This window comes from the organism of the source record quoted next, unplaced genomic scaffold (assembly GCF_019419815.1).
Source record: "Pyrus x bretschneideri cultivar Hongxiangsu unplaced genomic scaffold, Pyrus_bretschneideri_v1 Contig25, whole genome shotgun sequence".
NCBI classification, from domain to species: domain Eukaryota; kingdom Viridiplantae; phylum Streptophyta; class Magnoliopsida; order Rosales; family Rosaceae; genus Pyrus; species Pyrus x bretschneideri.
In genome coordinates this window covers 471,941-760,298 of record NW_025999557.1, presented here as the reverse complement: position 1 = coordinate 760,298, position 288,358 = coordinate 471,941, and the positions used below count along the sequence as shown (strand labels likewise).

Below are 288,358 nucleotides of genomic sequence, written 5' to 3'. Positions count from 1 at the left end.
CCACTGATGACTTCTTTCAACACGCCTCCTCAAGCTGGATCAAAGGGGTTGATTGATCCAAGCTTGCAAAGCAACCTTTGAAACTGAGTAGCCTCTAGGGTTTTTGTGAAAATGTCTGCCAGTTGATCATGAATTCGAGTGAAGACGGTTTCGATTACTTTGGCTTGAACTTGGGCACGGATATAGTGACAATCCACTTCAATGTGTTTTGTTCTATCGTGAAACACCAGATTCAATGCGGTGTGCATGGCAGCTTGGTTATCACAGTGCAAATACATCGGTTGAGAACTTGAAAAACCTAGGTCTGTACAGAGACTTTTTAACCAAATAAGCTCACAAGTAGTGGATGCCATCACACGGTACTCAGCTTCCGCACTTGACCTAGCTATCACAACTTGTTTCTTGCTCTTCCATGTAATAAGGTTGCCCCCAACGAAGGTACAAAAACCTGTGGTAGATTTACGATCAAGGGCATTACCTGCCCAATCAGCATCGGTGTAGCCCATAATGTGAGTTGAACCATTTTTCTTCATGAGAATACCCCTTCCCACTGAGCCTTTGAGGTACCTGAGAAGTCTTTTGACCATTTCCTAGTGAATTGAGTTATGAGAATGCATGGTCTCGTAATAGTAAGATAAATGAGTTTCCCAACTAATCTTTGATAGGTGCTGAGATCAGTTAAAGGTTCGCCTTCAACATCTAACTTGAGCTTGCTGACTAAAGGAGTATGAGTAGGTTTGGAGTCCATCATTTTTGCCTCATTAAGAAGATCCAACACATATTTTCTTTGATTTAAGAACAGACCCTTATTAGAAGTAGCCATCTCAATTCTAAGAAAATATTTGAGAACTCCTAAATCTTTGATTGCAAATTTGTGGTGAAGGGATTGCTTGAGAACATTAAGTTCATCAATATTGTCTCCTGTAATGATTAAATCATCAACATATATAAGTACTATGAGTTTACCAGCTGAACCAATTTGAACAAATAAGGAAGAATCAGCATGGCTTCTTTTGAATCCTGCAACTTCCAAAACTGAGCTAAGTTTGGAGTACCATGCACGAGGAGATTGCTTGAGTCCATACATGGCTTTGTGAAGTTTGCAGACCATATTAGTTTCATTCTCTTGAGGATGTCCTGGTGGTAATCTTATGTATACCTCTTCTTCGAGGTCACCATGAAGAAAGGCATTCTTCACATCCATTTGGAACAAGGGTTATTCATGATTAACAGCCACAGATAGTAGTACTCTGACAGTGTTCATCTTGGCAACTGGAGCAAATGTCTCATTGTAATCAATGCCATATGTTTGAGTAAATCCTCTATCTACTAGTCTGGCCTTGTGCCTTTCAATTTCACTATCATAGTGAAATTTTGTCTTGTAAATCCACCTACTTCCCACAGCTTTCTTCCCTTTGGGAAGCTTGACAACACTCCATGTGTGATTATCATTCAAGGCCTTAAGTTCTTCGTGCATTGCTTCTTACCAGACTGGATTGACACTAGCTTCTTGAAAACTTTTAGGTTCAGTTTCATTAGACAACAGACTAAGGAAAGATGCATGAGATGAGGACAAATTTTTATAAGTAACAGCTTGAGAGATAGGATGCCTTGCAGTATAAGCCACATACTCTTGAAACCTTGTAGGTGGTTGCCTATCTCTGGTAAGGTTTCTCCTTGGAGTAATCACAGCTTCTTGGAGTTGATCTTGAGTTTGAGAAAGATCAGTGGAATTTTCACAACTCACATGAACATCGGTATGATTAATAGAGAGCAATTGGGAGCTACATTCAGGCACTTTAGCTGGAGTGGGAAGTGGAAATGAATCCAAGAAACTATCTCCCTGCGAAATAGACTCAAAGTTTTTTGAAAAATAGGGAGTGAATTCATCAAATTTCACATCTCTGGACATTATAATTTTTCGAGTGCTTCAATTATAGCACTTGTAACCCTTCTGAGAACTTGAATAACCCATGAATACACACTTAGTAGCTCTTGGTTCCAATTTGCCACGTTGAGCAGCTTGAATGTGGACAAAGCAAATGCACCCAAAAGTTCTGAGGTGAGATACATCCATGGTTCTTCCCTTAAGGATTTCATAGGGTGATTTAGAACTCAGTATTCGACTAGGTAACCTGTTAATGATGTAAGTGGTAGTAAGAATGCCTTAGGACCAAAACATCTTGGGAACATTCATTTGAAACAACAAGGACCTGGTTTTTTTCCAACAAATCCCTATTTTTTCTCTCTGCAACACCATTTTGTTGTGGTGTACCCACACAACCTGTTTGATGCATAATTCCATGAGTGCTTAAATAGGTTGACATGATGTTAGATGTATACTTAGTGCCATTGTCAGACCTAAGTATATGTATCTTGGAGGAAAAATGAGTTTTAACAAGATTGTGAAAGTCTTTAAAGGCATCAAACACTTCACTTTTAAACTTCAATAGGTACAACCAAGTAGTTCTAGAGTAATCATCTACAAAGGTAACATAGTACATATACCCATCAAATGATTCTACCCTCAAGGGACCCCAATCATCGGAGTGAACAATTTCAAAAAAACTATTGGTTATAGACTTGGATGAAACAAAAGGAAGTCTAGTAGCTTTTGAGAGTTGACATGTCTCACATTCATGTGAATCTTTACAAAACTTAGGAAACACAACAGACATCACTTGTTCAGAAGGGTGAGCTAATCTTTGGTGCCAAAGCTGGTGTTCTTGATCAAGACTTAAACAAGCAAAAAACTTTTGGACAATGTTGATATCCCTTGACAGGTAGTATAGACCATTTAGATTGACTCCTTCACCAATCTTTCTCTTTGTGACTCGGTCCTGAAAAACAACATTGTGAGGAGAGAAAATGGCAAGACAATCTAAGGTCTTTGTAATCTTTCCAACGAACAACAATTGGAAAGGGAAAGAAGGAACATAAAGAGCAGGTGACTCGACCCTATCACTCATCAAGTTTATCTTCCCTTTACCTAGAAGAAGTTCCCCCTTACCACTTGCCACATATACATGGCTAGGTTTATGTAACTGAGTATACTCATGTAAACTGGATACTTTGTTTGTTATATGGTCAGTGGCACCTGAGTCTATAATCCAAACATCATGTGAAATACCTATATTTAGAGCAGTGGCACTTGTTATACCTTAGATGTCTCTTTGTGGTACACATTCTAAATCAGCCAAGAATCCGGCAAATTTCCTAAGTAATGCAATGGGATTTCCAGTGGTTCGATCTTCATTCTCAGCACTTCATTTCTTCCTTTGGATATAGGTAGCAAACTCATTTATTAAATTAACCGGATTGGAGGTGAAATTTACCAGTTTATCAGTAGATGTGTTTGCTGCATGATAGGCCTTTGGATCATGAGTTTGTGAGTGGTTGACTTACATCTTTGAAAGACTTGTTTTCAAACTTAAATCTTAATTCAGGATGTAAGATCCAACACTTCTCCCTTAAATGACCACCACCATTGCAGTAAGTGCACTTCCAATCTGACCTCCTTCCTTTGAACTGCTTGTCCCTAGTTGATTTGTAATTGACATTGAATGCTCTAGCTTTAAGGTTGGTCTTGATTTTGATACTCATCACTTTCCTGCGGGTTTCTTCTCTTTGCACAGCTTGACACACATTTGCAAAGGATGGAAGCTCATGAGTCATCAAAAGGTGGCTCCTGAGATCTTCATACTCTGGTCCTAAACTAGCTAAGATTCGGAAAACCTTGTCTTTATCAGCCCTCTTCAGAAGCACAGCGGAATCAGTGGTGTGTGGGTGATACAAATCTAGTTCGTTCGACATGTTCTTCAAGCTTCCAAGGTGTTGAACAAACGCTTGATCACCTTGCTTTAAACTAGCAAGATTTTTTTTGAGTTGGAACACATGAGCAGCGTTGTTTTGACTCCCGTACATCTCCTTAATTGCTTCCCAAAGAATATATGAGGATTATGAGTAATTGAAAAGCTCAGACAGATTGGGCTCCATGGAGTTGAGCAACCACGACATAACCAGTTGGTCATTACACAACCATGCATCATAAGACGTAGAGGTAGTTTCAGAAGGTTTAATGTTGCCATTGATGTACCCTATCTTGGATCTTCCTTCTAGGGCGAGTGTGACAGCACAAGACCAAGGTAGATAGTTGAATTCATTTAACAACACGGAGCACAACCTTGGATTAGGATTGGTAGAGGAACTCGTAGCCTCTGAAACCAAAAGGTTGTCTTCTGCCATTTTTTGTGGGATGAACAGAAGAGCAAAAAAAAAAAAAAAAAAGTAAAGAATAAATTAGAGGCAGGCCAATTATGGTTCCTGCTTGATATCATGTTGATTTCTAGTTCAAAGTGATTGTTTGTATTCATTCATAAGTAACAATTACAAGAAAGGGCTCTATATAGAGAGACTGAGCAAGATTAGCAGCTAAAGACAAAAAGGCAGCTACAAGCCACTGAGATGGGCCACTAGTTAAACCAACTAAACTAGACACAAGTTTCTAGGTAAAGTATGAAAACCAAAACTATGGAGAAAGATGCATGGAACAGCTGCAACACATTATGGGAGGTATGGAGCTGCAAATGCAGCTTTATCTCATTCACCAAATGACACAGGAATGCACAATGGCGACTGCAACTCACATGTGAGTACATGAAGTTGCAGATGCAACTTATACTGATGCTGCATATAATTGATGCTGCATAACTGATGCTGCATATGCAACTAAAACCTTGACCACTGATGACTTCTTTCAACAGACTAGGGGTGAGGATTGGAAGTAAGTACAAGGTTTAACCTTTGACAGAAAGTGTTGGAATCTAAAGGTCTTTGCCTAAGTAAGTCAAAGGCAAAGTATATGGAATGCAACTTTAGTGGGAATGAAGGTTCAAATGAGTTAGGGGTGAGGATTGGAGACCAAAAAGTACCAAAGAGCGAATTAACGCTTTCACTATCTTGGATCTATCTTACAAAAGAACGAAGAATTGGATGGAGCATTCAATCATAGAATACAAGCTGAATGGATGAAGTGGAAGAGTGCATCGTGTGTGTTGTACAACTGTCGTATGCCATGAAGGCTCAAGGAATTTTTTTATAGGATGACAATAAGGCTAGCAATGATTTATATCATGAAATGATGGGTGATGAAGCATTCACGTACACAAAATGAGTGTAGTAGAGATGAGAATGCTTCGTTGGATGTGTGGGCACACGAAAAATGACAAAATTAGGAACGAGAATATCCGAGGTAAATTAAGAGTAGCCAAAATTGAAGATAAGATGAAAGAAAATCAGTTAAGGTAGTTTAGGCATGTGAAACGAAGACCTACAGACTCCTCGGTGAGAATATGAGATTATGAGACAGAGGCTCATGTCCAAAGGGGTACAGGAAGACTTGGAAAGAGACTCTAAGAAAAAACTTGGACTACTTGGATCTAACGGAAGACATGACACAAAACCGAGTGCAGTGACGTTCTAAGATTTATATAGCTGACCCCATTTAGCGGGATAAAACTTTATTGTTATTGTTGTTGTTGTTATTACGGTTTTGTCTTACCATCGTTGATTGTATTCATTTTATTATACGATCACAAAACGATCGATCATTCATTGTTTAAGGCCTTAATAAGGAAGGCGACCCTAATGCTGGGAAAGCTACAAACATACCAGCACTAGAGATTCAGAAATTGATCAGAGAAAATGGAGGTTATAGAAGGTGGGAGAGGAAAGGAGAGGAGAGGAGGTTTGCTTTTGCAAGAAGCAGGGATTGATGCTTTGATTAGAGCATTGGTTCGTAAAGAGGCTGTAATCATGTGATCCCATACTATGGCCATTAGTTGGCTATGCATTGGTAAGTGTGCATGATGAATCTGCGGGATTGTGCAACAAGAGATTATCCAAAATGCGGGTGATACACCATGTTTCATTATATAAGTGGTAAGATGTTTGTGTTAAAAAATTAACAACTTGAAAAATAAACATATAATGACACGTGATGTAGCACTCATTTTCTGGGCATAATGAAAATTTTCTCTTGAGCAATATACCAAGAGCGACAATTTCCAGATAAGACATGTTACATGATTTGAAATTCACATGAAAATAAAAACTCTGTGGAAACAATTAAACAATAAATTTTCTCAAATGTTTGAAGAATAACGCAGGCTATTGTATTATTAAATTATTGTTTTAAAATCATTTTATGTGTTAATCAATCTGTAGATTGACAGAACCTCGACATGAATATAAACAGGTTAAACTCGACCCATTCCATCGCTAATAATATGAATAAAAGAATGGGCACTTCCACTGCCACTTCCACAGCTGTAGCCTGCAAGTGAGGTGGTAGTCTCATATGAATCATATGATGATGATTTCTTCTAATGTTATGTGAATCTCAATGTATAAGATATAGTAAAGTTGTCATTGGGTTGGTGTAGGAGAGAACAAAGCAATACAGCTTACTTTGTACATGGACATTTACAACCAACCATCCATCAAACCTTTGGCATTCATTTTCTTGTGCATCCACTTTAGATAATTCTTATGTGCAGATGCACAAGATTCTGACAGCACCAGCTCACATTGTGAAAAAAGAACTAGTTTAGTTTGAAGGGTTTCTTAGCATGGTGGTGTAATCTTTCATTTATGCGTAAGAAGTTATCATTCTTTTTTAAAAAAATCATAATTTGACGAGCATAAATTTTCTTTTATGGGTTTAATGAGATGTTTTTGTATAATTATAAAAAAAAAAAAACCACTTGCGTATGCAAAGAGCTCAACAAGACTCGATATTTTAGGAGAAATTTTTAGTTGTGATGGAAACACGGATGATACATCACGAGTTTTTGTGCAAGTGGTGGAAAATTTTAATTTTTAAGTTATTAACCTTTTAACATATATAATGGATACGTAATGTACCACCTAGTGTGAGGGTCACATTGAAAAATCTCTCATATTTTAAAAATTTAAGGGACCCTCCTCCAAGGAATCCATAGACATCTGCAAGACGTGAGCTTCCTAATAAAAAAAACATTGAGTCATGGTAAGGCTGCTTAAGACGTGAAGTGAACGAACTTCTCTTTGGGCTAATTATTTAAAAAGAATTTTATTTTATTTTTTCAAATATCTTTTTTCGAGAGTTCGAATTTTCTCACCGTTTTAAGAGCATCTTTGATAGAAAATTGTAAATTTTATGACGTAATATGTCACATTTATATCTCATTTTACATTTAAAATAAATTTAAATATGAGTTATATTCCAACAGAAGAAATCTAAATTTAGATCTCATTTATTTTTTTCTCTTTGACTAACGAAACCCACATCCAAAGATGGATAATTTACATTTCTCCATTACAAGGCTTTCCTATAAAATAAAACGTAATATGTCCATCTCAAAACAACTTGTATCTCCCATTAAAGATGCTCTATTTTTTCTTTGAAGATAAAGCTGCAAGCGTTGCCATTACCTTAAAAAAACTCATGTCTTAACATAATGATGCTCTTTCTTTCAAACTTTAAAAAAAGACAAAATATAAAATCTTCAAAAGAGGGACAAAAGTCTTTATGGGCCTCCCAAAAAATACATTTTTTTCTTAATTTTCTTCTAAAAAAGGATGTGAGGAAATATTTTCTAGATATGGTGTATTCTTTGTTTTTTTGGTCAATTTAGTAATAATACAACCTAAAGAAAATTAGAAAAATAATGTGGACCCCACAAATTGCTTTGCAGAACAAGGAAGAAACCAGAAAATGTTCATGAGCTGTGGGGCTTTGTAGACAGTAGCAAAGTTCAAATCTGTATAATCCTTTGCATTTATAGCATCTTTAAATTTTTACAGCTGATCAAATCAGATAAAAAAATTCAACACAAATAGAAAAATCCCTCCACTGCCAATCAGCATGTTCTAGTTGCTGAAATTTCTCAACCAAGATCCATTCCTCTTTCCTCTCTCCCCTTTGCCAAACATGCAAAACCGCCTTATTTTTTAATTTCATTTCCTTTCAGAGCCCCAAGGTTTTGGTTCATGTGGAAAACATTGATAAATAAGATTAGGGTTTTCCTTGTTTGAGGTTTGATTCTTTATTTCAAATCTTAAAAATCTTGAAATCTTGGTCTGTGCGTCTATCTGGCATCTGGGTTTCTTGAGTTTTAGAGTGCAAGCTAAGTAAGTTTGGCTTCTGATCAATTTACTTGCTCCGGTTTCTGGGATTTGTAAAGTGAGAGTTCAGGGTTTAGGGTTTTTGATATATATGTGATCCTTTTTGCGATATTGTAAACTGCGGAGAAGGGGATTCAAACTCGGTATACAGGGGAGCACGTCTTTTCTGACTAATGTGCTTACGCCTACGTTTCAAAGTTTTTTTGTGAAGAGAAGAAAGATTAATGTTTTACTTGGGATTTTGAGCAATGGGGTTATCTGGGTTTTTCCTAATATGTATGCTCCACTCTGTGATTGTTCTGATTTGTGGAGCTTTCATGATGTTTTACTCCTACGAATTCTCTGTGTTTAGCCATGGCCATGAGACGGCAAGCAAGCTCCAAGGATCGACGCCTCACGACCGGCTTTTGATCCGAACAGCGGATTCCTTCTCCGGATTGCTTCTGTTTGCCATTGGATTCCTTCTGTTCATGGTTGCTTTTGTCAAAGACCACAAGTTCCAAAGCTTCTTTTCCAAGGGGTGCGTGTTGCTTCACATTTCCATGGCCATTTGGAGAGTTTACTTCGAGAGGAACCTTGAAGAGCTCGCCGGAGACTGGCCAAAACAGGTCGCTGGTGACATCACATTGGCGCTTTCATGGGTGTTACTTCTTGTGTACTCATGGAGGGAGAAGTATGATTAGTAGAAAAATGCATTTGCTTTGCTGCGATACTTCTAAGGTGCTCCAGAGTATCTTATATTTCGAGTTCTTCAACTTCTTGATCATGTTGAAAATTGGAATGATTTTGTCTAACAAAACAAATGATGTTGAATTCTAGTAACTACAAGAATTGAAGGTAGAGAAAAACAAAGATTAGGTTTCACTTCTGGTTAGTTTATAGGTTGTTTGGATCTTGTTAATCTAGAACATGTTCTACAAACGCTCTTGTTTATTTGCAATTTTGCACATTCGCTTGTGTCCATGTTGTAAATTTTCACATTAAAGAATGAATAAAATGACAACAAATGCATTTATTCGTGTCTTTCACTTGGTTTCGTGACAATGTGTGATCAACTCACATATGCATTTTTTGGAAGGGGCGTTTTGAATTAGATGCCTCATTTTTAAATGTCATAGACTAAATATATATTTCTTTTGCAAATTTGATTAAATATTTTCCCTACAATTTTGGTACTTTAATTTTATTTCATTAGAAGTCTATTCACGTTAGCATTCCCTTTTTTCCTCTTATTTTTATGCATCTCTTATTATAATGATTTAAGATTTTTTTTAATTAAAATATTTATTTTAGTAAATTAAATAGAACGTAACAAAACTCATTGTTAGGTACGTTTAATTATAATGGTACATTTTGTTACTTGGTATATTTGAATTTTTGGTTCATTTGGCTTCTTGGTACATTTGAATTTTTGGTACATTTAGTTTTTGGTACATTTGAATTTTTGGTACATTTGTTTTCAAAACATAAGTTTTATTACTTTTTGTTCTAATAATGAGAAATTACTTTAATTAATTAATTATTTTTTTTTTTATAGAAAGAGTCATTAACAATGTTTGTGACAGCCCATCCCGAATTATTTTTATCAATAGTGCGAAATGTCTATTTTGCCCTTGAACGTTGAGATGTGTTGTGTGTGACATGCTTTTAGAGGTGGACCAATATGTTAAGTCTTAATGGTTTGGACACAATTAGAACTTAGATTTTCTTTGTTTTGGTTGGCTGCAAGCTGGACCACACCCTCACACACACACACCACTCCCGTGTACCCTCTTTCTCATTTCTCTCGGATTTTTCTTCCATTTTCGTACAATTGTACGGACAACTCTCAAACTAACCCTTTCAAACATCACGGATTGAGGTCATGAATGCTATTTTTGGATTCCTTGCAAGCTTAGGAGTCGAATGGCGGTGGTGGTTGGACGTGAAAACCTCGGAAACCTTTGAAACCAGAATTCCCGATTTGGGTTACTGTTCATGCAGTCGTGATCGTGGACTTTTCTTTGAGTTTTAGGGTTCTAGGGAGTTTTAGGATGTCTTCACGAACCTCGGGGAAGAAAGTTGGAGTGTTTTGGACATCGGGAAGCTTAGTTTTGGAGAGTTACAGTAGTGGCCTGATTATCATGGGTTTTTCCGGCGAGATCCTGTTGGACTTAAGTCCTAAAAGTGGTAAGGTGTTGTTCTACTCATTGTAAGCTTCATTTTGGTACAAATTTCATGGATTTTGGTTAAGAAATGAGAAAGATATGAAGTTTTAAAGTTTTTTCAGAAACTGGCCAAAATTCGAGTTTCAGACGGCGGCGACCGGCGATGCTTGCCGAAGAAGGAGATGAATATTCTGTTAGAGTTGAAGGAATATTATAACGGCATCAAGTAACGTCGTTAACTTCTATTAAGGTTTTAACAGAATATTCCTAACTGTCGTTAACTGTTCCGTTAGAGTTGGCCGCGCGTTGGGGCGCGTCTAGCCGTGGCTTGGCTGGAGTGTGGGTGGTCGGAAAATTTTTCTAAAAACATGGGGATGTTCGTGGTGTTAAGTTGATCATGTTGGTATATTCAAACACCTCATTTGAGCAATGTATGAAAAGTTATTAGCTAGTTTTGTTTATGTGCTTTAAATTAACGTTTATATAGTTGTTTCGCATATAGGTGTGACCTATCCTCTGGATGAGCGCAGTCAATCGAGGCTTAGGGGCTACGACCCTTCCACATACCAGTGAGTGGGTTTTTGGTTTTCCGTATATACCTATATACTTGATATTTTTCCCAGAAAATTGATTTAAATGAATTTATGTTTAGAAATGCCATGCATATTGATTTATACGAAGATCATCGAATTAATATAGTATGCATAAATGTGATTTGATGCTGTGGACACTCAGGTAAGTACTAGGTGAGTTGTAGATTGTTAATTGATGATTATGTGAGATGTGTTGAGAGCTCATAAACCTGCATCCCCGTGTTAGTGCTCCTGCCATGGTTAGGGCACAGTCCTTCATGTAATGTTCACCTCGCACACCATACGCTCACCTTGGATCCAAGTTAGGTGCACAGGCTTGTCGTACAGACCACTATAGGTGGTTCCGACTCATAGGTGACCCGCGATTATTCGCACAATCTTCACGTGATCGTAGCATTAGAGTGTATTTATTTACAAATGTAGGATCACCTTTGGGTGTTGTATAATTAGTACTTGTCCTGTCGGACTGCACTTAGGCTACTTATGCTCTGGTTGTGTATTTCACACTTAATCTCGCACTAGCACCTTTTCTTAGCTAGTATTGCTGGTAACTTGGTTTTTATTTATTTGTATTTCTCTATATCAATATTGCTTCCGCACTTTGCACATGGTTAAGTCACTCTCATGTGACGGCCAGCATGCCTCGATATAGATTGGGGTGTGTCAGTTTTGGTATCATAGCACTAGGTTTGGTAGTCCTGCATATTTTGTGAATATTCTAATTATTTTGGTGTCTTCTGTTTGAACAATGCCGCCTCGTAGAAAGCCATGTCGTTTAGCTAAGCCTAGTCTCCCCGATATAGCTCAGTTAAGGGAAGTTATGGCCAATGCTATTCAGTGTTCGCTTCGCCCTCCTCAGAGGACTCCCCTGCAGACTATATATAATTTGAAGTTGGATAAGTTTAAGGGTAATGAAGGACATGAATGAGCAGAGCGGTGGCTCGATCATCTTGAAAAGACTTTCCGAGTGATGTAAAGTCAATGGAATCTTCCTCCTGAAAGGTGGGTCGAGACGACTACATGGTTCTTAGGTAAAGAACCAGCATCCTAGTGGAAGGCTTATCAGTTGACCCTAAAGGAAATTGCTGACTGGGAAATGTTTAAATAGTTGTTTCAAAAAAGGTTTATTTCTCCTGAGTATATTGATCGCAAGAAGCAAGAATTTACTCAATTGAGACAGGGGAAGATGACGGCGAATTAGTATTACAGGAGATTCACTGACTTGTCTCGTTATCATCCGAATGTTTATGCTAATCCGATTGAGATGCTCCGTCGTTTCAGATTGGGTACTAAGAAGAAGTGGCGTTCTATGGCAACCACTACTTATTGTGCTTCTTACCAGGAGTTCTATGAGATTTTGTTGAGGATTGAGGATTCAGAGAATATGCCTAGTAAGAGTGAAGAGGAAGAAGAAAAATACGGCAATCAGAAGAGAGATGATAAAGGTAAAGGTGAATCATCTCAAGGACCTCACAAGACTTAAAGCTTTAAGCAAAGAGGAGCTAGTTCCAGTTCTTCCAATGGGGGTTTTAGTGCCACTGGTCAGAGAAGAGGTGGTAGAGTTTCTAGGGGTCCTAGATTCCAGAGGTAGGGGGATGCTAGTAAATGAATTGCTCCGTTGTGCCGCAGATGTAATAATAGACATTTGGGGAGTGTATGAGAGGCAGCAGTGGATGTTTTACTTGTGGTCAAATGGGACATAGAGCTATAAATTGTCCCCAGAATCAGCAGAGGCCCTATCAGCCTTTTTTACCACCACCAGTGCCAATCCAACAAGTTCCAGGGTTTGGTAGTTATGGACAGATGAGTCGTGGTGGTGCTTACCATTATCAGGGTGACGCCGCTCCTTATGCTTCAAGGTAGTATTAGTATTCCCAGGATTCGTAATACCAGAGTGGGTATCCTCAATATTCTGGAGGTTATACGCCGTATCCTCCCATTCCAGCTAATGGATCTCAGTGGTACCAGGGAGGACATCCCCAGCAAGCAGAGATTGCTTCCAATGGTGTAGGATCTTTGAGGTAACCTGGTCAGCCAAGTCAGGGCTGTGGTGTGCAGGGGCGAAATAATCAAGCTAGTAGAGGTCGTGGGGGACGACAACAAGCCTATGGACGTTTTAACAATATCTCTCTGTAGGATGCTCAGAATCATCCGGACTTGATCATGGGTATGTTAAACATTCTTGGTCATTTTGCTAGAGTTTTAATTGATTGTGGTGCTATGTATTCTGTCATTTCTCGTACATTTCCTCAATTGACGCAACCTCATCCTACACCTCTAGGGTATGATTTAGAGTTTGCTATGCCTAGAGGGGAGCGATATTATGTTGATTGTGTATATCCAGGATGTCCAGTGATGGTGGAAGATGTAGTTATGCTAGCTAATCTTATCCCGTTAGATATTGTTGATTTTGATGTGATTTTGGGCACATATTGGTTTGCATTATAATCGTGCCAATATAGATTGCTACGGGAAAACAGTTACTTTCCATCGTCCTGGATTACCTGAGATTACTTTTGTGGGTGAGCAGAGTGGGGTGAGGCATGACGTTATTTCTACTATGAGAGCAAAAAGGTTATTATCAAAAGGTTGCTAGGGATATTTAGATCTTATGGTGTTAAATGATGTTGCTCCTAGTAGTGTGGAGGATGTAAAAGTAGTCAGGCATTTTCCTAATGTATTCCTTGATGATTTACCTATATTGTCGCCAAACTGAGATGTGGAGTTCACTATTGATTTGCTTTCAGGTATAGACCCTATATCTTTAACTCCTTATCGAATGGCTTTTGTTGAATTGAGGGAATTGAAGATTCAATTGCAAGAATTAATTGATAAAGGCTTTATTCGGCCTAGTATGCCATCCTGGGGAGCTCCAGTGTTATTTGTGAGGAAGAAAGATGGGACTTTAATGCTATGCATTGATTATAGGCAATTGAATCGAGTAACAATTAAAAATCGTTATCCATTGCCGCGTATAGATAATTTATTTGATTAGCTTCGAGGCACCTACGTGTTTTCTAGGATTTATTTGAGGTCTGGTTACTATCAGTTGAAGATTAAAAGTGAGGATGTTCCTAAGACGACTTTTAGGACTCGATATGGTCATTATGAGTTTCTTGTGATGCCATTCGGATTAACTAATGCACCTGCAGCTTTCATGGATTTGATGAATCGAGTAGTCCAGCCATATTTAGATAGGTTTGTCATTGTCTTTATTGACGATATGCTGGTATACTCTAAGTCTAAATCAGAGCATGTTTGACATCTCACTTTGTTGTTGAATAGATTGAGGGAAAACCAATTGTATGCTAAGTTTAGAAAATGCCAATTTTGGTTGAATCAAGTGGCATTTTTGGGACATGTTATATCCGCTCAAGGTATTCAAGTAGATCCCTAAGAGGTAGCAGTGGTGGAGAATTGGGAACAACCTCGAACTGTCACCGAGGTACAGAGTTTCCTTTGTCTAGTAGGTTATTATTGATGGTTTGTTAAAGATTTTTCAGTTATTACATTACCATCAACGAGGTTGACTAAAAAAGAGGTTAAGTTTGAGTGGGATGATAATTGTGAACAAAGTTTTCAGCAGTTGAAATATTATCTCACTCATGCACCTGTTTTAACACTCCCAGATGATAGTGGTAATTTCGATATCTATAGTGACGCTTCTGTGAATGGTTTGGGATGTGTGTTGATGCAACATGGTAGGGTGATTGCTTATGTTTCACGACAATTAAAGCCTCATGAGATGAATTACCCTACTTATGATCTGGAATTAGCAGCCATTATCTTTGCTTTGAAGATTTGGAGACATTATCTTTATGGTGAAAAATGTAAGATTTATACGGATCATAAAAGTCTCCAGTATCTTTTTACTCAGATGGATCTTAATCTTTAGCAGCGAAGGTAGATTGAGTTACTAAGTGATTATGATTGCACGATTAAGTATCACCCTGGTCGTGCAAATGTGGTGGTTGATGCACTTAGTAGGAAGACTCCAACTAGGCTTAATGCCATTTATGCTTGCCATGTTCCTCTTCTTGTTGATTTGAGGTCCACTAGAGTGAAGTTAAGGGTAGAAGCTCGAGAAGAAGCTCTACTTGCTAATTTCCAAGTGAGACCAATATTAATTGATTAAGTGATTGAGGCTCAGATGGATGATGAAGAAGTCCAAGAAATAATTCAGGCAAGGAATCGGGGGAAGAAGAAAGATTTCAGAATTAGAGAATCAGATGACATGCTTATGCAGGAGAGTAGAATGTTTGTGCCGAATAATATGGAATTAAAGAAAGAAATTTTTGATGAAGCGCATTGTTTGGCATATGCAATGCATCCTGGAGGTAGTAAAATGTGTCATATCATTCGACCATTTTATTATTGGCCGGGTATGAAAAAAGAAATTGCTAAGTATGTGAGTAGGTGTGCCATTTGTCGGCAAGTTAAAGCTGAATAGAAGAAGCCTTTTGGGTTGATGCAGCTATTTCCCGTTCTACAGTGGAAATGGGAAAACATTACTATGGATTTTGTGTACAAGCTTCCTTGTACACATAATGGTTAGGATGGCATTTGGGTGATAGTTGATCGGCTTACTAAGTCAGCACATTTTATTCCAATGAGGGAGAAGTATTCTTTAAGTTGATTAGCTGAATTATTTATATCGAAGATTGTGAAGTATCATGGGGTTCGAGTTAGTATTGTCTCGGATCATGATCCCAGGTTTACTTCTAAGTTCTGGGTAGCATTCCAGGAAGCTTTTAGTTTGAGATTACTTTATAGTACAATATATCATCCTCAAACAGATAGACAATCAGATAGGACTATTCAGACGTTAAAGGATATGCTGAGATCTTCAGTATTGTAGTTTAGTGATTCTTGGCATAAGCGGTTGGATTTAATGGAATTTGCCTACAACAATAGTTTTCATTCAATTATTGGTATGGCACCATTTGGGGCACTTTACGGTAGGTCTTGTCGTACACCTTTGTGTTGGTCAAAGGTTGGCGAGAGAGTTTTGTTGGGCCCTGAGATAGTGGAGGAGACTACTCAGAATATTCAGGTGATTAAATCTAACCTGAAAGCCGACTAGGACCGCCAGAAGAGCTTAGCAGATAAACATGCCACTGACAGGGTGCATATAGTGGGTGATTGGGTATTTTTAAAGCTTTCATCGTGGAGAGGTGTGGTACGGTTCAGGAAGAAAGGTAAGCTAAGTCCTAGGTACATCGGACCGTATGTGATCACTGAGAGAGTTGGTGAAGTTACTTATAGGCTTGAGTTGCCTCCAGAGTTGTCTAAAGTGCATGATGTGTTCTATGTTTCCATGCTTCGTCATTATTTTTCAAATCTATCACATGTGATTCCTCCTCAACCTTTGGAAATTAATCCAGATTTGACTTATGATGAGGAGCCAGTGACGATATTAGATTGGAAAGATAAGTGCTGAGGAACAAGACCATGCGCTTAGTGAAAGTTTTGTGGAGAAATCACTAGGTGAAGGAAGCCACTTGGGAGACAGAGGACCAGATGAAAGATATGTATCCAAGGTTGTTTTATGATTATTAGTGGATTTTATTTATTGTGTGAATTTCGAGGATGAAATTTTCTTAAGGGGGTAGGTTATGACAACCCGTCCCGAATTATTTTAGAGGTGGACCAATATGTTAAGTCCTAATGGTTTGGACCCAATTAGAACTTAGATTTTCTTTGTTTTGGTTGGCTGCAAGCTGGACCACACCCTCACACACACACACCACTCCCATGTACCTTTTTTCTCCTTCATTCTCGGATTTTTCTTCCATTTTTGTACAACTATACGGACAACTCTCAAACTAACCCTTTCAAACATCATGGATTGAGGTCGTGAATGGTGTTTCTAGACTCCTTGCAAGCTTAGGAGTCGAATGGTGGTAGTGGTTGGACGTGAAAACCTGGGAAACCTTTGAAACCAGAATTTTCGATTTAGGTTACTGTTCATGCAGTCGTGATCATGGACTTTTCTTCGAGTTTTAGGGTTCTAGGGAGTTTTAGGACGTCTTCACGACGCTCAGGAAGAAAGTTGGAGTGTTTTGGACATCGGGAAGCTTAATTTTGGAGAGTTGTAGTAGTGGCTAGATTATCATGGGTTTTTCCGGCGAGATCCGATTGGATTTAATTCCTAAAAGTGGTAAGGTTTTGTTCTATTCGTTGTAAGCGTCATTTTGGAACAAATTTCATGGATTTTGGTTAAGAAATGAGAAAGACATGAAGTTTTAAAGTTTTTTCAGAAACTGGTGAAAACTCAAGTTTTAGATGACGGTGCTGACGGCGACAGACGGCAGCGACCGGTGATGCTCTCCAGAGAAGGAGATGAATATTCCGTCAGAGTTGATGGAATATTCTAACGGCGTCAGGTAATGCCGTTAACTTCTATTAAGGTTTTAACAGAATATTCCTAACTGTCGTTAACTGTTCCGTTAGGCTTGGCTGCGCGTGGAGGCACGTCTAGCCGTGCCTTGGCCGACAGTCGGAAAATTTTTCTAAAAATATGAGGATGTTCGTGATGTTGAGTTGATCACGTTAGTATATTCAAACACCCATTTGAGCAATGTATGAGAAGTTATTAGTTAGTTTCGTTTATGTGCTTTAAATTAACGTTTATATTGTTGTTTCGCATATAGGTGAGACCTATCCTCAGGACGAGCACAGCCAATCGAGGCTTAGGGGCTACGACCCTTCCACATACCAGTGAGTGGGTTTTTAGTTTTTCGTATATGCTTATATACTTTAGATTATTCCCAAAAAATCGATTTAAATGAATTTATGTTTAGAAATGCCATGCATATTGATTTATACATAGATCATTGAATTAATATAGTATGTATAAATGTGATTTGACGCTGTGGACGCTCAGGTAAGTACCAGGTGAGTTGTAGATTGTTTATGTAAATTGATGATTATGTGAGATGTGTTGAGAGCTTATGAACCTGCACACTGGTGTTAGTACTCCCCCCATGGTTAGGGCATGGTCCTTCATGTGATGTTCACCTCCCACACCATACGCTCACCTTGGATCCAAGTTACGTGCATAAGCTTGTCATACAGACCACTATAGGTGGTTCCGACTCGTGTGCAGACATGATTTATGAGCTAGGAGTTCAGTCGTCTATGCCACTTTAGGTGGATCCGACTGATATGTTATTTCTCATTGGTTTATTTTACCTGAGTTACTTATTCTATCATATTGAGATATTTGGGCATGGGATATTTATGATCAAAGCTTGTTGAGCATGGTTTTGAAATACGAATATATTTTATTTTCTGGGAAATTATACAGGTTTTACGGTGAGGGGTTAGAACATTTGAGAAATGAAATGGTTTTGAAAAGCTTTGTTTTTGCCCACTCACACTTTCTATTTTGCGTCCCTCCATGTTCTAGGTAGGAGTTATCGTTGGTGGCTTACGAGGATTGTTGGAGGTTTTGATAGATTTTACAAATGTAGGATCACCTTTGGGTGTTGTATAATTAGTACTTGTCCTGTCGGACTGCACTTAGGCTACTTATGCTCTGGTTGTGTATTTCACACTTAATCTCGCACTAGCACCTTTTCTTAGCTAGTATTGCTGGTAACTTGGTTTTTATTTATTCGTATTTCTCTATATCAATATTGCTTCCGCACCGTGCACATGGTTAAGTCACTCTCACATGACGACCAGCATGCCTCGATCTAGGTCGGGGTGTGTCTATGTAAAAGTTTAAATTATTTTAATTAATTATTTTGTTTTCTAGAAAGAGTGATTAATCAACTGATAATAACTTTTTTGTTAATTCAAAATTATATGATTTATAGTTATTATTTAGCATTATCTACAATAATAGGATTTATCTCCGATCAACTAAAAGTTGTTCCAGAGACTTATCTACCAAAAAACAGGACTATCTAAATCAAACATATTTTTAAACATTCCAAAAAGATGAATATTCATTTTCATATAGTTTATAATTGGGTACGTTTTAATTCGGGGTTGATACGTTTTCATTTGACATTGGTACGTTTTCATTTGTCGTGGGTGTACATTTAGATTTGAAAATTTTAAAATTTTAGACTTAAATATAATTGAAATTATTTAAAATGTATAGCAGATATTTAAACGTAAATTAATTTCAATTAATCTAACGTAGTTTAAGTCTGAGTATCTTAATTAAATGTTTCAAAAGCTTAATCAAAAACTCAAAAAGCATAAATGTTTAATCTACAAAAGTCTAAAATGAGGCATATAATTCTAATTTTCTCTTTTTGGAATTCATAATAATAGTTGGCTATGCAATCATGAGATCACTCTCAACGAAAGTTCTAAAAAATGTTAGGTGCTAGTCGGGCGGCGGAATGGCGCCTAGTGCCTAGGCGGCTAGGTGGGGTCTAGGCGGATTAAGGTAAATTTTTTGTATATCTTGTAAATAAGAGTATATTAACACATACAAAAAATTATACTTGTATGAAATCCTAAATAAGATAGTAAAAGAATAATAAAATGTGTATCTAACAAGTTAAAAAAATCAATAGCACTTAGATGCTATGAATTGATGGGCTGACAAGCTATGCTTTTTTAAATGAGAAAAAAATTATTAATAGCACTTGATGATGGATGAACTGATAGCCATTTTACTTTAAGAAAAGTAAGATGCTAGCTGTCCAAACTTGAATGGACAGAAGCAAAAAATAAAAAAAAATAAAAAAAAAGTTAAAAAATGATCATGTGGGTGTGGAAAGAAGAGAGAGAAACTAATTTTCTCTCTTCTTCCTCTTCACAAGCGCACAGATAAGAAGTTGAAGTCCAAAAACTGATAAACCAGAACATAGACCAGAAGCATTCATCCTTTCTCAAGTTCGAACACAGAAAAAATTGAAATTCCCAAACCGCCTAGCCACACAGTCGCTCGCCTAGGCCGCCCAAGGGCCGCTCAGGCCGCCTCGGTGCCCGCCTAATCCCTGTCCTCATTTTTCATTAATCCCGGCAATTGGCCACCGCCCAGGACCTAGGCGGCTGCCTAGGCCGATTTTTAGAACATTGCTCTCAACATAGTTTTGATTCTATATCTTACAAGAGAAGTCGAGTAAACTTGTCAATCTAACGGCTATAATCACATTACATTAAAGGAGATTTGTATTGTCAAAAAGTCCCCTGGTGTCCTAACAAGTTACTTATTGCTTTGTGTTCACCCAAATGTTTATTTTATCACTAACATAATTAAAAAAAAAAAAAAAAAAGAGCCACTTAGTACAACTGCCTGGTTGTATTCATTCATTTTCAGTTGTAAGTAAGAGGTATTAGGTTCGACTCTTGGTAAATGCGAATTTCAATTATTGCTAAATTATTGTGAGACTAAATCTCTATCTCTCATTTCGTGTAGATAATATCGTTAATTTAAAAAAACGAAAAGAAAAAAAAAGGAAAACATTTCAGCATATTTTGTGTAGGCCCACTGAGCCCAACAACTGGTTGACCCTTTGACTCATACGCGGCCCAGTTTAAGCCTTGAAATTTTGAGCGGCCACTTTCGTATCCAGAGACAAACACCTTTTCGCTCCCAATTTCTGCAGAAAACTCAAGGCTTCTTCGTTTCAGCTTCTCCTCCTTCAGTATCATTGGTAAGTAATTCCATCCTTTTCTCATACATCTCTGTTGCAAATTTTGTTACCCTTCTGAGATCCAATAAATTAGATGTAAGGTTCCAAAATTTCTGTGGTTATGGTTGTCTTCGTGTTTGATTAGATGGGTTGCTTTAATTTCTTCTGGGTTTTCTGTTTTGCCTTTGTATTGGTAGTTTCTGCTGGTTCTGGTAAATTTATAGCATGTATGATGGAATTGATTGTAGTAACAAAGTGCCCATCATGTGCTTGAAGAAATGCCCGAGTGGGTGTTGGATAAAGGGTGTGTCTTGAATCTTGATTGAAATCCGGAATCAGTGTGAAAAAAGTTTATTTCTTCATTTGGGTTTTTTAGTTTGAGTTCCTTCTGTAGATTAGTGCCCGTTTGGAGAATTTTGAATTCAAGTAAAATAGTAGGAAAACGGATTTTCGGTTTGAAGCTGAAAGAAGCTGGTAAATAGGCTCTTACTAGTACTTTGGGAGATTGGTTGAATTGCTTTAGTACTGAAATTGGTTCACCTTTGCTATGATATGAAAGAGTTGGTCTCACTTTATTGATTTCCTGTATTTAGTGGAATTTAGAGGCGTGGTTTAGTTGATCTGAACTCGTTGCATGCTTATATAAACGGGTTTTTCCTTTACGGTGATTTCCTTCATTTTACATGAGCTAGTGTCTAGTGATTAGGTTAATGCGCGATCAACGAATTTTAGGATGTGTTTACCATAAAGTAAGACGCCATATCTCTTTTTTCCATTCTCTCTGTTTAGGCAAGATATGGTGTATACCGTCCACTTAATGAATACATGTTTTAACATCAAGGCTGCTCTGAGTCGAAGCTGATGTTCTTTGTATTTTTTTTGTTTCAGTTTTTAATAGTTTATTTCTATTAGGTCTTCAAGAAATTTGAGAAATGGGTGGACTGCCGGCAGAAAATACTTCCTCTGCCTTGGTTTTGAAAGGGTCGCAGCCAAATCATGGGTCGGCAGTCACTACTCCTGCCCTGGACACAAAGCCGAAGAAGAAGATCTGCTGTGCTTGCCCGGATACTAAGAAGCTGCGAGATGAATGCATTGTGGAGCATGGTCAAGACGCATGCACAAAATGGATCGATGCTCATCTCAAGTGCCTACGCGCAGAAGGCTTCAATGTTTGAAGTTGCCGGAGATGGTTAAGATAATAAGTTGAGGGCTACATGAACAGTTTTGAAAGGAAACCATTTATTTTAGGTTTAGACATACAGCATGATAATATTAGAAATTTGAAGAATAATACATAGAGAGCTTCTTATTTGACTTGTATTTACGTAATTTTATCAGATTTACAATCACGCCCTTCAAAATTTATGAAGGTACACTATATGATCTCAAAATCTTAGACAAAATAATCCCTTTCTAACCTCTTATTTACGAGGACTTAAATGAAATATAGACGGCTAGTTGGCCCTATCTCAAAAGAATCAGGTGAAGCTATGTGAGAAAGTTAAGATGTATGACTATGCGTTTCATGTAAGCCCATTGTCCTTCTCGTACCACCAAACAGTGAAATGGGATTTCTATGTCTCGTTTTTGTGCCATTCGTTTTGGTTGCTCAAAGGAAGAGCAAAAGGAATCAAGACATCTTGAAGTGCAAAATAAAGAAGATGATCGAGCATACTACCAATCCCAAGATCCAAAAGGGTTTCAAATGGAGAACATATTGGACATATCCGTCATATTTGTCTTCATTTTGTTTTTTAATACAAACAGTGTTAACATAAGGGAAATTGAACATCAAACTTCAAATTGAAGTGTATATTAAACTACTTGAGCTATAAGTCCATCAATATCTGTAATATCTTATGTAAGGGTACGTGTATTACGTTCCTTCTCAACTTCATGATTAATTGGAGCTGCATCAGTTTCATGATTAAATGGAGCTGTGAGTACTTGTGTATTTTGTTCCTCTGTAATTCCTTGATTAATTTCAGCTGTGATGTGAAACTTCCTTGATTAATTTCAGCTATGATGTGAAACAAAATTATGGTTGATGAAAAATTAAGATGGTAATTAGGAGAGCCATAACATGTTTTTAAGTAATATCCTTTCATATAACATCACAAGGCCACGAACAAGGCCATTACATGACACAATTACAGAAATACAAGCATATGAGTGACATGTTTTCACAGACATGTCACTCAACAGACTCAAATACTGTAAACAACAACGTTATTTTTTCCCACATACACTTTTTATTAATTAAGGGTCTATAATCCCTTAATTAATATGACACTTTTATTAATCACATCTTTAATTTGGTTGTATGGGCTTAGTGACCACAGGTGCAGTTCACACATGAGCAGCTTGTGCCACACTTGCACTTTCCGTCGTTCTCGGCTGCAGGAGCGTCCACGACGACGGTGTCCATGGAGCTGCAAATTAAAGCAAGATGCATTCTCCATAATTAGTCTTAAACGTATAGTCGAAAGGAAATAATGAGAAGAAATTTTCAATCTTGAATGTTTATATTATATTGAAGTTTTTTAGAAAAGTACCGGTTCTCAGTCTCAACGATCACCAAGTCGTAGCTGTTTCCCTTCTTCCTGCAATTTCAAATAATCGGCATGTTAATGCTTGGATGACATGTATGCACCAACTAGATTGAAAAAGAAGAATCCAAAATGGACACGCTAAATATATAAAAAAAAAATATCACTAAACTATAAACTAAAACGCTTGATTAACCTTCCATCAATTTTTTCGTATTTAAGCAAGTAAATGATCTTGTTATTAAGCGAGTAAATTATAATTAATAATCCTTGTGGAAAACAATTATCCTTTATATTGGAGAAAGATTTAGGTGTCACCGAGATATATTCTTATAACACTCATCACGTAATTTGATTCGACTAGCGCTATAGCTAGGGTTTAGTCTGTGGTGATACATCTTTGGTGTCATACCATCAAAGATATCCAAGATCTCCCCATTTGTATAGTCTATATACATAAGAAAAACTTTCACAGGACAAGTACACTATCACCATAGCATCACGTGCTAATTAATCATTGTGCATGAGAGAAATTTATACTTGACCTTGTATGCAAGAATCAAACATCCATAAATAAACTGACAAAGAAGCACTACTTACACGCACTGGCTGCTGTCAGCACAATCGCAGTTGCCGCACTTGCCCGACATGTTGAAGATAAACTTAAGAACTTGGAGCTGAAATGTGTTTTAATTAGGGTTTTCGCTTGAATGGTATTTTGCTTGCTGTATCTCCAAGCTCTGCACCATCGTCCTCAATTTATAGATGCATGGGATTGGAGAGGGAAGCAGCAGGGTAGTGGGTACTAGTTGCTGAGGTGGGCCCTACAGGGTAAGGTGTAGGTGGGGCTCCCAAGGCATGAGAGAAGCACACGTCTGCCGACAAACCGTCCGAAGGAATCTTGACAATGGAGGGCTTGGCCTGCCATCCTCTCGTGTCAACTTCAGTTCTCTTTTTCAGAAGCCGACCAAATCACTTCGTACACACGCATATTGAGATATCTATCTCTCTCTCATTCTCAAGTTCTTAACTCATGAATTGGGGAAGATAATAAGTTAAATGTGAGCGTGCACTTTAGCCGTTGTAAAAGATTGATAGGAGAAACTTGCATGTAATCGATAGTATATGTGTCCTTGCAAATCTCTCGTAGCCTGATTAAGGATATTTTTAAACCTGAGTTTTTTTAGACAATTTCTGAAAGAGCTAAAACTGTTTACTAACCACCAACAAGCTTGTAATTGTTTTCAACAACGTTTATGCATCGTAAAAGAACATGACATGTGCTTCTGAAGAAAATATTTTCGAGTGTTTTTTTAATAAATACTAGCAATTAGACACATGTTATGCATATGCTTATTAAAATTTTAAAAATAAAATTTATAAAAAAAGGCGAGGTCGGATATGCTATTGAGTGAGGAGGACGGGGATAGCGTTATTATGTGAATGCTCTCACTCATGTTCTTGTACAAATACCATAAAAGCAGAGATAGTCTCCATGATGAGCACTATGAAACCCTAGGTTGCAGAGCAAACGAAGAAGGAGAACTTTTTTTTTTTTTTTTATGAACTGAAAACAGTATGATCTTACTTACATTCTGTAAGAAACGTTCAACTATTCTATTTATACTATACAATAATCTTCAGTAATTAAGATTAACACAACCAACTCAACTAATCATCTAATTAAACAAAATTAACACTAACTAAATAACTTCGATGGCTACAATCATATGTAATCGAGTGCTTACTAACATTTTGTCCTTTTAAACCCTTTATTTGGATAAAAATTATAACAATGCTATCCAAAACGACCAGTTCTCCTCCACTTTATGACAAGCTTAGGATCAATACTCACAAGTTTTTATTGTAGGACTAAATATTCAATTGGACTAAAGTTCAAGGACTAATGCTTAAAGTTGACAACTTCGGATTGAATAGCTTTGCGTTTTGGAGTCTTGTAATTTTATTATAATTCGCATGCAAATGTGAAGGACTTTTATGGAGGCCAAAATTCTGCTACAAGCCATTTTTTACTTCAAATTAAAGAACTAAAAAGGAGGGACAAAATAACAAGTCAGATATATGATGGTGTTTTAGTGCCACAATATTAATTCTTTTGCACAATAAAGATATCGATCAGAAGAAAGGGTACTTGATTCCGTGAACGTATTATTAAAGGAAACAAATCTTGAATGACTTAAAATTTAAACAATCAAATATCAGCTTTTTGTGTTTACTTACAATTTGTTTTGAGGTGATTTCACATTAATGAAGAAAACAAAAATGTACTAATCTTGGTAATTTTCAAGGCAATTGCTTCTCCGAGTAGCTAGCTTTGCTTTCAAAATTTTTTCAAAGGAAGTACAGCCTTACATTCCCATGTACATTATTTTTCCATCTCTTTATCCACAAGTAGGGAAGAAAGAAATATATCATTGCACCTGTCCTCCTCATTGCTACTCCACTTTCCGTATAAACTTTAAACCCTTTCTAAATCAAAGTTTGTATGAATACCTTGTGAATTTAAAGGAAAACCAAAATGATACATAGAAAAGGCCCAAAATTCTTAATTTTAAAATTTGATTCTTGAACTTCCGGATTATTAAAATCTCCGGCAAAGTTTGTTTATCAAGGCCTATTAAATCACCATATTCTCTTGGTACGAAACTCTTACTATCATCATGGACGAAGCCACCTTAGGCCCAGAGGGGGTGAATGGCCCCACTCAGTTTTTTTGGTACACAAAAAAATGTACATGCTTGTGACATTAGCAAGGTGTATAATTAGTTTACTTGCTCGTAACATTATCCAGTTGCAACTGCCAATGTTGAATGAAGTTGTCATGCAATGCTTTCAAAACATGAAAACACGTCGATGAATATTGTAATACGCTGTATGAAAAATCTTATAGATTAATATATAAGTATTTTGTTTAGTAAATTCTTTAGCCTTTTGTTTTGTGACTTTGTTGTTTAACAATACCCTCATCTATACAGATCTCTGACTTCGTGCCTAACTATTATTAATAAATATCGTACTGTATATATATTCTTGGTTAATGGAAGGAGCAAAGAAATTTGACCTCTAGAGGAGAAAAGAGTGGGGTTTGCGCGTGGCTTAGAAAGCTATATATGAAATCAGAGTTTGGATTCTTCAATGCGACTGGTCCTATCCAATGGAAAACGAAAATTGACATGAGCAACCAAACCCACAAATTCTCGGATGAGATTGAGGCCATGGATCCCTCGACTTCATTAACCGTTCATAAATAATGTATTTTTGCCTGGTTCAATGTTTAGAATTAGATTAGAATATAAACCTACTATTATATATATTTTGTGTGCACCAATCATGAGACAAACTAAATTTCTTTGAGCTGCAGAATGCTTATAATCTTAAAAAGGAAAAATGCTAGGGTTCTTATATGTAAGAAACAATTCTTTATTGTGGAAATTACAGTTTGATGTCCCCTCGGGGACACAATATGGGTGGAAATAAATAACTCATTAATTTATGAAGGTATTCCTTATTTTCTTAAATATTGTACATCATATTTAGTTTTTCTTTTTACGACATACAATTCAGTGTGTCTGTTTAATCAAGTTAAAGTTCCTGAATCTACTAATTCTCAAAAATAGATCGTACATTGTTCTAATGTACTACATTATTCTATTTTATGAACATTTAACCGAGCAAAAACTCTATTTAAATAAACCAAAGCCATTATAACATAGCACATCATACATACAACAATGACTTCTCATCTGAAAGGTGTAAATAAATAAATAATGAAAGATGAAATACATAAAGTATTGTGCGAGTACAACAAAGATAATCAAGGTAGCACTAAAAAACATAAGCACTAAGTATTATAGTAGAATAATAAACAATATGTATCAACAAATTATTAATTTATATAATATTATGGACATATATGAATTTTTATAATGTATTATCTTATAAATTTAGCGAATCATTAATTTAGCACGTTGCCCTCAAGTCGGGAATGGCCAAAATTATTATTTAACCAAAGTTAGTAATTTATTGGGTTTCATATTATCGAAGTTCTACTATATTTTCTTTTCGATAAATATGAAAATTTCCTTCAACCTCATTACATTGCAGCCGAATCGTTGTGGTAAAATCAAGCCATATTTTAAACCAATAACTTCATCTTCTACTATAAAGGTATATTATTGGAGTCTAATAAGTAATAACAAATCCAGCTATTGATTTTTCAGAATAACGAATTGAACCATCAAAGTTTAAATTCTAACTATTTGTTCATTTTGATTCTCGCATGATATTCCTACTTAACATTTTGTATATTTCCAAAGTTCATATAAAAATTGCTTCACAATGTTAATTGTCGTCACTATATAATAAGTATCTTCTCGACATATGATATAAAAATTACTGCCAATCAGCTTTAACATTCGGTTGACACCATGTCCAAATATTACTATTGATAATGCTAATTGGACACACAAGTTGACATTACCCAAATACCATGATAAGGCTCATATGTATTAGAAAAACGTGTCAATAAGTATGTTAATTTTTTATGTTAAAATAGTTTATTGTACTTGCGACACTCTACACTTGCATTTTAATTATTTGACTCAACTATACGATGAATAAGGTTTAAACCTTGTAATTCAATTTATGATCAAAGTGATTAAATTTAATCTTCGTAGTTGAAAGATTTACCAAAGTTTCATTTTATTTAAAGCTATAGTGAATTTCTTGATACTCATTGTGGTGGGACCAAAATACATAATAAACAAAGTAAAAATTAGAGGAGAGAGCTAGGATGCTCTAGAGTAGAAGAAATGAGAAAAAGCTGGAGGAAAAAAGAAATTAGAGGAAAGAGGAAAAAAAAAAAGGAAAAAACCCTAAAATGAGACAGTTTTTTAATCTTGAGATTGAAATAGGACAAACCGGTCATGCAACTATGCACACCATGCACAAAATTGAAATTACTAAAATACCCACATATAAATGGGTTATTCCTCACTTTCTCTCCCCTATTTTCTTATTTCTCTCTCTACTCTCTCTCTCTTCCTCTCTCTCTTCTCTCACTTTCTCTTTCATTTCCTCAAATATCTGAGCTCCAATTTCAAAGAGATGAAAGTCCAAAGAGAGGCGAGAAGAGTGAGTTGGGCTTTGGGTTCACCTCATACCTCTAATTTCAAACAAAGGGATGCGAGAGAAATGTGAGAAGAGTGAGCTAGGTTTTGCACCATATTTTCTGTTTTGGCCGGAAAGTTCCATTTTTCGGGTGACTGAAGCTTCGGCAGGCATAGTAAGGTGTGTTTAGTTTCAAGTTCATTCATCAATAATTTATGGAATAAATGAGTTGTCTGTAAGATGAATTAATACTTAAAAGTTAAAGTAGGGTTTGTTTCATGTTGGGGCGTATGGGTTGTGGAATAAATTTCAACTTTTGATGTGCTACAAGACTGGGATGGAACAATTTATGGTTCAAGTGTCCAATTGTAGAAATTTGTGAATTTTTTTTCCGTAATATGCATGTGGTGTGCATATGGTGTGCATGACTGCATCTTAATATGAGAAGTAGGAATGTCCACTAGTTATGATACATGTATGTTGTGCCTCAGAATTTAGTGAGTATGACCACAACCTAGTTGGCCTCAGCAAAAAACAAAATTAAGAAAAAACTTAGAGGACGTTAAGGGTCATGTGTGTCTGTGAAATAACGACAACGAGTATCATATTTTCCACGTGCACGGTTAAGCAGTGGTTGATATACGTAACAAGACTTTTCAAACTATCACTGTAACCTTATATACATAACAATTATGTTTTAATTGTATACACTATACCAATATGTTGCCGTTAAAGTTTCTCTCGTTTTATGCATATCATGTGCATGTACTGTACATATTATGTGCATGTGGTGTGCATATAGTGTATCATGTGTAGATAGTGTGTATTTACATCTTTGATACTCTTCGCATTGACGTAGTTTACTACTTTTTAATTTGATTTAGGGGCAGGTCTTGCAAATTTGATTTAGGGGACGGTCGGTTCCATCTTACCTTCCTCAAAGAAGATAGTAGTAACCCATCACTAGAAGCAACACAACACACACAGCAGCAGGAGCAGCCCGTAGCTATTAGTTGGTACTCGACTTTTTCCTCTTCAGGATGTCTTTCGGTAGTGCGTCTGAACCTCTTGCTCGACCTCTTGTTCTTCAGAAATTATCCTTGTGTGCCTTCGCCTTTGCCGGAACAGGAGCTTCAACCTTTTTCAATTACCTTTCCTGGTTCTGCAACGTCAGCAATAGGTTCCATTGGTTCCTCGGAATTGGGCTTGGTTGCAGATGATGACTTCTTCTTTGCCTTCTTCTCATGCTCCTGAAGCAAGTCAAATTGGTAACCCGTGTCAGTTTCTAACACCAACCAGATTAACATAGATAAAGTAATAACAATAATTAAATTGAAATGAATAAATAGATAGCTTGAAACGATGCGGCAAGTGCAATAAGAAATGCTCCCACGGAGTGAAATATGTTTGTTCAACTTGTGGATATGGCCGAATATTCAAAGGTTTCATGCCATAGAGTTTAAAGATGATTGAAACGAATAGATAGATGGCTACTTTCTGTACCCACAAGAGCAAAAAGATAGTTTCATTTGTTTTGTGTTGCTTTGTTAGTTGAAAAGTCTGTAAGTTGTCTCTAGATTAAGATTTGTACTAATAAGGTCCTGCATTTGGTGTAAATTTCTCAGAATATATTTCCTTTGCCCATTATTTTCACTCTTTTTTCTCAGCCCCCTTGGGATTTCACAGCTGATAGTCGACAAAGAGGATCTCTTAATAATTGTATAGATAATACAACAAAGAATGTACAATTCTAATTTCGAAGCAACGTTAGGAAAATGAAAATATGTACACCGTTGAACTTACAAAAGTGAGCCAAACTTCGAAGCAACGTATGCTTGCTTTTTAGAAGAAAATCTCTGGCTTTTGGGCTACAAAAATGCCACCTCAAAAATCGTTTGGATCCCATGAGCAGTAATGTTAAATTGTTCCCCATTTCAAAACTTAGAGATAAAGAATGAGCTCAGCTTCAAACCTCCGCTTCTTCGTAGGGTTAATTTCTTCTACCTGAACCAATGTAAATTTGAACATAAAAAATGTTAGGCTAAATACATATTAAGAGTTAAGTATGAACATAAACACAAGAGGTGATTATTAATTTATTATGTTGATACTCAAACCCTTTAATAGATTGGGGCACATTTCGTCATGCTAATAATGTTAACAGTAATACAACTAAACATCTCCAATCAAACGGTGTTTCCTAAAATTTATCCAACATTTTGAGGTATCCATTAGCCTTATACCATCACCAGTGTTGTGGAAAAGTGATCTCAGCATGCAAGTGAAGAGTGGTTCAGGTTATAAGGCATCTGACACAGGCCAATAAAAATCGATACAGTTCCACAAAAGGTTTTTTTTTTTTTGTCGGTCAAGATAACTTTCATTACATTAAAAACTAGTACAATGTTAAAAAAGAACCAAATAAAGTAAATGGTCCAAGCAAAATAAAAGCTGCAACCCAATATATAAAAGGAGATCCCCACAAATTTAGATTGGAAGGTTGCAAAAACAAACAACAAAAAACTCTAATCTTCAGTAGCGTAAACCACACCACTGTTGCCATCACATTCTCGGATGAAGTCAAACTCCGAACCAAGAGAGTAGACATCAAATTCAAGTCCCCTTCACCAACCCTTACAAATATATATGAACAAAGTATCTTATGGGTAGGGAGTGAGGCTAAAAGGTATGTAAAATAACCAACACTTGACCTCGATTGGGATCCGGCATGCCAGTTGGGGGAGGGGAAGTAAGGGAAGAATGAGAATGAAAACGAAGGAATGAGACTAGAAAGGGGGAAGGAAGAGAAGGTGGATGTAGGGAGGGAGAAGGGGCTGAGGAGATGAGAGGGGAGGAAAAGAAGGAAAAGGCAAAGAAGAGAGGAGGAAAGGAGGAGGAAAAAGAAGAGTAGCGGGCTATTGTCTGCCCCGAGCAAAAGCAAGAGACGGTGACTGAAACTTGAAACTGGTGGGGTGATTCTGGATCTGGTAATGGAGTTCCCACAGAGAGAGAGTGAGAGAGAGAGAAGAGAAAAGTGCCAAACTACTTATTCTATCCAAATTAATTAGGATAGTATGCCCTCTTCCATACTCAAAAGTTAGACTTACAAAATATTGGAAAAGTATCAGAAACTGTATCCACATCCAATACGATATCAATGAGTATGGCGCTATATAGCTGACAAGAAATTTGATCAAAAAGTAGTTTTATTGAATATGGAAACTTACCTTTAGTTTCTTGAATATGAGTTGATGTTGTGTAGTTTCTAGAGATTTCAGAAATTTTAAATAATATTCTCACTAACCGTAAAAATCTAAACGTGATATTAATAATAAAAATCTAAACATGATATTTGATGAGAAGAATGAAGTGCAAACGTACGGTTAAATTTAAATCTATGGTTTATAGGACTATGGTGGCGAATTTCGGAGTTGACTTCTTCATAAAAGTTATAGAGCTTGTTTTTACGAGCGTTTGTATATTTTCTTTTAATTTTTCACACTTCTACATTAATTAAAAAACTATCCAAAAAAAAAAAAAAAAAAAAACCTTACTACAACAATAGCATAGGAATAATCTCACTTATGTAATGTTTTTTCATTAGGCTATTATTTTAGAGTATATAATACTTGAAAGACAAATGTGTTTTTATGTTTGAAGTAAAATTTATGTGACAGTATGCAATTACTAATTTAGTATTACATTTTGATTTAATTATTTATTGATATAAAATATATTTTTTTAACGAGTATAATGGATAAGCCAAATGATGGCGTAGAATGTACTTTTGAATTTTCACCTTTCTCTGCATTTTCACTTCTTCTCCTCTAGAGCCAGTTCCTCCAGAATTTCGGACGAAAAAACAATCATCGTCTGCCCTTGGTCGATAAGCGGTTGCCTTTGGTCTTTAATGACGAAAGGTCAGTCTTCCATTATTGAATTTCTTTTTATGATATTTCAGCAATTAGATTGGATTTGATGCATGTTTATGTTTAGGTATCAAATATGCTTTATAAGTAAAAGTTGGTTCGTCGTTGTTGAAAATTTATGCTTTTTTGCTCAAATTTTCTGAGTCTTGGTATATTTTTGTGGTAGAATTTGATAGTAAATGATGGCGTAGAAGGTACTTTGAATTTGAAACCTACAGAAAATATGGAGTCTGAAACTAAACAAGCAGCATATATGATTTCTAGAACAAGTATGGTGGAATTATGGGGTTTAGTATTCGAAGAGAAAGTAGTGGCAATAATAAAAAGACTAGTTAATTCACTTCAAGAATCTTTTCTTGTGCTAAGCGGAATGATATGATTAAAAGACTAAGAGGAGAGATGGAGATTGGATGTGGTGTGAGTGTTAGGTTGGATGGGTATAGGGGGGTTTTTTATGAACAACATAATCATCCACTAATAAAGAAAGAATATGCCCATATGTTATCATCCCAACGGAAAATGAAAACCTCACAAACCACTGAAGTAGACTTGGCTGAAGAATTGGGGATAACACTTGGGTTGGCTTATGAGCTAATAAGCAAACAAACAGGTGGAAGAGTCTTTGGGATGTATTAAGCATGACCAAAAGATTATCCTCAAATTGGGAACGATGAAGTGCTTGAGAAAAGGCATACCAATTGTAATGGCCGGATGACAGTTGCTTGGAGAATGGTGATGTTGTCATTCCAAAAGGGCTTAAGAAGCCGCCACGTCAACACCGTGAACCAGCCTCACCGTCAAATGTCAAATTCCCAATCGCAATTCGAAGAGACGTGCAGGCCAAGTTGATTTTTGTTTTTTTCCACACAATAGGTGGTGTGACACAACAAGAAGAACAACCAGAATGCGCACGAGCCAAATACCTGCGTACATTTGCCTTTCTTTTGCCCTTAAAATCAACCTTAAAATCAACCGATATCGATCATCAATTTAAAATTATTGAGAACTTGCTTAGAAGCATACAAGTGAAAATATTTTGAAAATCAATTCTTATTAAAAATATAAATAAATTTTGTAAAAGTATTTAAAGTGTATGTTGCAAGAAATGCATAACTGATATTTTTTTTATAGAAAACAATTCAAATGCTTTTGGAACGAAAAAAAACATTTTCTAAAAACGTTTCAATAATTTTAAAGCTACCATCAAATGAGCCATAATCAAATTTAATGCCCAGTTGTACAATTGCAATTGGTGTTGTAGGTGGTAAAGAAAAATTGGAAAGCTGAAGTCAGGAAAGCAATTTGTTTAACACAATACGACATTAGCTACACTAACGAGTAAGAGAGTGAACTAAACTTTACAATAAGCTAATTATAATAATTTGATTTGAACTTGAGACCTTTACTTACAAATAAAGAAAAAAATCACTATACTGTAAAATTAAGTAATAAGTTATTAGAGCAACTTAAATGAACCGTATATACCATATGATGCATAAAATAATAGAATTCGTTAACCTAATTCACATAACATTGTTTTATTGGACCGAACGCTATCATTTTACTTCTCCAAAAACAGCCCAAAGGCTGTGGTTTGTGTGTAGCGGAAGCAGTGGTATAAATGGTAATTCGATGAACAAAACGTGTGCACTTATTAATATGATAGGAAAGGGAACACTCCCACTCACACACACAAACACACTCTTTTTGTCGTCGTCGTCGTAATTTATGTTGATCTTCCTTGACAAGGCGCGAACCCACTCTGCCAAAACCCAGCCGCCGAGCCTCCGAGCCGCCGCCGGTTTTCTCAGCCGCTGAAACCCCTTTTATGTGGTTGCCCTTTTGCATCCAAAACAAAAGCGACTGCAAACAGCCGCTCCCAATGGAGCCGCCGCCGTTACATATAAACACACCTCGGAATTCCAAGTACTTACTCTCACTCAATTTTCAAAAGAACAAAACTCTCTCTCTCTCTCTCTCTCTCTCTCTATTTTCTCTCGCTCCAAACAGGAAGAAGCGTTTGTCTTCCGATAGCGGTTCTGGGTGCATGGATTCCGAGGACGTCGTAGAGATTCCGCCTCCGGCTACTCCGATTACCCGGGCCCCGAAATTTCAGAAGCTCAAACTCAAAGAGGTACGATTTCTCTGTCGTTTGATCAATCGATAACTCAATCTTCGGTGGTTGTTGTCATTTACCTGGTTCGATCATGCACTTGTCATGAAATTAGTGTTTTTGAGAGCTGGTAATCTGCTTTGATTGATCAAGTTACCGTCTTGATCAGTGATCACAATTCAATTTTGGATTTTTTGGTACATTTGATTTCGGGCTAATACGAGTTGATTGGAACATCAGTATAAAATCTTGGCACTTAATTGCCCAATTTTTCAAATTTTTAGTTAATTTTGTTCTAGGGATTTTTAGCAATTTTTTTGGTTATGGTATTCATTGGTTCCCAATTTCCTGAAAGATTGAAGTTTTTTGGGGTATTGCTAAAGCATTGTCACAAGCTCATTCACTGAACCCATTTTTGTTTACAATTTTGAACAATTTATTGGCAGTCCTGTGTATAATGAGAACATTGAGCTTCCGTTCCACGTTATCAGCTTGCCTTTTGTTCAATTTCCTTCCCATGATCGCATGCATGGTGCCGGGTTTACTGTCACCATCATCTATGTTTTTTTGGGCCCGATGAAGGTGTGCCTTTGCAGGCATTGCCTTTTTCCGTTTTATTCGATGACTTTTACTGGTTGTAATCGTATAAATATAGATTTGTAAGCATTGAATATATCTGTTGCTATACAGTGTTCAAGCTTGGTGCTGGTTACAGAATTAAAATCAAGAGTTTCCTTCGTGCTTTTCTTTTCAATTGAATGTTGTTCTTATACTTTGTGAAGAGGTTTTCATGTCCTACTTTTGTGCTTGTAACCCCTATTCCATCCAAAGTTTTTGTTTTCGCCCTCATTTGTATTTTGCAACTAATTGGTAACATTTTTGTAGGATGCCTCTGGTTGTTTGTTTGTTTTTTTTTTTTTTTTTTTTTTTTGAATTGTTGTTTTCTGGCATTGGTTGGAATTCAGTCGGTCTGAACAGGTATGTGTTATGGTTAATCCTTTTTAGGTTCTTCGGTATGATGTGATTGAAATTGACGAAGATGAAGATCCAGTCGCTGCAATGATTATCGATGATCCAGTTGATATAAGTGGCAAGGGGAAGGCAATCAGAAGCTCTTCTGATGGCTACCATGATCATCAAGATAAGGTGTATTATTGACTTGAATGACACTCTATGGCTGTTGTCATTTTGTTGAATGATAAATATTCAATTGTAGCTTTAGCATTCTGAACATATTTGCATTATGATTTTACTAGTATTTTCAGGAAGCTGAGGTCAATAGCTATTTTGGCCCTCCTGGTATGGCAACCCCTGGGTCAGCGAATGGGATTGAAGCTGCTAAGAGTTTTGTCCCAGCTAACGTGATCAACTTAGATGGTCATACTTCTGATTTATCATATGAAGATGACGACTTTGCTGATTTTTTTCTTGATGAGTTTATGGATGTCGATGAGTATGCCCAATTGCAAGCCCATTTTGATAATGTGGATATTCCCCCTGGAATAGAGGCACCTATTCCTTGGTTGTCGGATCCTTTTAAAAGTAAAGTTAAATCAATTTCCGGAAGTATTTCTGTCGATAAGACGTTTCAAATGCAACCAGAGCCTGATCATTTCAGCAAGAAGCCACTTTTTGGGGGTAGTTCAAGCTTGAAGACCCAAATTGATAGTACTGCCCACCCACCTGAAGTGAATCTATCATCAGCATGGAAACTTCCGAAAATTGCCAGGAGTAAAAAGAAACAACCTGCTTTGCAACATCAAGGGAGTGCTCCTAATTTCCCAGTTGGGAAAGAGTCATCAAAATCTCAATGGCTTTTAGGACTCCAGCCTAAAAAGAAGCTAGCTTCTTCGAGTGGTTCAACGAATCACTTTGATGCAATGAAGCTTGGTTCCGAAGCTGACACATCTTCTGCATCGTACTTTCATAACATCCTAGAGAAAAAGGGTTCAAGTGCTTCTTTTAAACCCATGCCCGTTCCTGGGTGGCCGGGGCCCATTTCCAAATTTAATACCATGCCATTTAATTCAAGCTTCTACGATCCATTGGGTTCAGCATATCCTCCTGGGGAAGTAGCAGGTAGTCCTTGGATTCCTAATGCGCAAATTCAGAATAATCTTGCTCCAGGAGGCATTTCAACAAGCCCTGGGAGGAAAATTTCTGCCATGGAAATGGATGAAATTATACTGAAGTTTCAGGGTTTCAAACAATTTGATACAGTTGAAGATCATTCAGACCATCACTATATTACACGTGGTTATTCAACAAAGCAGGTAAATTTTGGATGATTTAGTTAATGCAATTATTTTGTTTTCTTTTGTAATTCCCTGTCTTATTATGTTTTTTTTTTTTACTCATTCTGAAGCCACCAAAGAATTGGGCAAAGAGAATTCAGGAAGAGTGGAAGATCCTGGAGAAGGATTTGCCTGGTGAGTTGTTCTGTTTTTTATTTGGAATTTTCTTTTAAATAACTGTTTTGAATTAATGGTAGTGAAGTTTTCCCATCCTTAGCCTATTCATTTTATCAAAATTTTGCACTGATTGTTTCATGATGCTGACTGCCGTAATTAATTGGTTTTGCACTGAAAGTTGGAATTGAGAATATATGGGATATAGTTTTTGGATGGTTGTTTGTACTATAGAAACTTAGGTGCACTTACCGCTTTTTTAATGACATCCACAGATACAATATTTGTTAGAGCTTATGAGACAAGAATGGATCTTTTGAGAGCTGTAATTATTGGGGCGGAGGGTACTCCTTACCATGATGGTCTCTTCTTCTTTGATGTTTGCTTCCCCAGTGGCTATCCCAATGTACCACCGGTGTGTGATAATTCGAACGCTTAGAATTGATTTATATCTGTTTACATCTTTGGCCTAACTGGGAACTCCGTTATGCAGAATGTTTACTACCATTCTGGTGGCCTTCGATTAAATCCAAATTTGTACAATTGTGGAAAAGTATGCCTCAGCCTTCTTAACACCTGGTCTGGGAACAAGAATGAGAAGTGGCTCCCGGGTGTGTCAACCATGCTACAAGTTTTGGTCTCTATACAAGGGCTTATCTTGAACACAAAGCCCTACTTTAATGAGCCTGGATGTGCAAGTATGAATGGTTCAGCAGCTGGTGAAAAGATGTCCGAGGAGTACAATGAGAATACATTCATCCTTTCGTTAAAGACAATGGTGTACACCATGAGGAAACCTCCAAAGGTAATTTTTTTTTTCTTTCTCCATTCTCCTGATACTCTGGACTATGTTCAGTCCTTTTGCAGTGTGAGATTGATGAGAAGCATTTTAGATTATCTGCTTCACATTTTGGTTATAGTTTTTGAATAATGGTTCATGTGCATCAATACGTGAAACGGAGTAGAATGTTTTTGAAACGTTCAGAATAATCAGACTGAACATATCAATGAATGCTAAGTTCCCTGAAATGTTGAACAAAAATAATCTTAAATTTTTGAAAATGCAAAACTTTCCTTTCTTTTCTAAAACTGTTTCCTCACTGAAGTTTTTTGATTTCATTTCAAACTCATCATGTCGCTCCTTCTGAACTTTGCAGTGTATTAGGAACTTAGGATGGTAGGATTGAACTAGGTGTTTAGGGGAAAGTCAGAGTTTCAGAAGTGACTATCTGTAATTTCTTGTTTGGCATCAAGGAAATTTTGAAATTCAAAATGTAAACAAATCTGGAATTAGGGTCATTAACACTGGCTTTAAATTCCCAGATAAATAGGTGTTATTTACTAAATTCCAAGACAGTAGTGTTTAACAAAATTTCTACAGCAACCACAACCACCACCAAATCTCCACTGTTACCACCCAACCTCTACTGTTGCCACGACAGTTACCAAAACTACTCACGTCTCCACTTTTCTGCTGACGTTGCCACAACCCTCAACCCTGCCCCCACCGATTATCATCACCCCGTTCCGATCACCTTGATGTCACTTCTCCGTAACTGCTGCTGCTACCACCCACACGGTCACTGCCACCAGCCACATGGCCACCAACACATATCTTTTACATTCCATCATGCTTGATGTCACTTCTTCCATAACAAGAAACTTAACTATTTCTGAGAATAAGCCCATCTTTTAAATATTGTCACTCACTTATCCAAATGCAGCATTGCAGTTTTTGTATTGAGCATATAGAAAGAGTTTCAGAGGCTTCATTTTTGAATCATTGGTAGGGAAATGATAAGCACTCAACACACCCATTTTAGCATCTCACATACCCCTATTTAATTCTATCCATTGTTTCAGTTTGATTTATTCAATTCCGATGGCCAGAAATATAGAGGGTGTGTGTGAGAAGCTAAAAGGGTTGTGCGAAAATCACTTCTGTTAGAATGATTTTCTATGCTAAATTGCTAATGAATGATAAGAGTGAAAACTGCAAAGATCCTGTTTGCCAATTCATTATACAATCAGTTTATTGTAATTTCTATCCAGAAATTAGAGAATTTCATTTTTACAAACTAAGCAGTTGATGTTGTCGACTACACAAGCAAATAGCACCTATGATCGGAGAATATTTGGTGTTATTGACAATTTTTTTCTAATGGTCATTTTGTCATATTGCCCAGTTAGCAGCCAAAACTGCTGCTTTAGGCAAAATCGGCACACTTCCAGTTATCCTTTACTGTTGTTTCAATTTCAGTTTTCTGTATTTTTGCTTCTGCTAAACTATCTATATTCCGCTGCCCTACTCTGTCCTACATCATGCAACATTTAAGGCCTCAGTTATAACTTATATCTGGATGCAGCATTTTGAGGATCTTGTCCTGGGCCATTTCTACAATCGTGCTCGTGACATTCTGGTGGCATGCAAAGCATATATGGATGGTGCTCAAGTGGGGTGTCTGGTCAAAGGTGGTGTTCAAGATGTTGATGAGGGTGACAAGAGCTGCTCACAGCGGTTCAAGAGTTCTGTTGCCGACCATCTGCCTATGCTCGTCGCAGAGTTTACAAGAATCGGGGTCAAGGATTGTGAGAGATTCGTATCACCAGCAACATCTGAGAACAACCAAACTGCGAGCATGCCTCAGGCTGCAATATCAATGATTTCATGTTGAAAAAGTGATTTTTCAAGACTCGACTCTCATGTCAAACATCTAAGAGGTGAGATTCATTTGGTCAAAAAGTTTTAAACTTAATTATTGGAGCGTCTTTCATGGAATCCATCCATCTGCGTAAATATGTTTTGGGATAATGTATATAGATGCCAGGATGGATGGGATTGCTCTGAACCGAAACTTCCGTTCTGCAATTGTCGGCGCGGAATATAGTTTTACTGAAATGGTAAAGCTGAAAATCCGGCCTGAATTTTCATCAAACTTTTCGGTAACTAATTGTAGAGGAGTAGAAATTCCAGATCTTTAGAATCTTGTTATGAAATGAAGTCATTTTTCGGTTTCTCTTCTCTCGTCTCTCTCGTCATTTAGCCTGCATGTCATTTGAATGGGGAAGGAAAAGAAGAAGAGAATATGATAGGTCCTTTAAGTTGCTGTTTTGGTCCCTCAATTCCAATATTTATCAATGTTGTCCCTAAAGTTGACCTCTCTCCTCACTTTGGTCCCTTTAAATATACAGGGATGGCATTGATCGATGTCCACTTGCCGGAATCCACCAAAAAAAGAATTATGGACCCGGTTTTAGACAATGATCGCGGGTTTGATTATTTTATAATAATTAAATTGAATGGTAGTCCAAGTTCGACTTATCCCAATGATAATTTGGGATAGTGTTTTAGCAGTAACTCTTAATCTAAACTCTAAATTTAGTCCTAATTAATTTTAAATAGTAATAAGCAATTGGTTCAATTGAATATTCCAGCGTCCTAAATTTAGGGTTGGAAAAAATTCTTGAAAATTCCGAACCAAACCGAAAAAATCTCGATCCCAAATCAAAATTCCAGAAATTTTTGGGTTGAAATTTCAAACCGTTCTCAAAATTTCGGTATGGGATTCGGTATTGTTTACTCAATCTTTTGGTAATTCCATACCGAACTGAAAATAAATAATATATATTATTATATATTTATATCTATTATTATACATTTGAATTGTTGCTAACTACTAGTAGCAATATAATTGGTGTGGTCTAAGGTAGTAACCATAGTCCTTTATCACCACATTTTTTGGTACGAACCTCCCACAAACATGTCTATTTCTTCAATAAAAAATCAAAAAATTGTATTGTTAGTTTTCGAACATATTAGGTTTGTAACTTATTTTTTTACTTTTGGGTTTGTTACCTATTTTATTTTGGTTGCATGTTAATTTAAGGAATAGTTTAGTTGCGGTCCTTGGTTCTTAACTGTTATAAACTCAAACCTTATGCATTTTAGGTTTTGTATCGAAGTCCCTCTCCTGCCAAATAAATGACATCATAATAAAATAGATGCAATAATATACTAATAAATACTCAACAGTTTTTTTGCTTTCATTTACACTATCAATTCAATTATTCAAAATTGCTTATGGGTTTTGATTAAAAAAAATGCTTATGGGTGCATTCTAGATTAAAAAAAAAAAAAAAAAAAGAGATTTTATTTTATTTTATTTTTATAAATATGAGTATATGTATATAATAAATTTTGGCTACATTTTATATATAAAAAATTGATACATTTTACATACCAAATTGATACATTTAATACAAAAAAGGGGGAACGTTTTATATAACAAAAAATTGGGTCCATTTTTTATATAAAAAATCAATGGTACATTTTAGATTAAAAAAATAAATAGATTTTATGTCACATCCTCGCCCGAGCACCCACCACATTCCGGGCTCGACTCTACCGTAGCACGATATTGTTGCTTTGGGCCCCGACCATGCCCTCACAGTTTAGTTTCTGGGAACTCACGCAAGAACTTCCCAGTGGGTCACCATTCTGGGATTGCTCTCGCGCGAACTTGCTTAACTTTCGAGTTCCTATGGAATCCGAAGCCAGTGAGCTCCCAAAATGTCTTGTGCTAGGTAAAGATGAGACTATACATATAAGGCTTACAGGATCCACTCCTCTGGGCGATGTGGGATGTTACAATCCACCCCCCTTAGGGGTTTGACGTCCTCGTCAGCACACTTCTGCCCAGGGATTGGCTCTGATACCAAATTGTCACATCCTGGCCCGGACCCCTACCATAACCCGGGCTTGACTCTACCGTAGCACGATATTGTCCGCTTTGGGCTCCGACCACGCCCTCACGGTTTTGTTTTTGGGAACTCACACGAGAACTTCCCAGTGGGTCACCCATCTTGGGATTACTCTCGCTCGAACTTGCTTAACTTCGGAGTTTCTATGGAATCCGAAGCCAGTGAGCCGTCAAAATGTCTCGTGCTAGGTAAAGATGAGAATATACATATAAGGCTTACAAGATCCACTTCTTTGGGTGATGTGGGATGTTGCATTTTACATTAAAAAAATGGGTGCATTTTACATAAAAAATGGTACTTACAAAAAAAAAGGATGCATTTTCCATGTAAGAAAGTGGTACATGTGTAAAGAATAATGGGTACATTATAAATAAATCATGGGTAGAAATAAAAGGTTAAAAATATTATGAGTACAAATAAAAGTATAAAAAATTAGGGACAAAAAGAAATTAATATATGGGTACAAATTAAAATTTAAAAGAAAATTGGTACAATTTAAAAAAAAAAAAAAAGGTTGCAAACTAAAAATGGGTACAAACTAGAAATATAAATATATGATAAAAAGTTTAGCCAGTAATATAAATATACCAAATGAAACGGTTCTAACAATAAATGAATATATTTAAAAATAAACTTAATTAACTTGACATGTAAATAGTTTATTTTTAAAATAATTAATGATGGTTATTAAAACCCAAGGATCTTGATCAAAAATTGAAAACGAATAAGATTTTAATCAATGAAGTAGAAAAAAATAGAGATATGAACCTAATTTCTCCTTAATTTAACTTAAGTATGAATGATTGCTATTTCAATTTGTATGAAATTTGGGAATACGAAACCATCCTGAAATACCGAAAAAATTTCGAAAATCCTGAAAAATGGAAATACCAAAATTTTAGTTTAGGATTAGTCTTCAAATCTCTTACCAAAAATTTTCGATTTGAGATTCGAAGTCTCATTCTCAATTTGAGATCCCATATCAAACCACCTCTATCCTAATGGAGACTGTCTGATTCTTGGTGACTGAATTTGTAACTTTATGGAACATGGATGACGTTTTGCAGTTGGAATTCAAAGAAACGTAAATTATGGAGTCAAAAAACAAGGAGGAAACTTTCTCTTAAACTCATTACAAGTCAGAAGTAGGTTTTGGAAAATAGACCACCTCTTTTGTCCGCTTGTCCAATTAGTCTTTACGGAAGCTTTAATGAAAAAGATTTTGGGCTAGGTTTATTTTAGAGAGTTTTATATATAGAGGCAATAAAAAACAACTTTATTTAACGAGAAATGCTTAAACTTTAACGAATGGGACTTTTTCTTTTTAAGGGACTTAAATTTTAATGAAGATTTCTTAAATTGAACATTGATATTTTTTAAATTGACTTTTCTGAAACTGAATACGGGTACAACATTATTTCTTAAACTGAATACTGGTGCTACACTATTTCTCAAATTGAACTATGACTATTTTTGAAAACTGAACATTGGTACGATCATTATTTCTTAAACTGAACACTCTATAACTATTTCTTGCACTGAACATTGACTACTTCTTAAACTGAACACAGGTACTGTACTTTCTTAAACTGACTATTTTTTAAACTAAACACTAGCTATTTCTTAAAGATAATGTTAGAGAGATCAAATTTGCAAATTAAATATCATGTTACCAATAACAAATTAAACACGTTAATCGATACTTAATTAATAATTCAATCATTTGTAACTTATATCATTTGATTTGTGAATTTAGTTTAAAAAATTAATCGATACTTAATTATCCATTCTTAAATTGAACACTGATACTACATTATCAGTTGAATATTTCAGCATCCTAATTAAGACTGTCTAATTCTTGATGACTGAATTTGTAACTTTATGGAATATGGATGACGTTTTGCAGTTGGAATTCAAAGAAACATAAATTATGGAGTCAAAAAACAAGGAGGAAACTTTCTCTTAAACTCATTACAAGTCATCAGTTGTAGGTTTTGGAAAATAGACCGCCTCTTTTGTCTACTTGTCCAATTAGTCTTTACGGGAGGTTTAATGAAAAATATTTTGGGCTAGGTTTATTTTAAGGAGCATTATATATAGAGACAATAAAAATGAACTTTATTTAATGAGAAAGGTTTAAACTTTAACGAAAAGGACTTTTTTTTTTGGTTTTTAAGGAACTTAAATTTTAACGAATCTTTCTTAAACTGAACACTGATATTTTTAAACTGATTTTTTCTAAAGCTGAATACGAGTACTATATTATTTCTTAAACTGAATGCAGATAGTATATTATTTCTTAAACTAAACAATGACTATTTCTGAAAACTGAACATTGGTACTATCATTATTTATTAAACTGAACACTGACTATTTCTTAAACTGAACACGGGTACTACACTTTCTTAAATTGAATATTTTTTAAACCAAACATTGACTATTTCTTAAGGATAATGAGACCATATTTGCAAACCAAATACCGTGTCACCAATAAAAAAAAAAGTAAGTTAATCGATATTTAATTAATAATCTAATTATTTGTAACTTACATCATTTGGTTTGTGAATTTAGTTTAAAAAATTTAGTCTCCCTAACATTATCTATTCTTAAAGAGTAATGTTATTCATACCATGTTTTTATACCACATTTCTATACCACCTTAGGTGGCATCTGATGTGGACAACCACATCATTTGAAAAATTTGCAAAACCCAAGGAAATGAAGGAGAAAGACTTCTCGTATACCATAATCATCATTTAGTTAATTAGTTTTTCTTAATTATTAGTTTATTAAATAATGAACTAAATTTAAAAATCTAATCAATTCAAATGATGTGGTTGTACACATCAAATGGCATCTAAAGTGATATGAAAATATGGTACAAAAACATGCCATAAATTGAACACTGGTACTACATTATTTTTTATACTGACAATTTTTAAAGCTAAACACGAACATTACTGAAACCAAATACATGTTGACATGCGCTTTGGACATGTTTTTTTATTAGGTTTTGATCCCGACCTATCTCTCGTACTTCGAAATAAGGCCTTTAACTTATTCTAATTGACAATGTCGCTCATCTCTGAGTTCTCTATCATGAAATAATTACTCCATTATTTCTCCTCACTTGATCACTTGAGCTAACCCTGAAAGTTTTTATTCTTATTCACTTTTGTGGTAGGATTCATGCACTTTGGATTGACGAAGACTCATTATATATAGTAAACCCACGAATCTACTAATATGAATTTTGGTAGGTCTTAGTCTTAATTGAGATTATTGCTATGGTGAAATTATATGTTCTCAAGTTGAAGTTCATGCCCCCTAACACAACAAGTTTTCTTGTTTTCTCATCGATCTGGAAAATGAAATGCGAATTTAGAACCTGTTTTATGATAAATAAGAGAAATATTAACAGACTGATAGTTCGCAAGTAATTTTCTACCAAAAAAAAATCCGAGGAGATTCTAAAGATTTCGTAATCTGGACTATCTATCATATCATCCATTTCCTTTTCTACCTGTCCTTGCTTCATCGTGTTCTTTGGTTTGGTTCATTTTTCCAAGTGTAGGTTGACCTTGACTTAGTGGAGTTACGACTTTGTCACCTTACCAAGTCCTTCCTTTTAAATTGGGGGAGATAGATTGTCTGTCCTCTTATTTTTATACTTTTTTCATGCTCTTCTTTTTGGATAGTTACGGTTAAGTTCTGTTAATATTTTATATTCTTATTATTTTTTGTTTTATTATTTTTATAAAAAATTAATATAAAATATTAAAATGGCTTAATCATGATCACACATTACAGAAAGGTATGAGTAGAATATAAAAATGAAAAGACACACCATCCACCTCATTAAATTGGTCCCCCTCTACCAATTAAAAGCTAACTAACTGTCAACATCGTCTTATCGTCATGACTCACGAGACAGGCTTGGAAGTCTTGCAATGCTTATTTTCCAAGTCAATGAAGGCTCACAACAATTGATTGGATAAAAAATGATAAACAAACGTAAACGTAAAATATAATTTTGATCGTAAATTGAAATAATTTGGTCATAATTTTGATTTATTTCTTCTTTTTATGACAATTTTTACGTCCGCTAATATGTTGCAACGAAGAACATGAGAAGGATATGAATTGAAAAGTTAAAAGAACTTTTCAAGGATTTATAAAGAGTTGGATCTTCATTGCTAAATGGATTCATAAATCAGGGTGATGCTTCAACTTTATTTCTGGTATTATTGTAGGAAAGGTTACATCGAGAAGACTTTTGAGCAACTAAATTGACAGAAATCGGAAAGCCAGCTGTTTGGCCTCGAGTATCCTAATAAACTACACTAGAAATAGCAAACTGGCCCACACTAGCAAGAAATTTATAGTTATATGTTTTTATGTAAATGGTAAAAAATTTTAATTTTTAAGTTATTAACCTTTTAACACACACAAAAAAATAGGGACGTCCTCCTGACAGTTAGATTTGACTTTAATGAAATTTTATGGGTGAGATTTTGTGGCCTGTAATTTAATCTCAATCACAGAATTTCATTAAAGTCAAATCTAACGGTCAAGAGGGGTATTCCCATTTTTTTTTTGAAAAATAGGGATCCTTTCCCTTAAAGGGTCTGTTCCACTAGGAAGCCTTTAAGGGAATGGATCTCCATTTAAAAAAAAAATGGGGACGTCTTCCTGACAGTTAGATTTGACTTTAATGAAATGCTATGGTTGAGATTTTGTGGCTTATGATTTAATCTTAACCACAAAATTTCATTAAAGTCAAATCTAACGGTCAAGAAAGGTATTCCCATTTTTTTTTTGAAAAATGGGGATCCCTTCCCTTAAAGGGTCTGTTCCACTAGGAAGCCTTTAAGGGAATGCATCCCATTTTTCAAAAAAAAAAAAAAGGGACGTCCTCTTGACAGTTAGATTTGACTTTAATGAAATTATATGGTTGAAATTAAGTGGCATGTGATTTAATCTCAACCACAAAATTTCATTAAAGTCAAATCTAACGGTTAAGAGGGGTATCCCCATTTGTTTTGAAAAATGGGAATCCCTTCCCTTAAGGGCATGTTCCACTGGAAGCTTTTAAGGGAAGGGATTCCCATTTTTCAAAAAAAAAAAAAAAAGGGACGTCCTCCTGACAATTAGATTTGACTTTAATGAAATCTTATGATTGAAATTTTGTGGCTTGTGATTTAATCTCAACCACATAATTTCATTAAAGTTAAATCTAACGGTCAAGAAGGGTATCCCATTCTATTTGAAAAATGGGAATCCCTTCCCTTAAAAAGCCTGTATTCCACTATTTATATAAGGACACATAAAATATCATCTCGTGTGACGGTCACATTTAGCTTCCACCACTAGAGAACTATCCCAATGCTAATGGTTGACCTGGTACACATTAGTCCTACGTAGAAATATCTTCACACCATTTCCACATCGATCATATATACCAATCGCATCCCCTTTCGTTCTTGTTCCTCATCGTCTTTCTCCAAATCCACTCATTTAGTCCATGACCAAAGAATCCATGGCTGTCTTTCTCATGTTCTTCTTTCTTTTCTTCGCCACCTCTTCTGCAGCCTCTTCTAAATTCGATCTCCAAAAAGCTTACCCTGATCACTGTGCTTCATTTGTTCCCCAGTCTTCCCCGAAAGGAGACGCGCAAGGACCGCCAGACCAAAACTACCACACAGGTTACTACACCCGTGGCGGTGGCAGTGGCGTTCTTAGTCCTAGCCCATTGTATTATCCTAACGACAACTCTGTTCAATTCGTTATCCAGAGCATTGGAGAAACTGATGTTCAAGGCCTGATCAAGCTTCAAGGGAGTTTGATATTTCCGAGAGATGCGTTTTACTTTGTGGGAAGTACTTCCACCACAAGTAGCGGGTCCTCATCTCGATCAGTTCTTCGTCCAAGAAGTTCAATACGTGTTACACTTGGTGGGTTCTGGTCACAATCTTCCGGGAAGCTTTGTATGGTTGGTTCGGGTTATGATTACTTGGAAGGACGAAGTTATTTGCATCACATTCATTCTGTTCTTAAGCTCCACAATTTCACGAACTCCGCTAATGTCACAAGTTTGATTAGCGGAACCTTGGAGAGCATGACCAGTTCCGAGAATGATGCAGATTATTTCGAACCAATCTCTATTTTGATGCTTCCTAGCATGAACTACCAGTACACCCTGATTTCAAATAAATCCGAGGCCATCAGTGCTTCTGGTGGAGCTGATGGTTCCAATCCCACAAGTTCCTTGAATATAAAGAGATTTTGTTCTGTACTCTCAAGGGAAGTGCGATACCATGCATTTGATCTCAAATACTAAAGCCGTTGCGTATCTGCGAAAAACTGCACTCCAGTTGCTGCGTCTAGTTTTCCTCGGTTTATGTTCTTGAAGCTTATTGAATGTTCGGAGAATACACAAAGGTTGAGAGTCCTGGTGGAATTTGAAGACAGCAGCAACTTCTGGTATCGAAGGTTCGATCCCAATACAACACTGGCTGGGGAAGGTTCATGGGATGCAGAGAAAAATCAGCTGTCTTTGGTTGCATGTCGATTCTTGGTTGCAGCAGGCTCTTGGAACAATACTAGCGTCGGTGATTGTTCAACAAGATTGAGCTTGCGATTTCCAGCTGTATGGACAATCGGAAACAGTAGTAGCATGGTGGGGAAGATTTGGAGCAACAAAACTGTGACGGAGTCAGGTTACTTTGAAAAGATCACGTTCGAAAGTCTTGGGGATGACATTGGAAGGATTCTGATTCCAGGCGCGAAGTATAAGTACACGAAAATCAACACCGTAAACAAGTTGTGCCCGAAAAAGGAGACTGCTCGTGGCAAGACCAATGTGTACGCGGATCCGTTTTCTTATGAAATGAGATTTGATGTGTCAGCTAAGAATTCTGAAGGACAAGTTGCATGGGGCAGTTCTGTTCCGATTTCTGTTGGGGATCAATTTTATCAGGCGAATCGGTATTCGATTGCAAGCGCTGAAGATGAAGATGAATCTACAGCTCCTGAGAGATACAGCCTCAACCACAGCAGAGCGTACAATATTAGCTACAAAATAAGCATCGACTGGCTACCTGATGCAAAGTTTGGAAATACATCAGTTTTAAACGAAATGCAGATCTTTGCCGAAGGGATCTATGATGAAACCGATGGCAGCCTGTGCATGGTAGGCTGCAGAAAACTGGCCTCAAAGGGTAAGCAGCCAACAGATGATTCTGTAGATTGCGAGATTGCAGTCAACTTTCAGTTCCCTACAACAAACCCAACCAAGAGTTCGGGTCTCATCAAGGGCAGCGTAAAAAGCACACGAAAAAAGTCCGACCCTCTTCATTTTGAAACTTGGGATTTAACCTCAGCTTCCGTCACCCTCTTCGAAGAAAGGCGGTCCATTTGGAGGATGGATGTGGAGATCATATTGGTTCTTATATCCACCACGCTGGCATGCTTCTTTGTGGTGCGACAACTCTTCCATGTGAAGAAGTATCCAGATGTTCTTCCCTCCATTTCCATTTTCATGCTACTAATTCTAACTCTTGGCTACATGATACCCCTTATGCTAAACTTCGAAGCCATGTTCATGAATAGCACCAACCGCGAAAACGTGTTCCTTGGAACCGGAGGATGGCTTAAAGTAAATGAGGTAATTGTGAGGGTGATAACAATGGTAGCGTTCCTGCTGCAATTCCGTCTTCTGCAGCTAACTTGGTCAGCAAGATCAAAAAATGAAAATCGCAATGAGCTCTGGCTCATGGAGAAGAAGACTCTCTTTGTGGCCTTACTACTATATGTTGCAGGGGCTTTCGCCATTTTTCTTCTGCATAATCAGATTTGGAAGAAGAGCAACTACGCCGAGCGCTCAATTTTAAGCATTGCCTTCAAATCTTACTCTGGTTTGGTTATGGACGGTTTTTTGCTGCCTCAAATTGTGCTCAACATGTTCTGCAAGTCAAAGGAAAATGCTCTATCCATTTCGTTCTACGTAGGAACGACTTTTGTTCGAGCGCTGCCACATGCATACGATCTTTACAGGGCTCACAACTTTGCTCATCCCCAATTCAACGAGTCGTACCTGTATGCAAGCCCTGCAGCAGATTTTTACTCCACTTCTTGGGATGTCATAATTCCTTTTGGAGGTTTAGTGTTTGCTGGTGTCATTTTCTTGCAGCAGAAGTTTGGGGGTCGTTGCTTTCTCCCCAAAAAGTTGATAGAGTTGGGTGAATATGAAAAGGTCCCTACTGTTACCATAGGGTAATTTAATCTTCTCACGTCTGTACTTTTGAGTATGTTATCATGTTTTAGTGTTTTTTTTACTTTTTTTCCTTATCTTTCTTTCTGTTTGTAATATGTTGAACTTGTAAGCTATAATGTGTGCATTTTCATTTTTCTTTTCTATAATATTAGAAAACAATATTTGCTTCGTCACAGGTTTTTGATCATGTTTGCGCACACATTCTAGAGATTTTCGATAAGAAAACAAAAACAAAACTAGCGAGAAAAACGTGAAAGACATGGAGAAAGAGAGAAGCGCAAGTTTAGAGGTGCTTAGAATAAATTTTGGATGCGAGACATCTGCAGAATCGTTGCAGAACCAGCAGCATTCCACGGAGTTCTTTGCATCCTTTCTAAATAGTGTTCATTTTTGTCACCTTATTTTTCTTTTACAAAGTGGTATTCTAATATACTCTAGTTAACGGGGAAGAGATTCAAACCAACTGATCTAAAACCTACACATGCAGATTTGATGCAATTTTAGACAACACAAAAGTTCCTATAAATAATCATCAAAACTGTCCGTAACCAAAAAGATTGAGTGAAGGAGCTTGTAACTTCATTGGTTAAGAACTTTCTTCCTGCACCGAGCTCTTTGTGTTCGTCTCCGCCAAAATGCAACCCTTTTACTCAGAACCCTCCAAGCATGGCCAAAGGCTCTAGTTTCATTGACATGGGCACACGTCCTCACCCCTCAGGTTGCTTCCTACAAAGTTCAATTCAGTTGGGCCTAATAATTGGTATCTAACCTTTTTTGACAAAGCAATATTCTAAGAGCTCATTCAATAACCACTTTGTTTTTCGTTTGTAGTTTTCAATATACGAAAACGTAAAAAAGTATAAGGAGAAAACGAAAGGGACTTTTTGTTTTTTGTTTTTAAGAAGCATTATATATAGAGACAATAAAAATCAACTTTATTTAATGAGAAGATTTAAACTTTAACGAAAGGGACTTTTTATTTTTAGTTTTTAAGGGACTTAAATTTTAACAATCTTTCTTAAACTGAACACAGATATTTTTTAAACTGACTTTTTCTAAAACTGAATATGAGTACTACATTATTTCTTAAACTGAATGCGGATACTATACTATTTCTTAAACTAAACAATGACTATTTCTAAAAACTGAACATTGGTACCATCATTATTTATTAAACTCAACACTCTATAACTATTTCTTGCATTGAATACTGACTATTTCTTAAACTGAACACAAGTACTACACTTTCTTAAATTGACTATTTTTTAAACTAAACATTGACTATTTCTTAAGGATAATGAGACCATATTTGCATACCAAATACCGTGTCACCAATAAAAAAATAAGCAAGTTAATCGATACTTAATTAATAATCTAATCATTTGTAACTTACATCATTTGGTTTGTGAATTTAGTTTAAAGAGTAATTCTATTCATACCATATTTTTATACCACATTTCTATACCACTTTAAGTGACATATGATATGGACGACCACATCATTTGAAAAATTTGCAAAACCCAAGGAAATGAAGGAGAAGGACTTCTCGTATACCACAATTATCATTTAATTAACTAGTTTTTCTTAATTATTAGTTTATTAAATAATGAATTAAATTTAAAAATCTAATTATTTTAAATGATATAGCTGTCCACATCAAATATCACCTAAGATGGTATGAAAATATTGTACAAAAACATGGTACAAATTAAACATTGGTACTACATTATTCTTATACTGACAGTTTTTAAAAGTGACCACGAATATTAATTCTGAAACCAAATACGTGTTGGCATGCACTTTGGACTTGTTTTTTTATTGGGTTTTGATCCCGACCTATATCTCTTACTTCGAAATAATGCCTTTAACTTATTCTAATTGATTGTGCCGCTCATCTTTGAGTTCTCTACAGTGAAATGATTACTCCATTATTTCTCCTCACTTGATCACTTGAGCTAACCCTGAAAGTTTTTATTCTTATTCACTTTTGTGGTGGGATACATGCACTTTAGATTGACGAAGACTCAGTATATATAGTAAACCCACGAATCTATTAATATGAATTTTGGTAGGTCTTAGTCTTAATTAAGATTATTGCCATGGTGAAATTATATGTTCTCAAGTTGAAGTTCATGCTCCCTGTGAATTATGATGACAAATGGGGTGTGCACAACACAACAAGTTTTCTTGTTTTCTCATCGATCTGGAAAATGAAAAGCGAATTTAGAACCTGTTTTGTGATAAATAAGAGAAGTATTAGTGGACTGATAACTCGCAAGTAATTTTCTACCAATCCGATCTTAAAAATCCTAAAGATTCCGTAATCTAAACTATCCATCATATATCTTACGATCATCCGTATCATTTTCCTCCTGTTCTTGCTTTATTTTGTTCTTTGGTTTGGTTCATTTTTCCAAGTGTAGGTTGACCTTGACTTAGTGGAGTTATGGCTTTGTCTCCTTGCCGAGTCCTTCCTTTTAAATTGGTCCCTCTCTACCAATTAAAAGCTAAATGTCAACATCGTCTTATCGTCATGACTCATGAGACAGACTGGGAAGTCTTGCAATGCTACATTTTCCAAGTCAATGAAGGCTAACAACAATTGATTGGACAAAAAATGATAAACAAACGTCAACGTAAAATATAATTTTGATCGCAAATTCAAATAATTTGGTCATAATTTTGATTTATTTCTTCTTTTTTATGACAATTTTTTCGTCAGCTAATATGTTATGACAAGTTAAAAGACTTTTGCAAGGATTTATAAAGAGTTGGATCTTCATTGCTAAATGGTTTCATAGATCAGGGTGATGCTTCAACCTTATTTCTGGTATTATTGTAGGAAAGGTTACAACGAGAAGACTTTTGGGCAACTAAATTGACAGAAATCGAAAAGCCAGCTGTTTGGCCTCGAGTTTCCCAACAAACTACATTAGAAACAGCAAACTGACCCATACTGGCAAGAAATTTTTAGTTGTGATAGGAATATGAATGATATATTACGTGTTTTTATGTAAATGGTGAAAAATTTTAGTTTTTAAGTTATTAACCTTTTAACACACATATTCCACTATTTATATAAGAACACATAATGTACCATCACATTAGTCCTACTAGTAATATCTTCACACTATTTCCACATCGATCAGATATACCAATCGCATCCCCTTTCGTTCTTGTTCCTCATCGTCTTTCTCCAAATCCACTCATTTAGTCCATGACCAAAGAATCCATGGCTGTCTTTATTATGTTCTTCTTTCTTTTCTTCGCCACCTCTTCTGCAGCCTCTTCTAAATTCGATCTCCATACAGCTTACCCTGATCACTGTGCCTCATTTGTTCCCCAGTCTTCCCCGAAAGGAGACGCGCAAGGACCGCCCGACCAACACTACCACACAGGTTACTACACCCGTGGCGGTGGCAGTGGAGTTCTTAGTCCTAGCCCATTGTATTATCCTAACGAAAACTCTGTTCAATTCGTTATCCAGAGCATTGGAGAAACTGATGTTCAAGGCCTGATCAAGCTTCAAGGGAGTTTGATATTTCCGAGAGATGCGTTTTACTTTGTGGGAAGTACTTACACCACAAGTAACGGGTCCTCATCTCGATCAGTTCTTCGTCCAAGAAGATCAATACGTGTTACACTTGGTGGGTTCTGGTCACAATCTTCCGGGAAGCTTTGTATGGTTGGTTCGGGTTATGATTACTTGGAAGGACGAAGTTATTTGCATCACATTCATTCTGTTCTTAAGCTCCACAATTTCACGAACTCCGCTAATGTCACAAGTTTGATTAGCGGAACCTTGGAGAGCATGACCAGTTCGGAGAATGATGCAGATTATTTCGAACCAATCTCTATTTTGATGCTTCCTAGCATGAACTACCAGTACACTCTGATTTCAAATAAATCCGAGACCATCAGTAATTCTGGTGGAACAGATAGTTCCAATCCCACAAGTTCCTTGAATATAAAGAGATTTTGTTCTGTACTCTCAAGGGAAGTGCGATACCATGCATTTGATCTCAAATACTCAAGCCGTTGCGTATCTGCGAAAAACTGCACCCCAGTTGCTGCGTCTAGTTTTCCTCGGTTTATGTTCTTGAAGCTTATTGAATGTTCGGAGAACACACGAAGGTTGAAAGTCCTGATGGAATTTGAAGACAGCAGCAACTTCTGGTATCGAAGGTTCGATCCCAATACAACACTGGCTGGGGAAGGCTCATGGGATGCAGAGACAAATCAGCTGTCTTTTGTTGCATGTCGATTCTTGGTTGCGGCAGGCTCTTGGAACAATACTAGCGTCGGTGATTGTTCAACAAGATTGAGCTTGCGATTTCCAGCTGTATGGACAATCGGAAACAGTAGTAGCATGGTGGGGAAGATTTGGAGCAACAAAACTGTGACAGAGTTGGGTTACTTCGAAAAGATCACGTTCGAAAGTCTTGAGGATGGCAATGGAAGGATTTCGATTCCAGGCGCGAAGTATGAGTACACGAAAATCAACACCGTAAACAAGTTGTGCCCGAAAAAGGAGACCGCTCGTGGCAAGACCAATGTGTACGCGGATCCGTTTTCTTATGAAATGAGATTTGGTATGTCAGCTAAGAATTCTGAAGGACAAGTTGCATGGGGCGGTTCCGTCCCGATTTCTGTTGGGGATCAATTTCATCAGGCGTATCGGTATTCGATTGCAAGCGCTGAAGATGAAGATGAATCTACCGCTCCTGAGAGATACAGCTACAACCACAGCAAAGCGTACAATATTAGCTACAAAATAAGCATCGACCGGCTATCTGATGCAAAGTTTGGAAATACATCAGTTTTAAACGAAATGCAGATCTTTGCCGAAGGGATCTATGATGAAACCGAAGGCAGCCTGTGCATGGTAGGCTGCAGAATACTGGCCTCAAAGGGTCAGCAGCCAACAAATGATTCTGTAGATTGCGAAATTGCTGTCAATTTTCTGTTCCCTTCAACAAATCCAACCAAGAATTCGGGTTTCATCAAGGGCAGCATAAAAAGCACACGAAAAAAGTCCGACCCTCTTCATTTTGAAACTTGGGATTTAACCTCAACTTCGGCCACCCTCTTCGAAGAAAGGCGGTCCATTTGGAGGATGGATGTGGAGATCATATTGGTTTTTATATCCACCACGCTGACGTGTTTCTTTGTGGCGCGACAACTCTTCCATGTGAAAAAGTATCCAGATGTTCTTCCCTCCATTTCCATTTTCATGCTACTAATTCTAAGTCTTGGCTACATGATACCACTTATGCTAAACTTCGAAGCCATATTCATGAGTAGCACCAACCGCCAAAATGTGTTCCTTGGAACCGGAGGATGGCTTGAAGTTAATGAGGTAATTGTGAGGGTGATAACAATGGTACTGGTAGCTTTCTCGCTGCAAATCCATCTTCTGCAGCTAACTTGGTCAGCAAGATCAAAAAATGGAAATCGCAACAAGCTCTGGCTCATGGAGAAAAAGACTCACTTTGTGGTCTTACTACTATATGTTGGAGGGGCTTTCGCCATTTTGCTTCTCCATAAACAGATTTGGAAGAAGGGCAACTACGCCGAGCGCTCAATTTTAAGCATTGCCTTCAAATCTTACTCCGGTTTGGTTATGGACGGTTTTTTGCTGCCTCAAATTGTGCTCAACATGTTCTGCAAGTCAAAGGAAAATGCTCTATCCATTTCGTTCTACGTAGGAATGACTTTTGTTCGAGCGCTGCCACATGCATACGATCTTTACAGGGCTCACAACTTTGCTCATCCCCAATTCAACGAGTCGTACCTGTATGCAAGCCCTGCAGCAGATTTTTACTCCACTTCTTGGGATGTCATAATTCCTTTTGGGGGTTTAGTGTTTGCTGGTGTCATTTTCTTGCAGCAGAAGTTTGGGGGTCGTTGCTTTCTCCCCAAAAAGTTGATAGAGTTGGGTGAATATGAAAAGGTCCCTACTGTTAGCATAGGGTAATTTAATCTTCTCTCGTCTGTACTTTTGAGTATGTTATCATGTTTTAGTGTTTTTTTACTTTTTTTCCTTATCTTTCTTTCTGTTTGTAATATGTTGAACTTGTAAGCTATAATGTGTGCATTTTCATTTTTCTTTTCTATAATATTAGAAAACAATATTTGCTTCGTCACAGGTTTTTGATCATGTTTGCGCACACATTCTAGAGATTTTCGATAAGAAAACGAAAACAAAACTAGCGAGAAAAACGTGAAAGACATGGAGAAAGAGAGAAGCGCAAGTTTAGAGGTGCTTAGAATAAATTTTTGATGCGAGACGTCTGCAGAATAGTTGCAGAACCAGCAGAATTCCACAGAGTTTTTTGCATCCTTTCTGAATAGTGTTCATTTTTGTCACTTTATTTTTCTTTTACAAAGCGGTATTCTAATATACTCTATTTAACGGGGAAGAGATTGAAATCAACTGATCTCAAACCTACACATGCAGATTTGATGCAATTTTAGACAACACAAACGTTCCTATAAATAATCATCAAAACTGTCCGTAACCAAAAAGATTGAGTGAAGGAGCTTGTAACTTCATTGGTTAAGAACTTTCTTCCTGCACCGAGCTCTTTGTGTTCGTCTCCGCCTCAATGCAACCCTTTTACTCAGAACCCTCCGAGCATGGCCAAAGGCTCTAGTTTCATTGACATGGGCACACGTCCTCACCCCTCAGATTGCTTCCTACAAAGTTCAGTTCACTTAGGCCTAATAATTGGTATCTAACCTTTTTGACAAAGCAATATTCTAAGGGTTCATTCGATAACCACTTCATTTTTCGTTTATAGTTTTCAATATAAGAAAACGTAGAAAAGTATAAGGAGAAAACGAAAGGGACTTTTTGTTTTTTTGTTTTTAAGGAGCATTATATATAGAGACAATAAAAATCAACTTTATTTAATGAGAAAGATTTAAATTTTAACGAAAGGGACTTTTTGTTTTTTTATTTTTAAGGGACTTAAATTTTAACAATCTTTCTTAAATTGAACACAAATATTTTTTAAACTGACTTTTTCTAAAACTGAATATGAGTACTACATTATTTCTTAAACTGAATGTGGATACTATACTATTTCTTAAACTAAACAATGGCTATTTCTGAAAACTGAACATTGATACCATCATTATTTATTAAACTCAACACTCTATAACTATTTCTTGCACTGAACACTGACTATTTCTTAAACTGAACACAGGTACTACACTTTCTTAAATTAAATATTTTTTAAACTAAACATTGACTATTTCTTAAGGACAATGAGACCATATTTGCATACCAAATACCGTGTCACCAATAAAAAAATAAGCAAGTTAATCGATACTTAATTAATAATCTAATCATTTGTAACTTACATCATTTGGTTTGTGAATTTAGTTTAAAGAGTAATGCTATTCATACCATATTTTTATACCACATTTCTATACCACCTTAGGTGGCATCTGATATGGACAACCATATCATTTGAAAAATTTGCAAAACCCAAGAAAATGAAGGAGAAAGACTTCTCGTATACCACAATTATCATTTAATTAACTAGTTTTTCTTAATTATTAGTTTATTAAATAATGAATTAAATTTAAAAATCTAATTAATTCTAATGATGTAGCTGTCCACGGTATTTTGAACCAATCTCAATTTTGTGATTTACACGCACATATAGATAGAACAAAGGTGAGCGAGAGAATGGAGGATTTTATGCAAGGGTTAAAGCGTAGGGGTAAGGAAAGGGTAAGGACGCATAATCAATTTGACTGCACGTGTAATTCATAAATTGATATTGTCTGAATGAGTTTTGGCAAGTATATGTACTTAATGACTAAGTGTTTCTAAATATTAAACTAATGGAATTTGGATGCCATCGTTTCTATTTATGATACATATAACTAAAATTCATCGGTTTTGGTTCAAGTATCATGTAGAGAATTTCTTGCTAATTGAACATGTTTGTTTTTGAGTTTTTGGATATAAAATTTACTATAAAAGGCTATGTCTCTTTAAAATTTTGACCATTATTTTTCTAATCAAACTAGAGAACTTTGATTGTTCTATTCTACATGACCTAAATTTTTCATATTGTTGAATTATTTATACTATTAAGGATGATTAATATGATTATCATCAAAATTATGGTATGTTTTATTGTTTGTCCCATTTGTATGTAAATTCAGCGAATTTGAGAAATTTTCGGCTCTGTGAATTCAATGAATTGCCTAGATGGACTCATAATTAATGCAGTAATAGTTGATTTCATTTTGGAAAAACTGTTGTTGGCCAAAGACAGGTTATGATGTCCCATTTTGTATGAACTATATGTCAATGATGATAGATTGTAAGGTAATTGAGGTTTCTGCAAACAATAACTATTAATATGAAAGGATGAACCGATGCCGGGTGTACTGTTAATTATGTATAAGACATTCTTTCTGTGATGTTGGAACCCACAATTGGGATGCATTTAAACTTAAAGTATTATATATATGGGTGATTTTGTTCTTTTTCGTTTCTTTCATATGGACGCCTACACGCAAAACATTATGGTCGAGTTTCTTAAACTATGATTTATATTTTTTGCTGTAGTGCGGAAGATATCCAATCTAAAAAAAAATGAACAATGCAATCTCTGTAATCGACTGCTGCAGGCAGTTCTACATCTTTTTGGCTATCAACATTTTTGCTTCAACAACTATGTGTTTTTTGCACATTCGTGCTTGGAAACTTAGATGCTAGAATAAAAACAAAACAGTTTTTATGTTTTTTGTCAACTACAACATGTAGCTAACCCAGAAGATATATATTTTATCACCTTGACTACAAGGGCAACATTTCTCTAAACTATATGTTACTTTTATTTCTTCTATTTATTAGGGAACCAAAATGTTCTGTTTCGTCCTGTTAATTATACAATACAATACAGTTCAAGGTGATGCATTCAAGTCCCGCAGCATTGCGCGAACATTTTTTCTAGTGATAAACAAAAGTAAAAGTAAAATATAATTTGATCGTAAATTGAAATAATTTGGTCATAATTTTGATTTATTTCTTCTTTTTTATGACAATTTTTTCATCAGCTAATATGTTGCAACGAAGAACAAGAGAAGGATATGAATCGAAAAGTTAAAGAACTTTGCAAGGATTTATAAAGAGTTGGATCTTCATTGCTAAATGGTTTCGTTATTCATAGATCAGGGTGATGCTTCAACTTTGTAGGAAAGGTTAAAACGAGAAGACTTTTGAGCAACTAAATTGACAGAAATCGGAAAGCCAGTTGTTTGGCCTCGAGTTTCCCAACAAGCTACACTAGAAATAGCAAACTGGCCCACACTAGCAAGAAATTTTTAGTTGTGACAGGAATATGAATGATACATCACGTATTTTTATGTAAATGGTGGAAAATTTTAATTTTTAAGTTATTAACCTTTTAACACACACAAATCATTATGCACGTATCAATGTGACTGATATACGGAGTGGTATAACACGTATCATTATACAAATGATCCGTATACCACGTATTATTATACAAATGATGAGATATGTGTGTTAAAATATTAATAACTTAAAAAATAAAATTTCCTACCATATATATAAAACACGTGGTATACCTGTGTTCCAGTCACAATAAAAAATTTCTCCTCTAAAAAACTAAGAAACAGAGCATTAACAAATACACACGCACAAATCTCAAAGGAAATTGGTAAGCATAATCCAGTTAAATAATTAGAAAACCAGAGAGTAAAGTTCTGAAACTCAAAAGACTCCGAACAAAACCTTGAGTGCATGCATTGTTTTTTTAACCGAATCTTGAAACGAAAGAGAAAAGCACAGAACCCAGTTAAGGAAAAACCTTAAGAGAATCATGTTAGGGCCCACCAGGCCAAAATATGGTTCTAACCCCTAAGCTCATAAGCCCTAGATGTCAGAAACTGTTATTTGCACACCAAAACTAGTTCCATGTCGTCTTTCATTTCATGGTCGAAACTATTCGGAGCATAAGAATCTTGTTTTGGCATGCATTTATCATTTCCTCAATTTTCAACTTCTTTGTCCTTTTTGTCCTCTTAGGTATTCACAAAAGCAAAATGTAGCTTTGATTTCACAGTCCTCGGTTTGGCTTGTTCTGGTTGTCTGTTAAAACAAAGTAATCAGCTCCTTTCTCTCTTTGAAATTGTCACGACAACGAATTTGATATATAATCCGTATTTTGCAGTAGAATACAGACTATGGAAAGTGCATAAAACAATCGAAACATTGCAGCACTTTCACATTGAATTTCTTTTCGTTCTTCTTGTTCATCTTTCTCCCAATGATCATGAAGAAGAAACACCTGTCTTCTGCTACCACCTCTTTGAAGATGTGGTACTCATTGCCAAAGCTTCTCATGTTCTTCTTTGTTTTTGCCGCCCTTTCTTTTCCCTCCATTTCATCGTCTTACCCACCACCTTCTAATCAGTTCTCTTATCCAGTTTCATCGGCTTCTCCACCTTATGATCAAAGCTCTTATTCTGATCACTGTGACTCAATTGTTCGCTGGTCAAAACCAAGAATATATGTAGGTTCTCAAATCCTCAACCGCCATACAGGTTACTACACTGGTGGAAGTGGAATTCTTAGTCAAAAATCATCATTTCTGCCTTTTCATGAGCCCGAAGATTCAATTCAGTTCAACTTCTGGAGTGTTCAAACAACTTATGTACCAGGCTTGTTCACGATTGAAGGAAGTCTTCTATTTCCAAGAAGCAGTGTGTCTTACTATGTGGGAAATGTCTCAAAAAGTCATCGACCAAGTTCGGTAAGCTTTAAACTAAGTGGATTCTGGTCAGAATCTTCTGGGAAGATTTGCATGGTTGGATCAAGTTCTAATTACTTGGGACATGGTCGTTGGCTTTATTATCCTGCTGTTCTTAAGCTTTATAATGTCATGAATTCCACTAATGTTACTAGTTTGATTAGTGGAACCTTAGAGAGCTCGATGAAATTTAAGAGCAATCCACAGTATTTTGAACCAGTCTCAATTTTGATAATTCCTCGTATAAATTATGAGTACTCTTTGGTGTCAAATAAATCTGATAACAGTTGTTCTGGTGGAAGAAATATTCACCTGAGTTCTTTGCCGATAGAGCCAGTTTGTTCAGTACTTTCAAGAGTAAGAAGACATGAGTTTGAGCTCAAATACTCAAGTCATTGCCTTTCTGCAAAGAACTGCTCTCCGGTTGCTGCTTCTGATTTACCTCGCATTGTGTCGTTGAAGGCTATTGAGTGTTCGGAGAACACAAAAAGGATGAGAGTTCAAGTCGAATTTGGAGACAGTAGCAATCCCTGGTACCGGAGGCCCTTTTATCCCAATACAACATTGGTTGGGGAAGCGTCATGGGATGCAAAGAACAATCAGCTATGTGTTGTTGCTTGTCGAATCTTGAATGCAACAGATTCTATCACTAATAGTACTCATGTGGACGATTGTTCAACAAGATTGAGCTTGAGGTTTCCTGCAATATGGACGATCGGAAAGACAAGTAGCACTGTGGGCCATATTTGGAGCAACAAAAATGCGACAGAGTTGGGTTACTTTGAAAGCATCACATTTGAAAGTCCTCAGAATTATATTGGAAGGTTTCTACCTCCAGGCTTGAAATATGAGTATACTAAACTTGACAAAGTAACCAAGATGTGCCCGAGAAAGAAGGCTGCTCATCGCAAGACCTACAAATATCCAAAACCGCTTTCTTATGACATGCGATTTGGCATGCAAGTCAAATACGAAGGGGAGGTTGCATGGGGCAGTGCCGCTCCTGTCTCCATCGGAAACAGGTTTTACCATCGTTATGGATATTTAAATGGTGCAAGCAGGGAACGCTTTGTACCTCCTGTGAGCTACAGCTACAACGACATCCCTGTCAATATCAGCTACCAAATAAGCATCAATTTCAATCCGTTGGGAAATGTAATTTCTAAACTGAAAAGATCTTCAAATTCAAGTGAAGTGAAAATTTATGCTGAAGGGATTTACGATTCTACTGATGGATGCCTGTGTATGGTAGGATGCCGAAATCTGGGCCCAGACAGTCAACAAGAAGCAGATGATTCTGTAGATTGTGAGATTCTTGTCAAATTTCAGTTCCCTCCAACAAACAAAAAGAATGCAGATGTTATCAAGGGCAGCATTGAAAGCACACGGAAAGAGTCCGATCCTCTTCATTTCGGAAGTTGGGGTTTGTCTTCAGATTCTATTACTGTAGTTGTAGCAGAGCGATCCATTTGGAGGATGGATGCGGAGATTACCTTGGTTCTGATATCCACCACACTTGCATGTGTATTTGTGGCATTACAACTCTTCCATGTGAAAAAACATCCCGACGTGCTTCCCTCCATTTCCACTTTCATGCTACTAATTCTAAGTCTGGGCTACATGATACCTCTTATGCTAAACTTGAAAGCCATGTTCGCGAATAACACCAACGTTCAACATGTGCTCCTTGGAGGCGGTGGATGGCTTGAAGCTAACGAGGAAATTGTAAGAGTAGTAACAATGGTAGCTTTTTTGTTGCAAATCCGTCTTCTGCAGCTAACATTGGCAGAAAGATCACAAAATGGAACCCGAAAGGAGCTCTGGCTCAAGGAAAGGAAATCTCTCTTTGTGGTTTTACCTGTATATGCCGCAGGGGCTTTAGCTGCTTTCCTTCTGCATAGACAGAATTGGACCAAAAGCCACAAAATTAGCGCCGCAACTTCCCATCCAGACCATTCAATTTTGGGTACTGCCTTGAAGTCTTATGCCGGTTTAGTGATGGATGGTTTTCTGCTACCTCAGATACTGCTCAACATGTTGTGTGAATCGAAGGAAAAGGCTCTGTCTGTTTGGTTCTACATCGGAACAACTTTTGTTCGAGGTCTGCCACATGCATATGATCTGTACAGGGCTCACAACTCTGCTCTTCGCCAATGGAATCAGTCGCACATTTATGCAGGTTCTGCTGTAGACTTTTACTCCACTGCTTGGGATGTCCTTATTCCGTTCGGAGGTCTGCTGTTTGCCGGCATCATTTCCTTGCAGCAGAAGTTTGGGGGTCTTTGCGTTCTTCCTCCAAAGTTGAGAGATTTTGTTGCATATGAGAAGGTTTCGACTGTCGCCGAAACTGAAGGGTAATGAGCAAAGTGACCCGGTGTAGCCCTCCGTTATCGGTGGAGGTTTCTGTTACAGTGAATGCAGACTGTAGAGAGGATTGGACATTCAACTATCAGCTGCAATGTTCTTTGTTTTGGAACTTTAAGCATGTAGGAGGAGTTCAGAAAAGAAAGAAAAGTTGTATGGTCTTGCTTTTTATTTCTTTGTTTCTTTTTTCGATTTTGTCGAACACCTCAGTTTTAATGCTTGGAATAAATTTTGAATGTTGGATATCTGCAGAATAGTGGCTGTAGTTACTATTCGAGGATTGGGGAAATTAAACCTAGGATCTCGGGTGTAGAATCGATGTTCTTAACTCTTTTAACTACATGCCCTCGAGCCGAGAATGTTATTTTTAACCGCTCTTCTCTGTGTGGCTGTAGTTACTATTCTAGCAGTGTTTTATCAGTGTAATAATAATAATGTGTATATATTAATAAAATAATAATAACAATGAGAATTGTTATTAGCATTCCAAAAATCTTATTCAACACTTCAAATTTTCTATATTAAGAAAGAAAAATACACTTGTGAGGAGTGTAAAATGAGATTTTTGGAGTTCCAATAATACTTCCATAATAATAATAATAATAATAATAATAATGTGTATAAAAATAAAAAGAGTTGACTCCATTTTACACTTCACGTTTTAGGCAATTTTTAAAAAGGAAAACTAATGAAAAGAGTTTCAAAACTTTGAGTTTTAACAATAAGTACAAAATAAAAGGTAAAGTGAATTGTACCAGAATTGACTTTTTAGTGTAAAAATATGATTTTTCATTAAAGTGAATAATACCGGAAACTTTTCGTTAAAATTATCTTTTTAAAATGGGCCGTAGGGTTTTAACTTTTACAAATTGTATCTTGGATTTTTGGAATCGCATCAATCTCTATCTTTAATCTGTTTTTCATTTTTGTTTTTATCTTGATGTCTTTCATCTTCTTGACGGTCTAATACTTTGTCAAATTGATGATGTAGTAAATTTGTTATGGTCATAATTTTTATTTATTTTTCTTTATGACAATATTTTCGTCTACTAGTATGTTTACAACCAATTGCATGAGGAGGAAATGAGTCGGACCGTTAAGGGTACGTTTAGATGAAGAATTTTCAAATTTCAAAGCGGTTTTGAGATAATTAATGGTGAATAAAATAGATCACAAAAAATTAAATAAGAGGAATTAGCAATGCACCACATGAGCATTATGAAAATATGTAAAAGAAATTTGTAAATGACATCTTCCAAACAGTCATTTGTAAATTCTTTTCATATGTCATCGTAATGGTCATATGTAGATGTATTTTTATGCAGTCTTATCTAACTTTTTGTTACTCATTTCTTCCTCACTTTGTTGTCTTGCCTCAGCAGGAAAAGTTTCTCACCAAACCATACTAAAAAAACAACTGACCCACACTAGCAAACGCGTCTGCGACAAAGTTAGCTTCATAGGAAATATCATAAAACAATATATCTGAAGTTTGCAATTCAACTTTTGAATATTATACACCAAGTGGAGGTGTGCAAGGGTGGAAATTGTCAAGTTTACAGCATCAATAATTATCTTTTATTTCTTCTAATTCCAAATTTTTTTCCATTAAAAATTGATTATATTGTTTATTTTTTCAACTTAACTGTCAAAGCATTTGTACTGTTCAATAAGAAAATGGGACATTCAACTGAAGCCAACTCCAATGCAGATTGCAGGCCGCACAGTGTCCTTCCTTACATAGCAGTAGGACCGCTAGAGGACTATCCCAATGCTAACGGTTGACCTGGTACTGCTAGTACTGCATAAAAATATCGTCTCCTTGATCATCTTTCTCGAACTCCACTTATCTAGTCCATGACCAAAGAATCCATGGCTATCTCCATGATCATCTTTTTACCAAATCTTCTTATGTTCGTCTTTCTTTTCTTCACCACCTCTTCTGCAGCTTCCTCTAAATACGATCACCAAACCGCTTACGCTGATCACTGTGCTTCATTTGTTCCCCAGTCTTTCCCGAAAGGTTTTGCGCTAGGACCGCCCTACGAACACCTCCTCACAGGTTACTACACCGGTGGCGGTGGCAGTGGCATTCTAAGTCCTATCTCATCGTACAATCATAGTGAAAACTCTGTTCAATTCTTTATCTTGAAGACTAGAGAAACTGATGTTCCAGGCTTGATCAAGATTCAAGGGACTTTACTATTTCCGGGTACATATTACTTTGTGGGGAATTCTTCCACCACAAGGAACAGTTTCTCATCTGGTTCAGTTCCTCGTCCAGGAAGATCAATACGTTTTAAACTTGGTGGGTTCTGGTTACAATCTTCCGGGCAGATTTGTATGGTTGGTTTCGGTTATGGTAACTCAAAAGGACGAAGTTATTTGCTCAACATTCATCCTATTTTTAAGCTCTACAACTTCATGAATTCCACTAGTGTCACGAGTTTGATTACCGGAACTTTGGGGAACATGATCAGTTCCAAGAATGATCCAGATTATTTTGAACCTATCTCTATTTTGATGCTTCCTGGTATGAACTACCAGTACACTCTGATTTCAAATAGTTCTGAAAACATAAGTACTTCTGGTGGAAGTGATAATTCCAATCCCACAAGTTCCTTGAATATAAAGAGATTTTGTTCTGTACTCTCAAGAGAAGTGCGAAATCATGCATTTGATCTCAAATACTCAAGCCGGTGCTCTCCTGCCAAGAACTGCACTCCTTTGATTGCATCTGGTTTGGCTCGTGTTGTTTCGTTGAAGCCTATCGAGTGTCTGAAAGATGCGAAAAGGTTGAGATTTCTGGTGGAATTTGTAGACAGCAGCAACGTCTGGTATCGAAGGCCATTCGATCCAAATACAACTTTGACTGGAGAAGGCTCATGGGATGCAGAGAAAAATCAGCTGTCTTGTGTTGCATGCCGATTCTTGGATGCAGCAGGTTCTTGGAACAATACTCATGTTGGTGATTGTTCAACAAGAATTACCTTGAGGTTTCCTGCAGTATGGACAATCGGAAAGACAAGTAGCATGGCAGGGGAGATTTGGAGCAACAAAAGTGTGACAGAGTCGGGTTACTTTGAGAAGATCATGTTCGAAAGTCCTCAGGATGACATTGGAAGGGTTCTGATTCCTGGTGTGAAGTATGAGTACACCAAAACCAAACAAGTAAGCAATTTGTGCCCAAAAAAGAAGACTGCTCATCGCAAGACCAACGTATACCCAAGTCCGTTTTCTTATGACATGAGTTTTGATATGTCAGCTAAGAATTCTAAACGACAAGCTGCGTGGGGTAATTCTGTCCCGATTTCTGTTGGCAATCAATTTTATCGGGCATATTGGTATTCGATGCAAGATGTGAATTCGATGGCAAGCACTGAATCTGAATCTGAATCTGTAGCTCCTGACAGCTCTCCTGTGAGATACAGCTTCAACCACAGCAATCCGTTCAATATTAGCTACAAAATAAGCACCCACCGGCTATCTGATGCAAAGTTTGGAAATACATCAGTTTTAAATGAAATGCAGATCTTTGCCGAAGGGATCTATGATGAAACCGAAGGCAGCCTGTGCATGATAGGCTGCAGAAAACTGGTCTCAAAGGGTCAGCAGCCAACAAATGATTCTGTAGATTGCGAAATTGCTGTCAATTTTCTGTTCCCTCCAACGTATCCAAACAACAATTCGGGATTCATCAAGGGCAGCATAAAAAGCACACGAGAAACGTCAGACCCTCTTCATTTTGAAACTTGGGTTTTAACCTCAGCTTCCTTCACCCTCTTCAAAGAAAGGCGGTCCATTTGGAGGATGGATGTGGAGATCATATTGGTTCTTATATCCACCACGCTGGCGTGCTTCTTTGTGGCACGACAACTCTTCCATGTGAAAAAGTATCCAGATGTTCTTCCCTCCATTTCCATTTTCATGCTACTAATTCTAAGTCTTGGCTACATGATACCACTTATGCTAAACTTCGAAGCCATATTCATGAGTAGCACCAACCGCCAAAATGTGTTCCTTGGAACCGGAGGATGGCTTGAAGTTAATGAGGTAATTGTGAGGGTGATAACAATGGTAGCGTTCTTGCTGCAAATCCGTCTTCTGCAGCTAACTTGGTCAGCAAGATCAAAAAATGGAAATCGCAACAAGCTCTGGCTCATGGAGAAAAAGACTCTCTTTGTGGCCTTACTACTATATGTTGCAGGGGCTTTCACAGCTTTGCTTCTGCATGAACATATTTGGAAGAAGAGCTATTATGCGGAGCACTCAATTTTTAGCATTGCCTTCAAATCTTATGCTGGTTTGGTTTTGGACGGCTTTTTGCTGCCTCAAATTGTGCTCAACATGTTCTGCAAATCAAAGGAAAATGCTCTGACCATTTCGTTCTATGTAGGAACTACTTTTGTTCGAGCGCTGCCACATGCATACGATCTTTACAGGGCTCGCAACTTTGCTCATCACCAATTTAATGAGTCGTACCTGTATGCAAGCCCTGCAGCAGATTTTTACTCCACTGCTTGTGATGTCATAATTCCTTTTGGGGGTTTAGTGTTTGCTGGTGTCATTTTCTTGCAGCAGAAGTTTGGGGGCCGTTGCATTCTCCCCCAAAAGTTGATAGAGTTGGGTGAATATGAGAAGGTCCCTACTGCTACTGAAGGGTAATTTAATCTTCTCTAGTTTTTACTAGTATGTATCAAGTTTTAGCTTTTCTTATTTTTATCTTGCTTTCCGTTTGTAATGTGTTGAACTTGTAAGCTATCATGTGTGCACTTCCATTTTTCTTTTCTTTAAGATAACAAACAATATGTGCTTCTGTCACGAGAGTGAAATCGGTGTGTGATAGGTTAATGCAAATATGTCTCGAGGATGCAATAAAACTTAGTACTCAATTGTTGTTCAACTGTGTTTCTGCACACATTCTAGAGATTTTCGATAAGTAAACAAAATGAAAACTAGCTAGAAAAATGTGAAAGACATGGATAGGAAAGAAGCGGAAGTTTAGAGTGCTTAGAATAATCTGCAGAATAGTTGCAGAACCAGCAGCATTCCATAGAGTTCTTTGCATCCTTTCTAAATAGTGGTAATTTTGTTCACTTTTTTCTCGCATTTATATAACGGTATTCTAATATACTCTTAACGGGAAAGAGATTTGAACCAACTGATCTAAAACCTATATATGCAGATATGATGCAATTTTAGACAACACAAAAGTTCCTCTAAATAATCATCAAAACTGTCCGTAACCAAAAAGATTGGGTAAAGGAGCTTGTACCTTCATTGGTTAAGAACTTTCTTCCTGTAGCAAGGTCTTTGTGTTCGTCTCTACCTCAGTGCAACCTTCCGGGCATGGCCAAAGGCTGTAGCTTCACTGACAAGGGCCCTCGTCCTCACCCCTCAGATTGCTTCCTGCAAAGTTCATTCACTTAGGCACTAATATAAATTTGTATTTACTATTTACACTATGGAACTGGCCTAAAAGGTTAAACCATAGATGCTACCTTTGTCATACTTCAGTGGTCACAAAGATGCTGTTGGAAACTGTTATTTTCAGTCCGTCTTTACATGTTCGAAAGTATCCGGAGCATAAGAATCTTGTTTTGAAGTGCATTTATCATTTCCTCAATTTTCCATTTCTTTGCCCCCATGACTGCAGCTTTGGTTTCACAGTCCTGGGTTTTGTTCTAGCTGTCTATGAATACCAAGTCATAAGTCCTTTTTCTCTTTGGTTTCACATTCCGGAGCATAACTCTTTCTCCCAATGTTCATGAAGAAAGCACCTGTCTTCTGCTACCACCTCTTTAAAGCTGTGGTACTCATTGCCGAAGCTTCTCATGTTCTTCGTTTTTGCCGCCTTTTCCTTTTATCCACCACATTCTAATAGCTTCTCTCATCCTGTTTCATCGCCTCCTCCACCTTATGATCACATCTCATATTCTGTTCATTGCCATTCAATTGTTCCCGGGTCATGGAGAAGAAGGCGTTCGTTGTGGCTTTACTAGTATATACTGTAGGGGCGTTAGCTGCTTCGCTACTGATGGACTGGAGGAATTTTGGCACAGTTTCAGATTATCAAAATCTTCCCTGCCTTGAAATCATATGCTGGCTTGGTTTCGGATGGCTTTTTGCTGTCTCAAATTCTGCTCGACATGTTCTGCAATTCCAACCAAAAGGCTCGCTCAGTTTCATCCTACATTGGAAAGACTTTCATTCGAGTGCTCCCGCACGCATACGATCTTTACAGGGCTCGAAGTCACCGCTTTTCTCACCAGAAATTCTTACATTTATGCAAGTCCCACAGCAGATTTGTACTCCTTTGCTTGGGATGTAATTATACCTGGTGGAGGTCTACTGCCTGCCGGCATCATTACTTGAAGCAGAAGTTTGGCGGTCGTTTAATTCTTCCTCAAAAGTTGAGATCGTTGTCTGAATATGAGGTCCCCACAGTTACTGAAGTGTAATTGCCAAAGTGATGTACCTTCAATCCGCAGACGTTTTTCGAAGGCGTTTAGAAGGCAACAAAGAACAATTTATGTACTTCCCTCTCGGACGAGGTCCTCGGATTTGCATCGGACAAAGCTTCGCAATGGTGGAAGAAAAACTTCGCAAGGATGCAAGACAATTTCAATAATTTCACAAGAGATTTGTAGTACTGCATAATTGCTCTAATTTCAATAATTTCTTTCAAATGTATCTCAAATGCAACAACAAATATTCTAAACTTGTATAAAGGCACCCGTTTTCCCTCTCGGTTTCGCCTAACACTTGAATATATACAGGTAGAACACAAAAATTCAAGGACTAGGATAAGTACTGGGAGGCAGGATTTAGCACCTTACAAAAAGATTCTCAAATTCCATCAAGAAGCAAAGATTGCGAAAGTAAAATTATACATCTGAGCTATTTGACTGGGGTCCTTGGGTGAGTCTTTGCATCTCGTTTTGGTCATTTAGAGTTTCGATCAGAAGTGGCGGAGCATACTGGGCAGTCCCTTGGTGCTCTTCAGAATCCTGGCAGAATGAAAGAATGATGGTATCGATTGACATCTCCACCACAGCAAAGAAAAGAGTGGCAACCACATAACCGAGAGCCCAGCAAACCTGCACAAACATATAAGAGCAGATTAATGACGGAACATACTCTACCCGACCATAGTGCTCTGGTTCATGTCATTCAACATAGACTAGGGGAATAATACAAGGGAAGCTTCGTCGGTGAAAGAGGTTTGTTTATCCACTTTCCTTCATTTCAGTAGTTTCATCAGATAATGAAAAATAGTCACAAAACGCACCATCTTAGATCATAAACATACCAACACAGGAAACAGTGGAGAAGTGATCTTGTTGTGGCCAGATTTGTATTTGTGGGTATCCAACATAAGGAAAGCAAAAAGGGCTGTTGAGAGGCTGACACATAATTTTCCAAGGAATAGGATGATGTCTCCGATCACGTTCACCTTCCCTATCCGAAGAATGTTACTAATGATCAAATCTGTTGCGATTGCAGAAGCCTTGCAGAAGCTTTTCCCCGTTATAGCAATCTGCAACAGTAACAAGCATATTTTCAAGAAACAAATCAGATGAACAAACCATATAGAATAAAAGGTGTTCAAACTCAGCCACCGGGATTTGAGAACCAAAAACTAATAAATAAACACATAAAAAGAGGAAAGTAAAGGACTACATTAGTGTTTAGCACTAATGTAGCACTATAGCCTGTAGGTTACAACAAAATGAGTGAGGTCTACTTGGTAGCCTTCATGTTCCTTCTCGCTTCTTTATTCTTTCAAGCTGCTCAGAGTTTTTACTTCATTTTTTACCCTTTCCAACTACGTGTGGCCAAGAATCAGTTATGTTAAACTACACACGAGTTCCATAATGGCATATAACTCACACTACAACCCAGACATTGTGTACTCAAAACAAGCTTCAGACTTGAGAACAATGTTGGGGATACATTATCCAATCATGAAAAAATCTTCAGGAATGAATGTCCCAAGTAGTTCCATAGGCACTGCTTCTAGCATCTTGGTCAAACAGGAAACCGGTCGAGGAATTTGACAATCTTCTCAAGCCAACAAATAAGTTCCTCTTCCATGCAGTCGCCATATCAGGATGAATGAATATGAACAAAAACATGATTAACTCTATATATGAAAATATGAAGGGTACTAGTTATGTCAAATTACCATAATGTAGGCATTGCGATTGACTGATTTGATTGTCCACTCAATACACCTCAGGAAAAATCTAGAAGTATGGTACACGGCCTTTCCAAACCAGTTATCGGGTGTGGTTCCAGCCACTTTTAGCCTGCGACGAATTGACTCAAGCATAAAGCGGATTGATTCCACAAATGACACTATCAGGGAGCCGAGAGCAACCGACCCAAGGTTATAGCGTGCAAGGCGTTTCATGGAGGCAAAGACTGGAAGAAATGGAATTTCTGGCTGCATTGAAGAAGATAATGAGAAATTGAAGGAAAAAAAAACTAGCACATGGTGAAATAAAAAACTAGTCCTCAGAAAGAAAATCTTGGGTAACTTGATTTGGAAGTTACAAAACAAGACCCAAAATATTCAGACTCCAGCAGATATTACCTATGTTTGGGCTGACAGTTCCCGAACATAAATTCAACATATAAGCACATGCAGACATAGACACGCATGTCACCTAACGATGGAACCTTATGTTTTATGAAATAAGAATATTACTAAACTATTTGATGCTATAATATAAACCTAGCCTTCAACACTAAGTCTCATGTTTATATACCTATATTGTTCATTCTTGCAATCCAAATACAATGATGAAATCCAGACCTATAACAGAGACCTACGAGCAACTTTGTGGTAACCTATGCATACAGCTTAGTAACTTACTGAAGTTTCACCACGAGCCCAATAATAAGAAGCAACAGCACCCGCAATAACTGTGGAAGAGCATGCTATGAAAAACTGGGTAGCCCAGTAACCCCCAAATAGGTGGAAAAGGATGGCAACTCCAATATGAGGAGTGTAATGAATGCTATAACCACAACAACGATCACAGTTCACTCGTTTTGACACAAGATCATAAGCACAGCAGTTCAAATTGCAGTCATTCTGGACAACCTGACCAGAACTGAACAGATGGAAAGCAGCTGAAAACCAGAACATGTAGAAAATTGCAAGGATGGTATATGGAATGACTGGGAATATTATGAGCGCCTGAGCTTCTCCTATGACCTTTGCAGCAACCTGCATACAGATTAATGTGTAGAGCCATTAAAGTTAAGTAAAAACTTCTGATGAATACTATTCGGTATTATGTTAATCTAAGTTGTGAGTGCTGGTATTCCCAGATGTGGAAGGGTGCGCATGTTGGGTGTGCTCCTGGCGACACCAGCACTTGCTTAGGTGAAAGTTTGGTAATAATATATGCACAAATGATATGTAATTACTTCACTTTCTTAAATAATCAGCATTCTTCCAGAAATTAATAAAGTCTTTTTGTAATATGGGAAACAAGGCTCAACCGAACCTCTGATGCATATTAGCTACTCTTAGTTCTGCTTTATACAAATTCCTGACCATCATAACTTTTCTTTATTTGACAACTTGAACAAGTTCAAGACATCAAAAGATAAATATGGATTTGTGGAAAATTCTTTGGGCTTCCAGTGTTAGTACCTTTATGCAACTCCAAGTGTGGATTTGCAGCACAACCCATGAGAAAAATCTTATGCCTAATCAATGTCTAAATGTATATATAGGTCGCTGATTATTCATTGTATAATGTTTCTTTCATTTTGTATGTTTCTTCTTAACATAAAACTAAAAATTCAGAGGGAAACAGTAGTCTAAACTAATTTAAGGGCTAATACCCATAATATCCTGCATCAGACTTTTACTTTAAATATGACCTACAACGTCTTGGAGCAGCTCCACCCAATTGGAGTATTTAGTTTTCAAATCAGAGAAACCATAACAGTTTTCAAACAAAAAGGTCTCTATGACTTTGAGTATCATCAACTTTTCACCATATATATGTTCATATAATTTCAAATGATTAATTGGACATGACTTGCCTTGAGGACAGACGTTGCCATAAGGATGCGGCGGACTATAGCAATTGATGTAAGGATAGAAACAACCATAATAGAGGTCATAATAACAGCAACAGCACGGAGATGATGTAATTCCTGAAAGATTGAAACCATTGAGTTAGTTGAAGATACATACGGACAGCTTCCAGGTTTAGGAATGCTCAGTTAATGAAGGTACACACCCTTCCAATTATGCGAATGTATGGATCGTGCTCACCAATGATTGGGGAGATGCTATCATTTCCTATCCATCCAGCTAAAACCAAGCAAGAAAAATAAAATTCATCATTGTATTTTGTTGAATATTATCCACGCATACAAGCATAAAACTCAACTAAACAAGTAGACAACTAGAATATGTGAAGCAATATGCTTGAGTTCGAACAAGTATCAATGTATATGATGAAACAGAAGGACCCAATAATGCTGAGTAAGAGGAAACAAAAAGATGCACTTGTATGAAAACTCGGGAAAGACTTTTTCAATACCAAATTATGGAGAACAAAGTTATTAACACTGACACAACACAGTCCTAGACATTCTTTCCCATGTTCACAACAAAATCTGTTTGATGACCATAGCTATACTAATTTCCCTTCCCCTCTACCTTTTTCGTATGTAAGAGCTGTCAAAATCTGTAACAAACTAACAACATGAATATGGATAGCTAATCATGAACAAGATCTAACTGGGAGAAGGGGTGAGGAAGGCAGGACTCAAGGTCACTGCGACTTTAAACCTTACAGCATGGTTTACCAAATAAGAGGATAAAGCACAGTGAGAGATAGCTCTTGACCTTTTAAGTAAAAGAACATTGTGACTGCTATCATGAGAATGTCAAAGAGACCGACTGTAATCCAAGGCATTGCAGCAACAAAATGACGAATCAGAAGCAGCCAAATCACTGACAGAAAAAGTGGCAAAATTCCTCCACAAACAATCAGCACCGGCCATGCTTTTCCAATATCAGCCATGTATCTCTGTCAACAATGAACTTTTAGAGCTATAGAATATGAAAACAGTAAATGTACTACTAACAAAAAGATGCGCGTAGGTACTGTTAATGAAGATAGCTCTTTCGCAATAACTACCAAAAATAGCACTAACAACCAAACTACTAAATTAATTTTATAAATGAAAATGCAACATGGTATATCAAAAACTAATTTTAGCCACGAATTATGCTCTTTTTTAATTTGGTATGCCAATTGCAAACAAAGTCGAATGCAGAGAACTTTATACATTTTCACAGAATTTAGGAACTATCCTCGTTAGAAAGAAGTAAAAGTACTAACAAACGTTGCCTGACCTTTAAGACAGATGACCGAGAATTGATGGCCTTGTGAATAGATTTGTCTATAATAATGTCCTCATTGATTTTCACTCCACCCATTTGCTGCCAATGCGTCAAAGATACGTTGGAGGGACGAGCAATAAATTGGCAAGTCCAATAAACTGTACACGGAAGAATTTGCAGTAATGTTACAATGAAAGAATAAAAGATACAGGCAATGAAAGCATACAGGGACTCCAAGTCGTCATTGTATGTCAAAAGTTTTCTCCCACCAGTAAACACATGTACATTGTAAACAACAAACATCACATATGCAAGCAATAAATACAAAACATGAAAAAGTTCAATAATTCCTAACGGAAGTGAGTTCATTTACCATTTATACTGGGAAATATGACAGGGTAACAAGGACCCTGAAGTTGAAGAGAGGTGTTTCTCAATTCTGGTGTAAGGAACTCATAATAATCATAATTCCTGTCGATCCAATCATCCATTGAGAGACGGATATCTCCATCAGGATAATCACACACCCAACTTAGTGAATCTTCATAAGGGCTAGGGCAATCCAATAAGCATATACTTCGAGCATTGGCCAACTTGAATTGATTGTCTTTTAAACCACTAAGGTAAACCTGGTTAGGATTTAACCAATATTTGAGTTCCAGCTCCTTAAGACCAGGTTTTGCATGCTTGTCACCACAAACATTTCCTTTGTAGTCCAGTCCATAAGTGAGCCTAATAAACCACAACACCATTAATGACCATGATGAAACCTTTATAACATGCCTTGTGTTGCTAGGAAATGGAAAACTAAACAGAATTCAACTATGCAAGAAAGAAATGTAACCTCAGTGTAGCAAAATGAAGCCAACATATAGGAAACATACAATGTAGCAAAATATAAACAAAACTACTGCAAAAAACTAAACGAAATCCAAAAAGAAAGACCAAACCAAGTAAGATGCGGTAATGGTTATCTAAACATAAAGAAGGAAAACTGCCACAAGAAAATGTACCAAAACTAAATCAGCATTTCCGCTTTCGAAAAAGTAATGACATCTAGTTTTTCTACAAACAAATCACAAATTACACAAACTCAATCTTTCATGTTCAGCTTCTTGCCAAAATTCCCTCCAGCAGCAAAAGCTCTCTAGAAAAGGAAAACAGAGGGAAACTGAAAACCCAACAAAGATGCTATTGCTAAGAACAAACCCAATTGAGAAAAATACCAATGTTGCTAAAAACTCACAACCACCAAACAACATCATACGTTTAAGGTAGTTCCTTGGTGCATTAAACATAAAAATAAATAAATAAAAAGACAATTGGGGACCAAGCCCAAATAATAAAGCAATTTCTGGTTTCATTTTATTCCAACAGATAAGTAACAGTGTGTATATGGAGGCAACCCCAAAAATATAAATACCCATTTTGCAATACCTCGTATTTCTGAGCTAAAAGAGGAACCCATTCGAGAGCCGATGATTCTTACCTTAAAAATCACAAAACACACAAAAAAACAAACAAACAAACAAACAAACAAACAAAAAAAAAAAAAATGGAAAGGGTATGGCTAAGTTTCTAACCTTGAAGGGTTTCCTTGGTTGAATCCAAAGCTGGAGTTAACAATCATGGCAACCCAGAAGGCTATGAAGATTACGAGGAAGACAAGATCCCTGCATTTCCTGTTGTGCCTAATGATTGAACCCATTTGGGCACTACCATCACTTGGGGGGTACCTCCCTATGACTGCCCCCATAGGACCCCTCATTTTTCTCAGTGAAAACCACACTCGCAGACACAGAGAGATTGTTTCTCTCTGTCAAACTTCTTCAACAATGAGAGCGAGGGAGAGACAGAGATGAAAAGACAGCAGGAGGAGGGAGTGTCGCTGGGAGTGTGTGAAGGTCCCCTGAGGGTTTTTGAAGATTTGGAGTATTGTTTAATGAAGTCCTCTCTCTTTCTTCCTCTCTTTTTCCGACTTTAAGACAAAGATATCACTTTCGTTCTAGTTTTGTCGAGTGCTCGGCTTATAGCCTTACACTACGGCTCATTGGCTACTAATGTCTCTTATGTTTTTTTTTTGAAACCCATGTCTCTTATGTTTATGCGTATAGAATATCGATTGAAAGATAATTAAATTTAGAATTTCAGTGTAAAAATGAATGTTCTAAAAAATTAAGTTTTTGGTGTGATAATCTACATTGATAAGTTTCTAATTTATCGTATATGATTGCAATTTGGTAAGATAAAATTCTAAAAAAATGATTTTCGCACTTTTTTTTTTTCTGTACATTTCTGTTCATTTATGTTTATTAATTATCTTTTGATTCTTTAATCTAATGACCAAATATAAATAACACTTCATAAAGAGAGAAAAAAAGATGTGTGAATTTCACTTTCTTAATTATATTGTATCTTATCATACTCCTCACAAAATACTTTAACGCGTCTATCAAATAAAAGTTAATGAAGACATGCTGCTATTAACCTTTTCATATGCGGCGTTAGACTCATTGAGTGAGGTTAATGTTAGGGTGGGTGTTAGGGTGGGTGGCACACGATACAACGAACCTGCTATTAGTGTGTCTCATACAAGTCTTTGTCTAGAAGATTAAACATTGGAAGTTTGGATGAGCCGGATCTCATCTCAAACAGATCTAAATATGTGTCTACTTTTCATCGCTAACCATTAAAATGTTAATCTTCATCTAACATCAGTTTGACATGTTAAACAAAAAATAAAAATCATCAACTTTTGCAAATAAATCAATTCCTATTTCTCCCAATTCAAATTTTAAAAAGTTTGTGGGAGTGAGATTCAACATTAATATGTGACTCTTCATTGTTTTATATTTGGTCAAAAAGCAGAAAAAGAAAAAGCAGCATAGAGATAAAGAGCCGTTAAAAGTTAAGCAGCTCCTACTACTAGCCGCTGCACAAAACCAAGCCAGCTTGGGTGAGTATATTTATATTATTATATTTAAGTTTTAATAAATAATCTAATTAGAATTTTGATTATATTTAAATCCAGTAATTCCGCCGCTTAGCGGATAATAATTTAATAAACTATGACAAAGACACTGACAAGGAAATATGTGCGCGCGATTGCGGTGCTCCTCGGCATAGTCTAGTTCTCGAGATATTTTTTAGTATGAAAAAAAAATATTATCTTTTTTAGTATGATCGAAACATAGAATGATATATTATGTGTCATTATGTAAATAGTAAAATATATATGTTAAAAATTTAATAGCTTAAAAAATAAATTTTTTTATCATTTATATAAAAACATGTGGTATACCATCCGTGTTTCGATCATAATAAAAAATTTCTTGTTGTTCCCATTGTGCCAGCCGTTAGATTTGTTCCCTCTCTCATATCCCGATATGAATGACCATGTAGCCTTTTACTCCAACCTCTTCTCTTTCAACATGCCCCAAATTTTTTTATATCAAACTAAAGATTTTATTCAATCAAGTCTAATTGATAAGTTTATATCTACGTCAAGAATATTAAAAAAAAAATTGGAACCAATACAATTCTAAATAAAAATTTCCCCTACAAATTGCGTGAAAGTTGCAACAATTATGTTGATTTCTCGATGAAAAAACACGAACTCCACGAATTCCATACCAATTGCAAGGTGCCAAATATCATGCAAAACACCTTCCAGTTGCGCATCAATAATCGTTCTTCGATTAATCATACGAACAAGTTCCTAACCTGAGCATCTAACTCGATAATTACCTTTGTAAATCCCTCTCTCCTGCAACCCCCTAGCGCATCCCTTACCGCCACCGCCTCAGCCATCTGAGCATTAGATGCTTGAATCAAAGTCGTACCTCCCGCCGCCTTCAGCAATCCCGCGAAGTCACGAATCACCCACCTCACAGCACCAGTCCCTCTCTTGGCATTCCACGCCGCATCACAATTTATCTTCACTGTACCGAAAGGAGGTTTCTTCCATTTTTTCTGACCACTCGGTTGCACTGCATCAGCAGCTTTCTTCGCCTTCCCTCCCACATCTTCTTCCTCTATTTGCATCTCCATTTCACGATATTCACCCAGGCTACGGTTCCAAAGAATGAGAGCATCAGATGGATATGCCAACATACCCCATTTAAAATCCTATCATTCCTACACTTCCATAACCTCCATATCCAAAAACCACCCCCTGCAGCAGCTCATCTCCATCCTCCCTCCCCTTGAATTTAGTAATTAAAATTCTTCCAACTCTCCAAAAAGTCGAATTAAATTATTATTTTTAAATGAAATTTATATTTTTATATGTTGTAACTATTTATGAATAAGATAGCAATCATAACTAGCTTAAATACTTAAATGCATTTAATTCTATAATGCAAGGTCACTAGGTTCGTTTCATCTTTCTCGATATCATGTATATAAAAAGGGATGCGATATTCACACATCTCATTTTACTTCTCACACATTTTTTTAATTTTCGGTCGTCGGATCGAATGAATTGAAGAAGATCAACGGATAGAAACTATCAAATGGTGTGTGAGAAGTAAAATAAGATGTGTAGATAGCACATCCCATATAAAAAAGCAAATAAAAATACAAGATTTGAAGAGATGCCTTTTTTTTGTTTTCTTGAATAGATGACGTTATGTCTGTCAATCTATAAATAATTCATCCTCACCGTAGCATGCGAATGTTATGTATATTGATAGAGATTATACGCGGGTGTTTGAAAAATTTCAACAAAATTGTGGTTCTCAATTTTGTTTGGCGTCTAGGATAGTATTGGATAATCCACTAGATTCAATGTATATTGAAGCAAGAAATTGACGTTCATAGTGTCCAATTTGTCTAAATTAAAGATAAGAGATAAATGAGACAAGTGTTAATCAACTATGAGCACAATAGCATAACGTAAATTGTCTTAATGACATAGTTCTCAACATTGTTATGAGTGGAGGAAGAAAAAAAGAAAGGAGGAAGAAACTTCATCATTAATATCTAACAGATGATTGAATAAATTAATTTAACGTATAGTTAATCAGTTATGACCACTGGAAAAAAAAAAAAAAAGTAAAAAAAAAAAAAAAAATCAGTTATGACCACGAAACCTGTCACATCCCGGCCCGGGCCCCCACCACAACCCGGGCCCGATCCACCACCGTAGCACGATATTGTCCGCTTTGGGCCCCGACCACGCCCTCACGGTTTTGTTTTTGGGAACTCACACGAGAACTTCCCGATGGGTCACCCATCCTGGGAATGCTCTCGCGCGCTACTCGCTTAACTTCGGAGTTCCTATGGAACCCGAAGCCAGTGAGCTCCCAAAAGGCCTCGTGCTAGGTAGAGATGGGAATATACATTTAAGGATCAATCCCCTGGGCGATGTGGGATGTCACAATCCACCCCCCTTAGGGGCCCGACGTCCTCGTCGGCACACTCGCGGCCAGGGTTAGGCTCTGATACCAATGTCACATCCCGGCCCGGGCCCCCACCACAACCCGGGCCCGATCCACCACCGTAGCACGATATTGTCCGCTTTGGGCCCCGACCACGCCCTCACGGTTTTGTTTTTGGGAACTCACACGAGAACTTCCCGATGGGTCACCCATCCTGGGAATGCTCTCGCGCGCTACTCGCTTAACTTCGGAGTTCCTATGGAACCCGAAGCCAGTGAGCTCCCAAAAGGCCTCGTGCTAGGTAGAGATGGGAATATACATTTAAGGATCAATCCCCTGGGCGATGTGGGATGTCACACTCCACCACCGTAGCACGATATTGTCCGCTTTGGGCCCCGGGAAGTGGTCCCACCCGGGCCGGGATGTGACAAAACCGTTTAACATTTAAAAAACATATGAATTCATCAACCCTAAACGTATAAATAGAAACTTTATCATTGTCAAAAATCGATCCCTCCGACAATTCATTTTCAGAAAAAATAAAAATAAAAAAATTTAATAAGATTTTGAAAAATAATGGCTAGGTCGAACATTTATATTACAATTTTATTGGTTGTGATCGCAACGTCGACGATGATTTTACCAGGACTTGCAACCTTAGCACCTTCGCCGTGGGATGATATGCAGAGATTTTACCACAGTTAAGTGTGGAAAAGAAATACATGATGCTATTTTCCAACCCAGAGATGCAGACCAAGTGAGCTTACCTTGTTGCCGTCGTCTTCAAAAAATGGGGCATGACTGCCACAAAGCATTAGTAGATAGAGCTCTTCAAGCTCCTCTTTCTAAAGTCGAGAAATTGCAGGCTCAGATCAATAGTTGGAATATTTGGAGAGGTTGTTTTCCAACTTCGAAAAAATAATTTTGGATAATAATTAGTTCCATGGTTGATCACTTGAACAAAGTAAAAAGGAGATTTTGACGTGGAGTATAAAAATTGCATATGTGTGATAAGCTAGTTCGTTTGGTTAGAAAAGAAAAAAATATGGAGTATTAAAATTTAATCTCTAAACACTTTTATTTTACTATATATACATCTTAGTGAGGGATTTTTGTTATGTACGTCAAGGCTAGTTTTCCTTTAGCCTCCCTTTTTCTTTTGGGAGTTTTAACGAAAAATTCATAGTATTGTTCACTTTAACGAAAAATCATATTTTTACATTAAAAAGTCAATCCTGGTACTATTTACTTTACCCTTTATTTTGTCTTTATCATTAAAACTCAAAATTTTCAAGTCATTTTCATTAGTTTTCCTTTTTCTTTTTAGTAGAGCAATACCGTTGAGCATAAGGGAAGGGAAAAATCAATGAGGATCGTACTTGCACCAGGCATCTGGGCATGATGGCTTTCGGCCTCCCTTAATTATACTTAAAAAAAATTCAATGGTGACATTAATAATGTAAAACTGGACGTACATTAGTTAGAGCACTTATTCTCCCTTTATATATACACTCAAGATCGAACATGCTACTCCTAGCAATTTAGATATTCTTTAAAGTTTAGTTTTGAATCCCCTCCCCACATCAATAATGAAAGAGAAGTTGTTAGCTCAAGCAACTCAAAAATCTCAATGAGACCGTACGTCTGCTTCTTTTTCAAGCGTTGTATTTTATTCGTAACCATGATTTCCAGCTTTGAGTGCATTTTTATCACACTAATTAAAGGATAAATTATGTTGTTAACTGTGTCTCCTTTAATTAAAAATTAGATAAATAAGGTTTATTGTTTTTTTATTTATTATAAAGTGATATTACTGCTCTAAGTGTTAGATTAAGAGAAGATGGAGAATTTGAACATGAAACGTAATGAATTGAAGCGGAAGGTCTTTGTCCATCATGACAATCTACCACTTACAAATAAGGTTCATTGTTAAATTATACTTAGAAAAACATTTCAAACTCAATAATTATACTTAGAGATTTTTTAGGCCCGGGACGATGCTAAAAAAAGCGCCCTATTATTTATTTTCACACGTAAGACGTCGATAAAATTATACTTAGAAAAACACTTCAAACTCAATAATTTAGAAACATAGAAAGACTAATTTATTTTGTATCGAGAGAAAAAAAACCAAAAAACTCCGGGCTTACAAGTAGATAGATGATGAGTTTTGTTTTCCATCTGAACTTTGAAAGTGTTTTGGTATAAATCGTGAGATTTTTTTTCTTATTTACTAACCTTGCCAATATGGGACTAAAAAAGTAATGATGTTTTCGAGTCTTTAATTGATATGTATTAGAAATGAATAAGCACTAAATTAAACCTTTTGATGACATATCATATAATTTGCAAATTTGCTCTAAAAATTTGGTCTATGTATTACTCATTGTTGAAGATTAGACTTGAATTAAAATGAATATTTAAAAATAACAACCCACATGGCTACTAGCTAGTAACTAAAAATAAATTAACAACCAAACAAAAATTTGTAAAAATTGAAAAGAATAAACATGCACGTAGCATTTCGAACTTAGGACCTCTCGTTAATTTTAAACAACAAAAACCATTGCTTCTAATTAAACTTCTTCATCCTTGAACCAAATTTTATAAATTTATACTCTTATGAAAAGAAATTTGTAAAAATTAATAAGTAAATAAGCACATGTGGTGTTTTGAACCAAAGACCTCATTATTTTCAAATGACAAAACCACTATTGAACCAAATTTTATAAATTTATACTTTTATGAAAACATATATAAATATATTATCCTAATAAGTTTGGTGCCCTCAATTTTTTATGGGCCCTGGACAGTCGCCCTGCCTGCACTGAGTCTGAGCTAGCCCTGCAATTAATTTAACATTTAGTTAAGAGTTACGATGGTTAAACTGTTTAACCTTCATCGATCAATACACATAACCTATATATAGACATTTTCTTCTTATTCTCCGATTACCCTCAATATTATTTTCCATCAAAAGAGAGGTTAAGAAACTCCTCAAAACAATGGCAAGTTTGAATATTTATCAAATTAATATTACAATTTTTTTCTTCGTGACTGTAGCAGTAATCATGGTACTACCAGTGACTGCAACCCTATCACCTTCGCCATCTAACGATAACCAATCAAAGGCATGCAAAAGAAATATTACCATTGACTTTAAAAACGAAATATTCAACTCCACAATCCAAGCCGAGGTAAAGAAGTTCTCTGCAGATTGTTGCCATCAACTTTTGACATCAGGTGAATCTTTCCGCAAATTACTGGATGAGGATAGAAGAATTTGGGATGGTTGTTTCACTTGGTTTCCGACTATACATTAATGAATATTGTATACTTCCAATTCCATAATATTCAAATTCATTTAAAAAAGCCTAGGGTTCGATATGGATCTTGGAATTTGAAGGAATTCTGTTTAAATATCTTTGTGTTTACCTAAATTTGGTGTACATATATATTTAGCATAATTTGATTCTTGAGTGCACTACGTTTGTTAAAATATAGATTCGGAACTTAAATATGAATTTAGAATTATTTCAATTCATAACTTTTCTGTGTGTTTCCCTAATACATGAAAAATTAGTAATAGTTTGGGTTTTCTTATTAAGATTTGTAATCCAATACGTGAAATTAAAGAAAGGTCAACTAAGAAAAGACTAATTAATCGATTTTTGTTTCCTTATTTTGCGTATTCTTAAGTTCTTTGATTCTTAGTTCCCTGTTACTATTAAGTAACATGCCATAATACTAATTGGGATGGAGGGAAGTAATCTGGGTATTCAGGAATATGAGAGGGAGATTAGGTTTGAGATCAAGTACCCTCACCTCAATCAAATCTTAATTCCTATTTTACAATCTAATGGGTTACAAATTGTAATATGAGACTCGTATACTTTGCAATTCCATATGAATTAGTGAACACAAAAACAAGTGCCGCTTCTTTTTTCCAGTTTCACACCAACTTGAGCAACATGGGATTCTACCAGGAAACCATGGATATTTTTAATTTTCGCCATTGGTCACTTACTCATGCGTCATAACATGGCAGAATTTGGAATAAGGTTTTATCACCAAATGGTTCCTGACGTTTCTAAAGTCCATATTTTCATCCGTAATTGATCAATGTCATCCTCCACCGTTTTCCTCCTCCAGCTTAGCCCGACGAAATATATCAGGGTGATTTTGAATATTTAATTACTCAATAAAATAGACGATTCACAATTGGACTAAGTAATTAGATATTAGCCTAATAAATCATTTATAAATAAAAATATAATTAGATATTAGATACTAGCCTCACACACCCACAATGAATGATGGGGGCTTTGGCTGAAGAACCTCTGATGCCAAAGTTAGAATTTAGAGAGAAAAGTGTTTGAGAGTTTTGGAGAATTTTAGCAAGACTGTGGAACTAGGTTTTGGTGAAAATGGGAGCCAATATATAGGGCATGGCCAGTCCTCTTTGGAAGAAAGAGTGGCCGGCCCTTGGGTATTTTTTGGGGTGTAATGAGTAATTTAATTGGTGATTAATGGATTAATTAGGAATTAATACATTAATTAGCCAATTAACCTCCACTTAAATGGAATGTTATGTAGGTTATAAAATAATTTCCTAAGATGAGGATGGATGAGAATATCTTTGAATTGGTTACCTATTTTGGACACTTTTGACTTAATTGACGAATGATTGTCCACTGCTCGCGCGTAGGAATCTCGGTATGCCTCAAGGGTATTTTTGTCCTCTTCTACCCAAAAATCCACGTGTCGCCTTGTTATTATTTTTGGCTACACAAATGCCCCCACACCTGCTGAGCTGCACGTAAGAAAGGACAGCATGTGTAGAGATCTTCTTGCTTTAGGAAACTTAGGATTGCTTCCTATTTTGATGTAGATTCCCTCTTTAATATGAAATTAGATCCTTCTAGGAAAGGGAAATAAATTTCTCTCAAAGCCTATTTAAGTCCACCTTAAGTGGGTTATTAAATCAACTTTGGAGAGTGATTTATTCTACCCTACAATCGAGAGAGAGCTTGGAGGATATTTGTTCTCCCTCTTCTAGCAATCTTCTATATCTTGCCTGTGCAAAGGACCGTCTTTCGTTGTTTTCTTCGTCTTCTTCGTGCCGCACTAGTGTAATAAAAACTTAATTTCTTCTTGTCTTCTTCGTGGATAGTGTTGTCATGGGGCAGCCGTCGGGGTGGTGCTGGACGTCGGCTGGCAGGGGCCAGGAATCGGCTCGACATGGGCCGATGAGGTGTTGTGGCAGGGACCACTACTTTAGGCTGCTCGACTTGGCTAGAGCAAAAGGCAGTTTGTGCGGCTGTGGTCACAGATTGTGGCGCTGGGGCGCAGTGCTAGGCGAGTTGTGTAGCTCATGTCTTTTGGGATCTTGGACTTGACACGGGCCATGCTGGCGATTGAGAGAGATGAGGAGGTCGAGGGCCTCATGGGCTGTTGAAATGTTGGGCATGCAGGCTTTTTGCTTGCTGGTCTAAGAGAAAAAATGAGGAAAAAACCAATATGGGTTGAGTTCCCCTACTGAGTACCGTGAATATCGTTGGCTACTTAGTTCTCTTTACCGAGAGAAATGTGGGTTGCTCTCTCGAGATAAGGTAAAGAGGACCAAGGCGTATACTTTGGCTCGTCTAATCGCTATTGTGGAGCCTACTGTGAATGAAGGTAGAAAGAAGAGACCTTCCCCGTCTGCTCAAGAGATGCTGCTTAAGAAAGAACTGAAGACTTCCTCCGTTACTAGTGAGGGTCCACCTGCTGTCGGGAGGCCTGTGATTGACATGACTTCTTCCAATGGGAAGAAAAATGAGGCTGCTAAATCTGAGCCTGTGCGCCTGCTATGTCGAGAATGGCTAATTCAATTGTTGATAATATTGCTCATTGTAGAGGTCTTGTCATACCCCTAGTGCCGAGGTCTATGCTAAGACGTCTGTTGGGAGCTAAGTCCGGTTCTCATTCGGAAAGGCTTGCTATTATGAAGAATGATAAGGTGGGCTCTGCTGCTGAAGTGGCGCTAAGGCTTACTCTCTCTGCTGCTGAGACTAATTCGCCTGTTGAGAAGGAGGAGACTGCTCGCGTGGGCAACTGTGAGAAATCCACTAAGCCTACTTCTAGGGAGGCTACTGAGATATGTGTGCTCTTGAAACCAGATCTGCTTGAAGACATGGACAGTTATGCCAAGTTTGTTGATGGCGTTAGAAAGGTTTGTTTGCCCAAGTTCCTTTGTGAAGCATACGACCCAATATAGAATGACTGCTTTGCTTGCTATGATGCATATATAGCAAGGTTGCCAAGGAGGTGGTGAAGCCTATGGTAGCTGAAGATTATTCCTTGTCCGAGGAGATCAAGAGGTTGGACTCTGAGTTCCTTGCTTTGAAGGGGTCTAATATTTCTGCCCTCACTTCTCTGCAGCTTAAGACCGCTTGCCAAGAGATCGTGACGTGATCCAAGTTAAGTATAAAAGTGCAGAGAAGGACATTGGATGTTACATACCTCAGATTTAAGATCTTGAGTTTGCAATTTCTGAGCTTCATTTAGCTGCTTATGCAAAGGATGAAAAGTCGAATGCTGCTTATAATCAAGTAATCCACTTCAAAAGAATCGTCGATAAGCTTGAACCCCAAGTGTTGGAACTTCAAGGTGTACTGAAGATCAATGAAAGTTTGAAGAAGGAAGTGGATGAGCTACAGCGCGTCCGTGTTTGTCTGCTCGAGGAGAATGAGCAGCTGAAGGGTGAGAATGATGGGCTCGAGGTTTCGAGACCTTTTCTATTTCTCCGGAAGACTTGCTTGCTTTTACTTTTGAGGCTTCCATTGGTGAAGTAGTTGAAAAAGTTGGTGCCTAGGTTAGAGCAGCCAGGGGTGAAATGCTGGATGATGCCGCTGCTAAGAGCGTCCCTGCTGCTGAAGGTGTGGTGACTGTGTAGTCATAGGATGTCCAAGCTGCTGAAGTGTAGTCTTCTAGGTAGCCTTTAGGATTTTCTTTGTTTTTCCCTGTAACTCTTGTTGCTTGAACTCATTCGGCCTTTGCTAGTTGTTTATAAACATTTTTCCTTCGCTTTCTTCATCTTCACTTTTTTTGTTCATGCCCTAACCTTTAGACTTTATAGACCAATGACAGGCATGTTACTTTTCTATAGGCAGACAGTCTCGCGTAGTCTATGTAGTCGTAGGTGTTGGTATAGAACTTTGCAAAGTTGTTAGCCATAGGGTTGACAACCGGATGCCTTACTTACAGAAGCAGACAAATCCGCGTAACCACTAGGCTGTTAACCTTGGCTTTCTCCAATTCCGTAGGTTGCGTAGCAAGTATCACAACACTTTAGGACTTGGTGTAAGTTGTTTCGCGCTTGGCAGAGGTAAAGCTTATCGACTACGCAGCATATCGGCAATGGATAAAGCTTCTTATATACATGCTAGCTTGTTTAACCTTTCACAAGAATGTGTGGTTGTATAAGTCTAGCATGGCTGTACTGCTCGAAAGGTAAGCCGTAAGCAGTCTTCTTGAAACTATAGGCTACCTTAGTACACTCGGTAGCAGCTTTAGGGTTCCAGGGCAGCTGTCCATCGGATGTACTGCGTAATGTGCCCCATTCGTCTCTAGGGCTCGGTTCCCCACAGATTAGGCCAAGAGACCCAAAATCCTTTAATTAGCTAAGCCTTAAAATAGACCATTGTGGCTACTTTTAGGAATCCCGGCTCAAGCCATTGTGTATATAGTTATACTAGAGCAACCAGGCTCATCCACGTCTGGATATTCGAAGTGTAGAATTTATCCTCCTGTCTTAGAGAGCTGACCCATGTGGGTGTCAGGGAATTGGTTTACCCTATCGCACTGGAGAGCATAATTGATTCCTATGGGGGGCGCAATTCCTGCGATGAATCCTAAGAAAGGCACGGTCTTCTTTTGAAGTGCAAGAATGATCAGTTGTTGTAAGCATGCAGCCGAGCCAAGTTGTGATTACTTCTAAATTCCTCATTGAAAAACGAGTGAAACGAACAAGAACTTAGTTGTAAGGTAGAAACTGCATAACAACTGGATAGTTCTCGGCTTGTAAGGTGGTCCCCATCGAGCTGTTTGAGTCTTCGAGCTTTGATGTAGTGGCAGGTCACACATGGTACTTCCTCAGATTATAGGTACCCCACTGCTTTTCAATCTTTTTTGTCATTTCATGCTGGCGAGGGTGTAATTACTCTTGTTGCCTACTCTGCTGATCTTGTACGGACTTTCCCATATGGGATTCATTTTTTAGAGCCTTTTTTATAGGAAATGATGAAGGTTTTTCTCAGGACTAGATCTTCATGCTGGAACTGCCGGATCTTGGCCCTTTTGTTGTAGTTGGAGATGAGCTGCTGCTGATAAGCTGCAATGCAGGTGATGGTCTGCTCGCGCTTCTCCTCTGCCAGATCTAAGCTTGTGGCCATCTCTTTACTGTTTTGCTCAATGCTTGGTAGTAAAACAGTGACACTTGGCTTGATGACATTGGGATGAATGATTGCTTCTAGGCCAAATGCCAAAAAGAGGAGTCTCATCAGTTGCTTGTCTTTTAGTGATGCGTTACGCCTGTAGACATCCGGGGAGTTTGTCTGTCATTTTTCCCTTCTTGTTGGTGATGGATTTCTTGAGGCATTCGAGGATCATCTTGTTGGATGTTTCGGCTCGCCTATTACCTTGAGGATATCTCAGTGTGGACATGTGCTGCTTAATGTTATACTTTTGAAAGAACTTTGCCATACCTTTGCCCACGAATTGCGGGCCATTGTTAGTGACGATGGATTATGGGATGCCAAATCGGCAAATGATGTTCCTCCATATGAAGTGCTCTATGTCCATTTGAGTCGTGGTCTTTTTGGGCTTTGCTTCTACCCATTTGGTGAAGTAGTTAGTTGCCATAATCATCATGCATCTACCTCAAGTAGCAGGCGACATAAGTCCTACCATGTCGATTGCCCACTATATGAACGGACAATGACTCATATGCGGGTGTAGCTTGCTGGCAGGCAGTGCTGGTATCGGCTTGTAGTGTTGGCAGCAGTTGCACTTTTGTACTAACTACTTAGCATCTTGGTGCATGGTAAGGAGTTGTGGAGCAGGGGCCATGTTACACGTAGCAGGAGATGCTCAACTGCCTGTATTGGACCATTCTAGAGCTAAATAATGAAGCAAGGGTCAGCTAGGGTCCTGTGACGTGCAGCAGGAGGTAGTGCTCAACTGCCGGTACATGTTGCTCCTATGTAGAATCTTTTGGGGCGACGAGGACAAAACTTGCTTCTGAATGTGTCCTTCCAATGTTCTTCTGCACATGGCATGTCTTTTGGGCCTAGTTGTTGCCTTCGTTAGAAAACTTTGCATCCGTCAGGGTCTACGCCTTTATCGTCGCGCGTTTGGATTAGGCGGAATAATGCGTCATGAGGATAACTGTGTGCGTTTCAAGGTAAAACTTAAGTTTTCGAGTTACAACAACTATCGCCAAAGTTAGCTTTTGAATTTCTGATAGCATCGAGGAAAGCTTTTGAACTATGGAATACAGGTAGTCGAGGCCCCAGCTCCTCTCGTATGATGGTAGAGTTTATTGCTGCTTCAGATACCATCAAACATGTGAATCAGTCTTCCTTTGCTTCTGGTTTGGATAGTTGGGAAGTGATGTCGGGTACTTCTTCAAGTCCTTGAATGTGCATTGGCGAACCTCATCCCAAAGTGCATGCTTCTCTGCTAGAGTGAAAGAGTCTGCCAGAGTTAGATCTTTTTTCATGATTAATTTTCCGAATAGCGGATAGTCTGCTGGAAGTCCTTTTTGGAAGGCTGCTCTAGCTATCGAGTCGTTGCATCCGACTATGCTTACCTTCTCTGATTTGAACCTCTTCATATAGTCACGAAGCGACTTTTTTGGGTTCTTCTTGTCATGAAACAAATGGTCGGACTTCTTTTTGATCGAGCGATATGATGAATATTCTTTGGTGAAAACCAAAGAAAGTTCGTAGAAACTCCAGATGGATTATGGTGGCAGGGTGTAGAACCAATCTTGGGCCTTGCCTTGTAGAGTGGTGGCGAATATCTTGCATATAAGATTGTCGTTTCTTCGATAGAACATCATTGTGCTTTGGTGATTCTTTAAATGTCTCTTCGGGTCTTCATCCCCTTTGAAAAATGTGAAATATGGCATGTTGAACTTGCGTGGAGGCTCTGCCTGCTCGATCTCATCCGTGAACGATGACATGCTTATGTTGGTCATGTTCTGTCGTAGTGCCTCGTTGGTGACCTCTTTGCATTGAAAATCACACAATCACTTAGTCAATAGTCTATCTACTTTCTCCTGGATTTGTCTTTGTTGGGGTAGTGGAGCTCTCGGCTACCTCCAACCGTGACTTGCTAGTCTAGGCTGCTCTCCCATGTGTTTGGCTCGTTTATGCCGCGGATACTGTGAGTGTGGTACGTTCCTAGCAGGCGAACGAGTTCTTCGCAGGCTGCCGGTTGAACTTGAGCCGGATTGAGTGACTACTTCTCTTCATCCGTCGTTCTGCTTACTCCGATGTGAGGTGGATGATGCTTCTTGTGGGCTTAGTCGCGAATGAACACTTCACCTGGAAAGTTGCTCATGTTGACTAACGGAGTGTGACCCTAACCGTGAATGTATGTTCGTCCGTGGGCCTAGTTGATATTCCACGTTTTTCTGCACGCTAAGACAGTAGTATACGCTATCTCGAGGGCCCAATCGGGAATGTACATTGCCCGAACACTCGGTTCATGGCTGGTCGAGTGGCTGCTTGCCAGGATGCTGCTGGAAAGGTTCTTCGCCTGCCCTTATCCTACTTTGGGACACCTCGTCTGGGGCACATTGTATCTCGGTATGCTACAAGAGCTAGTTCACCAGGGTCGTCTGTTGGAAGGAATATCTCCTTGACCAGTGGAAGTGTGGTAGACTCTGGGCACAAGATTTGAGTTGGGAAATGTCAAATCTGTAGAAAAATGTGGTGAAAATGCTTCCAGTTTGATCATCAGTTCAGAAATTTAGAGCCGGAATGGCTGAACTAATCTTGGACTGATTTGGACTGCTAAAAAGGCCACGTGAGCAGGCTGGGCCACTGGAGTGGGCTGCTCAGCAGGAGCAGGCTGGGCCACGAGAGTGGGCTACTCTGCGGGAACAGGCTGGGCCACAGTAGTGGGCTGCTCGGAGGAAGTAGGCTGGGCCACGGGAGTGGGCTGCTCGGCGTGTGGCGCACGTGAGTGCGAGGATTAGGCTCGGGCCCATGCAAGCTTGGATGGCACGGCTTGGGCCATGATGGAACCTCGTAGTGGTGGTGTCACTCCACCTATGACCACATTTAGCCTCGCAGATCGTCGCGATCCCATTTCTTGAGTATTGGAATTTTCACTTGTGGAATTTTCTAAATTTCTATCCATTATATTCCTCTTTTACGTTTTATCAAAGAATCTTTGCAAATAAAAAATTCTAATAATAAGAACGTATGAAAAATACAAGGGGACTAGAAAATAGAAAAAATAGAGAAAAAACCTTTTTACGCAAGAGTCTTCTACGAGTATGGATCTCAACTCTCAATGAAAGCACCGATTTGTGGATACAAATTTCTTCCTCCTTGATCTTGGACAAAATTGCACCTACAAAACAAATAACACCTTAGGTCAAGGCCAAGAGCCTCATGCGCCCACGATGAATGATGGGGGGCTTTGGCTGAAAAGCCTCCCATGCCAAAGTTAGAATTTAGAGAGAAAAGTGTTTGAGAGTTTTGGAGAATTTTAGCAAGAGTGTGGAACTAGGTTTTGGTGAAAATGGGAGCCAATATATAGGGCATGACCAGTCCTCTTTAGAAGAAAGAGTGGCCGGCCCTTGGGTATTTTTTGGGGTGTAAAGAGTGATTTAATTGGTGATTAATGGATTAATTAGGAATTAATCCATTAATTAGCCAATTAACCTCCACTTAAATGGAATGTTATGTAGGTTATAAGATAATTACCTAAGATGAGGATGGATGAGAATATCTTTGAATTGGTTACCTATTTTGGACACTTTTGACTTAATTGACGGATGATTGTCCACTGCTCGTGCGTAGGAATCCCGGTATGCCTCAAGGGTATTTTTGTCCTCTTTTACCCAAAAATCCACGTGTCGCCTTGTCATTATTTTTGGCTCCACAACAATCACATAGAGGATTATGAATTAACTAGGAGTAATATAACAGACAATCACATATAGGTTACGAATATAAGGAACATGTAAGCACAGAGCAAATTCTAGCGTTATTGAGGCAACAAACGAATTAAACAAAAAGTCCCTTAAAAGGTTACATAATTACTTGCTAACCAAGTTTTAACGCCGCAGTTCCTATTGGGGAAGGAACCCTAAAGTAGTTCCCATGATTCGTCGGAGAACAACCAAGAACTCAAATTTCTGACCCAGTTAGAAGAAGAAGAAGAAGACGACATGATCGTCAGATTATTACTGGAGGATATTTGCTGCCATACTCTCAAATTCTTGCCAATTACACATCCCATGGTGATAAATTATTCGGAAGATAGCACCTTCTGCTTCCTTCACAAACCTAAAGCTTGATGACCGGTTGCTGCTTCTCCGTGAAAGCTCCAAAACCATGTACAACTTGCGCCACCTCATCAATTTTCCATGCATACGAAAACTCTACATTCTTTTGCTCCAACGCTAACAGTTTGAGTTGCATAAATTCTTGGTTGCTTAGCGCATGCACATCCAATACAGTTGCGGTAGAGATCAGGATTTCTTACACAGAAAACCCGATTGAATTTCCTCAAATTTTGTATATCAGCACTTCCTTCCTCGTACTAAACCGGGAACTTACGGCTGGATTTTCATCCGGCTTAATGTGTTTGGATAAAGGTTTGTAAAGAAGATGGCATTAGTTTTAAGGAGAAGCTTTTCTACATCTTCCGTGTGCTTGAAGATTTGTTCATAGCGGGTGACATGTTGAACAAGAAAAGGGAAGTCGTTTAAAGGTGAAATCAAATACACTCACGAGTTAAAGTTTGAATGTTTGGTGCATAATTTTAATGGCGATATCGAGTATAGCTTTGTGGTTGATTGCCCGAACCTTAAAACCTCGAGCCCTGCGATGATTTCTTGGCCAAGTATAAAATGTTTGTGGATTTGAAGGTCCTTGAGTATGCAAAGATTTGTATCGGAAACCCTTCAGCTTATTAGGGTGAACTTGAGCTTTATTTCGAGGTAAACCACTTAAATCGTGCATTTGAGCTTTACATTAACGGTATATTATTCATATTCATATCAGCTAATTGGGTTACGAAAAGACTCTCTTGCCAGCTAACTTGTGAATAAACTTTTTAGACCATGAATTTAGACGATTGTGTAGATTCATTCTTGCCTGAATATGAGGTCCAAGTTACCAAAATTTAGTCATAATTATGTTCTGCTTACCATTTATTTAATTACTACATGCATTGTTTCAGGGGCGGAGCCACATGGAGGCCAGGTGAGACCTAGGCCTATCCTAAAATTTTATTAATATATATATATATATATATATATATATATACATATATATTGTCTGCTAGGTTTGGCAATAAACAACTTTTTGTTTTGTTTTTTAAACTAAACCTTACAATTAGCCTTTTGTTTCACCATATAAAAGCCAATTCCTTTTTTAGTCTCTTCATATAAGACAAGTTCTATACAAGTTAAAGTAAAGTTCAATTAATTATGTTGAAATTAATATCTCAAGGTAATAGTTTTAAGTTATGATCTTACATTTTTGTTCAAATCTTTCTTTTTTATTAAAGCTCATAAAAAAGTTTTATCCTTATGATATAATCATTAATACATTTTGTAAAATTTTTGAAGCCTCATCACTCTTGTTTCATAATTTTCCATAAAAAAAAAAAAACAAAAAAAACCTTAAAATTTTCTCCAATTAATTATATGCTATATTTGGTCTAGTTTCTTTTATATGTCTTAAAGGCCCCTCTTGAGAAGGGTTAGTAACTCCGCCATTGCATTGTTTAGTAAGTGGACGAGCCTTGGTGCAACAGAAAAGTTGCTCCTTTACGTTCCGCTTACTTTTGAATGTTTTGCATGGCTCGCATGGTTTGGATTTTCTTTTACGTTGGTGTTAGTAAACTTAAGAAAGAAACCCACATGAATGAAGACACGTCATCATTAATATATAGCAGAAAGTCAATTTTAACGCGTAGTTATGAGTTATGATGGTAAAACTGTTTAACAAAACTGTTTAATCATCAGTGCACATGCCTATATATAAACATTTTCTTGTTAATTATTCTCCGATTCCCCTAAATATTATTTTCCATCAAAAGAAAAATTAAGAAAATCCTAAACACAATGGCAAGTTTGAATATTTATCAAATTATATTACAATTTGGTTCTTCGTGACTGCAGCAGTAATCATGGTACTGCCACTACTTGCAATCCTATCACCTTCGCCATCCAACGATAACCAATCAGAGGCATGCAAAAGAAATATTACAGTTGATCAGTGTAAAAACGAAATCTTTAACTCTACAATTTAACTAGAGGTAAAAAAGTTCTCAGCAGATTGTTGCCATCAACTTCTAACATCGGGTGAATCTTGCCACAAATTACTGGACAAGGATATATAAAAAGGATTTGGGACGGCTGTTTCACTTGGTTTACGACTATACATTGATGAATATTGTCGACTTCTAATTCAATAATATGCAAATTTATTTTTTAAAAAAAGCCTAGGGTTTGACATGGATCTTGGGATTTGAAGGAATTGATTTCTAATATATCTTAGTGTTTACCTAAATTTGATGTACAAATTTAGTATAATTTGATTCTTGAGTGCATTGCGTTTACTAAAACATGGATTCAGAACTTAAATATGGATATTAAAATCACTTCAGTTCTTAACTTTACTATGTGTTTACCTAATACATATTAAACTAGAAATAGTGTGAGTTTGCCTTATCAAGATTTGTAATCCAATACCTGAAATTAAAGAAAGATCAACTGAGGGACTCGTTCATCGGTTTCCTTTCCTTATTTCTTGTATTTCTTAAGTTCTTTGATTCCGACTTCCCTATTCCTATTAAGTAACATGCCATAATATTAATTTGGATTGAGGAAGTTCTGAATATGAGTATTCAGGAATATGAGAGAGAAAGAATAAGTATGAGATACGCTCAACTCAATCGAATCTTAATTCTTATTTTATAATGTAATGGATTGCCAAATGTAATGTGAGACTCATATACTTTTTAATTCCATATGAATTAAAAGTAGAATTTGGAATAAGATTTTATCACTAAATGGTCCCTTACGTTTCTACTTTCTAGAAGTCCATATTTTCATCCTTAATTGATCAATGTCATTCTCCGCCGATTTCCTCCTCCACCTTAGCCCAACGACATATAGCTTGTGTGCTTAGTGATGCTGCATATAGTCTATGTACTAATGTTGCACTTTGTGAATTAATTCTGGTTCTACTTTCTGTTTGTAAATTGATTCTGCACATAAATATGTTGAGAAAAAGAAAATGGAATATGCATCAAGCTTGAGTTAAAACAATTATGCATTTACATTGTGTGTTAACAACCATTTCTACATCTACTTGTATGCTAAGTGATGCTGCATCTACTTGTTTGCTAAGTGATGTTGCATATATCTTGCGCGCTAAGTGATGCTGCATATAGGTTGCATCCTAAGTGATGCTGCATATAGCTTGTCTGCTAAGCATCTGCCATTTGCATCTAGTTTGTCATTTATTTGACTTCTTATTATTTAATAATTTATTATACTCATGATCGTTTTTTTTTTATTTTTTTATGAAGATGACTACAAAAGTAAAACATTTTGCAATAAAAAAGAAATCACCTCCAAAATCTCCTGCCGTAAAGCATCGGGCAACAGATAACAACTATGCTCAAATAAGACTCAATCTCTTGGCCTTTGTAGAACTAATACAAGAGCTCAAGCCAAAACGTGAAGAAAAAACTAGAAGTCTTGGCATTCATATATAAGTCACTTTTTGGCAAACTAGTGAAAGCTTACATAAAAGGTGAATTACAAATGAAGAAATCGGACTGGAATGTCATACATATGGTAAACTAGTATGACACTGAAAAGGGAATGTTCAAATTCAAAAATGGATATTGCAAAGTAAATGCTGATGATGTCTAACGCATATTTGGGATCCTAAACCGAGGCAGAGAAGCCCCTAAGTCAACAAGAGTCTCAATAATCCGAAATCTGAAAGAAAACAGATTCGTTGATAAATACTTCTCGGACATGACAAGAATTGGTAGAAGAGAAATTGCACAAGTAATTCAAGTTGCATTTGATGCTGGGACAACAGAAGGGGATCAAGATGCAACCTGTCTTATAATTCTGTATTTGCTCAACACAAATCTGTTTGGGAGCTCAGTGGGGAAACTTTCTTGGAGTTTGGTCAAGAATTGCAACTTCATCGATAACATAAATCAGTACAACTAGGCTAAGGAAACAGCAAGATACTTGATGGAATCAATCGATAGGACACATAAGAGAAAAAGAGACAAACAATTAACCGTCAGTGGCAATGTTGTACTTTTACTGGTAAGCAAACAAAAACTAATAAAAAGAAATCAATTTTTGTCTTATTTAAAAAAAAAATACAAATCTCTAACTTTTATTTTGTCTACAATATTGGATTTGTGATCAAACCACAATCATCAACCCAATAAAAGGAAAGGAGAAAAGCTCACCAACAACAATGAAATGAGATTTGGCAAATCTACATGAAAAAAATCTATAAAGAAGCAAATGAAAATTTGGAGGTAAAACTGATATTGCATATACTTTTATGTAAAACATGATTCTACATGTATTTTATGTGAAAAAAATATTATGCATGTGTCTGTTGTGTGTTGTTTTCAAACAAAATATCAAAAAACAAAACTCTTTAACTTTTCACAAATGGACAATGCAAAACAAATTGAGGAGTTAGTTGAACAACACCCAAAAGATGATGATGACGACTTTGTCGATCCTCCACCTACATCAAAAAAGAGGAAATTGGAAAAGCAAGTAGCTAAGAAGGGACCAAAAGCCAAAAAAGCTAAAGAGTAAAAAAAAATTAGTGCTTCAGCATGAAGGTCCTAAAGAAGTTGAAACGGTAGTGCGACCTGAGCAAGTAGCCAATAATGATGAAGCCGTAGTGGCACCTAAACTTCTAAAAGGTGATGCTGATGATGAGATGATTGACGTTCAACGGCAAGAAGATGATGATGATGAAAGAACTGTGTCAGATGTGTCGAAAAAAGGCAATGATCGAACAGATGATGAAGAATTTCAAATGACACTGTTTGCGTAGATGATAAAAACAAAGAGCCAAGATAAGCTAAAAAGTCAAGATGATGACCCATTAGACAAAATGGTAAATCCAAACAAGCTAATTCTACTTAAAATTTATGATTATATTTTATATAAAATCATGAGTTTGTTATTAAAAAAATAAAATGCCATCAACTGAATTATTCTGGTATAACTGATGTTGCATACTAAATCTGGTATAACTGATTCTGCATACTAATTCTAGTAACTGATGTTGCATACCAAGTCTAATATAACTGATGTGGATACTAATTCTTATATAAATAATAATGCCTGCTAAAAACTTATACTAAGTCTGGTCTAACTGATGCTGCATACTAAGTCGATTATAACTAATGCTGCATACTAAGTCCAGTATAACTGATGTTCCATACTAAGTCTGATAAAACTAATGCTGCATACTAATTCTAGTATAACTGATGCTGCATACTAATTCTAGTATAACTAATGCTGCATACTAATTCTAGTATAAGTAATAATGCATGCTAAAAACTTATATACGTCTAGTATAACTGTTGCTACATACTAATTCTGGTATAACTGATGTTGCATACTAATTCTGGTATAACCGATGCTGCATACTAATTCTTGTATAAGTAATAATGTATGCTAAAATTTTATATAAGTCTGGTATAACTGATGTTGCATACTAAGTTTTTAGCTTTGTGATTATAATCCATAACTGATGCTACATAATTATTCTGTTATAAAACTGAAACTTTGTCATTATAATCAATAAATAATGTTGCATACTAAATCTTTGTATAAGTAATAATTCATAACTGAAGCTTTGTCATTATAATTCATAACTAATGTTGCATACTAAATCTTTGTCATTTAATTCTTGATTTTGAATATAATCAGGACGAAGAGGGTGGAGAACAAAATGAAAATAAAGATCACTTTGACACACCAGTTGATAGTTAGAATATCTTTGGCACCCAAATTCCAAATGAGCAAGTTCAAGATGACCAAAATATTGCACATGATTATGCCTATCAAAGTGTTGAAAATGAATAAAGAAATGCGGACACCACAGACATGGATGCGACTGAAATTGATAAGGTGATCAATAATGTGGTTAATTTTCAAGCAAAAGAGATAATACAAAAAGAGGCTCTATGTACTTCAATTGAAGAATCAATTCCTCAAGTGCAAGAAGTGGCAGTACAAAAAAAGCCTCCAAGTACTTCAATCCAAGAATCAGTTCCTACAGTGCAAGAAAAGGCAGTGAAAATAGTGGGTCCAAGCACCTCAGTCCCTCCACTGCCAGTTAAAGCTAACGAACAAGAAGGAAATGCAACATTTATTCCTCAACTGCCAGTTCACCCTGAAGAGTCAACAATCAAGACAAGGAAGCAACAAACATTCTATGAATGGCTTTTTGCTCCATTTACAGGTGAAGAAAAATGGGAATGTGAAAATTCAGAAGAGGAGTTAACACAAAAATAGCTTTCTCAAAGCCAAACAGATGCTGGAAAAGGAAGGTGAAACTTCGGCTTCAAATGTTGAATAATGCTATCAACACATGCCACTTCAAAAATTATGTTATTGAGAAAATAGTTGAGGAGAATGATGCTTTGCAAAACGATAATAAGAACTTGCAAAAAGAAAACAAGAAGTTGGAAAAAGAGAAGAAAAAAATTGGAAAAACAAAAAACTGAACTCGAGAAAAAGAACACTGCATTAGAGCAACAAAAGAAAAAACGGGAAGAAGAAAAAAAAATGAGTTGCTAGAAAAGAACAAGGGACTGCTGAAGAAGAATAACTTGAATGGCAGCAAGAAATATCCTACAAGTAGTGTGAGCTAAATGCATTAAACAAGGAAAAAATGGAAAAAATAAGAGAGAAATTTCAAATTCTAAAAGCTGAGAAGATTTCTCTTGAAGAATTGGTGAAGAAGCAACAAGAAGAAATTTCTGAGTTAAACAAGACCTTGGGTTTCATCAATGAGGTTGAACCAAAAAAAAAGAGAAAACTTATAAACTTGTTCATCAAGATTCTGCTACTAATTATGCAACTGAAGGCGAATCTATTAAAAGTGGGGACAAAATTGTAATCGCCTCTGATCAAAAGGCAGATATCTGGTCAAAACAAATTCTGCAAACTCCAGAAGAAGTACCAACAAAATCTCAAACACTTGTTCAACCTCAAACTCGAACAATGGTTAGGCGCATCAAGAAAAAAAAAAAGATGCAATTCTATTACACTGTTATGGAGAAAACAAGATAATCAAATGAGTGGAAAGGTCATCCAGCATACATTCACATACCCACAATAGACAAAAAAAACATTAACCTTTTTTTGGGAAAAAGCACCAATGTAAGAAAAACTTACAACTAAATCTATAATTTCTGTTATACTTCAAAATATTGATTTTGCATTAACATATTTCTATGTTTATTGTATTTCAGAGACATATATTGGTTATCAACTGCAAATGAGTTCAGTTGCTATGATAATTTTATGATGAAAGATGATATGGATTGATTCCTGGGAGATGAGAGAGTTACAAATACTGTGATTGATGCACACAACTACATTCTCAGGGACCAAGAAAGCAATTTAGATCATCAAAACTTTTACTTATCGGCCAATCTCTTTGTAAGTTATAAATATTGAATTTAGACAAAATATATTCAATGTCATTGAAAATGTATACTGATGTTGCATACTACTATTTCATACACATGTCCACACTGATGATTCATACTAATGCTGCATACTGATTGTCCATATACTAATTATGTTTTGAATAAACAGATAAACTTCACCAACTATGAAAATGACAAATCCAAAATGAAAGAATTAAGGCACGATTAAACAAAGATATGGGAGTTGCACGAAAAATCTTTATACATTTTCTAAATCACAAACACTACACATTGCTTGTGTTCAACACAGAGGAGAGACATTTCAATTTCTACAAATCTAATAGAAAAAACCTTCAAGAAGGTGAAACAAACATCCATAATGACAATGCATATAAAGTGGTAAGTCTAAGTTCATTATCGCTTATATTTTCAGTGACTTTCTAGTACATTTTTCAAAATACGCTTAATTTGTATATATGTCAAAATGGTTGAAGAATGGCACAACAACAGAGACAGATTATTTCATTTGCCATTAAATGAAGAAAAAGTTCAACAAATGACTACATCCAAATGAGCCCTACAAATGCAACTTTTGAGATGGATGAAGATAAACAATGTCTTATTCAGCTTGGATCGTAAGTATAATTGTGTATTTTGATTATTTTAATTGAATTTCTATTCTTGTTACATATTTAAAGTTAAACTAATTTTTTCAATGAATAAAATAGTAAAATGATGTTGCATACTAAGTTCGATATAACTAATGTTGCATACTAATTCTGATATAATTGATGCTGCATACTAAGTCTGGTATAACTGATACTTAGTGATAAATGTTCAATGATAAAATGATTCTACACCAATCACTACATTCCATATAAAATAATAATTATGCATATTGAATGAGTCTACTACAACTAATGTTGCATACTGAAAATATATTCTTCCATAACTCAGGTTGTATAATTAGTCTGCTTTAACTGATGCTGCATGCTAATTTTATTCTTCCATAACTGATGTTGCATCAGTCTGCTTTAACTGATGTTGCATCAATATGCTTTAACTGATGCTGTATGCTAATTGTGCAAACTTATTTTACAGAGATGATTATGGTGCATGTGTGCTGTACTACATTCGAAATATAGCAAAAGGAGGAAAGATCAAAAAGTGCTTAACCAAACAGGAAATCAACTATGTGCACCGTGATATTGCATTTGAAATAATGCATCATAAATTGAGCTAGAGCATGAAGTTTGAGGAGCAAAAACAAGCAACTGAAGTAAAAGACAAACAAAAACCATCTTAAACCAATAAAAAAAAAGCTGGACTTCTAACATTGCAATTGTTATGAACTTTGATGTTTAAAATTACATTATTATAACTCACTTTTGCAATAATAATAATAATAATAATAATAAAATTTACATATGTTTATGTTTCTCGAATGTTACATTTCTTTTTTAATCTATCAATTTCAAAAATGTCACATAGCTTTTTCAATCTGTTCATTTATTTTCTCCATGATATAAAATGTGCAAAATTAAGAACAGCAAGTTTCTCCCCAATAACTCCTTGTTATAAAAAACATGTATATAACACAAAATGACAAAAATATATGTTAGATGCAACACAAAATGCTAAAAATGATTAAATAATCCATTAACTGGTTTCTAATCTATCGTCCTTTAAATAAATGTTTAATAAAACTGATGTTACACAAGTATTACATTTGATTATATAAAATTGATGTTGCACAAGTATTACATTTGATTATATAAAACTGGTGTTGCACAAGTGTTACGTTGATTATATAAACAGATGCTACACAAGTATTACGTTGATTATATAAAACCAAGGTTCTAAAAGATGTTAAGCGCTAGTCAGGTGGCAGACTGGGGCCTAGCGCCTAGGAGGACTAGTCGGATTTAATTAAATATATTATATTTCGTGTAAATAAGTGTCTATTTATACTTAAAATATATATAATTTCATCATAAACTACAAAATAGAATAAAATGTATATTATGAGCTATTAGAACATAATGAAAAACATGGGAAACAAGCATATAATGTGTGTTCATTTAAGTATTCAACAAGTCTCTTACAATTTATTGAAGAAAAAAAAATTACAAAATGAAAGTTATCTATTTTCTGTCTAAGTAAGTTGTAACCTAGGCATGTCTTGGCGGGTTAGGCGGGCGCCTCAGTAGGTCTAGGCGCCCTTTCTTAATTTTCAAACGCCTAGGCATTAATCGGGGTAATGACCATCCGTCTAGTGCCTAGGCAGCACTAAGCGGGGATTTTTAGAACAGTGTATAAAACTGATGTTGCAAAAGTATTACATTGAAAAATATTATGTCTCATATCCATAAAAACATGAACTTAATTGCTAAAAATTGATTCTTCATAAATTGGGGGACCAAAAATTGCAAAATACAAAAAACTGATGCTACATACAAAACGTATAACTTGATTATGCATAAAATCAAAAACTTATTCTAAACAAAAAATAACAAAAAACTAAACTGATAATAAACTTCCATAATACAAAAACAATCCAACACCCAAAAAATCAAAATCAAAATCAAAATCAAATTAAAGTCTGACATGTCTACTTGTTATGGTGTAAAATCTGATGACAATGACTACATCTTACACATCTTGTCTTATTTTTAGACTTGTAACGATGAATACATGATCTACCACCTGATCTTCTTGCAAGAGGGGGCTTACCATGAGCATTTAGTAGATCAAAAGTGGGCTTGTAAGAAGAAACTTTCTAGTAGTCATCCACAAAATCCTTAATATCACGATGATCATGCAGAATAACTTACAAAACATGAGCACAAGGAAATCCTTTATGCTTTCATTGAACACATAAACACTGGTGTTGATCTAACATAACAACAAAAGAATTCATATCCCCCCCAAACCTTAAACACATCATCAGATAACCTACTAACAATCCAATGACTACCTTCTTGAACAAAACCTCTAAGATCATCTTTTTTTTTTTGACATAACAAAGAAAACCATTTTTCTAAAACACGCATCCTATCGAACATCATGACCATCAACCTCCCCCCAATTAATTCAATCAAATCAAGAATAGGCATTTGATGCTCTTCAGAAATCATTGCGTTAAATGATTCTGCAGTTGCATTACTCATTTCACCCCACCAATTTCCTCGAAAATGTATTATAGAATAATTTTTTTTTGGAAGATCATCTAAAAATGAATCAGAAATATATTCACCAACACTTCTCATTTTCTCAATATTCTTATCAAAATCTTTAACACTACATGCATATACACAATTTTTGAAATATTCACTCAACTGATCCTTCAAAAACTTATTACCTGCACATCACCTTTCTAAATTTTACCTCAAATGTATAATGCAGAAACCATAAGAAGTAGTAAGAAAGTACTTTCAAATAGCATTCAAAAGCCCATGATGTCGGTCGGTAATAAATGTGATCTTCCTTCTTTGGTAATTTAATATCCAAGCCAAATGTTTAACAAACCACGTTTAATTGTCTTCATTTTCTATATCAACAATACCATACCACACAGGGAAAATCTCTGTATAAAAAATAAAAAAAATTAGTTATATAAAAAAACTGATGATGCACATGATATTACTAATGCTACACATTAATAACTGATGCTGATCAGTTTTGTAAAAACTGATGATGCACAAATGCTAATCAAAACTTCAAATCCTTAGATGTATATTCGGGGGGAGGGCAACCACCCCTCCCATAACTTGATTCATAAACCATTTACTGCTTCCTAATCCATTCCACATTAATAAACAGATGATGTATACTATTAAACTGATGTTGCACTTTAATACACAAATCTACACAAAAAGAATAACTTGATTCTCCAAAAAATACAAATATTGAAATTCAAAACGATTTCACAAATCTATAATTTATAACAATTAAAAAAACTTACCATTATTTACATTTTTAGCATAACAACCAAGAAGAATACTGGTATATCTTCTTTTAAAAAAGGTACTATTAAGGAACAACATTGGTCTACACCATCGGAATCCTTTAACAAAGCTCCAAAAAAATATGAATAACTTTTCAAACCGATTACTATCATTATCAAGTTCTAGTGCACAAAATGATCCATCATTGGCACGCACAAACACATGAAGGTACCAAGACAAAAATCCAAAAGAGAGAACCTCATCACCATTAACCTCATTATATGCAATCTTTTGGCCACGCCAAGCTGCATTGGTATTTAATATCAAGATCATAACTCTCCTTAATTTATCTTATAACATCTTTTGCCTTAATAGACAGATTCGAACAAATCTTGGCAGCCAACAAAGTGGACAAAATAGAAGGGCCAAACCTTTTATTCTTCTTTTGACGAATACGTCGAGTGCAAGTATGAATATTATTTAATTTTTTAATGATAAAACAACTGTTGCATAACAGCATGAACACGCCTTTGACACCCCTCCGACAGTTTATTTGAGCAAACAGCAGTAACACGCTTCCAATCATTCTGACTGAACTTGAAAACAAACCCAACCTCAATAGAGTATTGTGTAAGTTTTCTACGAAACTCAATTGCACAATCTTCATAACTTTGCCACTCATTTGTTGCATAATGGTGAGGTCCATAAGAGCCATACTTACCCAAATATTGGTTCTCATCTCCAATACTAGTAGCTTCACTTCGGCAAGACAACATACTACTAGTAGAAACAATATACATCTCCTTAGCATGAACATAAATATCAACAACTAGATTTGAAATCAAATTATTCACCAATAGAAGAGTCTGAATATCTTCATTGCACTCTAATAAATAGTTTGGTTCGCTTCCGTATAATGAGTATTTCAATAGAAAGCCTCCTGATGACAAACTTGGAAACCTAAAAGTTAATTGCCCACACAAATCCTCATAACTAGTATGCGGATTAAGTGGCACAACTACTGCACAATTTTCATATACACATTTCAACATTGACATGATCTACACCCAAAAAATATAAAAACATAAAGTTAAACAGATGTTGCGCATAAATAATTAGATGCTACACAAATATGTATAAACACAGATCTTGCACAAATATCTGTAACACATATGCTACACAAAATGCCAAAAATGATTAAATAATCCATTAACTGGTTGCTAATCGATTGTCCTTTCAATAAACCAATCCTAAGCAGTTGATAGGAGCATATTTATGCGACTTAATTGGCTTGTTCTCATGCATTTATGTTGTGTTTCTTTAGTTATTTTAGTCCTTTATGCCATTTTCGTGTGTTTCTAGGTTCATATGGCTAAGGAAGCAAAAAGGTGCATATTGGAGCAAAATTGGGCTTGGAATGGATAGCATATGCTTGGAGCAAAAGGAATGGACGAAATTGAAGACCTAAAGATCTTATGTATGAGCAATATCAAGGACTCCTACCTATTCTAGGTCACAAAACAATGTCCCTTGCAACATTAAAGCCCTTGCCGTGTGTCCCTTGGTGTTTCCCTTCCTTGTCGTGCAAGGAAGGGCCTTGTTTCCTGTTTTAAACCACTTAAACACCTTCCTTTTTCATATCAAGCTCAGCCATAACTCACATACCCTTTTATATTCCAAAGTTCTTGCATAATTTCAGAAATAAATAACATCCCCCTTACACACAAACCCCTAGCCGTGCATAACATTGGATTTCCAGCAACTTGAAGATGAAAGCTTTTCCATTCTCTCTAATGGATAAAGCGAAAGATTGGTTGTATGAATTGGTTCCCGGAACTGTCACATCTTGGGAGAGCATGAAACGGGCTTTCTTGGAGAAGTTTTTCCCAACTTCTCGAGTCATCCTCCTACGAAAAAGGATAAGTGGAATTCAACAAGATGAAGGTGAATCTTTTCCTACTTATTATGAACGTTTTAAATCTCTTGTTGCTTCATGTCCACAGCATCAGATGAAGGAAGAACTTCTCTTACAATACTTCTATGAGGGACTTCTACAATCGAACGTCAAATGCTAGATGCCTCAGCGGGAGGAGCCTTGGTGGACAAGACCCCCACGGCTGCAAAGACCTTGATTGCTAATCGAGCATTGAACGCTCAACAATACGAAGACGTTGGACATAGGAGTACCCCACGGCAACACCAAGTCAATGAGGTAAGTGCCATAACCGAACTTCAAAATCAAATGGCTAACCTTACTACGTTGCTTTCTCAGGTGGTGGAAGGTCCAAAAGTCAAAACCGTAGCTTCTTGTGGCGTATGCTCCATGCAAGGACACCCTACGGACACGTGCCCACAATTGATCGAGAATGGAGGGTGGGAGACACTCAATGCCGTGGGATATGGCAACCAATACCAATCACGTGGTGATCCGTTTTCTAATACTTACAATCCCGGTTGGCGTGATCATCCGAATTTCAAATAGCGAGACCCCCAACAAGGTCAACAACAAAGCGGATTTAGGCAACAACCCCCGGGTTTCTATCAAAAGCCGTTGGCACCACCACAAGCCCAAGCACAACCTACCCAAAGCAATGTAGGTAATTCAAGTGATAATGATAAGATTTTTCAATTACTTACTACTTTGACGCAGGAAGTCCAAACTCAAAACAAAGAGAGGCAAATCCAAGACAAGAGAGTGGACAACTTGGAGAAGCAAGTGGGACAAATTGCCGAGTTCATGGGGCAATTTCGTGAGCAAGGAAGGTTGCCTAGCTCAACGGTGGTCAATCCGAAAGGTGGATTTGAATCTGCAAAAGCTATGCATTTGCGAAGTGGAAAGCAAGTCGGATCTGACCTCAAACCATCCAAATCACGTTCCAACGAGGAGGACGAGTTGAGAATTGAAGAGGAGGAGCAAAGGCCACTCACGGCCAAGGTGGAACCAAATGTGCCGCAAGTTCCAAGTGATCCCAAGTCGTCCAATTCATCCAATAAAGGTAAAAACGTGTCAAGTTCGGTTCCTACTAATGATTTTCCTGCGAATGTTCCTTTTCCTAGTAGGTTTAAGCAAACAAAGAAAGAAGAAGCGGAAAAGGACATTTTGGAGACGTTTCGGAAAGTTCAAGTCAATATCCCCCTTTTGGATGCAATCAAGCAAGTCCCGAGGTACGCCAAGTTCTTGAAGGAACTTTGCACCAATAGGAGGAGGATTTCGACCAAGGAGGTGGTCAAAGTAGGTGAAAACGTCTCAGCCATCTTACAACGCAAGCTGCCCCCAAAATGCAAAGATCCGGGTAGTTTTACAATTCCGTGTGTTATTGGTAATTCTAGGTTTGAATCTGCCATGTTAGACCTAGGTGTATCTATAAATGTCATGCCATATTCAATTTATGCATCTATGAACCTAGGAGCGTTGAAAAACGATGGTGTGATCATACAATTAGCCGATAGTTCTAATGCCTATCCAAAGGGAGTTTTGGAAGATGTGTTAGTGCAGGTTAATCATTTGATCTTCCCGACGGACTTCTACGTACTTGAGATGGATGAATCGGACCATGCCCCTTCATTGCCCATCCTCCTCGGAAGGCCATTCATGAAAACTGCTCGGACAAAGATTGACGTCTATAATGGCACGTTGACGATGGAATTTGATGGGGAAGTTATTAATTTTAATCTTTCTGATTCTATGAAGTACCCTAGTGAGAATCATTCATGTTTTGCTATTGATGTAATTAACTCTTTATCGCAGGACTATTTTGACAAATTGAACAACGATGCGCTTGAATTGGTCATTGCACAAGGCATGGACAAGCAAAACATTAAAGCCACAACCATGGGAACCTACGGCATGCATGATCATTCTTTTGCCGTGCCCCCTAATGATGAGGTCATTGAGATGGTGGCTGCCCTCGAGTCATTGCCAACACAATCGGGTAAGTATTCGGACCCTATTTTAAGTTCAGTTTCGGCTAATAAAATGCTTCCCTCAGTTGTGCAGCCACCTACACTTAAACTTAAGCCGTTGCCTAGTCATTTGAAGTATGTTTTCTTGGGCGAGGATGACACGTTGCCCGTCATTATTTCATCCTCACTCACGGCACAAGAAGAGAGCAAATTGGTGCTAGTGCTTAAGGAGTACAAAACGGCAATTGGATGGACCTTGGCCGACATCAAGGGAATTAGCCCTACTACATGCATGCATCGCATACTTCTAGAGGAGGGGTCCAAAACATCCCGAGAGGCTCAACGCCGTCTAAACCCTCCGATGATGGAAGTTGTGAAGAAGGAGGTAATCAAGCTTTTAGATTGTGGAGTAATCTATCCAATCTCGGATAGTAAGTGGGTCTCACCCGTTCAATGCGTTCCGAAGAAATCTGGAGTGACTGTGGTTGCAAATGCCGAGAATGAACTTGTTCCTCTACGCATTCAAACCGGTTGGAGGGTGTGCATCGATTATAAGAAGCTAAACGCCGCAACAAGGAAGGATCACTTCCCATTGCCGTTCATCGACCAAATGCTTGAGAGGTTAGCCGGTTATGCTTTCTATTGTTTTCTTGATGGTTATTCTGGTTATAATCAAATTGTCATAACACCCGAAGATCAAGAAAAAACCACTTTTACATGCCCCTTCGGTACTTTTGCATATCGTCGCATGCCTTTTGGTTTATGTAATGCACCTGCTACATTTCAACGATGCATGATGAGCATATTTTCTGATTATGTTGAGAAAATCATTGAAGTGTTTATGGATGATTTTAGCGTGTTTGGTGATTCTTTTGATGGTTGCTTGCATAATCTTAGTTTAATCTTAAAATGCTGCATTAAAACTAACCTTGTTCTTAATTGGGAAAAATGCCATTTCATGGTTAAACAAGGCATAGTTTTAGATCATATAGTCTCTGAAAACGGTATTGAGGTTGATAAGTCGAAAATAGATCTTGTACGTCACTTACCCTCTCCAACTTCGGTTAGAGAGGTTCGTTCTTTTCTTGGCCATGCAGGATTCTATCGTAGGTTTATCAAGGATTTCTCAAAGGTTGCACAACCTCTTTGCCGTCTCCTACAAAAAGACGTGACGTTTGAATTCACCAAGGAGTGCACGGCATCATTCAACCAACTTAAGGAGTTGTTGACCACGGCACCCATCATTGTTCCACCGGATTGGAGTCTACCTTTCGAGCTCATGTGTGATGCGTCCGACTATGCTTTAGGAGCTGTTTTAGGACAAAGAAAGGACAAGAGGCCGCATGTCATCTACTACGCCTCACAGACATTGAACGATGCACAATTGAACTACTCCACTACGGAAAAAGAACTTCTTGCCGTTGTCTTTGCTTTAGATAAATTTCGATCATATCTAATTGGTACTAAAGTAATTGTTTTCACTGATCATGCAGCTCTGAAGTACTTGTTCACTAAAAAGGAGGCCAAGCCACGGCTAATTCGATGGATGTTGCTACTTCAAGAGTTCGACATAGAGATTCGGGACAAGAAGGGAAGTGAAAACGTGGTGGCTGACCACCTAAGCCGAATGGTGCACAATGAAGAGGCCCTACCCATTGCCGAGACATTCCCCGATGAACAATTGTTGTCCATTAAGGTTAGTGCACCTTGGTATGCCGATATTGTTAATTTTTTGGTGTCAAAACGTATTCCAAGTGAGTTCACTAGGCACCAACGTGATAAACTTAGGCATGATGCACGGTTTTATGTGTGGGATGATCCGTACTTATGGAAATTTTGTCCCGATCAGATTATGCGTCGTTGTGTGCATGATTCTGAATGTCATTCAATTTTGAGTTTTTGTCATACATATGCATGTGGAGGGCACTTTGGCACACAACGCACGGCCCTCAAAGTGTTACAATGTGGATTTTATTGGCCTAGTATTTTTAAGGATGCTAAAACTTTTTGCTTAACATGTGATAAATGCCAACGAATGGGTGGAATTAGTGCAAGGGACCAAATGCCGCAGGTTTCTATCCTAAATGTTGCTTGTGGTTGCAAATTTTATTAGAACTAACATTTTTGCAAGGTTTGGAATGCCACGAGTGATCATTAGTGATGGAGGGTCACACTTTTGCAATCGGACCATTGAAGCGTTATTGAGGAAATACCATGTCACCCATAAGGTTTCTACACCTTACCATCCTCAAACGAATGGCCAAGCCGAGGTTTCCAACCGAGAGATCAAGCAAATACTTCAGAAGACCGTTGGGCCAACAAGGAAGGATTGGAGCTTACGGTTAGATGATGCACTTTAGGCGTATCGTACGGCGTACAAAACCCCCATTGGGATGTCACCCTTTCGACTTGTCTATGGCAAGGCGTGCCATCTTCCCGTTGAATTGGAGCATAAAGCACTTTGGGCCATCAAGAAGTTTAACATGAACCTCGATGAAGCGGGAAGTCAAAGGAGATTGCAATTAAATGAGCTTGATGAGATAAGGCACGAGGCGTACGATAATTCAAGCATTTACAAGCAAAAGACCAAAGCTTTCCATGACAACATGATCCGTGGGAAATCATTCTCAATTGGGCAGAAAGTGCTATTGTTCAATTCCTGTTTACGTTTGTTTCCCGGTAAGTTACGTTCCAAGTGGATTGGACCGTTTGTTATTACTAATGTTTTTGTTCATGGTGCAGTCCAAATCCAAAGCTTGAAAACGGAACATGAATTTAAGGTAAACGGGCATCGTTTGAAGCCCTATTATGAGAACTTTGTGGAGCACACCGTGGATGACACCCCCTTGGGTGCCGTGGGCTCCAATCTGGAGTGATTGGGTTCTTCGTCCGGCTACAAGACGTAAAAGAAAGCGCTACTTGGGAGGCAACCCAATACACTAAATAAAACAAAGCATGTTCATTGATCTCCGAGAAATTTCAAGTGATTGCGAAAAAAAAAAAAAAAAAAAAAAAAAAAAAGAAAGATGGAGCCTTCACAAAGGTTGTTTACGTGAAGCCCCACTACGTGGCAAAACTCTCGGAGCGGGAGGCATCGAAGATAGATCATTCGAGGCCTCAATACTTGGTGGAACGCTAGATGACGCAGGAAAAATGTGCCTCTGGAAGAAAGCCGCAAACCTTTGACGGTCACTTTGAATTCGACCTTTAGATTCTTGCAGCTGATCAAGCTTCCTCTTCATGCTTGTCGAATAGTTATTTGCAAGCACGTGCAAACCTCTATTCTCGTGCTTAAGCTGTTTGATCTCTTGCTTAAGATTTTCCACCTCCCCCATCAATGATTCAACTTGACGGGATCGAGCAAGTAGGCGTTGGCCCATGTTGGACATAGAGCCCGCACACTGAACACTAAGAGCTAGGGACTCTTGAACGGCCAACTCATCGGACCATCCTGAAAGCAGCCTACTATCTTTAGGAGTGAGGAGGTTCCTAGCTACTATCGTAGCTGTTGTTGCATCCGTCATCACGGAGTCCTCACCTGTAAGAGGGCCATTAGAAGATAAGAAAGACGGGCACCATACATTACCCTGACGCGGCGCAACCGGATCACTGCTAAGACTCAAATCTAAGCAAATGTTAGATGGGTTAGCCATTTTCAAAGATGTTAAAAGAGAAGGGTTGGATGGAGTAAAATCTCAAATGGCCGGAGACGATTTTCACGAATGGGCAATCTTCAAAGTGTGCATGTTAGAGGTGATCGATACCTCTATAAAAGGAGAGGCGACACAACCACCAATTCAAAATTGAAGAGACACCACTCTTCAAAGCCGGATTTTCCTGCGTAAAGTTCGCCAACTCTTCAGACACAATCTCGGCTTTTCAGATAAAGCGTGCAACTTTGTCAAAAGATCTCTGACAAAGTTGAAAACCGTGGAGGTCATTATCCCAGCTACACACTTTTGCCGACAAGCGTGGGTGAAAAAGCCGAAATCTCGGTTTTTCAGATAAAGCATGCAACTTTGTCAAAAGATCTCTGACAAAGCCGCATCCGCACTACTACTTGCCATTACAATTCCTATATACGTCAACATTCATGGCAAGGCGTACATCCAGAAACGCATGACTTTTCTTCTCGGCCGAGAATGTAGCTGCAACCAAACCTCTCAACATGCTCAGTTTTCTTCTTCCCTTGAGAACACCTATTCAACCATTGATGTACCCTCAAAGAAGATACCAGATGCCTGGAGTACAGATGAGGCAGGAGGAAAAGGTGGATCGAAGCATGTGAAGACAAGCGCAACAAATATATGTGCTGATTCATTCGCTGCTTCTTCAAAAGCAAAAGTATCTCATATCATCAAGGGCGAAAGCAAAGGTATCTCATATCATGCTCTTTCCTTGTCTTTTCCTTTGTCCTTGTTATTACTTGCATGGCAAAGTGAAAGAGAACAATCAGCCGGCACTTGGAGTCAGTCTTCCGATCTGGAACCGACTATCTGGAATTTATTCCCTGGTTGCTTACCTAGCGTTGCTCTCGAGTAGTCATCTTCAACGGTTGATACACTTCCAGAGAAGGGACCACATCTGCTTGGAGAACAGCTAAGACGAGTGACAAGGAAACATCAATCTTGTGGATAGTCAGTAAACGTAACAACTGCATATGCTGAGTTATCCTCTAACCCTCTTCAATACGAATTGGAAAGATTGAACAAAGAAACAGGTCATCACCTCCACCTCGTGCTTCCCTGCCATGTGTCAGAATCCTCCAGCCCAGTTCAAGATTAGCCTGTGGAAAATCAACGATTGGAGGAAACCAGAAAATCTTCCAGTCAAACTCAAGATCAAGCCTCAATGCAATCACCAAGGAGAAGATGGAATTTACAATCCATAACCAGATTTGCGTCCCTAAACTCTTCTCTTTGTTAGTTACATTCTGCCATGTTTAGTATGTTTAGTTGCTGTTTATGTGTTTACTTTTGTTTGGTGTGAATTTAGGCTTAAAACATTGAGGACAATGTTTGATTGAAGTGTGGGGGGGGGTAACTAAGTATGTTGATGCAAATTCGTTGGATTTTATCACCTATAACTTCAAGTGTTGTTCCTTGCTGTTTTAAAATGTTTTTAAGCTGATTTGGAGTGTTTTAGTGTGTTTTGTTTTATAACTCCGAAAATCACATAAAAATTTGAAAAACATGTTTTGAAAAGCCTAAAAAGAGTGTTTTGAGTCATTTTTGTGTTTTTGTGTCTTAGGGTACCTTTCAACACAATGATGAGGATTTGGTTTTTAATTGCATGACTGTTAAGAAAGAGTTATAAACATGGAGAAAAGTTTGATATACTCTTGGTATATGCTTGGTTATGGTTATAATGTATGACTTCACATGCAATCCTAAAAAAAAAAAATTAGTTTTTGTAACATGCTTGAAGGAAGGAAGTCAAACAAACATTACAACCCTGAGAGACTTGAGCTTTAAACATTCTTTGGAGAGTATTAATCTGTGATTCTTGTTTTCAAACTCGTTGCATGATCTCATTATTCTTGCTTGGTTGTTAATTAGAAGGCGTTTCATCATTTAGTTCCAAATGCTAGAACTTGCATCCATTCCAGTCAAAGCATGATTGCATAATATATATCAAGATGAAGTGTGTAGTGAAGCCATCAACCAAACAGCCAACCCATGCACTATATATATATTGTAGGTCATAACCCCCATTGAGCCATTGTTAGCCTTTGTTCTTTGTTGACCCATATCATCCCCACCTAGCCTAGATTAGGACCACCCATACCCTTGTTCTTGAAGCATAGTAAGCATGACTTAGAGGGAATCCTTTCGAATATGCAAAACAACAAGTGTGGGGGAACTTGTGTGTGTGTGTTGATATACCACGAAAAGAAATAAGGCATAAAAAAAATAAAAAAAAAATATTCGTGGAAAAAGAAAAAGAAAAGAAAAAGAGGATGAAATAAGTGAAAATAAGCTCACATGTTTGTGGTAGTTGAAGAAAGGGGCCAAAACGTTGAATATGGCCCTAAGAGTTGTGTGAATTTTCCCCTTCTGTGTCTAAGTGAGTTTCTGCTATCATAAGTGGTTCTAAGTGTAAAATTTCATTACTTTGCTTGCTATTGCTTAAAGAACGTTTGGTATCCTTACCTTTCATTGTTAGCCAATCACCCTTACCCCGTTACAATCCTTATGCTTCAATCTTGATCATTATGTTGTCAATAATGTGGAGTTTGGAATTGATGTAAGCATATGGTGTCCCTGGTTCTCGCATCTAATTGGTAGCATTCCTTTCATGAGATCTTATTCATATACATTCCAGAAAAGTGCTTTCCTTGTTATAAACATATGTGAGTGTTTAGTTTCATATTTACATCAATCTTCTCACATATACTTAGTGTAGGGTATGTAATCAGAAAGTCTGTGTGAAAATAAGAGAGTATCTTGTAAGGAATTAAGTGATTTCTCTAAGGCATGTTACTACATTCAAAACATGGTTTTAAATGCTTAATTGTGAACTAGTATGTGGTGACTATGATTAAGAATGTACTTAAGTGTGAAGATGACTAAAATTTGTGGAGATAATAAATTTTGAACATGTCATGTGCATTGGAAATCCCTGAGGCAACGTTGGAAGGTTTAGATTATCTTTTGTTTGTTTTGTTTTGTTTTGTTTTGTTTTGTTTTTTTTGTTTTGCTCGAGGACTAGCAAAAGCTAAGTGTGGGGGAATTTGATAGGAGCATATTTATGCGACTTAATTGGCTTGTTCTCATGCATTTACGTTGTGTTTCTTTAGTTATTTTAGTCCTTTATGCCATTTTTGTGTGTTTCTAGGTTCATATGGCTAAAGAAGCAAAAAGGTGCATATTGGAGCAAAATTGGGCTTGGAATGGATAGCATATGCTTGGAGCAAAAGGAATGGACGAAATTGAAGACCTAAAGATCTTATGTTTGAGCAATATCAAGGACTCCTACCTATTCTAGGTCACAAAACAATGTCCCTTGCAACATTAAAGCCCTTGCCGTGTGTCCCTTGGTGTTTCCCTTCCTTGCCATGCAAGGAAGGGCCTTGTTTCCTGTTTTAAACCACTTAAACACCTTCCTTTTTCATATCAAGCTCAGCCATAACTCACATACCCTTTTATATTCCAAAGTTCTTGCATAATTTCAGAAATAAATAACATCCCCCTTACACACAAACCCCTAGCCGTGCATAACATTGGATTTCCAGCAACTTCCCTTGTTTGCCGTGGCTCCCCCTTCCACTTTCCAGCCTTCCCACTTCATCATTGCAGCCACATTCTTCTATTCCCACTTCAATCATTCACCCTAGTTGGCAGCCACATACTTTCCCATTTCAATATCATTCTTACAAAATCATTGCAGCCATATTTTCCCTTGTTTGCCGTGGCTTTCCCACTCCATTCCAGCTTTCCACCAACCTAGCTGCACCCTACATGCATTAAGTAGTCATTCTTTTCATATTGCAGCCACCATCATGCATATATTCCCCCCTTAAGCTGTCACACATTCCCATTCATCACCCAAAAACCATCCCTTTGCCGTGCATCTCCACATTCCAGCTTTCCCCCTTCATTATTGCAGCCACCAACCAACCTAGCTGTCATTCCACATGCATTCCCTCCTTAATCATTCAGCCACATTCTCTCACATTCTCTCCCATTCTCTCCCATTCTCTCCCTAAAAAACCATGCAATCCCATCACACATCCACACCATTCCACACCTCCATTCACCACAGAAATTCTTCCATAATCTCCAACAAACAACATCAAAGCCGTGCATAACATTACATTTCCAGCATTTCCTCTTCCATTTCCACCACTCCCCATCCCTCCAAAACACTACCCAACCTTTCCCCACTCTATTCCACATATAAACACCACCCCAAAACCTATCCTTAGACCTTGTGCCGCAACAAAGAGGAGGAGAAGAGGGCCTAAACGTTCATACAATTCAAGTTTGAGTTGTTGGAATTTTTAGGTGTTTTCTCTCCTTGATTTCAATGGTTAAAATTACTTATCTTTGTTTTGTACGTATGAGGAACTAAACCCCCCCTTGGCTAGGGGGGGATTCGAAATACATGTTTATGCTTGCGATATGATTTGATTACTTCTAATTGCGTTTCATAAGTTGTGAATTCAATTTACTTATCGTTGTGAATTACATTGATTTGTGTGTGTTGGTTGAGAGTGCACGCTTAACTATCATGCATAAATTGGATGCTAGGATATAAGGAAATTTCACCTAATCATTATGGAATTATATTCACAAGTAGTAAAGGTTGATGATCTCAATCGCGTTAAGTAAATTCTTGGCATAAGTTTCATGCAATCATAGTAACAAGTGCTTCGTCAATGCTTATGGTTTTCAAAGAACTTAATGATTCTTGCTTGTATCTCTATTATGCAATCATGTAGGGGACTTGTGGGGAATGTTTTGGGTTGTCGTATGCAATCATCCAATTCAATAACGTTAGGAAAATCTTAGGGTTAATTAGTGCAATTCACGGTTAATCTGGGGCGTTGAGATTTCATGGTTTATTGAAAAGCAATTAGAAATCGTTTTGTGGGCAAGTATAACATGTGTGGAGATGAACCCCTTAGCTAGCTTCCCATCCATTAAATTCCATCAAATTCGTTTTTAAAATCTGTTCGTTTTACAAAGTATTAAGTTTTGTTTCCAAATTCGTCAAAATCAAAATCCCCCTTTACTTGGAGTGTCAAATTAGTTAGAAATCAATTTAGTTTGTGTTTTTACGTTTTTGAGTCAAATCCAAGTGATTAACAATCCCTCCTAATCCCCGGTCCAGAACGATCCCTACTTACATACTTCACTACAACTGATAAAAAGAGGGTTAATTTGTGTGCTTATAATTCTCACACCAGTAGTTCTTTGTGATTATATAAAATTGATATTGCACAAGTATTACGTTGAAAGTTATTAAATGTTTAGGGGGGTTCCCCCTAACCCCTCACACCCCAAAACTTATTCCAACAAATTCTACAAGATTCTATGAGCTGATACTACACAAGTATTACGCTGAAAATTATTAAATGTTTATAGGGCAGACCAACCCCCATCCCCCAAAACTTATGACAACTGATTCTGCACGATTCTATGAACTAATGCTGCATAAATATTAATAACATTCGCCAAATACTAAACTAACTCATAATCCATTCCAATTCTAACAAATATATATATGATAAGCCTGCTTGGTGCGACATGAGGCAGGGATACACCAAAGCCTACTTGGGTTGATGTTGTTTGGGGGCCAGGCTTGGGCAATAAGCCCGTGTGCACAAAAGTGGGCTGCAAATGCAGTCCGAAATGGCAAAGGCCCAAAATAGGGGTGCCAATCCTGTGCAGTATGGTACAATGATGCTACAACCATTATACGGCTGGGATCAGGTGTGGTGGGAACACTGTGGCCAAGGAGGTCGATGTTAGGCCGAGAGGAGCTTCAAAGCCCAAAAGGCTAGTGCTCACCGAGAACAAGCCAAGCCCAAACGAGCTTAGGTTTCGAACTAGACACCTCAACTCAAGCTGGATGAACTCGCCAAAGAAGTAGACTAACACCACTGTTACAGGTGGTCGTGCTGTGGCACAAAAAATCACGGCAAAGGTCGTGAGTTCAACGACAACCATAAAATTGAACGGAGAGTGAAAAACTCTCAACGTTCTAAAAACCCTAGGCGTCGGGGAGGTAGCTATAATGGCTGGGTATGGTTGTAGGCCATGCTACATGACAGTTCAATAGATGTGATGTCGTCTAGGCGTCGGGTTTAGGGCTTGGGCTTGGGCTTAGAGCCATGGCTCCATGGTTATGGTTGGTTTTCTTGGCTCGGGGAAAGAAGCCTAGCGACACAACTTCCAGTTGTCGCACGTTGGGTTTCCAACGAAACCCTAAGCTTTTTTTTTTTTTTTTTTTTTTTTTTTTTGTAATTCAATGCATATTCAACATATAATTTAATTCATGAGCAGGTATTTTATGTAGAATCTAAAATTCAAAAAATGTAAAGTTAGATCATGCATTATGGTGAATGTTCATGCTATCAGGGCTGCAAAAATATCGAGATAAAAACCATTGTTTTGGAATAACATGATTGCGTGATGATATTGATGAACTGGTTTGATACATAAAACTTCTATGCCAGATTCTTAAGCACAGTGGTGGGAGCTTACTGATAACATGTTGTGGCTTATTTTAATCTGACATGGGAGAGATGGGGCACAGCAGAGAGAGAGAGTAGAGAGAGATGTGTTTGTAGGGTTGTGTAGATGATGTGTTATTCCCCCCCCCCCAGTGCCTTTATTTATAGTAATAAGGGAGGGAAGAATCCTTCTCCTCCAAGGAATACAAGTCTTAATAGGGAATAATAACTAGTATCAAATCTAATCTAGGATTTACACAATCACATTTAAATACAATGTTTGTAACAAGTTTTAGTTTTTTAAAAAAAAAAAAATTGAAAACAAAATGATTCTCAAACTCTTTTAGTTTATTTTTTTTTGTTTTTTTTTTTTTGGTACAAGCCACTTGTTCTCTGTATGTACTTGACCCATCTTCAATGATTAACATAGGTAGCTTAAGTGATATTACGAATGCCTACCTTTCAATGAGGACCATGTAAGTCAATTACATGTTCTTATCTTGTTGGTTGTATTTATCAATTTCTTGGATATAAAAAAACAGTAGAGACACACCCCATGTAATACGTCCAGAGAGGACTGTTGGTTAAGATGTTCCTATCGGTACTGGTATAAGTACTTATTAGCTGATCGGGATCTTAGCTTCTGCGAAAGGGAATACAAGAAGATAGGACTTTGGAGATGAAAGGATTTCTTAATTTCTGTACATTTTTAATTAGTACGTAAGAGTAGAGAGGAGTTTTGACTCTTGAGACTGTTAGTTCCTGCATGATGCCGTGATGGAGTTTGCTGTAGCCTTTACTTCTCATGTTGCTATCCAACCGTTTGATATATATATTTTTTCTGGTAGTCATTTTAAGTTTTTTTAAATTATTTTTTATAATTTCAAAATCCAGCAAATTTTTGAAATCTCTACGTTCATGCCTTTTTATTTTTTAGACATAAAATACTTCAAAAGATAGGAAGAAAATATATATATATATGAGAAAGAAATCAAGTTAGAACAGTTGCATAAAAGAAAATGTTATTCCGTCACGATCGGATTGCAATGATTCTTCTTTCATGCCTCCAACTCAAACTTTCATTTTCCTTCAACACAATAACATAACGTCAAAAATAGATATATATATATATATATATATAATAACATAATGCCAAAAATACGTATATAATAACGTAAACTTTAAAATAGTTGTATTGAAATCAAAATTGAACATAGAAATGATTTTTCACTTATGCACTTGTAGTGTCGCGTACTCCAAAGATATGTGTGTAGTATCTTTGGATCAAACCCAAACAATAAATAAATAATTAAATAATATATAAAAATACTAACTTAGACGGACCTACTTGCTCACTTATTTAACGAATTCAGTGAATAAGTTATCGATGAGCACTTGATCTGTTATGTTGTTTATGCGAAATTATGTGATTACCAAACGTTAGATGTTTAGTTACGAAATGTCGTGATATATTGCTGCCTACGGTAAGTTATTTTATACTATATGTAGTATGTTATATGTGGAAATTATACTTGTTTTACGGCGAATGGTTATTACGTTTTCAAAAAGATTTTTACAAAACTTTATTTTTAGGTCCATTCACCTTTGTTTTCCGCCCCTCCAGGTTTTAGTAGCAAAGCTTTTGTGTCGATAAGGATTCTTGACAAATCTTGGTATAGGTGATTACCTCCGACAATATAATTCTCATTATACTTTACTGTACTTTACTTATGCTCTGACATTATGTGTGAATTGGGTTCATCTCACTCGCATGTGCACTCTTCCATTTAGACACTTTTAAGTTTAAATTTATTTACATTTTTCACCTCACTACACTTTATGACTTCATGATGAGATGTTGAAATAAAATGTGCACAGTGTAAAAAACAAAGAAGCAAAAGAGTTGCCTTTTAACCCTGACTGTTGGATATGGGCATGTGCCCAGAAGCATATGCGGACCTAAGCTGTAAAATGATCTAGGCACGGAGACCTGGGCGCTGAGAAGAAGCCGCAGGACAAGAGGTGGGTCAAAACTGGATAGGCTTGTGGCAGAACGTGAAAGGGCAAGGGCATTTCTAAGGTGCGGACGTTAAAAAGGCACCTTGCATGCAGACCGCAATCGGGACGGTGGTGGGAGCTGAGGGATATGTCCGTGTATTAAAGAGGAAAAGAAAGAGAGGCAAAGACGTGGAGCTGGGGTGATGATCGATTCCAGTTGTGCTAAAGATGCGTAACGTCAACGAACACGTGAGTTTGAATAGAATTTCTCATTATTTGTATTCAATAATTATCTTGGGTACAAAACAAACAAAAGAGAAAAGCGATATGCCAATAAGGGTATGAATATTGATGAGCTGGTCCCAAACTTGGCTTATGCGAATAGGAAGACGAGAAGACCAGAAGACAAGACGAGAAGACAAGAAGATGAGATGAATGGAGTTCTTAATTTCTAAGCATTTTTAATTAGTACATAAGAGAAAAGTAGAGATGAGTTTTGACCTTAGGACTGTTAGTTACTCCTGATATAGCTATCCAAACGTTTGATAATCTTTTTATTAGTACATCGATATTTTTACACTAAGAGAAGACGGAGTTTAGTTAAGTCATACTATGAGCAACCTAATTTGGTATTGAATTCGTTATTCACGAGATTTGAACCTAAGACCTCTCACTTCAAAATGAGGAAGAATACCACCAGACCGTACTATGAGTGGCAACCTTTTAATAATCTTTTTGTTTTTAGTTTTTTATTTTGAATTTCCCTTGTGCTAAAAGGAAACTTGTTTCGTAGCCATTTTAAGTCTTCATTTTACTAATTTTAAAATCATGTCAAATTTTAAATCTCTACATTCACGTCCTTTAGTTTTTATTTTTATTGTTTCTCTCTCTTCTTTCTCATATATTAATCAATCATACGCAACAAAACATGCACCGCACTTCCATATCAAAACCTTGTATATTGGGGCTTCCGATATGGACACGGTCGCTCGAATCTTGCAATGACAATGGATCCGATTCGAGCATTCAAACCCTGAAACTAGCCTCACGACCAACCATCTCAAAATTCACCAAAGCACATGCCATTTCATTCTATAACCCTCAATTTGACAATTTTACCTTTAAAAGAAAAAATTCGTTCCAAAGTTTCATATAAAATTAAAACAGAAAATAGTTACCAAGCAACTTTTAACAAGTGTGTACAAATTAAGAGGCCAAGGAGGTACAAACATGAAAAGAACCATATTCCACCAAAGAGGGACAAAGTCATCCAAGCACGCAAGAACGACCAAGAAATCAACCATGCCAATTCCAAAAAACTCTCCCGCAAGCAACATGTCTAACAGACTCTTTTTTGGATAATTAAACAAATAGAAAGGTGTGTGAATAAAATAATTTCCAGCAAAAATTAGACATTTGTCAAAAGTTTCTTGTTATGACATTTGAAAAAGAAGCTGACTAGACCCACTCAATGTTTTATATTTCCACTCACATTATAATCTCACCCACCTCAGAAAGGTGAAAAATTAAAATGTTATTTTCCTACCCACTATTATTCCTAAAATAACCTTTAATATATATATATATATATATGCTATAATATATCCCTTCATCCTCCCTTCCTCCTCTGCTTGCACTTGCAAAAATCTAAAATCAAATGATTAGACACCTTCGAAAACGAGTGTGAAATTTGAGAGGGGGAGAGAGAGAGAGAGAGAGAGAGAGGACATGAACATAAATGAAATGGTGGTGTTATAGATGGAGGAAGAAAGAAGTGACACAGAGGTAGAGAAAAGTCCAGGGAGAGAATAAAGGGTAGGGAAGAAAGGGACCACTAGTGTGATTAGAGAAGAGCCAAAGCGGATTCTCTCACTCCTCATCATTTTGGTTTCATTTTTTTTTCCAAGTTGAGAATATGCCATGTTGGGTCCTTTCCAATCAAAGTTTGTTCAATTATCAAATTCACGTTCTCCACAATTTTCGGTGCATTTTTCAAGATAATCTGATCCGACATCTCTCAATTCAACTGAAGGGATGATGAAGAGATAATCTGAACCCAACATCTCTAAATTTTTTATTAAAAAATAGGGTGAATTAATAAAACAGTAAAGTGGGTTTATCATCATTCTTTTTACGCGCTTTTTTTTATTTATAGCTATCAAATTGAAGGGTGTGTAAGATGGAAAAAAAAATGCATGTATTTATCATTTTTTTTTTAATTTGAATACTATAAAATGAAAAGAGAGAAAAAAAAAAAAAAAAAAAACACTGAATTGAGTTCTTTCAAAGAAGGTTGCCCCGCATTTTCTATAAATAGCACAAGGTCAAGTTAGCTTTCACTACACAAAGACTAAAGACTTCAAAACTAATGAGCTCTTTCCAAGTTTCTGGCAAATACGAAAGAGAGATGATGAGTTCAGTAGAACAAGCAACCAAAAAAGGGCATGCAGTTTTTGTCCCATACCCAGCACAAGGCCATGTTAACCCCATGATGCAGTTAGCCAAGCTTCTTCATTCAAGGGGCTTCCACATAACCTTTGTCAACACCGAGTTCAACCACAACCGTTTAATCCGGTCAAACGGTCCCGACTCCGTTAAAGGTATACCAGACTTTGTGTTCGAGACCATACCGGATGGGTTGCCTCCTTCAGATAAGGATGGGACTCAAGATATTCCAGCTTTATGTGACTCCATTAAGAAAACTTGTTTTGGTCCATTTAAAGAGCTAGTGGCTAAGATCAATTCCTCATCTCAAGTGCCACAAGTTACTTGCATAGTTGCAGATGGTGTCATGACCTTTGGGTGCAAAGTTGCTAGAGAATTAGGCATTCCGGAGGTTGTGTTATGGACTGCCTCTGCTTGTGGCTTCATGGGGTACTTGCAATACAACGAACTCGTCAAACGTGGCATGATTCCGTTCAAAGGTACTTCTTTAATTTCTGGATGATTTTGTTTTTTACGCTTTGGTCACATATATAATTAATCAGTTTCTTTATTATGTATATGAACATTTTTGTATGCATAAATTATCATGACACACTTGAATTAAATCATGCACATCCCTTCCAAGTATATGTTCCTTTGTTTACATAAATTATCATGACATATTTGACCCTTTAGTCTTTCCATTGTTCCCCTCTTACCCTCTCAGCACTCCAGCATGTCCAAATGATAAGATAACCCAGTTTGGACTCTTTAGTCTTTCCAGTGTCATTGGATCTAGTCCAACATCACATCGAAGTATATTTTGTTCCACTACTAGCATTTGTAATTAAAGATGTGAAAGAGCGAGAAATTTGCATTTTGATCTTTTGGATGTGTTAAATGGAATTAGACTTTTCTATTAATTTTTTTTATTTAGAAAAAATTTCTTCTATGTTATTGGGGAAGATTAATCTATTTGTAGTGGTCACTTGGTTTTAATAAAATCAGTCTCCATTTTGTAAGAGTTAGTCTTGACTGAGTTGAAGTAAATGTTGAATAAATTATCAAGGGATTTTGCACCATGCACCTGTAAAAATATGATATCTCATTTTTTTTATCAACTACAAAATAAAGTAGATATTTGAGATCTTGAAATTTACTCTTATAACCATGAGCATAATTAAATATCATCACACGTGCTTCACCTTCCATGGATTTCAGATGAGAATTTCATGCATGATGGCACACTTGATACACCAATTGATTGGATCCCAGGCATGAAAAATGTTCGACTCAAGGACATCCCGAGTTTCATTAGAGTTACTGATCTTAGCGACATATTGTTTAATTACTTGGGATCCGAGGCACGAAGCTGTTTGAACTCTTCTGCAATCCTCTTCAACACATTTGACGAATTTGAACACGAAGTGTTAGAGGTAATATCGACAATGTTTCCCAACATTTACACCTTTGGCCCCCTTAATTTGCTGGGCAGGCATTTCCCCGAAAGCAAGTCACTTAACTCAAGCTTATGGAAAGAAGACGCAAAATGTTCGGAATGGCTTGATAAAAAGAAACCCAATACAGTTGTGTATGTAAATTATGGCAGCATAACGATGATGACAGACCAACATTTAATCGAGTTTGCATGGGGGCTGGCAAATAGTAAACAACCATTTTTATGGATAGTTAGGGCTGACGTGGTAAAGGGTGACTCACCAATTTTACCTGATGAATTTTTTGAGGAGATTAAGGATAGGGGTTATATTGCAGGTTGGTGTGCACAAGACCAAGTGTTAGCTCATCCATCTGTTGGGGTTTTCCTAACACATAGTGGTTGGAATTCTACCATTGAAAGTATATCTCACGGTGTGCCTGTAATTTGCTGGCCTTTCTTTGCAGAGCAACAAACGAATTGTCGGTACTCATGCACAACGTGGGAGATTGGAATGGAGGTGAGCCCCGATGTGAAGCGCGACGAAATAGAAGCACTTGTTAAGGAAATGATGGAAGGAGAAGGAGGGATAAAGAAGAGGGAAAAGGCAAAGGAATGGATGAAAAAAGCTATTGAAGCTACTGATGTTGGAGGATCATCGTACAATAATTTTGAGAGATTGTTTAAGGAGGTACTCTAACTTGGTGAATGAATTGCTACAAAATGAGGAACATGTTTGGTCCCTTTTCATGAACTATCAAATATGCTTTTATTGACCAGGGATTTATCTTATTTTCATATTTAGTGTTGCCTTTTATTGCTTATGTTTGCTTATTGACCATGGAATGACATTCTATGAGCTGATATTGCACAAGTATTACGTTGAACATTATTGTTTATATAAGACTGATGCTGCACACTGATGATGCACAAGTATTTCGCTGAAAATTATTAAATGTTTATGTGGGGGGTCCCCCCCCCCAACCTCCCCCACCCATTTCAAAAACTTATGTCAACTGATTCTGCACGATTCTATGAACTGATGCTGCATAAATATTAATAACTTTCGTCAAATACTAAACTAACTCGTAATACATTCTAATTCTAATAAATATATATGATAACTATACTGCAAAAACCAAAAGGAACTTTAATGAAAAACAAAAACATCACAACTAAAAATCACCTTTGCCAAACACTTGATCAAATGAGGTCAAACCGAATCAAAATCTTCAAAACTAAAAAACCGTGACTGCAAAAAACAAGAACAATCCAAAAAAACTCAATGCGACCAATAAAAAACTGAAAAATCAGACACTCTTTCAAAATCTAAACAGAAATAAATTAAAAAACACACAACACTTTGAAAATCTAAATTGGAACATATAAATTCAGAGAGATAAACTTGAAAGAAACACTTACCTTCAAAGAAAACTTGAATGATTCCAATACAAATTATGGCGAGAGATAATTGAGGGAGATGACGAAATATAAATCGGAACAGATAAACTTCAGAGAGAGAGAAAAACAGCAGAGAAACAAAAATATAATTTGAATTATTCGAATCACCGCCGATTGCTATTTAATAAAATACGTAACTCCGTTTCTAACGGAAAATCGGACATGACATCATCTTACGCGGGTTTAAAAAAATGTCCTTTCTTAAAATGTTTAAAAAGTGTTGTCTCAATATATAATTAAGTATTGAAAGTATACTTAGTGTATTTTTTTCTAAAAAGAGAATGCACAATTGGACTAAGTAATTAGATATTAGCCTAATAAATAATTTATAAGTAAAAATATTACTGGCAATGTAAAAAATTAAAATACTTTGATCAATATTTTGTTATATGATACACATAATAGTAATATACCCTAAAAGATTATCACCCTTATTCTCACTATAGAATAGAAACAAAGTAGGTAATAGTTGCAACATAAATATATAAATGTTTTCCCTCAATCTTCATCCACCTAACTCAGCTTCTTTATCGTCATTAACCCTTGTGAGTATGAACCTTTATCATAACCACCGCGACACCGATAAATCTTTGAGCAACCGTGGTTATAGGGGTTCCCGGGTTGGGGTGGACTTTTGACGTCACCGTTACAACCAAGATGTGGCCCTCCCGGTCTTTTGCATGGGTCGAGGACTCCGGGGTGAATGCGGTTCCTTTCAGCGTTGGCTTTGGAGTTTAGCTCTACCATGTTAACGAGGAGCTAACAGAGGATGAATAACTTCATGTTTAAAATGGCCCATGAGCATTGTTCTTAATGTATGACTAATAGCTTGTATTTGTGTGCACTATTGGCACAAGACTCAATTTATATGAGTTTTGCAACGGTTGAGCTAGAAACTGTAGAATTATGGCTTCTTGGGTTAATGTATTACAATATATATAGGGCGATATTAATCCCTATTTAGATTGGAATGCTGCACTAATTACAACTGGAAATTAAATTCCTATAATACGCCTTCAATCACGGAGAGGATTCTAGATTAACTATGACAGAATTATGACTCCTAACGTGTGGAAAATATTGCAATATTTACATTAACTCCTATTTAGGTAGGAATCCTACACTGATTACAATTGATAATTATATTCCTATAATACAGGCTACAATCACATAAAGGATTACGAATTAATTAGGAGTAATCTAACAAACAATCACACATAGAGGATTACGAATATAGGGAACATGTAAGCAGAGCAAATTCTAGCTTCATTCAGGCAACAAACGAATCAAACTAAAAGTCCCTTAAAAGGTAATTACTTGCTAACCAAGTTTTAAAGCCGCAGTTCCTATTGAGGAAGGAACCCTAAAGTATTTTCCATGATTCCTATTGGGTAAGAACTCAAATTTTTCATCCAGTTAGAAGAAGAAGACATGATCACCAGAGATTACCGGAGGATATTTGCTGCCATATTCTCACATTCTTGCCAATTACACATCCCGAGGTGATAGAGTATTTGAAAGATAGCAACTTTTGCTTCCTTCACAAAACTAAAGCTTGATGACCTACGCTTCCCTATTTGCCACCTTCGTTATCAACGTGCTCCGCCTCATCAACTTTCCATGCATACGAAAACTTGCATTCTGTTGCTCCAAGTCCCCAACCCTAACAATCTGAATTGCATAAATTCTTGGCTGCTTAGCGCATGCACATCCACTACAGTTGCGGTAGAGATCGGTATTTTTTACACACAAAACCCGATTGAATTTGCTCAAATTTTGTATGTCAGCACTTCGTTTCTCGTATTAAACCAAAATGGGAACTTACGGCTGGATTTTCCTCCGGATAAAATGTGGTTTCCGAGCCTCAAGGTTCTCTGGATAAAGTTTTGTAGAGAAGATGATATTAGTTTTAAGAAGAAGCTTTTTCCACATCTGCCGTGTGCTTGAAGATTTGTTCATAGAGGGCGACATATTGAACAGAAAAGGGAAGTTGTTTAAAGGTGAAATCTAATACACTCAAGAGTTAAAGATTGAATGTCTGGTGCATAATATTAATGGCGATATCGAGTTGCAGCTTTGTGGTTGATTTGCCCCGAACCATAAAAACCTCGAGCTCTGCGATGGTTTCTTGGCCAAGTATAAAATCGCTGCGAATTTGAAGTTCTTGATTATGTGAAGATTCGTATCGGAAAACCTTCTGCAGATCACGGTATATTATTCATATTCGTATGAGTTAATTGAGTTACGAAAATAGTCTCTTGCCAGCTCCAAATTACCAAAATTTAGTCATAATTACGTTCTATTTACCATTTGATTTAATGTAAGAGAGTAAACCTCATATCCGTGACCTTTCCGCTACTAATGTGCAACCTTCCCGTCAAGGCTCGCACTCTTACTAAACAGCGTGTAAGAGCCTAAACCTATTTGATTTAAAGTATGTGCCTAAACCTCAAACCTGTGACCTTTCGATTATAAAAGAACAACATTTCCATTACGCCAAGGCTTACCCTCACAAGGCGTAAGGCCCTTTTTATGTGGTATTTAGTAACTATCGATGTTCGTTACTTTTGAATGTTTTGCATGTCAAGGCTGTCAGCCATTTCTACGAGACTGGACAACGTAGAAGAAATTGCACACGCAGCTCTGGTCGAGAAATTTCGGGTTGAAGTTTCCTTTCCTTACGCGTTTGGAGCTCATTTTTTCTGCACGCATAAAATTACAATCCATGTCCAAGAAAAAGCAACACTAGAGATGAGGCTCAGAGAAGCGTTGGAATATCCAAGAGCTTCAGAAGCATGTTTAGCGGAGATAATTTAAACTTTAAAAAAAATGAAAATTTGAAGTTCAATTATCTTTCAAATTCATGCTCATCTGTCGACTCCTCAAATTCCGAGTCTGTTACATATAAGGCTGTAAATCGGCTTGAAACAGCTCGAGCTTGCACCAAGTTTGGATCCGAGTCTTTTACAGCCCTAGCCATATAGGAGATCAAAATTGTAATTTTATTATCTCAGCCGCAAAATACAAGCTGGATGAATGAAGTGAATGAGCACATCAAGCATGTTATGCGTTCTGCATTTGTTGCATTCCACTAAAACTCAAGGGAAAGTTCTATAGGATGGTTCATTGCATTTCACTAAAACTCAAGGGAAAGTTCTATAGGACGGTAATAAAGTCAATAATGTTTTAGAGCACGGAATGTTGGGTGGTCATAACAACACATGCAAAAAATGAGGGTAGCGGAGATAAGAATGTTCGTTAGATGTATGGGCACATGAGAAATGATAGGATTAAGAACGAGGTTATGAGTGGCAATTGAAGATAAGATGAGAGATCGGCTAAGATTGTTTGGACACATGAACCGAAGACCTACATATGTTCTGGTTAGAATATGCGACTAAGAGACAAAGGCTCAAGACAAAAGGGGCAGAGGAACACCTAGGAAGACTTTGAAAGAGACTAGATATGTAGTACTTGGAGTTAACGGGGAAGACTTAGTGCAAAACCAAGCACAGGAGTGTTCTAGATTCATGATCAATCAATTTGCTACGAAATCAGTCACAAAATACAGCCTTTTCTATGCATCTGCAAAAATGGCTAAACCGGTGAGGAGAACGAACGACAAGAAATATTACAGCCTAGAATGTATGACAATGAGGCTAAAGTGGACAACAGATACAGAAGGCTACCCTTAGTTGTTCAGTCTAACTATGAATCCGTATGCACTTAAGATTCTTAAACTAGGGGAATAACGGAATTAAATGCTAGAATTACACTGAACCTTTTTCACACAGGAGCATCAGGGTCCAACCTTCTCTGAATAGCAGCGGCAGCCTGAAAATAAGAGGGGTAATACTGTAAACAAAAATCCAGAAATGACTTTTAAGAATTACACCAAGACAGCTCAGTTACTTATCCTCACCTCCATGTTTCCAATCTTGTACTGGTAAGCCATCTCTTCTCGGAGTTGAGCTTGTTCTTTCATTGCTTGTGCCTGGAAATTTTAATGGAATCAAAGGATGACAAAGTGCAACTTTGACTTCAGACGGAGTTTATGTACAATAAACAAATTGAACGTTTTCATAAGTAATGAAACAGAAATGTACCAGTCCACTCTGCATAGAGCGCTTCAGAGCCTCTACTTCTTCTTCCTTTTGCTTTTCACGCACTTGCATCATTTCTTGTCTGAATAGCAATATATAATAAAATATAATATTATTAGCCAAACCCAAGAATGTAAATGGTTTAACAGATCCAAAATGGTATTATGTTTCTCCTATCCTCTATATAGAAAGTTGCCCGAACATTATTTCCTTTTGTCTCCAAAATACTATTAAATAAGTACAGCCAGGTGAAATATAATTTTTTCTCATTGTACATAGTATAGTTATTAGACAAAATGTGGAGTGAGTGGTTGACACGTTAGCTATCAATGGAAATCATATGAATGTACTAAAACTGAATGTTGCCAAAACTAGTCCATAAAATGAAATCAGATAGCAATAAAAACAATACCTTTTCTGTTCCTCATCGTTGAATACAATACGTTCTGTTGGCGCAACCTTCTTAAAACCTCTTTTAATTTCCTTTTCCATCTTATTCCTGTAATAATTATCAAGGCTGTAGTACCTGCAACCACAAAGGTTAAAGTAATTACTTGTCATTCTGTGATATTACTTGAAGATGAATCTAACAAGTAAAAAAAAACCAGAAAAAGTGAGAATGTACAATCATTCTCACCCTTACGAACCCTTACAACCAACAGAGAAAAGGTTACGCGTGTAAAATTAAAAGCACACAATTCTTTTTAATTTCAGATAATATCCCCCCATTGTTTCCATCTCTAATTAACACAAAACTGGCATGTTCTGCTGCCAAATTGTGAGCCAAAATCGCACATTCAGACACAAGTAAACCTAATCACGCATATTGATTCAAAATCTGGCAACACAATGGCTGTCTAGTATATTGGTTATAAACTATGATCAATCACACATTTATGATAACACTTGAAAGAATCAGGCAAATCAAGAAGGATATTTAACTAAAATTAAATCAAACACACATTGCATTCTCCTCTAAATCCTAAGAGAAAAGTGTCTATACCACAACCGCAGGTTCAAAAATATCGAGACTGATCTATATAAAATAGCATATCATTTCATTAGGCCTAGCGTAATTCAGGTGTTTAAGCACATTAAGATAAAATTTCTACCTAAAAGGTGAGCACCACAACAGCAGGAACAAACCTTTGTAACTTTTTCTTTTTGGACAAATAAATTGAAATGACCAAGCCAATAGAATAGAAGCTTACTTTTTCGAAGGGAAGGTAGCTGTATTGTGATCTTCCATGAACCTATTAAAATGCAAAACAAATTTCTACTCAGATTGTAAGATACAAAAGTTCGAAGGAAAATACCTAGCAAATTCCTGTTATCGCCATTATATAGATGCTTTCGGAGAAAATAAACTAAATGCATCCGCACATCCACACACCCACTTACTGTTTGAACATTTGCTTCTCTTCCCAATTTGCCAGATGTTCCAGGTTCACCTAATGAAAGATAACACAATTACCATTAGAACTATCATATCGATGACTGCAATTTGGAAACGGATCAACACACGGCTTCGAAACACATACAAATCAAAAGGTAAACTCTACAATCTTAGAAACTTTATGACTGAAATAAACCACTCTGCAAATTAATGGTTTCATGGGATGGTAAAATAGTTGGAAAAGGAATTACCTGTTTTACTTCCTGTAACCATGCTGTGAACTCTGGTCGTTTGTTCCTATACACAACAGTAATCATCAAATTCAAGTGGAAGAAGTAAACTTCTTTTTCCTACATTTTCTCAGCAGCCAAACAGAAACTTAAAACCCTAAAACAGTATAAAATTCAGCAAACATACCACATGTCAGTTTCTCTGATGATCCCATACTTCCCCCACGAATTCGTCACCGCTCCTACCTTTCCTTTCTCCTTCTTCTCCTTCCTCTTCTTCTTTCTCTTCTCCTTCTTCTTCTTCATCTCTTCCTCTTTCTCTCTCCTCCTCCTCTTCCTCTCCTTCTCTCTCTTCCTCCTCTTCCTTTCTCTATCATCATCTTTCTCTCTCCTTTTCCTCCTCTTCCGTCTCCTGTCGCCGTCGCTCTCGCTACCACTATCACTCTCCGACTCCGAATCCGAGCCGCTCTCCTCCGATTCCGACTCGGACTCCGAATCCGTATACTCCTCGCTACTGTACCGCCTCCGCGACTTCCTCCTCCTTCCTTTCACGTGCTTTTCACCGTCGGACTCCGAGATTTCCCGCCCTTTTCTCCTAGATTTACTGCGCTTCCTGTCTTCGTCGGTCTCGGAATCCGAAATTTGTGGCGCTTTCTCGGATTTTCTTTCGGTTTCTTCCTCTTTCTCGGAGCTTCTGCTTCGTCTCTCCTCTTTCTCGGAGCTCCTGCTTCGTTTCTCTGAAACGCTGCCGTTTCGATCTTTACCCATTTTGCTGTTCAGGGAGAGAGAGGGAAGGAAGCGAATTTAGATGATGACGGAGGTGGAGAGCTAATACAGTTGTTACGTTTCTATGTTTTCTTCTGATGAGTGATGAGATTTACATGGGCTTACAGGCCCAATTTACGGATCTGCAGCCCACTCTAAGTTAAAATCCAGTGGGCACGCTTTGATTAACAATTTTTACTCTTCAAATTATCGTAAACAAATAGAAAAACAAATCTATCAGCTTTCTAATCTAATAAATTTATTGTTTGATAAAATAAATAAAAAATTGAAGATTGGATTATTGAGACTATATTAGCATACTAATAAAAAAATATTGACAATTTTAATAAAATGATTAAATTAATATGCGGTAGTGAAAATAAGAGACTAAATTATCGATTTTTGAAACTCAAGGACTAAAATAAAGAGTTGGATTAATGTCAGGAATCATTTGCAATAAAAACTGTTATTTTGTGTGTCCCTCTCATACAAACAAACATAATAATTGACGAAATCTAAATAAAATGACCAAATTAATATACGCTTATGGATGCCAAAAACGACATTAAGTGATTTTGAAAGTGAAGAACTAAAATAATTGACCATTTGAAATAAAAACTCTATATATTTTGCACTTTGGAAATTTTGAGAATTGGGTGCGTTGAGACAAAGGATGGGTATGCCGCACTGACAACTCGACACTTCCACTGCCATCTCCATCCCCCGCTTAAACCCCCCAAATTCCTTTCCATCACTTCACTTGTTCCTCCCATGGCTTCTGCAGTCTTCAGACTCCTGAAAAGGCACCAAAGCCTCTCTTCAAATTCAACCCCAACAAAATATTTCTCCAGATTAAGGCACACTGCCAGTACAAGAAACCTCTACTCCAGAATCAGTCCTCTGGGTGACCCTTCTCTCAGCGTAGCCCCAGTCCTCGACGAGTGGGTTCAACAGGGCCGGAAAGTCAATTACTTTGAGCTCCACCGCATCGTCCGAGACCTGCGAGCCCGAAAGCGGTTCCGGCACGCCCTTGATGTGAGTCGATTCCAGGAGCAAGGTCCCTGCTCCCCTTTTGGTTGCTCAGAAAATGCATGAAAGGAAACTTTTTGGGGTTGTTTTCCTTGTGTTTTTTTGTTGGGTTTCCTATAATTTACTTGAAAGAGCTTATTAATTTCAATTGCATGATTGTTTTACCTCCAATGCCCTGTTTGGTTTCTGAGAAAGAGAGATGTGAAAGAAATGTTGAATACTACAGACACAAAACGAGTATTACTTTTGTTTTTTCGTATTTGTTGAGACTAATTGACAGAATTCATTGCTCAGGTTTCGATATTCGAAATATGTGTTCTTTTTCCCTTGAAATTTAGGATCAATAAAGCAGATTTAATATTGTCCACAGTTTTCAGGTGGTATGTAACTCCAACTTCTGCCTTGCATTTGTTGTTGTGCAGGTTTCTGAATGGATGAGTAGTAAAGATTCGTGCCAATTTTTACCCGGTGATTGCGCAGTGCAGCTTGATCTCATTGGTCACGTTCACGGTCTGGTTGCTGCAGAGAGCCGCTTTAATAGCTTGAGCGATGAGGAAAAAAGTGACAAAGTTTATGGTGCACTTCTAAATTGTTTTGTCAGAGAAGGCCTGGTCGATAAGTCTATTTCTCATATGCAGAAGATGGGAGAGTTGGGCTATGTTTCCACTCTCACATACAATGACATTATGTGCCTATATACGCGTACAGGCCAGCCCAAGAAAATCCCTGATGTGATGTTTGAGATGAAGGAGAAGGGTGTTTCTCCTGACACTTTTAGCTACAGGATTTGCATGAGCTCTTATGGGGCGAGGTCTGATCTAAGTGGCGTGGAGAAAGTTTTGGAAGAAATGGAGAGCCAACCACTCATCTCCATGGATTGGATTACCTATGCTATGGTAGCCAATTTATACATAAAAGCAGGTCTGCCCGACAAAGCGTTGGTCTACCTGGGAAAGAGTGAAGAGAAGGTGAATAAAGATGCACTTGGATACAACCATCTGATTACTCTTTATGCAAGCCTTGGATATAAAGATCATATGATGAGGTTGTGGAACCTCGAAAAAGCCAAGTGCAAAAAGCAAATCAACCGGGACTATATAACCATGCTTGGTTCTCTTGTGAAGCTTGGTGAGCTTGAAGAAACTAAAAAATTGCTAGAGGAGTGGGAATCATCTTGTCACTGTTATGATTTTCGAGTGCCAAATGTCCTCCTGATCGGATATTGTCAAAAGGGATTGGTTGAACAAGCGGAAGAAACTCTTCGAGACATTGTCAAAAGAGGCAAGACTCCAATCCCAAATAGCTGGTCTATTCTTGCTGCAGGGTATGTGGACAAGCAGAAGATGCAGAAGGCTTTTGAGTGCATGATGGAAGCTCTGCATGTACGGGCAAATAACACAGGATGGAATCCGAAATCTGGTTTGGTTTCAAATGTATTGAATTGGATTGGAGATAACGGAGACATTGAACATGTAGAAGCTTTTGTGACCTTAATAAAGACTGTGATTCCAGTAAATAGTGAAATGTACCATACCTTAATGAAGGCATACATCAGAAGCGGGAAAGAAGTAGAAGGGCTATTACAGAGCATGAAAGAAGATCAAATAGAGGCCGATGAGGAAATTGATAGGTTAAGACAGACGCAATGCTGAAACAACATGAGGGCTTTTTATGGGTACTTTTCAGTTTCCCTCATCTATACTATTTTGTAAAAGTAGAACTTGAATTTTAATGCAACTCTTACATTTAGCATGTTGTTGAGCAGATATCTGAGTAAAATTGATAAAGACTAATAGATAATCTCAGTTAGTCTCTGGAAATACTAGTGATACATAACAGTATCAAAATGCGTAATATAGGCTTACGAACAAAGTAAATGTATTGGAAAATAACTTATTCCTTCACCTTTGAAGACAATATCATCAGTATGTATATTGCACACAAAGTGATCATAAATAACCGTCCGGTTACCTCTAAATTCATAGGTAAAGAGATACCAAGGCTAGTCGACAGCATAGTAATTGTTTAAGCAATGTTATTGATTTGATGGTAATGGGAGAGAAAGTATTCGAAGTACCCGGTATTCAAGTGGGTACTCCACGTGTCATAAAATAAGTTGAGGGACACAGAAACATGTATCATTTCCTCCACTTGTATTATGACATGTGGAGTATCGCTTGTATACCTGGTCTGGTGCTTGGAAAAATCTCCCGTTACAGGGAATTATAGAAAAGAAGAGCCAAGACTTAGTATCTTGGTAGTAATCGGTTTTAGGTAATAGTTCTTCTTCCCCAAAGATTTAATTCAATTGTTCTTAATAACAATGCTGCATAAGTAAATATTGTAAAACAATTGCAGAAACTGCACTGCTCGTGTAAAAAACAAACATTTCATTGCTAAACGATTGTAGATCAAGTTTCCAACATCCTTCATTTCCCCAAAAAACAGAGGGAAATGGTGGCGGACTGAGAGTATGGAACTGAACAGCATGCATAGCTAGGTAGAGTATTGGAGAAAATAGAAGTTTTCTCCCTGGTTTTACGCTGCTTGTATAATGTAAACATCTTGTGTAGTTAATACTTTTCTCAAGTGAATTTGGAAGGGGTTTTCATGCACAACAAATAACCTCAGCCTTCATCATTGACACATTCGGTCACAACAAAGAGCTAAACATGGTACTGGAGGTGCTCCCAGCTGCAACCAACATTCATCCGAAAGGGTAAGTGATCTTAAATACTGAGTATTTGGTTAGGTGTCAATTGTTGGAGAATTAGAATCAAATTCATGATGAAACTTTTATTGAATTGTCTAACTTAATAGTCCATATGTTCTTTGGTTCAGTTCAGTGTTCCATTGGGAATGTTTCGACATTAAGAACAATGTGTTCATGTAATTCTGTAAGAAACATTGATTGAAGGAGTTATACGCCCACGTAAACGTGCAATTTGAGTCAAAACGTGTGAGTGCTAGTTCTTTTCCTCCGCCAATGTCGGGTTGGTGTCTCTTTGTATTGAGAGTTTCAACTCATGTCGAAGAATATGTCAGGGTTTTGATGTCTAGATATATCATGTTCTTGGTTCATTTTGACGAGCAAGATTAGGCTGTCAAATTGAAACAATGTATTTGGAATGTAATTGAAGTGCATAGGTACGTTGTATTTTTATGGGAACTACTATTAGCATTATAAAAATCTCATTCTACACTCGTATTTTTCTTTCTAATTATAGAAAGTTTGGAGTGCAAAATGAGATTTTTGGAATGTTAATAGCAATTCTCATTTTTATTGTTTAGAGAGTGGTGATAAACTCATTCCATTGTCTTATTTCCCCACCCACCTTTTAATAAATAAATAAAAATTAATACCAAATTTACTCTCTTGTAAAATGACATCTAAGACCAAAGAACAGAAAAATCCCTGCTGTCTAGGTTGACAGATTCGTTCTTCCCCATCTTCTAGAACAACCCACCTCTCTAAATCTTCAAAAAATAAAGTCCCCAGTACCTTTGCCTATTTTAGTTTGATCTGTTTGTTTTTGTTGTCAGTACCAGCAAATAGCCTTGAAAACTAAGATAAAGGCTTGTCTGTCCACAATCCACATACCGATTGTTATGGCAGGCGCAAATGAAGTGGAACACGGTGTTCTCGGGGTGAGTGGTGTGCTGGAGGATGGAGAAGACGCTTGGAATTGTGTAAAATGTATTGTATAGATGTGATCCTCCTGCATCTTAATCAATTGAATCGTGTCTTTGTAGATTTTGTTTTACTCAATACAACTAAAAATAAAAAGAATTTCAATATAAAGGTTATTTTAGGAATAATAGTTGGTGGGAAGATAACATTTTAAGTTTTTAACTTTTTGTGGTGGGTGGGATTATAGTGTGGGTGAGGAAATAAAACACTGTAGTGGGTCTAGTAGCACTCTTAAAAAAAATGGACAATTTCATGGTAGCCGTAATAATTATCGTATCTAGTCTCGAATGGAATGTAATTGAAATGGTTTTTTTATTAATTGAAATAATGTCTAGGTACATATGATTGTCGTAATAGTTATCGTATCTAGCCTCAAATGGAATGTAACTAAAAATGGCGTGGTCCAATATGTTAGTAGACAAAGTATTGGATTTTTATTCATGCATCACGAGTTCAAAATCCCTTCTTCCTAAATTATTGTAATAGTTTCGAATTTTCTCCCTCTCTCTATGACAGTAAATTTTTTTTTTTTTTTAAAGTAACTAAAATCGCTTCGTATATATCCACATTCTATATCAAGCTACACATTTAGTCATGCAACGATAATCAAATTATGAATACAAATATCTTGTATAGGTAAAAAATTTCAAAAGAACAACTGAATGGTCATATGGTTTGTGGTGTGACTACCGTTTTTTTTTCAAATGTTATCTCTGAATGATGTTCTAAAAAAAAAAAAAAAACGCTTCGGATCATAAGACAACTCTGTAAAATGAGTTCCAACAAGTAGTTAGTACCGTTATATATAACTTATTAACTGGTCACTACTTTACATGTACTTCAATAATCACGAAAAAGACAATAAAATTTGTGCATAGATGGTAACATTACCAAGAATGCAAACTGCTTTTGCCAAAACAAGCTCAATGTTGAAATATCTATTATTTGGATATTTATCTGCCAATTACGGTGAAAAATATGGGCATAGATGGTAACATCACAAAGAAGATGAAATTCGCATACATGCATTTGAGCTGTGCCAAAAGCTATTTCCTCTAGGGTAAAAATTACCTTAAGTTATAAAATATAACCAGATTTTCCTTCATGCATTTGAGCGTTATTTTACGTTCACGTGACCCGTGAAAAAACTATACGGCCCGTCACAAGTCTATATAAACCTTCATAGGACAAACCATTAGCCACACAATACTGTCATACTCACATATAGCTAGTAGCTAATGCTTTCATAGTCGCATTCTTTCAGGTCTCTTTCACCCAACTCCTTACCAATCTCCACTTAGCCATCCCCCATTCAGTACTAGTACCATGACAACCCTCTCATCTATGCTCGACGGACTCAATACCAACAACCAGCTGCTAGCCTCGTCAATCGACTTGCAGTGAGATCATGCCAGCAAAAATGTGTCTTTCGGAGATACCATCGATCAATAAAAATGTACGTCGGGGTGTACTGGCCTATCCATATAGACCAGTGCTCCCCACAACGATATTTCAACCACATCTCATTTTCCAGGTTTTGGAATATTCGATGGTCGTGGGCTGCCTCAACACTTGGGAGGGGGAACTCAAAATCCATCGAATCCAATTCAAGTACCATCAACCCGCCCATTATTTCCATACAACACCACTAAATCAGAATCCTTTAACATTTCAACCACCAACCCTAAGCAGTCCACAAAGTTCATCGCTAACCAATCATCTTCCAAATACTAGTCCTAATCATGTCGTGTCTAGGACTAGTACTGGATTTAGACTTCCATCATTGATCTCATCCAATATAAATTTTGGAAGAAGGCCAACAACTGCTACCAACCAAGCTGAAGATCATCATCAGCCCTCGTCCTGCTGCTAAGGAGAGCAACACCACAATGACGACGACAACAACAACAATAATAACAAAAGACAGCAACAACAGCAGAAGACAACAACAGCAAAAGACAGCAACAATAACAAGAAGACAGCAACAACAATAAAAATGGTATCACCACCGGCCCAACTCGAGAGCGAGCGTAAGTGCTTCGGAGTGTGGCAAAACGCTTGCAATCTGGAGTGCCATGCGGGGCATATGAGGTCCAATACAAGAAAAAGGAAACTGGAAGAAGCAACAAGTTTTGAGAAAAGATTCAAGCCTTTACAGGTCTTGACTTGGTTAAATAGTTTTACGTTTGAGAGCAACTCATCTTCTTGGACAGAACAATCCCTTTACTGTGAGTGCTAGTTGTCCAAGCCCTACCCCATTCGATTCCCCACTGGGAGCACAAGTGCTCCGAGTGGATCAGTTCAACATGGTGCTCATCCAACTAAGGCGTATAAATTTTATGTGAAAGAAGTTCCCAATGAAGAGTCAACGTTTGCGTTTTATTTTCTTGTTCTCTAATATCACTTGGAATGAGGATCCTCTCCGAATTCTCTTTGTGAGGATCCCGAAGATCCTCAAATCGTATCCATTCATCGTATATCATGTAGTCAGTTTTCGTTGTTCATGTTTAATTTTAAATAAAAAAATATTTAAAATAATTTATAACCGCATGAACCGATATGATTTGAGGATTCCCAAGATCCTCACAAGGAGGATCCGGAGAGGATCCTCATTAATATCACTTGTATCAATTAGAAAAAAAAAATGTTCTACATTTAGGGAAATAGTATAAATAATGGTACAAATAGATGATAAAAATTGAATTTTTCATCCAAAAATTGATCTTTTCTTCTAGTCTTCTCTCTCCTAAACTTACCTAAGTTTCTATTCACTAATGAAGGTCATATTATACTTTAGTGTTGATTTTTCCGTACCAATTTAAATAAATATTTAATTTTTACATTAAGTGTCAATAAATTTTCAGCAATTACCACCAACTTAATTAGATCCATCTCATATAGTACTCGATAGTCATCATTTGTATTCAAAGAGTGTTCCTTAATTAGTTATGTTGCAGTTTTGTGCGTTATCCCCATGTATCGAGTTATGAACCAATTCAATTTCTAGTTGTCATAATTGAAGTTCTTTTAGCTTTGGAATTATATGGTCGGGTTCTTTTGTTTCTTCTCCTACTTGTCACACATACAAATCTGTCAATATGATAGCTATTAGATTAGCGAAGTTGGCCTTGATTTTTTCTATTGAGTCTTAATTTTTGGTTTAAGGATTTCTTTAAAGTTTGTACCTTGTCACAAAAACACAAGCAAATTATGAATAAAAAACAACAGGTGTCGCTAAACTCAAAAGACTTACCACCAACACAACTAGATGCAACTATTATCAAACAAACTTAATCACATCCAATCCTTATTCCCAAATCTTAGACTTGTTATGTTGTTTAGCGCATATCTGCATCCACAAAACTTGAAAATGAATTTACAAATGCAAACTAATTGAGAGGTAGATAATTTTTTGCGTTTGCTGCTGTACTTAAGACTTTCTCTTTTAAAAGTGGAATATGTATATTTCGCAACAAAGTCATACGGCAGATTCCAAACTGAATAGAGCCCAAGTTTTGTTGTATATAATTTAAAATTTTTCTTGTTAAAAACAATGTTTCATTTTTTCGTAAGTCCCTCCACTAATTTGTTCTAGCATTGAACAAACAACCATGAAATTTTTTAGCACTTACTTTGTAGGGGATCAAATAATTGTGGGCAAGGTAGTAAGCCTAATGGATCGAAGTAACAACAATACAACAATTTTTAGAATTTTTATTTTTGGCAATGCCCCTTATAGAATGTTGTCTTTTTGAAAATTAAGAGGTTTGGTGGCCAGTTTTAAGTAGGATCCATACACTGCATTCATATTTCAAAGACATTCGACGAAGTGATATGGTTCAGATTCATGCATAACAGATAAGTCATGATTGTCATAATAACTACCGTATTTAGGCTAAAATGGAATGTGATAACTCTAAATATCTATTGTTTATTGTTTTCCATATATAAATTCAACTTATAGGATACGATTTTATGACATTTGTATGGTAAAATAGTGAACCACAACCAGGTGAACATTGATGTTGCAACTTTGTACATAAAAATTCAAAAGAAGAAATGTAATTGTAATAATATATTTATTAATATGGTTGAATAAACATACAAATACAATAATGTTTCCCAACTTGTTTTGATGAATTAGTTAGTCGTACGTAAGTTCAGAACTGGTTGCGGGATGAAAATGTTTGTCCAAATCCCCAAGTGGAAGGAACCACATTAGAAAATACAAGTGCTCTTCCATCAACCAGTGTGAGCTTAAAAGAGAGTCTCTGGTTTCGAAGGTCAACGCTGCTTTGCCAATTTGCACCCCAATTCCTGTGCATGGCCAGCCACGTTCCTCTTCTCATCCTCGACCCCCTAATCCATGCAGCCTTCACGTCCCCGCTTCCGCCGACGTTGGAGATCATCACCATGTTGAAGCTCGACTGTCCCTTCAAGGTGAATCGGACTCCGCCTCTTCTTTTGCAGGACACTCTTTAGTCCATAAACACATTAATTGCAAAGAGGATGATCAAGGTTTGTTATAATGTTTCAGACTACCGTCACACCAAAAATTACTTGAAAGTTAATTATGTATAACATAGGGAGCAATTATTAATAGTCTAAAAATGTCATCATGCGTTAATTCATGTATATTTTCTCTCTTATGCTTTGATAAAAGAGAAGTACAGTATAATAACATTTTTGGACTACCAATAGCAGATTTCATAATATATCAATTCAACACATCGATCAATAATGTAAATTAAATTAGATTATAATTCAACAATTAAGACTACACAAGTTCGAGTCTCCTTTTTCATATATATAAAATTTTCTTTATTAGACCTCAAGTATATGTTCGGGCCGGAAAGATAGTGCATGCATGTTGGGATTTACTATATTAGGACTTTTGAATGGGCACTGACTATAAACTCGTGAATTGTTATGTTGTGTAATAATGTATTTTAGCCATATAATATTGTTGCTACCTTCTGTAAATGACAGGAACTATGCCTTCATTGCCTTGTCGGGCAATGCGAAGAAAAGCAGGCATGGACATGTCAAAGTGTTGGTGGGGAAAATTGCACCACCCTCCGTTGTTGTTTGGGGGGCAGAAATTGGTGGCGGAAACCGTCACAGATCGACCTCGAAGGCACCACTTTGGATCTGTGTTGTAGTTGCACATTACTTGGTAACAAGCCCCACACGCCTCACCTCCTCTGAAAAGTGTGCTACTCACGGCAGCTGTGTTCACTCCAAACCCCGAATGGATGGTATTATCGTAACCACAAGCACCACCTACGTACACATGATGTAAATCAACAATATTGTTCTTAAGATCGTTTCTTTAAAACTTAGAACTATAACATATGAGATTTGAATCAAAATCTCTTACAATGAAGTGAAGGAAGATTGCATGTCACTAGACCAGCAATCATTGACAATGTTATTAATGTTCAGTTTTAATTGAAAATTTTAAGTGATGGTCACCACATATTGCACAAACAAAAGAAAAATGGTGGCGCCCATAACAACCAATTCGAGCATATGTCAAGTACACAAAAGTTAATAAAAAAAAAAATTATAACGTGCGCTAAAATTTACGCCTTTGTTATTGACAGTCCTATAACATATTAGGTATATAAACGGATATAAAAGAAAAGATGTGAGGCAGAATGACATTTTTAGAATACATAATTAGAAATTAATAAGAAAACATATTATTGGCACACTTGAAAAGTTATATTGCACTCCTCATTTGTGAAAGCATGAAAGAGAACATTCATGGAGGAGTGCATGATCACTTTTTTAAAGCGTCAACAAACAACTTTGGAAAAATAATAAAGAAATAAGTAGTAAAGTTACACAAGTTAAGGAACATTATTTTCTCATCAAAATAAAAGTTAGTTACCAAGGGTGGCTGGGTCTTGGTTGGTCCCGTAGAAAGTTGCATGACCACTAAGCCATCCATCGGCTTCAACATTGGTGAGGATAATGCCCTCCAAAACTATACAAACGAACAAGAAAAGATGCCAGAAAAGAGGCACCATTATAATTTCTCTGTAAATTAAACCCCCGGATCGATTTTTCTATACTTGTTACCAGACAAACTCTCAAGTTCTTTCACTTTCTTGAAGAAGCAGGCTTCCATTTAGTATTTTATAGACTGATCAAAACAGGATCGTCGGTGACTAAATTAAAATAAAATGAAAATTAGCATTAATGCATGCATGGTATCGTATATATATGTATTTACTTTACAAAATTAGTATTTGCAAAACGCGTTTTCCCACGTCCTATGAAGTACGGAAAGACAGTGTACGGTAAGGGAATGACGTTTTTTGAGACATGATAGAGCAAATACATGTGATCACAACTAGTTGTGCGATCTTCTATTTTTTCAGCGTAACATGTCGGTGATTTTGTCGGTGATCAAATTCAATGATACGAAATATGCATGAAGCTAGCAAATGTGAGTTTACCATTATTAATTAATACAACCTCGAATATGGGCACGATCGATCTACTACTAAACCGAACAATATGAATATGTTTTGGTGGTGGCGACTTCAAATGAGTTGGGTTAATTAATATGTGTGTTTGGGCAAAGATTTCTCTAGAGAAGGCTCTTTGGACCTCAGCACAGCTTCTCAAGGGATTGGCACTTTAGATGTGTAGTCGGGCTCTTGCTTGTTGAGATGCTACAAGAAGAGAACAAAGTTAGTTCTAAAAGGTGTCTTTGTGGGACCTTAGGTGTAGGCATTGAGGCTCCCAATCAAAACTAACTAAGTGCTAGGCGTGCCACTGCTATCTCAATATAGCAGATGTAGAACAAGTGTGTTTTAAGTTGATTACTTGCGCTCCAAATTACTCAAACTTCTTGTTATCAAATGATTGTCACAGATGGGTTAAGTCTTTATTAAGTTCTTTTTCTTGCCTTGTAAACAAGGACTTTTAGTTCATGATCTTGTATGTTCAAATGGAGGGAGTCCATAGCCCCTTAAGTCTTTTGTTTGGTCCCAAATCACTCTTCATGAAGACATACCCATTAAGCTAACCAGATCCAAATGTAAATATGGTTCTCAAAATAGCAAAACAAGTGGAAATGACTTGAATATATGTTGAAAAGTGCATTAAGCAGTAGATCTACTAATTTAGAGAACAAACAAAGAGACTCGGGCAAGTACCATAGCAATCTCGAACCTTCGAATTTCCAGAAATTCCCAGATTTTCCAACTTTCTCAGTACTCTCTTATTCTCTGCTCTTTTATGCTTTCTACCTTCGAATTTCTTCTATCTTTCCTAAAATCATCTAATGGCACCCAAAGTTGCTCGAACTCATTCTTCCAGCGAGACTGGTCAGGGGATTGCCACTATGCATCGTTTGCTCAACGGCCTTTATCACCCACGGGCTGGCCTTCAGACCTCACTTTTTTTTTTAAGAAGGAAGAATGCACTCCTTGGGACCTGTATGGACCTCCAAGATCCATATTGCCATGGAAAGCAACATGCCCAAGGCGAATTGGTTCACCACGAACCCATTTTTGGCTGAGGCTGGCATTTCAGCAACCAAGTGGTCGAACCACCGTCGCGGCTTTCCTTTGATGAAGGATGAAAGCTGGATGCAATAGATAAACAAGCTCGAGCCTACCTTCAAGCAGAAATGGATGAACAACAACATATACAAGCTAATTATGTTATCCAAGACTACTGTAATTGACAAGCCTAAACTGCTGACTACGGCTCTCATTTTCTGGAATTCGAGCACCAATACCTTCGATTTCAGGATGGGTTCCATGTCCCTAACTATCCTCGAAATGGCTCAAGTCTTAGGACAGAGTCGTAGATGTCACTTACGGCTGGTCTTCTCCTTCCTGCCCAATTGTTAAGAGCTCGAGCACCTCTAATCCCATAACTCAGCTGGACTACAACTCTTATACTTTCAAGAGTTATGAGACTTCCTTCACGGGTTTTATCTTGTTTGTTAAGAAGAATTTTGGCCCTTCCTCCTCTAACCCCAACAAAGACCAAGAACACATGTACTTCTTGTTGTATTGGCTCAACAAGCATGTCTTCCCCAATAAGTCCAAGGGAGTAAAAGTTGAGTAGATCCTTTTGGTGGAAGCTCTGCACAATTTTGATGACGTGGCCACGAGCCTTTTTCTCCTTGCTCACCTTTATCTTCTTCATTATGAGATAACCCGAGGCGCTCCCTTCGAAACCAACCTCAATAAGCCAACCTAGATGGTCCAGTTATGGCTACAATGGTACTTCCCCAAACTTCAAGCACTCAACCTGGAGTTCCCGGAAGAAGTAGCTCCTGCCTGCATTCTAGCCGAAGCCTCTCCCACTAATCATTCTACATTCATCTACCTCTGCTTCTTCAGAGTTTGCAGGACTCGAGCAGACTTGGAGTAAGGAGCTTCAGTATTAAGAAGATATCATTGGTTCTCCAACCAAGCTTTTCAAAATGCCTTCAGGGAGGACGCTAGCTCTTTTTGTAAGGAGAAATTTATTAGCTACATCCAACCAAGAGATCTGGCCTAAGAAGTAAGGAGCGACCGCTATGAACGTGGGCTGGAAGTTTATCATCCAAACTTCTGCAGCAGGCAGCTAGGCTTTAGGCAAGCTATTCTAATCCCGTTCTTTGATTTTGTACATTGTGGTACCTCCTACCGCCTTCGCTCTCCACAAGAAGTCACATTTCGGGCTATCCGACGCAATCTTGAGGTCATGAGCAAAATTGCCTGAAAGCCCATGGCACTAAACTTTGAATGTGCTTCAAGCTTCTCCACCTGGTGGGAGACCAAATGGACCAAGAAGTATAAAGGAGATCTGCGTGAAGCTCATGACCGCCTCTTCGGGCAACTATCAATCAAATCCTATCCTAGCTCGGGCGAGCTCGAGATTTGGAAGGAGATGATTCACCAGAATAACCAGCTTCTTCTAATATGTATTTTTCACTCTCTTAACCTATATTTTATGTTCTTTTTATAGTCTGCCTTCTACTCACCTTTTTTTTTGCCTTCTTTGAACTCGTAACCCAAGGCAACACTGAAGAGGTGGATGTCGGGCTAGATGAAGAGGCTGGGGATGCCTTTATCCTCCAAGAAGCTGAGGCTGAGGCGGCAAGGCAAGGCGCTGGAGAGGGCGGAGATGTCTTTGAGTTATTTGGAGTTTCTGAAGATGAAGTCAAGACTGTAGTGGAATCTCGGGCAACTCGAAGGACAAAGGCAACAGTCGTAGAATCTGCAAAGTCAAAGCCCGAAGAACAACCTCAAGGATCTAGAGGTATGACCTGCATCTCAAGTTAATCCTTCAAAGTTTCCTTTTTTTTCTTCTCTTCTTTTTTTGTTATTGACTATTTGCATGATTGCCTGAAACAAGGTATAAAAGAGGAAAAGATCTCTCACCTCGAGGTTTCTTCACCCCAACCCGAATGGTACATGCTTCTCCTTCTTGGGCTAAATATTCCAAGGTATACTTTTCTTACCCTTGGTTTAAAACTTGCAACTTTATTACTTTGAAAGCTAATGATTGACTTTCGCTCATTTATAAGCCAAGGTTGGGGAACCTGCGTCATCGATCGGGTAAAGCTCAACTCCTATGTCTTCTATTCCTCATCCTGCCTTGGTGGTGACTCCAACCTTCCAATTCAAACCAAGTACTAGGGAGATGCTGCATTTTGTGAAGGAGAACAATAACGCGGTGAGCATTGTTACTTTAACATTTTATGTTTAACGTTCCCTATTCTTTTATACTCATTTGCTTTTGCCTTTTTCCAGTCTTCCACATCACATGAGTCACAGCAACCAATAACAACTGCATTTGGGGAGCCCATAGTCCTTGAAATCTCTGTGGTCTCAGAGATGACTAGCCCGCGGGCTTATCGGGCTGCTGTTGTAACAAAAATGCCTCACTAATCCTGTCAAGTCCTGCCTCAAGTATATCAGTACTTAGTTTTCTATTTTTTGTTTTCTGTAAACCAACTCACTAACACTTGTATTTCTCTTAATACTTATAGGCTTCTGGTGAGGGCTCGGGCAACATTTCTCCTTCTCCAGCAAGCAAGGATGATCCACCTCAGTAACCAAGTGACACAACTCCTCATCCACCTCCATCCAAGGCTTCAGGTTCCATTCAGGTATACCAACTCCCTTCCCTAGCTTTCTCTAATTTTATTCAAATGATCCATTCCTAACTCTTTTTTTTTTCTTGGTTTGTAACATGGTTCTGGAGAGAGCTCGGTCAAATCTCCTCCACCCTTGGTGCGCAAGGCAAATCTTCCAAGGCCTCCCTTGGCTTCTGCGGTCATGAGGATTCCCATTCCTTGACCAAAGAAGAAAGCTAAGAGAACAACTGCGACTTCCATTTATGCCTCTGAGTCCCTTCTTCTCTGCCAACCGAGGTTATCCCTTCTGCTACTGTTGAAAGTGCTGGAGAAATGCCCCCAACTCCATTAGCAACATCTTTGCCCGAGCTGGTCAAGAAGTTCGGGCATATCAAGACCATGCTGCAATTTCCTTCACCTTCTTCCAAGTCTCCTCTTTTCCAAAATGCTCGTCAAATCTTTGAGGATTGGATGATGAGGGACTTCACAACTTCCTTCAATCTCAAGAGCCTTCATGATGTTGAGAAGGCCCTCACCAAGCTTTACAAGGCTCAATTACTGTCAAATGCTCAATATGAGTTATTTCTCAGTTTCTTTGAAAATCTGCAGACGCTAAAGGATCAGCATCAGAAGACGAAGCGGGCATTTAATAGAGTTAAATGATCTAAGAAAAACACATTAAGACCTCAGCCACTCTCCAATAGTTGGTGGAAGAATGATCGGTTATGGAAGATAGGATCACAATGGTTGATTCTGAGATTCAGATACTGGAGGAGCAGCTATTTTCACTGAAAGCCGAGAAGATGACCCTAACCAACCATCTTTTCAAGAAAGTAGAAGAGATGGAGAAGATTTCTCAGGAAGTTGATGACTCAAAAACCCAACTTGCCAATAGCAACATGTATCTAGGAGAACCAGGCAAAATTTTCACCATTATGCAAACTTATTATTCTAGAATAGCTGCCTTGGCCGAAGATGCAAGGTTGTTAGGCTAGGATCTTTTGTAATTCTTTTTATGAAATGAAATGAATCTCTTCTTTATCTTTATCTTGCCTTACCTCATTTTGAATTTTTAAATGTTGTAACCTAACTCCAACCCTTCTCAACTTGCTTAAATCTCCTCAATATAACAATCTTTTGCATCCTATAAAGTTGGATGGTATTTCTTTAAAAACTTAGCATTAACCGGATACCTTTGCAAGTTCCCTTCTAAATCTGCCAAGTAATATCCTCCCTTATCCAGCATTTGGTTGATAATGAAATGACCCTCTTAAGTAGGGCTCAACTTCCCAAAGCCTCTAACTTGAGCTCCTAAAGGCAAAATTGCTTCCCAAACTAATTCTCCTTCCTCGAAGGTTTCTAATCTCACCTTCTTGTTGTATGATCAGGCAACAGCTCTCTTCCCTTCTTGAATTTTATTTAAAGCTTCAATTAGGGCTACATCTAGCTCTTCAACTCCTTTACACATAGTCTGAATGTATTCTTCACTGTGCAGCCCAAATTGGTTTTGAATCCTAACAGAACTCATATGAATCTCCATTAGGGAGTACAGTGTCTTGCCCAAAGGTTAAGGCATAAGGAGTAGTTTCAGTTCCTGCCCTTTTAGAGGTTCTGTAAGCCCACAAAGTGTCTCTCAACTTCTCATGCCATTTCTCTAGACTATCTGCCACCATTCTCTTTATAATATTCACCAAGACCTTATTCATAGCTTCTACTTGACCATTTGATTGGGGGTAGTAAGGACTAGATTGGATCATCTTTATCTTGAACTTACTTGTAAATTCATCTACCTCTTTGGAAATAAAAGATGGGTCGCAGTTAGTAACAATTGTCTCGAGCACCCCACACCTGTGTAAGATCTTGGTTTCAATGAATTTTTTTACAGCAGTTGAGGTGATAGTCTTCACAGCTGAAGCTTCTACCCACTTGGTAAAGTAATCTGTTGCCACAATTATGAATGTATGCCCCTTGCTAGAAGTTGCCCAATGAAGTCCATTGCCCATCCTCTAAAGGGCCAAGGCTTAACCACAGGGTTCAAGGGTACCGAGGGCAAATGTTGGAGAGGTCCATGTTTTTAACACTCTTCACACCCTAGGGCATAGGCCTTGCAATCTTTCTCTATGTCGAGCCAGAAGTAACCATATCTTCTAAGCAGCCACCTCATCTTAGTTCCAGCTTGATGTGCTCTACAGATTCTTTCATGTATTTCAACCATTACTCTCATCGACTCTTCTTGGCCTAAGCATTTTAACAAAAGTCCATCTAGAGTTTTTCTTAGCAGATTCTCTTCCCATACGACATACTTAGTTACTTGTTGTCTATTTTTCTTACTTGTGGGAAAAGAAGGATTTTTCAGGTACTAAGTAATAGGTGATCTCCAATCTTCTATTTCTGGCTTTTGAGTCATTACTTCCAAGGTGAATTCTCTTTCAAAGATATAAGGTAGATTTCTTCTTTGCACTTCCACCTTTACCTCAAATCTTCTTTCTTGGATTTGTGCTCTATAAGCCAATTGCGCCATCTCATTGGCCATTGCATTTGATTCTCTGGGAATATGGTTGACTGATATTTTAGTGCCCTAATAACCCAACAATTGAGTGACTGCTTAGTAATAACCAACCATGGTAATATGTTTGCACTTGTATTCCCCATTTAGCTAATTGATCACCAACTCTAAATCACCAAATACTTCAACTTCAGTTGCCCCTAACTTTATTAAGATTTCCAGGCCAATTATCAGTGTCTCATACTCTGCCCGATTGTTGGTAGTATCTTGATAATCCAGGAAAAATGAATAACAATGGTGAGTACCCTTGGGATCAATGATAACAATCCCGACTTCGGCAACAATTTGAGGGCAAGATCTATCAAAATACAGCTTCCACAAAGTGATCCAGAGCTTGGCTATCCTTTTTATCTTTTGCTGGATCCATTCTTCTTTGCCCGAGTAGGCTTTGCTTGGTGGGATCCACATACTGGCCACTTCCAGAGTTCCTAAGATATTGATAAGCTCCTCATAAGCCTCTTGGTGCTCAGCCAAAAAGTCTGCAATTGCTTGTCCCTTGATTGCTCTATGGGGTACATATTGAAAACTGAACTCTAATAGTGCTAAAATCCATTTTCCAATCCTCCTAGTTAGCATTGGTTTTGACAGTATGTATTTGATCACATCTGTCTTAGCAATAATATGGATGTGGCAAGGCATCATGTAATGCCTTAGCTTGCTGGCAGTGAAGTATAGAGCCAAACACAACCTCTCCATTAGGGTATATCTTGTTTCTATCTCAGTAAGAATTCTACTGAGGTGGCATGAGCACTAGTGGATAGGCCAAGTAACCCTTTATTCTGTCAAATGCCTCTTAGTGTGGTGGGCCTCACTCAAACTCTTCTTTATCTTTTAATCTTAACAAAGGAGTTAGTGGTTGAATCTTGCCTGCTAAGTTAGCAATGAATCTCCTCAGGAAGTTGATTTTTCCTAGTAGCCTTTGCAACTATACTTTATTGGTAAGAGGCGGTGATTCCATTATTGCCCAAGCTTTATTTTTTTCGACCTCTACCTCTCTTTGGTGAACAAGGAATCCTAAAAAGTTGCTCGATCTTACTCTAAAAGAACATTTCTTAGTATTCAACTTTAACTTATGGATCCTCATTCTTGTTAAAGCCTATCTGAGGTCTACTAAATGTTGTTCCTCAGTTTTAGACTTCACTAAGATATCATCAATGTATACTTTCATGCTATGGCTAATCAAGTCATGAAAAATGGTATTCATTGCTCTTTGATAAGTTGCACCAACATTTTTGAGCTCGAATGGCATAACTAAGTACTCATATGCTCCAACATGGCATGGGCACCTAAAAGATGTTTTATGTATATCTTCTTTAGCCATTTTTTATCTGATTATAACCAACATTCCCATGCATGAAAGATAACACTTTATGTTTTGCAACTGCATCTACGGATAGATCAGTCATGGGCATGAGGTATTCATCTTTAGGCGTAGCTCCATTAATGTTTTTATAGTCAACACAACATCGAACTGCATTAGTTATAGCCTTTAATACAGGTACAATGTTGGCCAACCACTTAACATACTTGGCAGGCCTAATAAATCCAGCCTTTACTAGCCCTTGAATCAATTCTTTGACTTCTTCTTCGATTTCTTTTGACATTCTTCGTGGTGCTTGCTTTACAGGTTTATATCCCTCCTTAATAGGCATCATGTGTTCTACTAAGGTTGAACTAAACCTGGCATCTCAGCGTAATGCCAAGCAAAGCAGTCTTTAAACTTATACAGAAGGTTGACTTTCTTTGCCCGATCTTCAGCTTCTAACAGGCCACTAATCTGTATAGGCCTTGGATCCTTCTTAGTCCCTAAATCAATGGTTTCTAAGGGGTCTTGTACCTCTAGTGCTGACTTGTCAGGTTCTGTACACAGAAAATTCAACTAACAACTGACTTTCGAGCATATCCTCTGGCCGATCCAAGTCATATATACATTCAGCCATTTGTATGGCTGCTTCCAGCTCCTTTCCAAAAAACTTTTTACTATATTGGTTGCTTGGGACCTCCTTGCCCCACTCGAACTCTTCTTTAGCTGAAGTCTCCCTTTCTTGCTTTCTCTCTCTCCCATACACCAACAATCTCTTGATTAAAGACTTGACTGCAACTACTTGGTCATTCCTTCTTTGTTCTGACATTACTGATGTTAGGGAGTTGGGACAATATAGGGTTTGTCCCATTCTTCCTTAGTGAGAAGCAATCCTTGCTCCACGAGCTTTTAGGCTGTCACCTTAGTCGGGGGGCCGTTCTCATCAGCTGCCAGGCATTGGAGAATCCCAATACTAAGATTGTAAAAACTAGCTTCTGCAACATTGATTGTAGGAAAGAATTGCCGTGACTCAGCCTTCACCATTTCCCAAAATCTAAGTCCCATAACCCGTTCCTCGTGGTAAACAGTTATTTGTTAATGCAAGGTAGACGATATAGAAAGACTCTGATGAATCCAATCTCTATAAGTAGAATTACTGTCCACCATAAAGAAAGCTAACATGATTTTCTTGGAACCCAAGTCAACCTCCAGAGGCAATATCCCATGAGTTTTGGTGATAACTCCAGAAAAGCTAAAGACTATTAACTCAGTAGAATAAGATATCCCTCGCTTTTACCCATGTTTCAATGGTATTACATTGACCGTAGCTCCTCTATCAATCAAAACACTCTTAAAGGGTACTCTTTCCAAATAAGCAGTTATATATATAGGCTTAAGATGGTTAGCTAGGGCTAAAGTTGGGTGGCTGAAGACCATCATATCTGAATACACTATCTTGGGCTCTTTCTTTGTGAGCTCGGGCAAACATATTCTGCCTGATCCTCCCTTTCCTATTTCCTCAACACTAATATGTGTCATTATAGGTTCTGTCGCCAAGTAATCACCCTTCATTATGGCAGGTTGATCAAGTTAAGCGCAAAACATGGCAGATAGAACATATGTCATGTTTACGTGGAAGTTGCTAGGTTCAAGTAAATCCTCATTCTTGCCCCAAATATAGTTCATAAATTCATCTAACCAAGCATGTCCTTTTTTTGGCAACATTAGTTTGGGTAACTTCTCATCCCAAGTTATACCAAAGTTCTGTACCTGCTCTAGGTTTTCACAGAAAGTATCAACCAATAAAGGTGAGAGCATTCCTCTCTCAGCAGAAATAGTTCCAAAACATATAGGTTCTGGGCTCCATCTTGGGGTTGGCATCGTTACTAATCCTCTTGAGCTCTCTTCAAGATTCTATATTTTCCAGGATGAAGGTTTTGCAACACATATCTCCCACCCCATCAGTCTTGCTATTAGCCATTTCGACCTCCTTTTTACTTTTTAGTGAAGTTGACTTCTTCCCCCACGAGGTACTTTTTCAAACTTCACATTTTCAGAGGTTTCTGATATAGTAGGGATTTTTAGTGAGTTCATATGGGCTTTATGCTACCTTTGGACTCTCCTGATCATAGAAGCTCGTATTTCCTTGACAGGTCTTCCATTTCCAACTATATACCATTTTTGCCAGAGTCGGGCAAAATCATTCTTGGTGACTGGGGAAACTGGGTTCTTTGTTCTTCCCTTCATCCTGACATCACCATCTTTATAACTTGGCTAGGGAGGCCTAACCTCCACCCATCTTGGTATTTTGGCTTCTTTATCATACACTTCTTCTGAGGTTTCGTGGTTTCTGAATACCTCGGACAAGTTGGTTTAGAATCTCCTCCTAACCTTTGGAAAACATTTCTGGATGTCTCATTCTCGGTTGCCCGTATGATTTTCTGCAGGCTTCTTGCTCTTTTTTCTCTCTTCTTCTGATCAACTCCCGATCAATAATAGCTCTTGCTTTGGGTTTCTCAGGCAACTTGATAATTCCTTCTGTAAGTCTATCCATTTACCTTCTTTCTGCTTCCACTTCCCAGGCGGCTTTTCCCTTCCCCTTCTCTGCCCAAGTTAGGTTGATCATGTTTACTGGGGCTTTTTAGAAGGATCCATGTCAATCACCATATTAGCCTAAGGTTTTTCCAAGAGCAACATCCCTATGACTATGAGGTCTTGTATCCAATCCCTGAATTGGACACAGTTAGTTATGGAATGGTTGAAGATATAGTGCAGCTTGCAATACTTCTTTCCTCTTAATTCTTCTGGTTTAGGTACCTTTTTTATGCTGTCGGGCATAATTACTCTTGCCCGCACGAACTCTTCATAGATTTCCGAGGCTTTGGTCAAATCAAAAGAATAACTTTGGTATTTAGGGGGCTCCATAGGGACAAATCCACCATCATTCATCACGACTTTTTGATCCTTGACTGGCTGGACTAACCATTTTACCATTAAAGGTTTAATAGAATTAATCATCTTTGATGTATACATTTCAATTCCCTCTCCCTCATGACCATCACTTTCTTCTGGCTCTGCTCCTTCAAACTTTACTTGGTGAATTGTAGCTTTATTTTTATAGAAATGAGGTACTTTAGATGAGTGTTTCACTTATTATTCTTCAATCAACAGATTCTCATACTTTGTTTTAGAAATTACCAACTCTTGCAGTTCATTGAACTATACATCATAAAACTTTTTTCTCAAAGGCAGCCTCAATGCCTTCTGAGCAATGGATATAAGTTGGGCATGATTGATAGGGAATTGGCACCTCATCCTTGTCTTTCTAAACCTCATCATGAAGTATTATGTAAACTTATGTTTATATTGTTTCACCTCCACTAGATCATTAATAGTTATCTCGAGCTCCATTCTATAGAACTATTCATGAAAAGCCATCTCCATCTGCCCCCAGTTAGCAATAGAATTAGGGGGGGGCAACAGAGAGTACCACTGAGATGCTAGACCAACCAACGAGTTCCCTAACAACCTTAACTTATAGTTATGATTGTCTTCAAATGCCACGTAATAGTTGGAGAACTTGAAAATGTGATCTCTAGAGGACATATTGCCATCTTCTACACTAACAGTTGGAAATGCGGGCATCTTGAAGTTGAAGGGAAAAGGATTATGTTCATGAATATACTCTGGATATGGCTTCTGGTAGATGATCCTAAACAGCGGGCAAGCCGGAGGTTAAGCATTCTGGAGCACTATTCTTGTTAACTCGGCTAACTTATCTCTGAGTTGCTAGTTGGTTGTATTATTATGTAGGGTATAAGGAGGTTCCCACTTCGAGTTACGATCATTGCCCGAGAAAGTTTCCTTTTTTGGGTTGGGCTTCCTCCATCTGGCCCCTCCTCCCTTATTAGCCAATGATGGTGACTTATAAGGAGGAGGTTTGTCCGCAGTTGTGAGCTCGCCTTTTTGGCTGAATTCTCCGATTAATTGGGGCATCTCATACTTCTTCCTGTCTTGCTTAATCAGCCCCCTACTATCTAGTGAGGACAACAATGGGTCGGGCAACCCTGTCTCCAGGATCTCTTCTAGTATTAGCTAGCTGGCCATAGGCCCTACTTTCTCATTTCCTTTTTCATTATCCTCGTCGAGTAAGAGAAATAAAGGAATAGCCAGTTCATTCTCAGAACTTGCCTCTCTCATCATTTCTTAAGCATAATTGTCTTTTGAAGTATAGTACTCCAGATCCAGTCTTATCTGCAAACTTCCTATTAAGGAGCAGAGTCTCCTCACTTCTCCTCTGGTCTCCAGAGAGATCTTCTCCATACTTTTCAACATTTTGCACCATGGTGGCTTTCAAGTCTTCATTGGTCACCTTCCCTCCTGACTTCTCAGATGAAGTCGGGTTTTCTATAATAGATGGTCCTCATAAGGAAGGGAAATCTTTTGGATAATCTGTCATGCTTGATCTTGGTAGACACTGGGGTGGCCCATTTTCTGTGTTCCACCAGAAGATTCTCTCATTCCTCTTCTTTCTTAGCATACGAGATTAATGGAGTCCCACTGGGCGTGCCAAAACTATGTTCGGGCAAAGATTTCTCTAGAGAAGGCTCCTTGGACCTCAGCACAACTCCCCAAGGGATTGGTACTTTGGATGTATAGTCGAGCTCTTGCTTGTTGAGATGCTACAAAAAGATAACAAAGTTAGTTCTAAAAAGTGCCTTTGTGGGGCCTTAGGTGTAGGCTTTGAGGCTCGCAATCAAAACTAACTAAGTGCTAAGCCTACTATTGCTATCTCAGTATAGCAGATGTAGAACAAGTGCGTTTTAAGTTGATTACTTGCGCCCCAAGTTACTCAAACTTCTTGTTATCAAATGATTGCCACAGATGGGTTAAGTCTGTATTAAGTTTTTTTTCTTGCCTTGTAAACAAGGACTTTTAGTTCATGATCTTGTATGTTTGAATGAAGGGAGTCCATAGCCCCTTAAGTCATTTGTTTGGTCTCAAATCACTCTTAATGATGACAAATACATTAAGCTAATTAGATCCATATGCAAATATGACTCTCAAAATAGCAAAACAGGTGGAAATGACTTAAATATATGCTGAAAAGTACATTAAGCAGTAGATCTACTAATTTAGAGAACAAACAAAGAGACTCGGGGCAAGATTTTACCTTGTCTGGTAAAGTTGAACCTCTTGCAGTTACTTCTCTTTGAATTTACAGGGGTTTATATGCTAAAAAAGGATGGATGGTAAATAAGTTTACACAAAAGAATCGATACTACACCACCGAGGGAGATAGCAGAGCTTTTAAACTAGACAAGAGATAGCTTTTTTAAAGAATTATTGCTAAGATGACTAAATCTAGGTTGATTTCAGCTTTAGGATGCATATCTAGCTTGAGAGTAGAGTTTGTATGTTTGTTTGTTTGATTGGTTGAGTGCCTTTGTCTTTAGGGCTTGTCTTCCCTTTTATAGACAATTTGACCCGACTGTTGTAACTTTTGCTCTTGCCCGAAAGCCCTTGGAGGGTAGTGAGTCATCAACTTTTTACTAGCAATGCCACTGGAAAATGTTCTTTGGTTGATAGTAAATTAGTTTCTATCACTTGTCACTTCAATTGTAGGCACGTGGCTTGTATCTTGGCTGATAAGGCTTCAATTCATCTTTAGGCTCGATGCTGGGCTTCAGGCAAGTTTCCTTTAATTGGCATCTTTGGGCTTTATTTCTTTCAAGCCCAATATTCAAATATTAACCCAAACAATGTGTTTGATATTTTGCTCATTGTTTTCATATTGATCTTTGTAATTATCAGAACTCTCTTTTTAACTATGTGGCGGATTCATAAATTCTTTCAATGACGGTCGTGGATTCATCAATTTTGGGCGAAGCTGGATAGTACCGGGGACATTATCACCCTATTCCAGGGCAATAGATGGAGTCCAAGCAATTCCGTCGGATGATCATGCTTGTTCCGCAAGACACACGAGCTGATCTTGATATAAACTTAATTAGATCGAATAAGTCTTAGATTTCCAGTAATCACAAACTTCCAAAAGGGTGCAATATCTACTCCTAAATATCCTCTAAGATTCTCCTAGCTTAGAAGAAAGATTATATCCTAAAAAAACTCTCTTTCACACAGTATAAATACACTTATTTGGTGTTCATATTTGGTAACGCAATCTAAACACTTCAATTCACTTGTCCACTGCTTGAGTCTAAAATTATTCACTAATATGACTGTCGGAAAGCCTTTAGCTGACACCCCCTCCCCAAGTCTCGAGCTTGCTCATGGTTGTTTACTATTTTACAGATTGCTCGATGTTTGTGCACTGCCACCACTCACGGCGGTGCAAATTTGGTTCCAACATGTGCCAAATTTCATTTAGCCCCAAATGAACCTCAATTTCCTAACCCATACCACAGATCCAACCCTCAAGAGTTTGTTTTGCCATCAATTTACTAGTTTTCAATTGAGAAGTCTGACCGAGTTCCTGTGCCCATTGCCCACGCTAGAGCGAATCGCCACTTATTCAGTTGAAGGTATGCGAAAAACATTTGAGTTCGGCACAAAGTTTTGCCCTGCCTCCTTCTGTGGTTATGAATTCATGTCCTACTTCGCTGAAGTTTGAACTATGTTCTTGCTGATCTCCGGGCGGTGGATATAGTGAGGTTTGGTTGCTTCTTTTGGCTTGCAAGTTAATTGGTGATAATTGTCAGTTTTGCTTAGGGTTTTATGATGCTATTGGTATGTGGTTTGCCATTGATTTTTATTGGGGCAATTAAAGGTCTGTATGCGGTACGATGTATGGATGGATAATTTTATGGTGTGGAATTGACAATGTGGGTTGTCGGCCACTTCTGATTTCGGGTAGCTGCGACAAGTCATCCCTCATCTAGGCTTCTAAGTTTCTCTCTACTAGCCACTTTTGGGCCTCTATTGTTTGAGACCCTGTGGATAATCTTTTTTGGGGGGTAAAACTCTTTTATGTTATTTCTTTTATGTACTCTTGAGATTGTTGTAAATAAGAACCATTACTCATGCTTTGTTTGTATAAGTAGCTCTTATTTTTTTATGCCGACCATTCGAGGACTGCGTACGTTGTATTTTGTCCCATTTGGACTTTCTTTTATAAACGTTCTCTACCACTTGAAAAAAAGAAAAAAAAAAAAAAACAAATAGTACCAATACCATCGTTCGAGTCATTTTGAGGAGTCTCATGGGTCATTTCGACCCACTTGTAACACAACACCAATTTTGAACCTTAACCATACGATCAAGTTGGACAACTCCTAAACCAGCCCGCACATAACTCCCTTATTGTCAACCACTTAGTATAGAAGCTTAACAGATTGATCACGCGCTTATTGAACATATATTTGGTTTCTACGCCCGGTTTGATTTAGCAAGTTTGGTTAAAATTACTTTTAAAATGACTAAAAATAATTTCAGATCACCAAAAGTGTTTTTAACCATCTTTTAAAGTGATTACATACTAAAAAATAGCAACTGTAGTGCCTTATACAAGACATGCTAAGTGCTTCTAATAAAAATGTATTTATTGAAAGTGCTTTCGAGCAAAATTGTTTTTTATTAAAGTACTTCGAAAGAGCTCTAAGATGTTTTGGGCCTGGCCCCTAGATGCACCCAAAAACCAAAAAGGCTATATACTGTATAATACTAGTAAAATACAAAATCTCTACCAGCATATGGTGTATATATTCTGTATGATGGTCATTTCTTACAACTGTACAAGAGTGAATCTATATAAAGAATATGTTCAGAACAAGAGAAGGCACAGCATAAAACAGCAGAAAAGAAAGATGGTTACTCTATTGAGAGATCTGTCCAGCTCTACTTCCTGCCTTCTCATCCTAAGACTACTTGGGGTGTATGAATTCGGATACGGGTAAGTAAACAAATTAGTGTTTGAGTTCCCAAACATCCTTGCAAACACAAACTCTCCAACCATTCCAATCGTTGGATTGGATAAATTTGTCATCGTTGTACCCCCGAGATAAGCTGAATCTGAGTTCGCAGCATAACCACCATAAGCGGGATAGTACTGATCGTGAACAGACTCTGAATGCCTTTGCAAAAAATTTGGATGAAGTTGCTGTCTTGGCACTGATGTGGCGGTAGTAGCAGTAATCGGTGGGGGTCTACGTGGTACGACCAGATCCAACTGAGATTTCTTTCCGTCAGAATCTGAAGAGGATAAGCCCCGACCGTAGAGGGGAACCACTGAAGAAGGGGTGATGTTAGCCTTACAGACAGGACAAGTTTGCTGCAGGTGGGATTGTTCATCAGAGGCAGTTGGGACCTGAAGCCACTTGTAAATGCACGGCCAGCAGTACAGGTGGCCGCAGAGAGTCACCACAGGTTCATGTGCTGAATCTAAGCATATGTTGCATTCAAAGCAGCCAGTGTCGTTGTCCGAGACTGTAGTTGGGGATGAGACTGAATTCCACTTCTTGACAGAAACATCTCCAACTGAAACAAAGTGTGTCTCAGGCTCATAAAAGTTCTGTTCCATAGCGATATGTTCTGTTACAAAAGGGTTTGTTTATTAGTAAGCATAAATTGCCATTACACACCAGTAAAACAAAACAACTCAAGTGCGTGCAAATGTTTGCGCATCTGACAGAAAGAAGAGAGATTCCGTTAATAAACACTACAAGCAAGGAATTTTGATAGTACAAAAAAAACTGTCCCTAAATCTTATGACCTCGACTAAAAGCTTTTATAATCAATCTCAACAATGCCACTGACAACTTCCTCAATCCGAATTCTATCTAAATAGACACCAAGCATTTAGAAAAACCACAAATGAATAAAACAAATCCGAATTCTATCTAAATAGACACTAAGCATTTAGAAAAACCACAAATGAATAAAACAAAGGAACCAACATAGAAAATAGTGTTTAGTGTTTAGTTAACTTTAAAGCGACAAAGACAGAAGGATACAGAAATATCACTTAGCCTCTATTGGAGGACGAAAAGAACAAGGGTTTTAAACCCACTAATCATGTATAAGAAGAATATAAATGACCTCTACCCATCTTAATCCTAAACAATTGAAAAGACGAGTATGACTAACATGCCAGGATCATGTTCTCCCCCCTTTTTCACCTCTCACCTCCAAAACAACTCTATGTTAACTGTTAAGCCTACAATGTTTAATTTCGGTTTCTTGACGATTCAATAATAAATAAAATAACTCTCAAGAACAGATCTTAAGAACCCCAGAGGATTACAAGATTAAAGATTTCAGTAATCCAGGTTCCAAAACCTACAGATCTTGATTCAGGACTTCAAATCAAGCCAAAAGTATCCACAAAAAAGAAAAATGTTTTGGAAGAAGAAACAATGTTGCAAGAGTGGATTATGAAATTATAAGGGATTTACGATCACAAAATTAATCAGAAATCGCACATGCCAAATCAAAGCGAAAAGAATAGCAAAAACTTTCTTTTTTTTCTACAAACGATAGAGGGGAGGGGGGAATTGAAGTCAGGACCTTGGGTGCAAGGTGAAGGCTTCTAAGCTTGCAAGGATAGCAAAACTCAAAAGCTTAGTCTCCAAAACGGAACAGGTTTATAGATATTCAGAGGGAATTCTAGAGGACAATTTAATTTCAAGAGAACAAATTAGTACCATAAGGATGCCTAATCATTTGTGAAGATTGGCCTTCATAAGAACCATAGTGTAAGATACTCAATTTTTTGGATTCTGGGCAGCTAAAGTAAGCCTAACAAAAAATTTACACATTCCTTCAAGAAAAATTCCCAGTTCTTTGTAATATTGATCAAACAATCCACTAACAGATAATGTTTAGCAATTGAAACATGTTTTTGTATAGGATGTAAATCAGTTGAAACCGAAAAATCGCCAGTGGGAGAATTACAAACAAGGTTTTCCCTACATGAACAGAGACAATGGCAGAAATTGCCACCGCCACTCACTTCCATTAATAAATTCCTCTATGGAAAATCACATGCAAAGATATCCACCTTAGGTTCCAGAAACAACTTCTCCCAAGCAAATAGAACTCAGAAGATGGGGAAAAAATAAAACAAAAACTCCTAATTATCCAGGACTACATGAAACAGTTATATTTTCAAGGGATTAGAAATCACAGACATAATAAAATCACATTAAAACATGGCAATTGAAACCCCAACACAGAAAAAAGGAGGAGAAAAGGAACCAACCCATCATTGTTCTAAACGTGAAATCAAAATTAAAGAGAAACCCATCAAATAAAACCAACAAATTCAAGACCTTTCACAGACAAAGTCCAGAAACAAATAATATGAAAAAGAAAATTAAGAGAGAGCGAGAGGGAGAGATAATGCATACCGAGGAAGAGAAAAAGCTGGAAGGGATCGGGGTGGCAATCAAAAACAAGCTCCAAATCTTACAGGTTACGAAACAGAGGGGGGAGAGAGAGGTGGTGGGTTTGATTGTTGGCGACAGAGAGGAGAGGTGAAATGGTTGAGAGCGAAAGGGTTGAGGTGTAGGTTGTATAAATACAAAACAAGAAAGAGATCTTTGAGTATTGTCTTTTGGTGTAATGTTGTTTTGGTGCTCAAATGTCGTGCAAGATGTGAATATATATATTTGCAACGAGTTCAACCGCGTCGGGTCTTCAATCCACGTATGAATGGATTTATTACGGTAGTTCAATTCAACGCCATGATCCCTTTTTTTCCTTTACCCCTCTTTTATTTTCTTTGTTTGCTTGGACGAATTTTTGTATGTATTCCGAGCACAAGATGATACACACTTACATGACATAATCACATTGTTATGGTAATGTTCTGTAACATTGAAATAAGAGAAATGTTAAGAGAATCTCAAAAAAGTAGGACCCTTCATAGACTTTCTGTTACCTCATATTTTTTGCACAATATTTTATAATATTGGCATGTGAATTAACGTTAAACAGTGAAGTGATAGAGAATCTATAGAGAATCCTACTTTAAGAGTCTCCTTAGCATTCACATGCCTTTGTTTTGTTGGCAAGGGACGCCATTTGCAATGTACGTGTGTCAGGTTAGTTGTTCTCTACTTTTAAGATATATTTTTTCATTGTCCTTCCACTTTATTATTACACATAGTGTATCGCTTGTCTTCTAATAGAGGAGAAATTTTTCCATGTGTCATAAACACATTCTGGTACACTTAATATAATAATATAATTGGTTGAAACTTTTTTTTAATTTCCAATACACTTAGTACACTGAGCCAAATTCCCTTCACCATGAAAAATATCTCCTAATACTACAGTAAAAAACCTGGGTTTGATTGAGGTTAGAAATGAGTTTTCTTGCCACGTGTGATTGATGTGGCAAGAAGGTAAATTAGAACGAGCTTACAGTGAAGTGTTTAAGCTTATAAGATCTTAAATTCTTTGTGTAAAAAATAAACTACTTATTTTTTTGGTAACCTTATAAAATCAGTTTCTTAGCTCTATTTTTTTTTTTTTTTTGTCAATATATTAGCTCGGTTTTAAGTGGTCTTGTCACAATCACTTTTTGTGTATTTGATTAAAGTTACTTAACGATTTTTTATTGTGGACTGGATATGAATATCTTGAATATAGTCTATACAAATCTCTAAAATTATTTTTTAAGGATGAAAAATACTACATCCACATTAACAAGACAATGTTTTATTTTAAAATTATTGTTATTTACTAGAAAAGAGTTTCAAACTCTAGTGTCTAGGAGGTCTCTTTTCTTGAACTGAATTATCTGTTATGAACCGGATCATTGAATTGGATTAGAACAAAATATGATCCACGTACGTCCTTACGTACATAGCTACATCTCATGCACCAATAAATTCACATTTAGATCAAAAACCTGTGCAGCCTTGCTATTGGTGTTTGGCAAGGGCCAGCAACAACAGAGGAACGTTCCTGGTTCCTGGCTATGAATTTAGAAGAAGCAACTAGAAACTACGACTAAACCAGTCAAAACGGAACCTCATTTTCTTGACCGAAGAAAAATATTTGGCTGGTAAGTAAGCAAAGCTGATTAGGGTTTTCATTGGTTATAACTAAGCAAGGGAAAAATTGAAGTTGATGAAGATTAAGGGAGTCGATGGAGATTTTACTTTTGGGCATTGACCATCCAGAAGAATGCGACTTGCAAATTAATTATATTTTAATGAAAAATATAGGGTTGGATGTTGGAGGTTTTGCTGACTAGACCGTTGCCTGCAACCGTCTTTATCTTTAATTAGTCATTTTAACAAATAAATTAATTAATTAACTCTAATTAGTCTTAGTTTCTATACGTGCCAGGTGGAATTAGCTGCTGATTAATTATCAGCAGCCTGGTTATTTTGAGAAGCAAAAAATGAGTAGTTGCCCTAGCAGTAGCAGACCAGTGTGTTTTGAATTGATAAGTTGACTGCAGGTTGGACGGCGCATCTTAATAATAAAAAATAATATGAAATAAGCACGTTAATTAACACTTAAGTAATAATCTAATCATCAACAACCACATCATATGGTCTATAAATTTGGTTTAAATAGATAGTCTTCGATATGCTTTCACATGAATGTCACAGGATCAAACTCTAATGTCGTTACTATTGATTAGTATGTGGTAGTGCCAAGGGAGAAATAGCATACCAAGGGGAAGAGGAGAATTTTGTTTCACGTTGAATGCTTTGTCTAGAGGAATCCAGAGAGTTGTGATATTTCTCTGAATGGTCTTATGATTTTTTTTCATAATAAGACACATTACTTATACAAGATAACCCTTATGATAAGTCATACTTCTTATCACATTTTTGGTTAAATGTTATTAGTACACCAATCTTACGGTGCACCTTCATACATCAAATACACACATAGTATTAAAGCCAACATCATCGTGATCATATTCTAACATCTTCCACTTGATTGTGAAGATGTAAAATCTTGTTGGCTACACAGATTGGATATCATTACCGGGTATCAAATCCTATGTACTCTTAACTTTCCAGTTGTAGTTTACAAATATTTGTAAATTGTCCTCAGTCCGTGGTTCGGCTTATAAATGTGCATGCTTTGACCACTATTACTAACTACGCTTGTACTGGCGACTCCATTTTACTAATCTTTCAAGTAAAATGGTACCATAACACTGTTCCAAGAAAATACCATCTATACCTAGTATTAATGGCGACTTCAGCCAAGTCCAACTTGAAATGCATTGAAATTTCGATCAAGTACTTCCTCCTAAACCAATCATGAGGCTTTCCTCGATACACTTAATCCATGACTTTACACATTATACGCCAAGATATTATACAAATTCGAACTTGATGTGTTTGACAATTTTACATACAAGAAGATCTGTTATAGCTTTGTTACCTTGCTAGGGCCCCTATATCTTTTATCCGACCAACCAATCAGATAGAGACTCATCAAAATTTTCATTTCAGGCGTCCTCGAAATCCTTCCAATGCCTATACCGCATGCCCCGACTGCAACATCTAGATAATTCCAACTTGTAGTCACATACTCCTCTAAATTTGCTTTTAGAGAAATCCTTTGGTCATACAATTGGTCGTCATCTTACTAAGATTGTGTGGTCGACTTTCACTTCATCCCTCTCCCTATAATTCCATATGGTGATAGTTTACATTAATGTGTTCTTAAGAACTAACAATTCCTAAAAGATGGCAGACTTAGTGTCATATAACACATTGGCATACTTTCTAGGAATACAATATCGATATGCATCAATAAACAACATATACTAAAGAGTACTTACCGGCCATATTATAACACAATTTTGTTTCTTAATTAATCAAAAAAGGACAATTATGTTTTTAATAAAAATTTCATGCAACGATGCACTACAATAAAAAAAAAACACGTATATTATTACTTAATTCAATAAATTTCATATCTTGACTTCTTACTAACTCTCTTAACTTCTTGTCAAGCTGAAGTAGCCCCCTAAAGGCAAGGGGAAGGGCACATGAGTCAAAAAGCCCTTTCTAGAACAAGTCTTGTTTATCAAGTAATCTCATCATTCTTCTTAAGAAGAAAATGGGATAGTGCCTCTTGGATTAGAACAAAATATGATCCACGTACGTCCTTACAAATAAGGTGATGATATTCACACACCCCTTTTTTTCTCTTATACACTTTTTTAATTTCCGACATTCGGCTCGAATGAATTGAAAAAAATCAAATGACATAAATCAACATAAGATGTGTGAGAGGTAAAATGTTATATATGAATAGAACCACTTTCCATATATATAGCTACATCACATGCACCAAAATTCACATTTGTGTCAAAAATCTGTGCAACTAGAAACTACGATTAAATCAGTAAACATGACATCTCATTTTCTTGACCAAATCAGCTTTTCATTTGTTTACAATTTTTGAAATGCGGAAAATTGTAACAAATAAATTAAGCAAGTAAAAATTTGAAGTTAATGAAGATTAAGGGAGTCGATGGAGATTTTACTTTTGCACGTTGACCATCCAGAAGAATGTGACCAGCTAATTAACTATAGCTTAATGAAAAATATAGGGTTGGTGATTATGCTGACTAGACCTGTCTAATATCTACAATAGAAAATTAGATTTTAATCCTTAAATAAGATGACGTTTAGAAAAATGTATTATACAAGATTAAAATTTGATTTTAGTCTCTAAACTCTATTTAATGCCACCATATGTATTCAATGTCTCTCCTTTTTTATTTATAATTTTATTGTCACATCCCGCCCTGGGAGGACCACTTCCCGGGCCCGCTCCACCACCGTAGCATGATATTGTCCGCTCTGGGCCCCGACCACGCCCTCACAGTTTTGTTTCTGGGAACTCACACGAGAACTTCCCGATGGGTCATCCATCCTGGGAATGCTCTCGTGCGCTACTCACTTAACTTCGGAGTTCCTACGAAACCCGAAGCCAGTGAGCTCTCAAAAAAGCCTCATACTAGGTAGAGATAAGAATATACATTTAAGGATCACTCCCCTAGGCGATGTGAGATGTCACATTTATGGTGTTCATAATTATAAATTTTAATTCTCATTATGGTAAGTATCTTATATAGAAAATATTTTAGTAAAGATTTTTTGGTACACTTATATTTTTGCATATTTTCTTATGTCCTCCTAATTCATTACAATATATTTAGGTACGATCATTTCGTTACACTAGTTTAATATAATATATTTAGGTACTGACATTTTGGTACACTAGTTTAGTATCATAAATTGAGGTACAAAATTTTCGGTACACTTATGTTTTTGCATATTTTTTTATGTGCCACTAATTCACTACAATATATTTAGCTATGGACATTTCGGTATAATAAATTTAAAATTTAATGTATTAAATATTAAAAATATTAATATAATATGAATTTGAATTAAGTACTTGAAGGACTAAAATCAATATCCAATCTAACAGTAGATTTTTATTAAATTTTAATCTACTTCAAGGATTAAAGTTCAAAAATCCCTATCTACAACTGTCTTTATCTCTAATTAGTCATTTTAGTAAAGTCTTAAATGTCAAAATAGTTATTGTGCTTTGCTCGTTTGGCCAATTCAGTTTAAGGATTTTTAATTTGGCTAATTTAATCTTTGTGTTTTATTTTATTAGTTAATATGGTCCATTCGTTTAATTTACTGTTAAGATTTTCATTTTAAATTAATTAAAACTCTAAATACTTAATAAATAGAAAAAGATCAATTTTAAAATAAAAATACGATTTAAATAAAATAAAATAAAAAGGAACTGACACTGCATGGTGGTCGATGAGAGTGTGAAGGTAGGGCTCGTATGGGGTCAACACTGGCGCAGGGGAGAAGAAGGTGGAGATCGACGTATGGGCGACGTACCCATGGAGGCAACGATGACGTATATATGGAGAAAATGAAACAAAACTCGATGGCAGATATGGGACAGTGTTGTGAAGATTTCTTAAAATAAGTAGAATGGCTGGTTGCTCAGGGTATTCATGGTGGTTGGGGTGTTGGCTTGGGTCAGTTCGGTGATGGTGGTGGCTAGGATTAGGGTGGAGCCTCGTGGAGGTATGAGGCAGGAGGCTTTCAATCTTTTATTGTGAGATTTTTTTATATTTTATTCTCTCTTTTTTTTTTTTTTTTCTTATTTTATATTATTTTTTAATCGATTTCAAAATATATTTGTAAATTTGTAAACAACAATTGGACGGAAAAGAGCACAATCACTAACTGAATTGAACACAGTGATCAAATTAACGAAATTGAAAACACAGGGAACCAAATCAGTTGGAGAGATAAAACATAGGACCACTTCAACATTTAAGCCTTTAATTAATTAAAAAAAACACTAATTAGTCTTAGTTTCTACACATACGAGGTGGACTTAGCCACTAATTAATTATTTTGGGAAGCAAGAAACGAGTAGTTGCCCTATGCACGTGGTTTGCTTATCGGACACGGTTTGAGAAGCAAGAAACGAGTAGTTGCCCTATGCACGTGGTTTGCTTATCGGACACGGTTTTGATGCCCTAAACCTTTGGCTGTGTGGGTCGCCATTCTACAAGTTTCTTGTGACTAGAGTTCAAAGTTTTTGAGATGCAAAGACTTCTCGAAGTTTCAAACCATTGCTTAAAGAAGCGATTACGGTGGTTTTTTTCCCTCAACATGTGCTTCAGATTCATTTTGACAGCACATCTTATATTATGACGAAGCCACCTTAGGTCCAGAAGGGTTCAAGAATCATCAATTTCCTCTCCCATTTTCACAACATAAAAAAAAAATAGTTGAAAAAAAATGTTGCAACAAACGCCTTAGTAGAGAGTAGGTGAAGCTCCCAACCTCTAAAAGTCTAACTCCGCCGCTTCTTGTAATGATACGTTGTGCGTGTTCCACATTATTTGCTAAACAAATTCTATAAATGACTATCATATGGAACGTGAGTCTTCGGAATACATCAAGGCCAAGGGGATATAATAAAACAATTTCTTACAAAATAATTACTTTTTCTATCATGAAAGGATTAATGTGAATTCTAGCGTGTGGATGTGAAGAATCAGATTCTTGTAGAATTCTAGCGTGAGTCTCATCAGTCTTGTCCCTGCAAATCATGTTTCTGTTTGTGCGATTAAGAAATAGGGTAAACTACTAATTTAGTTCCTAAATTATCATCTTAGTGAAAATTAGATTCTTAAATTATTTTTTTCAAAAAAATAGTCCTTGAATTATAAAAATCTGCCAATTACATCTCTAATGTTCAAAGCTACTATATTCAATTTTCCGTCAATTTAAGTCACGTTACTTGCATATGATACACATTGGAGTGTAGATTGGTAGTTTTTCATAAAGAAATAGTGTATGGAGTTAACTTTGGAAGAGAAATTGATAGTTTTTTTTTATAAAGAAATAGTGTAAGTTAACTTTTGAGGGTAAATTAGACATTAAATTCGCAACCTATATGAAATGTTAAGCACTTATAGACGAGAAAATGATGGTATTACACTCTAAAGTGCGTTAAATGATTTAAGTTGACGAAAAATTGGATAAATAGCTTTGAACATAATAGTAGGGATGAAATTAGCAATTTCTAATGAATTTAGGGACTTATTTTACCGAAAAAATAATTCAAGATCCTAATTTTCACTGAGGTGATAATTCAAAGACTAAATCAGCACTTCATCCTAAGAAATATAAAGGGTCACTGCAGAGTCCAATATGCCATTCAAAAGGAGTATCATATAATCCAGGATCCCAGAAATCATTTTGAGATCAAATAAAGAACCATTTTTGTTCAGATCAAGATCTCAAATCACATCTAACTTTTTCTTTTTCTGTCTTTAATATCCACCCTCTGCAATTCCTTGTAATTTTTTTATGATGAGGTTGATCAAAGTTCGGTACCCGATTCCCTTCATGAGAGTAGTACTTTAACTTTTTCAAAAGTATATTTTAATGAGAAGATCTTCAACAAAATAGAAATTATGGGAGTGATAAGTCCAGCTTAGGACGACAGAAAAATATCTCGCGACTAAGAAAAATTTGATATGCTTGGACACGTAAATGACAATTCAAAGGGTTCAATCAAAATTTAAAATACACAGTTTTGTTCAAAAGAAATGTATGTATATTATACTACATCGATGACGCAAAACTACACCAAGACTCGGTTGGTTTACTATTCTTTCAAGCATAACCACCAAAGTGTATGTCTATCTAATTGATTGGTTTTACTTTGTTGCAAGCCTATAGTTTTATTAAACTCCTGATTTTCTATGTAACCCCTTTCTTTTTTTTTCTTTTTTTTTTTGACAAAATAGTAGTTGATTCTTTAGGGAACTTTTAGTTTAAATATCAAATTCAAAATAACTTTTAAGTTAAAATACCATATTTTAGTTTACATCCTAGTTTAAAAGTCGAACTAATTTACTAGTTAAATGAAAATAATGTCCCACCCTACCATATTTCACTACGTTAATCGCTTAGGGTGAAGGGTACAGTTCCCTGGTTTTAGGCTCCACTCAAGACAAGAAAACTACACCCCAAGCCCTAACCTCCTCCCAAGGACATTCTAAAACCCTAAACCCAAATGATCAACCTCAAACCTTGACAAACCTTCTAAAACGCTAAACAATCATACTCAACCCCAGGCCCTAAGGGACCTTATAAAATCCGTAAAAGAAACAAACTTGAGGGCAAGATATTTTATTTAATCATAGGCTCAAGTACAATAATGTTTGTGGCGTATTCTGAAATACTTAAAAATGGCTTCAATTTTTTTTTACAATATATGCCCAACTTGGTATTTAATATGAATTAACCTTTAACGGAATTTTTGTCTCGAAATTGAAATTTCAAAGTGTAAATCTATACCCATGTTGACAACAACTTTTGAGTATCCCTATAAATAATAACATTCTCTCTCAGCAAATGGAGATCTCAATCTCAGAAGGATAAGTATCACTTGACTGTATATATTCTCATTGGCAAGACGTGTGGGATTCATAAATGCCTTCATTTACTCTATTTTATGGTTTTCGACCCATGCAGTGCACAATATACCTGAAGGAAAATATTCATTCGCCACTAAGAAAATTCAAGATTGTGAAAATTGATGGCTGTGACAAATCCAGATGGGGATGGCGAAATGTTATATGATCCCCACTTTATGCGGCATACAAATATTCAACCTTATCGAAATCAACAAATTAAACCGTATGACATGATCGTTGATGATTGGATTATTACTTAACTGTTGATTAACAAGCTTATTTCCTATTGGTGACATATCACATGATTTACAAAATTGATCTGAAAAATTGGTCTACTTAGCATTACTCTATTTTGTCAAGTGCAAATCGTATATGCTCAATAACTTTTTTTATAATATAGGAGGTCTCTCACGATACATTGATGACAAACTAATATTCCTCCTCATCTAGTTTTGGTACCACATGTCAGACGACATCCAGGTCAAATAGTACACCAAACCAAAGTTGGTGGCCCCAAAAAATACGTCATGGAAGTTCAAACTTGGATTAAGAGTTGGAAACCTTTACTCATCTTCCACTAAACCAACCCTTAGGATTAGTTCAAATTTTGATCCAGCATTTCAATTAAAGATGTAGTTTATCCTGTTTGGTCATTTACGAACTCGTGCATATTTAATCTCATATATGGCGCTTTCATGCACGTAATCGTGAGCATTCATTTAAATGTAGTTTTTCCTTTAAATTAATGCCGAATGGGAAATAATTAAGGACTTCCCATATATTTTTCTGTACTGAAAGTTAATGTCAACAGGCAACTACATTACATGAACACAAGTACTCGTGTGTATGTGATCACTACTTGTGTTCTTTAATTTCATGTATATTTTCCATGCAAGTTATGAGGTTCGAACGCGGTGGGGGTATATGTCAAGGAATTAAGGTTCAAAAACGAAATCATGAAGTTTGATCATCCCGAAGAATATGACATGGAGTTCCTTTTCTTTGCAATCTTCTTGACTTTCTGAGATGGATTTTATCAAAACGGAAATCAATCGAAGTTGGAACTTTCTATCATGCTGACTAGACTCTTATCCCTATGTTGGGGGGATATTATAAAGCAAGCCAGCATCCGGGTCAAGTATCTTATTCGACTGTCCAATAAACAGGCTGGTCTTGAGGATAGTCGGAGGAGGCAGGCTGCTTAAGGCCTTCACTTTTGAGGGGCCTCTAATTTTTATTTTATTATATTACATATAAATTAATATTACGAATTTTATGACTATTCATAAGAAGTTTACAAACTTTGAGTGTTTGGGTTTTTAGAATAGAACTTTACTAGTTATACAAGTTACAATTGCCTCTCCAGAAAGAAGTTTTTTCAAAATTAAAGTTGTTCATATCTTATCTTTGATCAACTATATCACAAGAAAAGACTGAATGAGTTAGCTATTTTATCAATTGAAAAAGAATTGATTTTAAAATTAAATTATGTACACTTAACTAGTACATTTGCGTCTAAAAATACGAGACGTGTTATTTAGGTCAGGTTTGTACATCTTTCTTATTTTGATATTAATTTTTAATGATATATGATGAAGATATAGAGTTTTTTGTTTTTGAGAATTCTTTTTTATACATATCAATGTACAAAGCCGTGATCAAAGAACTCTAAGACGCTACTTCAAAGACTCGATTAGAGCGTCCAAATTTTCAAGGTCGGCCTGGCCAATGAAATGTTAAATATCGTCATTTACTTTTCACTAAGAGTTCTATTCGCAATATATTGATGCTATAATGTTGACAAAGTAATAGTAATACAGATAATATGAAAAACACGTTTATGAAAAATAAAATTAATCTACTTCTCGATATTAGATGGTCTTATATGTCACGTGATTTAGTGCCAAGAGCAACCCATGTCCGGATGGTCATGTAGCTTCAATGAAATATAATAAGCCACATGAATCTTACACAGAGCCACGTGTTCCTTTCATCGGCAACAGTAATGTGACACTTGGCATACGCTAGAGAATCAAATCTTCAGGATGAAAAATGATGCTTGGCTTCTTATTAGGAGGCCCATGGTCGGTCGGATTTTCTAAATAATCAGGAGCTAATTCCAATGGACAAAACCTTCACATGGAAGAAATTTCTACCGTTGAATATGAATAGTCTAATAAGACCTCTCTAGCAATAAAAGACTCCTCTCTCATGTATTTTCTTTCAATACAAAAGAGTGCGGAGTATCAATTACAACTCTCATAATAACGTATATCAGGTTGATCCACTCTCATGTGCAAAGTCAGCATCTTCCAAACCAACAAATAGTGGAGAATGTCAGTTAAACTCAGGATCTATTACAAATAAGATTCTGATATCATGTTAAATTACTACTAAGCCTAAAAGTTTAACCTATCAATGTACCGACAATGTATGTTAAACTTAAACTTATACGTCATCGTAGCATGTCAAGAGGTATGCTGTTGGATCAAACTTAAAAACAAAATGCTGATTTATTTGCATACATATTGTGCGGTGAATCTAACAACCCATGTAGAGCATTTGATGGTACTACTTCTTATGCTAACTCTTTTCAAAATCATCATGCCCTATCTTTTGAAGTGTACCTGGCTATATTTAGTAATATGAGTCATAACTCTGATGGTGGATAAGGACACTGCTCTATCCTGTGAATTTAGGCGACTAATTGTACATATGTTACTAGACGCTACGGTGACGGTATTTTGTGGCATATAAGTTCTCGAGGTTTAGGGCAATGTTAATAAGGGCAGCAAGTGGAGACAACATTAAAAAGGATAACGTTTGACACGTACGTTTGAGGAACATCTATTTTTATCAAGACTGCCATAATTGGCAATGTCCTGGACCATCCAGATCCGACCCCATTTGGATTTTTGGGAGATTGTAGTTGAAAGTTGAAACTAAACACAAATCTCAGCTTCTGTCAGAGCCTCAAAGTTAGCACTCGGGGCATTATATATGTTCACTTAGGATAGGAATATTTTGATCCGTTTTGTGTACTAGATGAGATTGGTCTTAAGTATAGGATTGGATTGGTAGCCCACCATATTTTTCCTATTTCGGATTTGTAGTCAATTCAGTTTATGTTACAATTTTTCTCACCAAACAGATTAACTAAAAATAACTCATCTCATCCTGCCCACCAAACGGGTTGGAGGTTAATCCACACCCTCTTACCTTTTGTAGGAGGAATTGAAGGTCCCCAAATTGTGTATGGCAACACTGCAGATATGATGAATCTCTTGAGCAGCTACTAAAGCGTTTTGAGTTCACATTGAATGTGATAATATTAAAAGAGACTCGAATCATCCCTCCCAAACTCATTAATTTAGGACTCATAATTTGGAAAACGAACACGATTACTTGACTTGAAGATGACACGAAATAAACGGGTTTGAGTTGAACATAATTGCATGATAGGGTTAAATAACAGTTGATCTCGTCAACCTGTTTAACCTGAAAATAACACACTTGAACATGTTTATATTATTTTGTAGCCTGTTAACCTGTATACGACTAGGGGTGCAACTCGGGCAGGTTGGAAGGTCAACCCAATCCTAATCCAACTTTTACAATTCAGGATTGGGTTCAGATTGGATTTCCATCGAGTTCATTTGGGCTTGGGTTTAATTGGGTTGGGTTCAGGTTGCCCAACTCTTTCATAATGTGCCCAAACTTTAGACGGGTTCATATACTCTTTTGCGTTTAGATGGTACCTGAGGTTTAATTGTAGCATTTTGAGGCTCTACAGGAGCAGCTGGCAAAGGCTCTCTTGGAGTAGTCTGATTATGTTTTGCCATATATGACAATCAAATGGACCTGAACAATTAACACATGAAACAAAATATTAACTTATGACAACAAAAATAGCTGATAGGAAGTAACATAAACATATAAGACAGAAATGTCAAAATTTTAATTTAGTTCGTATAGGAACTAGTAATTGAGATTTTATCAGATATGCATGCATGATTACCTAGAACACTTCTTCTTTTTTTTTTTTTTTCTTTTTTTTTTTTTTAAATTTTATAATTCTTTCTTCACTTTCATGTGATTTGGTTCGAAAGAGCTCCCTAATCAAACTTTTAGTGTATATTATATTATATTATGTGATATATATGTATATTATATATATGATTAAACCAATAGGTCCATTGATCAAGGAGAAAAGGCTTACTGTTTTGTATAGGCAGAATGAAAGAGGTAGGCTGAGTTGCTGATCAATTGCTTCTAAACACAAAGAATTTAGGGTTGGAGACTAACAATTTAATATATAGCTTTAGGGTTTAAAGAGTGCAAGTATGGGGCTGACAAATCAAAGCCTTTTATTCTTTTCTTCTTCTTTTTATTTTTTTTAATGAAAAGAAAAGATTTTTTTTCAGGTCGAACCCAAAATCCTTTACAATCAATTAAGAAATCAATTAGGAAAGAAGATGATGAAACGGATTGGATTATGGATTTAAGGGGTAATTTATTAAAAAATTATTAAAAGGATGTGGGTTTTTGGACTTGGCACTTAGGTGTAATATGAGTATTAATTGATATGGGCCACAGTTGGGTTTGGTTAATCGGGCTGGTTTGGGTTAGAGATGGATGAGCAAATAATCAACCCAACTCAACCCAATTAATAAACGGGTTAAAATTGGATTGGATTCGGGCAGGTTATCACTATAAAAAAATCCGCTTGTTCAGGTTTAAAGTTGGGTTAGACATGGACAGATTTAAATTGGTCCAACCCAATTTGCACTCCCATATACGACCCAACACTAGATAAATTATTTAATTGTGTTGGATATTTGGTGGGCTATGGCTAGAAGTTGAAACCCAAATTCAATCCATGTTGAACATTGTTATGCACTACAATGCACTATAAATTGAACCAAACACATAGAGAAAAAAAGTATATCGAACTAAAGCTGCACAATTTATCTCTACATATAGAGGATCAAAGTCTCCTCTCTAAATTGGTATTCAAACTATTCAAAACCACAAGAATTATCAATTGATTAAAAGCATTTTACCTTGCACACGAGGTTCCGAGTTCAAATCTCCTGTTCCCTAATATAAAAATTAGCTAGGCCTTTCTTTCCAAAGCTATAGCTACATCCAACAGTAGGAGAGTTTATGGTGTAGGGCTTTTCTTTTACGGTTTTGTTGTTGTGCCGATGGTAGAGAGTGATATTTGGCAATTAAAGATGTCTAATGTGCGGATTAGAGAAAACGAACTCGAAATTATGAGTACATGGACTATGAGTCAAACTTCCTACTTAATGCAGCCTCAAATGGTGCTAGCCATTTAAAAGAAGAATGCACGCATATAAATAGCCCTAGAGCTCTGAGCTAGTAACTTCCTCTCACCTTTAAACATCCTATGCAGTTACCCCACCAGCTCCTCCACCAAGAAGACAACCTTAAGATGGAAGGTTGTCTTAAAATTGACTAGCTAAACCTAAGGACACTCTAAAATTAAAGGTGAACCCGGGGAGTTGACATGAATTTCAATCCATTGCATCATCCCTTTGAAATGGTCTCACAGGAAATCCCACCTAACACTTACAACCTCGTAACATATATTTTCTATGTTATTCTACATGCATAGGTTCCTGCATCACTGACTACGATCTTCAATCAAAAGATAAAGAAACATAACTGAACTCTGTAACAATGGAAAGTACGTCTAAGATAACCCACACACACGATTAATAATAATTACTAAGTCACTAACATTCTCATAAAGTAAAAAAATAGTTACAACTTCATCCAGATAACTAACTATACAGGAACAGACATGAGTTTATTTTGGGAGAGAAGCATCCGAAATCTGAGAGATCATAATCTAGAAAGAGAAGAAACAGATACAAGGCACAGCTTAGGTCCAACAAGTTGAATAATACTTACCACACTCTACAAGAACTTCTCTATGCTGGTGGTTAATGTAGATTTTGGAACAGCACCAATAACGGCATCTTTCTTCTCGCCACCTTTGAATATGATGACAGTTGGGATGCTTCGAATCCCATATCGGGTTGCAATTGAAGCACTCTCATCAGTGTTAACTTTGTAGCATTTGAGCTTCCCAGCATATTGCTTTGCCAGTTCATCAATTATAGGGTGGATCATACGGCAAGGCCCGCACCACGGAGCCCAGAATTCAACCAAAACAGGGGATTCAGAATCTAGGACAAGTGACTGCCATGTTGCATCACTAACAGCAGCCACTGTAATTTTTAAGAGAACATACTATCAAAAATAAAACTTGTTGAACTACCAAAAACTAATAGACAAATATATGTGAACACAGAACTGCATAACTCATTCTAATACTTCGGACATTGATTACATAGTAAGCAAGAATCAGTCCAAAAGCACCACCTTGTAGATCAAAACTCAATTTTTCTAATAAAAATTTTGATATTTTCTCAACCACTTTTATACTTTCGTTGTACACTCTCATAAGTACAATACTTCTGTTCCATATCTATACATAATTTTGATTACATGTCCGAATTACCCAAGATTCATCCACACATCCCTAGGTTTCTTCTGTCTTTAACGATCGGTCACCACACATTCAATCAACATTTCACCTGAAATCCAACATTCATGTTGGAATTTTTAGTCAGTCACTGTGAATTAAGTCCCTTGACAGTCTCAACCGTGGCTTGTCTTTAGCCACCGAGCAGCAGGTCTATTTCAGCCATCAACCGGCATAACCAAACAATTACAAGTAACCACAACTTGAAATCACCAGATAAAACTTGCCTAAGAATCTAAAGTACATCTTCCAAACCATTTGATTACGCTTCTTAGGTGGGCTCATCCTCGGTTCCTTCTATCTTCCCTTACTAATAATCTAATTTTTACGAGTTAACCCAAGTTTTCAAATGTTTCAAAAACCAATATTTTTCTTCAACAATTTCTTTCCCAATCGATACCTTTCATTTCCCAACTCTTTACAAACAATGCCACCAATATCATCAACTTATACGAGATTCGGAACATGGGTAAAAAGTTTAAAGCCCAATTGATGCAGCTAATAAACAGAGAAAAACAGTTATTTTCTTCGCTAAAAGTTCCACCTTTACTCAATAAACAGTCTAAATCTACCATCTTACAACAATCTCTACACAAAAAAAAATCAAATCCTCTGTTGATTGCTAAGAAACTGAAGGAGAATTAAACAGACAATTTTCCAGGCTCCCAAACACAAAGTTTGAAACTTCAAAATACATAAAAAAAACTTCAAAACAAATAAAAAAATTGAATCCTGACTGGAAGGGAGAGATTACGAGACTGACCTTCGACGGCAGTGTCCTGAGCCTCGCAGACGACGAGCCCGCCACGGCGGCTCGCTCGCCCGGAAGCGGGACCGTAACTCAGCGATCCGACGGAGCGAGTTCGGAAAGCTGATCCGACCTTGAGGCCTCTGCAGCGAGGCAACCGAGGGCCGGCGGACAAGGACGAGAGCGACGAGGGAGCCGGGATCCGAGAGAGCGCGGCAGAAGAAGGGAGAGCGGAGGATCGGGGAACGACGATGGAGTCGAGGACTGTAGCCATGGCCGCAGAGGATCGGAGCTCTGCAGATAGAAAGTAGAGAGAGAGAGAGAGATGATGGAGACGGAGTAGTTGATGGGGATGGCGGAAGCAGCAGCTAGTAGATTGGGGAGAGGAGTGTGGATAGCCAAGGCAATAGATGAGACGATTTACTGGGGGCGAGAGCGGCGATATTCTGATTAGATTCTCCCTGCCTTGTGTAAGGTCACCAATCATACTGTGACACCTCAGCACTAATTATATTTTTATTTTTTTTATAAAAATAATACTTGATAACTAATTTTCTAAATTAAAATTGCAAATTGTGTCACCAATATGAAAAACAAAACTTTAACATTTAAACAATAATCCAATTAAGAACTACGTTATATGGTTTATAAAATATAATTTAAATACATAATCGCTCCAACAGGCGAGCATTACCTTTTTAAAATTAGCTATGATTTTTATATATTTGTGACAGCCCGTCCCAAAAACATTTTAACGTACGTGTGAAAAGACGAAATTGCCCCTAGTTTGATTTCTTTACGTTTAATTGTCGTTGTGAGCTTTGTTGTCATGTGTGGAGCCACACACACAGTCCCACACTTCCCACCTGTCCCTGTCCCTTTCCCTGCGATTTCCCCAAGCCCCATTTCCCTTCCCTTTCACCATAAACGTACGGACACACACACAAGCACACTAAACACTCACAGATCGAAGAAACTAAACCCATATTCGAGCTCATGAGGCTCGTGGGAACCCAACCGTACCAGTTTCAGGTAAGAATATCAACATTTTCACGTCGATTCCACGAAGTCCGATTTTGGGTACTATTCATGCAAACGTAATTTCTCACGTTTTAGGGAAAATGAAGCTTGTAGATAGCTTGATGAGGTCCCAAGGAGGCTCGGAGTAGTTCGTTTGAAGAAATTGGACGTCGGGATCACTGTATTTGGAGTTGGCCGAAGTTGGGTGGTTTGGACAGGTGAGATCTCGTGGTTTTCAACCCTTAAAAGTGGTATATTTGTGTTCTCCTAGGTCTAAGCTTCAATTTGGTAGTAATTTCATGAAATTTGGACGAAAAACGAACGACATATCGAAGTTTGAAAATTTTCCAGTTTTCCGGCGCCGGCGACGTCGCCGGGGAAGGAGACGGAATATTCCGTCAAGTTTGACAGAACATTCCTGACGCCGTTGATGGAATCCGTTAGAACTAACGAAATATTCCTAACGGCGTCAGTTGACGCCGTCAGCGTGCCAGGCACGTGCCTGCGCGTGGCCGGCGCGTGTGGCCGTGCCTTGGCCGGCGCGTGGGGGCGCGTGCGGCGGTGGAAAATTTTTCTAAAAATTTGGGTGTGATCCTGAGGTTGTGTAGAGCACGTTGGTATATTCAATTGTCCAATTTGAGCAATGTATGAGAAGTTATTACGAAAGGAAGGTTATGTGCTTTAAAATTAACGTTTTTATAGTATTTTCGCATATAGGTGAGACGTATCCCGAGGACGAGCGTGGTCACTCGAGGCAGGGGGGCTACGACCCTTCCACTTATCAGTGAGTGGGCTTTTGGTTTTCCGTATATACCTATATACTTATATTTTCCCAGAAATTGAATTAAATGTTTATTAGTTATATGTCATGCATTATATTATCGTCATTTATGCATTATTAGTTGCATTATTGGGCGTATATATTTATATATACATATGCATATTTGGTGCTGTGGACGCACAGGTAAGTGCCAGGTAAGTGTTATTCATGTTTACTTTTAAATGGTGATTCGAAATACTTAGAGAGCTCATAACCTGCACCCCCGGTGTTAGTGCTCCCGCCCAAAGTAGGGCACAGTCCTTCACGTGTTGTTCACCTCCCGCACCACACGCTCAGCTTGGATCCAAGTTAGGTGCACAGTCCTGTCGTACAGACCATTTTAGGTGGTTCCGACTCGTAGGTGACCCGCGATTATTCACACAGCCTTCACGTGATCGTAGCACTAGAGCATTTATATGTATTACACCCAGGCCTGTCGTACAGACCACTTTAGGTGGTTCCGACTCGTGGGCAGGTTTAGTTATTGTGATTGAGATTTGAGCTCTAGATTCAGCCGTACAGGTCACTTTAGGTGACTCTGGCTGCCAGTTATACGTTATTGATATGATTTATACCTGAGCACTTGCATTTCATTATAAGGTTCCGACATGGCATATTCTTGAGCATGTTTGGCATTTCTATATATACGTACGTATGTTTATTTTCTGGGAAGTATACAGGTTTTACGGCGAGGGGTTAGAATCTTGTTTTTGAAATGGTTTTCGAAAAGCTTTGTTTTTGGCCCACTCACGCTTTTGTTTTGCGCCCCTCCAGGTTCTAGCTACCTAGCAGGTTCGGTGGTTTCCCAAAGGGCTTTCCAGGCATTTTTGACAGACGATCACCAGCGTAGGGCCACCTTCGGGTGTACTGTTGTAGCGTCGTTTTAGTTTGGACTGCTTTAGGCTTTCTGCTCTGAACTTGTGTCTCACTTACGCTAGCACTTATTACTTTTATCTTATGTATGCTAGTTTTTATTTATTCGTACTTTTATGTTACTATTTTTTTTAGCTTCCGCACTGTGCACATGGTTACGTCACCTTCGCGTGACGGCCAGCACGCCCTGATCTCGTTCGGGGTGTGTCATATTAGTATTAGTTTTTATCAAAATAAAAAATTGACTTAATATTCAGTTATTAAAAAAATTATAAAAAAGTGATCAAGCACCCACATAGTAGTGGGTGGTTTGTTTGAAAATTTCCAAAATGATACAGTTTAATTTATTATTTTACTCCTAAGTTGTTATATTTTGGTATTCATAACTAGGGAGGGGTATTTTTGGGAATTTAAAAAATCATTATTTTGTGCTCTCAGTTTGTATATATAGGTGTTAAGTTTACTTACATGTTGTGTTTTGTACCATATATTTGAAGTTTTGGCATCTATATTCTAAAATTTGAGAAAACAAATCCTTAATGTGAAGTAAATTTTTACCTTTTGACATAACATTTGTGACATCCCACATCGCCCAGTGAGTGATCCTTAAATGTATATTCTCATCCCTACCTAGTGCGAGGCCTTTTGGGAGCTCACTAGCTTCAGGTTCCACGGGAACTCAGAAGTTAAGCGAGAAGGGGGTTAGAGCAATCTCATGATAGGTGACCCACTGGGAAGTTGCTCGTGAGTTCCCAAAAACAAAACCGTGAGGGCGTGGTTGGGGTCCAAAGAGGACAATATCGTGCTATGGTGGTGAAGCGGGCCCGGGAAGTGGTCCCCCCCCCCGGGCCAGGATGTGACAATTTGGTATCAGAGCCTAACCCTGGCCGCGTGTGTGCCGACGAGGATGTCGGGCCCTTAAGGGGGTGGATTGTGAAATCCCACATCGCTCAGGGGAGTGATCCTTAAATGTATATTCCCATCCCTACCTAGTACGAGGCCTTTTGGGAGCTCACTGACTTCGGGTTCCATAGGAACTCTGAAGTTAAGCGAGAAAGGGGCTAGAGCAATCCCATGATGGGTGACCCATTGGGAAGTTGCTCGTGTGTTCCCAAAAACAAAACCGTGAGGGCGTGATCGGGCCCCAAAGCGGACAATAAGCGGATAATATCGTGCTACGGTGGTGGAGCAGGCCCGGAAAGTGGTCCCCCCGGGCCGGGATGTGACAACACTCATTGTCACATAACGCTAAAATAATAATATCTGGATTAGAAAGGTGCAACATGAACAAGAAATACAAATTTTCTTTAAAAACAAAATTAGTGACTCACGCAAACAAAAGCACCAACTTAGTTTTATTAAAATAACAATTAATTTAATAATTTGACAAAGAGATGATTAACAATTAACAATTAACAATTTATAATTTTACATGTTACTTTTACTAAATCTAAAAAGAAAGAAAAAGAAGAACATGACCCGCCCAAAACCTCCAAAGGTGCAAAATGTGATATAAATAAAATGTAATGGTAGCTATTTCCTTGCGGGTTTGTTGTTCTAGGCATATTTGTGGTAAGCAAAAAGCTAATTTTGCTAAGGACAGTATGGCAGCAATTTAATACTTAAAAATACGTTGGAAAGAGCACCTTGTCTCCGCTTGATCCCTTCACATCATGCTTATTTCAAACGTATTTTGGTGTTGTTATCATATTTACAAAAATTAGAAGTCTGAAAAAATGTGTCATTTCCAACGTTTATTGATTTGTTTTGGTGTTCAATCCAACGGCATGTCTTTTTCTTGATCAATTTCATATATAATATATAAGAGGTGTGCATGAAGAGGAGGAGAGCCATGGAACGGGTTCATTGCTAATGTGGTTTTCGATCAATTATGCATTGTCATATGGAAGATAACATAAACATAACAATGCATCATTGAATTGCCATGCCACATAATGGTGAACCCTTTCAATGTAAGTTTTCTTCAAAAATGAGAGATATCGTTGTCCTTAACACTACTAGGAGATAGAAAACTAATGACATGATAAATTTCATAGTAGAAGTGTTCTTTTAGCTCAAGCGATTAAGGTACCAATGTAGGAAAGAAATTAGATTATTTCATAGGCAATAAAATTAAAAGAAGCAAGCAGCAAGCAAATAAGAAAAGTGATTGGAGAACTGGTAATTCATGTGCCAATAATTTATTTGCTGCTATCATATCCCGAAAGTGGATGTTTTGAATTTTTCGTGTTTTCCATATTGACGCAAGTTTGGTTTGACATGTTTGTTTTGAGCACATAATATTTAGATTTCAAAGAGAGTGATGATATCTACAAGATTAGTTGTCAAACAACAATCTTATAAGGAATTTGAGCGAAAATGTTGTTTAATATACTTAACTCGGATTTTAATATTTTAGGATTTTTTTATTTATATTTTGTTATTTGTTATTTCCTTTCCTATTTAGATGCATAGGGTTTTTAGGGTTAAGAACATTATAAATAAGTCACATTGGCCTTAGTTTTGTGATTTTTCGACTTTAATTCAACAGACATGAATTTCTCTCTTTCTTCATAGTGAATTCTAAGATTTGCGAGTTATTTTCTAGCGAAAAGATTAGTGTTCGATTTTCCTTTATATAAATAAATGTAATGATAGCTATTTTTTGCAGGTTTGTTTTTGTTTGCATATTTCTGGCCAGAAAAAAGAAAATTTTTCTAAGGAAAGTATGGCAGCAATTTAAGGTTGGAAATAGCTCCTTGTCTTTTGCTTGATGCCTTCACATCATTCTTTCATTGTACCTTCAAACATATTTTGTTGTTATTCTCTTATATTTCAATATTAGAAGTCTGAAAAAAAATGTCAATTCCATTGTGTATTGATTTTTTTTTTTTTTTTTTTTTGTGTTAAATCCAACTGCATGTCTTTTTCTTTACTAATTGTACATTTAAGATATAAGAGATGTGCATGGAAGGTAAGGAGAGCTATGGAATGGGTTCATTGTCAACTTGGCTTTTGGATTAATCATACATTGTCATATAGAGAAAAAAAATTAAACATGACAATGCATTATTATATGTGAATGCAACGTAGAGGTGAACGTGTTTCACATAAGTTTTACTCAAAAATAAGAGATATCGTATCATTATGTATATCATTGTCCTCATCACTAATGGGAGAGAGAAAACTGTCGGCATGATAGATTTTCACATAAAAGTGATTTTAGCTCAAATGATTAAGATACTGATGTAGGACATAGATTAGGTTATTTCACAAGCAATAAATTTAAAAGAAGCAGTGAGCAATCAAACAAAGTGAATGGCAAAGTGGTAATTCACGTGTTAATAGGTTATTTGTTGTTGCCATATCCCAAAAGTGAATGTTTGGACTTTTTGTGTTATCCAGATTGACACAACTTTAGTTTAGTATGTCTGTTTTAGGCCCGTAATATATGGATTCGAAGAAAACGATGAAATCTACAAATTTATCACAAATTCGAATTTGAGCAAATGATGTTGTTAACAATATTTAATTCGGATTTTAATACTCTAAGAATGATTTTATATTTTGTTATTTGTTTATTCTACCTGTTTAGGGTTTGCTAGTTGTTTATAATCATTTGCTAGAAAACAATTATACTATAAACAATTATCGTTCGATTTTCCTTCATATATAATCGTTTGCTAGAAAACAACTAGCAAAGCCTATTATTCAATAAACATGTGTTTTCTCTCTTTCTTCCTAGTGAATTCTAGGGTTTGCTAGTTGTTTTCTAGCAAACAATTATCGTTCGATTTTCCTTGATGTATCCCGTTGTCTCGTTCTTAATAACACATAAGGCATTTCGAGTTTGAAAAAAACTTAACATCGAACAAAGTGGGAAAATGAAAACTCAGATGGTAGGTAGGACAAAATGGATATGTACTAAGGATAATCAAAACTTTGTTACTTCAAAACAAGTCAATGGATATAGTAGTAAGGAAAGGAAAGGATTACACACGAGAAAAAGAAATTGTTACTTTGTTAGTATGGCGTGGACAGCAGTTGTTGGGGTGAGCAATGAATGGAACAAATATTTAGTGAAACTTATTGGTAATCTTGGTACTTTGGGGATTTGGTTAAGGAGTTGGATTGTCGAATTTGTCAAATAAGATGCATTAATTAGTACAAGTGAACCTGCAATGCCTGCAGTAGTTGAAGAAGTCCTTGAAACCATTTCTTAGCTACTGCTTTCTTTCTCATATTTCACATAACTTGTTCAATTGTTATTTCTATGTTTAACTAGTTTTTGTATCCCTACGGCGTCTCCGATATGAAAACTTAGTTCGAGAAGCTAAAACTGGTTTTAGCTACACCCTTGCATTGCGCCTGCGTATAAACAAATGAGGATGTAAACCTAACTAGTTTGCTCCAATTTGGGCAGCTGAACGGGGTTCCCCACTTCAAGAATATAATTTTACACATTCCTTTTACCAACTCCGCCAAAATATTACGCTCTCTCTCTCTCTCTCTCTCTCTCTCTCTCTCTCTCACTCTCTCTCATCAGAGCATGCATTTTGAAGTACGACAAAGAGTGTTAAAAGTGATGGTAACCGCCCGTTTGCACCCCAGTCTATGGTAGATAATGCTTATAGTTTATGGGGGTTTCCTTGGAACATGATTACACACCAAAACATCATTTTCTTAAAGTATAAAACTCAACTAGTTAGCCAACTCATTGAGGTTACAACTCATTCAACCAAGCAGAGATCATCATCGATTTTAGTGGTATTTTCATTGTTTCATGGTCAATATCAATATATTAATTTGTGGGACATAGTAGTGCTGTCCTTCTTGACAAAAAAAATAGTAGTGCTGTCCTTCTTGACAAAAAAAAATAGTAGTGCTGTCCTTTTAAACGATGATTATTCTTTTAAAAAAATTTTAACGAAAAGTTTTAGGTATTGTTTATTTTAACGAAAAATCACATTTTTTTAATTAAAAAGTCAATTCTGATACTATTCACTTTACCCTTTATTTTGTCATTATCGTTAAAACTCAAAGTTTTCAAGCTCTTTTCATTAGTTTTCCTTTATTTTAACTTATATAATCAAAAGAAAACTAACGAAAAGTTCAAAAAAACTTCTCTTTTAATGAAAAATCATTTTTAAAGGTATAATGAATAGTACTAGGAAAATATATAAATATAATTTTTTGTTAAAAGTAAACAGTGTCGAAAGTGTTTTGTTAAATCTCCCTATAATCAAATGCCTTTTTTGGGAAATTCAATAAATATTGAGAAAACTTTTTGATTTTTTAATTTCCATCAAGGAGAATAGATTATATACAGAAGAACCTTGTAAACTAATTCCTTCCTCTTCTTGTGTCAAAGATTTGTACACGGACTCTCAGATAGCAGATTCAGCAGGACCCTCAGTCCATGACTTGTCAAAGTAACCACAATTAGTGATTTAATTTATAAAAACAATAGTCCTTTTGACTTCAGCATTAGTCTTGTATTTGTGCTTGTTGGGTGCTTCACGGGTCTCATAAGCATGGATGAAGAAGATAAACACTGAAGTTTGAGACTTGTCCTAACATTTTCAAACCAAATAATTGTATTTATTTATTTAGAGTGATTTTCGCCGCTAATTTATACCACTTGCATTCTTTTCTTTTGTTATGTTCTTTGTTTGGAATAAAACAAGAAAATTAGCGAATAAAAACAACAAAAGAATTGCATAAAGAGGAGTATAAATAATTATTTTTCTCATGCTGAATTACAAATCCTATCGAAGCTTGTGAAAAACAATTTAAAAGGTGTGTGGAGTTTTGTTTGTTAGTATCATAAGTAAAACGGCAATGCATGTTAATCAACACTTATGTAATAATTTAATTATCAACATCTGCATTATTTGATTTACGAAATTTGGTATTTCTAGCATTACTTTTTTTTTTAGTTCAAATTAATTAAAATAAATTAAATTAAATGTGTAAGCGAATAAATAATGTGTGTGATTAATCATCTTCACTCCAAACACTATAGACTCATTTGGAAATGCTTTCAAAATGACTAAAAACGCTGTTAGAGAAAAAAAAAATTTGTTCCAAAAGCACTTAAAGTGTTTCATGCAAGAAATATTAATTATGTGCTTTTTATAAGAAGCACTTTAAATGTTTTTCCAGAATTCATATGTATTTTTATTAAATATTAGTTCCAAAAATATTTCCATAAATAACACTTTCATTCATTTTAAAAATATTTCCAAACGAAATCTACCTAATTTCATTTTCATTGATTTCCTTTAGTTTGTACATCATTGAACTAAAATTCTCATATTCGTTCCCAGTTATAAGATTCAGTCAAAATTCAAACCCCCATCAACCCTCTCTCTTTTTCCCCTCCTTTCTCATTTGTCTATCCTTCTCAAACTTCAAAAATTCTCCAATACTTCTTCTTCTTCCGTTTCTTCATTACACGACATGGAAAAAGCTCTGAAACTCAAAGAGAAGCAAAGCCAAGGCCAAGGCCAAGCCATGCAAATATTCCAGAAACAACAACAGCGAGAACCACAAGACCAGATCAAGCTAGCTGCCACTGCCATCACCCTCAACGTACGCTTGAGATCATCCGACATGCCAGCCCACATGCAGAACCATGCTCTCCACTACACCAGATCACTCATCGACTCACCACTACAGCCACCACCAAACCCCAAAACTCGTCCCAACCCAACTCACCTTGCCCGAGCTCTCAAAAAGGTACCTGCATGATACTTTACTTTCAATCACTGTTTTTAGAGAACAACTTGCATGTAAACGGTTCACGGTCATGTAACATTATGTTCCAATAATACAAGGTCATGTAGGAGAAATTTAGACGTACCATTGTATAAGTCTTCTCTATAATCTAGATTGTTTGTATTTGTTTAATTAATCTGGGTTAATTAATTTAAAGTAAAATTAACTGTAGGAGTTTGACTCGGTGTATGGACCGGCGTGGCACTGCGTGGTAGGGACGAGTTTTGGATCCTTCGTGACTCACTCAGCCGGTGGGTTCGTGTATTTCTCTGTCGACGACTCGCTGTCGGTGCTTCTTTTCAAAACGGAGGTCCAGTTGGTCACGGAACCACAACTACCACAAGAAGCAAAGCCTTCAACTTTGAGTCTTTGTTGAAAATTTTGTGTTGACGCACGATATGTGTTAGTTGTGATTACTCTCCTACCTTGACTAGCATGTACCAATATATTTTCATTTCTTTTATTTTTCTTTAAAAAAAAAACAACACCATGTAGTGATCATCTTTGAGCTTTGCACACAAGAAGAAGGGTGCTTAATTATTGGCTCTCTTTAATTTTTATCAACTTTAATTTGCTCATTTTGGGGGTTTTTTCTTAGGATATAAAGTTCTTACTTTTTGGGTGAGGAGCTTGTCGTCTGTCATCCCCCAATATCGGTTGTATATAATAACAAAAAAGTTCCCAATTTTCAGTCCATGTAGTTCAGGAAAGACATTCATGTAAATATTAATTTCGCAATTTTAAACATGTAGTTTACTCATCCTTTCATTTTAAGAGAAACTAATAAAAAGAGTTTGAAAATTTTGAGTTTTAACGATAAGGACAAAAATAAAGGGTAAAATAAATAGTATCATAATTGACTTTTTAATGTAAAAATATGATTTTTCATTAAAGTGAACAGTATTAGAAATTTTTCGTTAAAATTCTTTTCATTTTAAGCATAATGACTTGATTTTTTATATTTTTCGACAGAATTAGCACGTGAATGACATGTGTAAAATCATAACATTGGCCACTTTCTTTGGAAAATTTTGATTGCACGGTAAGGCAGGTACACAATATAAGATTATGAGAGAAAGAAAGAGAGAGAGATTTGGTGTTTGATTGAGAAGCCAAATCAAGGGTCTTTTCCATTACATTCTGTAAAGAAAGATTAGAGAGAGACAATTTCAGTCTGCAAATTCCATATAACTACACGCAAACACGAATTGACAGCTCAGAAATCCGTCTCCACTCCCAAGTAGTATCTCTCTCTCTCTCATCTTCCCAAAATTGATCTCCGTTCTTCTGGCTTTGTTTATATATATATATATATATATATATATATATATATATATTATATTAGAATTGTTAATTAATCAATATTTTAGTCAATTTCTTCTGTTTGTTTGACTAGTCCTTAACTGTCTCCTACTCTTGTCCATCAAACTATTAACTTGGAAGTTTGCGTCCTGGTTTACTCACTCCCTTGGATCCATGTTTCCTAATTTTTCCATTATCTTGTTTTCCCAAATTCTATTGCATAGGAGAGTGATTTCTGCAGTCTCCGTTGACATTCAAGTCCTCTGCTGATTCTATTTTGAACTATTCGATCCAATAACCAAGAGCAAGTTTACCAGGGATTTTTAGGCCGGCACTCAGCAAAATAAATAGCTCGGCACGAAGCCAATCCCTTCCAGCCCAGTAGATAGGAGGCACCCAACCCAAGCTGGTCTTTAGGCTAGCCCAAAATGGACTGAGCTATGAGACAATCCAATTGACGTCATGCTGACGCCATCATGACGTCACAGGGCATTTTAATTTTTTTTTTGCACTACATGCGTGCGAAACACGCGCGGGTGGCCGTGAGTCTTGACAAGAAAACATGGGGTGGCCCACCAGCCCAGGCGCACTAAGGGCTCTGATGGGGAGGCCACGTGTTTGGTTTTGGGCCATTGGATTTCCAACGGCTAGTTTTGTCGCGCCCCGAACCCAACATACATCCAGGATTGACGCGTGACGTCATCTAACATCCGTATATCTAATAGATCCTGCCTCTGGGATATGTACAAGGCATAACTCAAGATCCAACTGCGTAATAATTTTTTGTATGCTTTATGGCTGCATCGAACCTCCTCGTTAGACTGCATACGTACCCTAAACAGGGATCAAGCTATTCATAATTCATCATTTCACTACACTGCAATATTCATCACATAAACTGCCATGTCTCAACATAATACACAATTCAGCGCATGCATCATCTCAAGGAACAATCGATGAAGCACAATAATAATCTATAGCCACATTGGTCAACGGTTTATCATAATCATAACAATTACATCCAACATCATCCAATAATCACACCAAATAATAACACGTACAATACACTGAAATGCAAGGCTAGAGCAACACAGTTCGGCCGAAGCCTACATCTCTTAAGCTGAAATCAAATCCAAGAAACCAACGAGTCAAATAATGCGATTTTGGACCACTCAACGAAATTCATCAACATTGGATTTCGGATCACTCAATGGAACCAAGACACTAAAGGGATTCCAGACCACTCAACGGAATCCAAACTAGGATATGATTCCAGACCATCACTCAACGGAATCCGAGTGGATACGATTCCGAACCATCACTCAACGGATCGCAGAGAACAATGCATATAGAACCACTCAATGAAATACAAGCTGAATACAATTCCGGACCATCACTCAATGAAATCGCGAAATAGAAAGGATTCCAAACCATCACTCAACGAAATCTTAACCAGGATACGATTCCGGACCATCACTCAACGGAATCGCATAGTACAATGCATAACAAACCACTCAATAAAATCCAAGGTACGATTCCGAACCATCACTCAACGAAATCACGGAGTATAAGGGATTCCATACCATCACTCAATGGAATCTAGATGGAACAAGGAACCAAACCTCTCAATGGAACCGTAGCGGATACCCAGTTTCGGATCACTCAACGGAACCCTAGCGGATACCAAAGGGAAATAACAATGGCTCGAAGAAACAATACAAGAACCAAGCACTCAATTTAGAAGGGTTGAACGAAACAAAAGTGAAATAAGGAAACAAGTGTCGAAGCAACAAACCCCATGACAATGGGTTAATGGTCCACTATTAGCCCTCACATTTCATCACATCAAGCCAATCATACAAATCAAACCACACATTCCACAAGAAGTTCAATACACAAGTCAAATCACATAAAATAAACAAGCATATCACCATATAATGTCATCATTACGTAAATCAAGGTACACGTAAATCGAGGAAACACGTCATCACAATGAGCCCATCAAGCTCCATAAAATCTCAATCGCACTCTAAAATCGGCAACACGCTAGAAGAACTCATGCTAGTTGATTGAAAAGTCAACCATCGATCAAGGTCAACAACAGGGTCCATAACCCTAGATATCTAAATCGGAAGATCTACTTATCTTTCTAATCCGTAACTTTCCAAGGTCCACATTATGCTTCTAGAATAACATACTAAAATCTCACTACAATTCGATAGTCGGATCTCTGCCAATCACAAATTCAAGTGGAGGTCAATGTTTTATTTTACGAACTTACAAATCCAATTCGGGAAGATCCGTTTGTCGGATTCTCGGTCTGCCAGTTCCAATATCCTCAAATATTACATACTATAGTGTATCAAAGTTTGGTGACACGGATCATCGACTCATACAATGATCAAGTGATGCATCGTAATGAAACTAAGTTCAAACAATCAACCACATCATACAGATATCAATTGCGTAAATAACATCAGCAACCCACTGGCCACACACCACCGCACACGCCACCACACGCGCTGCCACCGGTGGCAGTTTCCAGCGAACGAAAACCCAATTTTTCTAACTCTAAAAATTACCAAATTTTATAAGCAAGTAAAGTTCAATGAGAGGAACAACTTTTATACCTGGGTCGAAGTCCAATTCGGCCGAGAAACCCTCTGAAAGTCCTTTGATCTGCTGGAAACCCTAAAAATGGTCCACTTCAATTCGATCATTCCGGTGTTCCATCGCCCCAAAATATGTTTAGGGTTTGTTCCTGGGACCAAAGCGAGTTGAATGATGGTGGTACTCGACGGTGGTACCTACAAATTTGGTTGATTGCTGCCACACCCCCAACGAACCGTTGGCATGTTCTAGGAGAAATCAAGGCCAAAACCCATCAATTTTTGGATGAATATGGAAAAGGAAGGATTGTGGAATAGTTTCCAGGTGGTTTCTCGGCATGATTAGTCGAAATTCGGCCGGAGAAAGCATCGGAAACCATTGTTTCCGTCGGTCGGGTCGGGTCGGCAAAAAGGGGAAATGGGTTGGGGATAATCCCCTCCTTCTCTCCCCCTCATTCCCCCTCCTTTCTCCCTTTTCTCCTTGGGCAGCCACCCAATCCCTCATTTTCTCTCCTCTCTTTTTAATCCTAGCCGTCCATCTTTCTCCTTTCTCTTCTTTTCTTCGATCCCAGCCACACACGTGGCTTCACAGATCTTTGCTCCAGAAATCTGGAGCATTCCAAATTGAAGAAAACTACCAAAATGTCTTTATCTTTAAACGTTAATAACTCCTTCATTATAACTCCATTTCACGAACAATTTACTTTTACGCGTTCGTGAGATCGAGGTCTATTCAAAAATATAAAATGTGACCTCGAAAGGTCTACGAATTTTAAATAATTAATTTCTAAACTTCAACTTTGTAACTAGTTTAACTAAAATCTAAATTCAAATAAATTAATATAAATTCTCAATAATTCAAATACGCAGATTATAACAATGAAATCCAGGAATGAGATTTCACAAGTTTTCTAGATTGTTGGATTTCTAATGGTAAAAAATGTTTGAATTTGACATCTAACGACTAGTGATGTGGGTTGATCTGGACCGTTCGATCCAGAGATCAACAGTCCATGTCCCCCCTTCCCCCTAAAAAAAAAATTATATATATAAAAAGCACATCAGTCAGAATTATGACGTTGGCCATGTGTCAACATATATAGGCTGTTGGATTTGAATTTTTTCAAATCCAACGGTCCAGATTAATTAACTAAATTAAAATTAATTAAAATTTGTTAAAAAATATAGAAAAAATTTAAAATTTTTAATTTTTTTTCTATAAATGCCTAACCCCCATCTTCTGTCACATCCCGGCCCGAGGTCCACCACATCATGGGCCTACTCCACCACCGTAGCACGATATTGTCCACTTTGGGCCCCGACCACGTCCTCACGGTTTTGTTTCTGGGAACTCACACGAGAACTTCCCAGTGGGTCACCCATCCTGGGATTTCTCTCGTGCGAACTCGCTTAACTTCGGAGTTCTCATGGAACCCAAAACCAATGAGCTCCCAAAAGGTCTCGTGCTAGGTAGAGATGAGAATATACATATAAGGCTTACAAGATCCACTCCTCTAGACGATGTGGGATGTTACAATCCACCCCCCTTAGGGGCCCGACGTCCTCGTTGGCACACCACGGTCAGGGTTAAGCTCTGATACCAAACTGATACACCACAACCCGGAATGTCCACTAGGACCCTAAATCCAGCTATGCTGGCCGACACCAGGAAGGTTACGAAGTTATAAAGTGTGATAGTATATAAAATGTGAACAAATTAAAACCTAAAAGTGCTTAAGTACACGAGTGCGCGATGAGCGGGTCTGGACCCATTTCACGCATGATACAAAGTATAGGTAAAGTATAATAAGGTGAGAAAATGATTATACCATCATAAGAAGAAATATGTACTGAAAAATGCCACGAATCTTGGTCCATACGGAATTCAGCTGCTAGAACCTGCAGAGGTGCAAAAATAGAAAATTTGAGTGAGCGATCAAATCAATTTCAATTACCAAAGACAGTAATCCCTCGCCGTAACATTATATAATTTCCCAGAAAATAATAGGCGTGACTATAACTCAAAACCATAACCAAAATAACAATCTCACAGCTATGCCGTGTCAAATATCACAGCAAGAATTAAGTAACCCAGGTGAAATAAATCAATATGAAATGGAATGTCAGCCGGATCCACATATTGTGGCATGTACGGCTGAACCAATAACTCATCAACATACTAGCCAATAGCTCATCAACCTGCTAGCCAATAGCTCATCAACATGCTAACCAATAGCCCATCAACTTGCTAGCCAATAACTCAATAACATGCTAGTTAATAGCTCATCAACATGCTAGCCAACAATAAGATACTAGCCAATAGCTCAATAATATGTTAACGAATTGCTCATCACATGCTAGTCAACTCAATAATATTGTAGACATCGAAATTTCGGTGAAATGAATGTTGACCAATAAATTAAATTTCAACGCTCACGTGTCATATAAATTTTACATGTAGTGTTTGACTCAACGAAAAATTGAAATGAATCGTAAAAGTCATCAAATAGGACATGTGGCAACACCTGACAGAAATGATTTATTTCATCTGAATATTATATTCAAAATTAAGCTTTAAAATTTTCTATAAATAGAAGCCAATTTCATTTCACCAATTCACATTACACCAAAACTTTGAAGCTTTGAAACTCTAAAGCTCTCAAGCAAATCCCGAAGGATCAAGATAGCCCTCTTCGTTATTCGTCAAATCCTCCTTCAAGATCAAACCCCGATAGCCCTTGAAGAATTTCCACCAACTCAAGATCAAGCTCCGACGGCCCTTGAAGAAAGTGTTCATCGTTCATCATCTGTTCTTTCCAAGATCAAGACCCAACGGCCATTTGGATCAACAACATCAACAAATCCACACATCCAACGCACTTCAAGATCAAGTCCAAAAGCCCTTAAAGATCTACTAATCCATGAACCTTCAAGATCAAGCCCGAAGACCCTTGAAGAAATCCGCACAACCATTATTCAAGATCAAGCCCTGATTGCCCCTTGAAGAAACTTCCAACTGCTCATCCAATATCAAGCCTCGACAACCCTTTGGATCAACAACACGTCAACAAACCAACATCTTACGGAGATCAAATTAGAGGACTAAATTACAAAGAGATTGTAACCCCAAAATCATTAATACAAAATATTACTTTGTACACGTGTTCTTGTCTCGTTTGTCGTCAGGAAAAATTCGTGTTTACAAACATATTAGCCAATAGCTCAATAAGACGCTAGACAATAGCTCAATAACATGCTAGCCAATAGCTCAATAAGTATACTTGCACACGAGTCAGAACCACTTAAAGTGGTCTGTACGACAAGACTGGGTATGAATAAATACGCTCAAGTGCTACGATTATGTGAAGACTATACGAATAATCACGAGTCACCTACGAGTCGGAACCACCTATTGTGGTCTGTACGACATTATTGTGCACCTATCTTGGATCCAAGGTGAGCGTAAGGTACGGAAGGTAAACATCACATGAAGGACTGTGCCCTGGCCACGGACAAAAGCACTAATAACGGGGTGCAGGTTTATGAGCTCTCAATGCATCTCAACATAACATGTATGACTCATAAATAACCTGTACGACAGTGTCGGAGTTGCCTATCATTGCAACCTGTACGACAAGGTTGGAGTTGCCTAAAGTATAAATATAGTCATGCCATAACTCGATCATTTCAAGTAACACCATAAACTTACCTGTGCGTCCTACGTTCTTCTTTGCACTTCAAAGCATTCAAAGTAATTCCTTATAGGTAGTATACATATGGATATGTCATAATGCAATCTAATACTCAACCATATCACACACATTGATTTATGACCAACATTTAACCATAAAAAACATAAGGTTAAATCTCATCGTTCCACCAACTTCCTTCACATTGCTCAATTTCTCAAATAAGGCTTTTGTCTCAAATATATTATGACTGCATCTAACGTCTCGTTAGACTGCCTACGTACCCTAAGCAGGGATCAAACCATTCGTAGTTCATAATAGTACTTCAAGCATTCACATTAATTATATGAAGGTAATATACCTAAATCAATTTAAAAGTGTCGATGAAACTATCAATAATATGTACGATAAAAAGAGAAGATCCACTCACCTGGAGTTCACACTATGATTCTCTAGCACACGCATCGAGGCGTCCTGACTGATTGGCTCCTGTGACCAATTATCGAATCACATCTCAAAACTCTTGTCAATAGAATACATAATTCACGTAAAACACATCCTCAAGGACATTCTAAAATAATTCAAGACCCATTGACCACAAGTCAACCGTCGATCTAAGGTCTACAATCCTGTATAACTCGACCCGGAAGATTCGCGTATCATATTTTCAATCCGCAACTACCAAAGATCCACAATATGTTTCTAGAATAACATATTAAAAATTCATTACGATCCAACGGTCGGATCTTCGTCAATTACCCAAAACCAAGTGGCGGCTAACATTTATTTTACTAACTTACAAATCCAATTTGGGAAGATTCGTACGTCGGATTCTCGATTCATAAATTCCTATGATCTTTAAATATTACGTAGTATAATGTATCTAAGTTTGATGACGATCCAACGGTTGGATCGTCGATTCACATTTTTATCAAGTAACATATCGTAACGAATTTAGGTTTCAACGATCAACCTACGTTATTCAAATATTAAAACTGAATTCAAGACATTCGACATAGCCTAAAAATAGAATTGGCGGCCCACTGGCCACTCGCTGCCGTAGGTGGCGGTCGGCAGCCCCGACTCGCCGGAAAATCCAATTATTTCCAAAAATTCTCAAATTTCACAGAAATGAAAATCTCAGTGAGTGGAGCAACTTTCATACTTGCCACGAAGTCCAAAAGTGGACGGAAAATGGTCAATTTTTCCCACAAAGCCAGTGGTGACTAAAACTTCCCGGTGTCGATTCATCGTTTACGGTGGACCAACGAGGTCAAGATTGGTTGGGATTTGCTAATTGGATGATGGGCTACAAAGCCCAAGTGGTGGCATTGGTCATCGCTTTGCCGTTTTGCCGGAAAATAAAAAAGGGTGGCCAAGGCACCGTGAAAACCATCAAATTTCGTGGCCTCAAACCACCATATACAGAGTTTAATCAAAGTGGTTTTTGGATGAATTTTGTAGAGGCGAATGAGAGCTTCAAGATAATGATGGTGGCGTCGAAAAACTCCATCGGAATCAGCCTTGGATGATGAGTGGTCATGGAGATGTACAGACGAAAAACCTACAGGAGAAGCTCCCAGCTTTTTTCCTTTTTTTTTTTTTTTGTTTTTTTTTTCTTTCTGATTTTTTATTAGGCTGCTATCATTTTCTTCTTTTTCATCTAATTGGTCATTCTTAAACTTTTAACTAACTCTCAATAACCAACTTCAAACGTATTGTAACATCCCACATCGTTCAGGGGAGTGGATCCTGTAAGCCTTATATGTATATTCTCATATCTACCTAGCACGAGGCCTTTTGGGAGCTCACTGGCTTCAAGTTCCATGGGAATTTCGAAGTTAAACAAGTTCGCGCGAAAGCAATCCCATGATAGATAACCCACTAGAAAGTTCTCGTGTGAGTTCCCAGAAACAAAACCGTGAGGGCGTGGTCAGGGCCCAAAGCGGTCAATATCGTGCTACAGCGGTGGAGCGGGCCCGGGATGTGGTGGATCCCGGGCCGGGATATGGGTATCAGAGCCTAACCCAAGCCGTGGTGTGCCGACAAGGACGTCGAGCCCCTAAAAGGGGTGGATTGTAACAACCCACATCGTCCAGGGAAGTGGATCTTGTAAGCCTTATATGTATATTCTCATCTCTACCTAGCACGAGGCCTTTTGGGAGCTCACTGACTTCGGATTCCATAGGAACTCCGAAGTTATGCAAGTTCGCGCGAGAGCAATCCCAGGATAGGTAACCTGCTAGGAAGTTCTCCTGTGAGTTTCTAGAAACAAAACCTTTGACCATCGTCTAGAGAAACGTTTGACTTATTCTTTTAGCATATCCTTGTAGTACTCGTTGGTGCGAACACATAGGCGAAAGCAGTTTACGAATCCGGATTAAAACGATATAGTTATGGATGTTTGAAGTTGATTATTGAGAGTTAGTTAAAAGTTTAAGAATGACCAATTAGATGAAAAGGAAGAAAAGGGCAGCAGCTCAATCCGAAATTAAAAAGAAAAAAAAAAAGAAAAAGTTGGGAGCTTTTCCCATGGGTTTTCCGTCCGTACAGCTCCACGACCACCCATCTTTCAAGGCCAATTCCGGCCAACTTCGATAGAGTTTTTTGACGCCACCACCACCATCTTGAAGCTCTCATTCCCCTCTACAAAATCCACCCAAGAATCACTTTGATTAACCTCTGTATGTGACGGTTTGAGGCCACAAAATTTGATGGTTCTCACGATGCCCCGACCAGCCTTTTTATTTTCCAGCAAAACAGAAAAGCGATGACCAATGCCACCACTTAGGCTTTGTAGCCCATCATCCTAGGAGAAAATCCCAACCAACTTTAACCTCGTTGGTCCATCGTAGACGACGAATCGACGCCGGGAAGTTTTAGTCACCGTTAGCTTTGTAGATAAAATTGATCATCTTCCGTCCACTTTTGAACTTCGTGGCAGGTATAAAAGTTGCTTCACTCATTGAGATCTTCATTTCTACGAAGTTTGAGAATTTTTGGAAATAGTTAGATTTTTCGGCGAGTCGGGGCAGCCAACCGCCACCCACGACGGCGCGTGGTCAGTGGGCCGCCAATGCTATTTTTAGGCTATGTCGAATGTCTAGAATTCAGTTTTGATATTTGAATGACGTAGCTTGATCGTTGAAACCTAAATTCGTTACGCTACATTACTTGATAAAAATGTGAATAGAGGATCCGATCTGATCGTTGAATCGTCACCAAATTTGGATACATTATAATGCGTAATATTTAAAGTTTATACGAATTTATGGATTGGGAATCCGACTTACAAATCTTCCCAAATTGGATTTGTAAATTAGTAAAATAAATGTTAACCGCCACTTGGTTTTGGGCAATTGGCGGAGATCCGACCATTGGATCGTAATGAATTTTTAATATGTTATTCTAGAAGCATATTGTGGATCTTTGGGAGTTGCAGATTGGAAAGCTGATATGCGGATCTTCCAGGTCGAGTTATACAGGGTTATAGATCTTACCGTCGATCTTTGATCAACGGTTGAGTTGTGGTCAATGGGTCTCGAACTATTTTAGAATGTCCTTGAGGATGTGTTTTACGTGAATTAGGTATTCTGTTGATAAGAGTTATGAGATGTGATTCGATAATTGGTCACATGCGCTAATCATTTAGGACATCTCGATGCGTGGGCTAGAGAATTATAGCATGTACTTCAGGTGAGTGGATCTTTTCTTTTTATTGTACATATTATTGATAGTTTAATCGACACTTTTAAATTGATTTAGGTATATTACCTTCATATAATTAATGTGAATGCTTGAAGTACTATTATGAACTACGAATGGCTTGATCCCTGTTTAGGGTACGTAAACAGTCTAATGAGACGTTAGATGTAGCCATAATATATTTGAGACAAAAGCCTTATTTGGGAAATTGAGCAATGTGAAGGAAGTTGGTGGAAATGTGAGATTTAACCTTATGTTTTTTATGGTTAAATGTTGGTTATAAATCAATGTGTGAGACATTGAGAGAGTGAAGTAAAGAATCGTAAATAATGATGGTTAATTAAACTAATATTTAGTTGGACTTGTTCCCGATAATTATTCTCGAAATAAATAGTTCGGGAGTGAGGTATTACAGACTATGCATATTTCGTCATGTTATATATATATATATATACACCGGTAAATGTTGTAATATGGTTGAGTATTTGATTGCATCATGACATATGCATATGTATACTACCTGTAAAGAATTACTATGAATGCTTTGAAGTGCGAAAAGAAACGCATGACGCAAGTAAGTTCAGGGAAGTTTATGGTGTTACTTGAACTGATCGAGTTATGGCATGACTATATTTATACTTTAGGCAACTCCGACCTTGTCGTACAGGTTGCAATGATAGGCAACTCCAACACTATCGTACAGGTTGCCTACGAGTCGTAGATGTTATGTTAAGATGCATTGAGAGCTTATAAACTTGCACCCTGATATTAGTGCTTCCGCCCGTGGCCAGGGTACAGTTCTTCACGTGATGTTCACCTCCCGCACCTTACGTTCACCTTGGATCCAAGGTAGGTGCACAATCATGTCGTATAGACCACAATAGGTGGTTCCGACTCATAGGAGACCCGCGATTATTCGCACAGTCTTCACGTGATCGTAGCACTTGAGCGTATTTATTTACACCCAGTCCTGTCATACAGACCACTTTAGGTGGTTCTGACTCGTGTGCAGGTATACTTATTGAGCTATTAGCTAGCATGTTGATAAGCTATTGACTAACATGTTATTGAGCTATTGGCTAGCATGTTGACGAGCTATTGGCTAACATCTTATTATTGTAACATTCCACATCGCCCGGGGAAGTGGATCCTATAAGCCTTATATCTATATTCTCATCTCTACCTATCACGAGGCCTTTTGGGAGCTCACTGACTTCGGGTTTCATGGGAACTCCGAAGTTAAGCGAGTTCGCACAAGAGCAATCCCAAGATGGGTGATTCACTAAGAAATTCTCGTGTGAATTCCCAGAAATAAAATTGTAAGGGCGTTGTCGGGGTGATAGAGCAGGCCCGGAATGTGGTGGGGCCTGAGCTGGGATGTGACATCTTCCACCTTACACCACATTTCAATATTTTCAACACTTTCTACCAAAGTTTTCATATAATTTTTGAGAGAATAAAAAATGACTTTGGAAGCTTATCGAAGATGTTACGTTTTGTGAATGCTAGGTTCACACTACTCATGGAAAAGGCGCCATAAGTATTCAAGGTCATTGGAAAAAACTTAACGCATCATTTACTTGTTGGAAAAACACTATCTCTTATGCTTCCGGTAATCTGCGTTGTGGGACAAGTTTAGCAGATCAGGTGATAATATTTTTATTTATTTATATGTATTCCACCCACATCAATATTTTAATTTATTTATTCTGCATTTTATAACACTGTCTTATCCCACATTTATAGACACTACAAGCACAAGCATTCTACAATGCGAAGAATCACAACAAATCATTCAACAAATGGGAATGTTGGCAAATTGTCAAAGATTGCCCCAAATACAAACTTGTGGCAACTGGTCCAGAAGTTGTTATGCATTGCATGAGTCTAACACAGTTCGCCAGAAGTAGACACGGTTGAACAAGAAGGCGGCACATTTGAAAAGACAAAAGGGAAGCCAGAAGAAGTGATGGAAACCCAGCCGACTTGTCAGTCCCTTAGGCCTCAAGGTAAAAAGGCGGCAAAGAAAAAAGAGAGTTCTTCCAAAAATGACTACACAAAATACATGGACGAACTTGCTCGTCAAGATGAACTGAACATGGCATAAGAAGCGGCTAGAGATGAGGAAAAAGCATCTATTATTGCAGTAATATTAACAGCTACTGAAAGACGTGATGTGGCGACTGAGAGACATAGATAAATAGTTAATCGAGAAAACGAGATGATTAAAGAAGCACTTAATCGAGAAAATGAGATGCTTAAAGAATAAAGGATGGCTCAAGCAGATTATGACACTATGAACAAGCCTCTAGTAGGACTGTCTTCGAATTCAAAATATTTTTGGACATCAAAAAAAGGAGACATGGTGCGAAGTAGGTGTGCAAGAGACGCGAAAACAAGTCGAGGGGGTTCCAGCTACACAGATCCTAGCACCACATATCCTAGATCCACAGACTACGTATAATTTCTTATTTATTTGTAGTACTTTAATTAATTTCGCCTTTACTTTTAGTTCTTACTAGGATTCATGCCCGCGCGATGCGACGGGTCGAAAACTTTGTCATGTAATTAACAAATACAAATAAAAAGGGGCAAGTAAAAGAGTCCATGAATTTCCGTAGTGTAAATGTACTCCAACATGATCAGGTCAAAAGGAGATTCCTTCACTCTCAATATGGTTCATCAAAAGTAGTGTCTTATTTCTTCAAGTCAAACATTTAGGACAACACCAATCACAACTACAAATACTAACAACTGTGCAAAAGAATTATAAAAACACTCATGTACCATGTAAGAACAAACCTCACAATTGGTCTTAAGAATTGTTTTTCCAAAGAGACCCATTACAACGCGATATGAAAGAAAACAAAACATGAATAATATCAAGGAAAGTACATTCTCTGTCAAGTAAAATCTACGTCAGGTAATGAACAAAATACAAAGTTCTCAGCTTTAATTTAATTATTATCAAATATTGAGGGAAATTAACAACTACCCATAAATGTTTGCTAAAAATTAATTGACAATATGAATAATTTAATTACACAACATTTACAAAACCCAAAGTTCTTAAGCTTAATTTGATCTTACCATTTAAGTGGAAGAAGTAAAAAATTACACATAAATGTTTACACACAATTAATTGATGAAACAACCAATTCGGTAATCAAAAATTTCAGATGAAGAAATCATACCAATGGGTTTCCATTAATTTCGATATTGAAGTTTAACTTTTTGAGTCACTTGCTCTAAATCGTTCTCCTGCCAAAAATGTAAACAAACCCCCAAAATAAGGAGCTCTGTTGGTTCCCAAATATTAACAACTGCTTCACGTGTACCTTTCATGAAACAGGTGGTGATTGCTGCTACTAAGCAGGATTGAAGATTGAGTATCTGATTATTATAGGAATTAGAAGTCATCTTCCAGACAAAATCAAATACACAGGGATAGGCAATCAAACTAATGGTGCAGTGAAGACAATAAAACACAACCTACTACTCCCTCCCTCTCTCTCTGTGCAAAGGCGGCATGGCTCTCATTCACCAAACCCTCATTGAATGACAGCCACCTAGACCCATCCCAATCCGTCCCAAAACCATAGGACAAAATTAACCTTCCTAACTTAGCATCCTGACCGCTTCGGATCTAAAAACTTTTGGCACAGAGAGTGCACATCCATAATTTAAATTCACAGATCTAGTGCATGCAAGCGTACATTAGTAAAGGGAGCCAGAGATTATTACATTTTACCTTGGGTCCGAGATACTTAAGTCGTGTGCTCTCCATTTTCCAAACAGACTTGAGCGTTGCAGTAGCGTCCTGCAAAGAAATCATAGATACATTAGCTGGCACAGAGAATAGACAAATTTTTTTGTTTCAGACCGCAGATCCAAGAACCACACTTATTTCACCGATTATTGGCTATGGACAGAAAAGCGAAGCAAGGGATAGGATGTTTACCTTTGGAAATTTTGTACTCTCTAATGAAAGAGGGGAACCCAGAATGAAAAAAACCAAAGGGCAAACAATTAAATAGACGCCCAGAAAATCCCCCAACCGATTAAAAAAAATAACAATAAAATAATCAAAAACCATGCTGCCTAACCTAACAAAACCAGTACAAAAAAATTTGGAAAATTTTTTTTGGGCTTTTCAATCACCATATTCACGCAGATATAAATGCAAGAAACAATAAAAAAAAACAGATTTTAGTACAAAATGTAATTGAAAAAGACACTTATCTGAGCATGCAATACAGTATGGACAATGAAGAGTGACTCCCGGACTAAGGGACCATACTCGCGCTTGTTCACCATCACCCCTCTCTCTGTGTTTCTCTCCCTGAAATCCCGATGATCCCCCTCTCTTTCACCGTCACACTCTCACTCACTGAATCAAAGATCGACACTGACATCCTCACCCCTCTCTCTCTCTCTCTCAGAAACAAACTAAATGAACAAAGTGCCTGACCCATCCCAATCCGTCCGAAACCCTATGGACAAAATTACCATCCAACCCCCTCTCTCATATCACCTGACGGCAAGATCTGAACCCTTGATGGGGTAGTGTGGTCATTTTGACTCCCAAACTGTAGTGATCCCTTGCAAAAGAAACCGGCAAACAAAGAAAAAAGAACAAACGATGAGCAATAAAACTCACAGACCATAATACACAAAATTCCCTATAACGTAAATTGATAAAGCATTTTACCCAATCTAATTGAATTCCTGATCACAACACATAAGATAAACTAATAAACCATTTTATCTAAACAACCATTTAATTTTAAACATTTAAAACCGAAGAGAACCAAACGCGCATATTTGGGAAAAAATGGAGTGTTTTGAGCATCTAAATCTCACCCTCAACACTTTAAAAATGCAGCGGTCCCAATGGAAGGAGAACTTGCAAAACAGCGTCCCAGCACAAACACAACATATAAAACAAACAAACAAAGACAAATTTTTTTTTAAAAAACCGATAATGAACAATAAAATTAAAAAATCCTAGGATACAAAATCGCAAACGACATAAAAATTAGTAATAAAACTTATGAAAAAACAGACACCGCTTGACACCAAATGCTTGACGCCAATGACAACCCCAAAGGCAAGAAAAATCCCAAACCAGTTAAGAAAAAATTAAGAGTCCATTCCTCTGTCATATTCTTTTCCCCTGTTTTGCTACCCCTAATCCCAAATGTGTCTTCGATGCTCTTTGTCCCCTTTTTCTCTCACCCTAATATCTCACCTGCAAAATCTTAACGCTGCTGCCTTCCCCCACTAACAAACCCTCAACACCCTGTAATGCTATTTTCTTCCAAATCTATAACAAAAAATGCATGCATAAACACGATAGAAATTTGCAAAAACCCACAACACAACCTAACTAAAAATCTCACGGATTAAAAGTTTCACCCAAAAGAATCCCCCATCTCTCTTATCAAATGAAAACTCCAAAAGCAATTCAATGGTTGATAACAACCCATTTAAAATTGAACCCTTCTCTCACATTGATTAGTCGTTCATTCTGCACCTGCATTTTTCTAGTTCTACGTTATGAGTTCTATGTACAACTCAAAAAAGCAGATTTTAACAACTAAAAGGATGGACAGTAACACCATATGACCATGTTATGATAAAAAATGATAAACAAAGATTCGCTCAAAAAGCAGAGCATAAAAAACTCCCAAAAACAAAGATCAGGATCTCTTCATCCGAATTATAAGTATTGTATATAAGTCTTCAAATACAGGACTAATGTGTTATAAGTATGGTGTGTGAAAAGTATTTACATAACGTTGTTCCAAATCAATAGTTGGACAGAATAACATGATAAACTTTATTTTGAGCAGGAACGTGAAAAACTATCTAGCAACACAATCTATCAAGAGATGTAAGTTCTCTATATACATATATATTTATACCAACTTGTCATATTTAATAAAACTAAAAGCATGACAATAAGGGAACCTTGGCTGCCATAAGTCATATCCGGCAGCTGCTTCAGCCACCCCCACTGGAATTTAGGGTTGAGTGCATTTCATTCGAAAATCCATCACCATGAAAAATGAAAACAAAAATTCAATTCAAATCCAACATATCCAACGACCCAAATATTATAATAATCTAATCAGACAATAAACAATTAGAGATGAAGCTCAATTACCATAAAGAAATGAGGGGTTGTCTAGTAGAAGCCAGTTGAAGCTTCATCAAATATATAGAGGATGATCAACCAATAAGAGACTAATCTCAATTACCTTTCCTGTTCCCGGAAAATCACTTCCAGGCCGGCTACGAAATATTAGAAGGTCCGTAAACTCATAAGGCTAATATATAAATTAAGTCTCCCTCTATCCCTTGCAACGCAAAGCAAAAGAAAGCCCCTCCTTTTCATAATCCCACACAGGTGAGGTTAACACTTGCAGAGAGGGAAAATGGCTTATCACTTATGCCATATCTATTGTCTAACATACCTTGAACTGCCAACTCCACCATTCCCCAGGCTAGCAGATACCATACCGACGTCTGATCCCTTCACTACTGCAACACAGCAGATGATGATACTACTTCCCCTCCTCGCAACACTCCCTGCTCCTACGTCCACTCCCATCCAAGCACCTATCTTTCTATTAAACAACATAAAAATTCAAATTTCTTTCCACAAAAGCAATAATTAAAATTAAAATTCATAAAACATAGAAATTGAGCTGAAATTGCTGAAACAAAATTCAAATGAAAATTTTTAAAAATTGCAGAGTCAGTTAATTACTTAATTTAGCTCGGATCCACACCAAACTCACTCCAATTTTTTACAAATACAAATACAAATTTAAAAACCACCACCGATCCTCCGAAATCAATCGGACTCCAACAAAACAATTAATTTTCGGCATTTTCAAACGCAATACATCCAAAAGTCAGAAATCGGTTCAGACGACTGACCTGCAAGCGTTTCGAGGAGGCTTGGAAGCAGAGCTCGCGCATTCCGCTCCGCTCCTGGAATTTTTTAGATTTGAGCAGAAAATTTGGGAAGGAGAAGAATTGGATCGGAGAGAGGGAAAATTCAATCTACTTCAGGATCAAACACTAAAGCACGAAACTTTACCTTTTCCCTTCTCAAATCTGACATCTTCGAGAGCTCCACCCTACTTTTGATGGTGGTATCTGAGTTCATTTGTGGGTGTCGGCGACTTGCAAGGATGATGGATCCACGAAATGGAGGTTGGTTTGTGGGCAGAAGGATAATTCGATATGGGTTCGTGTGGAGGTGCATCGTTGATTGTTCAACGGATTTAACTGAGATGATGAAGAGGAATGGGGTGAGCAGCGCTGGGGCTAGGTTGAGAGAAATGGAGAGAGAAATCTCTCGAATTTGATAGGAACTGAGAGAGAAACGGTGCTAGGGTTTTAGGAAATGAGCTCAGAGTGAGAAAAGGAGAGGATGGGGGATTTGATGGATGGTTATCGAGAAAGCGTCGGGAGAGAAAGACGGAAAGAAAAGGCGGTGGTAATTTTGTAAATAAAGTGAAATTCGGCTAAACCTACGGACACAATTACCCCCTAACTTTTAAGAATTACCTTCCCAACCCAGCCCAGATCTGATGGTTTTTGTTGTAAATAACGTGAAATCGAGGGGCAAACAATTGACTGTAGCCATGAACAGTGCCAATTCCCCTCCAACTTTAGAATAGATAATATGTAATTTCGTCTTTATTTTTAGTACTTTATGTAATTTCTTATTTATTTTTAGTACTTTATGTAATTTCTTAAAAAATTAAAACTATTTATTTATTATTTTATAAAAAATTTAATAATATTTTAAATGGACTGGATGCCACCACATTTTGTAAGGGTATAGATCATTTACGCCAGCGCATTTTTTAGAGGTGAAGATTCCTCTGACCTATTACTATTCATTTGGGTCTATTAATGTTCACTGAGTGAATTAAATGGGCTAGATGCTGGTGAATTTTTTTAGGGATGGACTTGCTCTAAAGAAAAAAAAGAGTGCAAAAGGTGGAGAGAATGAGAGATGTGAACAAAATTTAATCCTTCAATTATGTCACATAATAGTAATACACACTAATTCATATGATAAACATCATAAAAATATAACTTATAAACAATAAAGAATCCTAAACTTTCGGCTATGGATACCAAATTATCAGTGGAAGAGACAAACAGATCCACAAGGAATGACTGGTAATAATTCACTCTTAATATACAAAAAGATTTGCAAAAACTCGGCAGCATGCCGGCAAACCCCTTAGAAAACTTAACAGCTACAATCACAATAATTATGAGTGTACAGAAGACATACTCTTTTCCGTGGTCTGATTTACTGCTGCAAACAAGGAACTCCTAAGACAAGTTCATTTCGCGCATTAGAGATTCAATCTTCTCAACATCTTCAGGGGCGTCAACACCATGAGCCTCGTGGTCAACTTTAATCACCTGCAAACGTAGAACCATTTGAACATTTGGACATCCACATTTAAGCAAAAGAACCCGTCCAGGTATTCTACATCCTGGGACGTTTGATTTTTATACCCCATATTTGAGGAGATCAACTACCTCAGGCAAATATATGAAATTGCAATTCTTTTTCCTATTGGACTGAGTTAGTAGTATTTGAGAGTTCCATGAAATTAAATTGATAGCATTTTGACGAACTAGCTTATTAAATCATCGCAAGCTACATGTATGATGTTTAATGCTCATGCCGCCAAGATAAAGGACTTCGTACCCATGAAATGGCATGGTTAAATTCATTAAATCAATTTTGATGACTGAATCAATGTCAAATATGACTTGAATACAAACAGAATGAACATACCACAAAACAACGAGAAGATAAGACGAGTAAGATCAACAGAATAGAACAAGAAAGCATTGCAATGAGATGCGAGTAGGGAAGAACAACGGATCTTTTTGTACCTTCATCTTATACCCATTTTCAAGGACCTTAAGCTGCTCCAGATCCTCTTCTAGTTGCAAAGGAGTAGGTTGAAGTTCTGGATATATCTTTAGAAACTTTGTATCATAGCTCTGAAAACACAGGAACGGAGAATAATAAGCTCACAAGTTAAAAGCCAATACAAGTGGTATAAAATAACTTACAACCACAAATAACCATGCACAATTTATCAAAGTACAATGTCAATTTAATACCTGAATTCCTAGATGAAGCAAATAGGGAAACTGTGGATTTGCCTTTCCTGACCTTTATCAGAGGACAATTAGTCAAGTCTTGCTAACAACCAGAAAACAAGTTCTAACTTTTTTCATTCACCACGATGTAAATAGTTTCATGAGAAAAGAAAATCTCGTATGCAAACCGATAAACACAAGAGACAAAAACAGATAAGCATAAGCTTACTTGTTAAATGGAATCAGCCCCCTGGAAAAATAGATGGCATAACCACTATTATCCACCACACATTTCACTCGATTTGGATCCCATGCATCTTCAAGTTGTAATGACGTGACTGCAGTGCTAAACACTGCATCTGGAGCTTCCTGACAAGATTAAAAAATCCATTAAATACCGAAATACGTCATCACATTAGAAATGAAATTAAACGGCTAAAGGGGAAGAATTGTTGAAAATCGAAAATAGCAGAATGCCAACGTCAATTTATTCTTCCTATGGTGGCAGTCACATCTGAAGGGGCAAAATCATGGAAAAAAAGGAGAAATTAGTTACCTGCAAAGCTTTAACAATTCCGTCTATTATCTCAGGTTCAATAAGAGGCTCATCCCCTTGAATATTGACAACTATATCATACTTCTTCTCGAGCTTCTCAATTGCTTCAGAACAACGCTCGGTACCTTTAAGTTCATAAAAAAGAATATAAGCTACCGTAAAAAGCAATTATATAATTAATCTGAAAAAGGTGTATACCGTTCCGGCAGGATTCTGAGGTCATTACGACATCAGCTCCAAAACTGTGACAACATTCTCGAATCCTCTCGTCATCTGTTGCCACAACTACACAAGGGAAGGTAAAATAAGGTTTCACACATATACATAGACAGAGTTCACGTCACAAAATTTCATGAAGCCTTTTTATCACTCTCATCGGCATTAAGAAAAACTTGATGACATCAAGAGGATGTAAGCATTATCTATTCTAAAGTTGGAGGGGAATTGGCACTGTTCATGGCTACAGTCAATTGTTTGCCCCTCAATTTCACGCTATTTACAACAAAAACCATCAGATCTGGGCTGGGTTGGGAAGGTAATTCTTAAAAGTTAGGGGGTAATTGTGTCCGTAGGTTTAGCCGAATTTCACTTTATTTACAAAATTACCACCGCCTTTTCTTTCCGTCTTTCTCTCCCGACGCTCTCTCGATAACCATCCATCAAATCCCCCATCCTCTCCTTTTCTCACTCTGAGCTCATTTCCTAAAACCCTAGCACCGTTTCTCTCTCAGTTCCTATCAAATTCGAGAGATTTCTCTCTCCATTTCTCTCAACCTAGCCCCAGCGCTGCTCACCCCATTCCTCTTCATCATCTCAGTTAAATCCGTTGAACAATCAACGATGCACCTCCACACGACCCATATCGAATTATCCTCCTGCCCACGAACCAACCTCCATTTCGTGGATCCATCATCCTTGCAAGTCGCCGACACCCACAAATGAACTCAGATACCACCATCAAAAGTAGGGTGGAGCTCTTGAAGATGTCAGATTTGAGAAGGGAAAAGGTAAAGTTTCGTACTTTAGTGTTTGATCCTGAAGTAGATTGAATTTTCCCTCTCTCCGATCCAATTCTTCTCCTTCCCAAATTTTCTGCTCAAATCTAAAAAATTCCAGGAGCGGAGCGGAATGCGCGAGCTCTGCTTCCGGGCCTCCCCGAAACGCTTGCAGGTCAGTCGTCTGAACCGATTTCTGACTTTTGGATGTATTGCGTTTGAAAATGCCGAAAATTAATTGTTTTGTTGGAGTCCGATTGATTTCGGAGGATCGGTGGTGGTTTTTAAATTTGTATTTGTATTTGTAAAAAATTGGAGTGAGTTTGGTGTGGATCCGAGCTAAATTAAGTAATTAACTGACTCTGCAATTTTTAAAAATTTTCATTTGAATTTTGTTTCAGCAATTTCAGCTCAATTTCTATGTTTTATGAATTTTAATTTTAATTATTGCTTTTGTGGAAAGAAATTTGAATTTTTATGTTGTTTAATAGAAAGATAGGTGCTTGGATGGGAGTGGATGTAGGAGCAGAGAGTGTTGCGAAGAGGGGAAGTAGTATCATCATCTGCTGTGTTGCAGTAGTGAAGGGATCAGACGTCGGTATGGCATCTGCTAGCCTGGGGAATGGTGGAGTTGGCAGTTCAAGGTATGTTAGACAATAGATATGGCATAAGTGATAAGCCATTTTCCCTCTCTGCAAGTGTTAACCTCACCTGTGTGGGATTATGAAAAGGAGGGGCTTTCTTTTGCTTTGCGTTGCAAGGGATAGAGGGAGACTTAATTTATATATTAGCCTTATGAGTTTACGGACCTTCTAATATTTCGTAGCGGGCCTGGAAGTGATTTTCCGGGAACAGGAAAGGTAATTGAGATTAGTCTCTTATTGGTTGATCATCCTCTATATATTTGATGAAGCTTCAACTGGCTTCTACTAGACAACCCCTCATTTCTTTATGGTAATTGAGCTTCATCTCTAATTGTTTATTGTCTGATTAGATTATTATAATATTTGGGTTGTTGGATATGTTGGATTTGAATTGAATTTTTGTTTTCATTTTTCATGGTGATGGATTTTCGAATGAAATGCACTCAACCCTGAATTCCAGTGGGGGTGGCTGAAGCAGCTGCCGGATATGACTTATGGCAGCCAAGGTTCCCTTATTGTCATGCTTTTAGTTTTATTAAATATGACAAGTTGGTATAAATATATATGTATATAGAGAACTTACATCTCTTGATAGATTGTGTTGCTAGATAGTTTTTCACGTTCCTGCTCAAAATAAAGTTTATCATGTTATTCTGTCCAACTATTGATTTGGAACAACGTTATGTAAATACTTTTCACACACCATACTTATAACACATTAGTCCTGTATTTGAAGACTTATATACAATACTTATAATTCGGATGAAGAGATCCTGATCTTTGTTTTTGGGAGTTTTTTATGCTCTGCTTTTTGAGCGAATCTTTGTTTATCATTTTTTATCATAACATGGTCATATGGTGTTACTGTCCATCCTTTTAGTTGTTAAAATCTGCTTTTTTGAGTTGTACATAGAACTCATAACGTAGAACTAGAAAAATGCAGGTGCAGAATGAACGACTAATCAATGTGAGAGAAGGGTTCAATTTTAAATGGGTTGTTATCAACCATTGAATTGCTTTTGGAGTTTTCATTTGATAAGAGAGATGGGGTATTCTTTTGGGTGAAACTTTTAATCCGTGAGATTTTTAGTTAGGTTGTGTTGTGGGTTTTTGCAAATTTCTATCGTGTTTATGCATGCATTTTTTGTTATAGATTTGGAAGAAAATAGCATTACAGGGTGTTGAGGGTTTGTTGGTGGGGGAAGGCAGCAGCGTTAAGATTTTGCAGGTGAGATATTAGGGTGAGAGAAAAAGGGGACAAAGAGCATCGAAGACACATTTGGGATTAGGGGTAGCAAAACAGGGGAAAAGAATATGACAGAGGAATGGACTCTTAATTTTTTCTTAACTGGTTTGGGATTTTTCTTGCCTTTGGGGTCGTCATTGGCGTCAAGCATTTGGTGTCAAGCGGTGTCTGTTTTTTCATAATTTTTATTACTAATTTTTATGTCGTTTGCGATTTTGTATCCTAGGATTTTTTAATTTTATTGTTCATTATCGGTTTTTTAAAAAAAAATTTGTCTTTGTTTGTTTGTTTTATATGTTGTGTTTGTGCTGGGACGCTGTTTTGCAAGTTCTCCTTCCATTGGGACCGCTGCATTTTTAAAGTGTTGAGGGTGAGATTTAGATGCTCAAAACACTCCATTTTTTCCCAAATATGCGCATTTGGTTCTCTTCGGTTTTAAATGTTTAAAATTAAATGGTTGTTTAGATAAAATGGTTTATTAGTTTATCTTATGTGTTGTGATCAGGAATTCAATTAGATTGGGTAAAATGCTTTATCAATTTACGTTATAGGGAATTTTGTGTATTATGGTCTGTGAGTTTTATTGCTCATCGTTTGTTCTTTTTTCTTTGTTTGCCGGTTTCTTTTGCAGGGGATCACTACAGTTTGGGAGTCAAAATGACCACACTACCTTGTCAAGGGTTCAGATCATGCCGTCAGGTGATATGAGAGAGGGGGTTGGATGGTAATTTTGTCCATAGGGTTTCGGACGGATTGGGATGGGTCAGGGACTTTGTTCATTTAGTTTGTTTCTGAGAGAGAGAGAGAGGGGTGAGGATGTCAGTGTCGATCTTTGATTCAGTGAGTGAGAGTGTGACGGTGAAAGAGAGGGGGATCATTGGGATTTCAGGGAGAGAAACACAGAGAGAGAGGTGATGGTGAACAAGCGCGAGTATGGTCCCTTAGTCCGGGAGTCACTCTTCATTGTCCATACTGTATTGCATGCTCAGATAAGTGTCTTTTTCAATTACATTTTGTACTAAAATCTGTTTTTTTTTTTTATTGTTTCTTGCATTTATATCTGCGTGAATATGGTGATTGAAAAGCCCAAAAAAAAATTTCCAAATTTTTTTGTACTGGTTTTGTTAGGTTAGGCAGCATGGTTTTTGGTTATTTTATTGTGATTTTTTTTAATCGGTTGGGGGATTTTCTGGGCGTCTATTTAATTGTTTGCCCTTTGGTTTTTTTCATTCTGGGTTCCCCTCTTTCATTAGAGAGTACAAAATTTCCAAAGGTAAACATCCTATCCCTTGCTTCGCTTTTCTGTCCATAGCCAATAATCGGTGAAATAAGTGTGGTTCTTGGATCTACGGTCTGAAACAAAAAAATTTGTCTATTCTCTGTGCCAGCTAATGTATCTATGATTTCTTTGCAGGACGCTACTGCAACGCTCAAGTCTGTTTGGAAAATGGAGAGCACACAACTTAAGTATCTCGGACCCAAGGTAAAATGTAATAATCTCTGGCTCCCTTTACTAATGTACGCTTGCATGCACTAGATCTGTGAATTTAAATTATGCATGTGCACTTTCTGTGCCAAAAGTTTTTAGATCCGAAGCGGTCATGATGCTAAGTTAGGAAGGTTAATTTTGTCCTATGGTTTTGGGACGGATTGGGATGGGTCTAGGTGGCTGTCATTCAATGAGGGTTTGGTGAATGAGAGCCATGCCGCCTTTGCACAGAGAGAGAGGGAGGGAGTAGTAGGTTGTGTTTTATTGTCTTCACTGCACCATTAGTTTGATTGCCTATCCCTGTGTATTTGATTTTGTCTGGAAGATGACTTCTAATTCCTATAATAATCAGATACTCAATCTTCAATCCTGCTTAGTAGCAGCAATCACCACCTGTTTCATGAAAGGTACACGTGAAGCAGTTGTTAATATTTGGGAACCAACAGAGCTCCTTATTTTGGGGGTTTGTTTACATTTTTGGCAGGAGAACGATTTAGAGCAAGTGACTCAAAAAGTTAAACTTCAATATCGAAATTAATGGAAACCCATTGGTATGATTTCTTCATCTGAAATTTTTGATTACCCAATTGGTTGTTTCATCAATTAATTGTGTGTAAACATTTATGTGTAATTTTTTACTTCTTCCACTTAAATGGTAAGATCAAATTAAGCTTAAGAACTTTGGGTTTTGTAAATGTTGTGTAATTGAATTATTCATATTGTCAATTAATTTTGAGCAAACATTTATGGGTAGTTGTTAATTTCCCTCAATATTTGATAATAATTAAACTAAAGCTGAGAACTTTGTATTTTGTTCATTACCTGACGTAGATTTTACTTGACAGAGAATGTACTTTCCTTGATATTATTCATGTTTTGTTTTCTTTCATATCGCATTGTAATGGGTCTCTTTGGAAAAACAATTCTTAAGACCAATTGTGAGGTTTGTTCTTACATGGTACATGAGTGTTTTTATAATTCTTTTGCACAGTTGTTAGTATTTGTAGTTGTGATTGGTGTTGTCCTACATGTTTGACTTGAAGAAATAAGACACTACTTTTGATGAACCATATTGAGAGTGAAGGAATCTCCTTTTGACCTGATCATGTTGGAGTACATTTACACTATGGAAATTCATGGACTCTTTTACTTGACCCTTTTTATTTGTATTTGTTAATTACATGACAAAGTTTTCGACCCGTCGCATCGCGCGGGCATGAATCCTAGTTATCTATTCTAAAGTTGGAGGGGAATTGGCACTGTTCATGGCTACAGTCAATTGTTTGCCCCTCAATTTCACGCTATTTACAACAAAAACCATCAGATCTGGGCTGGGTTGGGAAGGTAATTCTTAAAAGTTAGGGGGTAATTGTGTCCGTAGGTTTAGCCGAATTTCACTTTATTTACAAAATTACCACCGCCTTTTCTTTCCGTCTTTCTCTCCCGACGCTCTCTCGATAACCATCCATCAAATCCCCCATCCTCTCCTTTTCTCACTCTGAGCTCATTTCCTAAAACCCTAGCACCGTTTCTCTCTCAGTTCCTATCAAATTCGAGAGATTTCTCTCTCCATTTCTCTCAACCTAGCCCCAGCGCTGCTCACCCCATTCCTCTTCATCATCTCAGTTAAATCCGTTGAACAATCAACGATGCACCTCCACACGACCCATATCGAATTATCCTCCTGCCCACGAACCAACCTCCATTTCGTGGATCCATCATCCTTGCAAGTCGCCGACACCCACAAATGAACTCAGATACCACCATCAAAAGTAGGGTGGAGCTCTTGAAGATGTCAGATTTGAGAAGGGAAAAGGTAAAGTTTCGTACTTTAGTGTTTGATCCTGAAGTAGATTGAATTTTCCCTCTCTCCGATCCAATTCTTCTCCTTCCCAAATTTTCTGCTCAAATCTAAAAAATTCCAGGAGCGGAGCGGAATGCGCGAGCTCTGCTTCCGGGCCTCCCCGAAACGCTTGCAGGTCAGTCGTCTGAACCGATTTCTGACTTTTGGATGTATTGCGTTTGAAAATGCCGAAAATTAATTGTTTTGTTGGAGTCCGATTGATTTCGGAGGATCGGTGGTGGTTTTTAAATTTGTATTTGTATTTGTAAAAAATTGGAGTGAGTTTGGTGTGGATCCGAGCTAAATTAAGTAATTAACTGACTCTGCAATTTTTAAAAATTTTCATTTGAATTTTGTTTCAGCAATTTCAGCTCAATTTCTATGTTTTATGAATTTTAATTTTAATTATTGCTTTTGTGGAAAGAAATTTGAATTTTTATGTTGTTTAATAGAAAGATAGGTGCTTGGATGGGAGTGGATGTAGGAGCAGAGAGTGTTGCGAAGAGGGGAAGTAGTATCATCATCTGCTGTGTTGCAGTAGTGAAGGGATCAGACGTCGGTATGGCATCTGCTAGCCTGGGGAATGGTGGAGTTGGCAGTTCAAGGTATGTTAGACAATAGATATGGCATAAGTGATAAGCCATTTTCCCTCTCTGCAAGTGTTAACCTCACCTGTGTGGGATTATGAAAAGGAGGGGCTTTCTTTTGCTTTGCGTTGCAAGGGATAGAGGGAGACTTAATTTATATATTAGCCTTATGAGTTTACGGACCTTCTAATATTTCGTAGCGGGCCTGGAAGTGATTTTCCGGGAACAGGAAAGGTAATTGAGATTAGTCTCTTATTGGTTGATCATCCTCTATATATTTGATGAAGCTTCAACTGGCTTCTACTAGACAACCCCTCATTTCTTTATGGTAATTGAGCTTCATCTCTAATTGTTTATTGTCTGATTAGATTATTATAATATTTGGGTTGTTGGATATGTTGGATTTGAATTGAATTTTTGTTTTCATTTTTCATGGTGATGGATTTTCGAATGAAATGCACTCAACCCTGAATTCCAGTGGGGGTGGCTGAAGCAGCTGCCGGATATGACTTATGGCAGCCAAGGTTCCCTTATTGTCATGCTTTTAGTTTTATTAAATATGACAAGTTGGTATAAATATATATGTATATAGAGAACTTACATCTCTTGATAGATTGTGTTGCTAGATAGTTTTTCACGTTCCTGCTCAAAATAAAGTTTATCATGTTATTCTGTCCAACTATTGATTTGGAACAACGTTATGTAAATACTTTTCACACACCATACTTATAACACATTAGTCCTGTATTTGAAGACTTATATACAATACTTATAATTCGGATGAAGAGATCCTGATCTTTGTTTTTGGGAGTTTTTTATGCTCTGCTTTTTGAGCGAATCTTTGTTTATCATTTTTTATCATAACATGGTCATATGGTGTTACTGTCCATCCTTTTAGTTGTTAAAATCTGCTTTTTTGAGTTGTACATAGAACTCATAACGTAGAACTAGAAAAATGCAGGTGCAGAATGAACGACTAATCAATGTGAGAGAAGGGTTCAATTTTAAATGGGTTGTTATCAACCATTGAATTGCTTTTGGAGTTTTCATTTGATAAGAGAGATGGGGTATTCTTTTGGGTGAAACTTTTAATCCGTGAGATTTTTAGTTAGGTTGTGTTGTGGGTTTTTGCAAATTTCTATCGTGTTTATGCATGCATTTTTTGTTATAGATTTGGAAGAAAATAGCATTACAGGGTGTTGAGGGTTTGTTGGTGGGGGAAGGCAGCAGCGTTAAGATTTTGCAGGTGAGATATTAGGGTGAGAGAAAAAGGGGACAAAGAGCATCGAAGACACATTTGGGATTAGGGGTAGCAAAACAGGGGAAAAGAATATGACAGAGGAATGGACTCTTAATTTTTTCTTAACTGGTTTGGGATTTTTCTTGCCTTTGGGGTCGTCATTGGCGTCAAGCATTTGGTGTCAAGCGGTGTCTGTTTTTTCATAATTTTTATTACTAATTTTTATGTCGTTTGCGATTTTGTATCCTAGGATTTTTTAATTTTATTGTTCATTATCGGTTTTTTAAAAAAAAATTTGTCTTTGTTTGTTTGTTTTATATGTTGTGTTTGTGCTGGGACGCTGTTTTGCAAGTTCTCCTTCCATTGGGACCGCTGCATTTTTAAAGTGTTGAGGGTGAGATTTAGATGCTCAAAACACTCCATTTTTTCCCAAATATGCGCATTTGGTTCTCTTCGGTTTTAAATGTTTAAAATTAAATGGTTGTTTAGATAAAATGGTTTATTAGTTTATCTTATGTGTTGTGATCAGGAATTCAATTAGATTGGGTAAAATGCTTTATCAATTTACGTTATAGGGAATTTTGTGTATTATGGTCTGTGAGTTTTATTGCTCATCGTTTGTTCTTTTTTCTTTGTTTGCCGGTTTCTTTTGCAGGGGATCACTACAGTTTGGGAGTCAAAATGACCACACTACCTTGTCAAGGGTTCAGATCATGCCGTCAGGTGATATGAGAGAGGGGGTTGGATGGTAATTTTGTCCATAGGGTTTCGGACGGATTGGGATGGGTCAGGGACTTTGTTCATTTAGTTTGTTTCTGAGAGAGAGAGAGAGGGGTGAGGATGTCAGTGTCGATCTTTGATTCAGTGAGTGAGAGTGTGACGGTGAAAGAGAGGGGGATCATTGGGATTTCAGGGAGAGAAACACAGAGAGAGAGGTGATGGTGAACAAGCGCGAGTATGGTCCCTTAGTCCGGGAGTCACTCTTCATTGTCCATACTGTATTGCATGCTCAGATAAGTGTCTTTTTCAATTACATTTTGTACTAAAATCTGTTTTTTTTTTTTATTGTTTCTTGCATTTATATCTGCGTGAATATGGTGATTGAAAAGCCCAAAAAAAAATTTCCAAATTTTTTTGTACTGGTTTTGTTAGGTTAGGCAGCATGGTTTTTGGTTATTTTATTGTGATTTTTTTTAATCGGTTGGGGGATTTTCTGGGCGTCTATTTAATTGTTTGCCCTTTGGTTTTTTTCATTCTGGGTTCCCCTCTTTCATTAGAGAGTACAAAATTTCCAAAGGTAAACATCCTATCCCTTGCTTCGCTTTTCTGTCCATAGCCAATAATCGGTGAAATAAGTGTGGTTCTTGGATCTACGGTCTGAAACAAAAAAATTTGTCTATTCTCTGTGCCAGCTAATGTATCTATGATTTCTTTGCAGGACGCTACTGCAACGCTCAAGTCTGTTTGGAAAATGGAGAGCACACAACTTAAGTATCTCGGACCCAAGGTAAAATGTAATAATCTCTGGCTCCCTTTACTAATGTACGCTTGCATGCACTAGATCTGTGAATTTAAATTATGCATGTGCACTTTCTGTGCCAAAAGTTTTTAGATCCGAAGCGGTCATGATGCTAAGTTAGGAAGGTTAATTTTGTCCTATGGTTTTGGGACGGATTGGGATGGGTCTAGGTGGCTGTCATTCAATGAGGGTTTGGTGAATGAGAGCCATGCCGCCTTTGCACAGAGAGAGAGGGAGGGAGTAGTAGGTTGTGTTTTATTGTCTTCACTGCACCATTAGTTTGATTGCCTATCCCTGTGTATTTGATTTTGTCTGGAAGATGACTTCTAATTCCTATAATAATCAGATACTCAATCTTCAATCCTGCTTAGTAGCAGCAATCACCACCTGTTTCATGAAAGGTACACGTGAAGCAGTTGTTAATATTTGGGAACCAACAGAGCTCCTTATTTTGGGGGTTTGTTTACATTTTTGGCAGGAGAACGATTTAGAGCAAGTGACTCAAAAAGTTAAACTTCAATATCGAAATTAATGGAAACCCATTGGTATGATTTCTTCATCTGAAATTTTTGATTACCCAATTGGTTGTTTCATCAATTAATTGTGTGTAAACATTTATGTGTAATTTTTTACTTCTTCCACTTAAATGGTAAGATCAAATTAAGCTTAAGAACTTTGGGTTTTGTAAATGTTGTGTAATTGAATTATTCATATTGTCAATTAATTTTGAGCAAACATTTATGGGTAGTTGTTAATTTCCCTCAATATTTGATAATAATTAAACTAAAGCTGAGAACTTTGTATTTTGTTCATTACCTGACGTAGATTTTACTTGACAGAGAATGTACTTTCCTTGATATTATTCATGTTTTGTTTTCTTTCATATCGCATTGTAATGGGTCTCTTTGGAAAAACAATTCTTAAGACCAATTGTGAGGTTTGTTCTTACATGGTACATGAGTGTTTTTATAATTCTTTTGCACAGTTGTTAGTATTTGTAGTTGTGATTGGTGTTGTCCTACATGTTTGACTTGAAGAAATAAGACACTACTTTTGATGAACCATATTGAGAGTGAAGGAATCTCCTTTTGACCTGATCATGTTGGAGTACATTTACACTATGGAAATTCATGGACTCTTTTACTTGACCCTTTTTATTTGTATTTGTTAATTACATGACAAAGTTTTCGACCCGTCGCATCGCGCGGGCATGAATCCTAGTTAAGCCTAAAACGAAAGGTCACTTAGGTATTAAAAGTATAGAAGATTGAACCAAATCTTATCACGTCTGGTCTATTTAAATCAACCTAAGTCACTTGAGGTTGTTTTGGTTATCGAAGATCTCTGTAAAGGTGATTATTCTTTGGGGAATACAATGTCTCAGCTGGAACAAGCTCTTGAAGCTACGAAAATAGGCCGGACCAGTGGTTTCTGACTCCAGTCTTCCTCTTTCAACCAAAGTCAAGGATGTTACTTGTAGTGGATAGGAAAACTAATGAAAAGGGTTTGAAAACTTTGAGTTTTAACCAAAAGGACAAAAATGTGTTGTAAGTGAATAGTAAGAGTGACTTTTTAGAGTAAAAATGTTATTAGCGTTAAACGTGAACAGTATTAAGAGTGTTTCGTTAAGACTCCCGTAGTGGATACGGGAATTGGACAAGTACCACATCGAATCAGCTGGTAGAAGTTGAGATAAGCTGCCTAAAATTCAAATGACGGCACGGGGTTTTGGATGCCTTAAAAAACCGCTAGATCTAATGAAATGCCTCAGAAATCTGAGATTAAACACAAAAAACCAAAATCGCATAGAAATGAGTAGACATACCAACACGATCCAGTGTACTTGCAAGTTTTGCCCTTTCCCATGTTCTCTGTAAATAGCAAGAAAAAATTATGTCAAATGTTGCCCGATTACAACTTACCAAAATCCCAATTTTTTCTAATTTTTAACACACCCTGCTGTAGATCCATGCTGCTTAAAACTCCCAAATTTCATTGAAATTGATGTCAAAATTCAAAATTAGACAATACCAGTTCACATTAGATATGAAACATTTCTTACAAAACAAAGATTTCAGAAAAAACATCATTAAATTATATGTTTTTAAGGTAAACTGAGGGACCTGGATCATGGGTTTTCCGAGGATCTGAACGAGGGGCTTGCCCTGGAAACGAGAAGAAGCAAAGCGGGCGGGTATGATGCCGACGACCCGGCTCCGGAACTTCTTAGTCTGACCCAAGTAGACCCGGGCCCCAATTGCCACCGCAACCGCAACTCCGGCGACGATTCCGTGGACGATCCATGCCTTTGTGCTGTTCCAAGATCCAGAGGAGGAGGACGACAAGCACGTCGACATTGGGTTGATGTTTGATTTCACTGAACAGAGTGAAAGCAACTGTCGTTTTCTCTGGTAAGATTTTATGGGTATTTATACTTTCCACCCGTTCGAAACGGGTGGTTTGGGGTAGATGGAAGTTGGAAGTTGGAAGTTGGAACTCACCTGGGTGGACCGCGATCCCAATGAAATTTGAGAGTTGTAATGAAACATTTCGAGATTGTTTATTTTTAACGAAAAATCATATTTTTATCTTGGAATTTTTCATGAAAATAGTTTAGGCTAAATTTATTTTAATAAAAAAAAAATCATGTTATAACTTTATTTAATTAAAAAGATTTAAATTTTAATGAAAAATCTTTAAATTTTAATTAAAAAAGACAAAATAACTTAAATTTTAATGAAAAAGACATAATTTTAATAAAATTGACAAAAAGTCTAACGCGTGGACTCACGGTACACTGTTTATAAAATTTACGACATTGTTTATGAAACTTACTATACTGTTTATGAAAATTTAGTCCCACTCTTTGAACCCACATTCATTTTCTCAACAACACTGTATCCATCAACAATTGTTTCGAACACAACGTGCTTTCCTTCAAGCCATGGGGTCATTGCAGTGCAAATGAAGAACTGTGAACCATTAGTATTAGGTCTAGAATTTGCCATGGAGTATATTCCAGGGCCGATATGCTTCAAGTTGAAGCTCTCATCTGCAAATTTCGCCCCATAAATCGACTCTCCTCCAGTCCCATTGCCTCTTGAGAAATCTCCACCCTGATACATGAAATTATATAGGAATAATGCGATGAAATGTGAAGCCCTTAAAGTGCAGCTGCTTCCCTGATAATTCAATCCCCTTGTCTTCAGTACAAAGAGCAGGAAAATTTTAAGCATTTTTCGGGTTTTTTTTATCAGCAAATAACTCCATTACAACTCGACCCTCATCCTCTTCACATGCATGAGGCAATTCTGTAGGCAATTGAAATTTAAAATGAAGGTAGTCAAGAATATATTTACACAAATCAATAAGACTATATTAATAATTAGGGATTGGTGTGAGTGAGTGATTAAAATCCGAGGAGGATTTGGTTAGGAATTGATCAAATTCACATATATGCACGTGCTTCCTTTCGTAGTTTTTTTTTTATTTATTTTTTTGCCTTTTTTTTTCTTTTTCTTTTTATTGTCCTTACCATTAAATAAAGTTTGTAGATGGTTTTTGATTAAAATCCAAAGTTTTGAAGTTTTTTTCATTAGTTTTCCTTTTTATCTTTTCTTGATACTATTCACTACACCTTTATTTGTTATTTTTCATTAAAACTAAAAAAAAATTAGATTTTTCGTTTGTTCTCCTATGAAAATTTTTACTCATTTCTTTTCTTTCACTATTTTTTTGTTTTTCAAAATGAAACAATTAAGGGGTTCAAGAAGATTTGGGTTGAATCTGATTCGGCTCTCACTGTGGAGAAATTTTTCATTGTGCCTGAAACACATATGATACATCACGTGTCATTGTATAAGCGGAGAAAGTTTTACTTTCAAATTGTTAATTTTTTAACTCAAATATCTCACCACTTATATAATGACACATGATGTACCATCCCGTATTCCAGGCACACTGAAAAATCCCTCCTCACTGTGCACTTGATTCTAAATGCTTAAGTTGGTAATCATTCTATATGGAGTTTGATCTTAATTGTAGTGATTTTATGCACTGAAGTTGGTCTTGTGACACATTTGTCGAGAAATGAAGTTTTTTCTTGAAATCAAGTACGATATTCATTTCAATAGGGAACAATGTACAATTAAAGGAAAAAGGTGCTAACAATGAGCCTCAACAAAAACCTTCCTAGGAAGAAAACCTGAATGAAGGGAAAAAGAACATCCTGCACTGACAAAATGAAGTATGTTACTAATGATTTGGCTAATTAGATTTATCGTGCAATTTTAGTCTGTATTTTTTTAGCAAGCTCCTCCATTCTTCTACTAGTTGACATAGAAAGAGTCGCTTGGGCTGCAATTTAGGAGTCAAGTCTAAGGTCCAAGATTTGGGCTCCAATTTACAAGCAGAAAATTTCACCACACCCGCGTCACCTAGTCGGGTTAGTGCCGAAGATGACAGCATGTTGGCAAGGAAGTAACGACGTTTAATTTATCTTTCTATCGAGAACGATGTGACTAAATCAATTAACAACATAAAGTTAAGTTTCTGTTACATTTCCGAGCCGAACACTCGGATCACTGCACCAAGTCAAAAATGGTTAAATAGTCTCACCTTGCAGAACACGTTTTGATGTGCTGCATACAGGCGACGGTAACTCATCGCTAGCTCAACACGCGCCTGTTATGCACGTAAATGCAGTAAACGAGCAGTCAATGTCAGCACAGAGCCTCAACTTAGTACTGCATTTCTATTATGAGTGAACAGCAGCATGTTGTGCAGTATCCTTGGTCCGTGAATGACAATGCTCATCGGACCTCCACTAGCAGTGGAAAAGAAAATCAGACACCTCAAGAACATGGCAACTTACAAGCACGAGAAGGATTCTACCGAGTCCATGCACCACCATAAGGACCAAAACTATTGGCACTATCTTGGGAATGTCTCCGCCTCCACATCTTCTTTTTCCCCTTGTCTTTCCTTGAGCCATTTTCCTCATGCCTGCTCTTCTCTCGCCTTGAGCCATTTTCTTCATATTTGATCTTCTTCCCCACCTCCCCATTTTCTTTTCCCTCCTTACTGGACTTCTCTTTAAATGAAGCTTTCCTCTTCTTTCCTGATGATTGCCCACTGTCACCTGCAGCAGAATCGTGTCCCCGTGGCAGGGCATCATCTTCATCATCTAACTGCCAATTGCCCGGTAACTCCTGCGCATCATGCTCTAGCTGAACTGGCTCGCCTGCTCCAGGAAGCAAGCTATTAAAAGTTACCATTCCAGGCCATCCTTTGCGTTCCACCAATGTTGAATCAGGCCTAATTATGGTACCGAGAATGCTCCTGTTTGGCCCTAGGCACATGATGACCTTAGGGTTTGTCAATGTAGTGTAAGCCATTGAAAAAGCTGATCTAATCTGCAACAAATATAAGAAATGACGTGAGGGACGGAATGATGCGAGGTGGAGTAAGGTAGAAGAAAGATCAGCAAATTATAAGAATTGGATTTGCAAGTGCTGCAAGACAGTCTAACTGGTTGAAGCTAATGAAAATACTAGTACACGTGTGAGGCCATATACATATGGCAGTCAGGCATCTCAGACATGTATTGACAGACATGAATGCTAAAGAGCAATGTATACGAACTTTTTACGTGTCACTGCATGCGCACATCATGCACACACAAAGGATCTATTTGATAATTACTACTGAACAACACTACTTAAGCCACAGCCAGTCACCAATCAAGCCAAACAGCCATTTCGTCCATCAAATCCATACACTTTACATCATTAAACTATATAAAATGTAAATTAAGGTACTTGGCGGATTTGCGGAGGGTGAGAGATCATAGATCATTCAACCAACCTGAAAATAGTTGAACGAGCTCTTCCCGACGTCATTTTCTGGCGCCTATATAACAAACCATAAAAATTGGTCAATTATATCTGAAAGAAAGAAATTTTAGGAGGCATGGATCATCACTCCTGTTGAATTAAGTTCTTTTTTATCCCCGACACTGTTCTGAAACAGGGCCCAGGGATGCGAAAGACTGTCATTCACTAAAACAGCATGTCTACTAAAATTTATTATTTTTCATCATGTCAATCAACTTCCTTGAGAGGGAGCCAAACCAAGCAAATAGTTAATAGGGATTAAGTCAACTATCTCAGAGGCCTGCTTGGGAATATCAGATTAGCATTACTTAAATATACACTTAACTGGAAACGGAAAATCAAGCAGCACTTCAAGGAACGAAGATAGCATAATTGATTATGTTCTTTGTTTTTTTCCAGTCTCCAACAAACCTGGGGTCCTCAATGGCAAGAAGAAAAGGTCGTCCATTGCTTATGAACCAAAGAGAGGACAAACCAATTTCATAAGTTACATAAACTTTGACCAAAAGTAGATAATCAAATTGTACGTTAAAAATCAGAGAGAATATCATCACTTTCTCAAGAAGGCTATTTATTTTTTAACCTTTAACACTCTTTTTAAAAAAGGTGCCTGCTCCGTTGCACGATACACCAACATCTGAAGTGTTCAATTTGCGTCCATAAAAATCAAAGAAGTTTACCTATTTAAATAACAAAATAGATAAACGAAGACATAAGTCACAACCCACCGACTTTTCTTCATATCCTTTAAACAAATCCTATACTCTAATAATGAAGCTAAGAACTAGAACAATGAGGTGACTTCCATGGTCCACAAAACCCTGTTTACAGTTTACAACAAAATCCTGGTTGCTAGGATGAAGTGCAAGTTAATTGACTTGTGAAACAATGAAACTCCAAGCAGTAATAAAGATCCTAAGTTCTCTTCTACTCGATCTAGAAAAACTTACCAAAAGAACTCCCAAGTTTTGTTCCATAGCTCGACATTCCCTGAGGCTCTGTAGCATAAAATCATTATGTAAATCAGGCTAATGACTTTACTAATGATGAGGAATTTGATCCATTTATCTGAATTTCACAATTACAGAAGTTGTTAATTGCTTATCTATCATCCAAACGAAAGATCATATTTGTGTAGCAATATATCTAGTTCATTCTAATTGTAGAAACTTGTCCTTGGATCTCATTCACACTCTTATGTAGATTCATTTTCTTTCCGCTGTAAGACTCAATGAAGCAGCAAGTTTACAGAACCAAACAAGAGCCATGCATTACAGGTATACAGTACAAGACATAGTCAAGAAAGAATGGCATCAAATATTTAAATGTGTATACATAGGCAAGAAGTCATCAAATGTTAAAATGCATATTTAAGAATCACTCACATGCAACATCGCCATGATCATTGTAAGGAGGGCATAGGAACCTAACCACCAGAGTATACCTGCATATGTTATCAGAATGTTGAATTAGGCTGACTCGAAAGATAATAAAGAAAAAGAAAGACAACTTAATCTGTTAGACTGGAAAGTCATACCTCGTTTAGCTCTCTCTGTTGTAAAAAGACTTTCAAAATCAAACATAAAGGCTGCAAAGGAGGCCACTTAGATACTGCATCCTGAAAAGAGACCACAAGATAGTGTCAAAGGGAACTGAAAATAGTTAAAGTCCCTTGCTTTATATGTAATCTATATCATTTCATCTGGCTCCTCACATGGTTTTCTGTTTTTCTTTTGAGTGTCTACAACACTTTACTAGGTGGAAGCTGTTCAATATTTTCTGACATTGCAACGTTTAACTTAGCAAAATTAATTTTAAATTTCAAATTCACAGTTAACCAAGTTATCATTTATTACTTCTTTTCACCCCTCTGTAATATTCTTTCACTATCAACATGCTTATATAAATATTGTTCAAAATACTGTAACTACATCTGAAAACATATTAAACCTTGATCAATGCAATGAAGAGCACAAAGTTGCAAACGACAATGTTAACACTGTTCAAAGGCACATGGCCAGGCTCTGATCTATAGAAATTACAATATTCTTTCAAACGCATAGTAGATGTTAGAATATGCAACAAACCTGAATAAAATCAGCAGCTTTTGGTCCACTTTCTATGTCAAAACTGTGAAGGAAGAAATAAAATTATACTTAATTGAGCAAAAAATTGAGGCTGAACCTATCACAGGCAATGCTCATCAATACATTCTAGTTTTATTAACCCAAACTATATTGCCAAAAACCTTATGTCACGATCACGATATCATTGTTCGTGCTTAAAATCACACACCTGCACATTCGCACTCACCCATACGTAGGAAAAAAACAGTACCTTGGATCGAGGAAATATATATTTGATTAGGTTAGAGACACGTTGTACTGCTGCACTGCGTGACTCTTGTTCTTCTGGGGTTGGAGACAGAAAATCACAAAAATCCACAATCTCTGCAATACCCATAACACATGCACAAATTTGAAGTTGCACATACACACCACATTACAATTACACAATTTTTTCCCCTAGAAAGACATTGAATTCAAATACAAGTAAAAGAAAAAAGAAAAAAAAAAAAATATATATATATATATATATATGTGTGTGTGTGTGTGTACGTATCTATGCAGTTAAAAGTGGAGGAAGTACCTTTATGAAGCTGAAGCATAGGGCTTTTGAATTTACAATGACCACGAAACCACCCGCTCTCGAGCTTCGGCTCGACTTCAAGAGCCGGCGTCGTCGGCTCGGATTGGTGAAGCGGCGTCCATGGCTCCGCTAGGCGGAGAGAAGACGAGGAGGAAAGAATTGGGTCAGGTTCGTCGGCGGCGACGTCGAGGGAGAAGAAATCGGGGGCGGCGGTGTCGACCGGAGCGCATTGGGGAGTGGAGAGAGTTATTTCGTTGCAGAAAACAGAGTAGAGCTCGAGGTCATCGGGCGGCGGCGGAGATTGGTTGAGGGTGGGAAGAGAGAGGGCGGGTAAGGTTTCGTAGAAAAAGCTTTGTGTCGGTGGCTCCTCCATACTGCAGAGGCGGATACGGCGGGTACAGGAATTCGGGGTTGTGACTTGTGAGAGTTTATGCCTTTTTTTTGGGAAACTTGGGAGGGTTTTGCACTTTTTTACTTGTTTGAATGCTGGTCAAACAATGATTTCTGTTAACGGAAATATGAGAATTTGTAAAGGCGACCAAAGAATGTTGGTCAAACATTGATTCTTGTGGTGGTGAATTATATGTTGGTGATCAAACATAGCTGAAATATCTTTGTAAATTTTTTCGGTCTTTAGAATAATAGACTGTCATAACAAAGTTTCTTACTAGGTTGTTTATTAAAAAAATTACTTTAATTTTACAGAAGAAATAGTTCAACTAAATTCATAGTTTTAGTTGTAGTAAAATGAAATAAAATAAAATCATAGTTTTAGTTTTATTTGCATTAAAATTTTTGGGATAGCTTTTTGTCTAGCTTTCCGGACCCCTTTTAGAAACTACTTGGAAATTCGTCTCCGTACACATCGAGAAATAGGACATGAGTAGTGTATCACTCGAGATAAAAGAGTCGACTCACTAACCATTCGAGATGGGCGGCCTCAATTGTTGTTGAAGAGGAGACATTCTTACGTTCGTTGCCCGAACCACTTCAATCATACGACCCATTGACAAAAATTTACGCCTACTCCACTGCATCTGATTTTCAGGCTCACCAAACTCCACTCTTTGGTCTCACCCTCCTTTCTCTTTGTCATAGCCCGGGTTCTAGACATAAGAATCTCTCATCGAGGGAGCTTAGGTTGTCTAAATATAGCCTAAATTACTTTTATTTCCAGCTCAAAAAAAATAATTTTTTTTTAACAAACGATATTATCTACACTAAGGCAGAGGGGGTCTGCTTAGCCTCACAATGGGCTAGCAATAATGTGGTTCAATTTCACTTTTGGCGAAAATCGAACTTAAGAGCTTTCACTTACAAGTGAAGAAGAATACAACTAGACCGTAGTACTAAGTAGCAATCCAAAAAAAAAGGCTTGTACATGAAGTTAAATACAAAATTAGTTTCTTAATTTATTCATGATGTTCTTGTTTAATTTTCAAAACAATGTCATAATTCAAGACAACTCTTGGTTTTGTGATGCAAGGCAAGTAATTACAAATAAGAAATTCACTTGAAGTCAAATTAAGCACGTCACAAGTTCTTGATCAGTAGGGCATCACCTTGTCAAACACACACAACCATTCCACACATATTATTACCAAAAAAACAGAGGGAGTTTTAATAAAACACTCTCGGTACTATTCACTTTTAACGAAAAATCATATTTTTACCTTTCTCTGATACTATTCACTACACCTTAATTTATTTATCATTTTTCATTAAAATTAAAAAAAAAAATTTGAAGTTTTCGTTAGTTTTCCTATAATAAAAAAAATGATCATTAATTAAACAAATTCTTTTTGCCAGTCAACATGTGTGGAATATAAAACAACATTAATTACCTAATTTAACTACATCCCCAAAATTCTTGACCACAACGTCTCTAACTTCTAACCGTACGATTGGTGGTTATTGCAAGAGATGAGCATTGTTTGTTGTGTGCAACAATGTTTCATAAAGTGGCTTCCAAGTAGTTGCCTAACTTCAATTCTTCTAAAATTAGAATCCAAAACAAATGCTGGTGCAACTCCTTTTGCTGCACCACATATATATTAAGCTGCTACAAATTTTCCAAAATTGTGTTTAACCACAATATTGATGAACTCGTGAGGCGACGGATGTAGCTTCAGTGACGGAAAGGACCTACCCCTACACACAAAACGTGAGTTCAAACTTTTCCGATGGCTTCCCCACATGACCTCCCAATGGACAATCAAAGTTTGTTCACACAACGAATGGTCCTCGTGTACAACATCTTTTGTGAAGCCTTCGTTTCGGAACCCGATCCTCCAGAGCTTCCAGCTAAGATCATTGCATGCGTCTCAATCGTCACCTTGTTGTTCTTGATTTGCAACCACATTCTCAATGTGACCCTTGCCTGGCTCCTAGGAGTCATCCCAGAACATGATCTTGAGGGGGGAGACATCATTTACGGGCCTCGAATTGACATTCTCGATTCGAGTCCCTTTCGGATAGCTATAGTGCAAAATACGCAGAGGCTGGGAGTGATGACGAGAGTCATGCCGGATTTCGATGAAGGAAGAGGGCCGAGGCTTAGGGCTTTGAAGAAACTGCCACCATTACTGAATTATGGAAGCTGTGAAATAAGATCAACGAGTTCATCAAGGTGTACTGCATGTGCAATTTGTTTGGAGGATTTTGCAGATGGTGATTCGTGTCAAATTTTTTCACTTTGCAACCACATGTTCCATTCGAATTGCATCGACCATTGGTTGATGAACAAGCCAACTTGCCCAGTTTGTCGAAATTGTATCATGGATGTATGACCAATACTTTTAAATCTTTTTAATTTTTTTAGTTTTTAAGATTTGTATGTTGTGAATCTGTCAAACACCTGTAATTACCAACATTCTTTGTAAGGCATGTTAATAGTTTGCAACCACTTTAGCAAACACTTTAAGCCAAGCAATTACCCTAATTTTGGGGTTTAAATGGAACTTTGTTCATACATTCGATTCTTGGTATGCAACCATATAACGAATTTAAATTAATTATATTCCCAAGGCCTCGACACGAGACGACTCTTTCTTAAACTAAAGCTTTCCCAAAAAAATTATAAACCTTCGTTCTTAAGTGGAAACACCTACATGTTATATATCGGATACAAAATATGAGATGTAGAAAATTTAGAGGTAGTGTTGAAGAATAAGAAGAAAAAAGTACATATTATCACTGGCGGAGCTACAACCACCACAACAGTGGGCTGTAGCCAAGGGAGGATTTTAACAAATTGCAGCTATAATAGTTTATATATGAGGTTGTTGCTTATTGTAAGTATAATAGCCCACCCAAATTTTGTCAAAACTAATAGTTAATGTGTTTCTTAATTTATAAATAATACTTTTTTTTTTCAAATAATACTTTTATTACCTTATATATTATTTTTAGGCCAAAAGTAAAAATGGTAAATTAATACATAATTAGGCCTCTCCTACTCTCCATGCTTTTTACCATGCATATTCGTTCAAAACAAAAAAAAACCCTCTACCCTACTCAACAAAGCTGCGTTGCTTTCCCAAGAAAAGAAAAACTATGAATCACCATCAAATTATTTTCTAATGAAATTCAACACCAAGTATGCTTTTCATCTCTTCATTTAACTTATTTCTTGATTCAATTGTTAGGTTAATTTTTTATTTTTTTTTAGTCCTTGAATTTGTCTATTAAGGTCAAAGATTTTGGGAATAATCCATGTTTCATGGTTCTTGTATTTGTAACTAATAAAAAAGGGCTCAACGACAATATCAATTCTGATAATAACAAAAGATTTCAATTCCATTACAGATATCTACAACACAACTTGAATTGGTATCCCCTAACCTTTTTTTTCTTTTGGGTACTTGTTATCAACAAAAGTGATAATATTTGTTCTCCTTCTATTGTTTTTTCAGTTTTTTGTATGCATGTTTTATTTGTGTAAAAATTAGTTGGAAAGTAATTAATAAACTCATTTGGATTAGTACTTCATGTTCTTACTTTTATGTAGATTATTATATAATTTTATGTAGATAAAAGAAATATCATATGATTACATGCTAATAATTTTAGCTAGCCCACCCAAGAAAAATTTTCTAGCTCTGCATGTCTTTTTCCAACTCATGTTGAGACTTGGACTTTGTAATGTCGGGAAAATGTATGTCGCGACGTGCCAAGACTTGCAAAGTGTCAGCATAATGCGTGTCATGATTTGTCTTTGACATGCCAATGACAAGCCAAGACTCACAAAATATCAATCATGTAATTTTATACCATGGCATGCCAAACCTCACAAAATGTCCATCATGGCATGACATTTGTCATGCCAAGCCTAGCAAAATGTCGACCATGGCATGAGGCTTGACATGCCATGCCTTGCAAAATGTCCATCATGGCATGCAAACCCTTACAAAATGTCGACCATGGCATGCCAATGTCATGCTAAGCCTCGCAAAATATCGACCATGGCATCATATTATGAAAATGGAAAAAATTATAAGAATTATATTTTACTTCCTAAGTTATTATATCCTTGAGGAGGATAACTAGGGGTTAAGGCTCATGGATTATAGGGCTCGTTACAAGCCAAATCAAACAACCCCCTCTAATATTAGGTCAAGATTTCATAAAGATAGGCAGGCGATTTATTACTAATTATACTTATAATATCGGTCAACTTGCATCTTAGTAGCAGAGCTACACTAAGGGCAATGATGCTCACGACTCCAATAACCCAATGTTCCTCGTATTTTTTGTCTTAACCTTATAATTTGTTCAAAAAAGAATAAATTTGATGGTGTAGTTGGAGCGGTGCTAGATATTTTGCATACCATTCAATTGGAATTTAGCTTTATCATTTAGACTGGTGGTACAATTTTCTTTAATTTTATTTTATGAAACAATGATATTATCTACACTAAGGTATGGGGAGGGGGGGAGGTGAACTATGCCTTATTATAGGCTAGTAATAATTGTAGAATTATCGGAGAGACGGGCTAAAGGCCCACTTCCAACAACACCGATATTGTCCTCAACTTGTTAATTACTACTTGCACAGTCACTCAGATGTGAGGTTTAATTACAAAATGCCTCGGTATTAGTTAGAGTGGGATTAAGATATTTAAACTCTTATTTCTTTATTTCTATAGCAGATGTGAGATTTCAACACGCCTCGTTACGTGGGATCCAAATAGTGGGTCACATGTGGGAGATCCATACATCGGCAACCATGTGGAGCCAAAAGGACTCACCCTACACGTGGGGCCAAAGGACTCACCATCTTTGCACGGGGCAAAGGGGACTCACCCACCACGTGACAATACGAGCCCCCTCCCTGACTCTGATACCATGTAGAATTATTAGGGAGACGGGCCAAATGCCCACTTCCAAGAACACTGATATTGACTCTAACTTATTAATTACCACCTGCATAGTCCCTCAGGTGTGAGGTTTTATTACAAAAGGCTTTGATATTAGTCAGAGTGGGATTAAGATATTTAAACTCTTCTTTCATTATTTCTCTAGCTGATGTGGGATTTCAACAATAATATGGTTCAAATTCATCTTTGGCAAAAATCAAACCTAAGACTTCTCACTTACAAGTGAAGAGGAATGCCACTAGACCGTATTACTAAGTGACGATACAAATTTTACTTCCTCATTCATGTGGGCTGGTCTTTGTTTGACCACTTTGTGCACTACATATGTTCATCCTTCACTTGCGAACTAGAATATTATAGAATTCACTTAATTACGTCTCTCATTAATTGTTTCAGACAACTATCTTATTGTTAAATCTAAGATTTCATACAATCATTATTAAATGTAGTATTAATGATGGGGTTTTAGGTTTCTTTTCAATTGATTGAATAGAACTAATAATTGAGTATTGTAAGATATGAGAAATTTTTCATTGTGACGGAAACATGGGTGGTACACCACGTGTTTTTATATAAGTGGTGGGAAATTTTATTTTTTAAGTTATTAATTTTTTAACACAAACATCCCACCATTTGTATAGTGGCACATGGTGTACCATCCCGTGTGCCGATCACACTGAAAAATCTCTCATAAGATATACTATGTGAGCCTTCTGATATTCTTCTAAGACTCATAGCTACTGATCACATGTATTTATACTTTTTTAGTACAACGATAGATTTATAATAGGTAGGGAAACGAATTGGTTGCGAACTAGTCATTAACGAGATTCAAACCTAAGACCTTTCACTTACAAGTGAAGAGGAATAACACTAGACCATAGTACTAAGTGGTACATGTTTTTATACTTATAACTATAAGCAGGTTAATTCATTAAGGTTTTTTTTTTTTTTTTTTTTTTAAGGGAAAGTTTATTCATCATGACTCCATTATTATAAAATTCTGATTGCACCACTAATCTTACCACATGAACAATAAGACATGTGTAAGGTTTTCATCACAAAAAAAAAAAAAAAAATCCCGATGATAGAACCAATCAAGATAAAACATATTTATTTATTTATTTTCAATTTTAGGATTATGGTATTCGTTAAGAACGTTAACACAATTAATTAATATGCTTATATGCATGGTGTGTTAGTTTCTAACACGAGTAAATTGAATTTTCGCATGATAAACCAGTTTAACTAATATTATGTGAAGAAAAGAAAATTATAGAATAATTACATGTGCAAGCATGTTATACTAAATCAGTATGTGTACTGTTCACTTTGACGAAAAATCATATTTTTACACTAAAAAGTCAATCCTGGTACTATTCATTTTACCCTTTATTTTGTCCTTATTGTTAAAACTCAAAGTTTTCAAGATTTTTTCTTGTAACTTAGTTGGTTAAGAGTATATGCTCTTGCACTCAGGGTTCCATATTTGAATCCCCCTTTTCCTTACGATTAACGAACTTTTATTGTCCCAACATAATAATTGAACATGTTTTTTCTCTTTGTCATCATCTAAAGATCATTTTTATAATAATAAAGAGAATTGATGGTTCCGATTATAATGTTTTGGCAAAATTTGGTTAATAGTAAGTGGATCGTGACCGTTCTTTATCCTTATCATCATCTAGCTAGGGATCGAGGCCCTAATCCTACCAATTTGGGGTAAATAGAATTGTAAAGTTTCTAAACTCACGTTTGCATCGTCCTCCTCATAATTTATTTAGTATTTTAGAATACCACCTTTCAATAAAATAAAATAAGGTCCCAAAATGGCTTTTTTTATGTCTGGTAATTAACATAGAAATTAAGGAAAATTATCGAAAAGTTTAAAAAATTTTTAGTTTTAATGAAAATTGATAAATAAAGATGTAGTGAATATATAGTACCATAGAAAGGTAAAAATGTGGTTTTTCGTTAAAAGTGAATAGTATCAAGAGTGTTTTGTTAAAACTCCTAGAAATTAACCGTACCTAAGAACTCCAAAAAAAAAAAAAAAAAAAAAAAAAAGGAAAACTCTACCCGAACAACAAATTTAACGATCTCCAAGACTCCAACGTCTATACATGTAACAAGGATAAAACAATTAAAACCACTCCAGGAAAGCGTAGAACCAGATTTTCATATTTATGTCATCAACCTCTAGATCTTCTTGAAAATGTTTGTTAATTTGAACGGCAAAAATCTCGAATATGAGTCTAACAGTTTTTCCGTTCAACAACTTCTTCATAGACAAATACCAAGCAAAGCATGCGCATCCATGTCGGATTCCCAAGCCTTCGTTGATCATAACGTTAGCATTCTCATTCTTCGTCACCATGAACATGTTTGAAGCCCTTAAGCTTGTCATCCCACCTCCAGTTTTTTCTCTTCTTTCTTTCATCAGCACGATAATTTTCGTATACGTCTGCATCATAGCGTTCTCCATCATACTTACGTTGATTGTCATCGCCCTCTTTTACGTCATCTGCGAGTTCATCCAGACGCCCTCTTACGAGAGGAGTAGTAACCCTGATACTGAAGCCGGGGATCAACAACGACTGTTTCGACCAGACAACAGTTCAGAATGGAATGACCAAGCTACATTTTATCAAGCAACCCTCCTGCATAATTTCAGGGTTTTGGAAATTTTGGACTCGATTGTTGATGTTTTGGAGGAGAGAAGGGACGAGAGGCAGCAGCGAGAAAGGGAACAAGTTATGGAGAGCAAAATGCCACCAGCTATAGCTTATGGAAGCCAAGAAATTAAAATTAATTGTAAAGATTGTGTTATTTGCATGGAGGATTTTGAGACCGATCAATTGTGTCAAGTTTTTCCCTCATGCAATCATACGTTCCACTCCAACTGCATGAACACTTGGTTGAAGAAGAGCCTAACTTGCCCGATTTGTCGTAATTGTGTGTTGGATTTATGAGGCATGCATGGGTCTACGCGAAAATATTGTACAAGGCGTGTAATCATCATTTTTGGTTGGACTGTCGTCTTCCGCAAGAGCCTACCATGGTGGAGAGCACCGTTCTCTTTCCAATATTGGCAACGTCGTGGCCATATAGATTTGACAAAGTAAATTACCATGGGGCTTGGGTCTCGGGCGAGGTCAAGTGGACGGACTGGATGGTTGTCAGTAACAGATTTTTGGTGGTTCGAGCAAAGTTTCAAAGTTTCAATGCCACTTTACACTACTAGAAATTTGGCTATAAGCCACCCTTTTCATTTGGTGGCTATTGTCAAGTGTTGCCACTCAAATTGGTGGCAAACCTCTATGGCCACCAAGCACCCACTAAACTAGAGAGTGTGGCATATGTAGAGGACTCTATTGTAACAATGGCTACCAATATTGCATTGGTGGGTATGTGAATAGTACAACTGTTTTATATTTTATAATTATTTCTAAAATTCTCATTGTCCTCTTATTAGTGGCTAGATTTGAGACTAACAATGCCACCCTAATTCACATTGGTGGCAAAGTTCAAAAATAATATTAAAAAAAAAAGGATGCCCCTGGGGGCATCCAGATTTGAATATAATATTTTTCTTTTGTTTTTGGTGAGGAAACAAATTGTAATATCTTTGATATAAGAATATACTACAAATTTGCATAACTTATCTTTTATACAATTTTGAACAAATGTTGGGACTCAAACTTTGAAAAGTGTTTGAACACTTTGTTTCCAAAGAGCTTAAACATGTCATGCCAATCTTACAAGTGAACTTCGCTATTGTTGAGAGAACTGACCCATTTAACTGCTGCATCAACGTTATTTTTCTGAGCACAACCTAGGGTAAAGGTTACAAGATACTTTGGCTTGACAAGTAAGTCCTACAAGTTCCACCTCAAAAAGAAAAGGCTAAGATTAGTGAACAGGTTTGAAAAAATAATCCAATTCTTAAACAAAACAGGACGTGTTATTCATACTAAAGTTAAGAGTAGTAGATGCACACCTCACTGGGCAGACCTCATAGTCGTCGAAGATAGAAATCCGACTCAGATGCAATGATACCAGGCGCTAGGCTTTCAGTCCCTCGAGGATTAGTTGGAACCCAAATCTGCTTTCCTCTCAAAATGGATAGAAGTCAGTGCCAGCGCAGATGAACAAATTATCCTATCCTACTCTCAATCTCCCAAACATCACCAACTAATGATCAAGGCAGCTACAAAACAGAAAATTAAAAAGTGAGTTCTAATTGAATTCATTTACATATACCCTATACCATTAAGACTTAATAATAAACAAGAATGGAGTCGTGGCCTAAAATCAGCCAGTGCAGATGAACAAATTTCACCAGAGTAAATCCAACAAAATCACAAATCAATACAAGCATCTCTAAAGAATTCAAATAACCAAGAGATGGGTGAAGTGAGCCGATAAGAAACCAATGAGCAAAATTCAAATTCAACCTCAGCACAACACACACACGTACCAAATTCAGATTTGGAAAAACCCCGAATCTCTTAAAAGGCCACTACATTTTAAGATTGACTCCCAAAATTCAAAAACACAATCAACAAGCAATCAGTGAAACAATTAATCTGGTTCAAAAGAACTGCTTCCTACAACCACTTCGAAAATCAGCAAAATGAAAACAAAAATTTAAAGCTATTTCTCAAAATGTTAACTCGAAAAGTTATACAACTCCATTCTTCATACGTAATGCTCGAGTCAAGAATTGATGATTACAAATGCCAAAGTAAGTTGTCGACCCTTAATTAACAAAAATTGTAGTAGCTCTCAGTAGCTATTCTTACCCTTTTGCAGCAGCCTTCTATAGTACTCTCATTTTTCCTCTAGCACTTAGAGCGTCTAGCAAACATTTATCAAAACTGATTCAGAGATAAATTTAATTGTATCAACCAACTCAAAGAATACATAAACACAACGAAGAATTGATGACTACAAAGTGTTCACATTTGCACATACATCAGAAAGGGCATTATCGCTTGGATTTATCCTTTAAGAAAACCGACGACAACTGTGACGTAAACTACCAAACACCAAATTAAATACACGAACATGACAACCCCAAACATAAACAAAATTCTATATGAATTCAAAATTGTGTTAGGGCAAAAGAACCCCAAACGTAAACAAAATCTTAAACCAATTAAAAAAAACACAGGCCAACCTGTGCACTCATCTTTCCCTTTCCTTCCCCTCTTTTGTTACCCCCATTCCATTAACTCTCTTCCCTCAGAATTATATAAACAACAGCAGGAAAGATTAATTCGATAATGAAAAAAAAAACATAACTAAAGAGAAAAAAAACCCAATTACGCATCAACTTCATTTTTATATAAAAGAGATGAAATTATTGGAGATACAGAAGCTTGGTTAGAGTGCAGGAGCAAGACTGAATGAAATGATGAAACTTAAAAGAGAGATATTACATGGATCAATCGTCATCATACGAAACATGGAAACTGGTCGTGCAGCCCCACAACAGTTGTAGAACTTGGCAGCTTATGGTGGATTGTCGAGTCCTAATTCATAGTACCCTAAATTGAATACAGAAAAATAAAACATCAATCAAGTAAAGCTATCATTTCTAATTATCAAATATACCAACCCGTAGGAAATATAGAAGTGTAGTTATAACAGAGCAATTTCTCTCTCCCTCCCCTTAATATTTCTAGTCGACTGTGAAATCGAAAAATAGAACCCAAAATGCCCAAAAAGCAGAAGCTCAAAGAAAAAAAAAAGAAAATAGAAAATAATAAGGCATTAGAAAAGGTAAAGTCATTGAATTTTACACAAAATTACAGAGATCAGAACTCACACACAAATTAATTTCAGGATCAAACACTAAAGTACGAAACTTTACCTTTTACCTTCTCAAACCTGACATCTTCGAGAGTTACCTTTTCCAAGTTGTCGTACATCCTCGAGCCTTTTCGTTCATATGTGTTTTCTCAATTTTAGTGTAAACCTACTCCAAATCGGCCAGAAAACCAAGATTGACTTGAATCTACTGCCGAAGGGTCTTCATTGCTGAGACCCTATCCATGAACTTCTTGCAGTTGATTTTCGTCTTCTCCTCCCTCCCTCCGCCCTCTCGACAAACCGCATGCCTTCCCTTCATCGAATGCCTATCTTTCTCTCTCCCTCGCCCACTATCTCTCTTACTCTCTATCAGCCGCATGCCTTCCCCTCACCAAATCCCACACTGAGCCGTCGATCCCATCGAAAAGGTTAGGGAGCTAGGGTTAGGGAGGAGGCGAGGAGTTAAGCTCAAGGAGGAGAGAGAGAGAGAGAGAGAGAGAGAGAGAGAGAGAGAGAGAGAGAGAGAGAACGGCTGGGTCGAAAATAGGGTTGTCCCACTTTGTATTTATTTGGGGGTGAAAGTAATGTAGAATAAGATTATTAAATGAGAAAAATAATATTTTGGACAGAAAAAAAAAGAGAACAAGACTGAAAAAGAAATAAGAAAACAGGTCCCAAAGTTAAAAAAATCATGTAAAAAGTCTTTGGTGTCAAAAAATTTATAGTTTTGTTGTAAAATTGACGATGTGTGTACAGTGGAATAAATAAAACAAAACACAAAATTTACGAGGTTCCTCTACAGTCAGTGTGACTGGAGTACGTCCTCGGGCAGCAATGATGCTTTTATTATAAATAGGAGTACAAAGATAACTCTATGTATTCTCTCCTCTTCTCTTCCTCTCTTTCCTTTTTTTCTTTTTTTGCTCTCCTTTCGAAGCATACGGAGTGCTCTATTTATAGAGCAACTCCAAGCACACATCTTTGACAAATGATCTCCACATATCAATATTTTGCCAAGGTTTTCAACCCTTTGGCAACGTTTTCAATGTTGTGGCAGGTATTCAATACTGTGGGCATTCATTACCCACTAGTATTTTCAACACTCCCCCTTGGATGCCCACATATCAACATGAGTTGCCTCGTTAAGATCTTGATCTATTTTGGATGCTCCCCCTTGATGAGTATCTCCCCCTGATTTCAAATTATTTAAGCTGATCATTGATCCTGCTGCTTTAGTCTTTTAGCGGTGATAGTTGCCGAATGAGGTGTTTCACTTGTTGTTAACTTTCCACAGACTTGTTCTTGAACTGGGTTGGAGGGCCTTTCTGCTAGACTTCCTCCAAAGGTCTGAATTTACCTATTTTATCTGGAGCTGAATTTGATTCAAGGGTGGTGGACACTTGATCTTGAATCGGACTTGTGATTTCTTCAAAGGCCGTCTACACTTGATCTTGAATGAAATTGGATCATGAGGAGCTTCATGTGACAAATGATCTTAGACTTTGTCGGGGATGAACTGAAATGTGTTTGTTGTGCTTGTCTCCACATGCTTCAATGTATCATTTTCACTTGCCTTACTTGCTCTCCTTGCAGAAGTGATATTTTCCTTATGCAGGTTTGGCATCTTCTCTTGTAGTATTTGTCATCTGATACAGGAGTGGAATGCAAACCTTGTATTTGAATGGACCATCACTTCTTGGTGGCAGCGCAAGTTTGAGTGGAGGTTCCGACATATTGCTTTCTTTATCCTTGTCTTGGCAGGTAAGAACAAGGACAAAGGAAAGGACAGGGAGATTGCATGATATGAGATACTCTTGCTCTCGTCCCTGATGATATGAGATACTCTTACTCTGGTGTGACTTGTTTGTAGAGGTATTCTCAGAGAGGAAGAAAACTGAGTATTTCGAGATACTTTGTGAAAGATGCATTCTCGGAGATGAGGAAGAGTTAGATATTTTTCAGTTCTGCCTTGCCGTGGAAGACAAAGGTTGACATATATATTGATTTTCCAATAGCAGGTAGTAAAGCTGTGCCTTTACTCTTGTCAGCAACTGTGGTGTAATTAGAACAGTAAGATTCACGCGTTTTCAACTTTATCAGAAATCTTTGACAAAGTTGCACGTGATATCCAAGAGCTGAGATTGCGTCTGAGAAATGTTGACAGACGTCATGCAGGGAAATCCAGCTTTTGAGATTCGAAAATCGGTGTCTCTTCAATTTTTGAATAAGTGGTCCTGTTGTCCCTCCTTTTATAGAGATATCAATTTTGTTCAGTAACACTCAGAAAATTGTTGCCTGCAGAAATTTCCCTTTCTTGCACTTCTGAGATTTTATTTGACTTCCTTCATCATTTCTGAAAATGGCTTGCCCATCTAACATTTGTTTAGATTTGAGTCTCAGGATTGATACAGACGAGCAGCGTCAGGATAACATATGGCGCCCGTCCTTCTCAACTTCTAATGGTCCTCTTACGGTTGGGGACTCTGTGATGAAGAATAACATAACTGCTACAGTGGTAGCCAGAAATCTTCTCACTCCAAAGGACAACAGAATCCTTTCAAACCGGTCTGATGAGGCGGCTGTTCAAGACTCGTTGGCTCTCAGTGTTCAATGTGCGGGCTCTGTATCCAATATGGGACAGCGCCTACTTGCTCGAACTCACCAAGTTGAATCATTAATGGCTGAGGTGGCAAGTCTTAAAAAAGAGATTAGAGGGCTCAAGCATGAGAATAGAGTGTTACACATGCTTACAAATAATTACTCTACGAGCATGAAAAGAAAGCTCGACCAGCTACTAGAATCCGAAGGTCGGACTCAAAATGACAATCGGGGGTTCGAGTCTTTATTCTAAAGACATCCATTGTCTTAGTTGTCTGGAGTTCCACCAAGTATTGAGACTCCAAATAATCAACTTCTGGTGTTTTCCCCTTCTGGGGTACTTCCGAGTACTGAGGCTTCACATGAGTAACCTTTGTGAAGGTTCCCTTCTGTTTGTTTGTTTTAACTCATGTGTATGTAATTTCTCGGAGATATTAATATATAAGCTTTATTTCATTCAGTGTATTGTGTTAAATACAATAAAGCATATATTGCACTAAGATGTGGTACTTCTGGACCAAATATCAATTTATCTTTACCCTCACGAAGATAAATGATTATTCTTAGTGTCTAAATCATTTGAGTATTCAACTCATAATCTTTAATCCATACGATTCTTAATGTCATAAACATCGTGGATAAGATTCGTGTTGGCATATTGTTCGATTCTGCAGTTCGAGACAATATTTCTCTCAACACTTTATACTCTTTCTTGACTCTTCAGGAGTCCCAATTTAATATCATCAACTCTTGCAAGAGATTTTAGTATGTTGCAACAATACCATAATGAAAATACTCACTAAGGCAATTTATACCATCCATTGGTATTGAGTACATATTTTATGCTTTACCCTTATGGGGTTTTCTTCAAGCAATTTGAATCCTTCAGGGATTTTCTACACTTCATGACACATTTTCCTTTAGAATTTATACAGAGCAATTTGCTTCCATGTATATTTGAGGGATTTACTCATGGAGATATGATGTGGGCGACTCATAACCCTTCGTATATAATTCTCCATTCATATGAACTCTTTTACAACCTTGTGTCATATCATGTGAGTGTATTTCACAGTATTACAAATGCCTATATGTAACCTTCTAGGTTCAACATCTTTTGGCTATTTGTATTGTATCCAAGTATATAGGTCTATTTTTCCACGGTCTTACAAAATTGTAATGGATTTGCCTTTATCCATTTTTAGCCCATAATTTTGTTGATGGAAAAAGAACGGGACTCAATATCACCACAGCTCATTGATGAATTTAGTAGCTACTTGTAAAAACCAAAATTACCATTGGTTATCATCAATATGTGATCCCATATTCTCATGTGCATGCGCATGCATAAAAGCTTTTCATTTCTTTTGGGATATCCTTTGCCTCTTCAAAGGCATTACACTATCTCTTCCAGGATAGTTATAATTTAGAGAATACAGATCATAACCTCCTCTTGAGCGTTATAGAGCTTGGATTTTTAATCTCCACTTCGGGAGTTGAGTCATTGGAACCTATATATCTATCATGCTTCATGCATGAGACATCAATATTCCCATGTCCGCGGAGTGACCTTTTCGGGACAAGTATCCTTGCAACAACTGTTATGCGTTTGGCATGTGACAGTTATGCAATAGTTCAGTAGTGCCATATTCTTCTTCTTTCGAAGGACTGAACCTTTTGAGTTTGAGGATCTGCCACGCTTCAGGCGTGCAACAGATAAATCATTTGCTGCCATATTATTTTGTCCAATAGGGACATTAATTCTTGTAGGCACACTTGCAGCAAGTATATGTGATTTTATCATTTTCGTTGCATCATTAAATGCATCTGGCATTTGATTTGCATATCGTTGCATCATTCAATTATTCTCACTTTGTTTTGTATATTGATTGCTTCATGAATCAAAATACGACAAATTCTCTTCGTTCTTCTAGAACGGTTTTTTCTCATCATTCTTCTGGAATGATATTTGCTCATCGTTCTTCTGAAACAAAGTTATTTTCTCCCCCTAACGGCAGGAAAACTGTCTTATCAAAATGACAGTCCGCAAACCACGCGGTAAATGTATCCCCAATCAAGGGTTTTAAATATTGAATGATAGATGATATTTAACATCAATGCCTAATCCGTAATGATGCTTCATTTCAGTATGTTGTGGCAGTGCAATAGGCACATAAATAACACAACCAAAAACTCGTAAATATATAATGTTTGGCTGGTTCCCAAACACGAGTTGTACTGAGAAGTATTGATGGTTGTCAACAGGTCTCAACCAAATTAATAATGCATCATGTAAAATGACATGTCCCATGTAGAAACTTTGACAATTTCATTTTCATCAGCAGAACGCGGGTAATTAATTTCATCCGCTTAATAAATGCTTCTGCTAAACCATTTTTGAGTATGGACATAAGGAACTTCTGGTCCTTATTTAATAGTCTTACAGACCGAGACTCTTATGGCTTTTATTGCAATTAAGTTGAGGCACTGCGGCACTTCAAACTTAAGATACTTATCAAGGAACTTTATGTCCTAATCTTGAGGATCAAGGGACTTCATGCCCTATCTTTTTATTTGATGGAACTTCAGGTCCAATCATTTTTATTTGATGAGGATCAAGAAACTGCAGGTTCTGATCTGATCAAGGAACTTCGGGTCCAGTATGTACTCATCGTAACAAAAAGAAGTACAATAAATAAATTAAAGCAATAGACGGTAATTCCAGCCATAATGAATAAATTGCATTTAAGTAAATAAAGCTTGTGACAAGGGCTTTAATTCAGCACCATTCACATAAATCAAAACTTAAAGCAGTAGGCGGTAAAACCGTCCATGATAAATAAATTACTTTAAAGTAAATAGAACTTGTGAAAGGGTTTTAAACTAACACAAATTCACATAAATAACAAGAAGTATCATACCTCCTTTTATTTATTATTTTTCTTTCTTTTGTCAGTACTTATTCAAATTTTACTTTTCTTATTTCTGTAGCATGGTGCCATGCACCAACAGAAACCATTTATATCATTTTGACTAAATGGTGTCATGCACCATTCTGCACCATTCAAATCCTTTATATATATATATATATATATATAATTTTTTCTTATGTTGCAGTCAACATCCCTTTTTTCTTCTTTCTCTGTCTCTGCCAGTCTCAAAACGCAGGGCCAGCTGGGTAGTTATGGAAGTTGCCCAAATTCAATTCAATCCAAAAAGGCTACAAGAGACTGGCGTTGTTCTTGCATGACCCAGGGAACATGTCATCGTTAAGCAAGAACTTCCTTACAGAGACATAGATGACAGTGGGGTTGACAGAGGCACAAGAGAGGGAGGCCTGTGTGGATTCATTCTTGCCATCACCATCTCAAACAACCAAGTATTCATGGGAGTTCTCAAGATTCGTTGAAAACAACGTGATCTGGGTTTCCAAGTCTGATGAGATTCTTCTGGATCTCTGGAAACCAGTTGTCAAGTACGAGTTTTCTCATCTCGTGACGACTTCAGGTCGTAAATTTCAATTCTCACCGGAATTCGGTGGGGCGCTTCTGGCGCAGTGGGAGAGACGAAAAATGGACATACCTTTTATTCTGTGAGATTTTAGATGACGGAGGTGAGATGTGGATAGTGCTTCATCGAATTTATGGCGTTGTGCTTTCCATTGACATAAGAGCTTCTCGTGCTGATAACGTGTTGTAAAATTGATGATGTGTGTACAGTGGAATAAATAAAACAAAACACAAAATTTACGAGGTTCCTCTACAGTCAGTGTGACTGGAGTACGTCCTCGGGCAGCAATGATGCTTTTATTATAAATAGGAGTACAAAGATAACTCTATGTATTCTCTCCTCTTCTCTTCCTCTCTTTCCTTTTTTTCTTTTTTTGCTCTCCTTTCGAAGCATACGGAGTGCTCTATTTATAGAGCAACTCCAAGCACACATCTTTGACAAATGATCTCCACATATCAATATTTTGCCAAGGTTTTCAACCCTTTGGCAACGTTTTCAATGTTGTGGCAGGTATTCAATACTGTGGGCATTCATTACCCACTAGTATTTTCAACAAGTTTGACAAGTGTTATAAAGGTTAAAGCCACCAATAAAGGATGTTAGAAAGGTTAAAGCCACCAAAATTTGACAATGGTGACAATTTAATTCACAAATGCACAAAAAAGTATTTTTAAGAAATAAAGCTATTTAACAGACACCAATCATTCGCGGAACCACTCGACTTCATCACTGATCGAAGCAATAATGGCCAAGAGATGCGATTAGGGTCCAAGGCTCTGTCCTTCTATGGGTTTTGGCCTATCTGTCTCCCTTTTGTATTTGACTTGCATTCGTAGATCCTGAGAAGCAATATATGTCCCAACTTTGAAAACAAAAATATTAACCAGCACCACTTAGGCGCCAACAAAATAAATAATGAAATAAAAAAGTAGAAGAAAAGTAATTTTAAGAAATAAAGTTAGTTAATAGACACCAATCATTGGTGGTTGATTTTTTACGGCCACTGATATCAGTGGCATCCCATTGTAAAGCCACCAAAAAATAGTAAGAGTAGCAACTTTATATCTATGGCCACCAATTGCAAAGGGTGGGTAAAAAATGGTGTGTAATGAGCATAATTCTAGTAGTGTTAGTACCACGGTGGAGATCACACATTGTTGAGGAATTGAGGCTTGTTTTCTTCCGGGGTGTGATTAGTGCTTCAATCACATGCGAGGCTTTGAATATGAATTTTCAAGGAGTTTTTGTGCCTCAACATTGTGCTAAAAATCCTTGCCTAGCACTACCTAGGCGCTAGACGGCTAGCCAATATCCCGATTAATTTCTAAACGTTTGAAAATTAAGAAATGGTGCCTACACCTGCTTAGACATCCGCTTAGCCTGTATAGACCCGCCTAGGCGCTCACCTAGATTGCAACTTTCATTTAGACATAAGACATATAACTTTCATTTTACATTTTTTTTTAATAAATTGTATAGCTTGTAGAATAGTTTAACGAATCCCTCATGTTTTCAATATGCTATCAAATTTTATAATTTATATGTCATTCTATTTTTCAATTTATGTATCCTAATACAATTATGTATTTTTTGAAGTATAAACAAGTACTTACTTACACAATAAATAATAAATTAACTTAAACCTGTCAAGACTCGCCTAGGCGCTAGGCCTGATGAGTCCGCCGCCGAACTAGCATCTAACGTCTTCTAGAACTTTGGTCTCAAACGATGACCATTTGGTTGCATCTCATGACTTACATGAAATGGAGACATTGGACCTGGACATCTTAAATCTGTCACGAATTGACAAGTGAAATTTTTTTAATATGTAACGACAAGTGATTATTTAGGACGCCAAATGATCATAGTGTCTGTTTTCGCGTAAGTCTCTCCCCTAGAAGTGATGCGCTAAGTGCGTTTGAGTTTGATTATGCTCGATCCTCCCTGATTGTGCTTGATTAGTTTCTCAGCTTTGAAAGGGGAGTGCATATTTTATCTCATTCCCATATTATTTGTATAAAAAAAAATTGTAAAGGTAACACCTTTTGTTCTTTTACATTAATTTCACTAAAAAAAAACTTTTTTATCGATGTTTGTGAGAACTCGTCCAACTGACGTATACGCTGACTGAGTTTTTAGTTCACGTCACACTAATTTTGATCTTCTGTCGAATTGGTTCAAAAATACATGTTTCCAACTCCAATTAAAAAGTTTTGAAAATTGGAATTTCATAAATGCATGCCAAAATCAAATTTTTTAGAATTGAATTAATTTCAAAATTTACAAATTATGGGAGTCATATAACTTCATCTATACACACTATCCCAAGATCAAAAGCATTTCATATTCATGACTCTATTTACATGTGTGTGCGTGCGCGTGTGTATATATATATATTTTTTTTTTTAGTTTTCATTTTTTGTATATAATATATTTAAGGGAGCTGTAATTGAGAAAATAGAATCTATATTGTATAACAAAAAAAAAATGAACATATAAAAATTGATGAGTACATAATTAGGTTATATAATATAAGGAGTTTTAACGAAAAACTCACGGTACTGTTCACTTTAAAGAAAAAACCACATTTTTACACTAAAAAGTCAAACCTGGTACTATTTACATTACTCTTTATTTTGTCCTTATCATTAAAACTCAAAGTTTTCAAGTCATTTTCATTAGTTTTCCTTATATAATAATAGAGTTAGGCAAGTTTAAGAATTTTTAATTAGATTCGAAATATTCAAATATAGTCAAATTCATATATGATATTTTCAAAATCAAAATTTCAGTTTCAAGTTTGAATAGGATGCAATATTTTGAAACTTTTCGGCTCAAAATCAATTAGAGTCAGATATTTCTATCCAAGTTGCACCCCTAATTCTTACATAAAAGTTAACACAATGAATAAGATATAAGGGGTCCTTCTTGGAAATGCCATGGTCATCTATCCGAATTTAGGGGACTTGTGCGAAAATTTTAAATGGTCCCCTCTTTAATATAATCTTTTAAGAAAGTATTAATATTTGTTAAAAAAAATACTAATTTTTGTTTTAGACATTGTACAAGGGAAATGATAAACACACATAATTTTTGGCCTCTTAGACACTTATATTTAATCTTGTTCGTTATAGCCGTTTTATTTATCCAATTTGATGGCTAAAAATAAAAAGGAGTGCCTAAAAAGCTAAAAATGGTGTGTGAAATCACCTGCCAATAAGCAAATTTATTATTAAAACTAACACAAACTTTAAAACTAAATCTCAAGATCAATTAAGAAACACACAAGTCAAATTCACAATAGCAATACAAACATAAAACACCTAAATTTACTATGCAAATTCAATCAACAATTGTATCATAATATATGTTAAATGCCTTACATGAATCGAATTGTTAGCACTTCAATCCAAGCAATTGAATGATCTCATTTATTTGAGGATTTACTTAAAAACAATATTATGAGTTATTGACTTATGAGAATCCAGTATTCTTTTCCCTATTCAGCTATTTTCTATGTATTTGTTATTGAAGAAAATACTATACGATACCGCAATACAATAAATTTCAAAAATATTTTTTCATCGTTCACCAGTATCCAATAGTCTACATAACCAAAAAGTAAATGTTATCCCATTTGAAGTATCCGATACATATCGGAGAGTATCATGGGATGTAGATATCGGATACCAATACTTTTCCAAATTATAAGTATGGTGCAACATAACTAAATAGTAAGTAGTGTCATAGTCATATTTAACTGGAGAGTTATATAAAGATGGATAAGAGGGCGCGGCATGGAGTAGAGAGAATTCTGAGATGTATTTTCTCACCTAATTGTGCTTTTATTTATAGTAGTTTCTAGGAAATCTTTAAGGGAAGGAATTCCCATTTTTTTTTTTTTATAAAAATGGGGATTAGTTGTGGGGTACACATCACATTGAACTTTAACAATCCGAACCATCTCTTTTTCAAGTTGTACCTCATAGATCATCCTTACAAAATATTAGCCAAATCGGAAATATTTAAGACATCTAATTGGGTTTAAAGAAATGAACAAGTACTTTGTTATATAAGAAATAATAAAATTTGATCTTGATAATTAAATAGGCAAATTGTTTCGGATTGAATTGAAATTTTGTAAGGATGATCTATGAATTGAGACTTACAAAATAAACGTTCGGATCGTTGAAATTCGATGTAGAGTTGGCCTCACACCTAGTTCTCATTTTTTTTCAAAAAATGAGAATCCCTTTACATAAAGTGCCCGATAGTGTCTAACACAAGTAAATTAATATGCATTTCTAACACGAGTAAATTGAATTTTGACATGCTAAAGCAGTTTAATTAGTATTATATGAAGAAAAAAATTAGAGTAATTATTTTACAGGATGCAAGGCATATGTTAGAGTCCTTTACGACTTGGAAGGCAACATTTGGGCGCCGAGAGACAAATAAAGTTGCACATCGGTTAGCGAGATTGGGTTTATCGCTGAACACTCAAGTTTCATGGTTTGAAGAACCTTCGGATGTTGTTTCTGATTTGCTTTTAGAGGATAGTATTGTTACTTAATTTGGCAGTGTGTGACTCTCTTTTTCCCTTGAACCGGGTTGAAAGCCCGGGCAAGGTTTTTGTTGAGGCCTATTATATGCACCCTATCTTCAAGTGTTGTACGGTTACATTCTAATTAATAGAATATCGTACTTTCTCAAAAAAAAAAGAAAAAAAAAACACAGAAATTAATTGTACCCGAACAACGAATTTAACGATCTCCAACGTCTATACCTGTAGCAAAGAGAAAACTAAGTTATCAACTATAGATCTTCAAAAAGTTTGTTTAAACCGCAAAATCTCGAATATGGGTCTAACAGTTTTGCCGTTCAACAACTTCATAGACAAATACAAAGCAAAGCAAAGCATCCATGGCGGATTCCCAAGCCTTCATTGATCATTGATCGAGCAAACGTTAGCATTCTCTTTCGTCGTCACCATGAACAAGTTTGAAGCCCTTAAGCTTGTCATCCCACCTTCTGTTTTTTCTCTTCTTTCTTTCATCAGCACGATGATTTTTGTATATGTCTGCATCATAGCATTCTCCATCATACTTACGTTGATTGTCATCGCCCTCTTTTATGTCATCTGCGAGTTCGTCAGGACGCCCTTTTACGAGAGGAGTAGTAACCCTGATTCTGAAGCCGGGGATCAACAACGATTTTTTCAACTAAACAACGGTTCGGAATGGAACGACCAAGCTACATTTTATCAAGCAACCCTCCTTCATAATTTAAGGGTTTTGGAAATTTTGGACTCGATTGTTGAGGCATTGGAGGAAAGAAGAGACGAGAGGCAGCAGCGAGAAAGGGAACAAGTTTTGGAGAGCAAAATGCCACCAGCTATAGCTTATGGAAGCCAAGAAATTAAAATTAACTGTAAAGATTGTGTTATTTGCATGGAGGATTTTGAGACCGATCAATTGTGTCAAGTTTTTCCCTCATGCAATCATACGTTCCATTCCAACTGCATGAACACTTGGTTGAAGAAGAGCCTAACTTGCCCGATTTGTCGTAATTGTGTGTTGGATTTATGAGGCTGGCATGTGTCTACGCGAAAATATTGTACAAGGCGTTTTTTAATCATTATTTTTGGTTGGACTGTCGTATTCGGCAAGAGCCTACCAAGGTGGAGTACCGTTCTCTCTCCAATATTGGCAACGTCGAGGACATAGATTTGTCAAAGTAAGTTGCGATGGGGTTTGGTTCTCCGGCGAGGTCAGGTGGACGGACTAGATGTTTGTTAGTAACAAGTTTTAGGTGGTTCGAGCAAAGTTCCCAAGTTTCAAGGCCACTTAAGTATGACGGTGGCGGTCAAATAATGTTGAGGAATTGAGGATTGCTCTCATCCAGGGTTGGATAGTGCTTCAATCTCATGCGAAGTTTTTGAAAATGAATTTTCAAGGAGCTTTTGTGTCTCAAACGATGTCCATTCGGTTGCATCTCATGGCTTACATGAAATGGAGACAAAGGATCCGGCATCGTAAATCTATTGCTTATTGACAAATGAAAAATTTTCAATACATAACAACACGTGATTGATTTGGAATGCCAAATAATAGTGTTTCTTTCATTCAAGTCTCTTTCCCATAAATGACGCACTAAGTGTGTTTGAGTATGATTATGCTCGATTTTCCCCTTGATTATGCTTGATTGGTTTCTCAGCTTCGTAAAAGGATGTGCACATTTTATCTTCAATCCCATATTATTTGTAGAAAAAGTAAATTGAAAAGGATAATACATACATACTCACTAGTGAATATTTTATATATGTACTCACCTTTTGGTTTGGTCCAATAAAAAAATATCACATGTTCCTTGTTTTAATGCTCAAGAAAAATTAAGGGTGTATTTTTGCTCATCACCGTAAACTATAATGTATGCTCACCATACATCTCATTATCTGACACGTAATCTTTCACTTAATCATAGCTAATTTTTGTTTGAAATTGGAAAAGGAACATTTAATATTAGTTAACCAAAGTTGAAAAAACATGTGTCAGATGATGAGGTGTATGAAGAGTATATACCATAGTTATGGTGTTGAGTAAAAGTACTTCCAAAATTTAATGATACATTGTTATTTTTTAAAATAATAAAATATGTGTTAATTTATTATTTGACGTAAGTACTCACTAGTGAGTACCCAATTATTATCTACTTGTAAATATAATACCTTTTGTTCTTTCACATTTCACTAGAAAAATGTTTCTTTATATTGATGCTTGGGAGAATTCTTTATAATACCCATGTAGTAAGTACTGACGTATACGCTGGCTTACTAAGTTTTAAGTTCACACCAGGCCTAATCTTGTGTTGAATTGGACAAGAAAGTACATATTTCCAACTCCAATTCAAAAAGTTTTGAAAAATGGAATTTCATAAATGCATGCCGAAATCAAGATCAACAGTACTTGGATACTCAAAGATAAGTAGGAACTTCTACTCAAATTCTTAGTGTTTTAGTAACGAAGCTTTGTACTTATGATCAAAATCATATTATAAAGATTATCTCTGTAAAAAATTAATTAAAATTAAGGTCGTTTAGTCAATCTATTGTAGCCAATACATAGACGGTTCATAATGCTTTTACCAATACCGTTCATTTGTTTTTAAATAGTTTAATGACTAAACGACCATAGTTTTAATTGATTTTTTGTAGAGGTGATCTTTATATGGTAATTTATAATATGAACGGTTTTGATTATAAATACGAAATTCTATAATTTGACAATGAACAATTTTAAGAAATTTTAAGTAGGAATTCCTACTCATCTTTGAGTAGCTAAATATTATTCAATCAGAATTTTAGAATTGGACTAATTTCGAGATTTAAATAAAATAACACTTATTTAGACTTCATCTAAAATGTTGTGAAGTATCAATAAAATAACCTTTATTTATACTTCACAAGACAAACGTAGTACGTATTTGGGTGTTTCCATTTCGTCTAGCGACCGAGTTTGGCTAATGTTTGCGATTCCCGTGATTCCTATTAGTTGAGGTCATAAATTATGTTCCTGCCTAAACTCTCAAGTTTCACTTGTTAATTCTTTGGTTAGTTACGTAATTCCAAGTAACCCGGAGTAACCAATTAGGTTTATGATAAAATTAAGAAATTGAGACAACCCTCGGGAAACTAAATAGTAAAAGTGTTGGTTATAGCGTAACTTCCCCTCACAACATGCAACATACATGCAGATCGACTGCCGTTGCGGCGGCCGGTACCCAACTGCAAAGCCATTACTGGCATGGTAAAATAAATCTCACCTCCGCCGTTACCTTGGTAGTTAAAAAAAAAAAAAAAAAAGGTGCACCTATTTTTGGAATGCATCCAGAACAAAGTAGAGTTGTGGTTCTAGTGTCCTGCTCTACCTTGACGTTAATTAATTAGTTGCATAACAAAAATAATAATTCCCAGAAGGGTTTTGGCAGCTCTGGAAAAACAACTTCATCGATGAACAAATAACAAACAAGAAACCAAAAATACTGCAGGACTACGACCGAGGGTACGTTCTTCATCATGAACACCATGATTTCTAATCGCAGAATTCTTCATCAATCTCCTCATAATCCTCTTAGTTTTTTATCGTGCATTTTTGCATTCGGAATTGCAAGCTTCTTGTTTCTTCTAGGCCAAGCAAAATTAACGACTCTCAGCCGCCTTGTAGTTCGGATCCGCAACTTAGCGCTCTGCACTGCGGCTTTGTTTCTCATTGCCTTGATGCATTACATTGTTGGAACCATTCTTTCTTGGCTTCCAAACAGAAGCCATAGCGATCAAGAATTTGAAGGTGGAGACGACCGGTTTCGTCATCACCATGATCAAGACACATTGCCACAAGCACCTGCACAAGATATCGTAACATTGTTCCACACGGTTTTAATGGAAGTGCTAGATAGAGTTTGGGAGGACTTGGTGATGGAGGAAGGGCAAGAACAAAGGCCTCAGGCTCTCCAAGTTCATGCACTAGAGTCCCTCCCACCGCCTTTGACGTACTGCAAAGGTGGCCGGGACATAGCATCGAGTTGCTGCAGTGACCGGTGTACCATTTGCTTGGAGGATTTTGTGGACGGCGAGTTCTGTCGTGTTTTTGCGTGCAAACACATGTTTCATTCCGACTGTATTGATCATTGGTTAAAGAACCATCTAACTTGCCCAATTTGTCGAAACTCTGTTGTAGATATCTGACATTGTAATTCACATTCAAGTTGTATAAATTACTCAAAATTTCAAACGTGGTTGTTTTATGAACAAGTTTCCGACTATTTTCCAGAGGAAAACTTCTTTTTTTTTTTTTTTTTTTTTATCCCATCAAATAATAGCATGCCTGCGTTCCATTTTTAAGATTGGACAAGAAATTTTGTCGAGTTGAAGGTAAAAGACTAATTACTCATAAATGAAACATTCTGATTATGTAATAGGATTACAAGAGATAAGTTTGTGACATATATATTTGATCCCTTCTAATATGTTCAGACTGAAAAGGCATTTAATATAGCCTTAAATATACCTTGAATTTTATGATTTTTCCAGTCCAACCTAATCCTAGACAACGAACGAGCCATCATCCATTTACCATAACCAAAGATCCCACTTCATAAAAACCAGAAGCGTAAGCAAATAAACCAAGATTTAACCATGGATAAGCAAGTCAAATCATAAAAAGGAACTAAGTAGCTCAATACACCAGATACTAATCTGTTGACATCGTGTGGGAGTTTGATGTGGAAGATGACTATTTTGGAGTACTAGTAACAATTGTCAAAAACTATCATTGACTTCATTGACACGAGTCAAGACGGCAATTGTATTACGTACGTACAAGTATTGCCAAATATAATTTTTGTGTGACTTTTTTTTCCAAAATTATGTACTCGTTGTCCCCTTAGGTTCGCGGAATGGTATCTTTAGGAATGAATCTACTCATGATAATTCCAGTGGTTCAAATGGCCTCAAGAGTCAGGAGTAAGGGAAAGCCCTAAGCCTTAGAGGCCTGTACACAGGACCAAAGGCCCACATCTTACAACCCTAACGACTACTTCTTTCCAGACAAGGTTAGATTATGCATTTCAAAAGTCTTGTGCAAAAATTGGTGTAGGAATGTTATGAAAGGTCTTATGTTCAATTCCCGCTAAAAACGAATTTGAACCACATTATTGCTAGCTCATTGTGAGACTCAGCCCACCCCATCCCCTTAACATGCACAATATCGTTTATTCAAAAGAAAAAAATGAATGTTAAAAGAGTCCTAGCCTTGATAAATGACACGAATTAAACATAAAACCATGATGCACATAATTCTCTTCAATCTCCTCAATGGAGGATTTCTAGGAAAACTTCTCTATTTTTATTGACAAGGGTTTTGAGCTCAAAATTCATGAACGACAATTGTTAAGGAGCTTTGTTGGAATTCCAAAATATGCAAAGTAAAACAGAACAGAGGGAGATGGGACAACCATCTTACTCCGTAACTCACTGAACCATTCCGAGACCTTTGATCGAAGAATGACCGATGAACACAATGACCAAAACTCGACGAATCCAAGTCCTCTCAAAGATGCATTCTATTGTCATATGAATAGAAGATTGAACCAGAAAATCATGCCACTGTTCCCACAAAACAAATGCATTCGCACTCTTGGATGCACTCAAGTTTCTGTGCTCGATTCCCCCTCCCTCAACATCGAAAATTTTTCGCCTAATAAGATGTCATTGAGGACAGAAGCAGAAATCTAACACTACTCTCCTTACCTACATTTGCAACACCACTCTTGTTTACACCAAGATTTCTCCATAGGATCAATTCTCACTACAATTTCTCAACCAAAACCAAAACCATGGATAACAAACACAAGAATCTACATTCGAATTCGCAACCCAAATCGAGATTTCAGTGACCAACCTCAAATTACATAACACAAAACAAATTCTCAGCATTCACAATTCAAAACACAAATGTTTCAGTGTCACTCGCAACAAAAAAAAAAAAAAAACCAAAAACAAATATTAGTTTAGGGAGAGTCCATAGGATCCTTCCTGGATTTATTTTTCATTTCGGAATTCTTCATCTTTCTTTTGCTTGGGTCGTCATCCTGTTTATACCTGAAAACAATACGACCTCTAGTGGTGTCGTACCGGCTGACCTCAACCTTAACTCTGTCTCCGATCAAAATTCGAATGAATTTCTTTCGGATTTTCCCAGAAATGTAGCCGATGATAGTGTCGGCGTTGTCTAATCGGATTCGAAACATACCGTTGGGGAGCGACTCCGTGACCAACCCTTCTTGGCTGAACTTCTGCTCGTCCACTCCCGGGGATTTGCTCGCGGCGACAACGAACGGGAACCGTTTGGCGCTGAGGAAGAAGTGGTTTCCGACAAGACAGTGGCTGCTGCTGCTGTTGGTGATGTGGAGATGGGACTGGGGTTTTGGGTTTGGTTGGAATTTGAGAGTTGATGGGGTGAGGGTTAGGGTTAGGGTTTTAGAGTGGAAGGGGGGAGAGTGGTGGAGGGAGGATGATGGCGAGGTTAACATGGCTTTTGGTGGTGGTGGTGGAAACGGTGTTCGCTTTTGGTGTCTGTTTTGTGGGTGGAGACAGGAAAGGGGAGGAGGTAAAGGGATTGGGTTTGGGGATTATTGAGGATTGTTTTGACTCATGAGTAAATATTGGATTCTGTCGAGGGTGAATATGTAGTTTCATTTTTCTCTTCTTTCTCATTTTTTTTTTTTTGTGTGCTAATAATCTCATCTTGTTGTCCTATTTTCTCATCTATATTTTAATAAAAATCTCAAAAGTAATAATAAAATGTTTATAATTTTATAAAAAAAACTTTTAAACCCCTACTCCATCGTCTCTCTCCGTCCTTGTTTCTCTGTTCCTTTTCATCTCTCTTTTCTCGGCTTCTACATTGACCACCACGACCGGAAGCACGAAGGCTCAGGAGGAGCATGACAAAGTTGTGGTGGTGGAGGAAGGGCAAGATGAGTGCTCCTCTCCCCTGGGGGCAAGTCACTTCTCGTTTGGGGCTTAAATTTCAATTTCCGTTGAATTTGAATGATTGTGGAGATTTAGAGCGTCATCATGGCGGTAATTAACTTTTTAGTTTGTTTTTTTTATTACCCCGAACTTCATTGCTTGATAGTTGCTACAAGTGCAAGTGACTTGTTGCCGTAGTACAAAATCTAGAAATACATAGCTTGTGGACAAGATTGAGAAAATGGTATTGGATTTTGGGATTTTGGGTTGGCTAATTGACGCGTTTTGCTGCTAGTGTTGTGATAAAGGTTATTTTTGGAATAACAAAGGGTGGGAAAATAAGATTTTGATTTTTTTTTTTAATTTTTATAGTGGGTGAGATTATAATGGGATGAAGAAATAAGACAATGGGGTGGGTCTAGTAGCACTCTTTTTTTTTTAGTATAACAATATTTTTACACTAAGGGAGAGGGAGTTTGGCTAAGTCATACAATAAACAGTTTAATTCGGTATCGAATTCACCAACTTCTCTTCTTCTAATTTTAAACATTCATTGAAAGAATTAACTTGGCGCTATTGAGGTGGAGTTTTTCTTCAATTCACTTCGTAGTAGGTTTATAGAATTTTGAAGTTATAATTAGAATTATTAATATTATATATAACTCTATAAAGATTATTTTTGCAAAACTTAAGTAAAATATTATATCGTTTAGTCATCAAATTATATAAAAAAAAATGGACGGATTTGATAAAAGTATTATGAACCGTTTATCTGTTTTCTACCGTTAAAATAAACTTAGTTTTAAGTAATTTATTTATAGAGATGATATTTACAAAATAATTTATAATATAAATAATTCTTATGATAAACACGTAATTTTATGAATCTAACTCGAAATAAATTGAGGAGGAACAACTCCTTAATCTTAAAGAGCCAAGCTCCCTTCTTTCTTAATGGCTAGAAAACTTATTAATGGTATGTAAAGTTTAAAAGGACGTGAATCTGAAACAACCAACCAAACTGGCCGATGCAAGCAGTAATGGTCGGTTTCATTTCGTTTTGACAAGAGAAATGTCATAATTTAAAAATTGAATCTAATCATAATTAATTATTTTGGTTACGGTTTTCAGCCTTTATAAACCAACCTGGACCGGCCACTTGCATATTTGTATTCGAATGATTTTTATTACTATACATGTAATCTTTTTATTGGCTTACTAGCCTCTTGCTTTATGCGTGTGGCAATTAACATTTTTATATATATTTTATTTAAATAATTAATTTACATATTTTTAAAAATTATTTAAAAAAAAAAGAAGAAGAAATGAGTTAATGACATGAAACCATCCACTAACGTGGGAGGTTTTTGTAGACATCGAAATTTCAGTGAAACAAATGTTCACCAACGTATTAAAGTTTTGACGTGTCAGGGCATACATGACATACGCCACGTGTCGTACAAACTGTACACATGGCATGTGACTCAACAAAATAGGAAGAAATATCCTTGGATGATTAAACAAGTTTTTCTTCTCAATTTGGGCAATGACAAGGTAAGCACATTTCAATTCATTACGGATCAAAGCAAGTTTTTCTCATTTGGGCAATGACAAAACAAGCACATTTCAAGTTTAAAATTGTATTAAGTGGGAAATTAGGCCATAAATAAGACCACTTCAATTTCAATATTGCATTAAGTGGAAAATTAGGCCATTTGTTAGACCACTTCAATTTCAATATTGCATTAAGTGGGAAAATTAGGTAATAGTGCTTGGGTGGGAAAATTTTGTGGTGGTGATTCACTCTCAAAGCCTATAAATAGGCTTCTCCATCAAGACAAACACACACACCAAAACCTTGAAGCCTTAAAGTTTTAAAGCTCTCAAGAAAATCCCGAAGGATCAAGAAAGCACTCTTCGTTCTTCGTCAAATCCTCCTTCAAGATCAAGCCCCAACGGCCCTTGAAGAACTTCCACCAACTCAAGATCAAGCCCCGATGGCCCTTGAAGAAAATGTTCATTGTTCATCATTCGTTCATCCTAAGATCAAGCCCCAACGGCCCTTTGGATCAACAACATCAACAAATCTACACATCTAACCGTTCTTCAAGATCAAGCCCAAAAGCTCTTGAAGATCCGCTCATCCATCAACCTTCAAGATCAAGCCCCGACGGCCCCTTGAAGAAAGTGTTCATCATTCATCATCCGTTCATCCGTTCATCCTAATATCAAGCCCCAACGGCCCTTTGGATCAACAACCTCAACAAACCCATACACCCATTCTTCAAGATCAAGCCCAACGCCCCTTGAAGATTGGTGCGAAAATTACTTGACACTCAAATTAAACCCTCGTTTGACAATTGTAGTAGAATGGATAAGTGAGGGATCGTTCTAGACCGGGGATTAGGAGGGCTTGCTAAAACCTTCTAAATTGACTTAAGAACGTAAAAACAATATAAAACACTAAACTAGACTCAAAGAATGCAAAACTAAAATTTAAAACATTAAGACAAACCAAAAGACTCAAAATGCTTTAAAAACACAAACTAAATTGATTTCTAACTAAATTGAACAATAAAGTAAAGGGGGATTGGATTTGGACGACTTTAAACTAAAAATGGAAACTTGGAAACAAAACAAATTGTAAATATGGATTTGACGGAAATGAATGGATGGGAAGCTAGCTAAGGGGTTCATCTCCACATATGTTATACTTGCATACAAAACGATGTCTAATTGCTTTTCAATAAACCATGAATTCTCAACGCCCCGGGTTAATTAGGTCCGCTTAAATTAACCGTCAAGTTTTCCTTAAGTTAATGAATTGGATGATTGCATACGACAATCCAAAGCATTCCTCACAAGTTCCCTACATGAATTGCATAATAGAGATACAAGCAAGAATCATTAAGCATCATGAAAACTATAAGTGTTGACGAGGCATTCGTTACTATGATTGCATGAAACTTATGCCAAGAATATGTTTAACGCGATTGTTTATAAGCAACCTCCACTACTTGTGAATATAAGTTCATAACTATTACGTGAAACTTACTTATATTCTAGCGTCAAATTCATGCATGAAAATTAAGCGTTCATTCTTAATAAACATACATAAATAGGTTATCAATCAAACAGTTAAACAAATTGAATTCACAACTTATGAAACGTAATTAAAAGTAATCAAATCATATTACAAACATAAACATAGTTTCGAATCACCCCCTAACTAAAGGGGGTTTAGTTCCTCATAACTTTGAAATCAAAGAAACACCTAAACATTCCAACAACTCAAAACTTGAATTGTATGAACGTTTAAGCACCCTTCTCTTCCATTTCTCATACGTACAAAACAAAGAGAATTAAAATGAAACTTTGAAATCAAAGATACACCTAAACATTCCAACAACTCAAAACTTGAATTGTATGAACGTTTAGGCACTCTTCTCTTCCTCGTTGTTGTAGCACAAGGTTTAAGGATAGGTTGGTTGGGGGGATGGAAGTGTTGGGGAATTATGGAAATGGATGAGGATTGGTGGAAATGGAAGATGGTTTTTGGATTCTAAGGGAGAAAGGAATGTGTTTGTGGTGTGTTGTTGTGTTGTGAATGAGATGATTTGGTGAATGGAATGAATGGGTATTTATAGGAAGAGAATGGGTGTTAATGGATGTTTGTTTAAGGTATTTGGTGGATGGGAAAAGGTGTGGATGGTGGGAATTATGGTGGATGGATGGTTTAGTGGATGTAATTTAGGGTTTATTTAGGTGAATGTGGATGCATGGTTTAGTGGATGTAAAGGATAATGAGATGGTGTGGAATTAAAAGCTAAAAAAAATGGGATAATGGGCATTTAAGTGTGAATGGAATGGTGGGATGCACTAATGGAAATTATGGAATGGAATGGTGGGATGCACTAATGGAAATTATGGAATGGAATGGTGGGATGCACTAATTAGGAGGAAGAATTAGGGTGAAGGGCTTAATGCATGGATTTGGGCCAATTAGGGTGAAGGGCTTAATGCATGGATTTGGGCCTAAAATGCCCCCCCTTGCATGGCAAGGGAAAGGACTTGGGCTAAAGCCCACGGCAATGGCTCTAAAATGGGCTAAGGTTAGGGTTTAGGTCATCTAAAAGCCCAAAGCCAAGAATAGAAACTCACGACAATGGAAACCTCCAAGAATAGAAACTTCCAACTTTAGAAACTTTGGTTACCAATTCCGACTTCCTTGCTCTTCGCTTTCATTTCTTCATTTCTTAAGCTCCTTTGACCTTCAACCTCGTTCATTCCTCGTGCTCCATTTGCATACACCACATTCCAGCTCAGTTTTGCTCCAAAAGCTCCCAATTGCATCATTTCATGTAATATGTCCTTTAAACCTGAAAACACATGAAAGTAGCTTAAAAGACTACTTTAAGGAAGAAAACATAACAAAAATGCATAAGAACTAGCTAACTAAGGCGCATAAATATGCTCCTATCAAATTCCCCCACACTTAACTTTTGCTAGTCCTCGAGCAAAACAAAACAACTAAAGTAAACAAAACGAAACAAAACAAAGAAAACATAACCTAAACCTTCCAACGTTTGCCTCAGGGATTTCCAATGAAACATGACATGTCAAAAATCATTACTCACATAGCTTTTAGTCTTACTTCCCCTTAAGCACATACTTAATCATAGTCACCATTCACTAGTTCGCATTTAATCAATTAAAACATATTTTGAATGTAGTAACATGCCTTAGAGAATTCCCTTAATTCCTCACTCGTTATGCACTCAATTTTTACTCAAATTTTCTGACTACACACCCTACACTAGTTATATGTGAGAAGATTGATGTAAACATGAAAGACTAGTACTCACATACGTTATACAAAGAAAGCAATTTCGGGAGTAATTAAACGTGTATGGATATGATCTCATGAATGGGATGCTACTACTTAGATGCGAGAACTAGTGACACCATATGCTCATACCAAATTCAAACTCCACAATTGAAATGCACAACACTCAAGATAGAAGTCAAGGGTTGTAACGGGGCTTGGGGTGTTGGCTAACAAGGAAAGGTAGGGATAAACAAAAGTTCTTTAAGCAATAGCAAGTAAAGCAATGAAATTATGACCTAGAATTCCCTTAGGATGCAGAAATCAACTTTTAGACAAACAGGGGAGATTCAAACAACTCTTAGGGCCTAATTCATTGTTTTGGGCCCTTACTTCAACAACCAATACTTTGGAACTCTTTTTCATTTTTTTTTTTTTTTTTTTTCTAACCGTGCCTATGGCACAAAAACTCACATGAATACAAATTCCCCCACACTTATTTTCTGCACACATTAATCAAAGGGAATTCATTCATGCTTACTATGCTTCAAGAACAAAGGTACAGATGGTCCTAATCTAGGCTAGGTGAAGATAATGTGGGTTAACAAAGAAAGTAGGTTACACAAGGCTCAAAGGGGGTTAAACTTAAACACAAAATGAGTGAAGGGCACATGGCTGTTTGGCTTTTGTGGTGGTCACTACACAACTTTATCTTGAAAATGTGTTATGTAAATCAATGACATGCTTTGAATGAAATGGGCATGAGTTCTAGCATTTGGAACTAAGTGATGAAACGCCTTCTAAGTAGTAACCAAGCAAAGAATAATGAGATCATGCAACGACTTTAGAAAACAATGACGCACAGATTATTACTCTTCAAATAACGTCTAGGCTCAAGTCTCACAGGGATGTATCGTTTGTTTAAGTTCCTTCCTTCAAGCATGTTACAAAAACTAATTTTTATCATTTGTGATTACATGTGAATTCGTAAACTATAACGACAACCAAGCATAAACCAAAGAGTATATCAAACGTCCATCCATGTTTGTAACTTTCTTTAACCATCATGCAATTAAAAACCAAATCCTCATCATTGTGTTGGAAGGTGACCTACGACACAAACACACAAAAACAACTCTTTTTGGGTTTTTCAAAACAATTTTTTCAAATTTTTATGGGATTTTCGAATTTTTAAGTCAAAACACACTAAAATAGTTTAAAAACATTTTAAAACAGCAAGGAACAACACTTGAAGTTATGGGTGATAAAATCCAACAAATTTTGCATCAACATACTTAGTTACCCCCCCCACACTTAAATCAAACATTGTCCTCAATGTTTTAAGCTTAAAACACACCAAACAAAATAAAACATATAAAACAGCACTAAACATACTAAACATGGCAGAATGTATCTAACAAAGAGAAGAGTTTTAGAGATGCAAATCTGGTTATGGAGTGTAAATTCCATCTTCTCCTTGGTGATTGCAGTGAGGCTTCATCTTGAGTGATTCCACATGCTTACTCTTGAAATGCGCTGCTCCCATCGTTGATTTTCCTTTGTGCTACTCTTGAACTGGGTAGTAGGCTTCCTTTGGTCTCCCCCGAAGGTCTGAGCTTCCTCCTTTTATCTGTTTCTTTGTTCAATCTCTCCAATTCGTATTGAAGAGGGTTAGAGGATAGCTCAGCAAAGCTAGGTAAGCAACCAGGGAATAGAGTCCAGATAGACTCCAAGTGCCGGCTGATTGCTTCTTTCACTTTGCCATGCAAGTAATATCAAGGACAAAGGAAAAGACAGGGAAAGAGCATGATATGAGATACCTTTGCTTTTGCCCTTGATGATATGAGATACCTTTGCTTTTGAAGAAGCGGTGAATGAATCAGCACATGTATTTGTGGTGCTGTTTCCTCCTGGGTCATCTGTACTCCAGGCATCTGGTATCATCTTTGGGGAAGAAGAAAGAATAGAGTATTTCGAAAGGCTTTGGTGAGAGTGCGCCTTCAGAGGTGAGAAAGAGTTGGGCATTTTCTTCAGTTCTGTCTTGCCAAAAAAAAAATGAAGGTCGACATATATAGAGAATTCAATAGCAAGTGGTGATACTGTTCTTTTACCGTTGTCGACAAACATTTTGATCCCGCAAATTCGGCTTTTTGGAATAGTGACGACTCTTCGATCTTTGAAGACGCCTCTTCGATAAAGCTGCACGCGTTTTCTGAAAAGCAGATAAAGCGTCGCCGAACTTTGCGTTTGTCGGCTAAAGACGTGTAGTTGCGATGATGGCCTCCACGTGTTGAACGCGATTTTTGAAAAGCCGAGGCTTTTTGAATTGGTGGATGCGTTGCCTTGGCTTTTTATAGAGCTATCGATCACCGCCAACTTACACACTCTGAAGATTTTCCATTCTTGAAACTCGTTTCCGGCCCTTTTGAAAATCTACTCCGTCCACCCCTTCTCTTTTAACTTCGTGAACAATGGCTAGCTCATCCAACCCATCGAACCTTTGCTTAGATTTGAGTCTAAGCAGTGATCCGGTCGCGTCTCGTCAGGGTAAGGTATGGTGCCCGTCTTTCTTATCTTCCCATGGCCCTCTTACAGATGAGGACTCTGTGATGACGGATCCCACAACGGCTACGATAGTGGCTCGGAACCTCCTCACTCCCAAAGACAGTCAGCTGCTTTCAGGACGGTCCGATGAGTTGGCCGTTCAAGAATCCTTGGCTCTGAGTGTTCAGTGCACTGGCTCTGTGTCCAACATGGGCCAACGCCTTCTTGCTCGCTCCCGACAGGTTGAATCCTTGATGGCGGAGGTGGAGAGTCTTAAGCAGGAGATCAAACAGCTTAAGTACGAGAACCGAAGTTTGCACGTGCTTGCCAACAATTATTCAACAGGCATGAAGAGGAAGCTTGATGAGCTTGATGACCGTCAACGGTTTGCAGCTTTCTTCCAGAGGCACCTCTTTCCTGGGTCATCCAGCGTTCCACCAAGGTTTGGGGCCTTGAATGATCTATCTTCGGTGCCTCCCGCTCCTATGCCTTCCGCTCCGATGCCTCTTGCTCCAATGCCTTCTGCTCCGAGACCTCCTGTTCTGATGCCTCCTGCTCCGATGCCTCTTGCTCCGAGAGTGTTGCCACGTAGTGGGGCCTCACGTACACAACCTTTGTAAAGGCTCCATCTTTCTGCCATGTTTAGATACAATTGTAATTTATCGAAAAAATCAATGAACAAGCAAAAGTTTTATTTACTGTATTGGGTTGCCTCCCAAGTAGCGCTTTCTTTTACGTCTTGCAGCCGGACGAAGAACCCAATCACTCCAGGATATGTTCACGAATCGGATGAGAACTCCGAGTCATGAACTAGTACCTAAAACAAGAAACAAAACAAATTTAAGAATCTGGAAAAATAAAAACAAACGAAAATAAAACAATCCAACTAATCCCCGGCAACGGCGCCAAAATTTGGTGCGAAAATTACTTGAAACTCAAATTAAACCCTCGTTTGACAATTGTAGTAGAATGGATAAGTGAGGGATCGTTCTAGACCGGGGATTAGGAGGGCTTGCTAAAACCTTCTAAATTGACTTAAGAACGTAAAAACAATATAAAACACTAAACTAGACTCAAAGAATGCAAAACTAAAATTTAAAACATTAAGACAAACCAAAAGACTCAAAATGCTTTAAAAACACAAACTAAATTGATTTCTAACTAAATTGAACAATAAAGTAAAGGGGGATTGGATTTGGACGACTTTAAACTAAAAATGGAAACTTGGAAACAAAACAAATTGTAAATATGGATTTGACGGAAATGAATGGATGGGAAGCTAGCTAAGGGGTTCATCTCCACATATGTTATACTTGCATACAAAACGATGTCTAATTGCTTTTCAATAAACCATGAATTCTCAACGCCCCGGGTTAATTAGGTCCGCTTAAATTAACCGTCAAGTTTTCCTTAAGTTAATGAATTGGATGATTGCATACGACAATCCAAAGCATTCCTCACAAGTTCCCTACATGAATTGCATAATAGAGATACAAGCAAGAATCATTAAGCATCATGAAAACTATAAGTGTTGACGAGGCATTCGTTACTATGATTGCATGAAACTTATGCCAAGAATATGTTTAACGCGATTGTTTATAAGCAACCTCCACTACTTGTGAATATAAGTTCATAACTATTACGTGAAACTTACTTATATTCTAGCGTCAAATTCATGCATGAAAATTAAGCGTTCATTCTTAATAAACATACATAAATAGGTTATCAATCAAACAGTTAAACAAATTGAATTCACAACTTATGAAACGTAATTAAAAGTAATCAAATCATATTACAAACATAAACATAGTTTCGAATCACCCCCTAACTAAAGGGGGTTTAGTTCCTCATAACTTTGAAATCAAAGAAACACCTAAACATTCCAACAACTCAAAACTTGAATTGTATGAACGTTTAAGCACCCTTCTCTTCCATTTCTCATACGTACAAAACAAAGAGAATTAAAATGAAACTTTGAAATCAAAGATACACCTAAACATTCCAACAACTCAAAACTTGAATTGTATGAACGTTTAGGCACTCTTCTCTTCCTCGTTGTTGTAGCACAAGGTTTAAGGATAGGTTGGTTGGGGGGATGGAAGTGTTGGGGAATTATGGAAATGGATGAGGATTGGTGGAAATGGAAGATGGTTTTTGGATTCTAAGGGAGAAAGGAATGTGTTTGTGGTGTGTTGTTGTGTTGTGAATGAGATGATTTGGTGAATGGAATGAATGGGTATTTATAGGAAGAGAATGGGTGTTAATGGATGTTTGTTTAAGGTATTTGGTGGATGGGAAAAGGTGTGGATGGTGGGAATTATGGTGGATGGATGGTTTAGTGGATGTAATTTAGGGTTTATTTAGGTGAATGTGGATGCATGGTTTAGTGGATGTAAAGGATAATGAGATGGTGTGGAATTAAAAGCTAAAAAAAATGGGATAATGGGCATTTAAGTGTGAATGGAATGGTGGGATGCACTAATGGAAATTATGGAATGGAATGGTGGGATGCACTAATGGAAATTATGGAATGGAATGGTGGGATGCACTAATTAGGAGGAAGAATTAGGGTGAAGGGCTTAATGCATGGATTTGGGCCAATTAGGGTGAAGGGCTTAATGCATGGATTTGGGCCTAAAATGCCCCCCCTTGCATGGCAAGGGAAAGGACTTGGGCTAAAGCCCACGGCAATGGCTCTAAAATGGGCTAAGGTTAGGGTTTAGGTCATCTAAAAGCCCAAAGCCAAGAATAGAAACTCACGACAATGGAAACCTCCAAGAATAGAAACTTCCAACTTTAGAAACTTTGGTTACCAATTCCGACTTCCTTGCTCTTCGCTTTCATTTCTTCATTTCTTAAGCTCCTTTGACCTTCAACCTCGTTCATTCCTCGTGCTCCATTTGCATACACCACATTCCAGCTCAGTTTTGCTCCAAAAGCTCCCAATTGCATCATTTCATGTAATATGTCCTTTAAACCTGAAAACACATGAAAGTAGCTTAAAAGACTACTTTAAGGAAGAAAACATAACAAAAATGCATAAGAACTAGCTAACTAAGGCGCATAAATATGCTCCTATCAAAGATCCATTCATCAACTGTTCATCCTTAGATCAAGCCCCGACGGCCATTTGGATCAACAACTCATCCACAAACCTACACCCTACGAAGATAGAATCAGAGGATCAAATTACAAAGAGATCGTAACCCCAAAATCATTTAACACAAAAATATTATTTTGTACACGTATTCTTGTTTCTTGTTTTCAGGAATTTTTCGTGTTCACAAATTTGGCACGCCCGGTGGGACAATCTCTACCTCTCATCTCTGTCTCCGTTCAAGATATTCAAGCACACTCCATGGCTTCAAACAAAGAACAAGTCATGACCATCAGCACTACTTCCATTGAAAAACAGCTGGTTCAGATGAAGGAAACAATTGCAAGGCTGATAAAGACTGCAGATGAGAAAAACTTGCAAACTGCCAGACTCATCAACCGTCTGGAGACGCAACATGGTGTCATAGTGAAACCAAGCTCTCTTCCAACTAAGAGAACCGAAGAAGGCTTCAACCCAAATGCCTACGAACTCATGTCAAAGGCTAGGCATGACTTTGCTTCCTCTTCAAATCTTGGAAAGAAGGTTTCAAACACCGTCAACGACAAAGATCGTGACCTCACCAAAACTCAAAAGAAGTTGAAGGAGCATGGTTACGGAGTTGACAACAACAAAGCTGGACTTGGCTTCACACCAAGTGCACCTGTGAAGATTTCAAGCAAAGTGAAGAAAGCTAGCGCTCAACACATCAGTGTGAGCATTGAACAAGACCAAAAAGAGCCTAAACCCGCCTCTCGGACGTCGGTCTTCGATAGGATGAGCCATTCAAGCTCCAGAATTTCAGTGCTTAATCGCATTGGTAGTCAAGACCGAACCTCTGTCTTCAAGAGGCTTAACGCGCCAACATCTCAAAGCTCTGTTTTTGAAAGGTTGTTAAAGCCTAAGAAACAAAGCAACACAGCTATCTCTCCTCTGCGACGATCAGCTTCGGAAAGATTTGAAGATAATGAGAAGCCTTTTGGAAAGAGGAAGACAACACCAAAGGAAGAAAAGTTCGATGGGTTAGCAGAAAAAGGCGACGTTCGAAGCTTGATTCCTTCAAGGATGAAGCGCCAAGCAATCCTAGAGGTCGACAAAAAAGGACCACTGAAGGTAAGGAGGCGCATCATCGTCTACACTGGCAAATCTTCATGCCAACAAACCCAAGAGGACGGCACTGAAGATGAAATCCCTAAGAAAGATGTCACTTCTGGCTCTTTCGACTCAAAGTCTTCACCTCGACTGTTGGGGGCATGCTCCAAGTCAAGTGAAATTGAAGGATGGACTCATGTCACTCCGAAGAAACTACACGAGAAACATATGTCTTCTCCACAAGTGCACCAATCAGAAAGGAGGGAAAGCAGCTTTCGCCAACCTCCAAAGCAATGTGAAAATGTTGAAGATAAGAAAATTTCAACACAAAGATCGTTCATGCGGGATCTTTTCTTCCTCGAAGACTTATTCAATTTCTCGATCAAGGCTCCTTGATATGAAGATTGTGAGGAATGCCTTTCGAAGATCGCTTCGAAGAAATTGGACAAGCAGCAACCATCTTGTCCACAAGTTTATCAAACGAAAAGGGGGCAAAACAGCTCTTGTCAACCTCTAGAACAATGTGAAAGTGTTGGAGATAATGAAATTTCGACACAAAGATCGTCCATCCCCATCACAATGTGCGACCTCTTCCCAGAAGACTTCTTCAATTACTCGGTCAAAGCTCCTTCCTATGAAGATTGCGAGGAACGCCTCTCCCAGATCGCTTGACAAATCCACAACAACAACCAAAGCTCCTCGTTCGCACGAGCCTAAAAGGTGACAACCAAACGCTCCTTGTCTGCACGAGCTGAAACTGCAAACGGCACCAAACGCTCCTTGCCTGCACGAGCTGAAACTGCAAACGGCATCAAACGCTCCTTGCCTACAGGAGTTGAAACTGCAAATGGCACCAAACGCTCCTGGCCCGCAAGAGCATAAACTGTGTACGGCAAAATCATCATCAAAATCACCAAAAAAAAAAAAAAAAGGCAACAGAATTATTGCAAAGAAGAAAATAAGGGAAGGAAGGTGCACGGCACCACTTGCAAAAGTGAAAAAAAAAGGAAAAAAAAAAGAAAAAAAAAAAGAGAAAAAAAAAGAAAGAAGAAAAAAGAGAAAAAAAAAGAAAAAAGAAAAAAGAGAAAAAAAAAAGAAAAAAGAAAAAAGAAAAAAGAAAAAAAGAAAAAAGAAAAAAAAAGAAAGAAAGGAAATAACACATCTTGGTGATATATATGTTTTATCTGTATTTAGCACAATACACTGAATAAAATAAAACATGTCTATTGATCTCCGAGAAATTACAAGTGCGTACAAAAAAAAAAAAAGATGGAGCTTTCACAAAGGTTGTTCACGTGAAGCCCCACTACTTGGCAAAACTTCAGGAGCGGGAGGTATCGAAGATGGATCATTCGAGGTCTCAATACTTGGTTGAACGCTAAATGACGAAGGAAAAAGGTACCTCTGGAAGAAAGCCGCAAGCCTTTGACGGTCACTTTGAATTCGACCTTCAGATTCTTGCAGCTGATCAAGCTTCCTCTTCATGCTCGTCAAATAATTATTTACAAGCACGTGTAAACCTCTATTCTCGTGCTTAAGCTGTTTGATCTCTTGTTTAAGATTTTTCACCTCCGCCATCAATGATTCAACTTGACGGGATCGAGCAAGTAGGCGTTGGCCCATGTTGGACACAGAGCCCGCACACTGAACACTGAGAGCTAGGGACTCTTGAACGGCCAACTCATCGGACCGTCCTGAAAGCAGCCTACTATCTCTAGGAGTGAGGAGGTTCCTAGCTACTATCATAGTTGTTATTGCATCATTCATCACGGAGTCTTCACCTGTAAGAGGGCCATTAGAAGATAAGAAAGACGGGCACCATATATTACCCTGACGCGGTGCACCCGTATCATTGCTGAGACTCAAATCTAAGCAAATGTTAGATGGGTTAGCCATTTTCAAAGATGTTAAAAGAGAAGGGTTGGATGGAGTAAAATCTCAAAGGGCCGTTAAGACAAAATACACCGGAGACGATTTTCACGAATGGGCAATCTTCAAAGTGTGCATGTTGGAGGTGATCGATACCTCTATAAAAGGAGAGGCGACACAAACACCGATTCAAAAAAAATTGAAGAGACACCACTCTTCAAATCTTAAAAGCCGGATTTTCCTGCGTAAAGTTCGCCAACTCTCTTCAGACACAATCTCGACTTTTCAGATAAAATCTCGGCTTTTCAGATTGAAGGAAGATTTGTGAAAAACATGTTCATTTAAGCAACATCAATAGCATGCAATTAACAATTAAAGGCGGAATCATGCTTGTATGCACTTAAAAACAAAACATTTACCCATGAAATTCAAAGCCTAATAGATAGGTGAACCAAGACTCAACTCAAAACAAAGTGAGTTGAGAAATCAATACCTTTGTAGATTCCTCTTTGCATAAGCAAAGGCTAATCACCCAAAGAGAGGGTCTTCATTCCTTGCATCTTAGATCCATGGATTTGGATGGATGAAAAGGTTTCTTCAAGTTCCCAAAATTGAGAACCTCTAATTATTCATCACCAAGGCATAATGAAGAGGAAATGAGTGACCTTGGAGAAGTTTGATTGCTAGATGATCCCTCCAAGGTTGGCCGAAATTTTTAGAGAGAAAGGAGAGCTTGTATTCTCATCCTTTCCCCCAAAAATAACCCTTAATGAATTTTGGCTATTAAGTCATACTTATTCCTTAATTCATTTGAGTGGCAAACTTGTAAATAAGTCCAAAACCACTCCTTTGCTTCAATGGCCGGCCTAAGGGAATTTATTGGGCTATTTGGGCCTTTGTGAATCATTATTCATTAAGTTGTCATACAACTTAAGTCAATGGACTTGACGTTCGAAGCCCATTGGGCCTTAAGGTCCAAAACTATCCCGAGGTCTTTTAACGAACTTATTCGTTTGATTAATTAACATATTAATTAATCCTTGCCATTGGATAAATAATTAAACCATTTAATTATTCTTACTCATCTCCGTTGTTTCTTCAAACTCTACCTTACTCGGTGAACAATCCATTAGGTTCCTTTTAGCGAGACAGTGGGCGATTAAAACTCTTTCTAATCGATTGTGAATTGAAACTTACTTTCAATTCTCCCGTTAGTGATAATACACTTTTAGGGCTTCCACAAACCATGGTTGACGCCTAGCAGCATGTCATGGTTACCCAAGCTAATCAGAAGAGGTGGAGAACCTATTCAGTTTTAGGATTACAAATGCAATACGGTCTTTCTCTAATACAATACTCTTGACCACATTGTTTGGTTTGATAGTTTATTCATGTCTACTATCCAATGTGAGTCTTGTGCTTATATGATTACCTTGAATGTGATTTGGAACACATTCCTAAATCTCATTCATACTTTGGCCAAAGATTCTTAATCATATCATAGAGTATTCTCCCTCAAACAGTTTGAAGGTTAGAGATCCCTTGTTGCGCATTCACTTGCCTTCATGGCTAAGTGGCTTAACCCCAACGATGCCTTGGACACCCTCCTTATGGAGTGACTTTGACATAATCAAAGATTAAGGACCTAACCACAAGACAACTGTGATGCCTCAGGTCAAAAGACTAATTTGCATTATCCCAACCATGAGTTCTCATGTGACATGAATATGAGAACTCTTCGTTGATCGTGTTCAATGAACTCATTCTCTATTGAGCATCTACGTACTTGTCTTGATGTCATACACACCAATGACTCGAGACTAGTCACTCTCCCTGAGAGAAGACATAGCACGTACTGATCTTAACAGACTGTCAATGCCCAATTGACAATCCTATGATCAGGAACGTTTAGGATGTGTCAACGAAAGAATGGTCTCATGAATCTAACTTCCTTAGATCGCATTCTTCCAATCACATATTCCTTGGACTTATCGTTTAAGCATATAACATTTATATGAGACGGCTCAAACAATAATCTTTGCCCTTTACATTTAAACTACATTAGTTTAACTTTCTGAAATGTCCGTAAAGTATCATCATATGATTGGTTTTAGGGCACATTTCCAACACAGATAACGCGTGCAACTTTGTCAAAGATCTCTGACAAAGTTGAAAATGCATGGAGGTCATTATCCCAACTACCACACTTTTGCCGACAAGCATGGGTGACAAAGCCGCATCCGCACTACTACTTGCCATTAAAATTCCTATATATGTTAACATTCGTGGCAAGACATACATCCAAAAACGCATGACTCTTCTTCTCGGCCGAGAATGTAGCTGCAACCAAACCTTTCAACATGCTCAGTTTTCTTCTTCCCTTGAGAGCACGTATTCAACCAAGTCTTCGAGAGCAAACGTATCCCATATCATTAGGGACGAGAGCAAGAGTATCTTATATCATGTAATCTCCCTGTCCTTTCCTTTGTCCTTGTTCTTACCTGCCAAGACAAGGACAGGGAAAGCAATATGTCGGAACCTCCACTCAAACTGGCGCTGCCACCAAGAAGTGATGGTCCATTCAAATACAAGGTTTGCATTCCACTCCTGTATCAGAGGACAAATACTACAAGAGAAGATGCCAAACCTGCATAAGGAAATACCACTTCTGCAAGGGGAGCAAGGCAAGTGAAAATGATACATCGAAGCATGTGGAGACAGGCACAACAAATATATGTGCTGATTCATTTGCTGCTTCTTCAAAAGCAAAAGTATCTCATATCATCAAGGGCGAAAGCAAAGGTATCTCATATCATGCTTTTTCCCTGTCTTTTCCTTTGCCCTTGTTCTTGCCTCCAAGACAAGGAGAAAGAAAGCAATCAGTCGGAACCCGAAATCAAACTTCCGATCTGGAACTGATTGCCCAGAATCTTTGCCTGGTTGCTTACCTAGCGTTGCTCTCGAGTGCTCGTCTTCAACTGTTGGTGAGTCTTGAATTCCCTCAGCACATACTTCAGGACAGGCGACGGAGTGTCGGCTCTTTACACTGAAGCTGCCAAGCATAGATGAAGAATTGCTGAGAAGTGATGCCTTGAAAGACCATTTAAAGGCAAAGGGTTGCGCACCACCTCGGCTATGTAAAAGAAACAAGTAGAGAAGAATGCGGTACAAGGAGCTAGAACAAACTGCTGGAGCACGACGCCTTCCCCTGCAGCACCATCTAGACATAAGAGTTTAAGTCAAATCCAAGCTCGACATCATTGTTCTAATCAAAGAGCTTGAGAAGCCTCAACAACCCTCCGCTAGCGCCGTCACCAAAGAGCAAAGCCTCGCCGCGCGACGCCGTTAAATCGTCAACACTTCTTCAAAAAGCAAAAGTATTTCATATCATGCTTTCTCCATGTCCTTTACTTTGTCCTTGTTCTTACTCGCAGGGCAAAGAGAAAGAGAGCAATCAGCCGACACTTGGAGTCAGTCTTCCGATCTGGAACCGACTACATGAAATCTATTCCCTGGTTGCTTACCTAGCGTTGCTCTCGAGTAGTCATCTTCAACGGTTGATACACTTCCAGAGAAGGGACCACATCTGCTTGGAGAACAGCTAAGACGAGTGACAATGAAACATCAATCTTGTGGATCGTCAGCAAACGCAACAACTGCATATGCTGAGTCATCCTCTAACCCTCTTCAATATGAATTAGAAAGATTGAACAAAGAAACAGGTCATCACCTCCACCTCGTGCTTGTCTGCCATGTGTCTGAATCCTGAAACCGCTCATGGTCCTATTTTCACTCAAGATCAAGCCTCAATGGCCCTTGAAGAAATCACAAGTCCGATTCAAAATCAAGTGTTCACCACCCTTGAATCAAATTCAACTCCAGTTAAAAGGAGTAAGTTCAGGTCTTCGGGGGAGACCAAAAGAATCCTCCAGCCCAGTTCAAGACTAAGCCTGTGGAAAATCAACGATTGGAGGAAACCAGAAAATCTTCCAGTCGAACTCAAGATCAAGCCTCGATGGCCCTTGAAGAAATTTCCAGCCCAATTCAAGATCAAGCCTCGACGACCCTTGGGTTGACATCTACATTAAGGGACTTCAAAACGCATCTTCTACACGTGACAAGCACATGTCTACGACGCGCCTTGAAGTGGGGGCATTTGTAGACATCGAAATTTCGGTGAAACAAATGTTCACCAACGTATTAAAGTTTTGACGTGTCAGGGCATACATGGCATACGCCACGTGTCGTACAAATTGTACACATGGCATATGACTCAACAAAATAGGAAGAAATACCCTTGGATGATTAAACAAGTTTTTCTTCTCAATTTGGGCAATGACAAGGTAAGCACATTTCAATCCATTACGGATCAAAGCAAGTTTTTCTCATTTGGGCAATGACAAAGCAAGCACATTTCAAGTTTAAAATTGTATTAAGTGGGAAATTAGGCCATAAATAAGACCACTTCAATTTCAATATTGCATTAAGTGGAAAATTAGGCCATTTGTTAGACCACTTCAATTTCAATATTGCATTAAGTGGGAAAATTAGGTAATAGTGCTTGGGTGGGAAAATTTTGTGGTGGTGATTCACTCTCAAAGCCTATAAATAGGCTTCTCCATCAAGACAAACACACACACCAAAACCTTGAAGCCTTAAAGTTTTAAAGCTCTCAAGAAAATCCCGAAAGATCAAGAAAGTACTCTTCGTTCTTCGTCAAATCCTCCTTCAAGATCAAGCCCCAACGGCCCTTGAAGAACTTCCACCAACTCAAGATCAAGCCCCGACGGCCCTTGAAGAAAGTGTTCATTGTTCATCATCCGTTCATCCTAAGATTAAGCCCCAACGGCCTTTTGGATCAACAACATCAACAAAAGCACACATCCAACCGTTCTTCAAGATCAAGTCCAAAAGCTCTTGAAGATCCGCTCATCCATCAACCTTCAAGATCAAGCCTCGACGGCCCCTTGAAGAAAGTGTTCATCATTCATCATCCGTTCATCCGTTCATCCTAAGATCAAGCCCCAACGGCCTTTTGGATCAACAACCTCAACAAACCCATACACCCATTCTTCAAGATCAAGCCCAACGCCCCTTGAAGATCCATTCATCAACTGTTCATCCTTAGATCAAGCCCCGACGGCCCTTTGGATCAACAACTCATCCACAAACCTACACCCTACGAAGATAGAATCAGAGGATCAAATTACAAAGAGATCGTAACCCCAAAATCATTAAACACAAAAATATTATTTTGTACACGTATTCTTGTTTCTTGTTTTCAGGAATTTTTCGTGTTCACAGTTTTGTTTTTATTTTTTTGTTTTTCTATGATTTTAAATATTAAATTCATTCAAAATAAAAATATGGCTAAATAGTTTAGCTTCTTTTGGTTCAATTGTAATTTATGAAATTCTTAAAAGGCAATTTATGATATTTTGAATGTTTCACCATTTTAGGATGCTCACTTTGTATATATAGATAACTAGGTAAAGATGTTGAATTTGAGAGTTAGAGACCACTCTAGATATTTGAATTGTAACTGTAACTACAGTTACAAAACTTTGAAGTTTAGGGTGACTTCTTTTTAGAAGTGTTATTGGCACTTCTAAATTTTCATTTTACACTCTTCACAAGTGTATATTTCTTTCTAAATATAGAAAGTTTGGACTGTAGAATAAGAATTTTGGAGTGTCAATAACAATTTTTTTTTTTTTTTTAACAAATGATATTATCTACATTCTACAATAAGGGTGAGGGGGAGTGTGCTAATCCTCACAATTGGCTAGCAATAATGAGATTTAAATTTGTCTTTGACAAGAACTAAACCTAAGATCTCTCACTTACAAATGAAGATGAATATCATTAAACCGTATTACCAAGTGATAAAATATAGAGTGATTTGATATACTAGAAGAAAATAAGGTAGTAATAATCGAGTTTCGTTATTATAGACTGTAATTTGACCCCCAAAAAAATGGATTTACACTTGAACTTTTCAAATCAAATCTTTTGACATTTGTTTGATTTTGTTAAGACTAAAACCAAGTCAAACAATTATACTGCAATTAGTGTGATTCTAAATGTGGACCGGGCTTAATAATTTATACAAATTGAATGGGCTAGGCCTTTCTTATTTATTAAGCGAGTCAAAGTGAACCAAGAACCAATCACTAGATTTCGAATGAGTTGAATTTTGTTGGGTAGAAGAATTTGAGAGCTCTGTTACCATTAAGAGATGAAACATAACAAATCCGTCTAACTTTTAATGTTCGTAACACCATCATTTTTACCATCGTTTGTGCACTGTTTGTGTCTATACACTTGTGAACTCTACCTCGCTATCCAAGCCAAATTTTGACCCAACAATCAACTAAGTTTTGAAACCTCGAGGCTGAATTCAACAACTATAATATGCTTAATTTCTTCCAATATCTCGTGCCTTTCAACGAGACGAAAAAAAGTGTAGTAAGTTATACATTTTAAAATGTGCCATAGGTTCGAGACAATAATCTCCTGTTATATATAGACTGTTATCACAAGTGAATGGATGATTTATATCATGTCAATTGTCTTTTATATTTAAGCCAAAAACAAAATGTTGGTTTCATTTCAATTATTCTATCACACTTTTGCCATTGTTTTTAGAGAGTTAGTTTTCACACATAATTTTAACTTTCATACAACTCTATTTTGGCCATCAGATTAAATTAATCAAAAGAAAACAACTGACCTGATTAAATATAACTGTGTTAGAGGCTAAAAAATCATGTTCGTCATTTTTTTTTTCATTGGAATGAAATTAACCTAGTAACCAAGTAGCAAACAAACGATAAAAAATTGGGAGTTTTAACGAAAAACCCACGGTACTGTCCACTTTAACGAAAAATCACATTTTTACACTAAAAAGTCAATCCTGGTAATATTCACTTAACCCTTTATTTTGTCCTTATCATTAAAACTCAAAGTTTTCAAGCCATTTTCATTAGTTTTCCTTAAAAAATTCCCATGTACGGTCCAAATTCATTTATCAGCAAAACCTAACAATAAAATAATATGCCACTTATTACTACATGTTAGTAATATTCCTTTGCACTTATGGGTGAAATGTTTTAGGTTTAAAATGCGTGGATGGTGATTTCAATCCCACTTTATCTCCTCACCCCTTGCTACAATCTATACTTGTAAGTTACGTTCAATTCATGTGGAAGACGAGTTTGATGCCCAATTATGTGACTTGATCCCCCCATTCTTAGACTAAGTTGCACAACTAAGCAGGAAAGTAACATGACCAGTTTCGCTAACTTGTAAACTACCCAGTTTTGTAGACATGAGGGTGGCCAAATTGGCCAGAATAGTGTGTGCACCCCTCAACACTCAACTTTGAAATTTCGAATACAGATTAATTAGCTAGATTATCACTCGGATAAAAATAAAAAAAAAATCAACAAATAAAAAAATAAAAGTACTCCATTTAATTAATTTTTTCATTGTCACAGTTAGACCTGGCATTTCAAATCCGACCCGACTCGACCCGTTAAAATGAGTATTTGGATCAGATGGTTAACGGGTCATTTTGGGTGAACTCGCAAGACCCGTTAAACCACCCGTTATTGAGAGCTTTTGTGTAATTTTAATAGTCAATAATGAAACCCTCGCCGCTGTATCAGCACCTCCAACGCATTTCTTTACTCCCGTCCTCCTTTGGCCCTCTTCTTCGATTAGCTCACACTCCAAGTCTCCAAACTCAGCTGATGACAATTCCACAGCAGAAGAATCACATGTCAATGTTGCTGTTGCTGACGACGAAGACAAGGACGACGATGATGAAGATGATGATGATACTGAGTTGGGCGTCTCGGATTTCGGTCTTTCTCAAGATGTGAAAAACATTGCCGACATCTTAAGTTTACAGAGTGAGTCGCTGGGCTCTGAGATGAAAAGGAAGCTCGATCAATGCGGCATAGTAGCCTCGTCAGAGCTGGTGGTAGCGGTTCTTTCTGATAAACCTAGTTTGGATAAATCTCTACACCCTAACGAAAGGTCCACATCAGCACCACCAATTCAACCTTCCCGCTGCAATCTGCTGTACAACCTGGACAAGCTGTACAACCTGGACAACAGACCGAAGGAATAAACTCAACCTGCACAATCACATGGCTACTGCCACCTTTATTCACATGGCTACTGCCACCTCTATTCACATGGCTACTGCCATCTTTTATTGTTGTTTATCTACTATCTTTATGGTTGTTTTTTGTATATAAACCGCTGCCATTGCAGCATTGAGAAATATAATTGATCAAAGCAATATTCTTTATGGTATCTCAGAGCTGACAGTCTAACCGACCAAAAGCTTTATTTTATTTTATTTTTCTCTCCCATGGCGTCCAGTTCAAGTCCCTCCCATCTCTCTCTTCCAAATGCTTCCAACTTTCTGACTATCAAGTTGGATCGTACCAACTATCCCCTATGGCATGCCCAGATGTTGCCCTTACTTCGCAGCAGGAATCTGGTGTCTTTTGTCGATGGAACCAACCCATGTCCTCCTGCCTTCTTAAAGGACGATGCTGGCCAACTCACTGATAAAACCAATCCTGACTTTGATGCATGGATTCAGCACGATGCTATGGTTCTCTCTTGGATCAACAGTTCGGTTCATCCCACAGTTCTTGCCTCTCTTATTGGTAAGACTAGTTCTCTTTCTGCATGGACTTGTTTACGTGACAGGTATGCTTCTCAGTCTACTGGCCGCCTCCTCCAATTGCGTAGTGAGCTTATGAATACCCATCGTGGTGATTCCTCTATTGCTGAGTTTCTTGATCGTATTAATTGTCTTGCTGACACTCTCTCCCTCTCTGGTTCTCCTGTGACTGACTCTGATCTTGTTGCCATTATTTTAAATAATGTTGGGCCTGCTTATGAGAGTACTGTTGCTTCTGCACAAGCACGGGATGAGGCCATCAATTACAATGCCTTGGAGGCTCTTCTTCTTGGTGCAGAGAGACGTCAAAAGCTTCATACTATGTTTGAAACTGGGCCCACTGCCCTTGCTGCTGGAAGAGGTCGTTTCGGCTCTTCCCGTGGTCACGGTGCTCCTCGCGGAGGCCGTGGTCACTTCAATGGCAGCCGTGGTCAGTTTTCTCCTCGTCCTCAAGCCCAAGACCACTATGCTCCTCCACCCCGACAAACCCATAATGGCGTTCTTGGTGCTCCTCCTTCTCCAACCCAATCTGGTGGGCGTATCCAATGCCAAATATGTCGTCGTCACGGCCATTCTGCCATTGATTGTTTCAATCGCCTTAATATGGCCTATGAAGGACGTGTTCCTGCTCCACGTCTCCAAGCTTATGCTGCTGCTGCACCGTCTCCGGCATCTGCCTCTCCCTCTGGCATTCAAAACTGGCTTTTTGACTCTGGAGCCAATGCACATATCACCAATGATTTACATCAGGTTTCGAATCCTCGTCCCTACAATGGCACTGACAATGTTAATGGCGTGGTGGATGGATCAGGTTTGCACATTTCTCATGTTGGCACTTCTTTTCTTCACACACCCAATCACTCATTTACCCTTCCCAACACCCTTCACTGCCCTAATGCTTCTACTAATGTTATTTCCATCAATCAATTTACCAACGACAACCATTGTTCACTAACCTTATATCCCAATTCCTATCGTATTCAGGACCTTCAAACGGGGAAGATGCTTTTGCAAGGCCGGAGTAAAAATGGTTTTTATCCATTTTCAAGTTCTTCTGTGGTCAACCATGGAGTCTCTGCATTTGTTGGTGTTAGGGTGTCGGATGCTATTTGGCATTCTAGGTTAGGTCACCCTGCAATTTCTGTTTTGCGTCGTCTAATTTCCCAAAATAAATTACCTTTAACTGGTAATGCAACCTACGACTTTTGTTCATCATGTCCCCTTGGCAAAAGTCATAAGTTGCCATTTAATTTATCTTCTTCCCAGTCATCGTGTCCTTTGGAATTAATACATTCCGATGTATGGATTTCTCCTTCTTATTCAATTAATGGTTACAAGTATTATGTTGTTTTTGTAGATGACTTTTCTCGTTATGCATGGCTCTATCCTTTAAAGTTAAAATCTGATGTTTTTCAAACCTTTGTTCATTTTAAAAAGCTTGCAGAAAATATGTTCAACACCAAAATTAAATTTTTTCAGTCTGATGGTGGAGGAGAGTTTGTCAATTCCTCTTTTAAACACCTTTTCTCTCAACATGGCATTCATCATAGACTCAGTTGTCCTCATCATCCCGAGCAAAACGGTCTCGCAGAACGTAAACATCGTCATCTTGTTGAAATTGGCTTAACTTTACTTGCTCATGCGTCTCTTCCTCACACTTTTTGGGATGACGCTTTTCACACTGCAAATTATCTCATTAATCGTCTTCCCACCAAAATCTTGAATGGCGTCTCCCCTTTCCAAAAACTGTTTTCAAAATCACCCCAGTATGATTTTCTCAAAGTATTTGGTTGTGCTTGTTTTCCCTATTTACGTCCATACACTGATACTAAACTTAAGTTTCGATCAAAACAATGCATTTTCTTAGGATACTCATTAAATTATCAAGGTTATAAATGTTATGATCCTACCACTGGCAAGTCTTTTCTGTCTCGTCATGTCATTTTCAATGAAAAGAGTTTTCCCTATACAGACCTTGCTACTCCGACCTTGTCAAAACCGACTCAGTTGGACCATGTCCTGCCCATTGATACCTTCCAGTACACCCCACCACGTTCGACCCCACGGACCCCTCCTTCTCTTGTCACCACCTCACCCTCTCCCCTGCTCCCTAACCCGGTCTCCCATACTATCCTTCCATCCTCTATCCCAGACTCCCATTCTTACCCACCAACTCCCACTACTCACGTGAATATTGAACCTGCCAACACCACTTCTCACACTGTTCCATCCACTCATCCCATGATCACGCGTGGTCAACAAGGAATTCGAAAACCAAATCCCAGATATGCTTGCATCACTACTGTTACTAATACTTTGGTTGAGCCCACATGTTTTTCCCAGGCCAATAAGTCTCCCCAATGGCGCCAAGCAATGGCAGATGAATTTAACGCTTTACAGCGTACAGGCACTTGGACTTTGGTACCCTACAAGTCTTCTATGAATGTGTTACCAAATAAATGGGTGTATCGCATAAAAAAGAACTCTGATGGTTCCATCGAGCGTTTTAAAGCTAGACTAGTTGCAAATGGATTTCATCAGCAAGAAGGCATTGATTTCTGCGAAACCTTCAGTCCGGTGGTCACCCATGCCACCATTAGGCTCATTCTCTCTATTGCTCTTCACTTTCAGTGGCCTATCCGCCAGCTTGATGTTCAAAATGCCTTCCTTCATGGCACCTTGAATGAGGAAGTTTATATGCGCCAACCTGCAGGGTTCATTGATCCACAGTTTCCCTCTCATGTGTGTCGACTTCGAAGGTCCCTATACGGTTTGAAACAAGCACCCCGTGCTTGGTTTCAATGTTTTTCCCAGAAACTAGAAGACTTGGGCTTCACTGCTTCCCAAGCTGACTCGTCTCTCTTCACCTATTTTGATGGCTCAACAATCCTTTATCTTCTCATCTATGTGGATGACATTTTAATCACAGGGAACAACAATGCTCACTTGTCTCAGTTTATCACGCAGCTTGGTGCTCATTTTGCAATGAAAGATCTTGGTCCCTTACACTACTTCTTGGGAATGGAGGTTTCCCGGACGCCTTCTGCCTTCTATCTCACTCAATCCAAGTACATTTTGGAGCTTCTACAGAACACTAATATGGTTGACGCCAAGCCCATCTCAACGCCAGTTCCCAGTGGTAAACGCTTGAGTTTATATGATGGTGAGCCCCTCTCCGATGGATCTTCTTTTCGCAGTGTTGTGGGAGCCCTTCAATACCTTCTCTTTACCCGTCCTGATATTGCTTATGCTGTCAACCAAGTATGTCAGTACATGCACTCTCCAACTACTGCACATTGGGCTGCAGTCAAACGCATACTACGGTATTTGAAAGGCACACATGATCATGGTTTAATTTACAAACCCAGTCCTCTCACTCTAACTGCCTTCGCTGATGCTGACTACGCTGGTGACCCTGATAACCGTCGTTCCACTGGCGGTCACTGCATATTTCTTGGAGATAATTTAATTTCCTGGAGTTCGAAAAAGCAACGTGGAGTGTCACGGTCTAGCACAGAGGCGGAGTATCGTCAACTTGCCTATACTTCTGCCCATCTCTCATGGTTTCGCAATCTATTCCGTGATCTATATCTTCCATTACAGCCACCTCGTCTCTGGTGTGATAATATCAGTGCCATTGCTGTTGCTTCCAATCCCGTTTATCAAGCTCGCATGCGCCATGTTGAAGTGGATTATCACTACATCCGGGACAAGGTCATTCGCAAGGAAATTGATGTTGGTTATGTGGCTACCACAGACCAAATTGCCGATTTTTTAACCAAAGGTTTGTCATCTGTTCGCTTCCATTATCTTATCTCCAAGCTTCCTGTTCGTCAACGCCCTGTCAGCTTGCGGGGGCGTGATAAACCTAGTTTGGATAAATCTCTACACCCTAACGAAAGGTCCACATCAGCACCACCAATTCAACCTTCCCGCTGCAATCTGCTGTACAACCTGGACAAGCTGTACAACCTGGACAACAGACCGAAGGAATAAACTCAACCTGCACAATCACATGGCTACTGCCACCTTTATTCACATGGCTACTGCCACCTCTATTCACATGGCTACTGCCATCTTTTATTGTTGTTTATCTACTATCTTTATGGTTGTTTTTTGTATATAAACCGCTGCCATTGCAGCATTGAGAAATATAATTGATCAAAGCAATATTCATTACTTTCACGCGTTCGCAATGATTGGGAAACTGCCTGGGCCTTGATTGATGAGATGAAAGGTCATTCTCTCATCACTCCTCACACTCTCTTGATCATGATCAGGAGGTGCTCTTGCGTTCATGTTGGCAAGGCTATGAATACTTTATATGCTTATAAACGCTTTCACTTTGATATATATATATATATATATATGATGTTAGATTGTTAGTTAATGTTTGTAATTTTGGTTAAAAGATGTGTAATTTGTTTTGGAATGCAAAATGTGAAAAAAAAAAAAAAAACGATTGTTAACGGACGACCTATTAACTTAACGGGTTGGGTCCGGATGACCCGTTAAATTAACGGATCGGATCCAAACCCAGTAAACCCGACCCATTTACAGGTCTACTAACAGTGTACCAGATGATGGAAATATGACTCAAGTCCAAGTGAAACACAAGCCTAAAGAATGACATCGTACTAATAAGAAACTCTTTAAAATCAATACTGAATGCAAAGAAAATAGTCTGTTTATGTTTATATACTAACAGAAGCACAAACAACACTGTAACTTACTTTCTCATAACTTTCATGTCCCTTCAATCTACTTCGATGGATGCAGCGTCCACTGAACTGCTGCTGCAAGTATGAATGCAGCAAATAGCAGATCCACAAAACAAACAATGACATCCCAGGAACCAGATAAATGACCTGTATGACGATCAATCACAAACTTGGACGATCAATGGAGGATAGGATCAAAGGTTTGAGCCCCGTAAAGGTCATATGCATGGGGAAGTACACCAGAATAGTAATTCCAAGGTAAAATGAACAAGGAGGATTATCCTTTGAGTTCAGAAAAATGTTGAGGCTGATTTGAGGGAAAAGAAGGGCATCAAATACTAGACGGGCATAGCACCTTAAATGCCCCAAAAGAAAATGCTTTACAATGAGCAATTTGTTCTGCTTGAAGTTCACAAACAAAGAAATGAAGCCTCCGGTGATGTGTAATAGTGCACAAACATTGAATACCATTTTCTCAGCACCCCCATGAAACCATTAGGTTGGGATCGTGCAACTGCTTGGACCATTTGAGCTGGAGAAGATGTTGATGGAATATGAAAGCCAATAACGTGACAACACGTACGGTCATCTCATTCACCTCAAGCCATCTGCCAACTCTTACACGAGACATCTTGGCCTTCTCAGTTTTGCAAGAACAAGGCAAGTTAAGCACAAGTGGGAGCATGTACTTCAAAATAAGAAATGCAAGCATGAGAACTGAAATAAAAGGGATAAGTTACGGTGTCCTTTCACATAGTAAAACTGGTATCCCACAAATGTGCATGCGAGTTTGCTGGAGATCAGAGACATGAGAGTAGAAACAACACACACGAGCATGCAGATTTTCTCATACGAGCTGAAACAACACACATCTCCGTTCTATTTTTTTCTGGAAAATTACAAGTTATTAAACACAGGCACCTTCTAATATTGATCCACTAAACCACTGCTGCAGCCTGCAGGTTTGCAGCAAAAAGCAGGATCCCACAGGAATAAAGACATCCCAAGCTGTTGAGAAGATACAAGCACCAGGAAACACATAAAAATACGACTGATAGTAGCCAATATAAGCATTACTCTGCTCAAGAAAATGATTTTGCACGAACAAGGCCTCAAACTTTAGTAACAAAGGGATTAAGTGCCCCATAATATGAAATGGAGTAGATTACGGTGCTTTTTCACATGGAAGAGTCGGAATCCTGAAAAGATGCACGTTTATATGTGAGCTAAGATGATCACCTACTCTGTCATCCAGTTTCATTTTTCTGGAAGAAAAAAGGCTTATGACTCTAAGGACAGAGGTCTGAGTTAAAGAGGGTCAGCTTTTTCTCATCTGCTTTCCATGCTTACCTTAATTTTATCTCCATTCTTCTTTGAATTAATTGGAGGAAACTGGACATGGATAAAATCTCACAATCCATTTTTTCATTTGACAATGCTTGACAATCTAGATCTCTACAGGCCACATATTTGATTCTTTCCGCACACAAATCAAACCGAAAGAATAAAAGCTCAGCGACTACAGTCAAAGGGTAACTTAATTAGAATTCATAGAGCATACTCTTTGTTAAGAATCTAGATGACACACTATAAAACAAAACACCATGTAAACAATCACATTGCACCTGATAAATGCTTTGATGCATCTATAGTCCAAAAACCGATAGAAAACCATAATCCACAGCGAAGAAAGCAAATAACCATTATTTACCTATGAATAAAAGCATGCCTGTGTAGATTGCAGCAAAGATTAAAGAGACAAAAGAAGATTCCCCAAAATCATATTCTCATAGCGATTACTGATTAGGCCTGAAGCATCCGTTGAACACAAGTACCAATTCATCTAATCAAAACAAACATAGCATAATACAAATGGGGTTTTTCCTAAACCTGGATTAAGAGTCCAAGGGTACCAAAATCAAATCGAAAACTTCACGCCCTCGTCATCTGCGGTAGTCCCCTTGAAGATTGCAAGCTTCCCCTTCTGCTCCAGCATCTTCAAAGCCCTCATCAGAACCGTCCGATCAATCCCATGAAGCTCCGTCCCCCTCGATTCAATCCCAGTTCGGATTTCCTCAACCGTCATCACACTATCCTCCAACCCATTGTCCTTAACGAAGTCCAGGACAATATTAGCCCAGTCCTGAATTCGATGCCATAGCACAAGGCACTTTCGGCGGCTTTTATCCAGCCACTCAGCCCGGCCCTGCGCGACCAACGCCGAGAGGAAGGCTTCCCGGGCTTCGTAGGTGAGAGATCGCTCGATCGCAGGGTTAGAGAAGAGCGGAAAGTCTTGGTCTTCCAATCCGATGACGAATATGTGGTGGGTTTTGCAGTAGTCGAGGATGAGGTCTTTCCATAATTGTATCTGCTTCTCTCGGGTGTCTCTGACGGGTTGGAGTGTGAAGTACGGAGGGTAATTGAAGAACTGGGGAAGCTTGAAATCTCCCAATTTCTGCATCTGATACTCTCTTGGAGGCGATCAGAGGCCGGAAGCTTGACTGTGGCGGAGGACGGTGGGAGTGGGTAGTTTACAGGTAGAGGAGCAGAGAGAGTTTCTGAGGCTAAAAGATCAGTCCGACGCCGTTTTGCTGACAACTGACGAAACAAGGGGCGGCATTGAAAAGATAAGGGAGTCCTCTTTGCAAATGTTTTTCACCCTGCGAAAATATACGTAACTTTTAAATCCAAACCGTTCAAAATAATCTAAAGGTTCTGAATGTGCCACGTATTTAATGGCCCAGTTTTCCTGACCCTTTTCCCCACTCCGTCTCCCTTCATTTTTCCTTTTGCAATCGACGAGTCATGTATTTCCACTTCGGGTGATGCTAAAGAATATAAATTTGTAGATAAAATTTGCACATTAAATGATGTGTTCCTAATAGGAATGAGTATATTTATCAACGTCTAAGTTATAATTTATTCATCAACTTCCATGTTATTTAGTTTATAAATTTTTATCTATTAATTTAGTTTCTTTAGCATTACTTTTTCACACTTCACTATCTCTCTTTCTCTTATATGCACACCAGAGTGTCAGCATTGCTAGAAATGAAGAAATTAAGCTATGGAAATAGAGAGAGATATGTCGAAGAGGTTTAGAGAGAGAAGGAGAATATTGCAACTGAATCTTTCTATTTCTGTTAAGTATAGTATTATAAGGCATTCTCACTATTTATACTCATACAACTCATAACAACCTTGAGACAAACCTTAGCAACCACTAATAACAATAGAAGTGGCATTCTCTACATAACTCAAACGACACAATACACATATCCTTTATATTCTAACATTCCTCCTCAATCTTATGTTGGGAAACCCCATGCATAAGATTGGAACAATGATGGCTGAAAGAAGGAGAATATAAACCTTTGGTAAGGATATCTGCATACTGATCAGTAGAGGATACAAACTGAAGTGAAATAACACCTTGTTGAAAATGTTCTTTAACAAAGTGACAATCCACTTCAATATGCTTAGCTTTGGAGTGAAGAACTAGATTAGTTGCCAATGCCATAGCTGAGATATTGTCACAATGTAATATTGAGGCTTAGTCTTGAATGAAATGAGACCACGAGGAGTTTCACACGGTGCATGGTTTTCAAATTTGTTGGGGATGAATCGACACTTGTATTTGTTGTGCTTGTTGATTCTCCACGAGCTTGATGAAAAGCATATATGTTGGGTATTTTGATTTGAATTTGGTTATGGTTGAGGAATTTCTGGATGTTCAGAGCTTCGCCTTGCTTCTTTTTTTTTTTTTTTTTTTTTTAAGTGTCATACACAATTTAGGCTCTTATGGGCCAGGAGCATTTGTTGTCGCCTTTTAGGCTTATGCAGACGAGGAGCTTTGGTGTTGTTTGCAGTTTTGACTCGTGCAGGCAAGGAATGTTTGGTGCTGTGTTGCAATTTCAGCTCCTGCAGGCAAATAGTGTTCGGTGTCGCCTTTTAGGCTTGTGCGGACGAGGAGCATTTTGGTGTGGATTTTGTCAAGTGATCTTGGAGAGGCATTCCTCACAATCTTCATAGCAAGGAGTCTTGATTGAGTGATCGAATGAGTGTTCAGGGAAGAAATCACGCATCGTGATAGGGATGAATGATCTTTGTCTCGAAATTTCATCATCTTTAACATTTTTATGTTGCTTTGGAGGTTGATGAGAGATTCTTTGCCTCCTCCATGATTTGTTAACTTGAGGACAAGGTATATGCTTTTTGCGCGGTGTTTTTGGAGTGACAGAGTCCATCCTTCAACTTCATTCGGCTTGACTAGCATGGTTTTAGAGCATGCCCCCAGCGATTGAGGTGAAGATGTTGAGTCGAAATAGCCAAAAGTGACGGTGGTATGATTTGACTCCACCACATCATTAAGATCTAAGTCGATGACTCATTCTTGGGCCAGCTTCATGATGAGATCTTTTAGCACAAAGCATTTTTTCAACCGAATGACTAATGACGCAGTGATATTTGCAATATCTTGGGTTGTTTACTCGATTTATTTCTTCCGACCGCTTACACTCGGGCAACTCGATCACCTTCTTGTCAAGCAAATCTTTCAACATGGCAGCCATATCGGTGTCAAGGAATGGATAAGTCTTCTCCTCAAGCTCATTCAAAGTGCGCTTGTACCTCTCCTAATCATGAAAAGGTTTATTCTGCTTCACCTCTTTTTTTTTTGTCTCTTGTAGAGATTTTGATGGGAGTCGTGTTAACCACCATTGCTTCCTTAGCAGGCTCATTCACAGATTTGTCCATTTTATGCCCAAAGAATTTGTCTTTCTTATAGTCGGCTATCGATTCTTTCTTCCTATGATGGGCGATGCTCAACTCAATGTCGTGGGCATAGGTGGCTAACTCCTCCCGCGGTTTGATACCTTGAAAAACGTAGTGTAATCCCCAATGCATGCCTTGTATGCACATCTCAATCAATGAGATCTTCGAGAGTTTGTCTTTACAGTTGAAACTTAGCATGCGCCATCAGTTGATGTAGTCAACGACAAGCTCATCCTTCCACTCTTTGTATTTGTAAGCTTTATCATGCTGACGGTACAATGGGTGCTATAAAAGTGATTCAAGAATTCTTGCTCTATATGCTTCCAATTGTTTATGGACTCAAGCTCTAGGTCTGTGTACCAATCAAATGCATTTCCTTTCAAAGAACGGACAAACTGCTTTACGAGGTAGTCTCCCTCAGTCCCAGCGTTGTTTCAAGTTTCGACGAAATGAACGATGTGTTGCTTTGGGTTTCCCTTTTCGTCAAACTGCATGAACTTTGGTGGTTGGTACCCCGTCGGCATCCGCAAGCTATCAATCCTCTTGGTGTATGGCTTCGAGTACATCAGTACATCCTTCAAAGTGCCTCCATATTTTTCCTTGATGGTATTTGTGATCATGTCTTGAAGTTGTTGGATGGAAAGAGAGCCCGTTGATGTAGCTTCAGACTTTAGCTTTTGTTTCTCTCCAGCTTTGTCAATATAATGCGCTACTTCCTCGCCAAACTCCTAGTCGTGCTGATTCTTCTTTGGGTCAGGGTCAATTTCTCCATCATGCTGCGATTCCAACCTACTCATAAGCGTAGCAATCTACGCATCTTTGTCCTCGACGGTATTTGTCAGCTTTGCGATTGCCTCGTTCATCTGTGCAAGTTGATCTTCAATGAAGGTAGCACTGGTGATCATGACTTGCACAACCAAAGAATCTCTTATAGACATCGAGGGTGCTGGCAAAGTCTTCATATGACAATTGCTGGTCGGTGATCTGCAGTAGGATCCTACATTTGAGTTCGAATATGAAGCCAGTGACAATGAGTGCTCCTTCGGGTTTTTCGAAGATAAAAAATCCCGTTGGCCGTTTTGGGACGTCATCTTATGTGCCATAGAAGCATGCTTTGGTGCCCCCAGCGAGGCTAGGTTGATGGCGAGTGCGTGCCTCTGACGCTCCATTTGCTCATTCAACAAAACTAACTTTGAAGTTACATGTTGAAAAGTGGCGACCGCCTTCCTTTGCTCCAGGTTATGTTGCCAATGGATTCTCCACTTGCAGTAGAAGTGCTGGTGCTCCTTCCCTCAGATGCAAGAGAGGCTTATCCTTTCTTTGATGCCATTGACTTCGAAGTGTGCTTGGATTTCTTGAACGGAGAAAGAGATGAAAGGTAGAGATTGTCCCACCGGGCGTGCCAAATTTGTAAACATGAAAACCCTGTGACAAATGAGACAAGAACACGTGTACAAAATAAATTGTTTATATTAATGAATTTGTAGGGTTACAATCTCTTTACAACTTGATCATCTGATTCGATCTCTGAAATGTGTAGATGTGAAGTGTTGTTGATCCAAGGATCGCGATCACTTGATCTTGGATGAACGAATGTCACAAGGTTTTGGCTCTTGGCAATGGAGGAACGGGTAGGTGTAGGGGTGTTTAGTGGTTCTTCACGGGATTTGACGAAGTTTTCTTGGGTGTTTGAGTGTTTGGGGGGTTTGAGTGCTTGAGAGCTTCAGAATTTCAAAGCTTCAGCATCTGGGCGTGAAATGATTTTTGGACCCCTTTCTTTGTCTTGGAGTCTCCTATTTATAGATTTTTCAAGCCTTAACTATGGATGGATTTGGCCTTGATTGTGGGCTTGATTATTTGACTTAAGAACCAAGACTTGATTTATGGGCCAGTTTGTGATTTGACTCCAACAATTATCATTTGTTTTGATTAAATTAAAATCAAATAATTCATTTCTGCCAAGTGTTGACACGTGTTATTCTTGATGACTAGTCCGATTTTGTTGAGTCGCACGCTATGTGTACAATTTGTGTGACACGTGGCGCATGGCATGTATGCCCTAGCATGTCGAAACTTTAATATGTTGGTGAATATTTATTTCACCGAAATTTTGATGTCTACACTAGTACCAAAGGTCGTGGTCGATCATGGGAAACCATTTACAAAAGCAAGATGTAATTTTTGAAGGTTTGAAAGCCTTAATGAATAAGTACTAATTCTCTTAATAATCTTATGAAGCTTATAGTGCCAGCCAAATCAAAAGGAAAAGAAAGGGTCTAACCAAAAAACGATCAGAAAAGGGCATTAATATTCAGCGCAAGTTATCTATGTTTAAAGGGCATGGAAAATGATCATCTCCGGATCCGCTTTTGGGAATCTAAAGGATCCATCAATCACGGTCATTCATCGTACATTGTGCGGTCAGTTTTCGTTAGATACTATTTATATTCAATTATAAATTTTAAATTTTAAATGATTTCTGATCGCATAATGTACGATGTACGATGAACGATCGTGATTGATGGATCCATCAGATCCCCACAATGAGGATCCAGAGATGATCCTTTTCCAAAGGGCATAAGCTAGTGTTAACTAGGCATTGTTGGTTGAATTTTTTATGTGAAATTCATCCGTCTTGTAAGCCTTGTTTTCCTGTACAAGCTTGAGCATAGCGAATCTATCAATGACCAAAAGATGCATGATTCCAGTATCGCTCTGTGTTGAAATATAAAGGATATTTGTATTGTATCATTTGAGTTATGTAGAGGATGCCACCTGTATTGTTATTAGTGGCTGTTAGGTTTGTCTCAAGGTTGCTATGAGCTGTATAAGTATAAATAATGAGAGCACCTTGTAATAGTTAACTTAACAGAAACAGAAGG

General features: G+C 37.4%; 21 protein-coding genes, 1 long non-coding RNA gene and 1 pseudogene across 99 annotated transcripts; 12 read left to right on the top strand and 11 right to left on the bottom strand.

Moving 5' to 3' along the window:
- The first annotated feature begins 7,730 nt into the window (after positions 1-7,730).
- Positions 7,731-9,171, top strand: LOC103933125. Its single transcript, XM_009342779.3, has one exon. The coding sequence runs from the start codon at positions 8,415-8,417 to the stop codon at positions 8,847-8,849; it is 435 nt and encodes a 144-aa protein (XP_009341054.1). The 5' UTR covers positions 7,731-8,414; the 3' UTR covers positions 8,850-9,171.
- Positions 9,172-20,374: 11,203 nt separating this feature from the next.
- Positions 20,375-21,886, top strand: LOC103933133 (cytochrome c oxidase copper chaperone 2). Of its 2 annotated transcripts, none has more exons than XM_009342810.3 (2): positions 20,375-20,529; positions 21,397-21,886. In XM_009342810.3, exon 2 carries the CDS (start codon positions 21,441-21,443, stop codon positions 21,681-21,683), a length of 243 nt encoding a protein of 80 aa, XP_009341085.1. In that variant the 5' UTR covers positions 20,375-20,529; positions 21,397-21,440; the 3' UTR covers positions 21,684-21,886. The 2 variants fall into 2 exon arrangements, with proteins under 2 accessions (XP_009341085.1, XP_009341066.1); XM_009342791.3 differs by having other exon boundaries at positions 20,389-20,529; positions 21,421-21,886.
- An 11,957-nt stretch (positions 21,887-33,843) lies between these two features.
- LOC103933151 (probable ubiquitin-conjugating enzyme E2 25) lies at positions 33,844-39,654 on the top strand. The gene is made up of 7 exons (XM_048586870.1): positions 33,844-34,250; positions 35,235-35,375; positions 35,486-36,502; positions 36,595-36,658; positions 36,913-37,052; positions 37,131-37,442; positions 39,004-39,654. The coding sequence occupies exons 1-7, from the start codon at positions 33,945-33,947 to the stop codon at positions 39,310-39,312; spliced, it is 2,289 nt and encodes a 762-aa protein (XP_048442827.1). The 5' UTR covers positions 33,844-33,944; the 3' UTR covers positions 39,313-39,654.
- A 7,283-nt stretch (positions 39,655-46,937) lies between these two features.
- On the top strand, positions 46,938-49,676 carry LOC125478468. Its single transcript, XM_048586646.1, has 2 exons — positions 46,938-47,690; positions 47,811-49,676. Exons 1-2 carry the CDS (start codon positions 46,938-46,940, stop codon positions 49,674-49,676), a joined length of 2,619 nt encoding a protein of 872 aa, XP_048442603.1.
- Positions 49,677-52,890: 3,214 nt separating this feature from the next.
- Positions 52,891-55,650, top strand: LOC125478467. The gene has a single exon (XM_048586645.1). The coding sequence runs from the start codon at positions 52,891-52,893 to the stop codon at positions 55,648-55,650; it is 2,760 nt and encodes a 919-aa protein (XP_048442602.1).
- A 4,348-nt stretch (positions 55,651-59,998) lies between these two features.
- On the top strand, positions 59,999-62,833 carry LOC125478466. The gene has a single exon (XM_048586644.1). It carries the CDS (start codon positions 59,999-60,001, stop codon positions 62,831-62,833), a length of 2,835 nt encoding a protein of 944 aa, XP_048442601.1.
- A 1,878-nt stretch (positions 62,834-64,711) lies between these two features.
- Positions 64,712-67,504, top strand: LOC125478465. Its single transcript, XM_048586643.1, has one exon. It carries the CDS (start codon positions 64,712-64,714, stop codon positions 67,502-67,504), a length of 2,793 nt encoding a protein of 930 aa, XP_048442600.1.
- Positions 67,505-69,489: 1,985 nt separating this feature from the next.
- LOC103947628 (choline transporter protein 1) lies at positions 69,490-76,179 on the bottom strand. The gene is made up of 10 exons (XM_009358553.3): positions 75,806-76,179; positions 74,596-74,954; positions 74,235-74,380; positions 73,722-73,905; positions 73,108-73,181; positions 72,908-73,021; positions 71,721-72,077; positions 71,028-71,288; positions 70,152-70,379; positions 69,490-69,939 (listed from the first exon to the last, which is right to left on the bottom strand). Exons 1-10 carry the CDS (start codon positions 75,988-75,990, stop codon positions 69,727-69,729), a joined length of 2,121 nt encoding a protein of 706 aa, XP_009356828.2. The 5' UTR covers positions 75,991-76,179; the 3' UTR covers positions 69,490-69,726.
- A 45,728-nt stretch (positions 76,180-121,907) lies between these two features.
- LOC125478513 (linamarin synthase 2-like) lies at positions 121,908-124,449 on the top strand. 2 transcript variants are annotated; one of them, XM_048586708.1, is made up of 3 exons: positions 121,908-122,517; positions 123,239-123,790; positions 123,920-124,449. In XM_048586708.1, exons 1-3 carry the CDS (start codon positions 121,962-121,964, stop codon positions 124,150-124,152), a joined length of 1,341 nt encoding a protein of 446 aa, XP_048442665.1. In that variant the 5' UTR covers positions 121,908-121,961; the 3' UTR covers positions 124,153-124,449. The 2 variants fall into 2 exon arrangements, with proteins under 2 accessions (XP_048442665.1, XP_048442664.1); XM_048586707.1 differs by having other exon boundaries at positions 121,909-122,517; positions 123,239-124,449.
- Positions 124,450-127,856: 3,407 nt separating this feature from the next.
- On the bottom strand, positions 127,857-131,486 carry LOC125478616 (RNA-binding protein 25-like). Of its 2 annotated transcripts, XM_048586965.1 has the most exons (9): positions 130,830-131,486; positions 130,664-130,709; positions 130,418-130,467; positions 130,228-130,269; positions 129,429-129,542; positions 129,020-129,098; positions 128,836-128,907; positions 128,695-128,747; positions 127,857-127,885 (listed from the first exon to the last, which is right to left on the bottom strand). In XM_048586965.1, exons 1-8 carry the CDS (start codon positions 131,408-131,410, stop codon positions 128,700-128,702), a joined length of 1,032 nt encoding a protein of 343 aa, XP_048442922.1. In that variant the 5' UTR covers positions 131,411-131,486; the 3' UTR covers positions 127,857-127,885; positions 128,695-128,699. The 2 variants fall into 2 exon arrangements, with proteins under 2 accessions (XP_048442922.1, XP_048442921.1); XM_048586964.1 differs by lacking the exon at positions 127,857-127,885 and having other exon boundaries at positions 128,441-128,747; positions 130,830-131,485.
- A 576-nt stretch (positions 131,487-132,062) lies between these two features.
- On the top strand, positions 132,063-136,189 carry LOC125478634 (pentatricopeptide repeat-containing protein At4g21705, mitochondrial-like). 5 transcript variants are annotated; one of them, XR_007259430.1, is made up of 4 exons: positions 132,063-132,442; positions 132,859-134,111; positions 135,010-135,155; positions 135,980-136,189. XR_007259430.1 is itself a non-coding variant. In XM_048587003.1 (3 exons), exons 1-2 carry the CDS (start codon positions 132,179-132,181, stop codon positions 134,086-134,088), a joined length of 1,494 nt encoding a protein of 497 aa, XP_048442960.1. In that variant the 5' UTR covers positions 132,063-132,178; the 3' UTR covers positions 134,089-134,111; positions 135,010-135,380. The 5 variants fall into 5 exon arrangements, 3 of the variants coding, with proteins under 3 accessions (XP_048442960.1, XP_048442962.1, XP_048442961.1); XR_007259431.1 differs by lacking the exon at positions 135,980-136,189 and adding an exon at positions 135,278-135,380; XM_048587003.1 differs by lacking the exon at positions 135,980-136,189 and having other exon boundaries at positions 135,010-135,380.
- Positions 136,190-140,189: 4,000 nt separating this feature from the next.
- LOC125478472 (expansin-A12-like) lies at positions 140,190-142,224 on the bottom strand. Its single transcript, XM_048586650.1, has 3 exons — positions 142,024-142,224; positions 141,101-141,410; positions 140,190-140,603 (listed from the first exon to the last, which is right to left on the bottom strand). The coding sequence occupies exons 1-3, from the start codon at positions 142,160-142,162 to the stop codon at positions 140,288-140,290; spliced, it is 765 nt and encodes a 254-aa protein (XP_048442607.1). The 5' UTR covers positions 142,163-142,224; the 3' UTR covers positions 140,190-140,287.
- A 15,560-nt stretch (positions 142,225-157,784) lies between these two features.
- On the bottom strand, positions 157,785-160,682 carry LOC103947622 (E3 ubiquitin-protein ligase RMA1H1). The gene is made up of 2 exons (XM_048587034.1): positions 160,460-160,682; positions 157,785-158,642 (listed from the first exon to the last, which is right to left on the bottom strand). Exon 2 carries the CDS (start codon positions 158,629-158,631, stop codon positions 157,876-157,878), a length of 756 nt encoding a protein of 251 aa, XP_048442991.1. The 5' UTR covers positions 158,632-158,642; positions 160,460-160,682; the 3' UTR covers positions 157,785-157,875.
- An 11,803-nt stretch (positions 160,683-172,485) lies between these two features.
- Positions 172,486-176,783, bottom strand: LOC103947623 (thioredoxin 1). Of its 2 annotated transcripts, XM_048587014.1 has the most exons (3): positions 176,421-176,783; positions 175,021-175,340; positions 172,486-172,941 (listed from the first exon to the last, which is right to left on the bottom strand). In XM_048587014.1, exons 1-2 carry the CDS (start codon positions 176,677-176,679, stop codon positions 175,027-175,029), a joined length of 573 nt encoding a protein of 190 aa, XP_048442971.1. In that variant the 5' UTR covers positions 176,680-176,783; the 3' UTR covers positions 172,486-172,941; positions 175,021-175,026. The 2 variants fall into 2 exon arrangements, with proteins under 2 accessions (XP_048442971.1, XP_009356821.2); XM_009358546.3 differs by lacking the exon at positions 172,486-172,941 and having other exon boundaries at positions 174,822-175,340; positions 176,421-176,779.
- An 8,609-nt stretch (positions 176,784-185,392) lies between these two features.
- On the top strand, positions 185,393-186,583 carry LOC125478621 (dynein light chain, cytoplasmic-like). Its single transcript, XM_048586982.1, has 2 exons — positions 185,393-185,859; positions 186,071-186,583. Exons 1-2 carry the CDS (start codon positions 185,581-185,583, stop codon positions 186,272-186,274), a joined length of 483 nt encoding a protein of 160 aa, XP_048442939.1. The 5' UTR covers positions 185,393-185,580; the 3' UTR covers positions 186,275-186,583.
- Positions 186,584-191,485: 4,902 nt separating this feature from the next.
- On the bottom strand, positions 191,486-219,008 carry LOC103942570 (3-deoxy-manno-octulosonate cytidylyltransferase, mitochondrial). 21 transcript variants are annotated; one of them, XR_007259262.1, is made up of 13 exons: positions 218,602-219,008; positions 218,304-218,349; positions 207,114-207,200; positions 206,916-207,040; positions 206,589-206,728; positions 206,381-206,432; positions 206,147-206,257; positions 205,530-205,663; positions 203,177-203,835; positions 200,955-201,023; positions 200,542-200,596; positions 200,398-200,464; positions 191,486-191,708 (listed from the first exon to the last, which is right to left on the bottom strand). XR_007259262.1 is itself a non-coding variant. In XM_048586610.1 (9 exons), exons 1-8 carry the CDS (start codon positions 218,833-218,835, stop codon positions 205,571-205,573), a joined length of 888 nt encoding a protein of 295 aa, XP_048442567.1. In that variant the 5' UTR covers positions 218,836-219,008; the 3' UTR covers positions 191,486-191,708; positions 205,530-205,570. The 21 variants fall into 21 exon arrangements, 2 of the variants coding, with proteins under 2 accessions (XP_048442567.1, XP_048442565.1); XR_007259255.1 differs by having other exon boundaries at positions 200,542-201,023; XR_007259266.1 differs by lacking the exon at positions 200,542-200,596.
- On the top strand, positions 207,315-217,542 carry LOC103942569. 50 transcript variants are annotated; one of them, XR_007259310.1, is made up of 10 exons: positions 207,834-207,922; positions 208,032-208,085; positions 208,402-208,554; positions 211,215-211,283; positions 211,642-211,696; positions 211,774-213,105; positions 213,215-213,268; positions 213,585-214,243; positions 215,615-216,879; positions 216,957-217,542. XR_007259310.1 is itself a non-coding variant. In XM_048586612.1 (8 exons), exons 1-7 carry the CDS (start codon positions 207,854-207,856, stop codon positions 216,847-216,849), a joined length of 588 nt encoding a protein of 195 aa, XP_048442569.1. In that variant the 5' UTR covers positions 207,316-207,853; the 3' UTR covers positions 216,850-216,879; positions 216,957-217,542. The 50 variants fall into 50 exon arrangements, 5 of the variants coding, with proteins under 5 accessions (XP_048442571.1, XP_048442572.1, XP_048442569.1 ...); XR_007259298.1 differs by having other exon boundaries at positions 208,402-209,060; XR_007259300.1 differs by having other exon boundaries at positions 208,402-209,060; positions 211,215-211,290.
- A 313-nt stretch (positions 219,009-219,321) lies between the features above and the next one.
- Positions 219,322-221,143, bottom strand: LOC103942571 (peptidyl-prolyl cis-trans isomerase CYP19-3-like). The gene is made up of 2 exons (XM_009352756.2): positions 221,096-221,143; positions 219,322-219,594 (listed from the first exon to the last, which is right to left on the bottom strand). The coding sequence occupies exons 1-2, from the start codon at positions 221,141-221,143 to the stop codon at positions 219,322-219,324; spliced, it is 321 nt and encodes a 106-aa protein (XP_009351031.2).
- Positions 220,947-225,504, bottom strand: LOC103942573 (annotated as a pseudogene).
- A 7,270-nt stretch (positions 225,505-232,774) lies between these two features.
- LOC103942574 (putative RING-H2 finger protein ATL19) lies at positions 232,775-233,371 on the top strand. Its single transcript, XM_009352757.3, has one exon. The coding sequence runs from the start codon at positions 232,775-232,777 to the stop codon at positions 233,369-233,371; it is 597 nt and encodes a 198-aa protein (XP_009351032.2).
- A 636-nt stretch (positions 233,372-234,007) lies between these two features.
- LOC125478632 lies at positions 234,008-235,242 on the bottom strand. The gene is made up of 2 exons (XR_007259425.1): positions 235,205-235,242; positions 234,008-234,609 (listed from the first exon to the last, which is right to left on the bottom strand). It is a non-coding gene; the product is annotated as an uncharacterized LOC125478632 (long non-coding RNA).
- A 17,479-nt stretch (positions 235,243-252,721) lies between these two features.
- Positions 252,722-253,532, bottom strand: LOC125478515 (translation initiation factor IF-1, chloroplastic-like). Its single transcript, XM_048586713.1, has one exon. It carries the CDS (start codon positions 253,410-253,412, stop codon positions 252,891-252,893), a length of 522 nt encoding a protein of 173 aa, XP_048442670.1. The 5' UTR covers positions 253,413-253,532; the 3' UTR covers positions 252,722-252,890.
- Positions 253,533-282,472: 28,940 nt separating this feature from the next.
- Positions 282,473-283,191, bottom strand: LOC125478447 (vacuolar protein sorting-associated protein 25-like). The gene has a single exon (XM_048586623.1). The coding sequence runs from the start codon at positions 283,162-283,164 to the stop codon at positions 282,622-282,624; it is 543 nt and encodes a 180-aa protein (XP_048442580.1). The 5' UTR covers positions 283,165-283,191; the 3' UTR covers positions 282,473-282,621.
- Positions 283,192-288,358: the final 5,167 nt, after the last annotated feature.

Excerpts from the sequence above, each read along its gene's own strand:
- LOC125478513 (XM_048586707.1), top strand. The coding sequence starts at position 121,962 with ATGAGCTCTTTCCAAGTTTCTGGCAAATACGAAAGAGAGATGATGAGT. Across the intron at positions 122,518-123,238 it reads TGGCATGATTCCGTTCAAAG|ATGAGAATTTCATGCATGAT; the intron begins GTACTTCTTTAA and ends CATGGATTTCAG.
- LOC125478466 (XM_048586644.1), top strand. The coding sequence starts at position 59,999 with ATGAAGAAGAAACACCTGTCTTCTGCTACCACCTCTTTGAAGATGTGG.
- LOC103933151 (XM_048586870.1), top strand. The coding sequence starts at position 33,945 with ATGTGGTTGCCCTTTTGCATCCAAAACAAAAGCGACTGCAAACAGCCG. Across the intron at positions 36,659-36,912 it reads CCTGGAGAAGGATTTGCCTG|ATACAATATTTGTTAGAGCT; the intron begins GTGAGTTGTTCT and ends TGACATCCACAG. Across the intron at positions 37,053-37,130 it reads GCTATCCCAATGTACCACCG|AATGTTTACTACCATTCTGG; the intron begins GTGTGTGATAAT and ends TCCGTTATGCAG.
- LOC103933133 (XM_009342810.3), top strand. The coding sequence starts at position 21,441 with ATGGGTGGACTGCCGGCAGAAAATACTTCCTCTGCCTTGGTTTTGAAA.
- LOC125478447 (XM_048586623.1), bottom strand. The coding sequence starts at position 283,164 with ATGCAGAAATTGGGAGATTTCAAGCTTCCCCAGTTCTTCAATTACCCT.
- LOC125478616 (XM_048586965.1), bottom strand. The coding sequence starts at position 131,410 with ATGGGTAAAGATCGAAACGGCAGCGTTTCAGAGAAACGAAGCAGGAGC. Across the intron at positions 130,710-130,829 it reads ATCAGAGAAACTGACATGTG|GAACAAACGACCAGAGTTCA; the intron begins GTATGTTTGCTG and ends TGTTGTGTATAG. Across the intron at positions 129,543-130,227 it reads GCTACCTTCCCTTCGAAAAA|GTACTACAGCCTTGATAATT; the intron begins GTAAGCTTCTAT and ends TTGTGGTTGCAG.
- LOC103942571 (XM_009352756.2), bottom strand. The coding sequence starts at position 221,143 with ATGAGTTACCGTCGCCTGTATGCAGCACATCAAAACGTGTTCTGCAAG. Across the intron at positions 219,595-221,095 it reads ATCAAAACGTGTTCTGCAAG|GGTGGAGATTTCTCAAGAGG; the intron begins GTGAGACTATTT and ends TTCATGTATCAG.
- LOC103947628 (XM_009358553.3), bottom strand. The coding sequence starts at position 75,990 with ATGAGGGGTCCTATGGGGGCAGTCATAGGGAGGTACCCCCCAAGTGAT. Across the intron at positions 73,182-73,721 it reads AATGTTCTTTTACTTAAAAG|CTGGATGGATAGGAAATGAT; the intron begins GTCAAGAGCTAT and ends GCTTGGTTTTAG. Across the intron at positions 71,289-71,720 it reads GGGCTCGTGGTGAAACTTCA|CCAGAAATTCCATTTCTTCC; the intron begins GTAAGTTACTAA and ends TCTTCAATGCAG.
- LOC103942569 (XM_048586612.1), top strand. The coding sequence starts at position 207,854 with ATGAACTCAGATACCACCATCAAAAGTAGGGTGGAGCTCTTGAAGATG. Across the intron at positions 208,555-211,214 it reads GGTGGAGTTGGCAGTTCAAG|GACGCTACTGCAACGCTCAA; the intron begins GTATGTTAGACA and ends ATTTCTTTGCAG. Across the intron at positions 213,738-216,397 it reads GGTGGAGTTGGCAGTTCAAG|GACGCTACTGCAACGCTCAA; the intron begins GTATGTTAGACA and ends ATTTCTTTGCAG.
- LOC103942570 (XM_048586610.1), bottom strand. The coding sequence starts at position 218,835 with ATGTCGACGTGCTTGTCGTCCTCCTCCTCTGGATCTTGGAACAGCACA. Across the intron at positions 218,350-218,601 it reads TCGGAAAACCCATGATCCAG|AGAACATGGGAAAGGGCAAA; the intron begins GTCCCTCAGTTT and ends TGCTATTTACAG. Across the intron at positions 206,258-206,380 it reads TGCTTCATCTAGGAATTCAG|AGCTATGATACAAAGTTTCT; the intron begins GTATTAAATTGA and ends CTGTGTTTTCAG.
- LOC125478472 (XM_048586650.1), bottom strand. The coding sequence starts at position 142,162 with ATGGTGCCTCTTTTCTGGCATCTTTTCTTGTTCGTTTGTATAGTTTTG. Across the intron at positions 141,411-142,023 it reads CCAAGACCCAGCCACCCTTG|GTGGTGCTTGTGGTTACGAT; the intron begins GTAACTAACTTT and ends ATGTGTACGTAG. Across the intron at positions 140,604-141,100 it reads GTTCCTGTCATTTACAGAAG|AGTGTCCTGCAAAAGAAGAG; the intron begins GTAGCAACAATA and ends TATGGACTAAAG.
- LOC125478468 (XM_048586646.1), top strand. The coding sequence starts at position 46,938 with ATGGCTGTCTTTCTCATGTTCTTCTTTCTTTTCTTCGCCACCTCTTCT. Across the intron at positions 47,691-47,810 it reads ATATAAAGAGATTTTGTTCT|CTTATTGAATGTTCGGAGAA; the intron begins GTACTCTCAAGG and ends ATGTTCTTGAAG.
- LOC125478634 (XM_048587003.1), top strand. The coding sequence starts at position 132,179 with ATGGCTTCTGCAGTCTTCAGACTCCTGAAAAGGCACCAAAGCCTCTCT. Across the intron at positions 132,443-132,858 it reads GGTTCCGGCACGCCCTTGAT|GTTTCTGAATGGATGAGTAG; the intron begins GTGAGTCGATTC and ends GTTGTTGTGCAG.
- LOC125478515 (XM_048586713.1), bottom strand. The coding sequence starts at position 253,412 with ATGTTAACCTCGCCATCATCCTCCCTCCACCACTCTCCCCCCTTCCAC.
- LOC125478467 (XM_048586645.1), top strand. The coding sequence starts at position 52,891 with ATGACCAAAGAATCCATGGCTGTCTTTATTATGTTCTTCTTTCTTTTC.
- LOC103947623 (XM_048587014.1), bottom strand. The coding sequence starts at position 176,679 with ATGGCTACAGTCCTCGACTCCATCGTCGTTCCCCGATCCTCCGCTCTC. Across the intron at positions 175,341-176,420 it reads TCAGGACACTGCCGTCGAAG|TGGCTGCTGTTAGTGATGCA; the intron begins GTCAGTCTCGTA and ends TAAAAATTACAG.
- LOC125478465 (XM_048586643.1), top strand. The coding sequence starts at position 64,712 with ATGGCTATCTCCATGATCATCTTTTTACCAAATCTTCTTATGTTCGTC.
- LOC103947622 (XM_048587034.1), bottom strand. The coding sequence starts at position 158,631 with ATGGAACAGAACTTTTATGAGCCTGAGACACACTTTGTTTCAGTTGGA.
- LOC103942574 (XM_009352757.3), top strand. The coding sequence starts at position 232,775 with ATGAACATGTTTGAAGCCCTTAAGCTTGTCATCCCACCTCCAGTTTTT.
- LOC125478621 (XM_048586982.1), top strand. The coding sequence starts at position 185,581 with ATGGAAAAAGCTCTGAAACTCAAAGAGAAGCAAAGCCAAGGCCAAGGC. Across the intron at positions 185,860-186,070 it reads TTGCCCGAGCTCTCAAAAAG|GAGTTTGACTCGGTGTATGG; the intron begins GTACCTGCATGA and ends AATTAACTGTAG.
- LOC103933125 (XM_009342779.3), top strand. The coding sequence starts at position 8,415 with ATGGGGTTATCTGGGTTTTTCCTAATATGTATGCTCCACTCTGTGATT.